Source organism: Thermobia domestica, chromosome 4, assembly GCF_964235325.1.
Source record: "Thermobia domestica chromosome 4, izTheDome1.hap1.1, whole genome shotgun sequence".
Lineage (NCBI taxonomy): Eukaryota > Metazoa > Arthropoda > Insecta > Zygentoma > Lepismatidae > Thermobia > Thermobia domestica.
In genome coordinates this window covers 152070414-152314206 of record NC_137457.1, presented here as the reverse complement: position 1 = coordinate 152314206, position 243793 = coordinate 152070414, and the positions used below count along the sequence as shown (strand labels likewise).

The following is a 243793-nucleotide window of genomic DNA, read 5'->3' as shown; positions in this document are numbered from 1 at the left end:
TCCCCGCTCATAGTTAAATACGCCTCGTCGCTGAACAGTATGCCCTTGGCAAACGCAGGATCCAGTTCGTGTTGTTCAGTAGGACACATAAAGAACTCCAACCGGCGATCAGCGTCATCCTGTTTCAGTTTATGTTGCATGTGCAGCTTGTGAGAATGCCACTACTTGGCATACAATATCCGGACAACGGAAGATTCGGACATTCGTCTTTTTTTCTTTTACTTTCGTTTAGAACATTGTTTCTTTTGTTTTTCCGAGGCTGAGTTGGAGCATTAAAAATTTCAATCTTCTTCACTGCTTCTACACAATCTAAGTCGTCTTCTTCCGGTGTGTATTCAGGGTCAGCATCACTATTGTAACAGCTTTCATCAGAATCCGAATGGACTTCAACTTATAAATTATCTTCTTCCAAATCGTCGGAAATTTCTTCTTCCTCTTCGAGAGCAGACAATATTGCATCTTCATAGTCCAAAGCGTTTGCCATTATTCTCGTCCTTGAAGTGTCTGCCAAAAAACGATCGAAAGTGAACCAAAGCATTGAACAAAACACCCGCTAAAGGTAGCAACGCGTCAGATCTACGTGTACTAAAAAGGACGTTAACGGTAGCGACACGTCAAACTCACGTGTAGGTTTTAGAAAATGAATGTCGCCCAGAACATAGAACGCGGAGACCACTTATACCCGACGCCAACTAGTCGGCAGCTAACACAAGTAAACACTGCTGGTGTGCGGAGGTCTGGAAGCGAGGAGAGAGGAAAGGAGATGCTTTTATTCTCTACCTACTCGCAAATTTTATGTACGCTACCTTTCCCGGGTTAATAAAAACTTGCCGTAAACCCGATTTTTCTACGTGCAGCATATAAGGAATAGAGAGATAGAATTTCAACCTTGCCATAGACTTGATCTTTAAGGCTAGTATTAGTTTCCTTTACGCATTAGGTATGTATCATCTACTTGAAGGGGTTGACTAGTAAGTCACGTGTCATATAGGCCAGCCGCCTTGAAGTTCCTATTTGAAAAAAAAAAGATTTTAGCACAGTCCTTTACAACTACATTACACCTTTTGTATGTCTGGCGTACAATATGAGATGTCCGGTGTTTTGAGAAGGTTATATGAAAGACCAACTAATATAACCTCCATTGCGTTTAAACATATGGAAACAGCTTTCAACTGTTGTTTATAGTCACACTTTTAATATAATTTTCTTATAGTAGTATTAATTGTAATTGATCTAAATTAAAGCAATTCATTTCGCAGCGACATTTGAATAAATCTGGAAATTATTGTTAATTCTGTAATGTACTTTACTTCTTTACTTCAATACAAACTTTGGTAGCTAAGATGGAGTAGAAAAACGAAATTATGTTCTGCTTATGTAATTTTATTTCTACTTACAAACAAAATAAAAAAAAATTAAATTGTTACATGATATTCCTCCAATTCGTGGTGAAATACTATTTTGACGTAGCGAAGAATTGTCAATTACGACTAGAGATATAAGAATGTTTCACCCTCGAAGTACTGAAATTAGAAGAAAATGAAATGTTAACTTTAAACTTCGTAATTAACCACTTTCTTTGATATAACTATTAAAATAATATTATATATATACAGCAAAATTACAATTGTTCTATTAAATGTTAAAATTACGAACACAATTGAAACACTTATTAACATTAACTAACGTAGTTAGAATACCGTTTGATTGTTTTTGTTTATTTGGATTCGTTTCGAAATTTAAATTTTCACTTGTGTATAGCTTTGAAACGGAAGATTTTTAAAAATCATTTATGCTTGTTATCAAATGTGTCCGTGAAAATGGTACCACCAACCGACACTAATTAGTGATAATCTTTAGTGCAAAACAAATTGTTTGAATATACAGACGTGAATAAACAAAAATATCCTGATTGTGCCTAGGTTCACGCTAGGTCAACCGGATTAAACAATTAAGATGAGACATATACAGTGTTAAATTAGTATTGAAGATACTATATAGAAAAAAATAGTGCTATCATCGGAAGCCCGAAATATAGCCAAGAATCTGTAATGGGGGTACAATTAAAGATAACAATCGATCCGCCATTTTATGACAAGACAAATAGCACTCATTTTCTTTCTATGTGGTATGGTTACCATTAGTTCAGCAGTTTACAACTATTTTCACGCTTCACCCACACGGGCACTAGTTTAAAAACACATGCCTAAAGTTAATACCTATTTAATGTAGAACAATCTATTTAGACTATTAAAATTAATAAGGAAAAATCTCCGACTTTGATATCCTGGAGGTTATGTTAGACAGAATCATTGGGTACTTCAGCGCTCCAGTGGGACTTTCCGATAGCATGCCTTCGAATTTGCGGCCGCAGCAAGGGGTAGCCATTCGAAACGATATGTATAACTGGGCAAGGTCTCAGCCTTCTTGTTCTGTGAAAATACAGTATAATGGGCACTAAATTGTATAGTTCGAATGATACTGTATTCTGTGTCGGGAGCAATGCTAAGTTGTTTCAAATTATTAATTCGAGATTAAGAGAATACATTATTGAGTGCACTACTGTCAAGTTGTGTTAAGAGGCGTTCCGGTTAATTTCTTTCAGAGGTGGTTGAAAGTAAGATTTGCGTAATACAATTGGTGAGTGTTAACATTTTGAATATATTATATTTAAATGAAAATTTCTATATAGGAAATGTAAGATATATAGGAATATTGGAAAGCTGTTTAAAACAGGAAGTTTTATATAGATTTAAAATTGTTTAGAATTATTTGAAAAGTATATATTGCTATTTATGCTATGGTACTATTGAACCTTTTTTCTGAGAAAGTTAAATTCATACTATAAATTTTATTCAGTTTGAGCTGATGCTTGCTATATTTTGTTGTTCGAAATTGTATAGATCACAATAATATTTTCTGGCTTATTTGTTATAAATTATTAGAAAAGAAATTCAAGTAACCTTTAATTTTTAGCTTCCTAGACTACCCATTTATATTGAAGGATAAGGTTTTTCTAATAATAATAATAAGAAGAAGAAGAAGAAAAAGAAGAAGACATTTATTTTCACCAATATATAGGTAAATTTGAATAAGATTATTTAAAATTCTCGTAGTATTACCTACACTATAAAAAGCCCAATTTGATTTTTTTAACTTTGAAAATTCAAATCCAATAAATTATTTTTGTCCTGGTTTATATAATCAGTGGCTCAGGACGGAGCTCATAGAAGCACGTTACAACAAGCAACTGAAATGAATAAACAATATGAACTAGAGGATGATCATACTACGTAGAAAATAATAGTGTTCTTATCACAAAAACAAAGATACACGAAAACTTCTAATGGTGGAATCGTCAAAGATAACAATCGATCTCCAATTTCTATGATGACTTCAAACACAATGATTTTCTATCGATTACTGCGATATTGTTAGCAGTAATTATTGGCGTAGTCTACAAAGCTAGCGTTGCACGTATACGTGGGTGAAGTTATCTTCACGTGAACATATTCCCATTAAGACTCGTAGTAATTTTATAACATATGCCAAACATTAGTGTCCAATTGGAGCTAAACAACTATAATGTTAACGACGCCTGTGCTAAAACACACAAATGATGAAAAGAAAAATGAAAATTGTGAACTCTCACACACAGATGAAACTCACACACAGCTTAATCTTAAATTACTTTTGACGACAGGACGAAGAAAAGGCTATAAGGTACACTTAAATCTTTAATCGTGGCATCGTCAAAATACATATTGAATGCTTCATTTTATGATGAGATAAACAAAACTAATTTTCTTTCTATGTGATGGCATCAGTATTAATTTTATATTTAGGAACAAAATTAATACGCAAGAAATAAAATTTGTAATGTTTTTTTTTCATCATAAAAACTAGTAAGGCACTTTTTGTGGAAATAGGATGGAATTATTAATATATTTGATAAAGATCATGTATTCTAATTTCACTCTGTATGTTCCGTTTGAAAGCCCTTGTGATACGGGATTCCTTCATGATTTTACGTAATGGAGTTATCATTGGTCATGTTTATGAAAAGAATTTTTTTCAGACTTATTTCTGATAGAGTTTCTATTCTCATATATTTGTTTCCATTCCTGCCCCTTTAGTTATGCGGAAAGCATACGCCAAAGGCACAGAAGACTCTAGTTCGATCCTCGACGTGAAGTCATGTTATTCAGATTCCAAGTTTGGTTGGAGATACAAATCTTAGAGATCCTCGTTGTCGACAGGAACAATAAACTTAAATCAAACCCAATATATTCCGATCGGTTAACTGAGTGAGGTAAAGTTCACGTTCCTATTCCGTCATTTCAAGTTTTGGAGCAAATGTGTCCGTTGTAATATGAATATGAAATTTTCTTTTTATGCTTATTGATCAGCACAATCTCAGCACAAATTCTTGTCCTGATCTCCATCTAATCGGCTATACTATTTAACTGGAAAGGCTTAGACTCATCCTCTCCACCCTTTTCTTTATATGTTCGTATGTATTCATCTCTTGTAATAATGACACAAATATTATTTTCATGCTCATTTATCTAAATATGAAATGAAATTGAAAACCATTTCTTGATATTTGACCTACATGATTGTTGTTTGTAATATTATTGACTAGTGTATCACTGAATTTGCTTATGGTCACCTTTCCCTTTTTAGCGATTTGGATATAATGACACCTTGATCTTCTTCTTATGTAAAATGAGATATTTCTATGAGAGTGAGGGATCGAGTAGTCTAGTTCATATCTCTAAACGGGCTAACAAATCCTGCAACTCTTACGACTTAAGATTGATATTTATTTACCTACGAAGTGGTTCCTTACTTTTTTATCTTGTTTTAAGCCTAACTGTATTCCATATTGTTTTTTTTCGGATGGGAAGGACAGCGTACTTCTCAACTTCTTATGTTTTTGATGTGTGTTTAGGATTATTAGTTTATATACAAAAGTTTCGTCCTATTACTGGGATTCATGCCTACCTGGTAGTATAATATAAATTCAATTATGATATATTTTATCTTGATATGCGAGAGTTTGATAACTAATTGCATTATTCAGTAACATAAATGCATATTGCTGCATTAATAGAAATCTTAATCTTTTAATCGGCATTTAAAATGTTTTAAATTTAAATCTTCTTCCCATGCAAAGCAAGCTTCACTCCAGCTTTAATATCTAAGATCAAGATAATGGCTCTATGGTACTCGCTTTTTTATTTATTGAAAGATATACACGAGTCTATTATTTCCAATTGATGGCAAGAGGCCTCATGATGATATGGTAATGACAAACAGTAAGAAGTAAGGAGGAATATCAAAAAATGCAAATGTGAAGTGACTCTATTTTTTGAATATTTATCTGAAAGATAGTCATCGTTAATGCGAAATTTTAGTATTTTACTCTATGTTAGGAATGAGTAATATATGAATCTAACTTTAAAATTTGAACTAAATGACTGCATTGTAATTATGATGAACTAGAAGGATCCTGTTTAATTTCTCGTCAAAAATAAAAGTTCTATTTCCCTCGCATTTTTGTTCTATTTCTATAGATATAAAGGCAACTCCTCAGGAAAACAATATTTCGACGACACTGATAAAGATTTTAAGAAAGTAGGGCCAAAATACCGCAAATGTTTATAATGGAGTATATGGGAAACTACATGTTATATTCGGATTTTTGTAGTTACAGTTCACAACTCTGGGATCAATGATTTGCACATATAATGTGCACGAGAATACGGGACAAATAATAGATAGAAACGAAAGTGGTGTTATGTTTCCTTTGGCTGATACACGGTGTTAAAATTGGCCACCATCTGGTAGTTTAATAGACTGTATGGAAGAGTATTTGGTGGCCGGGAATTGTATTACGTACTATCAGCGACTCCGAAATGCAGATCAAGATGATGTGGCGTTCCTCCCGAAAGCAGGGCTGTGACTCGAAGGACCCTGGGCAAGGTGAACCCACGATGGTTTGCTATTGCCTGCCATGAGATGATGACGTCCGAAGGATGGAACCTACAGTTGAACAAGGGATCCGGACTTCCTCTGTCCCTACCGGGAAGCAAACCTGAGATCCCTTGATTACAAGGCGAAGAGCTTATCCATTCCTCCACAAGGACACGTTGTTACAAATATGACCATTGGCATATTATGATATTTAATAACACGAAATAGGTGTAGAGAAAGCGTTTGGGTCTGTTTCACACAAGCACACACACCGACACACACATACACATACGCACAAATAAGGCATCGGAAACATAAATATCACAAAGTTTAAAATTCTATGGGAATGGACAATATCGTCCTTAGATGTGAATGACAACACCACGATTAATGGCCGAAATGTGCCGCAGATCTCCTTATAAGCAAAGTTAAGTCATTCCTGGATCTTCATTAGCGTGTATGTCTTTAGTGTCTAGAAAAATAACATTGGAACCTGGAAAATAAAAAGTTTCATAACGAGCAACACCAAGATACCAAGAAAGGGAAGCCACATGCGAGCAACATCCGTGAACACGAGCTCCACTTTGGCATTTGCAATACCATCCAATAACACCGTCGGCTTCTGGTTTTTCTGGGTCATATTCAATGAAACGTGTGTACTGCAAACTCTGTACATGTCGAGATTGAGTTTTAAACCTCAGGGTGTGTGGAGTGATACGCAAATGAAACAGTGAAAAACTACCATCAGATTTCATGTGCTCTGCTGTATATGCGTGAGCATTTTGGATTTGATAAATTCCAAGCTTAATTTTGAATAAGTCTTCTTCTGTCAATCCAAGGAAGTCAGTAATTGATGATCCGTCTCACGCTTCCCAAATATTTGCTGAGCGCTTGCCTATATCACTGGATGTATGTAGTTTCTTTTGTAGTTTGTTTCTCAAACAAGAACGTGATAAGATTTAAATACTTTCGACAGACTTTTCTGGTGCATCGTTGGTCAATGAAAGCGCAAACTGATTCTCTAAGGCACCTGCAATGAGTAAATACTCGCGTAAGTAAGGAAGAGCCGCAATTGGAACTCTATCCCTAAACATCTTGTACTTCATTTTGAGATGACCATTTTTCGCTTCTACACACCACTTGCCCTTTGTGACAATACGAGATTGTTTTGCAGCCAGGCAGTAATGCTGCTTCTTTCCCTTTTCTAAAAGACGGCGCTTTCGCAATGATCCCCGCCTCCTCCAACACCGTCATGGAATCTTGTAATCCCCTATCAACCAAAACGCAGTCCCCTGGTTGTAAGAGCTGGTTTAAACCATTTCCTGTGTCGGCGAACATAGAGTTTGTAATATTTGCATCATTATTTACACCAACAATGTCAACAATGTACCTGTTGGGTGTAACGATCATCATGGGTTTCACTAAAGGACGTCCTTATTGCACGCTATGCAGACGCCCTTCCAGAGAGTAGTTCGCCAATATTTCGGTGTAAGTGTAAGTTCCGTCAAAGACTAAAACCAGCTTGTCATCCCCTACCCCATAAAGTTTGCGGAAATAAGCTGGAACCTTGCTAAGAACAAACGAACGAGATAAATGCTTTGAACCCAATATGGACGGTACAAACTGCCTCAGCAAAGCCTGTCTGACTGATATCAATGCATTTGGCACACTTCCGTGGCAAGGATATCCAAATATTGCTCCCAGAAAGACAGAAGCTGCACAGAGACAGTGTCACAGAAGCTGCACAGCGCAACCAACTGTTCATTGTTCAATCCCATGAACACTACTACTGTTCTTCAGGAATTTCTGCGAGGTTTACCTTCATATGCACAGGCACAGTTGACGTATCTTCAACTTAAAGATCCGATCCCTGACTAACCATATATGGTTGTTTCTGCACACTTCCCACATAAGAACTTACCTTTATGTAGCATGTTGTACATAATACTGTTGACGGACCAAAACACTGGAATGACGTACCTTTGCTCCCACCCATGTAACTAGTCGTTTGTATAAACTCACTTCCACACACCGGGAGCTTTCTTTGCCCCCTAAACCATAGTTCACACACGGAACATTGCCGATGTTTATCCGTGCTTCCACCGGGAGCCATTTGTCACACAAGTCACGAAATTGTTTTGAAATGAATAATATGCCTTTTGCATTACACGTTTCCACACTGGCGAAACCTACCAGAAAGTAACACCAAATAGTACACAACAAAGAATTTCGCATAAATGTCGCGAGAAACAGAACATCAAAAGTCACTGGACAAAAGCATGCAGGAATTACAATTTCTTGCAGGCACCTGAAGTAGGCATAACACAAGAATAGATCACCACCTACTTGCAGTCACTAAAGACGAGTATGCTGCTACAGAAATCAACACCTCTACAATGACGCTTTAACTGTACTTTCCTCGAGAGAGGCAGCCTCCGAACAGACAGATACGGAATATGAAGCGAATGTTTGCATATACACAACCTCAAACGCCCGGATCGGTCAAACAGAACATAATGCCACTCACGTTTTCAACAACTATTTCTCCCTTACCCTGCTGTACAATATAATATCACAATGGTCTTATTTGTCAGAATATGTCCCCGCTGGATGCATGGATAAGCTCCTCGCCTTGTACTTATTTGATCTCAAGTTCGATTCCCGGTGGGGACAGAGGAAGTCCGGATCCCTTGTTTAACTGTAGGTTCCATCCTTGGGACGTCATCATCTCAGGGCAGGCTATGGCAAACCATCGTGGGTTCACATTGCCCAGGATCCGGCGGGTCACCGCCCTGCCTTCGGGAGGACCACCACATTATCTTGATCTGCATTTCGGAGGCACTGATGGTACGTAATACAATTCCCAGCCACCAAATACTCTCCCATACAGTCTGTTAAACTATCAGATGGTGTCAAATTTTAACACCCTGTATCAGCCAAAGGAAACATAACACCACTTTCGTTTCTACCTATTATTTGTCCCATACTCTGATGCACATCATATGTTCAAATCATTGATCTCAGAGTGTTGAACGGTACCTACAAAAATCCGAATATAACATATAGTTTCCCATATACTCCATTATAAACATTTGCGGTATTTTATCCCTACTTTCTTGATATCTTTATCAGTGTCGTCGAAATATTTTTTTCCTAAGAAGTTGCCTTTATATCTATAGGAATAAGGCTAAAAAGGACTACAAATAGAACTACAGGTAAGGAAATAGAATTTACAAATTCATTATTATATTCATTCATATTCATTACAAATTGTTAGGTATCAAGGTATTGGTGGATAACTTCAACTATAGATTGAACCTTAAATTGAATTATTCATTTGATACACGTATAGACGTACCTATTTTCAACAATATGTGCAGCGAACATTTGATAATTAATATTTCCTTACACAACAGTTTTTAGTGATCCAGGTTTATCTACTAGTAGTGCAGGGAAATTATCATTTGAGGCATATAGATCGAATGCCGCCAAATCTATTTTTAACGAAATTGAGTTACATATCGCTTGTTATATGTTTGATCTAAATTAATTCCATGGACAGGAATTTTTTTCTAAAGTTTAATATTTCATACTAAAAAACTAGCTCAAATATGGGAATTTGTACGAGTGTATGAAGCTTCACTGCACTTTTTGCGAGATTAATTGAAAATAAGTGAAATCGATGTGGAGGATTTGTCTACTAGGCGCCTCATTTAACTCGGAACATAATGGAACATAGACCACTCTTGTTGCACTTAGGTATATTAATTATAAAATACTAAATTGCAACATACTAATACTCCGCCAAAATCCAGTCACGAGAAGGACTTTCACCCATCCAAAGAGGTTCATACAATACATTGCTGAGGTAGCACTTTTATTGGCAAAGCACTAATTACGCCGGAACATTTCAAGTTCAACCTCATGCTATGCATGTTGCTTTCTTTTCTCTGTTTTTGTGTGTTGAGTATGTGGGTGTTAAACAAAAGGGAGATGAAGTTGTAGACAGTAATAAAATTCATGTGTAGTGTGTTTTTCAAAACTTCTATTTGGGCGAATACGTATTTCAGTGTAACATATTTGTACCCCGTAAAAATAAATAGATATCAAGAATTATAATGCAATATATTTTACAATAATAATCCTAACCTCGACTCTCTGTTTTTTAAAACACGCACACACAGAACCTACAAAAACAGAGAAACGAAAGCAACAAGCATATTAGCAGGTTGAACTTGAAATTTTGAGACGTTATCGGAACTTGGACAATAGGAGTACTACCTTAGCCATGTATTGGATGAACCTCTTGGGATCGGTGAAAATGCTCACGTTAACATATTGTTTTACCCATTTGCGAAATAGCTCCCCTCAAAAGAGAGAAAATTAGGCTGTAGCTACATTATAATTTTCTAGAGTAACTTAATGCTAATTTTCCTTGCTTATTTTTTATATATAATCAAATATATTATGTTGTGTTTCGTTTAAATAAAGTCATTACTTTTTTTTGTCGTGTTGTGTGTTTTACGTATCCATAAGAATTAATAAAATATGAATCACTGCAAAATCCAAATTCCCAAATTATTTCGAACCACATAAGAAATTTAGTCAACTAAAAACGTTTGAATTGTATGTGAAAATGAGAAACAAAGAGCCAGATTATTTCAATTAACAAACAAAAGTGCTGAAAGAATTAGGCCTGCTAAATTATGAGGGAGGAATGTCAGTGCTTTAGATAATAGTTTTGTTCACTCTTCCTGTCACAAACGTTTTATGGATAAAAAGGACATTGAATGATACTTAATAATAGTTTCTGATGATGCCCTTCTGTTAAAAAAAATGTTGTGCATGAGGGCGAGTTTTTTAACAGCGAAATTGATTGTATATTATGTGCTATGTTGACAGTTCTTATCTTTAAGTATTTACCTAAATCAGAATGCTTTAGTGTGAAAGCACACAATTCCTGTAAAACACTAAGTGATATTTGTGATATATTAAAAATGACTGGTCTCTTCAAGTACAAGGACGTTTAGCGTATTACAGTAATAATGTTATTGCCGCAAACCGTGAATATCACAATACTGGTAGTTCAAATTTCCGAAGCGGTAGATATATTCCTTACTCGTATAGAAAAAAGACGAATGCTGGGAGCAAAGAAACAGTAGTACCTGGAAGACCACAAAATGAGAATTTATCAGAACTATTCCTCAAGGTAGCTTCTTTCTTAGAAGAAGATCAGGATAATCAGTTTACTATCTTAAATGTTGTAGCATTTAAAGTATTCTAGCGAAAAAGAATATTCCCATAAGTACACGAATTCTAAATTGATTGATAATTTTTGGAGAACACATGTTTCTGTGAGGAGAAAGGTAATAAGAATATTGTACTTATTAGGGAATCTACGAAGTCAATCATAACAGATCATTAGGAAAGTAATCGCAGAGTTGGTGATGGATATGTGAAAATAAAAGTTATTGAAAAAGCAGCAAGGTTTATAGTAACTAATAAAAGAACATAAAATGACACTTTTTTACTTTCACCTGCCATGTTTATTCCGGTTAATCTAAAGGAGGCGATGATTATCCGAAATGAATGAAATGGTGGAACGGAGGAAACGGGAAAACCCATAGAAAACCCAGTCACACGGTGCATGTACATCACAAAGTTAACTTGGCAGTGGCAGGGATTGAACCCGTGACTCCTTACATCAGTGATATAAGAACAATGAACGTTGATAACAATTAATTTTAACCTTTCATTAGCTGCATAAATATTGGCAACATTCAGGATTTTTTCCATCCAAGCCTACAAATACTTCTATCTAAAACGAACTTTAGATAATGAGGTGAAGATGGCTACTGTGTATGTATAATAGAAGCCTCTAGACCTAGAACTGTACTAGCTCCATTACAAATAGAACTCGAAATTTGGCTACATGCTCATTATCGTTCCCGACTCTCGTTGATATGTTGCACATTTTTGGGCTCTGCTCTTAGTACGGTGATGTTACAAAGTTTGAACAGAATGTAGTGGTAGCAACAGTAGAAAATTCACTTGAAGTAAATAATGATGAAACAATTATATTTGCGTCAGATAATATTGATCATAACGTGCAAACCTTAAGAAGTTAAGATACATTCCATGGCATGAGAATGATGGTTTCAATAACGTCAATCAATAAAAGACAGACACGACTAATGGCGCGAAAGAATATCTCAAATGACGACGCTCAAGAAATGGAAACAGTTAACATGTGTGCGTTTGTCAAGTCCAGCATATCGTGAGGTATAATGTTTGAACAACCACCTACGCTCCAAGAGGAAAATCTAAAAAATAGACAGCCAAATGTTATGCAACGCTCCATCTCAATCCAGGAATTCCAAGCTGGCGAGGCACAATGAAAGGAAGTCACAGTTCAGGTGACTTTAAAGAAATCTTCTGTAATGATACTTCCCATGATAGTTATAAAGCAAGTAAATTGAATTGTATGCTGTCCACTTTGACATACATTGGCAAATTTGTGTAGAGTTTATAAGATCACCGAAGTTATTATTTTTGACCAGCCATTGTTCTGGAAATCTACGATTATCCTGAATGATAGTAGATACAAAACATGATTTGCAAATACATTGTTTATGTTACGATAGTTTCATTTATTAAAGAATGTCATAGGTGTGATTGACACATTAATGGAAAGTTCTGGTCTAAATCATATTTTACAAGTTATTTCTGGAGAAAATACTGTGAGACACATGATGACTGTCAAAGCTGTCTCAAGAGCTCTCGGAGGTCACGTGTTAGTTGACTGATCTTTGACCTCTTTGCTACTTGCTGAAGCATTGAGTGAACAAAGGAAAGAATCAAAATCTGATATTGGTGCAAGTATTTTGAGCGTACGTGATGATTTTATATCAAACACAAGGCTCAGGATTGAAATCGAAAAGTCGGAAACTCTGTCTAGTGTACAGAACTTGCTGGAGCGGTAAAAGTGTGATTTATGTGAAACCACAATGACAAGGAAGTTGTTTGTAGGATATCAATGTACGTAAAATGCGCAAGCTAGTACAAGCACACAGAAGTGACTCGTGGTTGAAGAATTTGGAGGTTCTACCATTAATTGGACCCGAAGGTCATATCAACTAGCTGAAATCTATCTAACTGTACTTCAAGGAAATGCTGAAACTCTATGAGAAGCAATAATATGTATACAATGCATATCTAAAGTGATAATTTCTTGTATGCAGGACTGGTACCTTATGGTGTGGCCTTGAATACGATCTGATCTATTGCCAATTCGACAAATCTTGTTGAAGTCACTAAAGACTACCGGCGGTCTCACAAGTGGAAAAGGAGTAACATAACTTGAGCGAGGATGTGGGTACTTTCGATGTCAGCTACTTGTAAGTACAACATGATTGTTCAGAAAGTGGAAAGAGTTTCACCGTCAGGAAGTGAAGGATACAGAGAAATGCAAACATCAAGGATTGTCCGAGATAGATATGATGGCAGAAAGATACTTCAATTTCTTCAGTAGTTCTCTCCTTTTACAGTTGATGAAAATGTAGTAAACGTTCATACTTTAAAAGAAGTATTGAACAAAATTGTTGAAACACTTGCTGCGAAACTTGTGCTTTATTATTCAATTCGAAGAGATAAACTGTTACTCTAAGTGCAAATAAAAGTTATAAATGACGTAAAGGAGAAAGCGGCCATAGATCCTGCCTTTTTGTTCCAGTGGTATATTGTAGATGCTACTAATAATGAAATGGATCTTCAACATATTCTACAGTACGAACTATTTGCTTATAGTCACCAAGTATGCTCGAAGGAATCACAAAGTATCCTCAGAGAAAGACAAAAATCTCCGCTAGATGATGCAATAAATGTACACCCAGCCACAAAAGTATCTCCCCCCTAAGTGCTCTAATTACATTCCAGGTCTTTTGCAATTGTGAGAACGCCTAGGCAGATGCAACTCAACTTACACGTAACTTTCTGGGCACTTACAGCAGTTGGTAACCCAAATGAAGTCTGTATGGAAGCAAAATTGTGAGTAGATGACGAAGGAAACATTTCTATATTCTGAGATAAATCTCTCTGGTTCAGAGCGTGTTGCCCAATGAACATCATATGTTAATCTCAATATTGCTGTGTATGTAAAGCATTTTTTTCATTATATACTGCATATTCAAAGAAATAAAAACACTGATCACATATGAATCAGAAAATGCTTGAAAGTAGCTGAAAATGTCAAACTCAGAAAACTGCTGGAAATAACTTTGTAATTGACTGCCTCCATTGATAGACCTTCTCCAATTCTCCTTATTCCAACATCTTTTTCTTTCTAGAGGAGAGAAGATCTTGCTTGTCACATTCAGTATACATTGAAATTCAAATTGAAACAGAGACACTTGAAAAAGTTTCAACCCTAGCCGGGATTCGAACCCGGATCCACCGAAAAGAAGTTCAATGCGCTAACCACTCCCGTAACGAGCCACTTAAACTTTCACCCAAACTAATAGATAGTGAGTATCGTTTCATGGAAAAATATAAAAACGGTATTCAAATATAACAAAACAAACAAATATAAACATAATATAAATAAAAATATAAATATGAAACTATAAGCAACTTGTGTGAATGTCTTAATGCCTTACTCGAGATTTCCTTGTTTAACTCAAAAACAAATTATATACACGTTACTCTATGAGAAAAATATCACGAAATATTCTTCAAGTTGAGCCTACGTCATCGGCAGCCGTAACTTGTGGCGCGGTAAGTGCCCTCCAGACGCAATGCGACCCATCATCCACCGTGACCCACTGCGACGTACCACCCACTGAGATCTCCCACTTCCTATCAGACTCTCTGACCCACACATCCCCTCTGCTTACTGCGTGGAGACAGATTCTTCTGAAGCGACAAAACTCCAATGAACCACAAATTAATCCCACAAAATATGTTAAATCGCATATATGTGCGATTTGTTTAAATTACGGTGAGTGTAAAAAACACTAGAAAAGGAACCAAAAAAGTACTATGGAGGGGGCTCGTATAACCAACCTTATGGTTAATGGGCGGAAGTTTTTCCGACTTCGCCACGACGGCAATGAAGGAAACGTCGCTTGTAAAGGGATAAACGGTTGATATATTTTAATTTGGTCTGCCTTGGTGCTCTTTAACCATATATATGAGACGATAAGTGAGATAAGATATCATGCGTTCGCCATGTAATTTTAAAATTAAATGAAGCGTAACTATTTATTTTATTTCATAGTTCTCCCACACTCACTTTCTAATCATCGATGACAGCTGCCATCTAAATTCATACAATTACCGCACTCAATATTTTTCACTTCAAGACGTCTAAGCAGAGGTTATTTTTGACCCCCGTATCTCACTTTAGGAACAATTCCTCAGCAAGAAATAATATATAATAATAACCATATGCACATGACAGGCGATAGTTCATGTTGGTCCCTTCGCGATTCTCCGCGACAGATCGAAGGAGCGCGGACCAAAACAAAGTCCAGCGGTAACTTCAACACCCCACGCGAGATATCTGTTTTGTCTTGACGAAACTTGGCCCGCAGTGGGGCACTAGCGGCAATCCTTCGACTCGTCTCTATATTGACGATCGACGTTTAGCAACAAGTGGGTAAGTAGGTGTTTGCAACGTTTACGGCATGTGATAGGTGCTTGTTTTATACAGGCTTGCTGCTGAGAGGGACGTTAAATTCAAAATCAACTCAAATAAACTCAACCAAAAATACAATGTTTCGCATCATATATACACATATGCTTACAATGCGCTTTATAATAATTGTTGGTCTGCTTATTATATGGAACGCTTAGAGCACAGGGTAATCAACCCATAAAATTGTGAGAAAATAAACATAAAATTTGTAACTTAAGCTTCTGTGTGTTGATCTACGTACATTGATTTAGGACTTTCAAATTTAATCCTCGTTTCCACTGAAGAGTACCGATAATTCAACAAGGAAATAATTAGTCCATGATAATTTAATTGAAATTCATTGTAATCATGACAAACACTTTTCCACTTTATATCGTCAAGGTCACACCCGTTGTTTTTGTAACAAAGCGGTGCTTGAGCGATTGACCGTAGAAATACAAACTCCGATTAGTTAGAATTTGAAAACCTGGTTTTATTACAAGTATAAACTCTTTAGTCGCCAGAAAAGAGGACGTAGATAATGTGTCAGAGTTCATGACGATGTGTTTTGGTGGGCCAGGGGTTCATGGTGGGTGGTGGGTCGAAGTGGGTCATGGTGAGTAGAGGTTCAGAGTTGGCCAAGGTGGGTGGAGGTTGAAGTTTACATTGACCCACGCCATCTCTGATCAAATCTGTAAAACCAAACAAAAGAACAATATTACTACACAAAATGCTTAGATCTTAGCTATTCATGACAAACTATTGCATAGTCCGAATAACTCTTGTATATCCACAAACAATCATTTGTCATCTTTACCAAAATACGCCATGACTTTTCTGAGAAACAGATACATTAAATGTTGTTAATGGGCAGTTCATTTATCTCATCACCTATTCACTTTTTCTTTTATGATCATCACGACCTTTTGGTACTTTCCGTATATAAAATATAGAAAGCAAAAGTATAGTATCCAGGCTTGGTGTAGCGTGCAAGTAAACAAATGAAAACCAACAGGGTAATATTTCCCTCCTCGAAACCCACTAAAGTGGAGTGCGTTGATTATTAAACAAAAAGACCTGAAATCCAAACAGAAAATTCATAAAATACGTAGTCAAGTCCCGACTTTGTAATAATAATAATAATAATAATAATAATAATAATAATAGTTATAATAATAACAATAATGATAATAATAATTATTATTAATATTATACAGGAGTAACAGAATTATAATATCATTACGTAAGCAATACCTTCCAATTAAAAAAAATAATTGCCACGACGCAGTGCCGTAACTTGTGTGGCCCCAAGGGAAGCTTCCCGCCGTGCGGGGGATCCCATTTTAAGGCAAAATTGGCTTACTCCATATACGAAACGAAAATGAAATTATAAGTGAAGCATAAAACAAGTTCACTACGTTACATAAACAGAACAGCACACTAAAGGTATATTAAACAATAATGAGTCGTGGGCTCATTTCATTAAAAAAAGTCTACAAATAGTGCACTAGAAATCATAAGCATTCGTATAATATTGTCAGATTAGTCAGTATTGTCCCATTAATTAATTTGTCGCGTATAGAACGGGTAAGAAGCATAACTAACGACGCCGCAGACTTTGGTGTGCGGGAGATTCCAAGAACTTCAGATGTCCTGTGATCTTATTGGCCGATACAGATAGGACATCAAGAGTCATGACCTACATATAGCGGAAATCAAGGCCAACTGCTGTGGGCACTCGTGGCCTAGTGTTCTAGAGCAACGTTCTAGTAAGGAAAATAGATTTTGCCCTGGGTTCAATCATTTCTCAAGTATGTTTTAATTTTTCAACAGTTTTTCATTAAAATAAGCTTGTAGTTTTACTATAGGGATCCATAGTAAAAGTAATAATAATAATAATAATAATAATAATAATAATAATAATAATAATAATAATAATAATAATAACAATAATAATAATAATAATAATAATAATAATAATAATAATTATTATTATTATTATTATTATTATTATTATTATTATTATTATTATTCTAGTAGTAGTAGTAGTAGTAGTAGTAGTACTAGTAGGAACTGGTTAGAAAACCCCCATGGTTCTTTAGGTTCTGTTCTCTTGCTCAAGTTTTTCTATACATTTTACATGACCAACTTCAAACAGCTGTCTAGTGTCGCTCGCGAAATCTGAAACTCTTGGAATCAGCGTAAAGCTGCCTGCTCTTCTTCTTTGAAAATTAGAAGTTACGATGAGGAAGAATAGTAGTAATGTAAATCGGGAGCAGATAAAAACGATGAGGTAGCCTCAACTTGAAGAACGTTTCGTGATATTATCCACATTGACGAAGGTCTATATAATTTGCTTTTGAGCTAAAGAAGGAAATCTCGAGTAAGTCATTGTGACATTCATAAGGAACGTTTTCTCATACGAACATTAGTTTTTTTGTATAGTCTTATAATCGACGATTTTAACTAAACAAAATTTAGATATAAGGTAAGATAAGAGGTTAGTGTATTGAATTTATGTTGGGCGGACCCGGGTTTGAATACCACCCAGGTTGAAACATTTTAAATGTTTCAATTTCAATTTCAATACATACTTAGTGTGACAAGAAAGACCTTCCCTCCTCCAGAAAGAAAAAAGATGTTTGAATGAGGAGAATTGGAGACGGTCTCTCAGTGATGGCAATCATTTACTAATTTATTTTCAGCAGTTGTTGCAGATTTGATATTTTTATCTATTTTCAAGTATTTTCTGATTCATGCGTGGTCAGTATTTTTTATTTCTCTAAACCTACAGTATATAAAGAAATAGTACATTACACACACAGCAATATTAAATATATATATGGTGTTCTTTGGTAAACACGATCTGAATCATAGAGATTCATCTTAGAATGGAGAACTCTTTCGTTAGTCACCTACTTTACAATTTTATCTGGATAAACGCCTGGATCAAGGCTATCAACTGCTGTCAGTGCCGAAAAAAGTTACGCCTATTTATGTTTTTCATTTATTAGCGAACACTAATTTTTCTCTAGGCCGTCGAGTAGATGAATTTCTTTGCTCACTTTGGTGAAAATAACGTTACAGGAAAAGCAGGTTCTTTCCAAAGATCAGGGCTAAAGTAAGTACTATTTAGGTTCTAATTTCACGTGGCATGATAGCGTAGTGGTAACGTAATGGACTTAAGAATAATACAGCTATATAACATTGGTTCAAATCCTGTTCACGGCAAATGCATTTTGTTTACAAACTGATTGTGAAGAATCGATGTCCCATACTGGACAAGCAATACATAAGAATGTGGAAGAAAACACCTGTATCATGATAGAAACGATTTGCGAATGTTAGTTGTTAAAGGGGAAGTTAATTACCAGGACATTCAAAATACATTATTGATCTGTAGTATACACTGTTGGTGTTATCCTTCTCAAAAAGATACACTACACCATTTGCTATAACGAATTTTGGCTAAGGCAATCGGTGGTGTAGTGGTAACGTGCTACACTTCCAAGTTGAAAATCGTAGTTTGATTCCCCATCAGGTGATATGATTTTCTCGCATAAAATATAGACTGCAAAAAGAGATTCTTCTTCTGATGGAGAACTTACAAGGTGTCATTGGCGATACTTCGTTTAAACAGTGTTTGCGTTCTACATCATACACTTTAATGATAATTATATTCGTCCTTCCTCTCCCCCTTTCTTGACGTTTCCCTACACGTCTTTGCATCTTTCACTTCTCCCCCTCTCTCACACACAACGCATTTCATGTTCCAAAGTTAAAACGGAGCAAGAGGATGAATGTTAAGACATCCTCTATATCTTAGAATTCCACAGTTTTATCTGTTATCCCTTTTCTTTCTCTGCTTCTTTCCTCTTCTCCTTCTCTCTCTCCTCTTCTCTCTCTCTCCATCTGCCTCATTTCTGAATCTCTATGCAAAAGACATTCGTTGGTTTTAATTTTTCGTTGTGTGTGTTTCAGTTTCTCTTTACATCAACCAGTGAATCATCCCCAGTAGCACGCCAAAGTGGGACCGATATTTGTTCGACATCGGCCAACGTCGGCGTCGTGGGACCTAAACTGGCCTACAATAACCCACCAATTTCATATATGGGTCCCACATGGGATCTTAATGGGCTTGCCAATGTTGATTTACTGATATGAGTCCCTCGTGGGAACTTGGTGTACTTGCCTATGACGCGATTTGCCACTGTCGGTCCTACATGGGATATAAATAGCCTTGCCCACCAAAAGAAAAAATGCATGGAAATATTTCATATTTCTAGTTAATAAATTTGAAACACATGAAATTAACATTTTTATGGTTCTGTGGCAATTATTTGAAAAAGCGATTTTTCGATTCAGCCTCGATCTATGTCGAATCGATGTCAATCGGCGTATGCAGGTTGTTTGTTAACTGTTCACAGTTTTAAAACCATAACACCGTATGGCGCCATAAGCAAGGGAATATCAGGAAAAATATTATGACGGTTGTTTTTTGTTTTGGTTTCCCTTCAATTCGTTGAAATAGTATTAAAAAATTAGAACAGTGTGATTATTTAAAAAAAGAAAACAATAATATTACTGAAGGTGTGTATTAAAGTTAGTGTTTCTTTCATTACTAGAATGTATATGTTATCTTCGATTTGCATGAACGATGTCGACTATAGATTAAGAGATCCACATAAACTGTTACAAATAAATTTTGGCTTGTTTATAGCAAACTCTCTGTGCAGCTAATCTGGTACTGGTTTTGTTGTTACACGTGCGAACATGTGTAAACATCATTGTTATCTTTAATCAAGAGAAATACAGTTCAGTTTATTACAGTTTTTTAGCTCCGTTCTTTTTAGAAGGAACTTTTTTGCAAGGAAAATATAGAGCTACAGTACATCGGTTAACCATGGGAGCTAGACCGACGGTGTGGGTATGAAGAAGGTCTGGGTGGTTCAACATAGATTCTACATAGATCCACATCGGTCAACCAGGGAGCTAGGATGATGTGAGTATAGGGAAGGTCTAGATAGGCCGACATGGATCCCACATAGATTCATATCGATCAACTATGGGAGCTAGAACGAAGATGTGGGTTCAGAGAAGATCTGGGTGGTTCAAGATAGATTCCACATAGGTCAACTAGGGAGCTCGAACGACGATGTGGGTATGAGGCAGATCTAAGTGGACCGACATTGATCCCACATAGGCCGGTATTGTTCAACCAAGGACCAAGATCGATGATGTTAATAAAATACAGATCTAGATGGGGCGACATGGATTAACATGGGGCTAACATTGATCTGGAAGAATCCTCATGGGACCCACATAGATTAACATAGGCGCCGATGTCGATCGAGATAGATTTGCCGATCTTGGCCAATGTTGGCAAAATATTTGCCATTCTGCATCGATCCACATCGACACAGACATCGATCCCACCAACAAATCCCATGTTGCTCGACATCGGCCCATCAATTGTCCTACTGGGGATGTTTCGTCTCGGTTTGGTATTTCATTTTATGGAAACAAATATATGTGTAGTTTGAAATTATAATTGCTCTCATGTTGGTAGCTATTTTGTATGGGAGAGAAGAAAGGAGGAGAGAGAGAGAGTGTCTCTCTACCTGACACGATTATGGTATAAGAAGGTGTATGTTGGGTGTCCTAACTGCACGGCTTTAGCTATCGCAATTTTTTTGATGTGAGTGTACATCGTTGAGTATGTAACGCACATTAGAAAATAAAAAAATCTATACAAGAGTGCAGTTGCACAGAATAGAAATATTAGCTTCAGGTCCTTTAATTGTTCAGAATGGGAATCTAGCTGTACCAAATCGGGGGGAATTATTTTTAGCATTATTATTTCAAAAATGACGTGAATTTATATCATATCGAAAAGTAAATAATTTCTCATCTAAAGTTATAATGCCAAATACAAGTGCGCTAACTAAGGTTTATATAGTAATTAATTATGTAATAAGGAAAGAAGGTAATTCTTACTGTGTGATTTATATATGGTCAAATAGAGTTGAATACAAAATGTAAGCAAGTGAATTATCGATACAACTGATTGAAAATGAATTACAACAAACTTCAAAATAGATACAAAAATTTTAACCTTATATATATATATATATATATATATATATATATATATATATATATATATATATATATATATATATATATATATAAAGAACTTACCAATTTACTGTATAAATTGAATAATAGGATATCTTCCAAAATTCAACAACGAAACACACCACCTTAAATGACCGATTATCACATGTTGATCACAATCAAAATGGTCAAGAGTAATGAAATTTCGTGAGTAGAACAATCATTTTCGTGTTTATCTAATGCACTTTGCGAGTAAAAGTATAATAAACATAGATCACACAAATATTTTCGAGCTCTCTTTTTTGTTATTTGGGTGCTAACTAACCTACTTAGATCTTTAATTCAACAATAGTGTGTTTTATTATTTTTTTTGGGAACCGGTCAAAACCCCCACAGCCAAAACACCCACACTCAAGAAATGTCAAAACGTCCACACAAACGGTCATAACCCCCACACAAATGGACAAATCTCCCAAACACACGAACGGTAATAACCCCCACAGCCAAAACCCCCACATTGGTAATCGGTCATAACCTCCAACGGTTATAACTACCACACAAATGGACAAAACAGCCACACATAGCAACGGTCACAATCCCCACATAAATGGACAAAACCCCCACACAAATGGACAAATCTCCCACACAATCGGTCAAATCTCCCACACTCTGAAATGATCCTGGTTGTATGTCTTGCCCTTGTACTTTTTAATAACATTTTTTATTCCACTTAAACCGATGTTTAGTTCCACTTCACACTAAAGTGGGCGTCGTAAAGAGCCGCAACAAAGACGTGCAATCACGATATTTTCAGAGCGTGGGGGATTTGTCCGATTGTGTGGGGGTTTTGTCCATTTATGTGGAGATTATGACCGTTGCTATGAGTGGGAGTTTTGTCCATTTGTGTGGAAGTTTTGACCGATCGTGTGGGCGTTTTGACATTTCTTGAGTGTGGGGGTTTTGGCTGTGGGGGTTTTGACCTAAACCCTTCTTTTTACATATAATAAATTCACAGTAGTGTCCTTTTTGTTTTTAGTATGATATAAAACGTACACCATATATTTTTCATCATCATATGTACAAACGTTAAACGATATATCAAGTCGTCTTTTAATTTTTGGAATGTCACTTAGTTTTACAGGATAATCGATGCCTTTTAATTTTTCTTCCAAGTTTTTAAGAACAGGCTTGCACTTTGTTGGTCGTTGTGAATCTTTTTCAACTGAAGCAATTGAATACAAGAAACATTTTTAATCTTTGTTCTTTACATTGATAACAGCCCGTTTTCTTTTGATTTCATTTGGCAGTTCTATGTATGATGTTCCTCTATATGGTACATATTTATTAAGAGGTAATTCTAGATAGTTTATATTTGTAAGACCCAATCCAAAACCTCTACCTTGGAACTTATCCATTCTTGTTCTTAACATTTCTTTAGCATCACTTATGAACTCTTTTAGATTGGTTGATTGAAATATCTCTTTGTTATTAATGTTGAAGTAAATGTTTTGAATTTCTTTACCTTTCTTATATTGACAGCTTATTAGGATACTAACCTTTAACGATCCATGTTTAGTAAGCTGATGTTCAATCTATTTATTAAAGCCTTTGATGTTGAAGTGATATATTTTTCTAGAGGATCATGCTCTTTATAAGTTGTTGTAAATATCCATGTTTCTAATCTTGATTTAAATGCCGAGTTTTTTAGTTTTACGTTAATTGGCTGTGATTCAGTTTTTACTTTTGGTTCTTCAAATATATCTTTTTTAAATGGGAACACTTTTAAAGCTTTCTTCCTACTTAATCTCTTAGGTTTTCGTTTTTCAAAAATGTCTTCTTGAAAAGGTATTGTTTGGTTAAAATTTAATTTGTTTTGTTTATCTTCATGTTCTTTAATTCGGTCTATCAGTTCTGCTTTTTTAATCGGGAATAACCTTTTATCCCCTTTTCTTTACACAAGTTTTTTTTTTAATTTTATTACTGTATGCTTAATTAAACTCATTATTACTATATCACTTTTTATTATATAAAAAATAATTTTATTCATTTTCGTTTTCTAATTAAACAACTAATATTCATGCGATCTAGGAAATCTCAATATCTATTCATATTGTATAGCAAATAGTATTCAATGAGCATATTGTACTAGAAAAAGGTTTTCATGGGATACCCATCAAAGCTACTATTGATTTAATAAAAAATAATTCATTTTTATTATTCTTTTTTTAAATCTGCCTCCTCACCATCATTTGTAGACTCAATCTCTTTATCGCTATCCCAATTTGATTCTGGTGTAGATCTTTCTTTTAATAGCATTTCTTGTTCTTTTACTAATATCTGTTTCTCTAGTAGTGCTGTTATGAGTTTAAGACCTTGTTGAATAAGGATTAGCTTACTTTGTATCAATTTACAATGTGCTTCCACATTTACTATATAGAAAATTAGAAAAATGATTATTATTTTTTTAAAGTTATATACAAAACGAGACTATGGAAAGGAAATCCATTCCTCAACTTAAACAATACTGCAGAGAGAAAGGAATGCATGGTTATTCAAAGCTCACGAAAGCAGAAATAATAACCTGAATCAATGAGCGAAAAAATACGTCTCTAAGAACAACTACTACAAATTCACCCCAACTAAATGAACAAGCTGAAACAACTTCAATAAATTCACAACAACTAACTGAACTTTTAAAAGACATGGTTCAAAAATTAAATCCTGAACATATTGTAAACTACCTTCAAAATCCACTTTGTAGAAATATAGTTATAGATACACTTAATAGTCGAAATTTCGAAGAATGGAAGCAAATTTCAGAAATAAAGAACTTATCCAACGACTTTCTGCATAATTTTGAAAACAAGGTACATTGGCGCTCACTTACATCAAACCATAAACTATCACTTTCGTTGATTGAAAATCATCAAAATCACATCTATTGGGTCAGATTATCAAAAAGAAAGGACCTACTTAAACACGAAAACATCATTAACAAGTATGGTGATAAATTTTCCTGGGACAAATTGTGTAAACCAAGGTATAGGTCAAGATTTTATCATCATATAAAACCAGAATTCGTATTAAAACATAAAGAACATAGAAGACAACATATTCGTTGGGATTACTTCACGTATGAATATGCTCGACAAATGAGTGAAGATTTTCTTAATGAGTTTAAAGAAGATATTGAGTGGCTTGCGTTCAGTGAAAAAAATAACTGGAGAAAGTATACACAGAAACAAGCTATTAAGTTTTGTACACGATTCAGAGAATACTTACATTGGGATATAATCAATCGTCATTCAAAATTGCCTAAACTTGCTTTGCTAAAAACCTTTAAAGATAAAGTCCGTTGGAATCTAGTTTCTAAAATGTGTTACATTGAAGAAAAAGAACCAAGAACCTTCTTGAGCAAATTTCTCTCTCTTATCGATTGGCAAACTATTACACCACAACTAGATGAAACACATGTGAGAAAATACCAAAATAAAGTTTATTGGTCAAAAGTTAGTTTAAAAGCGAAAAATTCATTCTCGAGTTTGAAAGAAAAGGCTTACATTTAAGCAAGATAGTAGATACTTGTTGGAATAGGAGGTTCTCCGAAAACTTTGTAATAGCGATCAAAGACAAGATTAATATAGTTTAATTGTTAAGAGTAAATAAGCATGTTATCAATCCCCTTAGAAACAAACTAATATTACTTTTGTCAGGTTTACACCTAATAAAAACCTCAGAAGAATGTCCAATATGCAAACAGACATAAACTTAATTGTATAAAACAACATGCGAACATGTGTTCTGTGTTGAGTGTATGCTTACCTGGATAGGAAATAATAACACTTGTCCTTTGTGTAGAGCGGTTATACATAACAACAACAACGACAACAGCGACAACAACGATATTGAATATTTTACAGAAGAACTTGATTTTGGTAATCCGGTTTATTGTAGATATCCTGAAAGTCCTGATATTGATAGCACGATATTTATGAAGAAGAAGACTGGAATTAGGTTAGTGTCGAGTAATGTTAAGCTTTTATGAATAATAATCAAAAAATGTATATTTAAAGCTTAACATAGTATTAGATATTAACCGATTATATAAATCGCCAATTTCTTTAGCAAATCTTCTTCTGATAGGGATGTCCAAAACTCATTACCCTTACCTTTACGAATATCTAGTTTTTGCTGCATTAGGTTGAATAACTTAATACTGTTAGCATCTCTAAACTTTTCGTATATTATCTCATGATTCGGATATTTTTCTTCTGCTTCATTAAAAGGCTTATATAGGCTTCTCTTTCGGCATCTGATAGCATAATAAGGGAAAGGATCATTAAGTTAGTTCTTCTTGTATATGATTAGGTAATTATCTTTTGAATTATCGACTGTATATGGTGCTCAGTCTCTCCATTGTTTGTTCTATTTTCCCTACTCTTATTTGCAACTTCTTCTGGTCTTCTTGAATCTGTTTAAAGTCTTTTGTAAAGTAATCTTCGATTATACTATAACACTTATCATAAAACTCATTTGAAATCCAAAACGAGATACTCAATATTAATTCTTTACTTACATATGTTCCTGATACAAATAGATCTTGTTTATTTGTTCCCTTTGACTCAACAATGCAATTTGAGTTTTGGTGGTGCCGATCTGGCACACCTAATTTCTTGATATAATATAGTAGGAGATCTTTTGATTAATCTAACCCTGTCCAATGCTTAAATTCTTTCCCCCCATTTTGACACAACTTAGGAGCATTGAAATATCCTGTACTCTTATCTATAATCAATTTGAAATCACCAAAAATATCATACAAATAATTGTCTTTAATGTCTTCGTAAAAAATATCGTCTAAACTAAAAGAACTATCCATAGTACCCATATTTATTGTTTAGAAAATAATTTTTAACTTATTTTTCCTCGCTATCTGCAAGTTTTATTTCGTAAGTTGCTTTAATAATGTTCCTAGAATTAGAAGGATAAAGTTTTTCGTTACTGTGTAAGATGAGTTTTCAAACTAGTCCGAATTCGGTACACTTAGTTTGTTATTATAATATACTAGCCTTTTATGAAATAATAACCATAAAAGATAGCATTTATATTTGAACTACATTACTTTTATCTATCCAACTATTATGTGAATCATCAAATCCTAGTCATTTAACGTATACTTTATTACCTTTCTTTCTCAACACTTTCTCCACCAGGTATTCATCTCTGTGTTTCGTCTTTAATAGTTATGGTTTGTAAAATCTGCCTTTTACATCCTCTTCTTCTATATCTTTAATTCTATACGTAGGTGGATTAGATGGAATAACTTCGCTAATAACAAATGCTTCTGTTGACAAATTAGGTGTATATCCTTTCTCAAATAATCCTTTCGATTTACTTATACGATCATAACCACCTAATTTGTATTTGGGTTTAACACGCTTATATTCTTTTTGATAAACTTTCTCCAATATTATTCGTTCATTCTTCTTGCTGACGTCTATAGGCTTTAAACCAATTGTTCTATGCACACTATTATTATATTCGCTAACTAGTGTTGGTAATATCTATATCCATTTATAATTTCCTTATGTTGTAAACTTGTTCCACATGTTTTGTTTAAGTGTTCTATTGAATCTTTCAACAACAGAAGCTTTCTTACCGCTATAGGTTGAGTAATGGTTAATCTTATTTTTCACCATTAACTTCTTAAATTCCATACTGTAAAACTCTTTGCCTTGATCTGTTCGTAAGTTATTAGGTTTTCTAATTTTTAATATTAGTTCAAACGCTTCTGTAACATTTTTACCACTCTTATCTTTAACGGGAACACCAAAATCATATTTCGAAAAGATATAAATCTTCGTTACCAAATACTTATAGCCTTCATTTGACTTGGAGACACCTTTTAACACACCACTATCCATTTCTGCAAGATCAGCTTGCCATAAGTCATCTACACCTTTAGTAATAACACATAGCCTAGGATAGTTCTTTATAGAAGGTTTGTGAATTTCTTCTATAATGTCTTCTCTAATACCCAGTGTCTTTACCTTCTTCTAGTTAATCTTTCTTTTTAACGAATTGAGATTTAGTAACACCACATACAGAACGAATATCTTTCTTTAGATATCTTCCATTCTTTGTTTGTACTATCCTAATTGTATTTTTCTTTGTATCTGTTGATTTCTTACACTTAACACAATACATTCTATATATTATATAGAAAATCATTTAAGTTCTCTTTTTACGTACATAATAACAGATAGTAATTGTCCTTCTTCGAAAGTTGATTTTTTATCTGCTTGAAACGTAATTGTATCACCATTTTTAACGTCTAAAGGAAAAGTTTCAACTAAAGTATCTTTCAAAAATATATGTAGATAATATTTATCCAAACTTAATTTAATATGCATTATTTTCCCATTATAGAGAAACTTATAACCATTCGATAGGTTAAATATTCTAAAGATTGGGTTTTTAACATTCTTAGTTCTCAATCGACATAATAGATTTATAGTTTCTTTCTTCATAATGAACATATTTGCATCTTTGTTTGATTTTTGGAAATCTTTTGTAACAAATTTATGTATATCATTCTTTCTAACAACATTCTCTAACTGCGATGACATTTCTGCTTTGTAATTATTGAATTCTGATATTGGAACCTTTGCGCTAAACAAAAGAACTACGTTATTATTAGTCTTTTGGATTTCTTCCATATATTCTTCGGGAAAACGTTAATATCAGCTATCTTTATGTATATGTTTTCTAATGATTTTACTACATCCTCAAATTTGTGTCTATCACTTTCTAATTGACTATTGACTCAAGCTGATGAAAAGTTACTACATCTTGTTGGTCAATAGCATCAGCTACATTAACAAGTCTTTTCTTTTTAAAGTCAACCCATGTTCTATTATTTGATGTAAAAATTTTATCTAAATAAATAAGGGTTTTGAATTCTTCGCTAATGACATCATTCTTCCTACTTTTAACATTACCAGAGATATCCATATTTATTATATACAAAATTTATACCAATTTAACAGCGAGAAGAACAGTTATACGACCTCCATCAAAATCAATCAAATCACAATTCTCATCTCGAATTGAAACTTTGATATTACTAAATTTGTTGTGATGTATTGGGAAAAATATCTTTTCTCTAGGCTCATATATAATGAGCTCTCTAAATTCTGCATTTGTTCTAAACGTTGCAATTAAATCTGTTTTGTTATTTTATATGTTGTATCATTATGTTTTAAAACCATGTTTTCTGCTAAATTCACTGTGAATATATATAGTATCGAATTGGTGAAACTTTGGTACCTTATCTCCAACTTGTTCTGAACCTTTAGCTAACTTCTTCTGACTAAAACCTAATACAGTGTTAATGGTATCTAAGGTTATATCACAATGCTCGCTAAATATTTTAATTCCTTTTTTTCTCTGTCCTCAGTAAATTTAATATTTTTAAAACCATCAGTTGAGTATGAAATATTTGATTTATTATATGCTTCTAACTCTTTTAAATTATATTGACCAGGTTGAATTATGAGTTGTTTTGTAAGAATAGGAAAGTTAGAAAAGTTACTACAAAATGTTAATTTATTATTTCTTTCTGTAATGTTTGCAGTTAAGTATGTTGTACAAAATCCCGCAACAGCTACTTCTAAATCGTTTTCAAATGGATAATGCAAGTACATGCTTTATACAGATCAATAACCATTTAATTTAAATACTTTCATTTATTATTTAATAAAGTTGAAATGAATAAATGGGATATCCGAGTAAGGTTATCAGACGAAACTGTAAAAAAGAAGAAGAATGGTATATTGCTACCTGATGATATAAGATGTTTAATTGTAGGACCCAGTGGTTGTGGAAAAAAGCAACACTAATGATTGATAACTTTTTACTAGCACCGGATTGGCTTAAATATACACATGTTTATATATATTCTAAAAGTTTACATCAATCTAAATGCCAACAGCTAATACTACTTTTCCAAGACAGAACGAGATATTAATAAGACAATTGCAATAGTAAAAGGAACAACGAAGAGATTATTCCATTAGATGAGTGTGAGAACGATTCTGTTGTAGTGTTTGATGATTTCATTTTAGAACAACAAAACAATGTTAGAGAATATTTTACTCGAGGTAGAAATAAATGTTTAAACTGTTCTATCTTGGTCAAACATATTCTAAAGTACCAAAACAACTAATAAGAGAAAACTTAAATTTTCTTTGTGTCTTAGGCAGGACAATATGAATTTAAAACATATATATGAATTTGTTGGATCTGATATGTTGTTTGAAAAATTACAATCACTTTGCAATAAGTATTGGGAAGAAGAGCATGGTTTCTTAAGAATAGATATGACTAGGAAAACGAATAATGGGAAATACAGAAATAAAATTAAAAGCTTTTTAAAAGTATAATGAACGTAAATGAACGTACTAGAACGTGTACGTTTTTATTTTTTCTTTATATAATAAATGAGTGAGTTAGATGCTGCTGAAGCCAGGAAATATATAAAGTTAAAAGAATAGCTTGTAAAAAGATTTAAGGAAATTAAAGAAGCTAATCGATGTACATATGAGAAATATAAGGAACAAAGTCAGCCTGTTATAGATGCAATTGAAGGCTTAGAACAAAATATAGCAAAAGTAACAGAGGAAAATAAAAATTTCATTCGAGAGTTAGTTCCAGTTGTAAATAAAAATGCAAGACTAGATTGTGATTTATTTAAAACACCTCCCAGAACAAGTTATGATATTTCAATAGGTGATGATGATTCGCCTGTGACTAGAGAAATTAAGTTTATGAGAAAACAATTAAAGATAAAGTAGAAGGTATAGAACTAATTGAAAAAGGATCACGGTTTGATAAGGTTGGTACAAGATATTATAGAACAAGATACTATGAGGTTTTCGGAATACAAGAATATAATGAAAATGGGAAAATAATAAATATGGTTGGAGATAAAGAAGTTAAAATAAATGGTGATGATTTAATAATAAACAATCGACATTATACAGGAACAGAATGCTTATGGGAACTATTGACAAAAAACAATCCAACAAATTATGATGAGGATGATTTACAAAAATATACCCAGATAGTTATTGATTCTAATGTAGCATTTCAAGAGAGCGACCGAAGTAGAAGAAAAAAAAGATCTAACAGAGGTAAAAAATCTTGAAATCTTGGGATAAATATGTAAAACCAACACTAGGACCAACACCACCAAGAAAAAACACCAGTCAGGAGAGGGAATAAAAATATACAACAAATTACCTAAAGAATATGTATGGATGGATGATGTGAGAAAATTAATTGATAAATTGATAGTTATAGTTGGAGAAGAAAAAGGTGGAAACGATAACTTTTCCAATGAGAAAGTAGATATAATGGATATGATTAATTCTAGACTCGCACAACTTATTCCTAATGACTCAAAGGGTATAGGTTATTTGATAAAGACATTGAATACATTACCAACAAAGTTTTGGAATATTGAGAAGTATGGAAAAGGATTAATAAATGACTTGATTAATAAATTACCGTTTGAGCTACATATTCCAGGATTTTTGTACTGTGGTCCGGGGACTAAGCTACAAGAAAGATTAGAAAGAGGAGATAAAGGTATTAACCCATTAGATAAGGCTTGTAAAGAACACGATATATAGTACAGAGACAAAAAATACTCCTTCTAGGAATATTGCAGACAAAGAATTAGAAAATAACGCATGGGAAAAAGCTTTTGCTAAAGATGCAAACTTCTTAACAGGACGATTACCTGCTTTAGGAACTGCTTTGGCTATGAATACAAAAGTAAGATTTGGTTTAGGCTTATAAGTATTTGTGTTTAATATTTATGGGTTTTACCACAAAAATTTTATAATAAATATATAAGTATGAAGTTGACTAGTTTTACATTTGAAATTCCTAACGAAGAACTTGAAAAATTAAATATTGATAACATTTTAACTAAGAAACAAATCAAACAAAAAGAAGCGAAACTAGTAAAGGACAATGTATGTCTTTAACTCTTTCTATACCACAAGTTAAGAAAATAAACAAAGAAATAAAGTGAAATGATAATAAAATTCATTATGGAGGTTTTATATTTACAATTCCAACCATTCTAGCTTTAATAGGTGCTCTCGGTTCAGCTGCTGGAGGTGTAGCTACTATTGTAAAAGCTGTAGATGATGTAAAAAAGAATAATCAGGAATTAGAGGAACAAAAGAGACATAATTTAGCAATGGAAGAGAAAGAAGGTGGTACGCTTATAAAAAACGAAAGCCCAAAAAATAAAGAAAAAGAAGAAATTATACCTCTAAGTAATTTAGACTTAATACAACTTGTTAAGCGACTTAAGATAAGAAACTTTAGAGGTGTGTTTATGAGTGATGAATTGCTTAAACAGCCAAGGAAGAATGAGTGTGGTATTGTTAACTTTGATGCATCTAAAAATATAAGAACACAATGGATTTGTTACTGGAAAGAAGGAAATAGAAAGTATGTGTTTGATTCATTAGGAGGTAATCCACTAAAAACACTCGTAAAATATCTTGGTCATAATATAAAGTACAATAACAGTCGAATACAACATTTTAACGAAGTAATCTGTGGGCATTTATGTATTGTAGTATTAAAAATGTTTACAGAAGTATATTGTTTTTCATAAATCATTAGTCAGGTGAATAGAAATCATAATATTTGGAGAAGTTAAATTTAAGTTGTTTTGTGGATTCAATTCATAAAACGATAAGAACACTTTTATCTTTATAATAAATATGGATAAGATAGATTCATATGAATTACAAACCTTTAAACCTAATCAAAGAACAATTGAAAACTTAAACAAACCAAACAGATCAATTGAGTTAATATCGATATTGGTGACGGGTATATTCATCGTTATTATGCTTATATGTATGTAAGTTTTGAAATTAGAGGAAGAGATGCAGACGGTGAGTACACTGGTAAACCAAATATTAAATTCATTAATAATTTCTTTACACATCTTTTTTCTCAAATACAAATTACATGGACAAATATTAGATACTATAGACCATCCCGGGTTAACTTCAACAGCTGTAAATACATGTACGATTTTAAAACCAGAAGCAAATCATTATGATGAAAATGGATGGGAAGGAATCAAATTGTGGAGAACAGATGAGGAAATATTTTTTCGATTAAGACTTTTACCTTGGTTTTGTTCTGATTGTAAAGACATAATGTGGAAAGGAGGATTGAAAAATATATTTAAAAGAAGTGGATTTGATGATGGTGCATTTTTCATTTGGAAAATTAAGAAACAAGATGGAATGTATGAGAATGATCAACCACATCCAGGTAAAGTTAAGATTACAAATATGGAATTAAGAATGCCTGTTTTTAATTATGAATCTAGCTATGGTATGTTGTTAACAACTAACATGTTAAAAGAAGGTAAAATTTCTATTTCCTTCAACACGTATCAATGTTTACAAAAGTCAGTTACAGGGAAATATTCAAAATTTGATTTAACTACACAATTTAACTCTAACGAATTCGATATGCCTGATATCGTGATTTCCTTTTTCCAAACTGATAGAAATGATAATCAAGAAAAAGACTCAAGCAAATTCGTTCACTGTTAGGTTCCAAACATTCACTTTAACAATGGATGAAATGAATGTTTCCCCTTAGAAACTTTGAACTTAGATTTTGAAAAACACAAATGGCTCAAAGCTTACGAAATGTACACGGTATATAAGAGAGTTACAATTGGAAACACGGAGATACATTACTACCCAAGAGAATTCTTAGAAAATAGACCAATGTTTGTTATTAATACAAGCAAGCATAAATCAGTAATCGTAAGATATATAACTAATTTGAAATTGACTGTGAATTTTGAAAGTGATGTTCCTGATAAAACCATTTGTTATGTTGTTATGATTGGTAAGAGAAAATTTGAATACGATGTACAGAAAGAAAAGATGATATAGAAAATTTAAATTCGATTAGATGTTTTTTAGTTTGTAAAGTGTTTTTATGGTAATTATCATAAAAACTTATATATAGGCCAAGAAGATAAACAGATTGTGATCCAAACGGTACAAAACGGAACGAATCGTTCCACTTGTTTTTAAGCTAAGATGAATGATGATTATGTTTAATAGGAACGAATCGTTCCACTTGTGTGTAAGCAAAAATGAATGATGATTGTGTTTAATAGGAATGAATCGTTCCACTTGTGTTTAAGCTAAGATGAATGATGATTGTGTTTAATAGGAAAGAATCGTTCCACTTGTGTTTAAGCTAAAATGAATGATGATTGTGTTTAATAGGAACGAACCGTTCCACTTGTGTGTTGTGTTTATTTAAGATAAGCTGATAATTTAAAAATGATAATAAAAACTTATTTAATATAATGAATATACCAGAAAAAAATCAACGAGAGAATCTAATTGCGTGAATTGAGGATACTATATTAACACTCCAAAACTTACTAGCAAGAAATAAAAGAAAATGTAAGAGATTAAAATGTGTTTGTGTTACTCTTATTGCATTTTCGATACTACTTTCTGATTCAACCGGGTTTATCAATATATGTATTCCTGTTACAGTCTATTCAATTATTACAAAAGCATTTGCGTCTACTTCTGCCGTTATCACTGGTTTATCAACACGATTTAATATAGCTTTGAAGAAAGAGTATTATAAAAATATGGTTACTCAAATTGCTATGTTAAGGATGAGCTAAATGTTATTAATGTAATGAAACGAGAATTAATAGACGAACATATATAATTGACTATATATATTGTTGATATAATTAACTATATATATATATATAACGAGATAAGATCACTACAAAAATGAACCAATTTTTAAAAGTTTTATACAATAAATGAGAAATGGCCTTAAAGTTAAACAAGAAAAACAATCTTAACATTGTAATTCTTGTTAAATTGCAATATCTGGAAGAAGGGAAATCATACGAAAAAGCCTCATGGAAATTGATATAAACAAAATACACTGGGGAAAGGGTATTAGTACATCTAAATGAGAAATACAAAACCTTATTGCCACAGAGATGTAATGAAGATACTGATCAAGTTTTAAAAGAAATGAAAACTAAGAAACTGTTTATGAGATATGATGGAATGGAGGATCTTTCTAATGGTAAGAAAATACATCAACTGTTCTTTAAAAATGATTCTAACAAGTAACAAAAATGATTAAAAATTTTTTTCTAAAGTAAAAAATGGAGTGGTTAGCATGGAACGTCAAAAGAAGTTTATACTTACTAATAATTTCAATGTAATTGTGAAAAATGTGCAAACCGAAGTTTAAGTTGTTTTTGATATTATCGGTTGTCTATTCAGCTTGAATTACGACCAATGGACTGAGTTTAAGAGATCATTGTTTCTAATAGAGAATGAGGTTAGAAGACGATTCCATTATCACTATCCAAACTTGTAATTTTAAGTATGTTCTAAGTGTATAAGTGTTTTTATGGTTTCAATACTATAAAAACTGATATCTTTAGACATACACAATGCTATGTTATGTGATTTTTAAAGTTCTATACATAAATAAGGGAGTTGTTTGAGTTTTTGTAATAGTATTCTTAAAGTTATACAATCTGCAAGACATTCAGTAGATAGTAACTTTATTTCTCTATTGATTGCCGTTTGAATTTTGAAAATCGATGAATATTTGGCGAAGTTATAACAAATTCAAAATATAATCCTGAGAGTTACGCAACCTACAGTACATTCAGAATATAGCAGATTTATTTCTCTATCCATCGCCATTTGAGTTTTGAAAATCGGTTAATAAACAGCGGAGATATACCGATTTTAAAAATAGCACCCCTTCAATGCGCCACTGATGACAGATTGGTTATCGTGTTCGAGAAATTATCATGTTTACCTTATTTGGTGGTAATTCATTGGTAATAGTTTCAAAGCTTAATTCATAATTTTATCAATACTGGAAAAACATGTTAAAATATTTTTTCCAACCCTGTTTTTAGCAAGGGTAGATAACTTAACGAAATGTGCACTAATACAATTTGTTATCTGTTACGGTTACTCTTTTGTAACCCACTTGTGCACCTAGTAAATAACGTTATTACTCAGTGTAATTTAAATTAGACGATCTGAATTACGTTACACTGAGTAACGTTTTTCAATGGAACATTCTGCATTTTGGTACTGTAGTTACAGTCACCAAGGGATTAGCGTTACTCGAAATATCCACCCTTGTCGTACCTGCTTGAGATTGTTAAGATAAAACTGGTTCCACTGAGTACCAGTTCTCTCTCGAACCCAAAGAGTTTTGTTCCTTGATTTTAGCGATATGAAACGTATTGAAATTCTGCACAACATTTTTGTGTAAGTAGACATATTTTCGTTATTATGAGTACCATTTCTGTTTCACTTTTCTTTATTGGTTACCTTTTGTACCTGTATTTTATCTTCTTCAATTCTGAAGGTCTTGGAGTTACACTTGAATAACTTTTAAACATCCTTGGCGACAGGGAGTCTAAGGTTGGCTTTAAAAGAATCTCCATTATACTAGTAAATAAATTCCACGTTTTTAGTCTGTTTTCTTTTTCCTCACACTTAAGATTCAGTAAACACCTTAGGCCCCGAGTCACATGTCCTTTGAGAATAAATAGCATTACTTTGATTGCTCTGTATTTAAAAAGAGTAAAAAGAGAAATGATCAAAGAGTGAAGTTTTTAATATAAGCTTATTGATAAGATTTTTACTTCTTGTGATGACACTGCCGATAGTTGAGTTGATTTGGAGTTTAACGTCCTTTTCGGCAGCGAGGCTTTATGAGGCGGGACCTACTGATTAATATGGAAACGAAACCACATGTGCTCACGCCGGGAATCGAATCCGGGTCTTCTGGCCAAAAGCGCGTATGCTAAGCGCTTAGACATGAAGGAGCTCACTGCCGGTAGTCACCATATATGTTTATTTTACCACAGTCTTGCACTGACCAATGTGGTTGAAGCTCGAGCTCACTTCCCAACAAGGGTCGAACCTGGAGCTACTTACACCAAAGTTACACATACACTGGCCCCCAGGGAAGAAGTAAGGACATTTCATTTGCTTGCAAGCAATTTAGTTTATAAATCAGATACATATCAGACATCAGTGGCGTAGTGAGAAACTCATCATGGGGAACCAACACATTAGATTTGGGAGAAAGGATCTTCTGAGGGGGTGCACCAATAACTACCAGTACATTTGAATTGAATTGGATTTTTTTTAAATGCCTTTAGGCACCTTTAGTGTGAATGAGGAAATGCCCTGGAAATCCGAAGTATCTGTTCTCGGTGAATCCTTTTGTTGAACTTTTAGAAAATTGACTTAAAGTATCGATTTTGCAAAACTTCCCTTTGATTTAAGCCCAAATCGAAACATGACCGAGGAAAATTTCGGAAAGTGCTGCTATTTTTCACTCCTAGTTTCTCACTTTAGGTAGTGTATATTTGCAAGGAATGGGGTGCACGTGCACCTTTGCACCCCAATAAATCCGTCCATATATATATGGGGGTTGAAAATCCGGAGTGCCAGGTCACCATACCGACTAGAAATATGAATCTGGTGCAGGGTTGTTTTGTTTAGAAAAAAATGTTTAACACAAATGATTAAACCTGGTTTAAACAATTGGTTGTGTTTAAATCAAATTTTATATACGTTTTAAACATTTTGTTTTAAACACGCATTTTTAATACTTGTTTTAAACATATTTCTATTTTATCTTATTTTTGTAAAAAAAAAATCTGCCAGAGAAAGAAAATTGTCAAAAAGTGCTACCCATTCAGAAGACTATTTTCTTGTCATGTGAATGTTTCGACTTCTCCTGGCAATGAGGTAATCTACACTTTATTTTGCCTCATTTTCTCCCTTTGATTTTTAATATTCATTGTATTCTTTAAATGCTTATAAGTTAAGTTGCGAGAAAGTATCATAGTCGAAGGTTGTGCTACTTGTAGAACTGATATTAAAAAGTAAATAAAAGGATTATCATGGAAACGAAGTTTTATGTTGTATTCACAAAACAAACAGAGGGTTCTGGCGGTTCTAAATTGCGGTTCTGAAATTAATATATCGCAGACATTCGTTGATATAGTAGCCTATAAGTTGGTTCTCACCAGGTACATTCGCGAAGTGTCCCCTCGAGATTCGTGTAAAATTGATTTAAAGTTCTCTGCTGTCTAATGTGTATTGTACTAAATTTAGCTGCCCATGCCGGTAATTAGCATATTTATGGGCCTTCATATATCCGGAATTCTATCATATACTACCATAACACTCGAACATACAATTTCTTTTAGTTTCTTTAGATGTTATTCACTGGACATGAATATGGGCATATGCAAAACAAATTGGATCAAGTACTGCTTCTGACACATGTTACCCACCCCGGCCAAACATTAGATTTTACTTTCGGTTTTTTAAATGGAAATAGGTGCAAGTGTTACATCGGACATTTACGTTTACATTCACTGGTGTAATGTATTTTACCGTAGCTTGTACCATTTGGAAGGTATTACATGTTCATTCCCTCCAGGCACTTTGCGAATAGACATTGCAGATTAATGTCAGTTACGCTTACGTTTTGATGTTGACAAATCAAAACAATTTCTAACTGAAAAACTCCTTACAACATAGGTGTTATAATCTTATTACATTTCCATGAGTGATTGTTATTACTTCCTTGTTATACTATAATAAGGAAGTATTGTATTACTGTCAAAATGCCTAATGTAGATCCAGATCCGGCCAGATTTGGGTGAAGACCTTCCATTTCCGTATTCATATCTGTATGTCTGCATGCATATAAGTTCAGAGACTACTTCATCAACGATAACACATAAAAGATTGCATATACACACGGGGCCCTGCACAACTTTCTATTTGGTTCAATATGAAGTGCTTGACATTTAATGGTATATACAAGCTACGATAAAATTCAGTACACCAATGAAATTCCAAGAGTAGTTTACATTAATTTGATTTATCATTTGCACCTATTGCCATTTGAAAAACTGAAAGTTAAATCCAAGATGGCGGCCAAGGTGGGTAACAAATGTCAGAGAAGGAGTACTTGATTCAATTGGTTCTGTATATGCCCATATTCAAGTCCAGTGAAATCTAAAGAAACTAAAAGCAACTTTGTGTCCGAGTGTTATAGTAGTATATGATTGAATTCCGGATATATGAAGGCCTATAAATATGGAAATTACCGGTATGGGCCGCTTAAATTAGTACAATACACATTGGACTACGGAGAACTTTGCATTTGAATCAATGTTACACGAATCCCCAGGGGACACTTCGTGAATGTACTCCGTACAACTTGGAATCGGTTAACATGAGTTTTACGGGAAGAAAGATCGACATCATTTGGAACAACTCTCCAGTTTCGATCATCTGTATTTCCTCCTTATTTATTCGGTGTAAGGACCTCAAACTTATTTTGTTGGACCTTGCTTATCGAAAGGTTTCTAAACCTGCCTTAGTGCCCCCAAAGTCTGAAATTCAGGGTGAGGGGGGGGCGGATTCCCTCCTGCCGCATTGACGCCCCTATCTAGCAGCTGTCATATGGAACTATCCCACGGCCTTTAACGTGCTTTTAGTTTAATTTATTGCGAACTCGTGACTGCGAAAATATTACGTTTGGGAATAGAATTCATTTGCTGAGCAAACCTGAACCTTATTGAAAATGGACTTGGATCCATAGTGCTCCGAACGCCTCAAATATTACTTTTCTTCAATGATTTATTGACTTAAAAAACAACTAATTACATAGGCTTGCAGAAAATATTCTAAAGTTAGCACAACATGAAGTGTGCTTCAAACTATCATTACTTTTTGAAAATTTATTATTTTAAGATAATTTTATTAGTGTTCTGAAATAGCAATCAAATTTTTACAACTGAAAATCACATCCGCCTCCATGAAACGCGATCTCAGCCCCTAATTGCACAATTAGGAAATTTTCAGAACCAGTAACTCCGAAATGACTTGTTTTAAGGCTAAAGTAACCGCACAAGCGTATTTCTGGTAAAGTTCTAGCCTTAAAACACGTAACATGACTCCATTTGTATTTGAAATTTTGAATTAGAATCAAAGATGGCAGCCATGATGCTTGATAGCACTAACTGATGTGTCAGACCACTTAAAAATTTCATAATTCTCCCTGAACCCGTTCTCAACGCACAAGGGTGGTGAGGACTTTTGTTTCAGCATGCATATTGATAGATTGTGTGAAATCTCCACAGTAGGTAGATTTTAAAATCTACCTGAAAAGCTAATTACAACCAAGAAAGTACTTATGAGAATCACTGGCAAGAGGGTATAATAAAAAGGGGTTGGAATATGAAATAAGTTGAGAATTACTAATCTATACTGAAATAGTCTGTACCCAGCACAGTGTTATTAATCAGGATAAAATAAATGAAAAGGTCGGTTGCAAGTAAAAAGCAAAAATTCCTAAGAAATAAGCTATTACATGATTTTGAAATATGTTAAAAATCGTGTTTTAAAGTGTTCAAAATGTTTAAAACATGTTTTTTTCGTCTGTTTTTTAAAACATGTTTAAAACATTTTGAACATATTTTTTTATGTTCTAAACACATGTTTTGTTCTTTTTTTAAAAAAAATAACTGTATTTTTCCAACCCTTATCTGGTGCCTAACTAATATAAAACAAAACCATGTACCAAATTGGTCGCCAGGTTGAAATTTTCGATCGCCAGGTCACCAATGTTGACTGAATATTTCAGTTTGGCGGTAGATATTTTCATAAATTAGATCTTGCAAAAAAAAAAAAAAAAACGTTGCTGGATTCAGCCTTGAGGTTTCGTGGCTTGCCTGTAATATATAGCAAATCAATATATAGAAGTCATTACATATGCCGGCATGAAAAGGCAAGAAATATGGCGTTTGAAGGGAATAACGGACAATGTACAGGGCCAAATGAACACATTCTCACACCCAAGATTATACTTCAGCCCCTTTCCCTTCCGTCAAACTAAATATATTCGTAGTCCTTGTGTTGTTGTAAAGGCGAACCTGTCCTTTGCCCTGTCACTTTGCAAAGTATAGCGATCTTTATTCTTTGGACAATGGGCTATCTGCGCACCATATTTCGACGATATTCAGCCAGTAGTTAAAGAGAAATAAAATAGAACATAGAATGCAAGCCGAGCCGAGCCGAGCCTATCGCCGGCTGAGCTCGGCCATCACATGTAGTTTCTTTATTCCTTTGATGATTGGGTATTTGCGCATCAAGTTTGTTTTAAATTTAGCTGATAGTTACCGAGAAATATAGTACTACATACACACATGCATAATTACAGTACATCTGGAGTACATGCATAATTACAGTACATCCGGTCGGCTTACGCCGGGAACTTAAAAGAAAAGTTCTAACATCAGGATCACAAATAGAACATACTATATGTAAGCTGAATCCACTTTCAACATCGCAACACTAATGGGGAAGGGGCTTGAGCCGGGTGATCCTCGCTGGCTACGCCACTGTCAGACATGACCTACAGCTTAAGGGGATGTCTTCTCATCATCAGAGGCTTCAGAATCTTCATAAGACAACATGTAAAATTTAACTCATAAATATCTTAGAAAATACTCCATTTAAGAACTTGTAATTTTGTACAAAGATGGTAATTTTGTTGCCTAAGAGTAAACGCAATTCAGATGACTGTCACAATTTTGCACCTAATTACTTGGATTAATTGTAATGCATTCTTCCTTATTGAGTTACTGCAAGTAAAGAGTCAAAAGACCACTTGCGGATGACATTCTTTGAAGAACAAATGCTGAGGAGGGATGTATTATGACAATTTGAAAAGTGAAACCCGTGTCTACCCTTCCAGTTTCATAATCATTTATGCCTTGAGCAGTCTCCCTTCCCACTCCCATCCCCCACTTCCTACTGATTTCCCACAAATTTATGACGCAACTATCTGAATCTGCTTTTCCGGCGTAAGTTGGTATGATTCAGGTGTCAACAAAATACTTCGTAGAACAAAGATAATGATCTTTGAAACCTCAGTATGGAATGTCTTTCCAATTGCTTTTCTACATCTTTTGTTGCTTGAAACGGATGGATTCTCCTTCGAAGCAATAGCTTTAATCTCTTGCACTCACAAATGTACAACAAAAAAGTCTAAATGTTTCTTATATATTTGCCTATTTCTTTTGTTTTCTGGAAGGATATATTTCTTTTCATTTTATAATATTTATCACAGAAACACGCATACTACCATGTTTCTGTGGTTAGAACGGATTAATTGTGTGCAGGGATGGCAAAAATCAAGTTTTCGTTGTAAGTTCTTTTTTCCTTTTTCTTTTCTTTTCTTTCTTTTTCTTTCTTTTTTTTTTTTTTTGAACAACTAGTGTTTGGTTTATCAAAACTGCATTATATATTTACCATAGGCGCCGACTTCAAGAAAATATTGGAGGGTCCAAGCAATGAGTAAATATATCATCATCGTATTCAACCGTTTTCAATTAACTGCTTGATGAAGGCTCCCTCCCCCCCCAAATCTCGATCCGCTACTCCGCTGCAAAATTCATACTGCATTGATCTTCACTTGTCAGGTCAGTGTTCTCAGAGTGTTGGTTGAAGCTTCAATGCTCTATTCAACACCACTCTGGAAACCGCCTTTTCTATCGAATAAGAAGGCTGTAGGGATAGCCACGAGTGACTTCGAGCAAGTTTTCTTTGAAACTCGACTCGACTCGAAACAGACATATTTAAGCTCGACTCGAGAACTCGGCCCGAAAAATTTCCTCCAACTCGACTCGAATTCAGGTCGAGTTTCAAGTCGAGTCGAGCCAGAACGAGCCAAATGGAGCTAAATTTTAAGTAGTTTCAAGTACTATCTCCAAGCATCCTACATAAACAGTGTAATTATTATCAATGAGACTACTGTTACTACATTATTATTATTATTATTATTATTATTATTATTATTATTATTATTATTATTATTATTATTATTATTATTATTATTATTATTATTATTATTATTACAGTGTATAAACATGAAGGATAGATGGTTTCTATCTGAATACTAAAAACTAATTGACTACCGACCTCGGAAGTCGTGAAGTCTAGGAGGCATTGCCATCGTTCACGAGATTCTGGAATTGAGTTCCGGGGAAGCAAGGATTTTGCTAAGGCCAAATATTGTTAAAAGTTATAGGCCGCTGGCTAAACATGTTCAAAACTGCTCGGCTCGGGCTTAGTGTTGGCTCACCCAAACCGAGACGAACAGAGCTGATAGCTCAGTTGGGGCGAATAGATGGTTCATCCAACCATGCCGGCTCGAGCATTTCGCTCCGTTGAACTGAGCCGAGCAAGTTTACATCACTATCCGTGTTGAGCTTCTGTTTGGGCTAAACAATTCGACCGTCCAGGTCTCAGCCTTGACGGTAAGAAGTAAAGTATATACTTAAATTGGTGCTAACGACATTTGAGGCCTCGCTATACAATGCTTTGTCGTCTCTTTATCGAGACGAAACGAGATACAAGCAGTGTCCCCTCTCGTGAACAATACTAAAAGTATTCCACTTTATCGCTTACATTTCTTATGGCTTTCGCTTTCCCGTCTAATCATGGCATGATTTTAAAACGAGTTAAAACGAGCTGAACGTTTGAGCCATTTATCAAACTCGACTCAACTTGAAACTTGACCTAGAAAACAACGACTCGAGAAAATTACGTTTGACTCGACTCGGAACTCGCTTGGAATTCCGAGCTAAAACTCGACTCGACTCGTACCCATTCCTAGAAGGCTATTCCTAAGGTAGAATTAAAGGAATGACGAAGTTTACAACAAAAATTCTTGCTCCTCTTTGTTAATTCTTCCTCGGCCGGATTATATTGGAGGGGCGCACCAAAAGTTTCCTGCCCCCCCAAAGTCGGCGCCTATGATATTTACAATATTCGCGTGTGTCCGTGTGTGACAAAAAGTAAATAAATAAATAAATAAAGTATTTCATGGATCATCAACAAATTTGGTAAAAATACAAAGAGTCAAGAATTAGGAAGTGAGTTTGTTATTAAAATAGTCTTCTCAAACCGAAAGTGGTTTAAATAAACCATTTCCGGTTTGATCATTGATCATCATAGATCGAAAAACGTAATACGTATTAAGATCCGGGTTTTTGTTTCCTAAGAACATATTTAATCTGTATTATTAACTCTCTACTAAAACCGGAAGTGGTTCATTCAACTATAATTTCTTGTTTCACTAAATATTGGTCTACATAGAGCAAGAGCGGTAAAAGATAGACGAAAGCTGTTTTCTCCAATCGAATAGCTCTCAAGTGTCTCAAAAGTACAGTCAGGGAGGCTCACCCGGCTCAAACTCCCCCATTAGTGTTGTAATGTTGAAAGTGGATTCTGCTTACATGAAGTATGTTAAATTTGTAATGTTAGAACTTTTCTTTTTAGTTTCCTTAGTAAGCATAAGGGAGCTTGTATTTTTACTCCAGATGTAATTAAGTATGTGTATATGTAGTACTTTATTCCTCGGTAACTACCAGCTAAATTTAAACAAAATTAGATGTACAAGTACCCAATCATCTAAGAAATAAAGATCACTACATGTGATCGTCGCGCTTGGTCGGCGACAGGCTCGGCTCGGCTTGCCTTGTATGTTCTATTTTATTTCTCCGTAACTACTGGCCAATTATCATCGAAATTTGGTGCGCAGATAGCCCATTGTCCAAAGAATAAACATCTCTATATTTGGTGGCCGACTCGGTTCGGCTCTGTTTGTATGTAGTACTTTATTTCTCGGTAACTATCATTATATATTATGTCTGGGCTCGGTCGCCGACAGTCTCGGCTCGACTTGCCTTGTACGTTGTATCTTCTTTTTCAGTTACTACTGGCTGAAATATTTTAAGCAGGGACGCAAGTGGAATGCAGGACAAAAATGTCCTTCTCTCCTTTTGCCTTATGTTTTCTTACTTACTTGAAAAAAGTTGTATTATTTTGCTTGGTGAATTCTTTTCCTTCAACCTTCAGGAAATCATGCTTTTGCAAAGCTCTGCTTTCAATTTAGCCCCAAACAGAAACATGATGGCAAAAAGTTTCGGAATGTGTTGCTATTTTCACTGCTCGCTTCTCATTTTAGATAGTGTATATTTACAACGAAGGAAGGAAGTGCACCATTACAGCCCCTAAATCCGGCCCTATATATATATATATATATATATATATATATATATATATATATATATATATATATATGTGTATATATATATATATATAGATAGATAGATAGATAGATAGGTAGATAGATAGATAGATAGATAGAGATAGAGAGATACAGTGGCGGTTCCAGGATATGAAGAAGGGAGGGACTAAAACATAGCTTGCAGCTTTATCCAGGGTAAAGCAGAATTGAAGCCCATTTTAACTAGTGTATACCTGATCGCCAAGGGGGGACTATAGCTCCTATAGCCTTCCCTCGGATCCGCGCCTATATACAAGGGCGCCGATTTCTCTGTAAAATGGGGGGCTTCATTTAGATGGAGAAGGCATATATGAGGATTTTAAAACAAATTACATTCAAATTATTCCAAATATTATATCTTCTTAAATACAATAATGGGGCCGACATGTGCTTTGGGGGGGTCCCGGGTCACCTTGGTCCCCCAGGATCGGCGTCCATATGTGTATATATATATATATATGAAATGCTTGTGTGTGAGCGCCCCCTTGATGAGTTTCTCGCTACGCAACTGGAAGAATACCTTTCATGTCCTCTATTGATCTTCTATTGAAACCGGAAGTCATAGGAATGAACCACTTCCGGTTTCAATACTCTTATCCATAGAACAGGAATGGTATTACCTGACCAGGATAGCAGTGGGGTTTTGGGAGGATGGTGCTGCTGTTGTGTTTACATCAGTTTCTTGGCAAGCGCGGTGGAACAGGGGAGCTGAGAATTTCACTCTGCAGTTTATTCAACGGTTTTTAAAAGTTGCAGTTTGGATGTTATGCATAGCCTAATCTCTTTCCGCTTAATAAAGAACGCCGTAAATTATGTGGTTGAAGTGAACCATTCCTGCAGTAATGCAGATGTATTGTGAATAGTGATATATGAATGGAAATTACAAATTTAAGAGCAACATAGCACAATTGGCAATTGAGTGAGCTTCTACCGTGTATTAAGCATATTTTATAAAAATTGATAACGTTTTATTACATGTCAGTATGAAACAGGAGCGGCCTATAAAACGCTGCTCGCTAGTTTGTTCGCAAGTTAATATGGAGGGTGTATTTTTTTTGCTACTTACTTAAGATGTTCTGCAAATAACTTCAATAACTTTCGAACCTGTTTGTCTTAACTTGAGCCAGGGGCGGATCCAGGCTAAATGTTTGGGGGCGGTCGTTCGAAGTCAAATCAAGGTAAGAGTGAATTGCAAAAAAAAGTAAAAACAACTTTTAAAAAAGGGAAGTAGCTATTGTCTGCAATTTCTAGAACACAAATGGCCACCTACCATTTCGAGGGTGGACTTTTTTTTATATAGCAAGAACGCCAATTTAAGTAATTTCTTGCAATTTATTGCTTTATTTAACTTCTGCAACGTAAAACAAAAAAAGTAAGGCCTACCTATTTTAGGTTTTTTTTTTTTGCATTTATAATATAAAGTTGAAAATCTTTGGTTTTATTTTTAAAATAAAAAATATCCTATTCTGGGGGGTAATCGCCCTGCCCCCTGGATCTGCCTCTGACTTGAGCATATGCGTGAAGTGGTTTATTACGAACAGGACAAAAATAACTGTGATGGATTGATTACAATTAATCCGGTTAGAAACACTGCCTCTTGCATTTTAGTTCCAAAACCGGCCGCCCGCACTCGTTCGCTGGTCAGGTAATAACAGTAAGAAGCGGCTTTCTGCATTCTATTCAGCGTTCTAAAAATAGCTGCCATTTTCTGTCTTAGGCCTCTATTCAAGCCGGAAGTGGTCGAAAATCAGAAACTTCCTGTTTTAACGTTGAAGGTTATAGAATAAATATATAATAGATAATAAGAAGCTGTTTTCTGCAATCAGTTAAATGTCTCAAAAATAATTCGTCTGCATTCTAATCTCTCTACTAAAACCGGAAGTGGCAGAAATCTACTACTTTTTGCGATTTCAATATTAATTGTGAAAATATTGCACTACAGAAATCTACTTTGTTTTATGAACATTTTTTACTTTGTTGACTAGCCCTAACCTGTATTTGTTTTAAAAAATGAAATGAGTCAAACTCGAGGTCATACATAAACTAGTTTTACAAATGATTTACCAGTAGAGCACAAGTAGAGCACTCTGCCCATTCACTACTGTCTAAGCTTGACTAAGTCAAACGGAGTAGCGCGTCTGAACAAAGGATTATGAATTAGGGAAACTAATATATAACAGTGTCGTAAACTGGTTTGATGGCTTGGGCTACCACTATCTTTTATGACACATGTACAATATTATTATTATTAGTATTATTTTTATTATTATTAGTATCATTTTATTATTATTATTAATCGATTTGTAATAATAATAATAATAATAATAATAATAATAATAATAATAATAATAATAATAATAATAATAATAGGAGCTATTCTTCTTTGGAGTAATGAGCAGTTGCTAGTTGGGAGTAGTTCCTCTTTAGTAACGGCTATGCTCTTCCTGCTGGTCTAAAAACCTAGAGCCCGCTCCTTTGATGGACTTGGTCCCGGGACGATATTTGGTGGAAGAGGTTGAAGGCATTACGATGGTTTAGATCCTACCTTAGACTGTTGGTCTGCATCTCCTGTAGTCTCGGTGCTACACCGGAAGGATGTCAGTGTAGCTCTGCGAACACTGCTTTCGAACAAACAAGCAAATAATAATATTAATAATAATAAAGAAGAAGAAGAAAAGGAAATGAAATGAAATGTTTCAGTTTTACCTCCCACGGTTATGCTGGCTAGGCTAAAGGAGACGATGATGATGGTGAGAAATGAATGAAATGTGGAATGAAGAAAGTGGGAGGAAATGGGAGAACTCCAAGAAAACCCACGTACACGGTGTTTGTCCACCACAAAGTTCACTTGGCGTGAGCTGAAATCGAACCAGGGACCCCATGCACCAGAAGTGAAATCTCTGCAACTGAACCACCGCGGCCTCTTATAAGAGAAAGAATACAGATGAAGTGTAAAATCTAATTTTTGTGCTATATCAATCACTTCCATGTTGAATAAATAATGTTTTATTGAGAAAGTGTACAAATATAGAGTTAGGGTGTTTTGGGTTGGCTCCAGACTTGTTGGACCCCGTTGGTGTGTCACTGTGTGCGAGTTATAAACAACGCTGAAATAGGCGATTAGCAACAAAGGAGCCCAGTCTACAAGAGCACAATCTACAAGAGCTAAGATGTCCGACACAGTTCCCAAATACTCCCAAAATGCGTGGTCTTTCTCGTATAACTTTATGTTACCTTCGCCCACGCCCAAAAGTGAATGCTGTATCACTGAGACACGCGGTCCTTTGTCGTTGAACAGGATCGTGTGATAATACATCATGGAGAACGTATAAATGCGTTTGGTATTTTGTTCAAGAGTTCAAGTTAAAATATTCTTCACATCTAGCCCCGAAATACAAACTGCATTTGCTCCAGAAGTGGTGAATGAACACACTATACGGTATAGGTTTGTAAACTTTCGTGCCAGTGAAAACATTGAAAGCTAAACCCCGAGTCCACCGACCAACAACATGTTCTGATGAGCTCCTTAGGATGACTGTGAAAGCAGATATTCAGAAAAGTATTCCTAAAAATGTAAACGAATTTCATAGAGATCATGACACTATTGTTTGAGGTCCACACAATCAGCAAGTGGAAAAAGTTGGATTATGGCTACATGAGTTACATCGGCTAATATCGCCGTTGAAACGTAAGCCTTCTTTGAGTGTATGGAACAACCGAGAAGTTTTCCTGCATTAGATTGTGAAAAATAGATCTGCAATTGTAACGAATCAGGACTTTAGACAACAATCGAAAAGTTGGATCGTGATCACTTCAGGAACATATTTTCCAATATCACCACCCACCTGCAGAAGGTGCTGATAAGATAATGTTTTATGGTGGAGTTGATAGATCATGTCTTTCTGTGTCGAGGAGAAATTGTCACTGTGGATCGTTCAACTGCAAGAAAGTGGAAAGAAACGGGAGAATTCACGCACGCAAGGCTTGTTTACCACAAAAGCTGACGTGGCGTGAGCTTGGATTGAACTGAAGATCACACGAACCAGGGACGAATGCTCCATCACTGAGCCACCGCAATCCACTGTCATTGAACAGAATCGTGAAGGTGGATCACGGAAGGCGCATCGGCTAATAAATATCGAGGATCTTATACCTTTTACCATTGGTTTCTCAGTCCTAAGATAACGTAAATTTTACTTCATGAGTATCTAATGAAGTGTGGTACTCAACAACTAAAAATGCTCCAAATGTACACAGAAAAGCAATAGAAGTTGAATGATTGTTTCAATTTTACGCTTAATTTTAGATGAAGAGTAACGAACATTTCTTGGTATCATTGAAGGTTGTCGGCTCCAATTTGGTCCTTGCGAACAGATGTGCTGCTCACGGTCAGGGATTTCCCTCCCCCCTCTCAAGACGTTTGCCAATTCATTCTCGTTCTGCCTCCAGCACCTTGTAGAGAATATTATCAATGATCTTATCTGGAACCACTAAGCCATTTCTAAAAGAATTGAAAATAATTTAAAATACTGCTGCTAGACCAACATTATCTAAAAAAAAAAAAATGAAGTATAAACTAAATGTAATTCGTGCTCAACTTCCACTTCTAGAAGTAATACAAATTTTTATTGAGATTTTAAATTCTGCGGTCACTAGTCCAGACTAGGAATATTGTCGCAAGGAGTAAATGTTCTGCAAAAATCGATGGGTTTAGCAACCTTAGAAAATAATATAAATAGTGTTTCATTTTTGTAAAAACATTGGACATAAAGTAGAATCTCGGAGATTCTAATATACTGTAAATAGAGTAACACAACAATTTTACTTTTTATATTTTTACTACATTTGGTGTAAAATACATAAAACTAAAACCTACATAATATAAAACTGTTACATGATTTTCCAGGGGAAATTCTGAATTTCTGGGGTATTTTTCACCAGGCTAACCTCTGGATTCATTCCTTTTCAGCTGTTGTATGCAGTTATAAGTTAATAGTACATATTGATATGACATATTCGACAATCTCTGCTAAATAATTCGAAGGGGATTTTGCCATTTTAATTTTCTTGCTGACTTAAAATAAAACTATTATTTTATTGTTAGGTAATATGTATTCGCGTAATTTTAAGTGAACTAGACATATCTTGCCATTTTTCGAGTCAGCTGCAAAATGTTTAGAGATGTGTTGTCCCTCCCATGGGTTTCCGCAGAAATGAAAGAAACGCTCATATTTTATACTTAGTATGTACATATATACAAGTTCAAGGTAATTGGACGTGTTCTAGCGTTTGTCTCACTGGCATTAAAATATTTTTGAAGGGGCGAAAATATTGCCTTTGAACGGGCTTTTCATGTAAAAGATAAAGTTCATAATTTATTATTTTACTATTGTAATGTATGTATGAACGGAGCTACAACTGAATTAGTCATATTATTCTACTACGTTCAGATTTAGCTGCAAAATATTTCGAGAGGGGCCATTAACACTTTATACTAGTTTTCACAGTACAGGAAAACAAAGATTACCACTTATTTATTGTTGCTATATTTGCACTAAGTTTCAAGTAAATTTGATATGTTTTTCTATATTATTGATTATTTAAAAGATAAGTTCACTACCTCGTTTAAATCGAAGTAGTAGAAATTAATTTAAAACCTCAAAAAGTATATTCCATGAAAATCTAATATTTTTACGAAAGATATCTTGGACATATTTCTTAATATAAAGAAAGGGGCGAGGAAGTGATTCATCGCTCATTTATGACCGATTTTAATTACAAGAACAGGAGATTACAGAAAAAGTCAAAGAAAATATATATAATACTGCATCGAAGCGAATGAGATTTATAAAAGTTATTGCGAAACTATAAATAATCGGGTAGAGGGTAAAACCACTAAGCTATTTTTTACTGATTTCAGCTCCATGTAGAGTGAATGATTAGGAAGCCTTAAGGAAAATATACGGCATATTACACTAAAATCGAACAGTTGTAACCGGGGAAGGCGACTAAACAACCTTACCCCAGTTCCAAAAGATATCTATGGCATTCCCCACTTCCTAAAAAATTACAATGGGAAAAGATAGGCTCGGGGGACGGCATGACGTTATGCAACTCCCCTTCCTTTTCAGATCACTACCATACACTGAGAAAAATTCGTTCTCCGGACAGCGGTATATTGTACAAATATACGGAATCCACTTGCTTACTACAGAAATCAGTAGGGAATAAACATTATCCGTATGCTACATAGGTCCTGCCCTTAGATGTTACATCATGCCGTTGCACGATGTCGGATATCTAACAGTCTTCCTTATAATATACATATATGTATGTTACCTTCGTCAGCTATATGTTATATACGTCCATTTGCATGTGAGATCGTGATAGCCTGTATTGTTTCATACGGAAAGTACGTACAGATGGAATTGGAATACTTATGCAGAAAGTATTATAAAACATTCGTTTTCAGTTATACGTATGATGTACGTTAAGTCCAGAAACTAAAGGATTAACAAATGTAACATACAATTTTACGTATCACTTTTTTTTTCGGTGTAGTTGTAATGGAAATTATCGATAATAATATTTTTTAAGTTGAGGGGGAAGAGGGTTGAATTCACCGCTCATTCTTGAGTAACTTTAGTTCCAAGTCTAGGAATTATGGAAGAAATAAAAAAACATTATATTGTATCAAAACCGAATGAATTATAGAAAATTTAAAATTGAACTCTAAAAGAAATGCACGAGGGCTAGGAGGGTAAACCCACTAATTTATTTCTTATTGGTTTTAACTCAAAGCAGAAGAAATAAAAATCGGGAAGACTCAAATAAAAGTACGCCAAATTACCCCAAAATCGAATACTTTCTAACGAAAATTATCGTAGACCATACATATATTTTTTAAAGAATTTACGGAGAAAGGTGATCTTAAACTTTTATTCATGGCAGGGTTTAACCTAAAATAGAGGGATATACACGATGTCATAAAGAAAATCTAGTATACTCCAACTTCTGTCAAAAAAATATTTTACATAGTTTAAATTGAACTATTGTTTTCCATGTACATGTGTAAACTTGCAACATGGGATTGATTTTACTCCCCCCTCCCCCGCAGTATACTTTATGAATTTTAACCCTAAATAATAGCATTATTGCTGCAAGTAAAAGGAAGACACATAGCACGTAACCAGACTCCGCTAGTCTACCGTAGTCTTAACTTAGGAAGTTTTCCCATTGTCTCAAGATGCTGGGTAACGCTTTAGCTCCTACTGAGAATTGAAACCAGTACGTACGTGGGGTCTACTGAATTCAGATTCTCCGCCCTCACTGAACTTCGTAGGTCGACGAATGTTTATGAACTTTCTTAACACAAGTATATTTGTTTCATATCGAAATGAATGATATGGCCTAAAAATTTTATTTTATATCTCTAGCACTATTATTTTTTCTGAGAAATAGGAGGCACTAATTAACAATTGCTTACGCTTTACAGATTTTGAATAGCACAGGTTAAATACTACAATATACCTATAAGACCTCCCAAATATCTTTGGATCCCTCAAAGAAAATGGACGCGTGCCTGGTTTGCTCTAAATATTCATTTATTTATGTAACAATATTTCAAATACAGCCACTAAGGCCAATTTACAACAGAATATTTTAACATCAATAGTGGAAAAAGGAAAGAAGAAAATCAGGCAGGATTTATGCTTAAAGATAACTCCCGACATTCACCTTGTGGAACCGTGAAGAAACTGGTGTAACTAGTCAGGGTAGCAAGTCACAAGCTTTGCACCCAGAATCTCCCTTTTGCGAAGGAAGAATGCTGACCACCAGCCTACGCTCGTTAGAAATAATAATAATAATAATAATAATAATAATAATAATAATAATAATAATAATAATGTATCTTTACTCAATATAGTGAACCAATTGGGTATCTGCCTGGATTAAGAATCGGCAATCTCCGCTGAAATACCCCGTGGCCATGCATCACGCAATTTTCTAGCTATGTTGTGGACTATAGAACTCTAAAGTTTTGTTTTAGTAATAATAATAATAATAATAATAATAATAATAATAATAATAATAATAATAATAATAATAATAATAATAATATGATTTTCACAGGCTTGCGCTCCATACGTGGAACAGGTCTCACATCAAACAATCCAATTCTTGTTGTGGAAAGCGAAGAGCGCTATGAAAACGAAGCAAGATGAAGAATGAAAGACATTGTCTATTTTTCCCTCCCCTTTGCTACTTTTGGCTCACTCTATGCTTTCCCCTGACCCTGCTGCCCCTTCCACCTGCCCTTTTCCTCGTATGTGACTGACTTTCTCCTATGATATTCACAGAAATAGATCAAGTTGTTTTTTCTCCCTACTGCTTTAGATTTGCAATAGCAACATATGAAAGTGAAATTTCTTTCTGCTTCACCACCTGAAGATTGAAGTTCAATGTGACTCTCTGAAGAACCATACAATTGATACCATGAGCGAGGAACTCTCCAAAGATCTGATAAGATCTGTAACTGATGAACACAATATCTTTACCGAACCTGTCTGATCAACTGTATTACTCATGTGGCAAATAGTATTTGTAACGAAATAGCTTCTGTTCCAAACATTTTCGTTCCATTAGATACACGAAGAGGAAAGAATATCATTGTGGTAGTACAAATTGTGGATGTTCTGCCCACAACAGTGATAAAGCAGAAACAGATTTGTTCTTTCAATTAGTTACGGTACAAAAACGTAACATGCTTGAATAACGTTACTGCCTCATAACGAAAATGTGTGTTATGTCTTGTACCAACCGAAATTAAATAACCAATAATTTTGTTACAGAGAGCTATTTTCGTTACGTTACAGTTACGTTTAGTTATCCACCCTTGATTTTTAGATTACAGGAACTCTCTAAAGGATTATATGCCAGCAAGAAATATTTTGTTGTGGATGTAATGACGTCATGTGTGATGTAGTCTAACGAGCATTAGACAACGTCATCAATGTAGTACCATCTGGTGAAGACAAAAAGAGTGCTAGTATATGTATGTATATGTGAAGTAGTTTAACAGGCATTATACGACGTCATCGGTACAGCGCCACCTGCCGAAGTGAAAAAGAGTGCTTGAATATGTATGTGTGACGTTGTCTAACAGGCATTATACGACGTCATCGGTACAGAGCCATCCCACGATTGCCAGCTAGAAGTTCTGTTGAAGAAATAGGCTAATGGATATGTGTATGTTGGCGTGAAGAGAAGGAAAAAGAACCTGGATTGTTAATCACGCTTCAAAAAACAAAGAAAGACAATGATCATAAATCTCATGTACATGTATGTTATTGCTTCTGACCAATAGATATGACTAGGAAAACAAATACTGGGGAATACAGATATAAAAGTAAAAACCTTTTTTAAAAGTATAGTTAATCAAAGGGAGATGAAGCGCTGCCCCTTGTCAAACACATCCTCACAAAGTTTTTATTAACGTGCCTCGAACTTATTATCTCATTATAAGACCAAATCAAAATGGGGTAAATCTTAAATGTTAACAAACTCAAACGAACGTACTTGAAACAAGATTAAACGTACTTGAACGTAGATGAACGTTTATGTTGTGTTACGTTAACTTACGTTACGGTGAGTTATGTTACGATTTTATTTTTTATTTAATAACGAGTCAGTTAGATGCTGCTGAAAGTAAGAAATATATAAAGTTAAAAGAACTTGATAAAATTTTAAGGAAATTAAACACGCTCTTCGAAGTAAATAAGAGAAATATAAAGAACAAGATCAACCTGTTATTGATGCAATTAAAGATTTAGGACAAGATATATCAAAAGTAGCAGAAGAAAATAAAAAATATAATTCAAGGGTTAGTTCCAGTTGTAGATAAAAGCGCTAAAGTAGTTTCAAGCTTATAAGTAACCTCTCCTATGTATGAGAGTTCAATAAGTGAAAGTGATACACCTATAACAGAAAAAATAAAATATACGAAAAAGCAAATTAAGTATAAAGTAGAAGGAATAGAATCTTTAGCAACTACCCATTTTGGTAAGATTGCTTCGAGATATGCAACTAGAGATGATAGAAATATTGGAATACGAACACATGATGAAGATGCGAAAATCATACATAACGTAACATAAAAGTTACGGAAGTTAAAATTGATGGTGATTATTTAGTTATTAATAATCAACAGTACACAGGAACAGAAGGTTTGTGGGAATTACTAAGAAAACATAATCCAAAAAACTATAATGAAGATGATCTAGAAAAATATAGACAAATAGTTATAGATCTTAATGTAGTATTTCATAACAATGATCCAAATACAAGAAAACAACGATCTAGTAGAAGCGAAAAATATAAAGAAATTATTAAACCTATTTGGAATAGATATATAAAACAAACTTTGAGTGCAACACCAGCCAGAAAGAAATCAGGAGAGGGAATCAAAATATATAACGAATTACCTAAACAATATATATGGATGGATGATGTGAAAAAAATAATAGATAGTTAATAGTTATAGAAGGAGAAGAAAAAGCTGGATATTATAACTTTTATAATGAGATAGTAGGCATAATGGATATGATTAATTCTAAACACTTTCAATTTATTCCTAATCATCCAAAGGGTATACGTTATTTGATAAAAATATTGAATACTTTACCAAAATTTTGGAATAGTGAGAAGGATGGAAAAGGACTAATGAATAAGACTTTAAACATGAAGGGGATAACACAGATACATATTCCAGGCTACGGATTTTGTGGACCTTTTACGAAGCTACAACAAAGGTTCGAAAGAGGGATAAAGGTATAAACCCTCTAGATGAAGCTTGTAGAAAACATGACATGAAAATTACTTCAGAGATAATTAAGATAAAGCTTCTAGATATATTGCGGACAAAAAATTAGAAAATAAAGCATGGGAAAGAGCTTTTTCTAAAGATGTAAACTTGATAACAGAACGATTACCAGCTCTTGGAACTGCTTTGGCTATGAATGCAAAAGTAAGGTCTGTAAGTAATATTTATAAGGTTTATTAGTTAAGTAAGGTTTATAAGTGATGTGTTTAATTTATATGGATTTTGCCATAAAAGTTTTATAATAAATATAAGTATGAAGTTAAGTAGTTTTACGTTTACAATATCTAAAGAAGAACTTCAGATTTTAAATATTGATCACATTTTAACAAAGAAACAGTTGAATGATAAAGCCAAGAAGATTAGAGAAGGTAGAGAAATGCAGTTATCTCTTTCTATACCACAAGCGAAGAAAATATTCATTATGGTGGTTTTATATTTACTCTTCCAACAATTTTAGCTATAAAAGGTGCTCTGGGTTCTCCAGGTACCAGAGCTGCTGCTATAGCCAAAACGATAAATGATGCAAAAAAGAATAAAGAGGAATTAGAAGAACAAAAGAAACATAACTTAGCAATGGAAGGCAAGCAAAATGGTAAGCATCTAAAAAAGTAAAGCTCAAAAAAGTAAAGAAACCAAACTTTTAAGTAACATGGATCTAATTCAACTTGGTAAACGGCTTAAGATAAGAAACTTTAGAAGTGTAATTATGAGTGATGAATTACCGAAAGAGCCAGAAAAAAATCCGTGTGCTATTGTTAATTCTGTTACGTCTAAAAATATAGAAACTCATTGGATTTGTTATTGGAAGAAGGAAATAGAAAGTAAGAATGTGATTCATTCGGATGTATTCCCCTAAAAGCACTCGTAAAATACCTTGGTCATAATATAAAGTACAGTAGCAATCGTATACAAAATTTTAATGAGGTAATATGTGGACATTTATGTATTAAAGATGATAGTTTTTTCAGAAATTATTAGTCAGGTGAATAGAAATAAGGATATTTGGAGAAGTTATATTTAAGTTTGTTTTATGGGTTGAATTCATAAAACGATAGCAATATTTCTCTTTATAATAAATATGGATAAAATATAGTCATATGAATTACAGACGTTTAAACCTAATCCAAAGACAATCGAAAAATTAAATAAACCGAAAAGATCTATTGAGTTTGATATAGATGTAGAGGATGAGTTTGTTCATCGTTATTATGTGGCATTTATGTAACTTTTGAAATTATAGGTAGAGATGCCAATGGAGTATATACTGCTGGTCAAAATATTAGACTTATTAATAACTTCTTCCCACATCTGTTTTCTCAAATACAAGTTAGTAAGCACGAACAGATAATGGATATTATAGATTATCATGGTTTAACTTCGAAAGCTGTAAATGCATGTACGATTTCAATACCGGAAGCAAATCATTATGATGAATGTGGAGGGGAAGGAATTACATGGCGAAGAACAGATGAACTATTAGTATTTTTACTAAGACCTTTACCAGGATTTTGTTCTGATCATAAAGATATGTGAAATGGAGGATTGAAATATACATTTTAAAGAAGTAGTTCTATTTGCTATTTGGAAAACAAAATGCAGGATGGAACGTAAGAAAATGACGAACCACATCCAGGTAAAGTTATGATTAGAAATATGGAGTTGAGAATGCCTATTGTTAATTATGAACTTAACACTCCTACCTCGCTAAAATCTAACTTGTTAAAATAGGATAAGATTCCTATTTCCTTCAATACATATCTATGTTTACAGAAATCAGTTACAGGCAAATATTTGGAATTTGATCTAACAACACAATTTAATTCAAGTGAATTTGATTTGCCTAATTTTGTGATTGCATTTTTCTACATTGATAGGAATGATAACAAGAGAGAGAGTCAAGCTATTTTGATCATTGTAAGGTACATAATATCCATTTTCGTAATTCTAGAAATGAATATTTTCTTTTAGGATCTTTGAACTTATATTTTGCAAAGCATAAATTTCTCAAAGCTTACGAAATGTATACGATATATAAGAGAGTTACAATTCGAAACACGGAGATGTTTTATTATGTCAAAGAGTTTTTACAAAATAGACCAATTTTTGTAATTAACACAAGCAAGCATAAATCAGTAACTGTAAATGATTGAACTGAGTTGAAATTGACTCTTAATTTTCAAAGCGATGTACCAGATAAAATGATTTGTTATGTTGTAGTGAGTGGCAAGAAAAAAATTGAATATGATGTTCAAAAAGAGAAAATGATTGAGAAGATATAAATCAATTATATGTTTACTAGATTTGTTTAGTTTGTAAGTGTTTTTATGGTAATATCATAAAAACTTGTTTGATAAAAATGAATATTTCAGATAACATTCCACGAGAGAATCTAATTGTGTTGAGGATACATTATTAACACTCCAGAACTTACTAGCGAAAAATTTAAAAAAAATTAAGAGATTAAAATATATTTATGTTACTCTTCTTGCATTTTCGATACTGCTTTCTTCTTCAACAGGATTTATGAAAATATTCATTCCCGTTACAGTCTATTCAATTGCCTTTATCACTGGCCTATCAACACGATTTAATATAGCTTCGAAGAAAGAGTATTATAAACATATGGTTACTCAAATTGCTTTGTTTAAGGATGAGCTTAATGTTATTAAAGTAATGAATGGAGAATTAACAGACGAACATATAAGAGACATTGTTGATAAAATTAACTATATATATGTATATATATATATATATATATATATATATATATATATATATATATATATAGAAAAACTATATATACATAACGAAAAATTAACAAGTTTTAAAAGTTTTTGTATAACAAATAGGAAATGGCATCACAATTAAACAAAAACAATATTACCATTTGAAAACTTGTTAAATTGCAAGATCTGGGGGAAGGAAAATCATACGAAGTAACCTTATGGAAATTTGTTACAAACAAAATACACTAGTGAAAGAGTATTAGTACATTTAAATGAAAAATACAAAAATATATTACCCCGGAAATATAATGAGGATACTGATCAAGTTTTAGAAGATGAAAACTAGAAACTGTGTATGAGTTGTGACGAAATGAAAGATCTTTCTAATGGTTAGAAAATGCACTAGCTGTTCTTTAAACATGAATCTAAAAAGTAACAAAAATGATTTAATGTTTTTAAAATAATAAACTGAGTAGTTTGTAGGGAGCCTCAAGAGAAATTTATTCTTTCTAATAATTTCAATGTAACTGTAAAAAAAATGTGCAAAACGAAGCGCACATTTTTTGTTTAAGGATGATCTTAATGTTATTAAAGTAATAAATGGAGAATTAACAGACGAACATATAAGAGACATTGTTGATAAAATTAACTATATACATACATACATACATATATATATATATATATATATATATATATATATATATATATATATATATATATATAACGAAAAATTAACAAGTTTTAAAAGTTTTTGTATAAGAAATAGGAAATGGCATCACAATTAAACAAAAACAATATTACCATTTGAAAACTTGTTAAATTGCAAGATCTGGAGGAAGGAAAATCATACGAAGTAACCTTATGGAAATTTGTTACAAACAAAATACACTAGTGAAAGAGTATTAGTACATTTAAATGAAAAATAAAAAAATATATTACCCCGGAAATATAATGAGGATACTGATCAAGTTTTAGAAGATGAAAACTAGAAACTGTGTATGAGTTGTGACGAAATGAAAGATCTTTCTAATGGTTAGAAAATGCACTAGCTGTTCTTTAAACATGAATCTAAAAAGTAACAAAAATAATTTAATTTTTTTTAAAATAATAAACTGAGTAGTTTGTAGGGAGCCTCAGGAGAAATTTATTCTTTCTAATAATTTCAATGTAACTGTAAAAAAATGTGCAAAACGAAGCGAAAATATTTTTCGAAATCAATAGTTGTTTATTCAGCTTGACCTATTACCAATGGACCGAATTTAAGAAATCATTGTTTCCTATAGAGAACGAAGTTAGCAGAAGACTCCATTACCAGTATCCAGACTTGTAACTTTGAGAATGTTTTAATTGTTTTTATGGTTATAAACTCATAAAAACTGAGATTTAGACATTCGCAGCGCATAAAGAAGAGGAGTGCATTTGAACGCCATCTGAATTTTAAAGATTCATATATAAATAAGAGATATCTGACTTTTTAATAATAATAATAATAATAATAATAATAATAATAATAATAATAATAATAATAATAATAATAATAATAATGATAATAATAATAATAATAATAGTAATAATAATAATAATAATTTATTGTACTTAACACCCGAAGGCAATTACAAAGCACAAATTGTTAATTTTATAATGGTGCAGAATGTGCTACATGTAAAGTAATTCTAACAACTAATCATTACTCATGTTTTGTTCACGTACAATCAATAAGTACCAGATAAAATAACAATCTTTGCACTTTATTAAGCAACATTTGGATGCATTTTTGTTTAAATATTGAGCATTTTAATTGAAATATGTCCAGACCCATAAAACTTATTTTATTGCCTCTATCACATATCCTATACAACGGAGAGTTTTTTGCTAAATTTGTATTGTTGTGAGGCATATAAAACATTGGTCTGAATCTCAGGTTTTGACGTGGGCAATAGAATGGTAATTTACCTAAGAAAGACTTATTATGCTCTTGGTTATCAATAAGTTTTTTCAAGTACAATACACATTGAATAAACCTTCTATCCTCCAGTGACAAAAGCTGAAACCTCCTGAGAAGTATATTGTAAGATACATAACGAGTTAGTATATTATCAGTTTTATAACTAATATATTTTAACATTTTCTTTCGTATCTTTTCTATTTGTTGCTTTGGTTTTTGGTAGTATGGTTCCCAAATTATAGAAGCGTACTCTTATTTTGTTCTTACAAAAGAGTTATATAATGTTAATATTGTTTTTATGTTTTTAAAATAACAGCACGATCGTTTAATAGATCCAAGCATTTGAAACGCCTCATTGTTTTGATATCCACATGATATGTAAATCTTAGATTTGCATCAAACCATAGTCCCAGATCCCTGACAACCTCTTCCTCTCCAGTACTTGATTCCCTATAATATATTTAAATATAACAGGTTTCTTTGTGATTGAAAATGTTACAACATTGCATTTTGAAATATTGAGTTCAAATTTGTTTTTTTGACACCATTCACTCAACCTCACCAGATCTCTGTGTAAGTTTTCACAATCATCTCTTGTAGAAATTTGTTTGTATAATTTAGTATCATCAGGAAATATTAGACACGAAGAATATTGAATACACGAACTCTTCATGTAAATCGTTTATCATAAATAAAAATAGTAAAGGCCCCAAATTGGATCCCTGTGGTACTCCAAAATATACAGAATATTTTTTAGATTTAAAATTATTATATGCTACATATTGGATTCTGTTGCTTAAATATGACTTAAATAGTCGGATTAATTCATTTGAAATACAAAATCCTTTAATCCTTTTAAGAAGTATTTCGTGATTAATCAAATCAAAGGCTCGCTTAAAATCTGTATATACTACATCAATTTGAGACCTTACGTTAAGAGCTTCACTAATTGCTTGACTTATATTCAACAAATTTGTTACTGTTGATCTGTTATGTCTAAAACCATATTGTGAATCAGAGAGATATCTTGAGATGTGATTAAACAGGCGTTTACAGATTACTGATTCGAATATTTTAGCTGGAGAAGAAATTAAACTTATCGGCCTATGGTCTTGTATTAATTTTACAGGATTAATTTTTGGAACTTGACCTATTGCTGATATATTAAATTTTGCAGGAAAATAACACTGGGTGATAGACAGATAAAATATGTGGGGGAATAACTTAACAAGAAATTCCTTATACCTTTAAAAATATAAGATGGTATACCATCATTACTAATTGACCTTTTACCTTTCATTTTGTCAATAGCTTCGATTACTTCTGTATCAGTGATCTTATCCAGTGACATTATATCTACAATCGAAGAAACATCATTCAGAAAAATATCTGATAGTTTAATATAACGTATTTCAGAGCTATATACTGATTGAAAATGCTTAGCAATAGCTTCGCATTTCAATTTATTGTCAATAATTTTTTCTTTGTTATATGCAAGTACAGATTGATTTAAGTTTGAAGATTTTTCTTATTAATATAGTTCCAAAATTTCCTAGGTTCGTTTACGATTTGCTCTTCTATTGCGTTGTTATAATCACGAAAAGCTATTTGAATACTATTTTTTACTTGTGTCCTTAGTGCAACAAATTGCATGTAATCTGAGTAAAGTCTTGATTTTTTAAATTTCATACTATAAGGTTCTTTTTTTTAATAATATCCTAGAGGTATGCAGCCTACAGGAACTTCCAAAGATAGTAAGTTTATTTCTCTATTGATCTTCGTTTGAAATTTTAAAACCGATGACAATTTAGCGAAGTTATAACAAATTCAAAAGCTGGGGAATGTTTCACGGGTTTTTCTTCGTGTTTTCGGGTAAACTTTATTTGTTAAAAAAGTTTTAGAATTTTATGTTGATTATGATGGTATTTTTAATTTTCAAAACTTACAAAAATTAATAAAGTTATTAAAAAGTAAAATCGTATCCGTAAAGGTAGGCAACTCGCTACACATCAAGCGAATAACATCATTAATTCTCTCTCAATACCCGTTCGTATTTTCAGAATTTATCTACAAGGAAGATATAAGCATTTTTCATGTCTTGCCTCTGAAATTCCTGAGGTTATGCAACCAACAATATCCGTTCATGTAAAGTATGCAACCCGGACCACATATTGGGCTATCCAGAAGTGTAATCAGATTGCCAAAATATTAACTAGGAGCAGAGATATCAATAATCTTATTAATACTGTATTTTGAATTTGCTGCTTCTATGAACACTTGTGCTTACGTGGTCACTCTAAAGGATTGTGTTTCGGCAAGAGAACCAAGAGATATTTCGTTACGGATTCATGTGTGAGTTGTCCAGCGAGGATAAACTATATCATCGGTGCAGCGCCATCTCGCAAAGACTACTAGCTAGAAGCTCTGTTGAAGGTAGAAAATATATGTTGTCATGAGGAAAAGGAACAGAGAATCGGATTGGCCGTCCCAGCGCTTGTACTGGAACGTTCAAATGAATGAGTGACAGATCACCTACCGTATTCCAGTAAATGCTATATTTATTATACATTCCTTCTCATTGACTTTTTAAAGTTAATTTTTAACTGATTTTAATGATTCGAGCGTCAAATGAAAGCTTATCAACTGGAGAATAAAATTGAGTAAATATATTTTGTATACGATTTCCATTGCATGTAATTAGAGATAGTTTTTATGATTTTAAAGGTCATAAAAGCCCATGCGCAAAGCACCCTACTCAATCGCACTTTAGAATTGTATTTGAACTAACCTTCTATGTTAAATGATATTTGCCAAAGTAGGGTGAAGGGGAAAAGTGCGCTAGAAGTAACCAGCTTATACTACTCGTATAAAGATACAGCATTAACTCTGCGAAAACACAATCTATCGTATTTCTACCACTTCGTAAACGATCCAAAGTGTTTCGCAATCCGAATCTATTAAACATACACGTGGATCACAAACCAGTTCTTCTTTCATCATCTATTACCTACCTTGGGGTGATATTTGACACAAAACTTACATGGACCCAACATCTTGTGAAAACTGTTACTCAAGCCAAGAGTAGACTAAATCTTCTTAAACGCTTAGTTGGTACAAGCTGAGGTTTCCGACCACCTACTGTCCTACATACTTACAAAGCCTTTATGAGGGCAACTCTAACTTATATCCATACAGCTTCGGCCGCAGCCCCCGACAAATTTTACAAACAATTATCTATAATGGAGCAACATGCTTTCAGATTGGCCTATCGAATTAAAATACCAAGCCTAACAAGGCTTTTCTATGACCTCATAGATTTTCCACCATTGCTCACCTATCTAGTACAGCTTCGTATGAACTAGATTATGAAACGTATTGGCTTACAACACCCCATGCTTCTAGATATGATACGCTATGACCAAGACAATGATGCACCGCCACGATACGTCGATACTCCCCTCCAGCATTACCTTACATTGTACCACTTGCAAATGGACCCTGCCGACCGAAACACAGAAGTATTTGCCATATATCATCCAACCCATTTGTCATATTCACTATATCCATCATATGCACAGTAATCACCAACTAACATGGGTCTCTCCTGTCTACATCAGTTCCTGAATAGCCCTAGGAAAAGAAGGTAACTGCATCCGTTCACTAACAGAACCTAGTGTTGTGGCGTCCTGAACAATTCATCCTCATTTACATCATCATTTCAACATATTATTTCTTTGTATGTTCTTTCTCTTACTGTTCTTATTTGTTCTTAGATTCACACACTTAGCCATCATGCACTGAAAATGTTATTTTCTTGCTCTATACTCTTTAAACCTCCATGCATTTATTCTATTTATGTTGTTCTTATTATTATTATATTTTTGTGTCACCTGTTCCAATTTATCTCTACTGCATATATATATATATATATATATATATATATATATATATATATATATATATAATGTTATTTACTTAAAATAAGGAAAAAAGAAAAGAAAACCTGTTTGACCAACCACAACTTTTGTAGCTTCTGCAATCCTGATACACCACTTTCCCGAAGAAAGGGCGCAACCATTTAAACGAGTAGACGACAAAAAATGCTTGGTGTTGAATTAACACACAAGTAACACGCTACTGTGACAATCATTTTGTGTTGTGCCAACACCCCATTTCTTACAGTGCAGGCTACTGAATGCAGCGCTCAGTATGAATGTGATCACCACAAAACAACAATAAATCCTTGAAAAGAAGGACATTTATAAACAATTTGTCCATTTCACTAATTACTTCACATCTTGAAGAGCGTTGTCGATTGCCTACATTGCAATCACATCTAAAGGGAACTATTCATGGGATTTTGAAGATGGATCCAATTCAGGTTCCTCCTCCTCAACGGTCATGTGAAAACGGAAGGTGTAGTTCTTGCCCAAAGAGCAAAGATAGAAAAAGCCGTGTTAACCAGGGTTGATATGTTTAAGTCAAAATGTTTAAAACATGTTTTAAACGAGGGCTGTTGTTTCATTCAGTTAGTTTTAACGTTTTAAACAAATTGTTTTAAACGTGTTTCTTTCGATGGTGGTTGGATATGTTTAATAAGAATTAAAATATCAGATTGAAGAAGCTAATTTAATTTTCTAACAAACAACCCATCCTCCGCATGATTTGTGCATGGAGTAAATTACAAGCAGAGTTATATTCTTATTATAACAGGAATTACTGAACGAAATTCTGCACATCAGTGTGCGTATAACTAAACCAACAGAAATTCAAGTGAAGTATTTGAACAATGCCTAATTTCCAAGAATAACTGAAGTTAAACGCACTGTACACTATTCTATGATCCAAATTGACAAATTCAAAACTTGAGTATTTTTTGTGACTATCATTTCCATAATAATGAAGAGTTCTCACATAATAAGCTAGAAGAAATGCTATGAGAAATACAACTCATAGAAAAGGGTAGTGACTAGCCTACAAGAAGTAAATGACATTTTTTAACTAAACAGTTTTAAAGATACATCTCTACCTGCAACATGGATAGCTAACAATAATTACTGAACGCGGCATAACAACACAATTAATCTTGAGACTCCCGCCAGGGTAGACTCTCACGTTCGGGGCTCTGCTGACTTTCCTTATTATCACAGAGTTATGATTTATACACAGTTGGAAAGCGTATGGGTAACATTCGAGGTAACATTCGTGAAATTCCCGCCGTATTCGTAGAAACGAACAGACAAAAAAATTCATTTAAAATATGGAAATATTGATTTTACATTGCCCTGGCAACTTTTGCAGTCACCTGCGCTGACAAAACGATGCTAATGTCTAGGACACATACTTGTGACAGTAATATAAGAAATGGTAGCCATTGCTGCATTGCGTAATTAATTAGTTTTATGTAGGAAGTATTAAAACTGCACAGAAAAATATTCATTGAATTAGACATTCTCTCCCTCCCTCACGACAGTACCATGTCCATATGCAAATCATTTTTGCTGCACACAACATGTATACGAACAAGAATTATGTTTGTAGATACTTCACTAAAATATATCTTACTTTATAAGGAACCGTTCTGAAACTAAATGTAAATTAACCAAATTTGACCCCCTCTTCCTCTATAACCGCAAGTACATATACAGGTTACTATCATGTAAGGAACTACTTCAATGCTTCACATACTAATTTTGTGGATGTATCACAAAGGGGGAGAAATAGCCTCCAAAATATGATGAAAAAAATGATGAAAAATTTAAAAAGAACGAATTTCATCCTCCTTCTCTCGGCCGTACATAAATACCCCCTACATTCATAAAATGTATGGATGTTCACGAGCGAGTTCGAGCGACTTTTCATTGAAACTCGACTGGACAAGAAACCGACATCACTGAGCTCGACTCGAGAACTCAGCTCGAAAAAATTCCTCGAGCTCGACCCGAAGTTCGCGTCGAGTCGAGCCAAATCAAGGCAAATGTTGTGTTTAGTTTCAAGTACTTTCTTCAAGTATCAATCATAGACAATATAATTATTATCAATCATACTTATTATTATTATTATTATTATTATTATTATTATTATTATTATAACACCAGTGTGTATAAATATGAATGATAGGCGGTTTGTATCTGAAAACCAAAAATTAGTTTACTGCTGACCTCGGAAATGGTCAAGTCAGGAAGGCAAGGACATCGTTCACGAGGTTCTAGGTTTCAGTTCCGGAGAAGGAAGTATCCAGGCCAGAACCAAAAATCGTTAAAAGTTATATTGCGTCGGCAAAATATGTTCAAAACTCCTCGGCTCGGGTTCTCATCCGCTCTAGCGACTCGGCTCACAGCTCATTCACTATAGAACCAAGCTAACATCTCACCGAACCGAGCCGGCTCGAGCCGAAGGCTCACCTGAGCCAAGTCGGTGCTTCATCATAACCGAGCCGTCTCGAGCTGCTCCTCAGTTGAACCAAACTGAGCCAGTTAACATCACTACCTGGGTTGCGCTTCTGCTTAGGCTCAAAAGTTACAACGTTCAGGTCTCAGCCTTCTTGGTGAGGACTACAGTATATACCGGTGTTTACATTGGTGCTCAATTTGAGGCTGTCTCATTTGAAAAATCCATAGTCGCCTTCTTAATCGAGACCAGGCGAGATGTGAGCAGTATCCAACCTTCTGAGCAATACTAAAAGTGTTCTATATTACTGCTTACATTTCTTATGAATTTCGCTTTCCAGTCTAATCAGGACATGATTTCAAAACGTGTCAAAACGAGCTAAACGAGCGAGCCGTTTATCAAACTTGACTCGACTTGACTCGAAACTCGACCTGAAAACAGTGACTTGGCTCGAAAGTCGACTCGAGAATATTACCTTTGACTCGACTCTAAACTCGACTCAAATTTACTTCGAGTTTCGAGTCGAGTCTAGTTTTAGCTCGACTCGTGCCCATCCCTAATAAAATGCATACTAACGGAAGACTTCATTTCTCAGGAATACTTTGGTACCACATCATTTTTCTAACTTAATTAGGGGCTGAGCTATTGATGTTTAAAGTGCTGATAGAGTAGTTGCGTGAATGATTAAGAAGGCAGACTACGATTAGAACGTAACACAAATAAACTACATATTCAATGAACAGAAATCAGGAAAATCACGATTTCTTTCTCCGGAATGGAACATTTGGACGGATCGAGATTAGGGCAGTTCCCGAAATTTGGTCTAACGGTTGAATATAGAATGCAAGCAATAAATGTGAGCGTGTAAAAATGGAATATATATGCCAATTTAGATTATTATTTTAAACAATGTAAACATTTTAAACGCGTTTTTTTTTTAAACAAAGTACTTTCTTTTAAACGTTAAAAACGTTTCAAACAAAAAATCTTTTAAACATAAAAACGTTTTTTTTTTGTTTTTTAACGTGTTTTTTCAACCCTGGTGTTAACTGCGGCTTCTGTGGCAATTCATTTGTTGGGATCATCAGAAGAAGATATGCGCATTGAGCTTTAAATGGTCTTACGAGATGGTTAGTAATGGTTATATATTTTATGTAAAATAAAATAATATTAAACAATGTAAACACTATTCTTCATACCGGTCATTTCTTTCTTTGGGTACACCTGTACCCCCCTCTGTGTCTCACGTGTAACATATTTGAAGCGTACGGTTCTAGGGTTAAGGGAGAAAAAGATGGGAAAGTTTCTTGAAGTCATAACCCTCCTGGTCACACTTATTCTTTTTTGACACGGAGGTCACACTGGGGTCCACAGGACCACACCATCACTTTTTTCGTATATAACCTTTTAAATATTTTTTGCATTAATTGTTTCGTTCTTCCTGTTCTGTGATAAATTCTATTTACAATTAGCAATAAATTAGCACTTATAAATGATTTGGTTACTTTTAGTACAGTTTCCATTACCAGTCAGAACAAAACTGCGTTTTCTTTTTAACTTTATCGAAAAGAGCTGAAAGTCCTTACACTTTAGGGATCATTTGTAATAAAATGTATGCATATTATATACTAAAATAAGAAACACGTGTTATACAAAATATGAAATAAAAGAACTCCCATACACCATCTTACGAAGAGCAATAAAATTATTAAAGTTTTCAGGACCAACAAGGATTTCAAGAAAATCATAAACCTTGACGTTGGCGGCCCTAGTACCCCTACTAATTGTTACAGAGGCCACGCTGTAAAGCTTATGTAACACAAATTCCAAACTGCTGACCTTTGTGTCTCACGTGCTAAACCCTTAGAAAATGAAGAAGAAGAATATATGTTAAAGCGGGAATTCATTTGTTTTTGAAAATTTGTGAAAGCCTGGCAACAGTGTTGCTTGTTGTACGGGGGAAAAAATTTTGTACATGTACGTCAGATATTGGGTACAATCACGTAAAAAGTGAAGGGCGAAGATTCAATACCAAGTGAGAAAAAAATTCCGAACGAGCTTCCTAAGAGAATCATTCTGTATATATTTTATGTAATATTTTGGTCTACCCTAACGTTGACTGTACTAGCTACGCCTCTAATTGTCACAGAAATATAACCATACCTCATCGGAAAGCTCATGGAACACAGATCTCAACGAGGTAACTCTTGTGGCCCCGTGCGTGCGACAAATAACAATGTTGCCAGAGCACCACTAACTTCGAAAAGTGCATTTTTCATATCATTTTACTTTCTTCTGGCGTACATGTCATATTATTTTTCTGGCCTACAGCAAATAGCAGAGTTGACAGCCACCCACACTTTTCAGATGTAGAAAAAAAAAACACTAAAAAAGGGTAAATTCAATATCCTTCTAATTCATCCCTTTCAAGCCCAATGGCCAAACACAGGATATCACTAGTTAGTATGTTCATTTATCTTTGTTGATACCACTTTTTATGCTTGTAGCTCCTTTGGGGAGGGAGTTTCTCCCCTAAATACTGAGGGAAAGGGGAACAACACATCCAATTTTCTCCCCTAACTTTCCGTTCCGAGATCCTTGATGTGAGTGAATTGCACACCATTGGAACGTGCTATCCCTCCTGAAGAGATAAACACCTCAATCATCTGTCTACGTTAATTAGGAGCAGAACTACGAAGGTTTAAACTGCTGGCTTAGCGCTTGAACCGTTGGGCCTGAAAGGGTTACCGCTTTGGTAACTGTACTTTGAAAAATACTAAAATACTATACCACTGTCACCATCATTATTGGCAAGCAAAATGCCATGTATTGTATCTTCTTTTAACTTACTCTGAGCCATATTTCATGAATAGAAATGTCAGAAATACTGGAAAATAGGTGGAATTAGGAAGCGAACTAAAGAAACAAACGCTTACGTGGCGGTCACACTACTGTCAGTTGGACCCCAAACACACTTCACAAGCATCTAGTATAGCACATATCTCGAAATTGACATAGTTTACCAGCCATAACAACAGGCAGTGCCACCAACTGAATTTACATAAATTGAAAAGTTTTCAAAAAACAAAAGAAAAACATCAGATCAAAAATTATTTTATCTGGGATCTGTCAGACCGCAACGTGACCTCGGAGGGATAAAGGGTAAGTCTGGAAGAAAGTGTCCTTCCAGTTATAATTACCAATAAAAATAATACTCCATTTTCAAAAGTAATAGAATATTTCAAGGCTGTAACAACACTAAGAAATTACACGGCATTTCAAACAACTGCATTACGCTCCATTTGTTGATAAATATGTGAAATAAATACATGTTATAATACATTTTAATTGAGACTAAACGTTAAATAATTTATGTTTCGACGAATAATTTCGTATATTAGAAAATACGTTACAGCAAAGCTACCCCTTTTGTTCGTTGTTTTCTCATATTATCTGCATTGTAATAATGCGTGTTAATATGAGATGTGGTTATGTGAGAATTGTACGTTTGCATTTCTTTATGAGTTAACGAAAACCCACACAAACCCTCACAAACTTTTGGAGTCTGTATAAAATGTCGGACATGGCATTGCAGTAAAATGAAGAAAGATACTTTATGTTCGTCACTAACGTACGAAGACAAAAATAATAATTATGATTTTCACTATTTCTAAATATAACACAATATACAGACACATCTTATCAACTTATTCAATTATCTATTAAATTGTATTATTTCAGTTTAAATGACCATCATTCCAATTTTCCACTCTAAAAAAATCCTGTTAAAATAAATATATTTTCTATCATTTTATCGTACCATTATAGTAATCCAAATTCACAAAGATATATCCACAATTTATTATAAAAGAAATGCAAGAATGCTCTCCAGCCGAACATCAGAAAGCCAATATAACCAAAAGTAATTTAACGCAGCAAATGTTATAAAAGCTTAAAAGTTCAAAAGGATAGGTATTACTGTTCTCGACAATACTTTGTCGGAGTCTTATAGCTGACAGGAAAGCCATGTGAACAAATCCATGTCTGTTTGTGTTACACATCGTCCATCCATCGATAAGTACTGCATGAATTGATGGGTACTATTAGTTTATGAAACACTTTAGAAATATATTGAACATTGAAGTAGACGATGTATGATTTGTAGCATGGAAGTGGCCTTCATGGACACAAAATTTTACATTCTGTGGCACATGAGATATGTAATAACAATTGAGTATCAAACCGAATCAAATATGTAAGTAATGTCAGAATGTGCTAGTAATAATATTCAGGTATTCATATAACATTATTTTATATATGACTAAACACAATGACATTTCAAAGAGTTCTTACACTATCACACGCTAATTGAGAAAAAAACATTTCCTGTACTTACTCTTCTTAAACTGTTCCATTTTTCTGCAACATAAGAACATGAAGATTACTATAAGTCATTATTTTTCCTCAAATTTATTGTTCTTCCTAAATAGTATCTGTTTAAAATATATCTATAGACCACTAAAGAAGTAAAGGTAATTGAAAGTGCAACTTATTATTATCTTTAATTTATTTCAAAGTTAACAAATCAACAATTATAAGCAAATATGAATATGTATTTATTTAAATTAACATGTAATAGAATATTAATATGTAAAATTATTAGAGTATTATAATATTTTAAAACTAAGCTCTAAAATTATTTTGGTATAACATAGCAACAGTTCAGACAGAGATATTCAAATAAAGTCCTCAATTTTATACTCAATTTTATAAATATTTGTACTCAATTTTAGCGGTAGTTACAAAAAACTAACTAACTAACTAACTCTATGGCCTACGGAATCCAGAGGTTGAATGTCGCATTCACAAAAGCTCTTCACTGACTTTTATCCTTAGCTAATTGCGTCCAGTCTGTAGTTTGTATTCCTATCTCTGCGAGGTCCATCTTAGTATTGTCTTCCCATCTGCGAGTAGGCCTTTCTCATGGTCGTTTTCCGATTGGTCTTCCAGTCAAGATTTTGAAAGCGTTTCTACTTTCTTCCATTCTAGCTACATGACCCGCCCACCTAAGCCTCCTAGACTTGATGTATCTAACAATGTTGAGTAAGCCGTATAAATTATACTGTATAGTTCCTCGTTACGAAGTTTCCGTCATTCCCCATTCCCGTTCCTCTTAGGTCCGAATATTCTTCTCAGGATCCTGTTCTCAAATACTTTCAGCCTATGTTCTTCCCTCAGAGTAAGCATCCATGTTTCGCAACCATAGAGAATAACAGGCATGATTAGCCTTTTATATATTTTAAGCATCAAATTATTCGACAGAATTCGCGACGAGAAAAGATTTTGAACCGAAAAAGAACACGAATTCCCTGCTTTAAGTCGACATTTAATTTCTCCGTGAATATGATTTTCGTCTGTTAATATTGATCTTAAATATTTGAAAGTATCCACTTTATCAAAAGTATTATCTAATATTTTAACGCCTCCAAAACTTGCCGTATTACGGTCCCGACGCACTTCAATGTATTTAGTTTTCTCTGAATTTACTTGTAAACCCATGTCCCTGCAAGCGTTTATTAAGATATCTGCATTTGTTTCTATTGTTCTCCTATCATCCCCTATTAAATTTACATCATCAGCATATGCCATAACCTGGTGAATACCGTCCAACCCTAGTCCCTGGTTGCTATCTTTGATTTTCCTTTGGCGTACTCCAGCACAAAGTTAAATAACAATGGCGACAACGCATCTCCTTGTTTCAGACCATTTCCGACGTGAAAGCTCGTGGACAAATAATTTCCTACCCGGACTTTACTTTGGGATTCATTTAAACATATCTTAATTAATCTAATTAGTCTTCTCGGTATTCCAAGTTCTGTAAGAACGTTGTATAATGTTTCTCTCCTAACCGAGTCGTACGCCTTTCTAAAATCAATAAATAATTGATGTACCGGGGTATTGTATTCCCATTTTTTTCGAATATTTGGCGAATGGTAAATATTAGGTCGATAGTTGATCGATTTCGTCTAAATCCGCATTGATAATCTCCAATAATTTCATCTGTGTACGGGGTCAATCTTGCTAATATAATATTTGAAAGGATTTTATAGGATGTTGGCAGAAGAGAAATGCCTCGATAATTATTGCAGTCAATTTTGTGGTAGTTACAAAACAATGCCCTATATTTTCAGGCAAACAAACCGAAAACACAATGCTAATTGTGTTAGACTTTACATGATTCATTGTCACTCAGTTTGGTATCTTACTATGTAGAAAAGGTTTTGAATTGTATAAATCTCTTTAAGAAGACAAATATAAAATCAACGAGGAAGCTATAATTATAGTGGAAAGTCATATACTCTGTTCACAAACAAAAGTTATGAAAACACACAGATATTATTATCGTTCAGTTGTAGGTCAAAGACTAGTATATCTGTATAATATAACATATCCTCTGAATAACCAACTAGTGATTCTAATGTTGACTTGAGCAAAGAGGTAAAGTACAAAGATTGAAAGAGAATGCTATTTTAAATTGATTAATAATTAATTTGAATAAGCAACTGAAATAATTTTAATACAACTGATGAAAATGAAAAGAAACCCATTGAAAATTAATCCCAATCTAATAATGGGAGAAAAGGTCTGAAACATCTTGAGCATTAGATATTTACTGACATAGCAAACTATATTAATTTTTAAAAACATTGAAAAAAATCTATGACAATGCTTAATAATCTGCTTCAGATGACTCACCAAATGTGTTTGATTAATGAAATTACATCGAAACATGTTTGTTAAAATCATAAGAACTTTGGCGTGTGAGACCCAGGTTCGATTCACGGCGGGAGCTCACGTGGTTCGGATTCAACGTTAATCAGTAGGTCCACGTCTCAGCCTCGCTGCTGAACGGGACGTAAAACTCAAAATCAATCAAAATCATAGGAAATAATTTAGTTCTATGAGCATAGTTCTATGAGCTACTTCTTATTGATTTTGTGGTGCTGATCACGAATTTGAAAGCTATTTTCTAATATTAGCTCTACTTTTCGTTTTACAGGCATGTCTAATAATAACGCTTTAAAAAAATATATTCGCTTCGTTTGGGGTAAAATGTTGCACTGATTCGGCAACACTGGAGAAACTATATGAACGCTTGGTTTCATTGTGTTCCTTATCTCAGTAGTGTTTTGCTATTGTTAGAAAAGACAGGTTTAGTGCAGGTATCAGCGTTTTGGGTGTGACGTTTGTGTAGTGCAGGACATAAAAATACGACTACAAGTACGCAAAAATACTGGTATTTCGAATGTATATTTGTAAATAGTTGTCGGAACTATTTCAAGTGACATTTTGAGGATTTCAATAAACAAAAATGCCGCGAAATTGTGTAAACAGTGCGGATAGGTTCTGCTACGTGTGTGGGGAAGTAACATTTTCCTCACATAAGCAGACTATAACACCACTAATAAAAAAAGCCGATTAATATTACTTTGGTTGCAAAATTGGAGACGAAGATAAATCTTGGGCACCCCACATTTTGTGTAACACTTGTGCCAGCAATCTAAGAAATTGGATTAATGGGAAGGGGCACTCAATGCCTTTTGCAGTGCCCATGATTTGGAGGGAGCCAAGCGACCACATCAGAGACTGTTATTTTTGTATGGTTCCTTCCGTCAAGAAGGGAATTTCCACGAAGAAGAAGCGGGCCTTGATCTATCCTAACATTCCTTCTGCAATGCGCCCTGTTCCACATGGAGAAGGACTACCTGTTCCTGACCCACCTAAAGAATACGATCTTTTTTCTGATGATGATCAAGAAGTTGAAGCTTCTGAATCAAGTACTTCGAAGGACCCTACGTTTGTTGTAGAACCACCTCCATGTGCACCACATAGACTTACTGAAGAGGAACTAAGTGATCTAATCAGAGACTTGGACCTCGTGAAAAGCCAAGACGAAATTTTAGCGTCACGCTCAAAGCAATTGAATTTATTGCAATACAAAGTAAATATTTCAGTGTATCGGAATAGGGAGAAGATGTTCACTTCATTTTTTACTATGGAAGACATACTTGTGGCATGTACAGACGTAAATGGTCTCATGAGGACACTTAAAATTAATTAAGAACCTACGGAGTAGAGGCTCTTTATAGATTCGTCCAAGTTGAGTTTAAAGGCAGTTCTTTTACATATCGGAAGTGAACTTCCTTCAATTCCTGTACGTTACGCAGTTCATATGAAGGAATCTTATGAAAACTTGAAACGTTTACTTCAAGCCATTAAATATTACGATTTTCAGTGGCTCTTTTGTAGTGACCTTAAAGTAATAGCACTGTTGCTAGGTATGCAGTTAGGGTATACAAAGTATTGTTGCTTTATGTGTGAATGGGACAGTAGAGATCGTGGATCTCATTACCGCAAAGGTGATTGGAGTACCAGAGAAACTCTTCAGCCGGGAGTGAAAAATGTGCAGCATGAACCACTAGTAGATCGTAACCGAATTTTGCTTCCCCCTCTACATTTTAAATTAGGTTTTATGAGAAGTTTTGTTAAGAGCATGAACCAAGAGGATGAGGCCTATAAGTACCTAAGACGACAATTCTCTCGATTAAGTGATGCCAAAGTTAAAGAGTGTGTTTTCATAGGGCCACAGATTAGGCATATATTCAAACATCACAAGTTCGACGAAATTCTCCAAAGTGAGGAGAAAGCTGCGTGGGAAAGCTTGAAAAGTGTTTGTTCACAGTTCTTGGGAAGACACCGAGCAACTATTTGCAAACAACTGGTAGCAAAATTGTTATTGTGCTACGAAAATCTTGGTTGCAATATGTCTCTGAAACTCCACTTTCTTCATTCACATCTAGACTCCTTTTCCGAAGATTGTGGAGCAGTAAGTGGCGAACATGTTGAGCGTTTCGATCAAGATATTGCAGGCATGGAGAAGAGATATGAGGGAAAGTAGAGTTCTAACATATTGACCGACTACTGTTGGACTATTGCAAGGAATGCTCCAGATGTAACCTACAAAAGGCAAGCCAAGCGAACACGCTCAAAATAAAATAAACATAATCCGGTACAATGGATCACTTGAAACTTTTTTCTACATTGCAGTGTAGTTCTTGCACAAAAAGGTAATTGTAAATATTTTTCATGTTTTGATGTTAACACTGATTTTTATTACGTAATTGTTAATGTTTAACTTGATCACGGTTACTTTATTTTCTGTATCGCTGTGAAACTGGTATTTGCGCAAATTTGAAAAAGGAAGTACAAGGTTATAGAAAGCTATAGGTTAGGGTACTTCTTATCTCCCCAGCTTATCACATCGCAGTGAAATAGATAAAAAAAAGTGAAATGTAGGTTTGTTAAAGGATTTTGCTTAAATGTTCTATAAATATTAATTCATTTGCATATATACAGCTATTGTTGTACAAGGGCGTTTTTTTTACAACCTGAGCTAAGAAAATTCTTCTATTATCATTTCCTTTCATATTATGCTTAAGACAATGTAAAAATCGCAATTTCAAGGAATTTACATACTTTCGATCAAAGTTTGTTGAACAGTGTTATAAGCGACTTTGAAATTAAGATGATGAAGTATCTTTCTCGAATAAAACAAATTATATGATTCATTTTCCCCACAAAATGACCATATATCACTGTCTACGGCCATGTTACGGAAATTTGGTTCCATGCTAAGGAATGTAACCTAGTACCAAATATATATGCACCATTATTTTCAACAGAATGATTTTGGCTGATACACAAATCATTTGAATAGAGATCGAAATTATTCGTGTGCCTATAGTTGGCACAAATTATAGCAACAACTAGGGACTTGTATGCTCCACTTATCGGCTTAATGGCCCTCTGCTCAAGACCCATGGTCGCTTGCCTGGGTTCAAAAACCTACAGGTACTAAGGACCCCTCCTCTAAATTTTGGCAGGGATAACTTGGCAACTCCCTAAATTTTGGCAGACAACATTGGGGTAAATTTTGGACATTGCCAAATCTAAAACTTTGGTATGCTAACCTAGGACAGTAGTATGGACCTTTATAAGTCTTGGAGGTCAATATCATTCCCTTGCATAGGTAAAGAGTTACCAAAAGTTGAAATTTTGGAAGTTTTCACCGAAATAATTCCCTTGATCAGGTTTATTACCATTAGTTTGGGCCCATTACATTTTATAAGGCATACGTACATTGGTGAACCCTTTGAAAAATTAGCAGGGTTAAATAGAATCATCTAATTAAATTTTTCGGATTGCCAAATTAAAGGTAATGGACATAATAGTACAGGACCCCAATACGTATCACTATAAATGTGGGTGGTCCCTCTCGTCCCTTTCACATGTATAACATTTAGAAAATTAGTTAATGTTCAACAATATATAATATGAAGCAAAAACATCATAATAGGTACGTTTTAAAAAGAGAATGTAGGAAAGTAACCCATATTTATTCATATGTCTTCATATTCAAGAAAATAACAAGTTATTCGTATTTATTTGAGACAAAGAGTGTATCTTATCATAAGATACACTCTTTGTCTCAAATAAATATGAATAACTTGTTATTTTCTTGAATATTGCTAAAACACTGGCGGTTACAAGGAGGACGCTTTTGGGCTGTAGTCCCTAAATTCCGAAAGTATATCAAGAAAAGAGAACCTAGTGTTAATCATATCATTACCTAAAACAACACCCCCGTACTTCCTAATACGGAGATTAATAAAAAAGAATTTCATCTAGATTAGTTACTGATATAAGGTAAAGAAATATCTGCAAAGACAGTAGGAAGGCAACATCGAATAATAGAATTGCAGTAACAAAACTTCATTTGGTGAAGTTATTATTCCTTCCAATTCGAAACCTTAAGACAAACCTACTGTTTTGTTATTATTTTACAGGGAAAAGAATCCTCGCCTGAGTGCCTCGTCTTCACAAAAAAATTTAAAAATGTAAAGAAAAAAATATTTACTCATATAGGTGAAGAAGAGATGAGACTAAAAGTTTATTGCGAAACAAGGCTTTGGCATTTCTCATGCCTTGTCATGCGTCCATCCCTATTTGCAAAATGTTTTGTCCTTTCAATTTTATAATGTGGTTTCGGAGTGATTTTTATGTACCGACATGATAATTTCACACGCGCCACATAAGTGTTTCTCCTCAAACTAAAAACTTGCACCGAGGGTATGACCTCTTCGGTATCTGCACCCTTAATCCATTTAGATTTAGATATCGTTTGGGGCGCGGTGGCTCATTGGTAGAGCGTTCCCCTCCGCTGCTTGGGGACCCTGGTTCGATCCGAGCTCGCGCCGTGTGGTCTTTGTGATGGCAAACATCGTGCATATGGGATTTCTCGGGGTTCTCCCGTTTCCTCCCACTGTCTTCATTCCATTGTCTCCTATAACGTAACCGGCATAAAAATGGGACGTAAAGCTGAAATATTTCACTTGATTTCATTGATTTAGACGTCGTTAGGGACCGAGACTTAAACCTCGGCCTCGATCGCTATCTTCGATATGTCTTTACCCTGACAAATACCACTATAATTTTGGTGGTCTTTATCTCTCCCGTTCATGTCTTAAATAATGTAAAATTTCAAATTTCGGAGTCATTCCGTTTTTGTTTTTATTTTCAAATATTAATCACACGGGTCAAAAATGGGTACGAAAAATGAAGCTCCATCTTAGCTATCATGACTTTCTTAAAAACGACATATCAGTAGGTAAGATACAAAACTTTTAGTGCAACCCTCACTAACCATAGCGCTCCTATAACTTCTAACTCTAACGATACTGAACACAGTACTTTACATAAATTATAGCGCAAAACGTTATAGTTACATCCATAAAATATACTTATATATCTACAACTTCAACTAACATATGTCTAACTTATATCTACAACTTACATCTACAACTGTTCCATCTTATAATGACCCCATGGTAAGGTACTTATCCCATCTCTTAAAACATATCTCCTATCATCTACACAAATTAAAGCTAACCTATTTACTTCTATACATATATAAATATCATGCCTATGACTTCTAATCAAATTCGTTTTCTTATAGTAGTCCCGTTCATTGAACAATCAGTATTTATACTCGTTAAACGGGTAGTTCTTTATATACTACACATTTCTTTACACCTTTGGCTTTCTTACAACACTTTTCCTTAAGAATCTCTTTGAAGTCTTTGTCTGTTAGATAAATTTTAGGTGCTTTTATAGAGTACAACTTAGATTTTATACCTGCAAGCTCTTCTATAATACTACTCTTCTTATCGTCCTTCATCTTACCAAGTATGTTCTTATTGATCTGTGCTATTTTATATCTGCTATTTTGAGTGTAAACACTTGAGTCGAAATAATCAATACAATTTTTCATGTCCTTGTATACATCTTCTGTTTGAATATTGCAAATATAACTATCAGCGTCTGTATAACATGCTTCTACTGTATTTTGTCTGGATATTTTGGCCTCATCACATTATAATGGAAGCAATACATTGAATACTTTGATAGCTTTATGATACTTATTCTAACATATATCGGTTTAGTGAGAGCAAATTTGGCTTTATTCATTGTTATCTCACATATATTCTTTGTATAAATAGTTCTATGTTTAAAATTCGGTTGAGCAATTAGTTTCTCTTCTCTTGCCTGGTCATATTCTATTCTTACAGACTTTCATCTCTATTATTTTCTGTTGTATTCTCGTGTACTGAGATATTCATGATCTTACAAAAATCTTTCTCAAAATCATTTGTTGCTTTAGTACTCATCTGTGTTTAAATCTATGTATTTCTTCAACCAATCTGATTGTTCAAACTCTATTATATTATCTAAGTTCTTTAATTTTAATCCAAATGATAGAAATTATTTTAGGTTTCGATGGTGAGTCACATAGTTTTAGATATAATATAGGGTTATTAATAGCTTAGATTATTTTGAACCAGGTGGACACATATTTCGAGGAGCTAAAGGAAAGTCTTTGATAATCATGTACTTATTTTCGATATTCAATATCTACTTCTAATATATAACCAGTATCGTAATTAAAAGGTATAGTAGTGAAATACTTTTCTCTTATCACTTTTTCGCTTAACCATCTAAGTCCCTTATACGGTAGATATTTATTCTTAGCCCATTCACGAAGATTAAGGCGTCTACGTATAAAATGTAAGAATCTTGTTTATTCTCATCGTAATCTTTCATATAGTATTTTTTGCTATCCATATCTTTTGGAACATTGACTAATACTCCTCTTATGCTTTCCTTTATCATCAAAGCCATATAATATGTTAGAAACTCTAGTTTTACATTTGTAATCTTTAACTTTTCATCCCAAGCTAAACCTGGTTCTATCTTATACCAACCTGGATCAAAACCATAAGCTTTAAGACATGTCTCTCTGAAGCTCTCATACACATTTGCTAATAATAACACATCACGTTTTAGATATATCATGGTATTGTCCGAGAGCATTAACTTTTAATGTATTCCATACTTTCTTTGCATGCTCATAATCCTCATCACTTATAGTTATGTGAGCAAGCTTGTTGAAAAATATACATAAAAATAAGTATACAGGTAAACACGTTGTCTTATTGCAAGTTTGAATTGTTCTTTATCAGGATGCAAGTGCTGTGTATGGGTTATTTGTTCTGTTGTTACTTTAGATGATTGTCTCAACTACATGCAATAAAGTGAATCTAAAAAAATAATCGCATAGTTCCAACGTTTTTACTGAATCATGTACATCGTTGTTCATTATTAGGTATTAAATCTATTTGTTCCTTATTACATTCTAGCTAATTATAAACAAGTGGGGGCCATATCCTGATACATTGTGTATTATAACTGGTACACACTTAGATACTCTAACTTTTAGATTACAATGCAGCAGTAAATTTCCAGTTAACTGATCGTTATGTTTAACTTTATGATTCTCTACTTTACAGTAAGAGCAGGATCAGACTCGTTAAATTCTTCTATCTGTTTACGGGTTAAAGGTAATTCGTTATTTTGTCTTTGACATTTGTTTGCATTCTCTCTTTAAAATTCTTAGCGGCATCTTCACTTCCATACATAACGGGATCTGTTTTTCTTATATAACTTTTGCAATATAGAAACAGAAACATGATAGCTTATGCTGTTGAGTTTTTTGGTATATAATTAGTTTTCTTTATAACATTCTTCACGTTCTTATGCATTCTTATAACCTTATGCAGCAAACATTTGAAATCAGCGTAAATCACAAGTGGCTTTTTCATATTAGTAGTTCTGAAATTCAACGTATCTTCTATAATCTAGTGGCATTTCTATGTTAACAGCTTCGTGAGTAGAACTAAGTTTCTCATCTCTTCTAATGCATCTTGTAAGTAAAAGTATAACAAGCATCTGTAACATAAGGATTTTCGAGCTCTCCATTTAGGTATTTCATTTAATTTCACTTGGTTATTCTATGTATTATAACATTCTTTTAGAGGGATATTTTTAAGGGCGAACACTGTGTAGGATATATTCAAGAGAGACCATCCAGAATCTCTGGCTTCAAACTCACCCATTCTTGTTCTGAATATTTCTTTACCATCATTTATAAATTATTTTAGATTTGTTCATTGAAATATCTCTTTGTTATTAGTGTAAAGGTAAAAGTTCTGATTTTTCCTTTCTTATATTGACAAGTTACCAAGAGATTAGTTTGAACGAGCCATGTTTCTGTAAGCTGATGTTAAGTCTATGTATTATATTGAAACCTTTGATATTGAAGTAACATATTGTTCCAGAGGACCAAGTTCATTATAATCTGTTTTGAGTTGAGTTGAGTTGATTTTGAGTTTAACGTCCCGTTCAGCAGCGAGGCTATATGAGACGTGGACCTACTGATTAACGTGAAATCCGAACCACACGAGCTCCAGCCGGGAATCGAACCCGGGCCTCCCACGCCAAAAGCGCGTACGCTAACCGCTTAGCCACGGAGGAGCTCTATAATCTGTTTTGAATCTTCATGTCTTTAATCTTCGTTTATATGTTGAGCCTTGGAGCTTTGCATCAATCGGTAGTGATTCAGGTTTAACTCTTGTTTCCTAAATTATTTCTTCTTCAATGGAAATAGTTTTATAGCTTTCTATCTAGTATTTAAGCTTTCGGTTCTTCAATTAGTTCTTCTTCAAATTAGAGTAGTCTTATAGCTTTATTTATATTTAGTCGTTTCAGTTCTCCAAATATGTCTTCCTGCAATGATAAAACGTTCTGTCTTCTTAGGTTATCTTTGAATGTTTTAAAATTGTCTTTCTCTACTAAGTAAATAAGTCTCGAAGTCCGAAGTCAGCAGTAACCTCAACTCCCTTGCCTGCAGAGCTGCTTGAATTTAATAACAGTGTGTCTATTATAACTCATCTTATTTCTAACAACAAGTAATTTTTTCTCAAGTTTTGTTTTTGTCATGTACTGTGGAATTCATCCTGACTTCTAATATTCCATGCCATCTGTCCGCGACTATTATTCAGTATATTCCTAGCAAACCCTATATTTAGAGGCATTTGCTCTATCCGCAACCTGAGGACGAGCATGCTGTGGTAACAGGCATGTCTAATAATAACGCTTTAAAAAAATATATTCGCTTCGTTTGGGGTAAAATGTTGCACTGATTCGGCAACACTGGAGAAACTATATGAACGCTTGGTTTCATTGTGTTCCTTATCTCAGTAGTGTTTTGCTATTGTTAGAAAAGACAGGTTTAGTGCAGGTATCAGCGTTTTGGGTGTGACGTTTGTGTAGTGCAGGACATAAAAATACGACTACAAGTACGCAAAAATACTGGTATTTCGAATGTATATTTGTAAATAGTTGTCGGAACTATTTCAAGTGACATTTTGAGGATTTCAATAAACAAAAATGCCGCGAAATTGTGTAAACAGTGCGGATAGGTTCTGCTACGTGTGTGGGGAAGTAACATTTTCCTCACATAAGCAGACTATAACACCACTAATAAAAAAAGCCGATTAATATTACTTTGGTTGCAAAATTGGAGACGAAGATAAATCTTGGGCACCCCACATTTTGTGTAACACTTGTGCCAGCAATCTAAGAAATTGGATTAATGGGAAGGGGCACTCAATGCCTTTTGCAGTGCCCATGATTTGGAGGGAGCCAAGCGACCACATCAGAGACTGTTATTTTTGTATGGTTCCTTCCGTCAAGAAGGGAATTTCCACGAAGAAGAAGCGGGCCTTGATCTATCCTAACATTCCTTCTGCAATGCGCCCTGTTCCACATGGAGAAGGACTACCTGTTCCTGACCCACCTAAAGAATACGATCTTTTTTCTGATGATGATCAAGAAGTTGAAGCTTCTGAATCAAGTACTTCGAAGGACCCTACGTTTGTTGTAGAACCACCTCCATGTGCACCACATAGACTTACTGAAGAGGAACTAAGTGATCTAATCAGAGACTTGGACCTCGTGAAAAGCCAAGACGAAATTTTAGCGTCACGCTCAAAGCAATTGAATTTATTGCAATACAAAGTAAATATTTCAGTGTATCGGAATAGGGAGAAGATGTTCACTTCATTTTTTACTATGGAAGACATACTTGTGGCATGTACAGACGTAAATGGTCTCATGAGGACACTTAAAATTAATTAAGAACCTACGGAGTAGAGGCTCTTTATAGATTCGTCCAAGTTGAGTTTAAAGGCAGTTCTTTTACATATCGGAAGTGAACTTCCTTCAATTCCTGTACGTTACGCAGTTCATATGAAGGAATCTTATGAAAACTTGAAACGTTTACTTCAAGCCATTAAATATTACGATTTTCAGTGGCTCTTTTGTAGTGACCTTAAAGTAATAGCACTGTTGCTAGGTATGCAGTTAGGGTATACAAAGTATTGTTGCTTTATGTGTGAATGGGACAGTAGAGATCGTGGATCTCATTACCGCAAAGGTGATTGGAGTACCAGAGAAACTCTTCAGCCGGGAGTGAAAAATGTGCAGCATGAACCACTAGTAGATCGTAACCGAATTTTGCTTCCCCCTCTACATTTTAAATTAGGTTTTATGAGAAGTTTTGTTAAGAGCATGAACCAAGAGGATGAGGCCTATAAGTACCTAAGACGACAATTCTCTCGATTAAGTGATGCCAAAGTTAAAGAGTGTGTTTTCATAGGGCCACAGATTAGGCATATATTCAAACATCACAAGTTCGACGAAATTCTCCAAAGTGAGGAGAAAGCTGCGTGGGAAAGCTTGAAAAGTGTTTGTTCACAGTTCTTGGGAAGACACCGAGCAACTATTTGCAAACAACTGGTAGCAAAATTGTTATTGTGCTACGAAAATCTTGGTTGCAATATGTCTCTGAAACTCCACTTTCTTCATTCACATCTAGACTCCTTTTCCGAAGATTGTGGAGCAGTAAGTGGCGAACATGTTGAGCGTTTCGATCAAGATATTGCAGGCATGGAGAAGAGATATGAGGGAAAGTAGAGTTCTAACATATTGACCGACTACTGTTGGACTATTGCAAGGAATGCTCCAGATGTAACCTACAAAAGGCAAGCCAAGCGAACACGCTCAAAATAAAATAAACATAATCCGGTACAATGGATCACTTGAAACTTTTTTCTACATTGCAGTGTAGTTCTTGCACAAAAAGGTAATTGTAAATATTTTTCATGTTTTGATGTTAACACTGATTTTTATTACGTAATTGTTAATGTTTAACTTGATCACGGTTACTTTATTTTCTGTATCGCTGTGAAACTGGTATTTGCGCAAATTTGAAAAAGGAAGTACAAGGTTATAGAAAGCTATAGGTTAGGGTACTTCTTATCTCCCCAGCTTATCACATCGCAGTGAAATAGATAAAAAAAAGTGAAATGTAGGTTTGTTAAAGGATTTTGCTTAAATGTTCTATAAATATTAATTCATTTGCATATATACAGCTATTGTTGTACAAGGGCGTTTTTTTTACAACCTGAGCTAAGAAAATTCTTCTATTATCATTTCCTTTCATATTATGCTTAAGACAATGTAAAAATCGCAATTTCAAGGAATTTACATACTTTCGATCAAAGTTTGTTGAACAGTGTTATAAGCGACTTTGAAATTAAGATGATGAAGTATCTTTCTCGAATAAAACAAATTATATGATTCATTTTCCCCACAAAATGACCATATATCACTGTCTACGGCCATGTTACGGAAATTTGGTTCCATGCTAAGGAATGTAACCTAGTACCAAATATATATGCACCATTATTTTCAACAGAATGATTTTGGCTGATACACAAATCATTTGAATAGAGATCGAAATTATTCGTGTGCCTATAGTTGGCACAAATTATAGCAACAACTAGGGACTTGTATGCTCCACTTATCGGCTTAATGGCCCTCTGCTCAAGACCCATGGTCGCTTGCCTGGGTTCAAAAACCTACAGGTACTAAGGACCCCTCCTCTAAATTTTGGCAGGGATAACTTGGCAACTCCCTAAATTTTGGCAGACAACATTGGGGTAAATTTTGGACATTGCCAAATCTAAAACTTTGGTATGCTAACCTAGGACAGTAGTATGGACCTTTATAAGTCTTGGAGGTCAATATCATTCCCTTGCATAGGTAAAGAGTTACCAAAAGTTGAAATTTTGGAAGTTTTCACCGAAATAATTCCCTTGATCAGGTTTATTACCATTAGTTTGGGCCCATTACATTTTATAAGGCATACGTACATTGGTGAACCCTTTGAAAAATTAGCAGGGTTAAATAGAATCATCTAATTAAATTTTTCGGATTGCCAAATTAAAGGTAATGGACATAATAGTACAGGACCCCAATACGTATCACTATAAATGTGGGTGGTCCCTCTCGTCCCTTTCACATGTATAACATTTAGAAAATTAGTTAATGTTCAACAATATATAATATGAAGCAAAAACATCATAATAGGTACGTTTTAAAAAGAGAATGTAGGAAAGTAACCCATATTTATTCATATGTCTTCATATTCAAGAAAATAACAAGTTATTCGTATTTATTTGAGACAAAGAGTGTATCTTATCATAAGATACACTCTTTGTCTCAAATAAATATGAATAACTTGTTATTTTCTTGAATATTGCTAAAACACTGGCGGTTACAAGGAGGACGCTTTTGGGCTGTAGTCCCTAAATTCCGAAAGTATATCAAGAAAAGAGAACCTAGTGTTAATCATATCATTACCTAAAACAACACCCCCGTACTTCCTAATACGGAGATTAATAAAAAAGAATTTCATCTAGATTAGTTACTGATATAAGGTAAAGAAATATCTGCAAAGACAGTAGGAAGGCAACATCGAATAATAGAATTGCAGTAACAAAACTTCATTTGGTGAAGTTATTATTCCTTCCAATTCGAAACCTTAAGACAAACCTACTGTTTTGTTATTATTTTACAGGGAAAAGAATCCTCGCCTGAGTGCCTCGTCTTCACAAAAAAATTTAAAAATGTAAAGAAAAAAATATTTACTCATATAGGTGAAGAAGAGATGAGACTAAAAGTTTATTGCGAAACAAGGCTTTGGCATTTCTCATGCCTTGTCATGCGTCCATCCCTATTTGCAAAATGTTTTGTCCTTTCAATTTTATAATGTGGTTTCGGAGTGATTTTTATGTACCGACATGATAATTTCACACGCGCCACATAAGTGTTTCTCCTCAAACTAAAAACTTGCACCGAGGGTATGACCTCTTCGGTATCTGCACCCTTAATCCATTTAGATTTAGATATCGTTTGGGGCGCGGTGGCTCATTGGTAGAGCGTTCCCCTCCGCTGCTTGGGGACCCTGGTTCGATCCGAGCTCGCGCCGTGTGGTCTTTGTGATGGCAAACATCGTGCATATGGGATTTCTCGGGGTTCTCCCGTTTCCTCCCACTGTCTTCATTCCATTGTCTCCTATAACGTAACCGGCATAAAAATGGGACGTAAAGCTGAAATATTTCACTTGATTTCATTGATTTAGACGTCGTTAGGGACCGAGACTTAAACCTCGGCCTCGATCGCTATCTTCGATATGTCTTTACCCTGACAAATACCACTATAATTTTGGTGGTCTTTATCTCTCCCGTTCATGTCTTAAATAATGTAAAATTTCAAATTTCGGAGTCATTCCGTTTTTGTTTTTATTTTCAAATATTAATCACACGGGTCAAAAATGGGTACGAAAAATGAAGCTCCATCTTAGCTATCATGACTTTCTTAAAAACGACATATCAGTAGGTAAGATACAAAACTTTTAGTGCAACCCTCACTAACCATAGCGCTCCTATAACTTCTAACTCTAACGATACTGAACACAGTACTTTACATAAATTATAGCGCAAAACGTTATAGTTACATCCATAAAATATACTTATATATCTACAACTTCAACTAACATATGTCTAACTTATATCTACAACTTACATCTACAACTGTTCCATCTTATAATGACCCCATGGTAAGGTACTTATCCCATCTCTTAAAACATATCTCCTATCATCTACACAAATTAAAGCTAACCTATTTACTTCTATACATATATAAATATCATGCCTATGACTTCTAATCAAATTCGTTTTCTTATAGTAGTCCCGTTCATTGAACAATCAGTATTTATACTCGTTAAACGGGTAGTTCTTTATATACTACACATTTCTTTACACCTTTGGCTTTCTTACAACACTTTTCCTTAAGAATCTCTTTGAAGTCTTTGTCTGTTAGATAAATTTTAGGTGCTTTTATAGAGTACAACTTAGATTTTATACCTGCAAGCTCTTCTATAATACTACTCTTCTTATCGTCCTTCATCTTACCAAGTATGTTCTTATTGATCTGTGCTATTTTATATCTGCTATTTTGAGTGTAAACACTTGAGTCGAAATAATCAATACAATTTTTCATGTCCTTGTATACATCTTCTGTTTGAATATTGCAAATATAACTATCAGCGTCTGTATAACATGCTTCTACTGTATTTTGTCTGGATATTTTGGCCTCATCACATTATAATGGAAGCAATACATTGAATACTTTGATAGCTTTATGATACTTATTCTAACATATATCGGTTTAGTGAGAGCAAATTTGGCTTTATTCATTGTTATCTCACATATATTCTTTGTATAAATAGTTCTATGTTTAAAATTCGGTTGAGCAATTAGTTTCTCTTCTCTTGCCTGGTCATATTCTATTCTTACAGACTTTCATCTCTATTATTTTCTGTTGTATTCTCGTGTACTGAGATATTCATGATCTTACAAAAATCTTTCTCAAAATCATTTGTTGCTTTAGTACTCATCTGTGTTTAAATCTATGTATTTCTTCAACCAATCTGATTGTTCAAACTCTATTATATTATCTAAGTTCTTTAATTTTAATCCAAATGATAGAAATTATTTTAGGTTTCGATGGTGAGTCACATAGTTTTAGATATAATATAGGGTTATTAATAGCTTAGATTATTTTGAACCAGGTGGACACATATTTCGAGGAGCTAAAGGAAAGTCTTTGATAATCATGTACTTATTTTCGATATTCAATATCTACTTCTAATATATAACCAGTATCGTAATTAAAAGGTATAGTAGTGAAATACTTTTCTCTTATCACTTTTTCGCTTAACCATCTAAGTCCCTTATACGGTAGATATTTATTCTTAGCCCATTCACGAAGATTAAGGCGTCTACGTATAAAATGTAAGAATCTTGTTTATTCTCATCGTAATCTTTCATATAGTATTTTTTGCTATCCATATCTTTTGGAACATTGACTAATACTCCTCTTATGCTTTCCTTTATCATCAAAGCCATATAATATGTTAGAAACTCTAGTTTTACATTTGTAATCTTTAACTTTTCATCCCAAGCTAAACCTGGTTCTATCTTATACCAACCTGGATCAAAACCATAAGCTTTAAGACATGTCTCTCTGAAGCTCTCATACACATTTGCTAATAATAACACATCACGTTTTAGATATATCATGGTATTGTCCGAGAGCATTAACTTTTAATGTATTCCATACTTTCTTTGCATGCTCATAATCCTCATCACTTATAGTTATGTGAGCAAGCTTGTTGAAAAATATACATAAAAATAAGTATACAGGTAAACACGTTGTCTTATTGCAAGTTTGAATTGTTCTTTATCAGGATGCAAGTGCTGTGTATGGGTTATTTGTTCTGTTGTTACTTTAGATGATTGTCTCAACTACATGCAATAAAGTGAATCTAAAAAAATAATCGCATAGTTCCAACGTTTTTACTGAATCATGTACATCGTTGTTCATTATTAGGTATTAAATCTATTTGTTCCTTATTACATTCTAGCTAATTATAAACAAGTGGGGGCCATATCCTGATACATTGTGTATTATAACTGGTACACACTTAGATACTCTAACTTTTAGATTACAATGCAGCAGTAAATTTCCAGTTAACTGATCGTTATGTTTAACTTTATGATTCTCTACTTTACAGTAAGAGCAGGATCAGACTCGTTAAATTCTTCTATCTGTTTACGGGTTAAAGGTAATTCGTTATTTTGTCTTTGACATTTGTTTGCATTCTCTCTTTAAAATTCTTAGCGGCATCTTCACTTCCATACATAACGGGATCTGTTTTTCTTATATAACTTTTGCAATATAGAAACAGAAACATGATAGCTTATGCTGTTGAGTTTTTTGGTATATAATTAGTTTTCTTTATAACATTCTTCACGTTCTTATGCATTCTTATAACCTTATGCAGCAAACATTTGAAATCAGCGTAAATCACAAGTGGCTTTTTCATATTAGTAGTTCTGAAATTCAACGTATCTTCTATAATCTAGTGGCATTTCTATGTTAACAGCTTCGTGAGTAGAACTAAGTTTCTCATCTCTTCTAATGCATCTTGTAAGTAAAAGTATAACAAGCATCTGTAACATAAGGATTTTCGAGCTCTCCATTTAGGTATTTCATTTAATTTCACTTGGTTATTCTATGTATTATAACATTCTTTTAGAGGGATATTTTTAAGGGCGAACACTGTGTAGGATATATTCAAGAGAGACCATCCAGAATCTCTGGCTTCAAACTCACCCATTCTTGTTCTGAATATTTCTTTACCATCATTTATAAATTATTTTAGATTTGTTCATTGAAATATCTCTTTGTTATTAGTGTAAAGGTAAAAGTTCTGATTTTTCCTTTCTTATATTGACAAGTTACCAAGAGATTAGTTTGAACGAGCCATGTTTCTGTAAGCTGATGTTAAGTCTATGTATTATATTGAAACCTTTGATATTGAAGTAACATATTGTTCCAGAGGACCAAGTTCATTATAATCTGTTTTGAGTTGAGTTGAGTTGATTTTGAGTTTAACGTCCCGTTCAGCAGCGAGGCTATATGAGACGTGGACCTACTGATTAACGTGAAATCCGAACCACACGAGCTCCAGCCGGGAATCGAACCCGGGCCTCCCACGCCAAAAGCGCGTACGCTAACCGCTTAGCCACGGAGGAGCTCTATAATCTGTTTTGAATCTTCATGTCTTTAATCTTCGTTTATATGTTGAGCCTTGGAGCTTTGCATCAATCGGTAGTGATTCAGGTTTAACTCTTGTTTCCTAAATTATTTCTTCTTCAATGGAAATAGTTTTATAGCTTTCTATCTAGTATTTAAGCTTTCGGTTCTTCAATTAGTTCTTCTTCAAATTAGAGTAGTCTTATAGCTTTATTTATATTTAGTCGTTTCAGTTCTCCAAATATGTCTTCCTGCAATGATAAAACGTTCTGTCTTCTTAGGTTATCTTTGAATGTTTTAAAATTGTCTTTCTCTACTAAGTAAATAAGTCTCGAAGTCCGAAGTCAGCAGTAACCTCAACTCCCTTGCCTGCAGAGCTGCTTGAATTTAATAACAGTGTGTCTATTATAACTCATCTTATTTCTAACAACAAGTAATTTTTTCTCAAGTTTTGTTTTTGTCATGTACTGTGGAATTCATCCTGACTTCTAATATTCCATGCCATCTGTCCGCGACTATTATTCAGTATATTCCTAGCAAACCCTATATTTAGAGGCATTTGCTCTATCCGCAACCTGAGGACGAGCATGCTGTGGTAACAGGAGCACACGTTACACAGATGATTACCATAAAATTATTGCATACTGTTAATCAGTTGAACTAGCCCTAACAATGTTTGATGAGCGACATACTTAATCTAGTTTCTAGATTTTGATTAAAAAAAGAGGTATATATTTTATAAATCCATTACTCAACTTTTTCAAAGATTCATACTGTATACAAATAATGTCATCTTTTTCAAATTACTCTGTACTCTTTCAGTGTCTTCGTTGTATTTGTTTGGTAATATAGTTTTAAGTATGATCTAAATCTACTAATACCTTTGAACCATTCATCGTTTGTATAAGATTACAAGCTGTAATTTTATAGAACTTAGACTTATAAGGAAATGTAAGTTTAACATGTTGCAGCTCTTTGCGTTTAGATTTTTCAGTTAAGTAATATTTTAATATGTTCTAAATGAATTCTACAATTATTTTTAGATTTATTTTTTTACAATTTCATTTTTCTCATATTCTAGTTCTTCGTCCCCTTCCTTTTCTTATATATTTGTATTTTGGTTCTATACCGACTCATTTTTACCCTCAGTCTCATCTTCTCGTTCCATTTCTATGTTATACATTGCCATAAAAGTTCTAACTGTATGATAAAGCTCTATATCATCATAAAGTATATCAATATGTTCAATGATTTTGTGATCAATTATAAGACCTCTTCTCCTTAATGGACAGGTAATATTTAAACACAACCACTTTCCCAAACATCTCTCACAAAAAATATGATTGCATATGGTTTTAACTTTGATGTCATCTGCTAGTTCTATCTCGCCATAAAATAAATTGGTAAGTTTAAATTTAAACTCAGAAGAGAGTATTTGATATCTGACAATCTCACATCAATAGACCTGATCCCAAAACTCTAGAATGAAATCCTGAAATTACAATTGGTCACCTGATATGATAAAACAAGAAAAGTTATCTTTAAAATCTGTAATGAATGTTCACCCAACATGCTTTCAGCTGCCATGATGTTCCAACAACTTCTTTTAATTTATTAATTAATTTATTCTTATTAATTTATTATTTATTATTAATCCCTTAAAATGTATTAATCCCTTTTAATTTACTATTAATCCTTTAAAATGTACTTATACTGTAATAGGTTCTGCCAATCAACTTAATAAAATTGCTCATGACAAATTAGACTTACAAATAATGGACCTAAACATTAGCTATTCACCTTGTGTTAAAAAGTCTTGGAGTACAAATTGACGATAAACTTTCTAGGATAATGATGACTCTACGCAGTGTTCAAAAGCTCTAGGAATACTAAGAAACTTGTAAAAAATATGAGACTGTGTGTCCAAAAATACCAAGCTACTCCTGACACAAACGCTGATACTGTCTTTGTTTCATTATTGTGATGTTGTGTATTGCCCGCTTCTAACAGAAAGCAATGTCATCCTGATCCAAAAGGTGCAAACTTAATGCATCCGCTTCTGTTACAACATACGAATTCGATCATATTTTGTCTATTCTGAACAACAATAGCATGACGACAATGTCCAGAAGACATTTGCACTATTGCTCTCTCATTTATGAAATTCTTAAGACAACACGTCTCGCGTATTTATACAAGAAACTTACTGCTAGGTCAACTATTCACACTCAGTTAACACGCAAAAGAAATACGTTTGATATATCAACCACACCATAGACTCAAGCAAACCACTGCGACATTTTCAGTATTAGTTCCAAGGTCATGGAGTGCTCTACCAAATGTACTAAAAGAAGCTAAAACATTTACTTCTTTCAAGAAAATTTTAAAATTTATTTACTCAGCCAACAAAATTTAAGTTCAGGTACCCATGATGTGTATTCTATCACTTGAACCACGTAAATGAAATCAGACTTGACTTGGTACATATTCTTTATTAAATAATCATGCATTCTAAAAATATTCAATCACCCTCCTCCCTGCATTGTGAATCACAAACATAGCTTATTTTGTCTCTATATTATTGATCGGCATTTGTTTGTTTTCCTGTTTGTGTTTGTAGGCTTTTGTTTTCTTTCTTCACTTGTTGTACTTGTGCGTGAGTGTGTGTTTTGTTAAAAGTACCACCTTTTTCTTTTCTTTTTTTATCATCTTACTGTATACCTGTATTTATGTTGTATATCTTTTGACCGTATCTTTTGACTGAATTGATTGTTTGTTTTTTGTATAACTCAATATACTTCCTTGACAAGGGTTAGGTGGTAGAGCAGCAATATGCTGAACCTCGCCCGCTTGAATAAAGCCTTTTTCAATTCAATTCAATTCAATATAGTCTTAATTCCATATGCATTGTTTTTCCATTATGAAGAAAATTATATCTTTCAATAAACTAAGTATTCTAAAGATTGGATCTTTAACATTTTTAGTTCTCAATCGTCATAATAGATTTATAGTTTCCTTTTTCGTAGTGAGTATTTTTGTTTCTTTGTTTTATGTTTGTAAATCTTCTTTTGTAACAAGTTCACCTAATTCTGACTAAAGTTAATGAAATGGTATAGTAACGTTATTTGTAAGTGCCTCATGTAAAAGACCTAGTCGTCTAAATCCGATGAGTTCATTTCTATCATATGTCAAAAAAAATAATTTTGATAGTTCTGATTTTATACCTATTCGTCTTTCTTTAAGTATTTTTCTTGTAATGTTTTAATGCATTTTTAACTTGTTTCTATCACTTTCTTATTGGTTATTTATTGTCCCAAGTTGTTATGAAGTTACTACATCTTGTTGGGCAATCGCACTAGCTATACTAACAAGTATTTTTTAAATCAATCATGTCTTATTATTTGATATAAAACTTTATATAGATCCATAACGTTTCTAAGCTTTTCTTTCGTACTTAAATTATTGAATAGTTCTCTTTGCTCTTCGTTAATATTAATATCTAAATTCTTATTTTTTATATTACCAAAGACATACATATTTATTATATTTATTTATATTTATTTACTTATATTTATTATATACATATTTATTTATTATCTATTATATATACAATTTCACATTATTTAACAGGAAGTAGGATAGTGATATGAGCTAAATCATAACCAATTAAACCACCACTCTCCACTCGAATTGAAATTTTGATATAGTTATATTAATTGCGCTGTATTGGGTTCATATCTTTTCTTTGGGTTCATATATGATTGGTTCTCAAAACTCTACATTTGTTTTAAATGTTGCAATAAAAATCTGTTTTGTTGTGTGTTATGTCATAGTGTTTTAAAATCATGCATTCTGGTAAATCACAGTGAACGTTTATAGTGTAAATGGTTGACCTCTTGGTGAACTTTCCCCAACATTTTCCGTTCTCTCAGGTAAACTCTTCTCATTAAAACCTAATACAGTATTAATAGTATCGAAAGTTATGTCAAAAGTTCCGCTCAATATTTTAACTATTTTTCTTTCCTCTAAAGTACCTATGTCAGGCATACGAATTGATCTAATATGTTCTTCTAACTTTATCCAGCTATCTTGAACTGGTGGAACTGATTTGCTTATAATAAGGCACAAACGTTTTTTTCGTTTAGAGAACCCTGGTTCCGAAATATCATAGTAAATATTAATTTATCATTTTTCTGTAATGTTTGGTGTTAAGCATGTTGTGTAAGATCCTGCAAGACCTACTTCTAAGTTTTCAAATGGATAGTGCAGAATACTTACTACAGAGGAGTAAAAATTTAAATTAAATACTTTTATTTATACCGTAAACGTTTGCTACCTGAGCCCAGAATTTGAAACCTCTAACACAAATTTGTGTAAAATTTGCACATTTTTTTACTTTAGCATAATGACTTTATATTGTGAAACTACAGTTTATATGGATAGGTTAACGTACAATTGTCAATGTTTGTGAAGTAGCAAATATTTTACATTTGTCTTTTTTTATCTGGGGTCAAGTTAACCGTACGGTTGGGTTACTTGAAGCCAAACTGTAAGTCGAATACATACCACAATTTGAAGGCAGTTTGGGAGCAAATAGGTTGATGATCATTAGATTAACATAATTTATGTACATCCACAGACATTCAAACGTTGATTTCAATGACAAATATGAATTTCAAAATTCAATGTTGTATACAACTTTTGCAAGACAGTGTATAAGTATTAGTAGGCATATAATAGTGTTTACAGTCCAGTTAAGGTAAACAAACCTCTGTTGATTACATTAGGGTTCTAATTTTATTACCAGATCTTCACATTTATACATCAAGACAACGTTGTCTTTGGGCCAACTCCAAGCCTTTAGTGTAAGCTCTACACAGCCTACTCGAACAACTTCTGCTTCTATAGCGAGGACGACTCCTTTATATTCCTTCCCGTTCCATTTTTCCAGAACAAAATTGCCTATTTGAAGGTCAGCTTTCGTTACAGGTACAGGGGTTGTTGCTGATTTGGTTTCGGCCCGGCCACAACTCGTAGTCAAGTGTCCTACGTGTTCATCACCAGGATTGTCGATGCTGAAGTCGCTGTCACCTCCTGAATGCTTTATTTCAAACTGAATGCTTAATTTTCTTCTGATCCAGGAGCCTTCCAGTGCCTAGTTTCGTTTTCGAGTGGTGACTTTTGTTGTTTTCGAAGACGTTTTACACTTTTGGACTTTTTCCCTGGTGTTTGCTGCTGGACTCAAGTAAGCCGCGTTTGCAGGTAGTGTGTACCAGTTGAACTTAATCACAAATTGTTCAATAAATGAATTATTTACTACATGAACAGTCCTCAATTAGCTTAGATACTAAACTAAATATGAAATATATGCACTTATCTGCAGTTTTTGCTAATACTAATATCTGCCCAATAGGAAGTGTGCAGCGTGAAATTCACAACAAATTTTGGTGTAGATTGCATAACCAGTCCTCTCACTAACTGTGACTTACAAACCTTTCTTGAGTCCCTCACGGGTCTCCCTACCAGCTAAGCACTGAACCACATAGTTCTACTTATGTTGAGAGTTCACCGAAAACCAAACAACAATTACCCGTTTTCGGCTCAAGTTAACCTGCAGGGCTCAAGCAGCCCGCGTTTTCGTTAAATCATATATATGAAAACGATTATCGGGATATTAAAGTAAGGTTAACAGAACAAAAAACGAATAGAAAGAAGAATGATGTATTACTTCCTAATGATCTAAGATGTTTTATAGCGGGGCCTAGTGATTGTCAAAAAACTACGTTGCTGATTGATAATATATTGTTGGCATCTGACTGGTTAAAATATGCAAATGATTATATCTATCCTAAAAGACTCAATCAACCTAAATACCAACAAATAATACAACTTTCTCGAGAAATAGAATGTGATATTGTAGATACAGTAGCAATATTGAGATGACAACTAAGAGATTATTCCAGTAGATGAATGTGAGAATGATTCTGTGGTAGTGTTTGATGATTTCGTTTTAGACGAAAAAACATGTAAGAGTATATTTTCTCGAGGCCATCATAAAGGTTTAAGCTGTTTCTAGCTGGGACAAACCTATTTTAAAATACTAAAACAATTATTCAGATATAAGATAAACTTTCTTTGTACCAGAAGACAGGGCAATGTAATCTAAAACACCCATATGATGAATTTATTTAATCTGATATGTCATTTGAAAAATTACAATATTTATACAATATGTGTTGGGAAGAAGGGCATGGTTTCTTAACAATATATATTACTAGGAAAGCGAATAATGGTAAATACAGAAATAAAATTAGAGTTCATAAAGTTATAAGTTAAACGTAGGTGAACGTGGATGAACGTAGGTGAATGTAAGTGAATGTGAATTAACGTAAATGAACTTTCTTAACTGCAATTTTATTATTATTATTATTATTATTATTATTATTATTTACAATTATTGCTTTTTAAAAAATATAAATATACATTATAATTACATTTTGTGAAACAGTAGCATATATCATGTTTAAACATCTGATAAACGTTAAAAAAAATTATTTCATCACACACTTCTACACCTAGCACTCCGTTTTCGACAACGACAAAAACATTCAATGTTACCAGAACACAGAACAGGAACTGGAGATCACAGTTTAGCAATATAATTTTTTAAAAAAAGAAAGAAGTCTGTCTAAGTTTAATATCTTAGGAAAATATTTTCGGAATTAGTGATAAAAAATTGAAATAAGAATATAATGGCAGCGAAGAAATATAAAGGGAAATAGAATGGATTTACTAAATAAACTTAGAAAAACAAATCGCTGTCCATCACCATGTTTATACTACTTATTTTAAGTAAACAATTTCATCCAGCTCTTGTACTGATGGGAAGGATTTTAAAATGCTGACTGCACTTCCTCTCTGTATTGCTAGGCTTATTCGTTGTATTAAATAGTGTTTGCTTCTTGGGTCGCCTGACTTCTTAACTAAAGTGGATCCTAACTCATTCAAAAATTCACTGGATTCTTTGCTAAAAAAAACCCATCGTTTCTGAAGCAAAGGCAACAAAAAGATGACCTTCTTTCAGTCTGGAATACTTTGTATGTTTATGTTTAGCGGCTGCTTCTGCTGCATTTCCTGCTTCCTCACAGGTTAGTGTTATGTATGAAGGAGCGAAAGTATCAACACATGTTACATCCCATACAAGACTCTGGCCCTTTTTCCAAGGGATTAAAGTTACTCCGTCCGGTCTTTTACCATCATTTCGATACAATCCTTGTGGCTCCATAATGCTAGGAACATCGATGCTGGCGAGTGCTCGTTTGATTATTTGGTTTAATTCCGTGTGGCGTGTGATTCTACCCCCACTTCTAATGCAGCTCAAAGCATGTAAACCTTTCTCGTCCACTCGATCTCGACACGCACATGCGAATGGGTGGCAAACATTTAGTCCCAAGCGTAATGCTACACATATTTTGAAAATATTATCGTCTAAAAAGTTCCGATGTATCTTGAAGGTGTAGCTTGTAACCAGGCGCAAGACTCTTTTTTCTGAAGTGCTTTCAGGCGAGCAACGTCAAAACTATTTTGTGAAATTACCTCCTTCCCAGCTATCTCGTTTAGTAGGATTTCATCCCATTTTCTTTGTGATTCCTTGGCCTCCGGAATGGTATTATTATAGATGTCTTTCCATAATTCCAATGCTTTTGACAGATGAGGGATTTGCACTTCGTCAACTGAAATTTTCAAAATATTGGAGACTAGTGACAACACCCCACAGCAAGAAGACAGAAACGCAGGAAGGCTCAAATCGGATGCTCTTCGAATATTTAAACCACCGAATCGTATTGGTAAACTTGCCTGAGCCCATTGACTTTCATTTAAAACTTGATTTATTATTGTTTGTAAGGATGTTTTCAGGGAGTTATCCAACTGAAGAATTTTTAATGGGAGTAGCCGTGTGGGAGTGATTCGCAAAAAGTAAGTGAATTCAGGAACACCTAGACATTTTTTTGGGAGAAAGAAGGCTATATGTGATGGCAGTCCTTTTAATCTAAGTGTTATCATTTTTAAACTGTTCAAATGGTCTTCAAAATAACTTTCATAGCTATCTTCAAGTAGTGGTGTTCCTAATAACGATAACTCGTGAGCGTGTGTTGTCCGAATTCCAGGCAACAAATTCTGAAACTGGGTTTCTATAATTGGATCTGAATTACCCGACGTGAAGAACAGTTCGCATTTAGAAGGATTAACTTGCAGACATATCTTCTTAGATTCTGTCAATAAGAACTTTACATCGTGTATAACTGTATCTGGTGAGCCCCCTAATGTGCCAACGTCTAAATAAAATAGATTTATTTAAGAAGAAAGCAAGCGCACTATTGGGTGGATTGCTAAGCTAAAAATCATCGGTCCAGCAGGGTCACCTTGTTGGCATCCTACTTGGGATGAAATAGTTCTATTTCCATAAAATAACAATGTTGGGCTAGAATAGCTCTGCCATAAATATGGATATAGTTGAGGTAGAATTAGTTTCACTTCCTTAACATGGAGTCTCTTTCGACTGCGTTAAAAGCATTTTTGTAATCTATTTTGAGGACTACCTTGTTCGAATCTTTATTTGCTTTTATGAATGTTCTGGTAGCGTGGATAATGGCCTCATTTCCCTTTTTTGTGGCAAATCCAAATTGATTAGGTTGTAAATAATTAGTACAACGATTGTAGACCAATGAAACAGCAACCTTTGAAGCCAATCTTCTAAAAACACAATCTACTGCTATTGGCCTGATTCCACCATCTTTCTTTCTTAAGGCACATAAATTTGCTCCGTAAAAATATTTACATATATCCGGATTTGCCTTTCCATTTAAAATTAGATTTGTCATTCTAGTTATTGAATTTAGTAAAATTAATCACCTGCTGATTTCGACGTTAGGTCTTTTAAATGTTGAGGCACTTAGATGAAAGTAGGTGAACGTGGATATTGTGTTAGTTTGTGTTGTGTTGTTTCTTAATTTTTCTTTATATGTTAATAAAGCAAAGAAATATAAATACATAATTTTAATATATAATTTTTTGAATGGATTTTAATAAGGCTAAGTAATATAAAAAGTTAAGAGAAGAACTTGTGAAAATATTTCAGAAAATTTAAGAAGCTTCGATATAAATATGTGAAATATAAAGAATAACATCAGCCTATTATCGACGGAATTAAAGATTTAGGAAAATATATACGAAGAGTAGCAGAAGAAAATAAAAATTTAATAAAAGAGTTCCAGTTGTAGATAAAAGTGATAGAGTAGAATCAGGCTTATTAGTGACACATTCTGTGTACGATAATTATATAACTGAAAGTGATACACCTATAACAGAAGAATTAAAATAAATAAAAAAGCAAATTAAGTATAAAGTAGAAGGAGTACAGGCTTTAGCAACTACTCATTTTGGTAAGATTGCCTCAAGATTATTATGATAAAAGTTTTGTGATACAGCCATATGATAAAGATGGAAAAATCATACATATAATAGGGGATAGGAAAGTTAAAATTCGCAGCGATGATTTAGTCACTAATAATCGGCACTACACATTAACATAAGTTTTATGGGAACTACTAACAAACATAATCCAACCAACTATAATGATGATTACCTAAAAATATACACAAATAGTCATCGATTCTAATGTTGCATTTCTTAATAATGATCCGAACCCAAGAAAAGAACGATGTAGTAAAAGCAAAAACTATAAGGAAATTATCAAACCAGTTTGGGATAAATATATAAAACCAAATTTTGTTTCAACACCAACAAGAAACAAAACGGAAAGAATCAGTATATAGAACTAATTACCAAAAGAATACATATGGATGGATGCTGTGAAAAACTAACTGACCGATTGATTATTAGTGATGTAGAAGATAAAACTGGAAATAGTAACAATTATAATGAGAAAGTAGGCATTATAGATATGATTAATTCTAAACTCTAACAATTTATTCCTAATAATTGAAATGGTAGGTAGATTATTTGATAAAGATATTGAATACGTTGCCACCAAAATTTTGGAATAGTGACAAGTATGGAAAAGGATCAATGAATAGTATTTTAAACATGAAGGGAACACCGGAGTTAAATATTTCAGGATATAGTTACTGCCAACTTTTACCAAGCTACAAGGAATATCAGAAAGATGAGATAAACGTATTAACGCAGTAGACGAAGCTTGTAAAAAGCATTATCTACTATTGAGATAATAGAGACACAGGTTCTAGACATATTACAGAAAAATAATTAGAATATTTAGCTTCGGAAAGAGCTTTCGCTAAAGATGCACACTTGATAACTGAACGGTTACCACCTTTAGGTACTACTATAAAAAATAAGTCTGAGTTTAGGTTTTAAGTTTATATCGTGCTTGGGTTTATAAGTATTTAAGTATATCAAAATATTTGTTGTGTATAATTTTTATGGAAATATTTTTTAACTTTTATAATAAATATTAGTTTGAACTTGAGTTGTTTTACATTCACAATTCCTAATGAGAAACTTAAACAGTTAAATATTGATTACACTTTAACGAAGAAACAAGTCAAACAAAAAGAAGAGAAATTAAGTAAAGGGCAATGTATGTCCTTATTTCTTTGTAATCCACAAGTTAAAAAGATAGACAAAGAAATTAAGACAAATAATAATAAAGTAGATTATGTGCTTTTATGTTTACTATTCCAACCATTATTGCTTTAATAGGCGCTCTTGGTTCTGCTTCTGGAGTTGCTGGTGTAGCCAAAACTGTAGATGATGTAAAAAAGAACAGAAAGAAATTAGATATCCAAAAAGACATAACTTAGCAATAAAAGAGAAAGAACATGGTAAGCTTCCAAAAAACCTAAAGCCCAAAACGGTAAAGGAAAAGAAGAAATTAAATCTTTAAGTAATTTGGATCTAATATATCTTGTTATACAGCTTAAGAAATTTTAGGAATATCTTTATGAGTAATAAATTAGTTAAAGATCCAAAGAAGAATGAGTGCGATATTGTTAATTTAGTACATCTAAATATATAGGAACTCATTCTATTTGTTATATAAAAAGGGAAATAGAATATATGTGTTTGATTGATTTGGAAATAATCTGCCAAAAACACTCATAAAATATCTCGTGCACAAGAATATAGAATAAACTAGCAATCACATACATTATTTTAACGAGATAATCTGTGGACATATATGTATACAGTGTTAAAATGCTTCGAGATAGATATAGTTTTCTAGATAATACTAGTGAAATAAATAGAAATAAAGATGTTTGGAGAAAGTATATTTAAGTTGTACTTTAAGGCGTAAAATATTTTTCATTATAATAAATATGGATAGAATAGTCAGATGAATTATAATCCTGTAAGCTTAATTGAAAGGCAGTTGAAAATAAAATACGCCAAGCAGGTGTATTGACTTTGATATTGATTTAGGTGATGGTTTTATTTATCTTTATTATGCCGATATGATGTAACTTTTCAAATTAATGGTAGGGAAACCGACAGTGAGTACAGCGATAAGAAAAATATTAAACTAATTATTTATTTATTTCCGTATTTGTTTTCTCAAGTACAAATCATTAAGGAGGGTCAAATATTTGATGCTATAGACTACCCGATTTAACTTCAACTGGAATGAACACGTGTACAATTTCAAAACCAGAAGCAAATTATTATGATGCTAGTGGATGTATTCAATTACTGCAACTTCATTTGCTTCTGCTTCGGCCGTATTTACCGGCCTCTCAATACGATTTCACATATCTTGATAGAAACAGTATTATAAAAATATGGTGTATCAAATTTAGTTGTTTAAAGATGTGCTTAATGTAATTAACTTTATGAATAGTGAATAAAAAGTGAAAAATTAAAGTCTATTGTTAATAGAATCAATGATTTACTTAAGGAGAGTCGAGACTATTAGAAACAAATGAAGTTCATAAAATAGTTGCTAGAGAGAAGTGAGACATTGGTATGTAACCTCGTTGAAATTTATTTTTACCTACACGTTCAACGTAATCAAATATGTTTAGGATCATACGGAAATCATGATGAGGTAAATGGTTGCTTATTTTCTTTAAACTATGACCAATGGACCGAGTTCAAGAAGTCATTGTTTCCCATAGAGATCGAGACGACCAAAATATTTAGCTATCAGTATCCAAACTTGTAATTATATAAACATATAATATATACAAATTTGACGTAACTTTTTATGGTTATATCACAAAAGTTACAACATGACTATGTATATATGTTCTAAATGCTGATCAAATATATGTACTTTCTTATGTTTTTGACTCTTTAAGAATTGTCCAAAATGTACTCATTTACCCTCGTATATAGATGTTTATATAGACTTCTGTATAAGATATATATATATATATATATATATATATATATATATATATATAGAATTCTATCATTTTGGCTTCCGTACATTGCGCGACTGCATAACATTTGACGTCCGTATACCGGACGTCAAATTGTAAGCCATTGGAAATCGACTTTCAGTTTTTATTTTTCTATGTTTGATGCATGAGTCTGATAGATTCATTCATATATAGGGTAATTGGAGCTAAAGATATAGAAAAATATCTTCCATTTAATAAAGTATTAATTTAAAACTTTTGGAACGAAGTGAAGAAATGGAAGAGGACTTTAAAATGATAGAAAGTTGTAAAATAATATACATTTGGTTGGTCCAACTCTTCCCGCTAGGCATACCATAGTCGGTTTTGTATATACATTTATTAGTATATTCTATACATCTTGCCGATCATTTGACGTCCCCAAGCTTGCAACGTCACAGTGGATCTTTAATGAGTATATTCATAGTTCTTCCCTACATGCTGACAGTTCGGCATCCTTAAATTGGAAGCGCGGAAATTTCTGCTGTTATTACTGTATGTAAGACACATTTTCTGTCCATTGAACTCTGTTTGAAGAAATATTTCTCTGAAACGATAGAAGTTGAAAAATAAAACTCTGTAGCGAAATACTCTTTAACTCAGAAAACACGTGAGTGCTTCTTCATCAAAAATATTCAGCGCACGACCAAAGCTTATTTTTTAAAGCAGGTAAACGCAACACAGCTACCCTCGAAAGTGAAAGAATTTGTAGCAGAATTTTTCAGAGAGATACTATTTAGTCCTAACAATACATATGGATTATAGTTTTGCAATCATCGGTTCCCAACAGAAATCCCCTCACCACTTACACCGATGGGGAATCAAATTGGGGTAATCTAAAGGAATTATCACTATGCACGTCAGCGGATCCTTAATCTGTTGATGAAATGCTAATATCGGTCGTTTTATAATATTTTACATGACACATGTATAGAATAAATATAAATGTTAGTTATGACTATATTCCGAAAAATTCTTAAGTGATTCAAGAAAGTAGCTACCTAACTAAAATTAGAAACCTCGATTTACAAATAATCATTTAAAATTTCTAAATAAGATGAAAAATCATATGTAGACCAGTATTATTATTATTATTATTATTATTATTATTATTATTATTATTATTATTATTATTATTATTATTATTATTAATATTATGTTATTATTATTATTAGGTAATATCATGTGGATCACTGCCCAAGAACATAACATTTCTTACATCTCTACCAACAGTGGCCCTATACAGGGTGCTTTCCTTTACTTTCGTTTTCTAAAACGGCAAATAACTTCGAGGACCAAATATTTCCTAAAAAGATATTCCTCTCTTAGATTTCTATTCACATCGGAACAACGTATGTGGTCTTTTACTATAATGATACTAGGAATTATATTTGCCAATCCATAATGACTCCAAGTCCAAGACGATCCACTATTATTTAACAAAGGTCTACAAGAAATTACGCCATTTTAAGTTTTGCCAGGTGGAGCAGGATTGTAAAATGACATGAGTCTCCCATGCTTCATTAGATATTAGTATACCATGTACACAATGAAATGAAATGAAATCTTTGAGTTTTACGTCCCACGTTTATGCCAGTTAGGCTAAAGGAGACGGTGATGATGAGAAATGAATGAAATGGTGGAATAAAGAAAGTGGGAAGAAATGGGAGAACCCCACGAAAACCCACGAGCACGGTTTCTTTCAGTACAAAGTCCACACAGCGCGAGCTGTGATCGAAGCAGGGACCCCAAGCACCGGAGGTGAACACTCTACCACTGAGCCACCGCGCCCCCATCTCGTATACAATGTAAAGCAGCCCTGTCCAACGCGGTGCCCGCAGACGAAATGGCGCCCGCCAAGCATTTTCCTGGCGCTCTCTGAAATCGAACTCAAAATACGCAAAATTTCTTGTTTTCAACATTAGAATTTCTTTTATTTCTGTTATTTGATTTCGAAAATAGTAACTTGCACTTCTGGCTGTTCTGAACTCTGGGAAAAAGCATTCAACAAAATCGAAGAAATAGTTTCACAACAGTTAATTTGAACATTTGTTACTTTACATTTGGATAAGGCTACTGCTACGCTATGGCAACCGCGGTAGTTCGTTTGCCTGCTGCTGGCGGCTCTGTCTGTCTTTACCCGATCGTCTTTTGTCATATCGCGCCTTGATAATTTTTCCATTGTGAGGATAGACTTGCTGTCTCTTGGGGAATACTCTGTGTGAACACGTGTGTGTTGCGAAAAGTTGCAACTGTACTCGTGACTCCTTTTATTCATTTTTTTTGCCATGGCCAAGACACAAAGAACGTATAGTTTTAACTGTGAATGGGAGGAACAATATTGTTTTGTTAAATACAGAGGAAAACCGGTGTGCTTATTGTGCTTGGAGTGTGTCTATTCCTAAGAAAAGTAATGTAGAGAGGCATTTCGCGACGAATCACAAAAACTTCGATACTGAATTTCCTATGAATTCTGAACTCAGGAAACACAAGGTGAGAAACATAAAATCTAAATTAACGCTGCAACAAAATGTGTTTCAAAGGCCTGTTCAACATGCTACTAACGTAACAATTGCCTCTTTCAAAGTGTGTTATATGTTAGCTAAAAAGAAAAAGCCTTTTAGTGATGGTGAAGTAGTGAAAGAAGCAATGATTAGTGCCGCTAAATCCCTGTTCGATGGACCCAGAGATAAACATACAATCGTGTCTTCCATAAGTGCACTCCAGTTGTCTCACCAAACTGTTACTAGAAGGGTGGAGCAGATTTCGAATAATCTGCAAAATCATTTGTACCAGGACTTGCAATCCTGTGATTTTTTTTCGCTCCAGTTAGATGAAAGTACTGATATGTCCGACACTGCTGAGTTGTGCGTATTTACTAGAATGATTTTTGATGATTTCATGGTGAAAGAGGAATTCCTCAAATTGCTGCCACTTCATGGGCATACTAGGGGGAAGATATATTTAACACCTTTCAAAAGTTTGCTAAGGATAGCAATTTGCCTCTTTCTAAACTTTTCGCAATAACAACGGATGGGGCACCTTCTATGACTGGTAGGAATAACGGGTTTCTTGCTCTTTTGTGCTAAGGATGAATCATTTCCAACATTTCTGTCTTACCACTGTATCATTCGTCAGGAAGCTTTATGTGCAAAAGTTTTAAAATTCGACCATGTCATGAAAATAGTAACTCGTGTAGTAAATTACATTAGGTCATCTTCCACTCGTCATCGATTATTCAAAATTATTTTGAATTTATCAGAAGCTGAGCATGGTGACGTCCTTCTTCGTGCAGACGTCAGGTGGCTGAGTAGGAGCAAGACACTGGAACGATTCTGTTGTCTTTTGGATGAAATCAGGTACTCTCTTAAGTCATCTAAGGGTCAGTATTATCATGGTCTCGATGAAACATCATGGTTGCTACATTTAGCTTTCTTGACAGATATCACTTTCAAATTAAATGAGTTAAATCTAGAATTGCAAGTTAAAGGCCATGACATTTCAGCCATGATAAGAACAGTTAATGCTTTTCAAAAGAAAATGAAGCTGTGGATTGCTCACGTAAACAGGAATTCCCTTTCTCATTTTCCAAACTTCAAATCTATGGTGGAAAAGGTTAATTATGTCGGTTGTGATCTTTCAAAATTTTCAAAGCATTTGAAAATTCTTATTCTTGAGTTTCGGAACAGATTTGCCCACTTTGTAGCACTTGAACCAGTGGTTCAGTTCATCAATAATCCATTTGTCTCTGTTGATGTTATTGATCTTGGTAGTAGGATATGTGAAGTGTTTGGAAATTATAATCTTGAAGATTTAGAACTTGAAATCCTAACTATTCAAGAAGATATAGTTTTGAAATCTTCCTATGCAACTTCTACTAATATATGGATTCTAACGGACAGAGTAGAATACCCCCTTCTGAGCAGTGTTGCTAAAAAAATTATTCCTGCTTTGGCTCAACTTATCTTTGCGAAGTCGCATTTTCTGCCATGAACATGATCAAAAATAAGTACCGAACCTCCCTTAAACCCTCTCACCTGGATGACGCAATAAGAGCAGCCTGTTCCAGCTACACACCAGATTTCCTTCAACTGGCAGCAAACGTGCAGTGTCAGTCTTCTCACTAGATATGTATCAATTTTCAAAATAATAATAATAATACTAGTGATGATGATAATATTAATAACAAATAAATAATAAGTAGTAGTTGTTGTACTAGTAGCAGTAGGCTTATTTCTATAGTAGTTTTGTTTTTTTTCTAAGGCGCCCGCACGTTGGAAAACAGGAGCCAGTGGCGCCCGATAAGGTGAAAACGTTGGATAGCGCTGATGTAAAGCATGTGTAATTCAAATTCAATGGGATGCAATTGTCCCCTGCCCTATCCAAATGAAACCCTTGCAAAAAGGATACATTCACAATATATAATGCTTGTGTTTTCTGAACTTTAAAACTATACTAACAATCATATAAAGGTTTCTCTTACTCTTCCTTACTGGAATGGTCCATTCGATATCCTAAAGTTCAATGTGGTAGGGGAGGAGGTGGGTAAAGTTGTAGCTTAATTGAAGGTCGTGGTCCTGTTGAGAGAAACTTTGTTATTTGTCAACGAAACCAAAACGACCATACATTTCTGTGCACGAAATTTCGAAAAAAAGCTCGTCTTGAATGCGCAAGTATACAGTAATTGTTCTAACTACCATTCACAATAGCTTCACAGTTCACGATTCTGATTCAGAATCCTATTTTGATAATATTTTGAACACTTATTAAAACCAAAAGAACACATTTTATTAAATAGTGGAAAAGAGTTTATAATTATAAATAAAATGAATCAGACGTGTACGTACCGCAAGGTGAGAATTCCAGTGTTAGGGAAAAATGATTTAGTGTAAGTATTCGTATTTTGCTGAATTTCGGAAAACTTTAGAATATACAATTGATAAGCAGAAAATCACATGCTTAGTTTACCTATACGCAGTTACAAGTTATCACCAGCATATGTCATGAAATAACAGCTTATTGACCGATTTACTGTAACATGTACAGATGGTGATCAGAAAAATGGAAAAACCTGAACGAAATTGCTACTTACCAGATTAATATAGTGTCGGGCCACCTTTCGCCTTGAGAACAGACTTGGTATAACGTGGGATGGAGGCACAGAGGTCGTGAATTTTAGAAAGTGGAATTTTGCACCATTCCTCGTGCAGGGCACCGGCCAGTTCTGTGAGAGAGAATAGAGGTGCAAATCGTCGCCGGAGTCGTGTTTCCAAGACGGACCACAGATGTTCAATTATATTGAGATCTGGGGATTGTGCGGGCCAGGAGAGGTGTTGAACTTCATCCCGATGTTCCTCCAACCACGCTGCAACAACGCTAGCTGTGTGAATGGGTGCATTATCATCCTGGAAGATGGCGTCATTGTACGGGAACAACATCCGAACAACAACATAAGATGCAAGTGGTCTCCTAAAATTGCGACATAATCGTTGGCAGTGCTTCGTCCGCTAAGTGTGACTACAGGGCCCAATGAAAACCATGATATGGCGGCCCACAGCATCACCGAGCCGCCCCCATGTTTCACAGTTGGGCGGAGACACTGCAGATCATAAGCTTGTTTGAGCGTTCTCCACACATAAACACGGCCTGTGGTTGGGAATAGGGTGCAGAATGACTCATCCGACCATATCACACGTTTCCAGTCCTCAACGGTCCAAGTTGCATTTTCGCGGCACCATTGGCGGCGTGCAAAAGCGTTATGGTCCCTGATGAGCGGTTTGGCCATGCAACACTGCCCCGTAAGTTCAAGCAATGTAATTCGCGGCGAACAGTGATTGTCGAAACAGGGTGGAAGAGATGCCGATTGAGTTCCTCCGTCACTTGCTCCGCAGTGCCACGACGGTTCTTCGTGACAATGCGCTTTAATACCCGGCGTGACCTGTCACTCATGATTTTCTTCCGCCCACTGTTCCACTTCCCCGATATGGTTTTCGCGTGTGTTGTGTAGGCCGTCATCACGTTCGACTCTGTCCTACACGACACACCTAACACAGTAGCCACTGCCGTCACACTCGCTCCACATAACCACGCACCAACAATTTGACCTCTTTGAAAATCTGATAGGTCTCCCATTTTACACTATTTGCGCCTGCTGCAGCCACTGGACACTGCTGTTCCACTGCGCCTGACGTAGTATGGAGACCGACCTAACACACTACCACCTGCGGTCCTGCGCTGCGGGCGCCACGACACCATTGCCAACCCATACATCTGACGTGTTGCCAACTACAGGTGTTCCATTTTTCTGATCACCATCTGCAATTCCCGCTATCCAATGGCCAATGCGCGCGCTTTGTGTACACTAGTTCTCGAGCCTCACTCCCGGTGAGAAGGCATTTGTGCAATACGATAGTTCGGTTTCCTCTTAAAACTGTAGGTTAAAATCTCATCTAGACTCGGGACGCTAAACTTCAACAAATACCTCCATATGAATATGCTGGTATATAGCAATATTTTGGAGCATCTAATATTAATTGGTTGATTATAGCCTCTTTGTCAGCAGGAAAGACTCACTGAATTAAGTTTCTCTTATCTAATAACGTTAAAACTTTTCGGCAGTTTTTCAAGTTGAGAATGAACAAACAGAAAAATTTTCATCAAGTCAACCTGGACCTGGACACATGGTTTTAGAATTTTACAAGCATTAATTATCTATTTGTCCCATTTTCACATGTGAAGGTAGAACACATTTTCAGATGTGTGATTAGTAATAGCGCATTTATTGAGTTTCGTTCTTTCTTTCTTTCTCTCTCTCTCTCTCTCTCTCTCTTTTAGTAGGCTGCGCTGAGTAACTTGTGTGAGCTTTGAGCTTCGTCCACAGTTGTGGAATGGTCCTTTTCAACAATTACAAATGATAGTTTTATGAAGTGGCTTTCGAAGTCGAGGATGCGTTCGTTTCCCTTCTGAAAGCGAGAACAACTTCAGTTTTCTTTTGTATCAGTTTATTCCGTCATTTAAATACATTAGTGAGAAATTAGACTAAAATTGCTTTTTCTTAATAAAAATATTTTTCCTGTAGGTGAACGCGAAAGCACTTTATTATTCTAACTTCCTTCTTTCTCCAAATATTATTACATACAAATTTCTAACTCCAGAAAAAGTTCCTTCCCTCGTAACTATTATTGGTAAACGTATATATCTTTGACACAGAAGACACGTGTTCGTTTCCGTTCGGGCCAACTCGTGTGTCGAATCACACGTTGAAAAATAAGTCAAAACTTCAAAAGGGTGGGTTTCATACCTTCTTGGTGAAAGGGATGCAAAGACCTAATCCAACAGCAACAATAATCCAAGAAATAGCCTGAACTGGCATTATAACATAGTCATTCTGCATTCTATAAATATATGATTAATGAAGACGGTGAAGATGAGAAACGAATGAAATAAAGAAAGTGGGAGGATACGGGAGAACCCAGAGGGAACCCACGCACACGGTGTTTGTCCACCACAAAGTTCACTTGGCGGGAGCTGGGATCGAACCCGGGACCCCAATCACCAGAGATGAACGCTCCACCAGTGAGCCACGTGGTGTAGAAGATGTTCCATGTAAATGACGCAGGGAAGGTCTTTATCCATAAAATCCCATTAAAGTTATATTTTTATTTAGTTATTTTGTTAAATAATCCTATAGAAAACATAAGCATTCCGAATTTCAAATTTTTATTGGAATTTCAAGTAACTGATATATGAGTATATAAGTCCAAAAAAGAAGGGTCCATTTAAATAGCATGTAGAATTTCTTCTTCTTCCGTTTAGACCCCTAAAAATTAAAACTCTATACTTTTGGCAATTTTTCTGTGGTTTAGTTTCTAAAAGCTACAGTCATTCCGAATTTCAACTTTCCACATTAACCGGGAAGTACTCGTTATTTTGTCAGTGAGTTAGTTCTAGGTTTACATATTGATTATACGGTTTATATTATTAATATTTTACCACTTTAGTAACGAATAGTGTTGAAAATAGAACAAAAACATTACCGGTTTAGTTCAATTTCTATAAGCTGTTTAGGTAAGACTTCTCCATTTTCATTATGCCTCAAACCTTAGTTCGGTTTTCAACAACTGAGAAAATTGCTGCGGTTCCTTGAAACTCAAAGATACAATAGGATTTTCGGAACACTGAATTTATGCCGTGCAACAAATCATACACTCTCTTCAGTTCACCGCGGTCTGGCCGTTGTTTCTTTCGATTTCTAAGCTCGCTCTTCAGTTACAGGAAAAGATGTGAACAGCAATTGCATTTTCATTAATTTTATTTGATGTTAGATGAATTCCTAATATATAGTCGAAATACTTGGTTTTCCATTCAAGAGTCGGGTCACGATGGCTCAGTGGTGGAGTGCATACCTCTGGTGCATTTTTTCTTGGTTCGACCCCTGGCCAAATATGTTGGGATGCATAAAATCGTGTCTGTGGGTTTTCTTTGGGTACTCCCGTTTCCTCAAACCTTGTCATTCCACCAATTCTCCCATCACCATTCACTTCCCTTAATCATCACTTTGCATAGACTAAAGGGCATAATCGTGGGGCGTGAATGAATGTGTGGTGTGAATGTTTCATTTGATTTATTTTTCAATTCAAGAATTCTCATCAGTTAGACAGCTTCAGAGATAGAGGAAAGCGAGAGGATAGTTTCAAACTAGTCGGTACTTTAAATATGTATATTAAAAACGAAATGATGTACGCAGTCTAAAAACTATAAACTATGGGTGGCTGACTCGCAGTATTAAAGATACGTACGGAAGAAGACCAGTTCAAGGAAATGTCCCGTCTTCATATAAGACAAAAATAGTTCTAGGTAAACTACTTGAGACAGGAATTTACTTGAGAAGGGTCCAAAGTTTTTTGAGAAATCAAATTCCTTATGACGAAAAATCATTTAAATTTGTAAACTCACCCGCAAAACAAACAAAATTTATAGAAAAATTACAATTTTTGAATGGTCAGAAAATCAGAACTCCATTCACTTCTTACGTCCCAGATTTTGATCAATATTTACCGTCCCACAACTTGTTAGCAAGGAACTGCCCTATAACACTAAAACGACAATGAATATAACGAACGAAGCAATATTTTTCTGTCATTTTGGGTTGTTCGAATTTGAGATCATCTTATTTTCCTATCTTTTATTTTATTGTAAAATTTCGTTTCTTAATTACTTTTCTTTCTAGACTATATTTAAACTGCTTGGAATTGGAAGTTTTTGAAGATTTCTTTACTCACTTATGGAGTCTGCTCAAAGCTTTTTTTTAAGATTCGTAAATTGTGGTCAGAGTTCAGTTAACTTTTGGTGTGTTTCAATTTGTTTTATTCTCTTATGAAATATGCATGTTTTCAGAATTTAGACGTTTGGTCTTTCGATTTATAGCACAATATAACAGATAATTAGTTTTTGTGGAGTTTCGTTTAACAAAATTCCGTTATAAATATACATTTTCCGTCCGTCCGGGAGATAAAATTCTCAAGAACGAATCGATCAATTGTCACAAAATTTAGTCAAACTTTAGAAGGTAAAAGTTAGGAAAGGAGTTCGTTTCTCCAGATAATCAAACCTGTAGCGGTACAAACTATTCATCTCCGTTTTTGATATTGATCTTTATAGTGTGAAAATGGTAACAGATAGAGAGAAGCAGTTTCCCCCAAACGATTAACCGTCTCAGAAGTTTGTACAGTGTCTAGTGTAATATCACTATTAAAACCGGAAGTAAAAAAATACTTTCGGTTTTATCTTTGATAGTTATATAGTGAAAAAAGAAACACATACAAGGAAGACGTTTTCTGTAATTGATTTAGCGGCACAGGAGTATATTCCACCTCTGCTGTATTCTCTCTATTAAACGGAAGGGAGATAAAATCATCCACCTTTAATTATAACGGTGATTGCTATAAAGTAGAAAACGGTAATGGATAGAGGAAACCAGTTTGCTATAATCAAATAAACATCCAAAAGTATATTTCACTTCCATTTTAAGTATGTACAAAAATCGGAAATAGTACAATCGCACAATGATTTCCGGTTTTAATATTCATCTCCATAGAGAAACGTTCTAAGAATAGGTTCTGTCTCCTCTCTTAAACTACAATTCAAACCGTACGTTGTAAATGTCAACCTCTTTAGGTATAAAGTTAATCGTTATAGAGATTAAACGGTAACGGATAGAAATGTGTTTTTTTGCAATCAATTAAGCGTTCCAAGAATATATTCTATCTACACTCTAGCCTCTCTACTAAAACCGAAAGTAATACAAATCTACTACGTCTTTCAGTCTCAGATTGGGGAAAATTGTGGCCAGTCCATTCTGTAGTTGTTCTCACGCTCCAGAAGCTCTTCAACGTAGGTGGATCTGAGTTTCCTTGTCTTGCCGTACATGAACAACACATCTGGCCGATTACACCACGGAAAGCATGCACATCTCCTGTCAGAATATATAGTATCATTCAGTTGTGGCCGATCCTTCTGCAAAGATGCAGCGATGTTCACCTATTTTTCATGATACCCGAACAAACTATAACATAAGATTGATCGTACCTTATGAATGCTATGGTATTCCTCGTTCTTGCAACACCAAATGATATCCGTGTCTGTAATCACTGGATACAGAGAAACGTAACTTATTTAAGAAAATTACATTGGACCAGATCCCATCGTCCCAGTTATTGATTCGGTAGATATGGTGAAAAAGGACGAACATTATTTTACATCTTTGTAGCCGGATCTGTTACCGGTTGCAGCGAGATCTTAAGATACATGAGTCTTTTTCATAGCACAGCGCTTCCCAGTGGCGATTTTTGTGGGCTACCGGCGGTAGCCCTAGAATATTACGAAATAGAGGTATTATAATAAAAAGTAATATATATTGATAATTTTATACTTTAGTATCTTCTTTCATTGATGCAAGTTTCTGAGAACTGTATGAATTTAGAAAAATCCAGTAATTTCTTTGCACGCAGTGTGTCTCGCTTGTTAAATGATCTTCGACTTGGAAACACAGCAGAAACCTGCCTTCTCTTTCAGCTATAATCATGTAGTTATCAGCGCATTCTTTGCTCCAACTCCAACCGCCAGGTAGCACCAGTTGCCTACAGAGAAATCGGTTTCTTGGGCGTGCGCTAACGGTAAAGGGAAGTTATATGAGGAACGACAGCGCATTTCGGGAATTTCAGTCCTTTGGAATTGTCTCGGACATCGTCAATTTCGCACCGTAGTGGTTCGCGTCAACGCAAACCAATTTTGTTTTACAGTATTTTGCGATAGTGGGCATATCTGTTGCTTATTTGTGCTACGATGCGAGGCTTTTACAAACTGTGGCTCCTTCTTAGTTGGCTAATCACCTATTTCAGCGTTCTTTTGCAAAATTTCAGTTACTCTAATGGGTAGAGTTGCCAGTTATCCAAAGCAAAATATAGTGAAACTTCACGCAGCACATGAAGCTAGAAATGTATAATCCTTTTCTCTAATAACTAGTAAGAAAAAATAAGTATTTCTAATAAGCAAATAATATTTATCTATTTGATAACATATAAGCATGCTCTAAGGCTATCTGTTATTTTCAAGACTGTATAACGTGGAAACTTAACTATAATAATAATAATAATAATAATAATAATAATAATAATAATAATAATAATAATAATAATAAGTATTATTAATGTAGGGGTGTTAAAGAAGCTAGTGGTAGCAAAAGCCATCAAACCAATATACGACGACTTGGTGTTTATGGGCGACAATCACAGAGCTGCCAAAATTTGAAAGACCTCAAAATGTGGGAGAACCTACCAAGTAGACTGGTAACCATATTACCTGACCAGAAATACATTGAACATGTTCGGGATGCTCTTGAACAAGGGTTTCACAGCGGAAGTCTCCATCTTTGATACTTCAGGACCTGAAAATTGCCTTCAGCGGAGAATGAAACAACTTACTATTGAAATTCACGAACTCTATAGTTGATATCTTAGCAACTATATGAAACATACCTTATTGTTCTGCCCAGAACCAGTCGGTATTAATAAAACTTACATTTCATGTTAATAGTCTATTTTTAAAGGTTATGTCTTTCCACAATGGCGAATTCCTTCCATATTTGATCGATCATTAAAACTAACATAAAATCGGCACTCATATATCGGCCACTTGCTGTACCCTGACTGTGTTATGAAAATAGTTAAAAATGAATTTGATGCTCAAAAACTACCAACCAGAGTGTATCCCAACTCATACAATGAAAAAAACACGTTAAATCTATATCTGAATTTATATCTTCAATCTATATCTGAAAAGAATACAGGGGAACCTATTCTTAGAACGCTGAATAAATAATAATAAAAAATGTCAATATTTCTTACCATGAACGGACAGACTTCATATACTGTATGTACTGTATTCGTTGTTTTTTTCTGAAATTTCTCATTTTCTTCGACTTTACACATTCCACCATTTTATTCGTTACCATCATCTTTTCCTTTAACGTCGGTGTATGATCGTGGCACATTTAGAACGATAAAATATCCTCCACTGGTTCTTTATATAATAATTATTTTACTATTGAGCCTTTTAAAATGACGAACTCATCTACCATAATCCTTCCATTTTATTATTGTATCTTGTTTATATATAGTTGTTTTGCCAACGACGTATTAACAACCTTATTATTTTATAACATATGAATATCTCTTTGTATACTTGACAATTATATTATTTTAAACTAACTTCTTCTTCATAACCTGGGTTAGTACATATAAAAAAAAACTTATTGCCTAAAAAATATAAAAATATACAACGTACCGTTGTATATAATGACTCCCGAACGGACTTTTCTTTTTATTCATTAACCTTAATAAAAAGAAAAAAATCTGTACCGTTTACATGTACATGTTAATTATTCGAGTTTTCGAATGCACCTCGTGTATTTAAAAGTTACAATTCATATAACTATACATATATTATACTTAATTTTATCACAATATTCTTATCATATTTATTATAATATTCATATATTTTAAATTCCTATCATCATTTTCATTTACTTATACATTTCAACGACGATAAGGCACATTCGAAATTATATTTACAAGTTATTTGATTTTTAAGTTCTTTTTCGGGTCCATTAAAAGCTTTTACAATGTGTTTGATTCCTTTTCGGGGCCATTACATGCTTTGCTACAATTTAATAATTATTTACTTGGGCATCATGAAGAAGGTTTTGAAAAAGATGTATGTGTGATCGAATATAACATAATAATTATCATCTTATTAACATCATAACATAAATAATGAGATTGATATTATATGTTGGCAATCATAAGAAAACCATAAATAGAATGGAACACAAATATCGGAATCCCAGTCTAAGTTATATAATCAACAAATTCCTTATAGAAAACAAAACTTATTAACTTCAATACATATCCTCGCATTACAAAGATGCTTTTAGATAGACTTCATTAATATGAAGCACGCATAATACTATTAATATTGCGTTTTTCAATCATAGTAAAACACATAAATAATATGAAGCACAAATATTAAAGAAAACACATAACACTAAGACATGTGGTGATATAAATTGAATAATTACAATCATAGACATGAAGTTCAAGATTAAATAACATAAAATAAGCTACAATAAACCGATTCACATATCCATAAAGTATGTTCATTTTTCCTCTCCTCAATGTGGATTCAATCCATTTCACATCAACACTATCTATCCCAGGTCACGGTGTCTCATAGCTTCAATTAGAGCACACTGTATACATCATTCTTGGGTACTTTCTTGGTGATTGTGCGTTGCTACAGCACTCGGATTCCTATGTGTGTAATTACTGCTATCCCTAAATCTCCTATCAATGTTCTTTCTGCCATTTGTACCTCAATTTTGCATAACTGAGTGACGATTGTTGTTCCTGCTGAAATTCCGGTTGTTATTCCGAAAATTCCTGTTTATGTTTCCACGATTCGGTTGGGCCTGATTACCGTTAGAATTGTAATCGTTAATTCTACTATTAAAAGTGTTTTCTGATTGTATACTTAAGTTACGAATGTGAACTTGGTATTTATGATTACGACCAGAATTGCCCAGATTAGGTCCCAGGCTGCTTTGTTATTTCCTCAATTATTTCTTCCTCCTCTTTGCCCAATAGTGTGCTCGCCGAGGAATGTCATCCCTCAAACGTGACGATCTAACATGGCCAGAGATTCCGTAGGCCCAGAAATGTAAATCGTAACTGACATTGCAAAGTAAAGGATATAGAGAAAAATCGTATTGAGAACAATATTGGGAACTAATCGTACGTATAGATCGCGATTTTTGGTACTATTGCTATTGAAGTGGTGTTCTCTACCATAATTTTTATGAAAAGAGGGATAAGTAATAAGGCCGCTTATGACATTCATATTTCATCACTTTTCTCCCAGAAACTGGCATACAACTTTCGTTTCCTTCTACTGTCATCTTTCTTTTTGTACTGAGTCCAGTTGTTCAAACTCAGTACATCTCCAGCTCAATGTTACACCTCCGGTGCTTGGGGTCCTTGGTACGATCCCAGGTCGCGCCGTGTGAAATTTGTGCTGGACAAACACCGTGTTTGTGAATTTTCTCAAGGTTCTCCAGTGTCCTCCCACTTTCATCATTCCACAATTTCATTCGTTTCTCATCATCGCCGTCTCCTTTAGCCTAACCGGCACCACCGTGGGACGTAAAACTAAAAAAATTCATTTCAATTTTTGCAGCTGAATGCTTAAGTGCTATTGAAAAAAGTGTACTTCTGCGAAGAAACAATTCTTAAAGCAGCACGCAGAAGATTAGTGTTGAATTGAGACCTTTTTGCAAAGGTGCGTCAAGAAAATTTAAGGGTTTGGGGGTTAACAAAGTTCACTCTTACGAAAATTATTATGATTAAAATTGTCATTTTTCCAGAAAGGAAAAATCACACAAAGTCACAAAGAGTATCAATTTTCTTAAAAGAGCATAAAATACATAACTTATTCGTTATTAAATCGTTCTTACATGAAGAATCAACATTTGCTTGATTTAGACAATTTTCACTGTTAGAATTGTGTATGTTGCACTTTCAGTTTTGGTTTTAGAATTGCTTTTGGTAATTACTTTTAGGGAAATTTTATATATATATATATATATATATATATATATATATATATATATATATATATATATATATATATAATTTAAAAGTTAATGTGGCCTAAAAACAAAGAACGTATGGCAATAAGACGACATAGAATACTCTCGGTTCACCAAATAAAACCCGATCTTAGCGGGCGTAGCCCTTCGAGGTTGAAGTTCGACTGAAGTAGAGATGTAAATAGGGGGTGGTTGGTGACGGTCCGGGCTTCCCGAACTACCGACTTTTCTGCAAATTTAGTCTACTTTTAAGGACAATTTTATAAATTTTAATATAATTCATCCTGGTACTGAATATGGACTCCCCAAATGCAATGAAGCAGTCCAGAAATAAATGTCTGCATACTTCAGATACTTAAAAACTATCGAATTAATGGGCATTGGTTTTTTGACAAAGCAACATATCTTTTCTTCAGTTGATAGATTACAACATTCAGTATTCATTAGTGTCCGATTTGGTGCCATATAACAACGCGATACGACGTTTTTTTATGGTTAATGCAGTTTCAGAATGAAGTTTACCCACACAAGGAAGTTTATGATGGTTCATTTGTGGAGAAGATATTTTTCTCTTACAACCTAAAACATTTGAATATACTTCAACGTCTTTAGCAGTATCTACTTTCATCAATACACTGCAAAAACATTAGAGGGTCGTGAAGAAATCTAAGAAGATTTTGCCCCCTCTTGAAAGTGTTTGAATTCAAAACGGTAGCAGATAAAGTAGGAAACAACAACTACAAATATCGGAAATTATTGCAATCGTAAGATAAAAGAGAGACCGATAGCATATGGTTGAAAATTTAGATGTGATTCGCAGTTGAAACAGAAAAATATCTGCTCAACTTCAACCATGTACTCAGGTATTTTTCTGTACTCTATACTGTCTTTTTTTCTTTTTGTTAAGTCTGAAAGGCAAAACCTAAATATCAAACTTTCTGTTTTAAAATTTTGTTATTTTTCAGCACAACATTCCTGTGCATAGAGTGCTTCTTCGCGGCTAAGCGGTTAGCATACGCGCCTTTTCCGTAGGAGACGCGGGTTCGATTCCTGGCAGGAGATAGTTTGGTTCGGATTCCACGTTAATCAATAGCTCTCGTCTCATATAGTATCGCCGTTGAAAAGGACGTTAAACTCAAAATCACCTCACCTCATTTCGTGCATAGAATGGGAATTCTTATAATCATATTATTATATTTGTGGGTTCGGGTATTACATTTTAAATGTTAAGTGATGTAATTTTATTATTATTATTATTATTATTATTATTATTATTATTATTATTATTATTATTATTATTATTATTATTATTATTATTATTATTATTATCGGTTTCGATAACCTTCAGCACTATTGAGAACTGCAGGTGAAATTAACTTCATATAACAAGTTACTGGTTTCAGCATGATGCATGGACAAAGTAAGCAGCCATATACAGGGTGACTGCAAAACAAACAGGAAAACTTTGAGAGGTGATTCAACTTGCGAAAATAAGATTAAAACATTCTGCAACATTTTCTCCTCTCAGGCTTGATTTTTAAATAATAGATCTATGGAATACTTTACACGAGGTTTTTAACAACCTGTATCTTTGAAACCAGAAGAAATACAAGCACATATAAACACAATATTGAAAATTCAGTGAGGAATTTTCCAAGCTCTTTCAAATACAATCTTCTTTTGATGATATTTCCTTCTTGTCAGCTTGGACTGTTTGAAGTCCACAAAATAAATTCATTGTAAGCTGATGCATCGATCATATTATAGAACCATATCATCTTCCATCTATTGGTTTAGCGTTTACATGAGTATGTGTTCACAAGTTGATATAAAGTGTCTACACCTCTTTTAGTTGAATTACAATCCAATATTATGTTGGGTTCCTTGTCAACTCGGTTACTGATTTCTCCTGTGTGAAGAATACTCATGAGCACATCGTTTCTAATTTTCTTAGGGATATAATGTACAACGCTTGTATTTTTGCAAACTAAAACAACGGTGAATGCATTTCTTTGCTTGACAAAATTTTCTTTAGTTCAGGTTTGTTTTTCCTTATTGTCCCAAGCATAGTTATTTTCTTTCCAAGAAGATGCTGTCCTAAAGTGAATAAGATAAAAAAAAAATTACACTAGTTTCATTATGGCCAATTAGTTAGAAAACAAGACCACTCACAACAAGGATAGTTTGGTTCGTTTCAGGCTATGCACCGGGTTCTTCACATAGACCTTATATATATATATATATATATATATATATATATATATATATATATATATAGCTTGAGTAAATAAGATGTTTTGCTAGCATATCAGAAAAATAAACCTTTGCATTAATAAAGAATGGAGAAATATTATTGATAAATACAGAAAAATGTATGGGAATTAATATATTCAATTGTTGTTTGCTCCTTGTTGTTTCTTTCTTGTAGAATGTTATGTTTTCCCATTGGTCAGTTCAGATAGATTTCCACACTTTTGATTGGCTGTTTGAACGGTCCGATGAGAGAGCCGATAGGGAGATTAATGGTGTATATATACTTGAGTAGTTTTTTGTATAACTCAATGTACGTCTGATGAGGATCTTGGCTAGAAGATCGATACGTCACGTGTAAATGTGTTTTTATATTAAATAAGTGCAGTCTTGTTCAGCAGTGTGTTTATTTTTCTGATTTTATTTGCAAGACGTATGACTATGATTGTGTGTTAGTTTGCTACCATATACAGTCCAGATTTTTATACCGTACTTTGCTGGTTTACTGGGTATATATTGCTTGAACGGGCAACGCTCCCTAAAATCTAATAATTGTTCATCAACAGTGACGTTTTCATCAGGATAATATAGCTTATGAAGAACTTCCATCCACTTTTCCCACACATCACGAAAGTAGATACACAAGTTCTGCGAGAAATATAAGATAGCAGCTAAACATTCACTTACACACCAGAGAAACACGTTTTCGGGTCATATTGACCCGAACAGTACATTAGAAATATATAGAAAAATTTCGAAAACCGTTAATAATAAAAGTTTGAGATTTTCAGAAAATATAATTTGGATTGAATAAAACGACTTGATCCACACGACAAATTATTATGCATTTTATAAGAAATTGAAATCCATTTCGGGTCAAGTAGATCCGAACAGAACAGCAGGGTTAATATGATGTCCACTTTTAAAGTCTATTTAAATAAATATTTAAGGCATAGAGTTAGAACTGATAGCTTAGTCGTTAGAACTTGCGTTTGGTGCATTCCAGTGTTTGGTTTCTACAAATATAGTCATGGGTTTAAGCAGGGGTAAAAGTGTGGGAAACGCGGGGGGACGCTGTCCCCTCGCTTCCAGCAAATATCCGTGGTGTCCCTCCACTTTCTAACTTAATTACAATGTGCAAAGTTAGGTACGGGAATGGGGGACTTCATGCGTCTTCCTAACTTTTAAAATCCACTTTCACCCCTGGGTGCAAGTAGAGCTGCACCGTGGCCAAGAGAGCCGATTTCTTTGTAAATTTGGGAAGGGCTTAAACCCAAATTGCATTCAAATTACCAAATATTGTATATTAATAAATACAATGCGAGGGGGCGAACACGAGTTTTGGGAGCCGGGCCCCTTGCCCCCCCAGAATCGGCGCCGTTGTCCTTGGCTTCAAAATTATTGCCCCATTCTTTCGACCATAGCCGGACATAAGTGGACAAGTGATCGCTCCGCCCCCCCTTTTTTTACGAAACTTACAACAAATGCAGAGACATTTTTGTTTTTAGTGTAATATAAGAAAATGAATGCATTCAGAGACGCAGGAGTGGAATTGCTAGTGAAAAATGTTTAAAATTGTGTCCAGTATTTGAACCTTGATTAATATACACATAATCCCTAACGGCTGAGCTATACAGATAACTTATATTTTGCAGTGCTATTATATTTAAATTACTTTATTTGAGTCTGTGAATAATTTTTCAAGTTAATTTTATATTCACTATCTACGACTCTTTATAACCTTGTTCTGATTTTATGTCGATTGTTTCATATTGTGCACAACGTGTAAAGACTAACAGAGCTTACAGAACTATAAAAGCTTTATATTTTACCGGCCTATGAAGTGCTTTATATTTTATAGGGTTAAAATTTATAACATATTTTACAGTATTATTATATTTTAATTAGTATATTTTACTCTGTGAACAATTTTTCGAATTAATTTTATATTCACGATCTATTTGTAGTAAATTGAACAAAATATCGAAACATCTGCAGTATGGAAATGGAAAGTAGAATTCACGTTAAGGGCCGTAGGATACTCAAATTGTTCACTATGCGTACAGACTCACAGAGCTCCTGTTTTACTATGTTTTACAGGACTATAAAAGCTTTATATTTTACAGGGCTATAAAAGCTTTATATTTTACACGACCTAGCAATATTAACCTGTAACGCAAGATTACCATCACCTTCTCTCGTTAAGTTTTTGGCTTGGCTGCTGGGACACACGTCTCTGTTGTCCATATATTGACAAACTAACCTGGTTACTGTACACCTTTATCTTGTTTGATGAAATTTTCTGGCCGAAGGCAGGTATTGACCCAAAGGTCCTTGTGCAAGATGAAACCATGACAGTTTGGTACTGCCTTCCATGGGCGGATGAAAAATCCTAAGGACGGGACCTACAGTTCAAAGTAGGATCTGAACCACTTGTGTCCCCACCAAGAAGCGAAGCCGGTACCCCTTGAATATAAGGCAACGAATGTAACCACTCATCCACCAGGGAAAGTATGTACACTCATGTCCAAAATTATTGTCGCATGTCTATAAATATGATGTTGTAGGAATATAATTTGATAACGAATTCGCCCGATATTTCGTAAAATGTTAGTATGTGTATAGTTGGCAAAGACATGTATGTGGCAAATTACATCTCAAAAGATCAGTAAATAAGAACAATAAAACGAATATAAAACTTTCTTGTCCATTTAGCAACATTTTGTTTTACTCATTCTATTTTTCGTATTTATAATTCTTTTCCTATGAAATTCACCAGAAATATATACTAACCAATTATACACTTAGTATTAAAAGTCCCCTGCAAAATCATTATCAAATTATATTCTTACAAGAAAACAGTTATAGATATGCAATAATCATTTTGGACATGAGCGTACAGTCACCCACATAAGTTCCTGGACCCCTGAGTGTTAAATTCCATTACTTTGGGTCCACGTACTTATGTGGGTGACTGTACATGTAATGCATTATAAACTACTAGCAGCGTTCACCCCGCTTCGCTGCGGTCACCCCGGAACGCAATAAACTTTGTTACTTAGATAATTTTTACCATAGTAGATTGCAGTAAATGTTAACATTATATCGCCTGTCATTTATGTTAACCCGCCGAGTGACACGGTCATGCGGGTTGCATATAAATACGTTTATTTTTACCTATGATGAACTAACAAAGGATTTGTACGTTATGGACACATGAATGGTCAATTATCTCAAGACACTGGTAATTAAAAATTAAAGTGATATGATAAAAACCATCTAGGGTCCAAATCCTAATAACCCCCCAAAAATAAAAGAAATTGGTTCAGCCGTATTAGCGTGATGAGGGAACAAAGGATTTGTGCGTTCTCTTTTATATATATAGATTTAAAGACATTTAAGATATTTTCCAGCACTAGACTATTTAATAAACTTGCCATTGTTTGTAAACCTTGTTCTTCAAACAATGACCCAATTTAATTATGGGTCATATTCGCCCGAACAGAACATGTGTATAATAAATGGGAACAGAGCGGCAGGGTTAAGATAAAATAACAATTAAGTACGTAAATAATTGTGCATTTAATTTGTTTCTATATAATTTATACATTAATTTTATACATTGAAATAGAAAAATGTGAGAAGAAAATAATTTACATCGTAAGTGAAACAGCCACATGTACAATATACTCATAGTGCATACCCATTATATAGAGAAAAAAGGCTAATGAAGTCATTTATATCAAAAATGAAATGTATTAACATACTACTTTGCGAAGATCCTTTGTTTTAAGGGAATTCTTTAAGAGAATAAATGAAAAGATTAAGTTTTTTTCTTCTCTATATTAGCATTAAACACACCAAATTGTATTAACACAGTACAATCCACATCGTATTAACATATATACATTAGCCTATGTAATGAACCTTAGATTCAATAGAAGTTATATGCAATATACCTTCGGATGTACTACTATTTTTTTAAAGAAAAAATTGTAGCATTTCACAAAATTGAGTTTTGACAAATACAGCATTCATACACTATGTAAGAACAGAAAAGCAAATATATGAAGTGATTACAATGTTCAACAAAGCACTATATTATTCTAAATAATTTCTGCTATCCATCTATGTGTCTTGAATAACTCCGCCATTTTACTTTTCCAACACATTGGCATATATGAGGAAATTTTCCTCTGTTACTTTGAGATTTTAAGGGTTTTACTTTATATTATTTTTCTTCAGGTCTATTAAAATGTCCCTTATTTTGTGGAAGTTAAATTCTCTGTTGTATATTTTAATATTCATAAATGACATGTAATTTAAATAAAAATGTATTTATATATATTAAAAGATCATTTTGACAAACCAAGAGACATTTAAATAGATATTAAGAAGAAATCAGTGACAAGAAAACATCAAAAATGTTATCCATTTCAAAGAAAAAGAAGAATACTTCCCCTACAAATCAATGGAATGGATATGAAAGGAAGCGATGGTACTGAACGTTACCGTTAGGGAGCTTGTACACTGAGAAATATAATTACACTTTTTCTCTTAGCTGAATCCACGCAAAAAGGTTAAGAACAATGCAAAACATCAATTGTCTTTATAATTGACGAAAACGTCAAAACTATGAAATAGTAATGCAAAATTTAAATAGCTCAGAATCAGGATTGTGAGAATATAGAGAGATACAGAAAATTTTACAAAACTACATAGAAAAGGTGAAGGAGTTATAAAAAATAATTCAACGCAAAACTGGGATAGGGGGACTAAGGTAATATTGGCAAAACAAAAATCAATTTAAAACTCAAAAATCCCATCCCCCAGAATTATGGAATCAGACAATTTTATCTGACTGCGAAATTACATGGAATGGAGCACGGTACTGCTGTTTATCGGAAAAAAGTAGTTTATCTAAGTAAAATGAGAATAACAAATTGAAAAGAAACCTTATTACTTTCGAATGGACTTAGTCTGTTGTGTAAAATAACTTAGATACTGAATTGCTTCCTTTTTATTTTACCAGATTAACCTCATCAGGACAAACTTAAATATTTAATTCAACACCAAAATCTACACAAAGTTTAGAGATTTAGAGAAAGTAAATTTTATTTTTATATATTATAGGAGAAATGCATCCTAGGTAAAAAGTTAATAACAGAAAAATTGAGGAATCCAGTTCATTTTCACTTTTCAAAAATGCATTGTTAAGTGAATAGGAATAGGCTCTGAGAATACAAACATGTCCCTCATATGATTTTTTGAATGGGTGGATTTCATTTGGTCATAACATCTGAGCAGGATGTTCAGCTTTAATGTGGTTTCTTACAAATGACGCAGAAGAGATGAAAATTTTATGCATCATTCGTTGTGGTAGTGTGAGCAAAGCGTCACGTTACTGGACACATTTTTTAAGGGGATAGTGAATACGGCATATTATATGGACATTTTAAATGAATTTGTTCAAACCAACTTGACGACACTGAAGACATGGTTATACCATATTCACTGGCTTATCAGAAGTTAGCACGATGGGCCAGATAGCACACGACTCTGGTCAGGTGATCAAATCATTTCCACGATCTTGTTCCTCGAGTTCTCCTGATTTTATGTCCTCAGTTTATCTGCTATGCAGTTAACAAAATGGTTTTATGTACCATAATAACCGACGATCACTGGAACATTTGCGAGTTAAAACTACAAGAAAAATTGCAAACTCTTGTAGGATACTTTGCGGGCTACTGGAGCGAACATTGAGTGATGGGTTCGATTGTACTAAAAGGAAGATGGATATAATTCCCAATATTCGCTTTAAAGGGAAGTGATGACCATCATTTCCATGTGATTTGAAATAAATCGCATTAAAATGTTACAATTTTTACAAATATTATGATTGAATGCAATTCACTCGTTCTAAAAGAAAAAAAAACTGTTGTCCCACATATGTCCTACCGCTCTGTATCTTTAAGGATGTTAGTAAATATAATTTTTGTCAATACTCTCCGTGGGTATTCCTCCATTGCAGCACTTCTGTCTTTCTTGAGCAACATATTCCCCACGAAACTTGCTTCCAGAAATAAATGAAGTATCTAAAATAGAACAAATATAATGTTTTGTAAAATATACTCTTCAATTTGTACGGCGGTGGCACATCACGTATATTTATTACAATCGAATATATACTTCATAACACTAAAACCAAACCAAACTACGCAGTGTAATAGACCTTGTGGCCCTGAACCGCCATCAACGCTATACGTTAGAGGTAGTAGGGACTACGTCTACCTGAGTGAAGAATAGGTAGTCAACCCATTGTCTCACCTGCCTACAACAGGTGTCCCAGGGGAATTCTAGACCAAATGGCCTATATGTCTTTTATTAAATGATCCCAGTGTACCTCACGACGTTGAGTAGACTGCGGACATTTGGGGTACTCCATCAGGGGATTGAATCCGATACTATACATACATGAATCCAACGCCCTAGACCAGAGATCGTCAACTGGATTAGATATTTTTACACTCTTCGGAGCTTGTGGGCAGCGAGGTGCATAACTGTTCATTTATCTTGGGTGAAATCAGAGTAGCTAACTGAGTGTAGAACGTATTTGTGATAGTAGTCACATTAGAATCAGAAAAAAAGTTTTGGCATTTTGACGTACTGATCATTATTTCAATTTTGTCGTTTGTAAGTTAATGCACCGGTCCTCAACTTGGACCTTATTGTCTCTTAAAGTAAGTTCTCGTTTCAGGAGGCACCATAAAATATAGTTACAGGACATTATAAAATTGTCCTAGTAGAGTATATTCACTGTATCAAAAAATGGCTTCTCATGGGTGTTAAAAGGAGCAAGTTACTGCGAGGCGTGAGATAATCCTGTGGGACATAAAGAGCTCAACTCCGTGGTCTGGCAAGAGCCGCATACAGCTTGTCGCCATGACATTTCTTGTTTCTTAGGGAGGAACCTCTTCCTCAACACATGTTAGAAGAAACTTTTCATTCATACCAACCTGCTCACAGACATTCAGTGAAAGACATCAGATGCCTCACCGATGAATTACTACTCTTTCGGCCTATGGAAACAAGCCTTCTCATACAAGAGCCATGCCCCAGTTAAGGATTATGAAAAGCCATTCAGAAGTGTTACGAATAGACATGTCTACCTTTTGTGCCAATCTCTAACAGTGGATACTTTGGATTGGACTAGATTGTTTAGTTTAGTGTCCCACGGATTGTTTTGAGGTGATTTTCAGTTTAAAGTCTTTAACGAGGCTATATGAGACTGTACCTATTGATTAACGTGGAATCCGAACCACATGAGCTCCCAGCAGTGATTTAACACTAGTCCCCCGCGCCAAAGGCGTGTCTTCTAACCGTTTAATAACGAAGGAGCTCATGGATTGCTTTGAGTTTTGTGCATCTGTATGTACTGACTCCGAAAAATATAATTGTATTAGTTGGGGAACTCATTCTTAAAATGAAAGGGCCGAGGTAGATCAGTGATAGAGCCATCTCCTTTGGTATGTAGGCACCTAGTTCATCCCAGACCAAGTGAACTTTGTGGTGAACAAGCACCATGCCCATAGGGTTTTCTCGGAGTTCTTCTGTTTCTTCCATCTTTCTTCATTCCACCATTTCATTCATTTCTCCTCATCATTATCTACATTAGTCTCAGTGCGTAATCGTGTGACGTTAAACTAGGTATTTCATTTCGTTCTTAAAATGGAAGCAGGCATTCGCTTCTAAATTCCCAGTGCTATACTCTAATAAATATATTGGCTTTTGAAAGTATCTACTTTTAATAGATGGTACAAAAATGTTCACAAAGCAGCTTTATTATGACAGTGATACGCGAACAAGACGGAGAATCGAATAGACTGAGAAATTACTTTGATACAAATCAACATTCAAAAATGTACGGGAAAACCTGTAAGAGCAATCAAAACTATAGTCACTGATGAATAATTCAAATAACAGTCGAAACAGTTAATTTTACCTTAATCTTTATTACAACTGTACGGTCGCCAACACAAAGGAGAATCAGAAAAGAAAAGAAGTTCTACCGTGTATCCGGTGTATCCAATAGTAGGAACCGGAGTTTCTTAGGAAATCTTTGAAACATTACATTGAAGCTGCAAGTTAAACACTAAATCCCTGAGTACCTCACCAGACCATAAGGTGTAATAAAATTGAATATTATATTTAGTGAAGATCGCATTATATTACTTTGAAATAGAACTTCGATACGCGTCAGGCTTTTGCGGCGCTATTGTATTGGCAGTTGAGAATTTTATATTCGGCTGAATACAAAATATTACACCTTAAAATAAATCCTTGTTGGTGGAACAAATAAAATGCAAATATACTTAAACAAACTACAGGTAAAATCGATCAGGTGAGCAAAAATGATAAAAATTTAAACAAATACATTTTATTTCCTCCTAGGAGTCAATTTGAGTAACAAATCTAACACAGAAATCATCTGTAATAAGAATTCAATCGAACGAACAAAAAACATTGAGAAATGCTTTAAAAAACGAAAACAAAAAATCCTCGAGATGACAAAACTATACCTCGGCACCAGAGACTCCAACATTTAAAGAATAAGTCATAATACATAATCCATGTTACTTTATTAAAAGAACATTTAATATACAGCAAACACATTATTTTATCAATACATATGCTTGAGTTTAAACGAAGTTTTATTTATTACTTTAATTTTTATGTTTCAATCTTTGTTCGAATTGAAATAGTCTTAAGTTTCCAGTTAAATAGGTACTTGTAATAAGTATATTGAAGCTAAGCCGAATAAATTGAAGCATATTTGCACAAAGTATAGTTCTAGTAGTATTTTGGATTACTCATAAATCGTTATGAAAGTCAAGTCTTCACATTAAAGTCATAAATTCGCAGCTAAAGATGAAATTATGAATTATTACTTGTACCGCAAAACATGTAACTTCACATCAAAGTTAAGAAACTGCTTCCCTTCATTGATCTTATTATAATAAGAAGCAATAAAGCGTTGTACTTTCCACTGAAACACCATTAATATTGTATATAAAATCACTGTCACTGTCGCTAATCTTAAACAAGAAAGAAAACTTTACTGTAAGTATTAGCCAATGTGCACCTTTCTGCACAACATCACAAGTCAAGAACAGACATCACCGCTGTAACTGCTCCAAAACTGAATTTTGCTTGACTACTCTCCTGTTTTGAGTCTCCATTTTCCACTATTAAATAATGGGTCAGATGTATGGACAATAAAGTACTTTTTGTTGCGAATTACAACCTGGATGAAAATCCGTTAATAAACATCAAAACTCATGGAGTTGAACGGTTAAAATTTCCAAGTTCATGATGAGCATTTATCCTCAGAAAAGTTTAATAGTAATCGCTAATAGTTTTCTACAGATTTTGATTTTTAATTGTTTAACTTTTTTTGAAGCTTCCGATGTCCAAGTTTTTGTACCTACACATTGTGAAACAGTGTTGGGACAAAGGGTTAGCACTCGGGGTGACTACTGCAAAAGCTATTGTGACCCGTTACACACAACAGGATACCGTTGTGAAACATTCACCCACCACAACTACTACCAGAAGGGCTGCAAGCAAAATGACACCCGTAGTGCTAAGGGGAATCCATCGAGTGCTAAGAAAATCTCCCGACTGAAAGTGACATGGCCCACAGATTTCACTTCGCACACTTAACAGTGAACAAAACACTGGCAAGGGACTAAGATTGAACAGCGCGAAGATCCGTGTACATCATCTTCTATCTCGTGACTTTGCCGAACGTAAGACGAACTGCAGGAGTAACTGTATGAAAAGTACCTGGAGGGCTACAAATGGAAAGACATATATCCATATCACTGCTGTCGGTCAGATTCGGGTGACTACATACCGTAACCAAAGATGTTATAAAATAGGGAGCCTGTGAACACAATGATGCTAAAATACAAGCATCGTTTGAGCCGGTACTTTTGATTGGCTACTGTTGTTTCCGCTATGACTGTTGTCTCAAAACATTGCTATCTTGGTGGCCCGGAGCGGGCGGAGTAGTTGTGGCGAAACTGTAAGGCCCTTTTTAGACGTTATGATAAATCATCAAGGGTAGAGATTTTTTTATCATATGCAGGTAAGATATTTTCTATTTACACACAGTGATATTTTCCGTAGATATCTCTAGCACATGGTCTATAGGGTCTGACATCTTTCGGAGATTATGCGAACTACTTCAGAAACTTTGAGTGTCTCCTAGACAAACAAAAGATGACCACGCTGTTTGTGAGTGTGTGTGTGTGTATGTGTGAGCACCGTGTCAGTCAGAAAAGGACAATTCCTGTTTCTCGCTAATTTTTTCCCGCCGTAGTGAGATAAAGACCTTGGAATGGAAGACAGGGATGCTGCAACTTTTAGTTTTATCACGTCTGTGGTAATGGTATCATTGTATTTATGTTTAAAAAAGAAAAGAAATCGAAAAGTCTGGGTAAAAGATTGGATTAGAAGACGATACGGACATGGGATTCATGCTAACCTCGTACAGGTAATCAGGACTGAAGACAGTATAATGTACACGAACTATTTTAGAATGCCGGATAAATTATTTGAAGAATTACTTGAAATGCTAAAGCCAAAAATTGAAAAGAGAAACACGGTTATAAGAACCATGTGTCCGTAGTATACGATTTCCTGACGTGCTTACAAGTGCAGTATACGAGTAAGCTACTGCGTGGAAAGCGGGATCATACAGTTATTGTGGAAGAAGTAGGGAAAATATATGCTTTTTTTATGAATAAAGAAAACATTATTGAAACTTAAAGGTCACCTATTACATTTTTAACTTTTAAAATATTACTTCTCATTAAGATTTTTTCGTTCGTGATACCCGCGGCATTTTCCATTGTCATTTTGTGTTCGAGTTGGTTTGCTTAAGTGGGCAGAAAATATACAGGTAACTTGTATGTGTGATTTTATGCTATAAAAAGAGTCCAATTTGTTTTATAAAAACGCAAAAATCTTTGATTATATTCCGGTGATGACAAAACAACAAAGTTATATCCTCAATCTGGTACACTGACAGACGATATTCATTTACACTAGATTCAAGATTAAAAAAAAAAAAATCAAAACATTCTTCTACAATAATGACAAATTCCACATTAATTGTAAAGCATATTTACCTTCTTCCCGTACGTCCCTGCGAAGAATATTTATCGTAAATTACATGAATTTTGAAAGGGTGGCTGTAGCCCAATATCAGTCACTGGTACATGCAAAAAGCATCGGAATATTAATTTTGTATCATTTGTGATTAATCTAACGCTTCCTGAAATTTCCAAAATAAAATTTGAAATTTTTATAAAGATCCACCAAATTATACTTCGCCCCTCTGCCCCCCTAAGATGGTGCGTTATCAAAATAACATTCCAGATTTCATAAACGCATACTTTTTTTGCTACAATGCCGCCAAATTTTTGATTAATTAACAAAGAAATACCTTCTTCTCGTATGTCCCTACTAATTATATTTATGGTGATTTTTTTTTATTTTTAAAAGGGGGCTATAGCCCCATATAAGTCACTGGCACATGTAAGGAGCATTGGAATATTAATTCTGTGACATTTGTGAATAATCTGACGCTTACTGGCATTTCCGGAACAAACTTTTGAATTGTTATAAAGATCCATCATCTGTTGATTCACAACGTGTGCCCCCCTAAGACCTGCGAAGAATATTTATCGTAAATTACATGAATTTTAAAAGTGTGGCTGTAGCCCAATATCAGTCACTGGTACATGCAAAAAGCATCGGAATATTAATTTTGTATCATTTGTGTTTAATCTAACGCTTCCTGAAATTTCCAAAATAAAATTTGAAATTTTTATAAAGATCCACCAAAATATGCTTCGCCCCCTCTGCCCCCTAAGATGGTGCGTTACCAAAATATCATTCCAGATTTGAAAACCGCATACTCTTTTGCTACAGTGACGCCAAATTTCACATCAATTAAAAAAAAATACCTTCTTGTCGTATGTCCCTACTAAGGATATTTATGGAGTTTTTTTTTATATTTTTGAGAGGGGGCTATAGCCCCATATAAGTCCCTGGCACATGCAAGGAGCATTGGAGCATTAATTATGTGTCATTCGTGATTAACCTGACGCTTACTGGCACACCGAAAATAAATTTTGGGATTTTGGTAACACATTACCTACCACTTTTTTACGCCCCTTGCCCCCAAAAGGGGGGCCTTCCCAAAATAATGTTTGAGACAGCTTTATTAGCTTTGTTAATGAGTGTTTTTGCATTTTGTAACAAATACAATTCATTTGCCCCAAAATCTTTACGAATAATTATTGGAGAAAACTGCTTCCAAAATTTAACATTGAATCTCCCATAAGGAAAATGAACTTTTGTGTTTACACCCCCAAACAGGGGGGCTAAACAGAAATTTTCTCTTACTTCCTTTAGAAATTCAAAAAATTAAGATATTTCTCAATAAGAGTGTCAAATTTTACATTAATAGTGTGAAAACTTCATATTCTCCCAGTGCTGTAGAAAATTGCATGAATTATGGAACAGTATATTATTTTGCAAAATTTTTTTCCCGACCTTAATTTTCAAGATACAGGATTGAAATATTGCACACGTATTGTCTACGTAACTACGTTTAAAAAAAAGAAAAAAACATATCCCTACCTGAACCCAAGCCCGGGCCAGAAGGACGCAATAATTTCGAAAAAATCGAAAAATCTCCCGGTTTTCCTCGATTTTTTACAGTTTCCGGTGTATAGTACGGACAAATGAGTGGTACTGTTAAAAATGATGATCTATCAGTGGCGGATCCAGGATATGATAAAGAAAGGGACTAAATCGTAGTTTGTAGCTTTATCCAGTGTAAATCAGAATTGAACCCCATTTTATCCAGTGTATACCTGAGCGTCAAGGCTGGGCTAGAGCCCCTATAGCCCCTCCTTCCAGTGTGCGAATTAAATAATCTATATTCGGGGGAGATAAAATTAGGCCAAAGGACATAGTCTGAAGGTTCAAATTTCAAAATGAGACAATAAATGCCCTACCCCCCATATATATATGTCTGTGTGTGTGTGTGTGAGTGAGTGACATCTGTAATAAATAAGAAATTTATTAATTTAATAAATCTACCGACAATAACTATGCACATATATATTGTCTGACATACACACACCCCACTAAACCTTTCTGAACGTGTTTTAATGATGTACTCACTCTTGTCCCCGTAGCTCTCTAAGGTTTATTTAGTTAATAATTCGGCTCGAGCGATAGCCATGATCACAAGCATATGTTAATTTTTCCACTCATATTGAAAGCTTCCACTTTGCATTAATACATACAGGTTGCGAAAAGAAATCTACTTCAGTCTTGTGAAAACCACTAAAATTATCAGTTAAACCGGACATTTTTTTTTAAAGAAAATCTAGATATTAGCCTATCAAATAAATGGATTGTTGCTGGTCCCGATTTCTCACATCAAGGTCAAATCGAAGGCCAAATATTTAAAATCTCTCAATTCAAATTTCGAGCTTGTGCTTCTACTTCCAGCTAAAGCTGTGCTCATCACAACTTTTTTTTTCTCCAAATATCGATTCCGTGATGGGCACAGAAAGTCAACACTTAAAAATTACTTTACTGTTAGGTTGAAGATGAGTTGATTCACTATGGGCTACGTTACTCAAATAAAGTAAAACATTGAAGTTTTTCAGATAACATTATTAGCGTGGACAGCAAAATGTACAGCGAAAAGATGGAAAAATGAAGGGTTAACTTTAAAAAAAAACCCGCTCCAGTTGAAATGCTTATACAGACACGGACAATGACACGGAGAACCAGTCGTATTAACAAATGCTGAAACAAATCTTGAATTATTCGCTTATTCACCTAAAAATCATAATCATTAACATGTCTGCTCACTACGAGCGTATCCCCCAGCGTGTACGTTAACATATACTTACGAGAGAATACTTATATCTCAGATTTTGAGTACAGTTTCAAAAGTTCATTTCCGTAAACTGTAAAAGCAGTGATTATTATGCTAATTATCACAAATTAAATGCAACTTTTGAGTTGCATACACACAACCTACTAGGGAATGAAGACCATGTGCTAACAAAGAGTACACTGGAAAATGAAATAAGATGTTATAACAAAAATTAAAATAAGATGACAATCGATACAAATATAGAGGATGAATATGACATATCCGAACTTCGCCAAGTATGGTAGAAGAAGCTATTTGTTTACTTCTTCTTGGCCAACCGCTAAGAACATTTATAAATTTATATGTGGCTTTGTTATGCGCAATTAGTACATTCAAATTCACAAACGATGACGAACTGTAGGGTACAAAGGTACAGTTGCAACTAACAACCACAGTCATAATAATATAGTTCAACTAAACAACGTTGAAAATAGTGGGTAATTAGGTGGTAAGTAGAAATGACCAAAACTGAACAGTTTACATCGATCATTTCGAAATACAGCTAGAAGATTAAATTTACAAGAAATAACAAAAATCAGTGAAATTTGGAGTTATACTAAGCACAGTTTGAGGGGGAAAGCGAGCATCCCCGGTGGGGATACTTCAGCTGACTTCTTTGGGGGGGGAAACAAAATGTGATTGAGGGGGGAAATCCCCCCCGCCGGTAATTCGCACCCTGCCTCCTTCGATCCGCCACTGTGCTGAAGAAAATGAAGTATAAACTATGATCCTACAATAAATAATCCCATGATCTTAACATATTTCAGATTCTATCGAGAATCAAATTCATGGTGTATATTTCAAGGCGAAGTTTCCCTATCTGATCAAGAAACTTGTATTTCAGCATATAGGGGCAAACATTTTTGTTAACTTCATATCACCTGCATTTCATTGCAGTTTTATTTTATTATAAATTATTGCTTAAATCCATTATAGAATTGTTCATAATATTTGTCTAATTATCTTCGACATTTTCAAGTATAAATGTACTTTTTTTTCATTTCTTTACATAACGAAATGTAATGCCATAGTGACCTTTTGCACTATGCTCTCTGTTTCGTTCAGAGCTAAAGGTGACTTTTATTTCTAAACGAAAAATAAAATTAGTTATATTTAGTTCCAGAATTAAAGATGATGGATGCCAATGTGCGGACCACACACAAAACAACTTAAATCCATCTTCTTGACCATAGCTAATTATGGACTATAATTGAAGAGCATTCAATTTATTTTTGAGTTGTAAACTTATTAATAGTAAAATCTAGAACAGTTTTACGCTTGTAAAATTCTACTTCATTTTGTTCGCTTGACAATAAATATATAAATAAATACTAGCAGAATATCGAATCACACCTTTAACTGTTACAATATTTTCCTCTTTACTGGAGTCCTATCTGATCGATGAAAAAATAAAAATAAAAAAGTAGTAAAACGAAAACTCGAATACTGGTCGCGGGAATGGGAATTTGCACGGACCCAATGAGCTACGGAATAAGACACAAATCATACTATATATATGGCAATAACCCTAAGCTTCACGCTGTGAAAGAACGTTGTCACTTTTTTTTTTTTTTTTTTTTAAGGAAGGAATTCAAACCTTATAAAACGTTATGACAAGTGCCTCAATTTGAATGGTGAATATGTTGAAAAGTAATGTAATGTGATCTTTTCCCCATGTGTATAATAAACATTTTGTATCTGTGAGTGTGTGCCATTGATATCAAATGGCAGTCCTTTTCCGAATTGACCTCATAGTATTTAGTACATTGATCTTAATTTCAATGTGATTGATTACTCAAGCGACTCTCCAAAACCAGAACTGGAAGTCAAATTTATCTTGACATAAATTTGATTTCTCCAGCCATACAAACAAGTGGCACAACCGAACAGTAGCGTCTAAAAGCTTGGGCTCTCCCGTAGACAGCGTGGAGTGGGACCCCTTCTCTACGTCCCACTTCACAATTTTGAGCTCCCTGATGGTGTGGGCCCCCCACAATGCGGGGTCCGCGAACCCCTTATTTACGCTCCTGCAACCGAATACTGGAGCTACGATAAGCGCATTAATTAGATTAATAATGCTGTGAGTTATAATGTAGATAGATATAGATATAATCTATTTAAAACAAAACATTTTACTTGATTTTTCATTTCCGAAGTTTAGAATTTTGCAGTATTAGTTTCTCAATGAATAACTGCAAATTAGAACATTAACTTTGAGCATAGAAATGAACTATGACTATTCATTTCTATGAACTATGAACTATGTAAAGCTCTTCAAGCGTTGTGAGATAAAGTTGTAAAATAACCACCAGCAGTGTTTTGTCTAATTCTGTTAATTTTGAGGAGAATCTAACACTCTAAGGGATATTCATGACTTTTTAACTTTTGTTGCAGGTATTTTCAAAAATCTTTAGAGGAATTCTACAACTTGGGGGGGGGGGTCGTTTAGAAGACACTGCACTGTAATATATTTGCAAATTGGGTAGGCTATAAGCAATGGCAATAATTTTTTATTTATAAGTTATTTTATATTAGATGGAAAATCAATCTAACAACTCTGTTTAATTTGAATTATCTGTATTATCTGGGGAATCAAAAATATTATATAAAATCATGATAATTATTATTTACAACCGTTGTCAATCCAATATTTGATAAAGATCCTTCAACATTTCTCCAGAACATTCCATCTTGGGCAACCCTCTTTCAAATCATTCCTCAGTGCTTCTTAATTTGACCATACCATACGGTATTAGGGCCTCTTCTAGGTCACTTCTTATCATTTACACAGAAAATAACAGAAGAACATATTATTGAGAGTGGTCAAAAGAGCAGGAAATATTTCAGCCCAAACTAATGGAGGAAGTGGCCAGTGGACATCTTGACAGAGGACGAAATGGCAGGTGGATATAATGATGGTTTATAATTACAAGTACATTGTTATTTAATTGAATTTTACATTATAAAATTTCTAATTTACTGTATGCGCTCATTTAATCATTGTATATATATCTATATCATATAAGAATTGTAAAATAACAATGATTATTAAAAAAACTGTTATAATGAAAATTTCAAATGAAACAGTAAATATCTATTCTTCGGTACTTTGTTCCCATGATGTTCGGCAGGTACTAATAAATTTTCTGCTTTCAAAGGCTCCAACCTGTCATGTTATGTCACTGTCTTGACGTACGGTACAGCATTCATGCTGTTTATATATATATATATATATATATATATATATATATATATATATATATATATATATATATATATATAAACTTATGGACTGTGAGCTGTCTCTTCATACTCCTTGCTCGGTTGCTACATAAATTGATGCACCAATGATGTTTGTTTTTTCTCCTAACCTCCCTTCTCCGCAATTACAGAAGAAAGACTTCTTCTAGCTCTTTACTAGTGGGTAACGTTCCCATTATAGCCGACACGTTCCCACGTTGAATGGCAATGCTTATGCGTTGAATCAGGAAACTTTTTGCTCGATTATCTCCTGATTTAATTGATAGACGGTGGCCGATTTCTTTTATAAATTTGAGGCCTCCTTCTTCCCAAGAACCGCTAGACTCAATTGCTATTGCGACAAAGCAATAGTTATCGAGTAGATTGCAATATTTATTCCTTTTTTCTTTCGCTCTTCGAGCAGCTACGAGTCCAGCTTGTACTGAGGCATATTGTAGGTTGGAGGGGGCATAGGTGTCTGAACATGTGAAGTCCCAAATCAATGCCTTTCCTTTCTTCCAAGGTACTAATGTCATACCATCGGGTCTTTTTCCGTCAGATCGGCTGCATCCAATCGGTTCCCTCACTGCTGGGATCCCTGCTGATATTAATGCTCTTAATATTATATCATTTACACTTGAATGACGTGGGTGTCTGCCTGCGCTGCTTTTGCACGACAAACCGTGTAATCCTTTTTTATCTACAAAGGTGTTACAAATGGTTCAGTGGTGTGGTTCACATATATCTGCTCCCAACCGTAGTGCAACTGATACTCGGAAGCTCTCATTGGATAGGTGTAGGCCCAGAGATGGTGATGGTAGAGCTTGAAGCCATGCTCCGTTTTCTGGGGACATGACCGCTAAAAGTCTGGCTTTATCTTCGATGTTATTTGTAGTCTGCAATAAAGAAGCTGCATGGCAATTAACGATGGGCTCGTCCCAAGCCGACTGATTGTTACGTTTTTCGAGAGCCGGAGGGTCTAACCCAACTAAATTTGTCCATTTAGCTATGCAGTCCATCACATCTGGATTGGTGATTTCGTCGTTATCCCATTGAAGAAGTGAACTAACTATTTGACTTGCACCGTAGAAAGACGCTAAAAAAGACGGAATAGCCATATCTGTGGCGCGACGGATTCCAAGGCCTCCATTTTTGACTGGTAAAGAAGCTTGTATCCACGAGTTGTTATTAAGAGAACAATTGAGGATGGATTCCAGACCAGTTTTAAGAGTATCGTCATACTTTTCCAATAGGGCATCTTCCTTCCAAGATGGAGAGCATCGGAGGAAATAAAATAATCTCGGCATTCCAAATGAAGCCCTTAACAGATAAAAAGCAGAATGGGCTGAAAGCTTGGAAAGTCGTGACATAAAAAATTCTATATCTATATCTATCTATATCTATATCTATATATTATGACATGAAATTGCATGAATTATGGAACAGTATATTATATAATGTTATTACATATAATCTTAGAAGTTCTAGGGAGAAGATTAACCCGACTAACATAATGGTTAACGCGGTGACTTTTGGTTCAAATATTTTAATACGATATTTAAAATAAAATACAATTTATATAGAAGTAAAGTAAGTATGAAATAACTATACATAAATTCAAAATTCGAAATTTTAATTATGAAGTATCTATATACAATTTTGGAATTCGAAATTGATTATAATAACATGAGATAAGCACTAAAGCGCTTGATTGACAAACAAGAGTAAGAACCGAAAATAAAACAATATTGAATAGGTTTACAACAGGGGTGGCTAGGCTTTCTAAGGTTTCAGGGCTACTTCTCATTTCCGAATTCTCTAGTGATCTACTAATCAAAATATAGATTAATAATGAGGACGTGATGGACAGTAAAGAAGAAGTAAATACGAACAATAAAATTAAGATTAAATATTTTTTAAAAACCTAATTAATTCATTTTTATTTTCTCAGAAACGTTCATTTGTTATCAGAAACTAGAAATCAGTCCATCGAGACCGATTGATACAGATAGTGTGACACAGACCACCGCGGGCTATCTCTCACGATTGCCGGTAGGCTAGAGACCATGGTTGATATGTTGGCCATCTCTGGTTGGTTATAATGACTTGTTTCGAAGACATGAAAAGGGTTTCAATCAAGGACGTGTCGCTTCTGATGTATGTGGTCCAGGTTTCAATTCCCGGTGCTAGTCGGTTTTATCTCATTTTAAACTATGGATCTACCTTTGCTTTAGCCGAGGTTAAACTTCAGATATCAAAGCAAACCAAATTGAAGCGGTTAATTTGTTGTAGCTTTCGTAGTTTGGAAGTCTCCTCGCATTTCATAAACAGAAACCGGGGAAAAGATATTTCTTTCCTTTTTGTCAACAGAACAAACCACTGGACGACAGGTATTAGTAAATTCTTAACAAAACCTGTTTTTAACCAGATATTTCCCGCTTTCCTTCCAAGAAGCTGGCAGCCAAGGAGGGTTGGAAGCGGTGACCTATTCATTCCTTTGTTTCTCTACGGGGGGCTATACCTGGCTTGCATGCGATAAGTTGAACATGTCGAACTTATCGCATCGTATCATATGCAGGAGAGATATCATGAGATAAACTAATTTAGACGTTATGATTTCTGAAATTTATCTCTACCCTTGATGATTTATCATAACGTCTAAACGGCCTCTAAAGTGTGGCTTCACGATGACTTCGAACGCGAAATGAACATACAGGCAGCGCGGCCAGAATATGATTTCCCCAATCAGGCTCTTCAGCGGCAAAGTCGGCTCGGCGCCTGTCCGAGCACCTTTGCCGAATTCTGTGCGTCCGCTCTCTGCCGACCTTCTTTCGGCTCCTGTACTTGTCGGCACGCCGTCAGTGTTTCGGCGTCCTTCATACAACATTTGCCGAAGTCGACCCGTTCGCTGTTTGTTGTCTTCTTCCAAAACGTTTGTCAAGAACCTCTCGTACTTGTAATTTTATTTTTAATATTTACTTCTCATATACCCTTTACGTGCAATCCTCGTTACTACATATCTTTTAATACATTTACCTTTTTTATAGTCGGCACGCCGTCAACGTTTCAAAGTCTTTACAACCACCATTTGCCGCGTTCGTTTGGTCCGCTTTATGGCGGCTTCTGCCGACTCCGTTTCACAAGACATATTTAATGGAATTAGTGTCCACCCACAAGAAAAATCCTTCGGATAATTTCAATTTTTACTTCATCATTAAAGAAGATAGAAGCTCTATTCATTTTCCAAAATTGCCGCTGGTACGCGGTATTCAAACTTTCATTGCTGCTGGTACGCGATATTGAAACTTCTGCCGACAGTCTCTTTTTGAAGTCATCGTTCGAATGTCTGCCGACTGTTTCGAGAAAGCTTTATACGAGGGAAATATAAGCCCTAATTCGCATTTTAAGCAACAAATTGCATTTTAACTCTGTTTTTTTTATTTTTTATTTTTTTTTATTTTATTTTTTATTTTATTTTTTTTATTTTTTTGTGAACGAATCTCTTTTTGCAGTCGGGGTCGAAAATGTATATTGTACGGTCTCGGGTTGGTAGTAATGGTAGTAATAAATATTGTACGGTATGGTAGTAATAAAACATTCATTTCAGTGACACAATTATTTAAGACAGGATATCTAAAAAAAACTTTGATTTTTAGTGTGTGTGCTTTAATAATGGGGGACTCTGAGCGCTCACCGGGAATCAAACTCAGAACCTTCATATGAATTGCTAAGAACTTAACGTAAGGATTATGATTACCTGTTTATCACTAGATGAGTTGATAAACATTTTTCTTTCTTCTGTCTTTGTAGAAAAAATCCAATTAATGCTGCTCGATTCCTTTCATCCTTACATATTTTTTAGGGTAATTATACCTGTTCGATTGTTATTCGTTTTTACCATGGCCGAATCGGGATTCATCGTTCGCAATGAAATCACTCGTCATTACAGTGGATTTAATATTAAGGGCAGAATCATGGAAGTGCAATTTAACGCACCACCCGCAGGAACCGAATAGAGTTTATAAATATATAATCCAAACACCAACGTCACCAGCTATTTATGCAAGTTTAGAGGATATACATTAAACAACAATGCAAAGCAGCATTTAAATTTCAACATTTAAAAAAAATGTTTAGAATCAATATCGTGGACGAGTCAACATTACCATCCCTCATAAAATATGCTGGACCAAAGATCATACAATCTTCACTCGCAAAGAACAAAAAATCTATAGCACCCACTAAACGAAACGAGGATTTACAAAACTCAATTCTTATGATACGGTTCCATACGGCTACGTTAAGAAACAAAAGTTGGAACAACAGAAAGAAAATGTAGAAAAAATGTAAATACCCTATGAAGGCCATTGTAACATAATCTTTTTTACCTTTCCTTTTTTCCTTATCATAAAGCAGTAACAATATCAGGGAAAGAAGAAACATAGTCACCTCGTACCCAGAAGAGGAAGAGGGAACTGAACAAAGAGTGCTACAGATTCATCTTTTATGAGTAATTTTATTTCTCTCTTATCAATATTTACTCTTTCTTATTGTTTCACGAAAACGAAATTTCCAATGTAATATATTGTTTTTTTTCTTTTTCCTTACAGGATACGTCTGTTAGATTCGAGGATGACACGTTCAACGTATTTATTGACATTTATTCTGTATTTATCGGATTAATAAAAATGTATGAGAAGAGCAAATGCCTTTCCTAAAAATACAGATGAAAGAATTTTTTATTATTTCTTGAAACCTTATTTTTCGAACACTCGTTTTCAAATAATGTTAATCCTAAAATTTTGTTACAATTTGGGGTGGAAAATTGAAGTTTAAGAACTTATATTTTTCCAAGATTTGGTTTAAGTGATTAATTTGAAAATATTTCTATCGAGAAATTAATTGAAGAAATTTGATTTAAGAACTTCAGTGTCCAAAATTTGGTTGTTAGTTTTTCATTCGTAAATTTTGAAAATTTAGTTCGAAAACAAAATTGGTTTCGGAATTTGTGTTGATTTTTTAGTTCGAAAAATTGACTTAGGAATTTATTTGTTTTCAAAATTGTTTAAATGTCCAAAATTGGATTTAATTTTGAGTTCGAAAATCTTGCATTTTAAAATTTTAAGTTCGAGAAACATTTGATTTAAGAATTTTAGATTTCAAAAAATTGATTTAAATCTTTTACTTCGAAACTTTTTAGTTCAAAGAAATTTTGTTTAAAATTTAATTCGAAAAAAATTGAAATTTAGTTACAATTTGTTTGGTTGGAAAATTTTTTAGTTTTGAAAATTTTTAGTTTTGAAGATTCTTGCATTGAGCGGAACCGTTTCGAAAAGAATCAGAAGATTTTCGATTTTAAAAATCTTGCAACGCTCTTTCCATCAACAAAGTTCTTAATGAGCAACAAAACAAGCATCATATCTTTAGTTAATCAGCAAACGACAATGATGGCCCCCTTCCTATCATTGTTAGAGAATAAATATATCATTCCAGAGACTTACTAAATAAAGGATAAGATTCAATACACAATGTCCTCACGTGAACATATAAGGCATTCTTCTTCTCCATCAAGGAAAGAAAGAGGTTAACTATCTTACCCTTAAAGGAAATGATAATATTTAAGGTGAACTTCATTACACCATTATGGTACCAAAAGGAGTAACCATAAGACGGAACGAGATTCTAAAATCACGGCCAGGGGTGGACCACCTGGCCTCATGACTTCATACCAGGTGACCTAAAAAAATGGATTTCTTGTATGGGCGGGGCTAAGATCACGTGACTTCTATCACCTAATCGGAATGGAGGTACCAAAACAGTCATCTAACAGAATAGCCTTAAAATGAAACACATTTAAAAAAAACAATCCCAACCAGAAAAGAGACTAATGGTTTTATCCACAAAGGTGACTCATGACGTTATTCCATGTGACCTTAAAATTTTGAATTTCTCGCGTGGGTGGGGGCTAAGATCATATGACCTCTATCAGCCAATCAGGATAGTGGTACTCGCCAAAGAGAATACCAGTAAAATTGAACGAATTTCAAAAATACCAGGGCCTAAGAACACATTACATCTATCGATGTACCAAAGCACTTATCCTAGTCATAAAAGGGAACTAATTTCAAAAATTCTAAGAGAAGGATTTTCCCCATTGTAAGTAATGACGTCATATAACGTGACCTAAAATTTGAATTTCTCGCGCGAGCGGGGCTTAAAGTCAAGTGACTTGTATCACCCAATCCGAATCGAGAAAATAATTGCTGACTCGGCGAACCATAACGGAACCCATACTAGTAACGCACATCCGAAGTCCTAAATTCCCTAACAATCTTATTTTTATTTCTTCACTGACCAAACCCTTGAGTTACTATTAATATTTCATCTTTTTTATTTCAACTCGCACACCCTTCAAACTAAAATGATTGTCGCCTTTCTATATACCTCTCTTGATTTTACAAGTGAGATAAATTTCCACACTTACCGATTATCGTTTCTTTTCTTCTTCAAATCGACAACGAAATTATTTCAACCGAATTCAAAAGCGTAGGAATACATGCATGCGAGTGAAGTGATATATATATATATATATATATATATATATATATATATATATATATATATATATATATAATTTGCTGTGTGAGTTTGCATTAGTGTGTGTCTATCAATACTCATGTGCAGTCATCTTCTCGTCATTCAGCCATCTCATCTCCTCATTATTCAGCCATCTGAAAACCAATTTGAGTGAAACAAAAATTTGTGGGAGCTTATTTAATACAAATTCTTATGTAGTAATTAGAATTTTTATAATCTGGTGGTTTTATGGAATTGTTTCACAATAAACTACCTACTATGTTATTCATTTTGTAAATAATTTTTCAGTATAATTTTAATAAAATATGTTGAGCAACTGCCATGGGAACATTATAAGATAGAAGAGTTATAATTGTAGTTGTAGATATGAGTTAGATATAGTTCTAGATATAAGGGTAATTCATGGATGTAACTATAAACGTTTGCGCTATAACTTAAGTGAAGTACTGCGGGGTAAATCAGAGGTGCGCTAGAATGATAGGAAACGTGGAACTAGGGGCGCTATGATCAGTGAGGGGTTAGTTAGAAGTAACGTAATCATACTATTTAGCTCACCCACGGTCCCAAAATTAGGTTCAGAAAACACAAAAAAGGGGAAACTGTAAGTAGTTGAAATTGATTTCGATCCATTCGTTTTGTCAACCTGAATTGATTGATACATACATTGTGTATGCTTCGTTCCTGATTATACCTCACTCCTAGCAACTAAATTAGGTTAATGTAAATTAGGTAACTAAATTTATATCAAAATGGATTGATATAAATTTTATATGCTTTGTTGCTAATTAGACCCAATACCGGTACCTAAACTACTCCCAGTAAATCTGAAGTGTTTAACCTCATAGTTAAAATTGGTATCGATCCATTTATTTTACCAAGTTGAATCGATTGTTATATAGATTTTGTACGTTTCGTTGCTGATTATACCCCACCACCGGTAAGTAAATTAGATTGAGTAAACCTGAAATGGTTAACCAAAAATAGTTTCGTCACTGATTACATTATTCTCCCGGTACCTAAATTAGGCAGAGAAAACTTGAAGTAATTAAATTTTTTGTCGGTCCATTTACCTTGTGAAGTTGAATGTATTGATACATAGATTATGTAAGTTTTGTTGCATATTGTACCTTACTCCCTGTAAGTAAATTAGACTCAGTAACACTGACGTAGTTTAAATTCCTATCCATCCATTCGTATTGCTCAGCTGAATGGACTGATATATAGATTATATATGATTTGTTGCGGATTACATCCCACCCCGGTAAGTAAGTTATTAACAGTAGTAGTTAAAATAGTTATTGATCAATTCGTCTTGTCAAACTGAATCAATAAATAAATAAATTGTATATGTTTCGTTGCTGATTATACTTCACGTTCAATAATTATATATAATCTTAATAATCTCAATTTAGTACAAGGTATATGGGAGCAATATCACTTCAAAGAAAACAGAAGTATTAGAAAAACTCATGAAACTTAAAGTTTCACAAAAAAGTTACATTCACTGCACTCTTTAGTTCAGGTTGTAGAGATAATCGGTAACGCTGTTTTATTTGTGCATCAAAAGGGAAGGTCTGCAAAGCAAATGACATTGAATTTAAAATTACTCTCAGTTAGAGATCAAAACGTAGCCTATGAGAAAACAAATCGGAACTCTTTAGATTCACACGCAATAAAGGCTGTATATATGCCGAACTCGCTAGCGCTTGGGCCAATTCAAATAAGTAAGAGGAAAATGAACATGTAGGAAGTGCTTCCAACTGATAGTGCTTGATTGGTTAACAATCCAGAAATTTTTAAACTTGTAAATCCAATTCGTCATTTAAAACTCCCAAAACAATCGGTAATCTGAAATATTTTTCGTTGCTAATCTGGAGCTTGAAATCCCTACATTTATCGACTTATACCCCAAATTTACAACACTGATCGTTGGAGATTAAAGATGTCCATTCAACTAAGTTATTTCAAAGAGTTATCAAAAATATTGCGCATTTGAATCGCTGATAACGAAAGGAAACAGTTCTTCTGTTAAAAAGTAGAACCAAACCATTTAGGTGTTTAACAATAACCAGAGAACATGCCTTAAATATCAGAATTTATACAGGGATACAAATTACAACAGTTATTAGCTCATTCAGTAGAGCTCTGTTTTGGATTCAAAGGTTGCGACTTCGAGTTTAGGCCAGGATCGCAGGTTCTTTTCCAATTTAATTCTTGAAATGACAATGTTTCTCTCTTCACTTTATCTCATAATAATGGATAGAGATGTTTGTTTGCTTCAATAAGTATACAATATAAGAAAATAACTTTTAATTATATTTTCACCTCTTTAGGACTTTCCTAAAGGTTTCGATTTTTAAATCTTCTTCTTGGGTACTCTAATTCGTATAGTTTCTTACTGAATCACATAGATCTCACAGATGTCGTATCTCTTTCTTTCTCTTCCTTTTACATAATGTCTGGAGATTAATGTTTTGACAAATAGGTTACAAACATGACCTTAAAAGCAATACGATCTACGCTATCAGTGATACATGTTGTGGTGTTTAAGTTTACGTATAAAACAAAGAATCGAAAAACTGAGAATAGAGTCATTTTAGAGAAGACTGTTCAGTGATCCTTCAAGCGTGTGCCTTTACTCCCTGTACCTACGTTAATTCATTAGTCCAAAAGCTCTTCAAAATTAATAACATGTTCTTCGCGGTCTCATATAGGTCACGACAATGCAAAAGCATTTTTGGCGTTGGGGATACATAACAATTTCCAATAGATATTGTATTTTCCTGTGTGACTAAGTCTTTACTTCTGATATAACGTACTTTCGGAAATTTAGAAAGTTTAGGTAGAAATCTTTTGTACAATAAAAATGAAAAATTGTTACACAAATACAATAAAAACTTTTCTCAGTATTCACTCATTACTCTGGCAGATTGAGAAGAATTCACATTGTTTGTATTTACAAATTTACTGAATAAAACTTTTGATTAAACTATTGTCTTCTGAATAAACCTTCAAATTTTCCATGAAGTTAACAAGAAGTATTTTCATGAACAATTCCGCATAGGTTTACAATATGATATGACATTCTTATTGGAAAAAAGTGTAAACCGTCATTTAGGATATTGCAATATACGAATAATAAAATTTGGGTATATTCACAAGCGTTCTCCATTCCTTTGATAACTACTGGAAAGCCGACATCTGCGTCGTTTTTTTAAAACTTCGTACATTGTACGAGAAAGAAATGTGAGACCTGAACAATACACATGGGAAGAACTTTTACTATTTTACTTTTATTTTTCCCGGTTAGTGTAACGAACCATTTGAAATCTAGTGTTTCAGGCAGACACACTGTGATCGAAAATTGACTAGTTGTCAGCACAGTTTTGTGTGTTGTTGTTCATTAATTTAGAAGAGGTTACACACATTTCTGTGTTTGAGTATGGTGTACTCATTTAAGCAATTTTAATCTGTTGTAGTACAACAAGTCTTTTCCATATGTAATTAAGAGAAACAGGACTCTCAAGTAACGAAGAAAAAGAGTAGAGTGGTGGCATTTGGGGGAGTTTTTTGTATCATATTACCGATAAGTTTATGTAACCAGATTTAGTAACTTTTTGTAGCGTTTTACGACCACTTTCTTTTTACAGGTAAAGAAAACTGCGAATACTTTATTCACTTCCTTTTTTGAACACTTTTCTTATTTGGTATAGTCTGGTTCCTGTTCCGGTTCCAGGAACAGTCTATGAACAGCAGAAAGGCTGTAGCCTTTTAGGACCATCTATGGCAGCATATTATAGTGAAGATTAAAAAATAAAAAAAATTAACAATATAGCATGAGTTAGTTATTAACACACACACACACACACATCTATACATGCATTTGCGTACTTGTTAGCTTCGTATTGGGAGACCAACTTGTTGGAACCAAATGTGCATAAAAGCTAAGAGAGATACAAAGCAAGAGTGACATCAAAATGCATTAATTTTATTCATATTTGCGGTGGAGACACACTTATAACGCTATATCTGGCAGTTTTAGTGTGGTGCCGTACTATATTTGCTCTATCCTGGTCCAACATCACCTGCAATATGTAAATGGTACCGGTACCAATAACATATCTGGATGATCTAATGGTACACACTCACACACTCTTAACATTCTTCTACAGAATTTCAAACCTTTTGAGGACCTCTACAGTGTTGCAATATTTCAGTTGTTTATAGTCTAAAATATACAGCACCAACTAGAAAAGTACACGCAACTTTTTGAGAAATAAGTCTACAAGAATTTGAAGGTATATGGAAGGAAACTACATCGTTGTTTATATTTAAGTTACCAGATATTCGTCAATTGAACTTCCTACACTACTCCTTAAATCTGGCAACCACGTTGAACCAGGGGACACTCTGTATGCTTGGTCCCCAATTCGCTTTATCGGAGTAGAAGTGGGTATTTAAACAAGTTCCACCAGGAAAGAACAACTCGTTAAAAAACAGGGTGAGAGGTAGTTCCAGGTTTGCGATGAACACAACTGCTAGCTGTATTTGTTAATATTCACTGAAGGGTGTTAATAGACACACCTTTTCAATTTGCTCTCCCGCCATTCAAGGAGTTCCTTTACCTTTTGCCTGATGATGAGATAGAAACATTCTCACAACAGCAAGACTACTTTTACATCGTATTCGTCGATAGAAAGGACAAGCATAAAACCTCAACTGCTTCGAAGCAAAAATGTTAACTCAAAAACAGATGGGTTGTGCTGAGAATTTTAACTAGGAGCGGTTTTCCGTATATTCTTTCTAAGTACTTAGACGTTGAATTAGGAACGTTTGAAGTTGCTTTTCAGATAAATGAATTTGACGTTTGAACGGGCCCTTGTAATAACCAGATCCAGCGTATGAATTTAAACCTATACCACATTTCGCTTTAAGGAACAACTTAATTGCATTAAAAATGAACACTCAGTACAAAAATTACACATTAGAAAGTGACTGTTACAATTTTGTCTCTGCAGTTTGTATGTACACTCTAGAATTAGATAATATTCTTTTGCTGATAATTCTTATGACCATAATTCTTATATTGCTGAATGCATTATAAGAATATATAAACATCTTAATCACAAATGTTTAATCTGTCTCTCAATTTAACCTTTTACATTAACATTTATGTAAAACATGCATTTTGTATAATCTTTCTTAATATAACACTTTCTTCAATATTTATTGTCGCTTCCATGACCTTGAAAAAATAAATTTTTACGTAATGTTCTATCGTGCGAAACGTACGCGGACATATGATGTGCCTCTGCTGTTTGAGTGTTTGTTTGTTTTGGAGTTTAACATTCCTTCTGAGCCCCGAATGTTTTTGAGATGAACTTCCGCCTTAACCCTACAACGATCGGGAGGGAAAAAGTTTCATAAGTCGGGCTGGGTCTGACAGACCCAAGAAAATAAAACTGCATAATTAATTTGCAAACGATATTTTTTTTAAAAAAAATCATACTTTTTGTAATTACAGGTATTTCTAAAACATAAAAATCATTTCTACTCAAAAGTGATATGTAAGCTTATTTTTTTTTTAAAAAATTTAATTGTTTACATACTTTCTAAAGTAAATTACATGAGGTTTCTTAAAAATATATAAAAAAGAATACTTGCTTAAATGTTGCTATAGATAAGTAATATTGCAAAAGGTTTTTATAAGTTTATTTAATATTAACCTAAGGCACCACCTATGTTGAAATGTATTGAATGGCAAGGGTAAAGTTTTTTTTTTTTAATTTTCAAAGCATTCATTACACATTTCCGCGTGGCTTGAACATAGTCATGCTTTACAAACTGAGCAATAGTATTTAGTTACGTTATCCTTGCATTTGTGGCATCTTAACCTATTTCCTATCTTCGGAGGGGGTGGTCTGTCCACTTGGATGTCAGAAAATCTTGCGGCAAGAAGCCAGGTTTCAGGGGAGAGACTTGATTGCCTTGCGCGCTGCACCATGTAGGGTCTTGCCAGAAATTTCCCTAGATTCTTGAGATAATTCATTTTTTATTTGGTTTGTCCTGAGAGTGAGATAGTAATTCAGTGCGGCGATGTTCATGATTGCGAAAAGAAGACAGAGTGGACCATGGCTGGTTCCTTTGCACCTGTGTATTCACCGTGCATAGCATCAACAACGTCTTCACCATTCTTAGTATTATTATAATATGTTATTATGCTATGTTTCATGTTTTCGTCGTTTTCTAAGTAACTTTTATCACCATTATGCAACTATCATGGTCAGTAAATAATTCGAAATCAGAATCTGCATCGGAATCATCCAGTTGAATTTCATCATCATATAAAATTCTATGTATTTTACTCACAGAAACGGTTTCACGTTTTAATATGTTCTAAAGTTGCTCGTAATACAAACTGAAATGTTGTTCGTATATACACACTAAAAATGTCGAATAAGTAATCACAATAAAAAAATAAATTTCTTTCAACATTCTTGACACTAGCCAAAAAAAGTAACGTGAACGGTCGTGCTGGGTCTGACAGACGCACGGGAGGTTCATAACCCTACTAATAGCAACCTAACAATACTTCAAATTGGTTTCCGACACTAGCGTCTCTTGTCTGCGTTTCAGGTAGGTGTACGAAGTTACAACTGAAACCGCTAACTTTAAATTGGACATTTTACTTAAAATATAAGTAAATAGGTCTCATTGACCTAGCCCGACCGTTCTATTGTCAATGTCATGTCCGAGCCCCTTCAGTTTTTACCGGGAATGTTGGTGTGGTTGTTGATTTCAGTTTACGTACTTTTCAGCAGCGTTGACCTATTGATTAACGTGGAATCCGAACCACATGAGCTCCCACAGAAATCCTCAAGAGGCCAAATTTCGAATTGAAGGGTTTGGTGGAAGAAGAAACAGCTCCAGTTTGTGCCGCTATTTAGTTGTACATTCTATCACATACAAAAGTAAAAGGCGATTCGTTTGGTATAAGAATGAGGCAGCTCCACCCGCTAGTTCCAAAGAAATGCAGCAAGTGGAGCTACCTGTACTCCGAGTTTGTGTGAATTTTTAAAATTTGTTTTTTTTTTTTTTAAATTTGCTACATACTAGAAAAAGTGGAGGTGTCTCCTTCTTGCTGGGATGGTGGTCCTTTTCAGCGGAGGGAAACCCAAGCATACGCAGTCCAAAAATGCATATTTCATTAATGTTCATATGGTGTACAGACTAATCCCTGCATGATGAAATTTCCAGACATGTCATTAACCGAATTTTGAGATATGCTCTGAATTTATGATTGATCCAAAGTAGGCAAACGATAAGCCTTGACGGTAGTGAACACATATCTTTGGCGGGATGTCGGAAGTAGTAATCTCAACGGGTCGGGTCGGGTCGGGTTAAAGACGGACCCGACCCGTGAGCCGACCCGATTAACCTGACCCGACAATTCAACCCGAGCTGACCCGATTGTCCCGACCCGATCCGAGTAGCCTGAACCGACAACCCGATCCGAGTTGACCCGAAAGACTCGAGCTGCCACGACCCGTTTGAGAGCACTATGGTCACGACACCGGGTGAACGCCAAAATGCACTCCCATTGGGAATTAAACCCGGATCACGTGTACCGAAGTCTTACACCTTAATCACTAGCTAGATCAAGCGGAGGATTTGTATGTGCATCTTAATTTATATTTGGCACTTTTGAGGTTTCTTAATTTCTTTTTATAACAGATACCAATGTTCGACGGTAACTGTTTTTTCTTGCTTTTTTTCTCTGTGACGAAAATTTTCATCAAGGTCAGTGTTCTCACCTGTTCGGACGGCAGGGGGTCCTCTCGGAAGGCAGTAACAAGAGTCTCTTGGCGGAGACAAAAGGAAATCGTTTAACTACAATGATAAGGGTTGAGGAAACGGGAGAACATTCCAAAATAGGTACTTTTGATTCCGGTACCGGCGCCACTTTGATTTTTCTTTCTCGGTAATTAAAACGTATATATAGTTGCAAGTAAGAAGATACATGATATGAATTTTGTAATTGAAAATATAAAAATACAGTATGATAATAAATTATAAAGTTCTAATTTTATTTCCTCAATTTCAGCACAACAAATGAAATTCAAACAATTTGTACCCTGGATCTTGGTCTTCAATACTGCGTCTTGTTCTTTCTCTTGCACAGTCTAGTCTTGGTCCTGCATTTCGTAGTCTTGGTGGTCTTTCATGCTATACAAGAGCCAAGAATGCTTGCCTCATCGGTACAAATGAAGACCAAGTGTGATTTTGATTACGGTCTTTCATACTATTCGTAAAGTTAGACAATATGGTCATCACTACTTTGTGATCATCAAAACAAGGCCAAGAGCAAGATTACTCTGCACTTCGTCCTCCATATCCAATTTTTATCTTGTTCTTGTATCGATGTTCTTGGGCTTGGTTTAGTTCCCTCGATTCTGCACCGAGGCTAACGGATATGGTGACCATGAGAAATGAATAAAATTGTGGAATAAAGAAAGTGGGAGGAAACAACAGAACCCCGAGAATACCCACTACAAGGCGTTTCTCCACCACAAAGCCCACTTAGCAGAAAGTGGATCGAACCATGGACACCATACAACAGAGATGAATTCTCTTCCACTGAGCCACCGCGGCCCTGCTTGGGCTTGGTCGACAATATCCAATCTTTCTTTTGGCCTTGCTTAAAGAACTTCTAGTTTTGTTCTAAATCCACACTCCATATTGGCTTAGATTACAGTCGATTGGTAAAATCAATCTTCCACATTTAAAAATTAAAGCACACACAAGTACAAAAATAAGCATTTACCATAAAAACTCTAACAGCAAGTGTTCAAGATAGATTTATGGTTTCTATGACAATCAATTGAAAATTGCTCTTTTTAATTAGGCAGCTAGTGAAAAACAGCAGCTTTCGACTCCAGCCTAGATTAAGATCAACCTAATCCCAGTTGACCAAACTGAACTGACCCGACTGGCTCAACCTGAGAACCCGACCCGACAACCCGACCCGAGCTGACCCGATTGACCCGACCCCACAACCCGACCCCAGCTGACCCGACTGACCCGACACGACAACCATACCCCAGTTGACCCGAATTGACCCGACCCGTAACTCGACCTGACCCGTTTGACAGCACTAGTCGGAAGTGTCAAAGATCGTCAGCAGCACGGTCTCTTGTAATCGGGATAATGCGTGCTGTGTTGTTTACTTTCTCGCTTATAAGTGAAGAAAACGTTAAAATATCGTAACAAATTCATCGCAGCACAGATTATTCTGAACACACAAACGCACACACACACACACACACACACACTCACACACACACAAAAGAACCATGGGAATGCCGGTTCGTAACACTTTCGACTTTCCTCCCAAGCACTGGGTGTCAACTGTTGTCAAGGCTTATCTCCTTTTTGCATTGTATTCTCCTTGTAATCAGGCTATATCTGAAAACTCTATTGAGAACCTATAGGAGAATTACACATTGTAGTGTATATCCTGTACATCTATTGAGAACTGATGAAATATGTATTTTTAGATTGTACAAACTTGACTTCCATTACGTTGATAACGACCACCATCCACAGTTACTGGAGTTCGAAGTAGGGCCGTTGAAATTTAGCTTTTTCGAGATTTTGGACAGTCTTAGCTCTGAAATTATGCACTTTTCGCCACAGCTTCATATGAATTTCTTCCTATTTTGATGTGATGAATCACCTCTTACAGTATGTCGGTATAGTTCATTAACACCCTGTACATGTACTGGTATGAAAGAAATGGATCACTTTCAGAGTTTCAAAATTTTCTTCAGACCTTAATTCCCAAGATAAAAGAATGAAATTTTACACATGTATTGTGTACACAACATCGTATTTTTTAAAAAATAGAAGGAAGAAAGGAAGAAAAGAAGACCAGAAGGAAGAAAAACTGTATAATACGGACACGCGAGTGGTACCGATGGAAAGTATGCTCTATCTTCCAAACAACGGGGTATAAGCTATGATCCTACGATAAATAGGAAACAATAGGAAACAATAGAATGGTTTTAGTGAAAGTCCAAAATTTACCACAAAAATTGGAAATCATAAAAGGGTTAAAGTTTATGAAGTTTATTTTGCGATTTTACCAGTATGGTAATGCAGCCAGTGAAGAGTGTTTTCTCTAATCAATACTAGGCAAAAACGCTTATTAATACAGTCAGCTTGGTTGTATCGGATCGGTTTGTAATGTACCATTACAATTATGTAATGGGTCTAAGCTCGGAGGGGCCCAATAGTAAAATCATCTACTGTACCATGCTAATTTTTCCGAAATAGGTTTCAATGTACATACGATATACAATTCTTTATAATTATACTTGGAATTAATGTGGAAACTCGGGATAATTTAGTACTAACTATATTTTGGGAAATAATATCGTACGTTCTTTCATGATAATATTTAGCATATGGGAATTTCAAATAGGTAAGCATTGAAATCATCATCTTAATGCTATACAAAAAATAGTCCCGCTATTAGGCAGGAATTCTGTGAAAAATCTAACGATCTAAATTTTGGCAGAATATTTTGGACCCCCTCGTCCTTCTTGAGATGCACATATCCTCTCGGAAATCCGGGTTGATCCAGATTTTATGATCTTCTATTCGTTTCGTACTCTCCGCCGGCAAAATTCTCTGCTGTGATTGGAAATATTTCCCGAACTATGGTATTAAGCGCAAGAACCTCCATTCAAATACGCGGCGTATATCAAAGACAACACTAATTTCAGCTCTTCTAAATTTGGGGATTTTTGGCAAATAACCGGCATAAATGAAGATAATGCTAGTTCTAAACCATAGCTAAATAATGAGGATGTAGCAGGGAGCTCTAAACTATTATTTTCGTCAGGCAAAACAGGCAGAAATACTAATATATATTATTCACTTCATAAGACACCATTTTTGCAGCATGTAAACCGTGTTGTTCAGGATTCATCATAGGTTGTGAACCATTTTAGAATAGTGTTCTTAAATCTTTAAGTTTTTTTTTGTCAGTGATCTCAACATTCAAGTCCCCTTTTTTCCCCTCCCAAAATTCAGTTTAGGGTTCAATACACATGTGCAACTGTAGCTTCTGTTCGTATATGTAGTAAGTTTGATTTTTTTCTTGATAATCACTGACATGGCGGTAGGTTTTCCTGTAGTTAGAGTAATGTCTAATATGTCAGTGTAAACAAAAACTAAGGGGCTCCCATCTACTCCTAAATTGAACACCGTTTCAGTAAACATGGGTTGAGAAAATTCTTAAAAATTCTTTTCCTTACAGGAAAAGAGTCCCCTTTTCATTGATACCTGCACAGTTCCTTATTTTGAGAGTAACTTAAAGAACCATGAGTTCATTGGTAGCAGGGTCACTTGAGGTCCTGATTCATTTTAGCCACTTCTTTCTCCAAACTTCAGAGCTGATTATTAACATGTTAAAAATCGGATATTGTTGGTTTTGTGTAATATAACTGCGTAGTAGTGTTGATAAACTTGTATAATAATTTGTATTGATCTCTGTGTTTAGGTTATGTGAAATGTAGTGGTATGTTTCTATGTTTGTAATGTAGTATTATGAAAGTGGAAGTAGTGTGTGAATGAGAGTGTGAGATGTTTAACTAGGGTGTGTGTGTGTATCATTTATTATATGATTTTTGTTACTTTGTTCGTTGTGAAAGGTATTAAAATTCAGTTGACATCCATAAAAATGTTACATAGTAATTTAGAGTACAAATGCACATTCGATCGTGCATAGGGTATTAAGATGCTACTAATGCCATCTTCGTCGTTTTCCCGAATTAGTGGTTTGTCGCTCCGAACCAGAACGATTTGGTCAACTCGAAAATGATTTTTTTCTAGATAAATTATGCATGAATATTATCTCTGCGCTATCTAAACGAAGAGTTAGGTAAATTGTTTCCAAATAGACTTTTCCTGAAAATTACAATGCTCTGTATGGACCAATAATTAAAATATTAACAAAAATAAACTTTGCGTTCGTCTTTAAGCAGAAGCTAGGATATATGATGTTATTTTTTCCGTTCTTAGTTTACGATGCAAAAATTTTACTTCTTTTTAATTCGTGATGTAAATAGGGGCCGTGGTGGCTAAGTGGTAGAGCGTACACCTCTTGTGGTTGGGGTCCCGGGTTCGATCCCAGCTCCCGCAAAGGGAAATTTGTGGTGGAAAAACACCATGTGCGTGGGTTTCGTCAGGGTTCTCCCGTTTTCTCCCACTTTCTTCATTCCACAATTTCATTCATTATTCATCACCACCGTCATCTTTAGTCTAACGAGCATAACTGTGGGACATAAAACTCAAACATTTCATTTCATTTTCGTGCTGTAAATAAACCTCATTTTTGCCATTAGAATAGAAACGTACTTAATTAATATTATCGCTTTTAATATTGTTGTTCTTTGGACCTATATGCATTTCTAAACTGTGGAGTGGTATATAGTTTGGCTTTGATTGGAAAAAGGTCTGTGTTCGTGAGATGTCTTTGTGTATTGATCCGTGCGCGAACAGTTCTGTAGTGACATATATATCGTAATTATAAGATATGACTGCTTTGAAAAGTCTCTAGTATATTTAAAATATGTGGTGTCCACTAGTGAATATATGTTGTAGAGTGTGATGAAGATAACAGAAGCTTCATATATTGATATGAAACTGAATCTGAATGAATAATAGGGATCCCTAAATGTATATAGTAAATGTATTTATTTACCACTAGGTAAAGTCATGAGTATTTACATAAAATGAAAGGTATTTTGAGCACTGACCTCTACACTATAACCTCTCACGAGGATGTAGGTGTATTTTAGTTAACGGACTATGTTAGCACTTCGCAGTTTGGTGATCAGGAGTAATGGTAGTTATTCGTTGAGAATCAACTCTAGCGGAGTGAATAACATCATACAGTAAACCATTCGAAATGAAGAATGTTTTATAATTAATCGTTGAAGTTCAATAGTTGCTTAAAAACGTGGTGCCGTTGAATCATATGCATTTGTTTTGAGATTAACCTGCACCGTTAATTTTTTTTCAAAAGCCAACTACTTAAACTAAGATACCCTTGTTTGTAGGGGTAACAAAATGGACAGGGTCAAACAACTTCTTAAATTAATTACAGTAAACTCGGGTATTTTCGTGCCCGGTTGTCGACACTCTCTCTTCCCTGCAGATATTTCTGATTTTCTCTTAGTTTTATAGCTGATGGCTATGGAAATTAATCGACACCTTAACACGTAGTGTTCTTGTGAAACAGGGAGTTACTGGTGAGATTTAGCAATTAAACCACCAGTACAAAATTCTAACTTATTTTTTTTTATTTTGGCAAATAACCAATTAGGATTTTTGTATACTATTAACTTCACTCGAGTTTTCCATTCTGTCCTCGGAATTCTTAGTTTCTAAGTTTTCTTAGTTTAATTATGTGTTCTAGAAATTTCAAAATTCAGGGCAATGATAATCTTGTCCTTTCCCCCTCTTTCCCTTTCGTTGTTGGTCTGGGCCCGATTACCGTTACTAAATAATAATTTCACAAGCAATAACTTGTTTAGTTTTTATTTACAAGACACAGACTTCTCTTTGGCAACAAGGCTTCCACTTTGGGCCACGCATTTAAGTGGTCCACCTTTTCGGCATATATATGTATATTTGGGTATGGATTTTGTATGACCAAATTCGACCATTTATGTTTGTAGTTGTAGTGTTCGGACTTATTCTTTGGCTACGCTTTTCTCTCTCTCTCTCTCCCTCTCTCTTCCTTCAGCTATCTTTCTCTTATCTTTTTCATGATTTATTTTATTATTTTAAGCTTCTTCTCCAAGTGTTAAACATTACAAATATTGATCATTCAGTATATAGCTCTTAAACCTAAATTTACTGACTGAGATATCGTGGGACATGATTCGTGGAGATATTCATCGATGTGAAGGATCGAGGGACTGGTTTCTCCACCGTATTAGACCCACCCCAGAGTGAATGATGGTTCGGTACACCATAATGTTTTATTCTCATTTTTTTGTCATTGCCCGTGTGAAGTTCTATGTCAAACTACCAGCTATTTCCACTTTCCTGCTATAAATATTAACGTTGCAGTAGTTTGGGCCCAATAGTGAAGTTAACACTCTTGATTTATAGTTATATATACGTGCCTGCCTTATACATCAAGAGTCTACTGTTTAAACGAAATATATCGAAATATTAATGTTATGTTTATGCGCGAAAAAATCAGTCGATTATAAGGGATGTATGAGATTCTCGTCTGTTGAAATGGTGCAACCTATTTGTGAATTATTTGTCGGGCAATTTCTATAAGAATAATGTATAAATAATTATTGAAAATATATGATGAGATGTAAATGTATCTGAAACGTCAACATGATATCGAAGTAAACTGTATAATTGAATTGAGAAAATGAATATCTACATAGGGTTTAGTACTTACCCTGAACGATCATTGTTTGTCATAGTTCGAGACATCCGATGAATGTGAAAGATATATTTTAGAAATACCGCCGCATACAAAACTAATTTTTGTTTATGTTTCTTTAGATTCGCTTAATGCTATATACGATTATATTTTTAACCTCCTTTTAAAATATAAATTGCATGTAATATGAAATGAGGGCAGGTCGTATTTCTTAACCCTAAGGTACCATATAGTTATTTTTTAATTTCACCGGCACAACATCCTTGTACCAATCTTTCGTCGAAAATCCATTCCTCTTATCCGTACTTTTACAACCTAATCAGTGTTACCACAACATCTTGTTTGTTTCTTATAACCTTTGTTTCTTATAACCTAAATAGGTAAAAGTGGCCCAAAAGCTCTTACGAAGGAAATCGGTATTGTTTGTAATGATCAACATAAAAAATATATGTACGCATATAAAAATATGATAGCAAAATGAATGGACACAGTAAAAGTGCCTAACTATCTGTGTGATATTGACACTCTTCGTTTGTTACGAGATAGGACTCGTAAACTAAGAATAAAAAGAATGGACAAATGAAACGTAAATTTTTATAAATGAGAAAGAACTCATCTAATTACTTACATAGTTTCTTTTATATTACAAAATATAAGAATATATTCATTTGAGTAAATAAATTTGTGTACCATAAATGTTTTCCACTAATCTTCTTGTTAATATATATATTATGTATACATATGTATACATAATATATTATGTATGTATATGTATGTATATGTATACATATATTATGTATACATACAATATATACACACACACACACACACACACACACACACACATATATATATATATATATATATATATATATATATATATATATATATATATATATATATTCAAACGTCACTACGACGTTGTTATTCAACCTAGCATGTATATTGCCGTAATTTTTATATATTTCAAATATGTCATTAATGTTTAATATTTTTTACTAATTGTAATAAATTGTATATCACAATGTAGTTAGATGGTTTCCTTTAGATTATTTTATCCTTTTTTTACGCTGTCCCGCGTGTATGTGGGTGTGATAGTGATAATTTTTAGCTTTAAGTCGTAACATTGACGTTTGTAAAGTGTAATGGTTTTAAAATGAATGTCTAAGGTTATAAATATCAAAAGTTTCATTTGTGACCAATGTAGAGATGCAAGGGCTCGGAAAAAAACGGCTTTCTTGGAAAAAAATCGTTTTTTTCTGCTTCGCTTCTTTGCTTGGGAAATTTTGGGCTTTTTTCAAAATTCGGCTTTAAATTGATAAAGCAGATTTTGTTTCGATTCTCTATAACACAGAAAGTCATCTAATTAGTGGTTGATGCCGATAATAATATAGAACCTCGAAAATAAACCACGAGTTTCGAAAAGATATTTCAAACAATTTTTCTTTAACATATTTACATTATGAATTCCACAGGATTAAGCAATGTACATAATAAGAATTTTTTAACCTCCTATATACAAAAGTAAGCAGAGTTGGCAAGAACCACGGTTGTTTTTGAAAATGCCAAAAACTCGTTTTTGGGAGGATATTTAAACCAGGCTTTTTTGGTTTAAACTAGGCTTTTTTTATTTAAACCAGGCTTTTTTGATTTAGATTTTTTGCTTTATGTATTTATATTACATATTCACAGGAATAAGTTTGTTTCGCCTTGGTGTTATTATGCAACAGCGGGGTTATGGCGGAAGAACTCCCATAAGCTTAAACAAGTCCTGTCAGTAAATTTCTTATATTGGGATTTTCCCGCCCTAGCCATCGGGAAAATACCGTCATTACTTGAAATGTAAGACAATAACGGGAAAGTCCTGGTATTGCTTTGCATGTAAAATATAAAGGTCAACGTACCATGATCAGTGCGCTAAAACTGAGGTATTAAATTACAAATTTAGTACGAAGATATCATTGAAAGTTCAATCCAAGCTAATGTTGGAAGCTACGTAGGCAAACTATAAATTTTGCCAATTTCTATCAATATATATAAGCAATCTTGGCTTCTTTATAAAACAACAGGCATTTAGGCATAAAGGCAGAAATATACAATTTGGTTCCGTTTCGCATGTTGGCTTAACATCCTTACGAAATACCGAGGTTATCAAGGAGAAGACTTTTGCTTAAACTGATATCCGAATCGCTACTTGGTTTACGCATGAAGGAAGGGTCGTGGTTCGACCGAGAATTGAACATGAGGTTAAAAGGTTAAAGGGAGATAAACTATTGCAGGTGGTTTGGTGTCTGGGAACGTCACCATGAAGTTCACACGATTCGCATTTTTAATTCTTATTTTTTTGTTTAAACCAGTTAAAAAAAAGTTGATGTAAACCAGCAAACCCTAAAAGTAAACACCTTTTTTTAAAAAAAAACACAAATAACTAGCAAAATAGTATGTAGTATTTTTACTTCAAAATATTCCATACCCTCTTTTTGAAACAAAATAAAATTAAATAAAACATAAGAGAAATACTTAGATTTATATGATACACTTTAAGGCTGCACATATAGAGCTTTTCTTTCTGTATATTCTTGAAATTCTACAGTTAAGTTTTATATAACCACCGTCACGGTTTACCCAATCCTCAAGTTTTCTGAATTTTTAACAAGAGGGATTCAACATATCATTACGGAACTCCCCCCTCCCAAAAAAGGACCATGGAATAAGTTTAACTAATACACAATAACACACTGAGCAAGGCTATGTGATAATATGTAAAAAAAACAGTATCACGTAACAGTTTCAACACAATAACTGTGTCTTCATCAGACTTCCACTCCTCCCCAAAAATCCTATATGAGACAAAGTTTTCAATATCCTCCATTCTCCTCGTAAGACAGAATATTTATAAATCAATATTTAATTAACAATCCTATATTGTGGTATAACACATTAATCTGGGAAAAATCTACAAGAGGCAGTATGTTTTTGAGGTGGGTTGATCATCGCCGATTTTCTCAAAAATTATTCATTTTTTTAATAAATAAATATTTCATTAATAGCCTACCAATATGGCATAACTAGTTTGTTTGGAATAGATATGCGTGCGGTAATTTGTTCTTGAAATAACTTTTCCTGACGACTTTCTTAAAAATGACTGTCGAGATTTTATTCATATATCATAAGTTTTTGTTAACTTAAGAATATCGCCTCACTCGTTGTCCTAAAAAATTATTGACAGTTTACTTTTGGCGGTGAGTCTATCCTCCACAATTTTCTCAAGAACTACTCACACAATTTTCTTCATATTTCAGAAGTAAGCACTTCATTTAAAAGCTAATAATATGAGATAATTCGTTCATCTTGAAAAAATCCTTAAGGGTAGTCTATTCTTGGTAGTACTTTTTGCGGACGATTTACTCAAAAATGAGTGACGCGATTTTGTTAATAATTCAAAAATAAATGACTCATTAACAACCCCATATTGTGGTAAAAATCGTTTCCCTGGGAGAAATCTACGAGGGGTAGTTTATTCTTGGGGTTACTTCCCCGAGAACTTGTGGTTTAGGAAAACCAACTCAGGAGATTTTCTTCACATTTCATAAATATTTCATTAATATCCTAATAACATGGAATAATTCACATTTCATGTAATTCACATGTCTATTACATGAAAACTTACACGATAATAATTTACTTACAAACACTGGGAATATTATTTATGTTAGTGGATTACCAAGAGCTCAAACTTTAGAACCAATTACATCACCACTCTGGGACTATTTAATTATTTTCAAGGTGCGCGCTTCGGAGATATATTGCGTGGGACAAAGAATTAACAGTAAATCTCTAATTAAGAAGGGAGCTTGTAGCTCTTTTAACATTTTTATAGGATCTAACTCCTCTAAGTTTCCTTCAGCTTTACACGGTGTTAAGGCTAAATTACATTTCCTTTTATATTCGTGTACTAAACGAGCAAGAGGTGCACAGCAAATTGTGCAAAAGTATTTTGGAGCTAGAACTAAGAAATACAACGATCCTATTATTATACTATATAAGGTAGAATTAGTTGATGTGGCAATAGAAAGATCACTAAAGCGTTTACCTTAAATTTTAGGACATTTACAAACAGAATACTATTAACTTCTAGATTTCGATATTACACAAGATTTTGCAGTTTTTTTCATTAAGGGAGAAATATAAAAGTAAGTAGGGGTGGGGTGGGGATTCTGCGCCACTTCATCATTTCCAATAACAACCTAGCACACCATCAATAATAATAGCGCACCCCTAATAACAATAGCGCATCCCCTACCTCCAAATAACTTCTAAACTACCCCTAATAATTTCTACCGCACTCCCTATTTCCCAAATAACTTCTATCACGATATCAAATAACTTCTATCTTACTCATAATAACTTCTAATGCATTCTATCACTAAATCTAGTTACAAAAATCATTAAATCTGGTTATAAAAAATCACTAAATCTAGTTACAAAAATCACTAAATCTAGTTACAAAATCACTAAATCTAGTTACAAAATCTGGTTATAACCGGTTTTGACTTTAAAAAAATCACTAAATTTGGTTACAAAATCTGGTTATAACCGGTTTAGACTTCAAAAAATCACTAAATTTGGTTACAAAAAATCATTAAATCTAGTTACAAAAACAAAAAAAAATCACTAAATCTAACAACATTTAACAAGAATGAACAATTGCGTTTTAAACTCTGATACATACTCTTTTAAATGCCGTTTGAATTATCAAAATCGGATAAAAAATAACGAATTTAGCATTTTGCCGCCTGTATTTATACAACCCAACACAACACACACGCACACATTTACAATTCAGTTTCCTTCTCTCTTTCTTCTGAGTATGTAATAATAACAACACGAAAACTGTCCGTCCTGGCTGTCTGTCCTAGGTGTCACAGCTTCTTGTCAGTCCCGCTTTTTTCGATTCACGGTCATCACTTTGAAGAAAATTCTTGAAACAAAATCTGTCCGCAACTCTCTAGCTTTTATTACTCTGAAACATACTACATGACACACCATCTATTGAGTAGGTGAATAACTTATTGATCATAGTCACCTAGGTGGTAAATATAGCTAAAACATTAATGTTCAAAAAAGAAAAAGTCAGTGTATCCAACTCCAAATATTTTTTCGGAACGTTCCAGGATTTTAATTTTTCAAGATATCGCTTTAAAACATATAGGGATGAATTCACCCCATTACTAATAAATATGATAATTGTTAAAAGTGAGTTGGCAACACTTACAGTGCCACCCCCAAATAACGTTATTAATTAATTCCTCGGTTCCTAATTAACCGATTTCAAAAATGAAAACGGTAAATGAATACTAATAACATAACCATTTTTTTTAAATGCATAAGTGGTTGCATAACCCAAAGGATACTTTTCCCTTTTTCAATATCTCCACAAAATTTCAACAAATCGAAAAAATAAATAGAGTGCCATAATTTGAATAAAATTTTAAGACTTTTTTAAAGAATAACATTTTGCCGAAAACTCAAAAATAAACCCATAAAAAATTCCCGAAATTTTGAACTTGCTGTAACTTCATCAAATATTAACCAATTTTCAAAATTCAAACGGTAAATGGTTTCTATTTTCTTATAATTTTTTTCTAACACGTTACTGGTTGCCTATGTCTAAGGATAAAATTACAAAAACAACTTTTATAACTTAAAAATATAAATTTTATCTAAAACTAAACTATACATAAAAGTTAATTAAATTTTACCTAAAACTAAACTATACATGAAAGTTAATTAAATATGACCTAAAACTAAACTATACATAAAAGTTAATTAAATATGACGTAAAACTAAACTAAACTATACATAAAAGTTAATTAAATATGACCTAAAACTAAACTACACCACACATAAAAGTTAATTAAATATGACTTAAAACTAAACTAAACTATACATAAAAGTTAATTAAATATGACCTAAAACTAAACTACACCACACATAAAAGTTAATTAAATATGACCTAAAATTAAACTGAACTATACATAAAAGTTAATTAAATATGACCTAAAACTAAACTACACCACACATAAAAGTTAATTAAATATGACCTAAAACTAAACTACACCACACATAAAAGTTAATTAAATATGACCTAAAACTAAACTAAACTATACATAAAAGTTATTTAAATTTTACCTAAAACTACACCACACATAAAAGTTAATTGAATATGACCTAAAACTAAACTAAACTATACATAAAAGTTATTTAAATCTTACCTAAAACTAAACTATACATAAAAGTTAATTAAATTTTACCTAAAACTAAACTATACATAAAAGTTAATTAAATATGACCTAAAACTAAACTACACTACACATAAAAGTTAATTAAACTTTATCTAAAACTAAACTATACATAAAAGTTAATTAAATATGACCTAAAACTAAACTATACATAAAAGTTAATTAAATATGACCTAAAACCAAACTACACATAAATACATTTTAACTATATCTTATAATGCCCCCAAGCTAATGTACTTATACCACCCTCTAGTATATATCTTTTATCATCATTCGAATCTAATGCTAACTTATTTACAGCTATGGTATATACATCATGCTTACAGCTTCGTATTAGATTTATATTTTTGTATGTTTTCACATCATTGAATAGGGTTTGCTTATAATCATCAAATTGTAACTCTTTTGATACTACACATTTTGTTATTCCTTTTTCTTTCTTCTCTTTATTTTCAACTTTAAATGTATACATCTTTGATCTTAACCCAATAAATTCTGTCATTATTTTACCATTGTTTTCATCCTTCATCTTTGCTAATACTTTTTTGTTTACTAGTGGTATTCCATATTGATTATCCTTTCCATATTCACTTGTATCAAATAAATCAACCATTTCTTTTAAGTCTTTGTAGAAATCATCTGTATTAATTTCAAATATAAAACTATCAGTATCCATATAACATAACCCTATATCAATATCATATTTAGGTTTCATAATATTTTAATGGAAGTCATACATTAATAGTTTTGACAAATTTAGCACACTCATACCAACATATATAGGTTTGTTGAAGGTCAATTTTTCTTTTTTCATATGCATCGCACACAAATCTTCAGTAAATATTGTCCTGTAATCAAAGTTCAGTTTTGCTATTAACTTTTCCACCCTCATTGGATCACATTCTAAGGTAATAGATGGCCTCTTTCTAATGTTTTCCATTGTTTTACCAAATACGCTATTGTTCATTAACTTGTAAAAATCTTTCTCGAAATCATTCTTAGCACTTGTTCTCATATTTGTATTTAGATCAATATATTCCTTTAACCAGTTTGATTGCTTGAACTCCAATACTCTGTGAATTTTCTTTAATATCATCCAAAGTGACATATATAGTTTTAGTTTCTGTAGTGAATAACATATCTTTCTTTATTGTAAAGCGTTGTTAATAATTTTGAATGTTTCGATCCTGGTGGACACAAATTTTCTGGAACTAATGGCAGATCTGTATGTTTATCATGTAAGTATTCTGGATATTCTAAATCAACTTCTAATATGTAGCCAGTTTCTGAATCATCTGGAACATTCATTATGTTTATGTAAGGTTGAACCCATTTAAAGTCTTTGTAAGGCATGTGCTGACTCATAGCCTCTCCATATAAATTATTTGCATCTAGATAAGCTAAATACTTTGAAGGTTCGTCTTTGTTATAATTTTCCATATACTTATTATTTGCTTTTACATATCTCTTACTACATTGTGAAATTCCACCTCTTATACCTTTCTCTATCATTAATATTTTGTCATAGTCAGTTAACATTTCTAGTTTGATCTTAGTCATCTTTAACATTGAATCCCACGATAAACCAGGAGCAGTGAAATACCAAGCAGGATCTAAACCATATGCTTTTAAACACACATCTCTAAAACTTTCAAATACATCAGCTAATATTAATACATCTGTCTTGTTATAAAGTTCTGTATATTCACCTAGATTTTTAATATTGAATGACTTCCAAACATTTTTCGCATGCTCATAATCTTCATCACTGATGTGGGTGTTAGTAAGTTTATTAAAGAACATTTCTTTTGAAGGTAGTTTTGTTTCTTCTAATCTTTCAATTGAGTCAATATAATCATATGGGTACACACCTTTTTTAATTACTAAATCTAACAAATCATTAGGGAAGTACTTTGACGTTTCTCTATATTGTTCTTTTGTAAGGTTATTTGCTAGTTCTGCTAAACTCCTTGGCATGAACCTAAATGAATCTAGAAATCGTAAATTAATTCCATTCTTTTTACCAACCTTCACATACTTTGAGTATGTTATATATTTTTCCTCATTATTTGCAATTAGTTTTATTTCATTCTTATCATAAGCAAGTTCTTTAACAAACAGGTGAGTATCGTAACCACTTAAGTTGTGAATAAATACTGGAATAAAATTAGGATTTCGATAGCTTAAGTTACAATAACTGTGAGCTGCACCTCTAAACTTCCCAGTTAAATGATCATGATCTCTTACTTTTGCTTTATTTATATTTATATTCTTAAACATTTACTTAATTCATGTTTCCATTCTTCTAACTTTTCAACCATGCTATCATTATCTTTAGCGAATTGTATTTTTTTATTTAACATATTTATTTGTTTTTCAATTGCTGGTGGTAAATCATTCAAGTTTCTCTCACATATATGACAACTATTGGAATTATTATATATCTCGTTCTCATATTTAGTTAGGTTATTCATTTCAACCTTTTTGTTATATATTTTCTTTATTTCTATTGCTTCTTGTTTTAACTTCTCCACAAACACCTTTGCAGCATCTAAACCAATATAACTAACAGGACGTTTATACACACCATTTGAGTATTTAATATAATAACAGAAACTCATTGGTAAATGCTTTTGATACTTCACAGTTTTAGAACAATTATGGTCTACTTCCATTTTACATAACATACATTCAAAATCGGCATATATCGCAAATGGTACTCTAAATGATCTATTATAATTTTGGAACTGTATTTGATTGTCATATGGTTTTGGAAGTTCTATTCAAACAGATTCATGCTCCTTACAATATAGTTCATGTTCTTGTAATTGTATCTCATTTCTAAAATGTCTTGTTAAACACCTATCACAAAAGTATAATTTTTCCTTATGCTTTGTTACTTGACTTCTTATTAATCTTGATAAATCCTTTATCCAACAAAAGTGATCATTATTTTCATCTTTTACATATAATAAATTGATGTGTTTATCCTGCTTATTTTTTGTGATTTGAAGTGGGTATATATTATATTCATCATCATAGGTATACACGTTAATGGATATGTTACTTCTTTTTTCAAACTTTACTATATCTTTTAATTGTACAGGAAATTCAATACCCTTACAATATTTCTCTTGTAATTCATCCACAATTTCTGTATAGTTTGAAGGCCGTTGAGGATGTGATTGGTGATCTATAGGTTTTAAATAACATGCAATAGAATATAAGAAACATTTATTATCTTTATTTTGAACATTAATCACTGCTTTTTTATCTTTAATTGGTTTAGGAAGGTCAATATATGAAGAAGCTCGTAATGGTACATATTTATTTAGTCTGATTTCTAAATGTTTAATTTGATGTAATGTCCATCCTGATCCTCTACCTTGAAATTCCTCCATCTCTCTACATAGTTTTTGTTTAGCATAGGTTATATATTCATCTAAGTCAGTTGATTGTAATATTCGTTCATTCATAGTTTTAAAATTGCGTTCTTGTACTTCTTTATCTTTAATATAATCACAAATGAATACAAGGTTGACTTTTAATGGATGGTGCTTTAATTCTTCCTTGATTTTGTTAATAACTACTTTCCCACTTATATGTAAAAACTTCACTGGATCTTTATATCCTCCTATGTTTTCAATTGTGATAGTTTGTAATCGTTTCTGTATTGCTCTTTCCTTTGTTTCTACTTTAATTGGTATTCGTTGTGGTTTCGATTCTTCAAAACATCTTGTTTAAATGGAAATATGTTTCTAATTTGTGATCTGTTTTGTTCATCTTCATATTTTTTAATACGGTCAATAAGTTCAGCCTTTCTTAATTTAGAATAACCTTTTATTCCTTTCCTTTTACAATGTTTTTTTAATTCATCAACTTTCATTGTGTATATAACTTTCAATTCATCTGGTTCATTTTGATATTGTTCGATTTTTTTGATTAATTCACTCTTATTTAAAGAACCATAGTTACGGATTTTCTTGACTTTACATATTTGTTTTAGTTTTGTAATTAAAATCTCCTTCATCTCCTCACCAGTAAAATTAACATTATTCATACTAATTTTATATGGAAAAACACAGTATCGTAATTTTATATTCACTAAATTTTTTAATTCATTTTCATAATATTTTTATACCAACATTAGCAACTTATTTTTCTAATACAGCTGTTAATGTCGACATAAAAAAAATAATACAGTGTTTTTCCATATAATAGCACACCTTATATGAAAAAACTGTATCGTTTTTTATATTCACCAGATTTTTAAATTCATTTTTATAATATTTTTCATGTTTAAACAAATTAAATTACATTACAACATTTATAATATTATATTATTTTTATGTATTTACTTATTATGCAAATTATTAAACCATAACCATTTAATAAACCCTAACCATTTAATAAACTATTTATACCTTTTATGAAATAACATTTATAATATTACATTACTTTTATTTATTTAATTATTATGCAAATTATTAAACCATAACCATTTATTAAACCCTAACCATTTAATAAACACTTTATTACCTTTTATGAAATAACCATAAAAGATAAAATTTATAATATTATATTACTTTTATTTAATTAACTATTATGCAAATTATTAAACCATAACCATTTAATAAACTATTTATTTAATTATTATACAAATTATTAAACCCTAACCATTTAAAAAACAATTTACACCTTTTATGAAATAATCATAAAATATAACATTTATAATATTACATTACTTTTATTTGTTTAATTATTATGCAAATTATTAAACCATAACCATTTAATAAACTATTTATTTAATTATTATACAAATTATTAAACCCTAACCATTTAATAAACTATTTATTTAATTATTATAAAAGTTACTAAACCTTAACCATTTAATAAACTATTTATACCTTTTATGAAATAATCATAAAATATAACATTTATAATATTACATTACTTTTATTTATTTAATTATTATGCAAATTATTAAACCATAACCATTTAATAAACCCTAACCTTTTAATAAACTATTTATACCTTTTATGAAATAATCATAAAATATAACATTTATAATATTACATTACTTTTATTTATTTAATTATTATGCAAATTATTAAACCATAACCATTTAATAAACTATTTATTTAATTATTATACAAATTATTAAACCCTAACCATTTAATAAACTATTTATTTAATTATTATACAAATTATTAAACCCTAACCATTTAATAAACTATTTATACCTTTTATGAAACAATCATAAAATATAACATTTATAATATTACATTACCTTTATCTATCCAACTATTATGTGAATCATCAAACCCTAACCATTTAACAAACACTTTATTACCTTTCTTTCTCAATATTTTTTCAACCAAATACTCATCCTTATATTAATTTTCAATAATTCTGGTTCATAAAATCTTCCTCTAAATTCTTCATTGTTTAAATCTTTAATTTTATATGTTGGTGGATTAGATGGTATAACCTCATTAATAACAAACACTTCTGTTGACCAATTTGGTGTATAACCTTTTTCAAACAAACCTTTAATTTTACTTATACGAACATAATCACCAATCTTATATTTTAACTTAACAGACTTATATTCTTTCTTATATACTTTTTTCAATATCACATGCTCATTTTTCTTATTCACTTCTACAAGTTTCATGCCAATTGTTCTATGTACTTTGTTATTATATTCATCAACCAAACCTTGCAATATTTTTAATCATTTATAATTACCTTGAACAGTAAATTTTTTCCACATATTTTGTTTAAGTGTTTTGTTAAATCTTTCAACAACAGAAGCTTTTTACCACTATATGTTGAGTAATGATTGATATTGTTTTTTCCCATCAAATCTTCAAATTCATTATTATAAAACTCTTTACCTTGATCAGTTTGTAAATTATTAGGTTTTCTTACTTTTAACACTGATTCAAATGCTTCTGTAACATTCTTACCACTCTTATCTTTAACAGGAACAGCAAATGCATATTTTGAAAACACATCTATAATCGTTAGCAAATACTTATACCCTTTATTTAATTTTGAAACACCTTTTAACACACCACTATCCATTTCCACAAGATCCGCTTGCCATAAATCATCTATACCTTTAATAATAACACTTAACCTAGGATAATTTTTTCTAGATGGTTTATGAATTTCTTCTATAATATCTTCTCTAATACCTTCACCTTCATATAGTCAATCGCGCTTTTTAATGAATTGGGATTTATTAGTACCACTTACAACACATATACCTTTCTTAACATATCTTCCATTCTTTGTTTGTACTATCCTAATCGTATCTTTATTTGTATCCGTTGATTTCTTACAATTAACACAATACATCGTCATTATTTATTGTATAGAAAATCATTTAAGTTCTCTTTCTATGTACATAATAACAAACAATAATTGACCTTCTTCAAAAGCTGAATTTTTATCTGCTTGAAACGTAATTACATCACCTTTTTTAATGTCTAAAGGAAAAGTTTCAATTAGGGTATCGTTCAAAAATATATGTAGGTAGTATTTATCCAAACTTAATTCCATATGCATTATTTTCCCATTATAGAGAAACTTATAACCATTCGATAGATTAAATATTCTAAAGGTTGGGTCTTTAACATTTTTAGTTCTCAATCGACATAATAGATGTATAGTTTCTTTCTTCATAATGAACATATTTGCTTCTCTGTTTGATATTTGGAAATCTTCTTTTGTAACAAATTTATCTAATGTACTATTTATTGATACAAACTGATGAAAAGTAACTGCATCCTGTTGGTCAATAGCATCACCTACATCAACAAGTCTTTTGTTTTTGAAATCAACCCATTTTGTGTTATTTGATGTAAAAAATTTATCTAGATCACTAATGTTTTTGAACTCTTTATTAGTAACATTACCAAAAATATCCATATTTATTATATAATAATTTGAGTTATTTAACAGCAAGTAAAACAGTTATACGAGCTCCACCAAAATCAATCAAATCACCATTCTCATCTTTAATTGAAACTTTGAAATTATTAAATTTATTGTGATGTATTGGGAAAAAATATCTTTTCATTAGGTTCATATATAATTGGTTCTCTAAACCCTGCATTTGTTCTAAATGTTGCTATTAAATCTGTTTCGTTGTGTGTTGTATCATTGTGTTTTAAAATCATACCTTCTGCTAAATCACAATGAATATTTATAGTATCAAACGGATGAAACCTTGGTGGCTTATCCCCAACATGTTCTACGTTACTGATCAACTTCTTCTCACTAAAACCTAATACAGTGTTAATGGTATCTAAAGTTATATCACACACCTTGCTAAATATTTTAACTCTGTTTTTCTTTCTATCCTCAGTAAATTGAATATTTTTAAAAGAATTGGTGGTATATGGAAGGTTTGATATAATATATTCTTCTAATTCTTGTAGAGTAAGAGTAAGAGGAAACGGCGAAGAGTAAGAGGAATGGTGAGTTGTTACCTGATGATATAAGATGTTTAATAGTTGGGCCTAGTGGTTGTGGTAAAACGACGTTAATGATTGATAATTTTTTGTTAGCACCTAAATGGTTAAAATATGCAAATGTTTATATATATTCTAAAAGTTTAAATCAACCTAAATACCAACACTTAATACAACTTTTTCGAGATATAGAACGTAATATTAAAGACACAATAGCAATAATAAAAGGAAACAATGAAGAGATTATTCCATTAGATGAGTGTGAGGATTATTCTGTGGTAGTATTTGATGATTTCATATTAGAAGAACAAAATCACGTTAGAGAATATTTTACTCGAGGGCGTCATAAGGGTTTGAATTGTTTCTATCTTGGACAAACATATTCTAAAGTGCCAAAACAATTAATTAGGGACAACTTAAACTTTCTTTGTATATTTAGACAGGACAATGTAAATTTAAAACATATATATGATGAATTTGTTGCATCTGATATGTCGTTTGAAAAATTACAATTATTATGTAGCAAGTGTTGGAGTGAAGAACATGGTTTCTTAACAATAGATATGACTAGGAAGGTTAATAATGGTAAATATAGAAATAAAATTAAAGAATTTCTAAAAGTGTAAACTAAACGTATATGAATGCAGGTGAACGTATATGTTATGTTATGTTATGTTATGCTATGTTATGTTATGTTATGTTATGTTATGTTATGTTTTTATTTTTTTTATATAATAAATGGATATTAATAAAGCTAAGAAGTATATTAAGTTAAAAGAAGAACTTATTAAAAGATTTAAGGAAATTAAACAAAGTAATCGAAGTAAGTATGAAAAATTTAAAGAACAAGATCAGCCTGTTATTGATGCAATTAAAGATTTAGGACAAGATATATCAAAAGTAGCAGAAGAAAATAAAAATCTAATTCAAGAGTTAGTTCCAGTTGTACATAAAAGTGCTAGAGTGGATTTAAGCTTATTAGAAACACCGCCTATGTATGATAGTTCTATAAATGAAAGTGATACGCCTATAACAGAAGAAATAAAACACATGAAAAAACAAATTAAATATAAAGTAGAAGTAATAGAATCTTTAGCAACAACTCATTTGGGTAAAATTGCCTCAAGATATTATGCAACTAGAGATGATAAAAGTTTTGGAATACAGCCATATGACGAAGATGGGAAAATTATACATATGATAGGAAATGCGGAAGTTAAAATTCATGGTGATGATTTAGTTATTAATAATCGACATTATACAGGAACAGAAGGTTTATGGGAATTATTGACAAAACATAATCCAACAAATTATAATGATGATGATCTAGAAAAATATAAACAAATAGTAATTGATTCTAGTGTTGAATTTCATAATAATGATCCAAGTACAAGAAAACAAAAATCAAGTAAAGGTAAAAAATATAAAGAAATTATCAAACCTATTTGGGATGAATATATAAAACCAACAACACCTTCAAAAAAGACACCAAAATCTGGAGAAGGAATAAAGGTATATAACGAATTATCAAAAGAATACATATGGATGGATGATGTGAGAAAACTGATTGATCGTTTGATTGTTATTGATGGGGAAGAAAAATCTGGAAATGATAACTTTTATAATGAAAAAGTAGGTATTATGGATATGATTAATTCTAAACTTGCACAATTTATACCTAATGATCCAAAAGGTATAGGTTATTTGATAAAGATATTGAATACGCAGAAACCAAAATTTTGGAATAGTAAAAGTATGAAAAAGGATTAGTAAATGATTTGATTAATAAACTTCCATTTGAGTTGCATATTCCAGGATTTAGATTTTGCGGGCCTGGGACCAAGTTAGAAGAAAGATTAGAAAGAGGTGATGAAGGTATTAACAAATTAGATGAGGCTTGTAAAGAACATGATATATACTATAGGGATAATAAAGATACAGAATCAAGACATATTGCAGATAAGGGATTAGAAAATAAAGCTTGGGGAAGAGTTTTTGATAAAGATGCTAATTTAATAACTGAAAAACTACCTGCTCTTGGAACTGCTTTAATGATGAATACAAAAGTAAGATTTGGTTTAAGTTTATAAGTAATGAAAGTAAGATTAGGTTTATAAGTATTTTTTAGATTTAGGTTTATATATGTACTTTTTATGGAATTTTTTCATAAAAAGCTTTTAATTATATAATAAATGTGCAGTTAAAAGGTTTTACATTTACGATTCCTAATCAGGAACTTAAACAATTAAATATAGATCACATTTTAACTAACAAACAACTCAAACAAAAGGAAGCAAAACTAAGTAAAGGACAATGTATGTATCTATCTCTTTCTATACCACAACTTAAGAAAATAAACAAAGAAATGAAGACAAATGATAATGAAGTTCATTATGGTGGTTTTATATTTACTATTCCAACGATTTTAGCTTTAATAGGTGCTTTAGGTTCTGTTGCTGGGGGTGCGGCTGCTATTGCTAAGACTGTAGATGATACAAAAAAAAATAAAATGGAATTAGAAGAATAAAAGCGACATAACTTAGCAATGGAAGAAAAACAAGGTGGTAAGCTTTCAAAAAACGTAAACTCCAAAACAGTAAAGAAAAAGAAGAAATTAAACCTTTAAGTAATTTAGATCTAATACAACTTGTTAAAAAACTTAAGATAAGAAACTTTAGAGGTGTATTTATGAGTGATGAATTGCCTAAACAACCAAGGAAGAATGAGTGTGGTATTGTTAATTTTGATACGTCTAAAAATATAGGAACGCATTGGATTTGTTATTGGAAAAAAGGAAATAGAAAGTATGTGTTTGATTCATTTGGAGGTAATCCGCCAAAAACACTCGTAAAATATCTTGGTCATAATATAGAGTACAATAGCAGCCGTATACAACAATTTAACGAGGTAATTTGTGGACATTTATGCATTACAGTGTTAAAAATGTTTACAGATGGGTATAGTTTTTCAGAAATTATTAGTCAGGTTAATAGGAATAAGGATATTTGGATAAGTTATATTTAAGTTTTTATGGGTTTATTTTATGGGCTTAATTCATAAAACGATTATAAATATTTTTTATAATAAATATGGATAAGATAGAATCATATGAATTACAATCCTTTAAACCTAATCAAAAAACAATCGAGAATTTAAATAAGCCAAACAGGTCTATTGAATTCGATATTGACGTGGGTGATGGCTTCATACATCCTTATTATGCTGATATTTATGTAACTTTTGAAGTTAGAGGTAGAGATGGTGATGGAGAATATACTACTGGTCAAAATATTAGACTTATTAATAATTTCTTCCCACATTTGTTTTCTCAAATTCAAATTAGTAAGCATGGACAGATATTGGATATTATTGATTATCCTAGTTTAACTTCAACAGCTGTAAACACATGTACGATTTCAAAACCAGAGGCAAATCACTATGATGAATGTGGATGGGAAGGAATTACGTGGGCAAGAACAGATGAAGAAATAGTGTTTTTGCTAAGACTTTTGCCAGGATTTTGTTCAGATTTTAAAGATATTATGTGGAAAGGAGGATTGAAATATACATTTAAAAGAAGTGGTTCTGATGATAATGCATTTGCTGTTTGGAAAACAAAAAACAGGATGGAACATATGAGAATGATCAACCACATCCAGGTAAAATTAAGATTACAAATATGGAGTTAAGAATGCCTATTGTTAATTATGATCCTAACTATGCCACCTTGTTAAGATCTAATATGTTAAAAGAAGGTAAGATTCCTATTTCATTTAACACGTATCAATGTTTACAGAAATCAGTTACAGGCAAATATTTAGAATTCGATTTAACTACACAATTTAACTCAAGTGAATTTGATATGCCTAATTTTGTGATTGCCTTTTTCCAAACTGATAGAAATGATAATCAAGAAAGAGATTCAAGCTATTTTGATCATTGTAAAGTTCAGAATATCCATTTTCGTAATTCTAGAAATGAATCTTTCCCATTAAAATCTTTAAACTTAGATTTTGCAAAACATAAATATTTGAAAGTTTATGAAATGTTTACTGTATATAAGCGAGCTACAATTGGAAATACTGAGATGTTTTATTATCCTAAGGAATTTTTAGAAAATAGGCCGATGTTCGTAATTAACACAAGCAAGCATAAATCAGTAACTGTAAGTGATAGAACTAATTTGAAACTGACTGTTAATTTTGAAAGCGATGTATCAGATAAAACAATTTGCTATGTTGTTATGATTGGTAAGTAAAAATTAGAGTATGATGTTGAGAAAGAAAAAATAATTGAGAAGATATAAATCAATTATATAATATGTTTATTAGATTAGTTTAGTTTGTAAGTTTTTTTATGATAATATCATAAAAACTTATTTAATAAAATGACTATTCCAGATAACATTCCACGTGAGAATTTAATTGTGTTAATTGAAGATACTATATTAAATCTTGAGAAGTTATTAATGAAAAACAAAAGGAAGTTTGAGAGAATAAAATGTGTTTATATTACTCTTATTACGTTATCAATTCTATTATCAGCTTCTACAGGGTTCATCAATGTATTTATTCCTGTTACAGTGTATTCAATTATTACAACTGCATTTGCTTCGGCTTCTGCTGTTATCACTGGTCTATCAACACGGTTTAATATAGCTTCAAAGAAAGAATATTATAAAAATATGGTGAATCGAATTGGGCTGTTTAAAGATGAGCTTAATGTAATTAAGCTCATGAATGGTGAATTAACAGATGAAAATGTAAGAGATATTGTTAACAGATACAATGACATACTTAACGAAATTCGAGGCTATTAGAAACTGATTTTAAAAAGTTTTAATATAATAAATTCGATGGCGAGTCATATTGAACTTTTAAATAAACTTGGAAGTCTTGAACAAAAACAGGTTATTGGATTAAGAGAATTAGAATTAAATACAGAATATAAGATTGTGAAAATGGAAAAGATTAAAACTAAGTTTGGAAAGAGCATTTTAGTTGAATGTGGGGAGTTTAAGGTATTTCTTCCACCTAGATTTACAAAACACTTAACAGATAAAATGATTGATGAGATCGTTAAAGATGGAATAAAAATCAAATACACTGGTTTAAAAGATAACTATCCAACTGTTGAGTTCTGTATGTGAACCCAAAAAATAATAAAAATGATCAAAAATATGTTGTCAGAAGTAAAAAATTGAGTGAATAGAGTGGATCCTCAAAAGAAATTTATACTTACTAATAACTTTAATGTAATTGTGAAAAATGTGCAAACCGAAGTTCAAGTTGTTTTTGATATTAACGGCTGTCTATTCAGTTTGAATTATGATCAGTGGACAGAGTTTAAGAAGTCATTGTTTCCTATTGAGAACGAGGTTAGCAGACGATTCCATTATCAATATCCGAACTTGTAACAATCAATATACTAATTTGTAAGTATTATGTAATTATGTAGAATTTAGTTAACTTTTATGGTAAAATCATAAAAGTGTTTTGTAATTTTATTTTACTAAATTTAGTGATTTTTATAACTAGATTTAGTGATTTTTTTGCTTTTGTAACTAGATTTAGTGACTTTTTGTAACCAGATTTAGTGATTTTTTGTAACCAGATTTAGTGATAGAATGCATTAGAAGTTATTATGAGTAAGATAGAAGTTATTTGAGATGTGATAGAAGTTATTTGGAAAGTAGGGAGTGCGGTAGAAATTATTAGGGGTAGTTTAGAAGTTATTTGGAGGTAGGGGGATGCGCTATTGTTATTAGGGGTGCGCTATTATTATTGATGGTGTGCTAGATTGTTATTGGAAATGATGAAGTGGCGCAGAATCCCCATCCCACCCCTACTAAAGTATCTTATTAGAAATTTTAATTTTAGAACCGAAGGTTCTTCTATAGCTAATTTCTAGAAGTACTAGCCTATTAACATTATCTTTAACAACCATGATTCCATGGACTTACATTGTCTTAGATGGAATAAAGGTAATTCTTCCATTCAAAATTAGAACAAATTTATTTCCCAAATTACTTCTCTAGGTGTATCTACAGTTTTGGGTAACCACCTAATTGACTTTGTTCATTGTCCACACAAGCGTTTACAGGGTACTTTCGAGAGTAACTTGGCAGAACAAAATTGAACTACGAGGTTCGAAGCGACTATCTTTAACTACTGTACTGATGAGTGGATAAATTCTATTAAGTGTTATCAAATCCGAGACTGTTTAGACCTAATTTTGCACGTGAAGTCCAGATTTCTGTGATGTGGACAAAGGTAACATATAATTTACAGAACAGTTATTTAGTAGTTAATAAGACAAAACAAATTTTAAGTAATGCTTATTGGTGTAATTAACATACTGAAAAGTTAGCATGCTTCCAAGTAAAGTAGGCGGATTAAACTGAAGATAGAGATAAGTTAATAATATTTGTACTTACTGCTTTTACTATAAATACAGTGCCTATTTATATTGCTATAGAAGAGTGTGAAAAGAATAAAATTTCTATCCAGCAGAAGTGTTATTTAAAGGAGGGGAATCATATTTTACAAAGCAAATTCTCTGTCCTCTACTATTTACGAAAATAGTAATCTTGCTGCTTTTTGTCTAGGAAACAGGAGTAATATTCTTCCAAATGTGCTTCGAAAAAGGCTTAATGTTACCAACCGTTTGTATACATTCACTCTTCAGGAAATATCTCCACCTAGTAAGGTTTATTCACAGAGTATTAAGAAGAGAACGCAAGAATAGGAAAAGCAAAAAAATACAACAAATATATTCATAATATCTAGATTTAAACAAGAAGACCCTAGAAGAAAAAAGGGTAGATATCTAGACTTGTTAGCCGTTATTAAAGAGAGTGAACAGCAGGAAGAGCCAAAAAAATATCTTCCGTAATTTCTGGAGGGAACTGGATATTGAGTCGATTATTTAATGTTTGGTTTTACTAGTAGAGAGGTTAAGTCTTTTAAATAAGTAGGTACATTGGTTGCTAAAGAGGACCACACCGAAAAAAAGCTTTTTATTATCTAAAAGGGGGTTATAAGAGTACGTTTTTAAATTTACACTCGGATAATGATTACCTAAAGAATGAAAGATTTGGTTTTTAAAGCATAATGGACTTACAATTGTTTATTTCCCAAACTTTATTAGTTTTGCTACTTTGATATCATTGATATAAGTTAATTTAGGACTAAGGATAAGACTTTAAGAACAAGGATAAGTTCAATAGGTATCAGGACAATTTGTACGAAATCAACACCATACTAATGGGAAAAATACAAACATATTTTAAACTGAGGTGTTGCCGAATATTAGAAAATTTATACGAAGGACTATAACTCTTAATAGAGGCTACCCAATTATTAGAAGATAGAAGTAAAACCTGGTATGTTTAAAGTTTGCAGCTCTTTCCGAATTGTGTGTTTCTAATTGTTGGCTAGAATACGAGTTGAAAAATAAGCAACAAGCTATAAACAGTAACTTTAGGATGAAGCTTGGTCTTCTTTAGACTGTGTGCAAATACTCATAACAAGAGGGTGTGTTTACTGTTTTTTACTATAGATTTTTATTTGTTTATTTAATTAGAATGTTAATTTACGGTACATTTTTTGCCATAATATTTTAATATGTATGTATTCTAGAATGGGTTGTTTAGGCAACACTTATCTAAACCAGGATATTATCTTGTAATTCGTTTCTTTCGTTATATGCGTCTGTTTAATAAATTCCCAAGTTAATGGCATGTTGTGCTATAAATTTAATTTTTATCTCTTTATTTTTTAAAATAAATGTACTGATTACGATTCTCCACATTTTTCTACATGATATCTTTTTCCAAGTCAATTTAAAATACTGAAGAATTATAACACACAGCACGTTAGTTTTAGTTTTATATATTTTAGCAAAAGGCTGTACTCTTTAATCAGCATATAAAAGGGCAGTAAATCAGAGCAAAAGCTTACTAAATCTGGTTGCCGCTGAAATTGGTAGGGCGGAAAGTATTTTCTTACCTATTTGAAATCGAAATGTGTGTCGATCTACCATACGATGATGATGGGCGAGGAATTTCTCTGATTATTACTTTACATAATTACATAACAATCGTATTCGTCTATCGCCGGATGAGTGGTATCAGTTTCTGTCACATTATCAATATGTTGAGATACTACTTTAATGCTATAGCTCTTTTCATTGGCTACACAATTTTTCACTGGTGATAATTATGAGGTGTTATTGCTAGATATTCTTAAAGGTATTCGTGAGTGTTTTGTTCTCTCATCAGATGATGATAGTAATGGTGAGGTAAATTTTTCTGTCTATACATATTTGCCATGCATTTAGGATGTCATATTTAATTGTTCTCATTATGTAGAGTTGTAACAAAGTATTCTCAAACATGTGTGAAACACAGTACCACTAAAATTCTAGAATGTATTGCTACTACTACAACAACTAATCTATCTGCACAAAGTGCACAGGAAGTATTCACATTTTTACATCGTAATAATAATAATAATATTTTTATTGTCTTCGTTACTTTGTAATGTATTAGAATGTAAAATTTCAACATCCATTTACATGTAATATAGCCGGGACCACTGGCTGTGGAAAAACATATATTTAAATAGTTTCTAAAATACTCTGATGAAAACTGGAAAAATATTATATGCTGTTATGCTGAGTGGCAAACTGTGTGAAACTCTTGCGTCAGATTGTACATTTTAAACAGCTATGCCAAAACTATATTAGTTTTCATCGGAAAAAGGTCCGCATTTTATTATAATTACCCACTGAATGCGTGAGCGTAACAATGTGGTTTTAGACTTCTTTTGCTAAAGCTAACCACCACCGAAATGTAAGTGTCATTTTTATAAGACAAATATTTTTCATCAGGCCAGAGTTATGCGTGATACACCGTTCAATAGTCACTATTTGGTGAGCTTTAAAATCCACGTGATCAGTCTTAAATTAATTACCTAGCACGTCAATTGTATCCAGGTAATACACAATTTCTGCAGGAAGTCTAACAAGACGCAACTCGAGATCCTCATGGTTACTAAATGAAAAGAATCCCCCGATGAACATAGCGTTCGAACAAATATCGATATTTTCTCCACAAACCCTTACAATTATGTTTATGTACCAGTAAAACAATATTCTCAACAGTGTTTACATTTTAATAACCAATTTTACTCTAATAAGCTCTAAAAATGATTAGTAAAGAAAGTGCACATTTACTGAAGATTCTAGCAACAGCAAAACCTAAAGTACGTAAAGCGATATTACAGAATGCAAACACCATTTAATTCTCTTCATTTGCGAATGTTCATATAACAGATGTTCAAGGAAATCTTCCGATAAATAGAAAACAGAAAAATAGAATAAGAATGTATAAAAAGGATATTCTGTATTGGTGCAAAAAGGGCCATTATTAAAGGAAAAAAACGAATTATTTTACAAAAATGTGTTTTTCTTCCTGCATTGTTTGCACTTATTGTAGGAGTTTTATGTCTGCTTTAATGAAATAGGTATGTAGAATTCCGAGAAACTTATTTTAAGGCACCAGAAAAATTGCATCACTGTCAGACAATATCTAATCCAGTCGACGAAATAAAAATATTTTAATAGTAAGAGTATATGTTCAAGAAAAAATGTACGTTATGAAGAGGTATTTCAAAAATATTTGCACATCGTACAAAAACCTACAAAAACAACGACATTAGCTAATGTAAAAACGATTACAAAAGAGGAGGAGGAGGGAAAGGACTCCCCGAATTTTACTTCTGTACAGAAATACGTTCATTACGTAAATTAAAACAAAATCTCAATATTCAGTTTGATGATAATGGTAATGTTAATATTTATAAGAAAATAATTCCATGTACTAATAGTAGATTTAACCCTCTGTTGTCACTCTGGGTCTGACAGACCCCAGATAAATTAATTTTTGATCTGATGTTTTTCTTTCGTTTTTTTTTTTTTTTTTGTTGAAAAATTTTCCATCCATGTAACTGGAATTGGTAACACTGCCTGTTGTTTTTACTGATAAACTGCGTCAATTGTTGCGAGCTGTGTGCTATACAAGATGGTTGTGAAGTGTGTTTGGGATCCAACAGACCCCAGTGTGACCGGCACATAAGCGTTTGTTTCTTTTGTTCGTTTTCTAATTTTACCTATTTTCCCTTATTTCTGACATTTCTGTTCATGAAATACGATTCAGAGTAAGTTAAAAGAAGATTAAATACTTGAACTTTTGCTTGTCAATAATGATGGTGACAGTGGTATGGAAGATTTTCGTATTTTCTGACAGTACAATTACCAAAGCGTTAACCTTATCAGGAGCAACGTCTCAAGTGCTGAGCAGGTAGCTTAAACCTGCATAGTTCGGCTTCTAATTAACGTAGAGAGATGATTTAGGTACCTATCTCTTTAGGATGGATAAAACGTTCCAGTGGTTTGCATTTCAACTATATCAATAGTCTCGGATGTTTTGGACAATTGAATGTTTTAGTTCTCTTCTCCCTCAGCATTTGGGGGGAAACTCTTTCCCCAGAGGAGCTAGAAGCATAAAAAATGGCATCAACAAAGATAAATGAACGTAGTAACTAGTGATATCCTGTATTTGGCCATTGGGCTTGAAAGGGATGAATGACAGGGATATTGAATTTACCCTTTTTCAGTGTTTATTTTTTTCACCTGAAAATTGTGGGACGCTGCCAACACTGTTATATGTCAAATGCACGATACCTCGTTGAAATCAGTTGCCATAAGATTTCCAATCAGGTATGGTTTATATCTCTGTGACAATTAGGGTCGTACCTAGAGCAGCCAACGTCAGGGTGGACCAAAAAATTAATAAAATATATACATAATGTTCTCTTAGGAAACCCATTCGGAATTTTTTCTCACTTGGTATTGTTTTTTCGCCCTTCATCTTTTTACGCGATTGTACGCAATGTCTGTTGTACATGTGAATTTTTCCCTCCGTACGACAAGTAACAGTGTTGCCAGCCTTTTACAAATTTCCAAAAACAAAAAATGCTCGTTTTATAAAGTCTTTTTCTTCTTTTTCTTCTTCTTCTAAGGATTTGACACGGGTGGCACAAGTGTTAGCTGATTGAAGTCTGTGTTACATAAGCTTTAGAACGAGCTATAGTTCATTTGTCTGTGACAAATTGACGGAGTACTAGGGCCGCCAATGTAAAAGTAATTGATTTTTTTAAATCCCTGTCGGTCCTGAAAAGGTTAATTTTACCGTTTTTCGCAAGATAGTGTATGGGAGGTTTTTTCTTTCATATTTTGTATAACACGTGTTTGTTATGTTGGTATATAATATGCATATATTTCATTACAAATGATCCGTAAAGTGTTGAGATTTTTAGTTTTTTATAAAGTGAAAAAACGTATTTTTCCTTCTGACTGTTAATGAAAACTGTAATAAAAGTAACCATACCGCTTATAAGTGCAAATTAAATCTTATGATAAATAGAACGTATCACAGAACAGTAAAAACAAAAAATTGCATAAATATATTTCAAAAATTAAATAAGATAAAAAAGGTGGTTGGGTACTGTGAACCAAAGTATGACCTGGGTGTCACAAAAAAAAATATGTGTGACCACGGAGAGTTAATATCGGGTTTTGTTAGATGTCGTGAGAAAAATATTCCAACCACCGTCTGGGAACCCTTTAGTATACTATTACCAAAAACTTATATCCCATTATTGTATATAGCCTACCCTCATCGTATAGCGTATATTCGTAAGCTACCTACTGTGGAAAAATAAGAAACGGAAAAAGAAAGGGAGGAGTAGCATCCACCACTAAACCTAAATGGCATGACTATTAATTGTGAGGAAGCTAGCTGTCATTTATTATAACCCCTCATACCCAGCTTCATTTTCAATTGCATTGACATTATGGAAAGCACAAAAGAAATCAGTACTGTTACACCGTGTGCAAGAAGGGTGAAAAGAACAACCCACATATACATTCCATAAACCTGCACGAAACAATTTCCACGTAATTCCTATCAAGTATTTAATATTTGTGATCAGTTGCTAGCTGATTTAAACGGTATGCAAAGTCTACAGAAATATAATGATGGATACAGGTATATTTTAACAGTAATATATTTGTTTAGCCGGGATGCGTAGGCAGTGCCTGTGCTTACAAAAACTACTGCCGATATTAGAAATCCATTTTAAAACACATTTAAATCCACCCGGCGTAACCCTCTACGTCTAAAAACAGATAAAGGAACAGAGTTTGTTATCAAACCATTCCAAATGAATTTTAAAATGCAAAATATCCATCTTTTTACAACAAAATTCCCAGATATTTAGGCAAATATACTGGGATGTTTTAATCGCTGGCTTAGGCAGCTAATGTGGAAACATTTGCCATCAAGGAAAGCGCACCGTTACATAGACACGTTGCCGAAATTGGTTCAGATATGTAATTCTCGTCTATGAATCATTTTGCTCAGCATTGTAGGAGCAACTTAAATTAGTTCAGAGAGTTCATGATTAGCGGCCATTCACTCTTAACTTTCTTATATACAGTACATAGAACGAACTCCAATACAAATTAACGCGGTTATAAGTTTAAAGGAGGGTCCAACTCGTCTTGGGTTTAGTTAAGAAATTCCGAGTTTAGCCTCACACACTTCCACTTGGTGTATAGTTAACTTTCACATGCTCATTTTTCATTGTTTACGTGGAACACTGTATCATTTAATAATAAAGCTTTATTTCCATTCAGGTTGCTATCATTTTTTTGCCATCCATTCAGAGTGGTTCCTATTTATACGCATACTCTACTTCTTGATCAAGATTTGTTGCTTAACTATAATTCTAATTTAGATAAAAATGAATTGAGTGTAGAATGTACGCGTTCGAAAAGATTTTTCTTTCACCGTAACCACATTCTCCTTATGGTAATTATGTTTCCAATGAATATGTAAATTAGTCACGCCAGTTTTAAAGGTTATTTCTTGTCTATGGTTGCCACCTTGTACAAAAACTTGCATTCCTGTCAAGGAAAGTTTTCATATGATAGGTTCTAGGCATTTTTTGAAACCTTACGTCCTTTATGCAACTACAGTGAATCGTTTAGTACCAGAGTTATATGTAGTAATGTTAATTTACATACAGTCTCAATTGGCCTCGCGGTTGAAAAGAAGCGTTAAACTCAAAACCAACTCCATTTACATTAGTACAACCACTAACAAGAGTTTTCATTTGTGGCGCATTGAAGCTTAATGTTATGAGCTAGAAGATAGGAAAGATCATTTGTGTACCAACCGTTGGTCTGAAAACGATATCCTGCCATCCCGAACTCATCCGTTTTACTATAGTGGGGTAAATATAAATTCTGAATTTTCAGAAACTGTAAAAAAAACTTTTTGAGTTAGTAAAGGAACTCGAACAGGTTTTAGTTGGTCTCCGGATGATTTCTCTGAAGTTCCTGGTTAACAACATGAAATTCAACTAAAAATTGACCAGTCGGTCAATGTTCTTCAGTTCCTAATTTCGTATCGAGTACATGAAGTTGTCCACGATAAAATGATTAGGTAAAATAAAGTTAAAAATATATAAACCGTTATGATATAATATACTTATTTCGTAAGAAGAATTGATGTTATAGATTTATTGCAGTTTTGAGACATCTCAATTTTTGCATTGTATCCACTGCCTTTCCTTTGCCACATATAAAGATGGCGTATTGGAAAAATGTTTATTGATATCAGTAAAATAAGTTTATTGAAATTGACATAAAAGAGTCAATTATATACTAAATTTTATATTCCTGGTGATCATTAATATTGTTTTTGTTCGTTACCCAAAGGGTATATCACCTAAGAGCTGCACTGAATAATTTAGAGAAGTTAACGTTTGCATTCTTGGGAGAATACGAGGGGAGCCTGGAAAGTCCAGAAAACACCAAGAAGAAATTTACCATTAGAACCATTTTAATACACTATTCAACGTATACTCCAAGAAGCTCAATACACTTTTCACAATGATGTTGCAACATTTCTAAGCTTTGCAAATATGTCTTGTTCTGCTGTGCACACCAGCCCTCAAAGAGACCCACATCGGATGGAAAGTGTTTGCCTTTGAGATGTTCCTTGAGATGTGATCAGACGTGTTAGTCGGAGGGGCCAGATCAGGTGAGTAGGGTGGATGAGGTACACAGGTGATGTCCAGATCCACCAGCAATTGCATGGTTTGATGAGCCTTGTTGGAGGGTGCACTGTCCTGGAGAAATTGAAAACCACTGCTCACTGCTCACCACTGTTGTTTCCTCAGAGCCTCCTACAGCTCAATCATATAGTTGGAATAAACCCTAGCATTGATGGTTTAACAATTTTTAAGATATTTGATAAGGATGACACGGTTCTTATCCCAATACAATGATGTAAGCACTTTCCCAGCTCGTCTTTCGCTGCAGAACATCTTCGGTCGAGGAGGTCCGCTGTGGTGCCACTTCATGGATTGCTGTTTACTCTCTGGATTGTAGTAGTGCAGCCATGTTTTACCTTCTGGAATCATACTGAACCCAGGCAAACCCAGAACTCACAACGGGTTTGAAACTTTTGCCAAACTTCCTGTGACATCTGCTCCCGTATTCTCTTCTGTTCAGCTTGGGACCCATTTTGCACTGACCTTCCACACATCTGGTATTCTGCTATTATGACACCCATACGTTCACGCGATATCCCCACATACGCAGCAATGTTTCTGATCGATATGCGTCTATCTTCCATAATCATGTCATACACTTTTTCGATGACATCCGTGGTCACCGCACTTAAAGGCCTGTCTGAGCGAGATTCATCTTCAGTCTCACGATGACCAGTCTTAAAACGTCTCACCCACTTCGCTATTCTTGTATATACAGGGGCATGTTCCCCCAAAAGTATCCTGCAAAGTTTTATGAATTTCCATGGAGGATTTGTTTTGCAGCACAGAAAACCTGATGAAACTGCGAGGCTCATTCTTCTCGAATTTCCTTAGATCCTTCACCATATCATCTTACAGAACCTGTAACAAAGGAAATAACAATGATAAAATGATGATGTACGGGACAAGAGGTTCGCAATATATGATCTTTCTAACGACTAGAATAATAAGTGTCAGTTTTTTTTCTTGCTGATTTCATGAATTTTCCACCACCACGTATTCGTTAAACTGATACCTGGAAAATATTTTTGGGGAGCATACACCCTTGATAAAGCCATTGAAGCTACACGTAAATTATTTGAAAGATAGCGGAATACAGTATTAAAATTTTCTCCAGAAAAAGCAAAGTTGAATCATTTTTCTTTAGAACTTCTTGGACATACTATTTCATGTCACGGTGTATCAGTTTCTCATCGTATTATTGACTTTACTCGGAACTGTAAAAACCCGAAAACTCATTAGCACTGAATAATGTGTTAGGACTGTGTTATTTTATAAGAAATTAAGAAGTTTTATGTTTTGTTGAACCTTTAAAATGTCTGCTAAAGTAGGACGTTCAATTTAAGTAGACTGCTGTACAGCAGCAGTCTTTTGAGTGGCTCAAAGACTTGACCTGACCATCTCCGTCGCCTATACAATTTCATCCACACATATAGAGGGTATCGTGTAAATTTTATTAACTAAACTACATTAACTCCATTTATTTTCATACACGTAATTTTCGTTACTGTTTATAAGGTAGACACTTTTATTTAAAGATAGATTGTACATGCTTATCTACGTACGTCAGAAAAAAAAGTCTGGCTAAATTTGTACGTATTCTTCCTGAGCAATTACACTATTGCACATATTTCTAGCAAGTTTGATACTTGGTAGATAATTTGTCAAGATACTTGTTGGCGTTTTAGGACAACAACAACGAGCAGATTAATCTTGAAAATCGACGAGTATTTAACGTTGAGATTAATGACATATTAAAAGAAGACCATAGTAAAGACTACTGCATTATAGACATTTTAGAAGAACAAAAGTCTCAATATTATATCAAGGAACGGATGCTTTATGAAATGAAAAATAGAATACTATATCATAATCATTGCTGCACATCTGATCCTCCATTGCATGTTGTCATTCCGAATACTTTTCCAGATAAAGTTATATTTTATCTCAAAGTTCTACGTTGGGATTGTTGTCCACTTTATACTGTAGCTTGTAAATTTTCTGCATATGAAGAAATTTGTAGCTGCCATACACCACCATTGTGAATTTTATCAAACAAATGAGAAAAGCCAATGGTGGTCACGAGGAACTCTTCATACGATACAATTTGTGTCATCTTTCTATCGCTTAAGTTTAGGTGTTTGTGGGTCTCATTCACACGCTAACATCCTACATCACTAGTATTTAGCAATTGCAGTACATCATAATACAAGACATTTTATTACTGCTAATACTGGTGAAGAGACAGCAACTACTCTTACTGAATTTCTTTACAATCACGTAATACATCGGTTTGGTCTTTCTAAAGAAACTTTGCTGGATAAATCAATAGGATTTACTAGGTCTTTATTTCAGGAACTATGTAATAATTTGAACATACGAATACATTTCAAAAAGCTGTACCATCATGAAACAAATGATCTTCGAATGTTACGGTCAGAAATGTGTAAGTGTTGCTAAAAAAAAAATAAAAAGTGTCAGTGGGTCATGGAAGTTCGGAAGAGCATGTTTCTGCTGTGACAATTTCTCGAAAGGTAACAATAAATTTACCTACTTCTTAAAGTCTATTCCAGTTTTTGCATGGATTCCAACTATATTTAGAGGAACAGACAATTATTAATGGACCTTATTGTTAATTGCACTAAACACTTTTCAGTAAACACGTAACACTTTATATGGGTGTTAATGAAAAGTGTTTAGCTACTCTTCATGAAAAAAAAATAAATTTTATGACAGATTTAGGTCATCAGAAAAGAATTATAACAGACATCACACAGGATTTACATACACCGAGGGACAACGTCTATGGTAAATTGATCTATTTAAGCGCAGAGTACACGATAAAGCGTTTTATGGAGTTTTCTGTGGTCCAGCTAATCATTAGGAAGGATGACGTTAAATCTGACATTGTGAAATACAAAACCTCACCACAAGAAAATGATTGGGTAAATGGCTATCACACAACTGAAGCCCTTTGAAACTGACGTTACACGGATAAAGAAGAGAGTGAAGTGTTTCACGAACATATTTTTGCCACTAATTCAGAAGATCATCAGGACAACAAACCTCAAAAACTGCACTAACATTGAATTGTGGAGTACCTAATAAATATTTCGCTCTTGTTGACGTTTTAAAACAACCTACTATCAGTAAAGTGAAACACAATTCTAAGGTCAAGAAACCACTATATGGTTTCAACAAAACAATTGACAAACAAAATTAATATTTATTACGGAAATATCGCTATATGAAATTAGGTTGCAGTTGTTAATGCAGCATTTGAAACGTTAACACCCCTTTCAGAAATAGAGATGACTTTCATTCCGCAACAAGACCACGATTACGAGAATTTAGTGTGCAAATGGCATCATTGAAACCTGGTGAAGTTAAAATTTGTCCTTCTTCAATTTCGCAGCAGAAAATGTTTACTACATATATGCGTCAATGGGTAACTGTAAATTCATTTTACGTTACGTTATGTTAACTGTTGTGCGCCGTTTATTGAAAAGAATTGCTCAATTTTGAGTATCTCATGCTTAGAAACAAGTGCTCTTCATTTTGATAGTAGTGGCGCCGTGCAAATTGATTTGTCAACAGTGTGTAATGTTTTGGAAAAATAAATAGCTAATTTGATCGGACTGCCTTTTTGGATCAAATGATCATATATATTTCACCCAAAAATTTTCTTGTAGGCCTCATATCTCCAGAACTGCATATAATGTAGCCAAACAGAAACTAATAATTTACTGAGTATGATGTGCTTATTCCGTAAAATATACGAAAACTCGATTTAGGAACTGTTCAAAATATTAGTGGCCCCGTATCCACAAAATTCAATATATTTCATACAAATGAAACATTTTCTTGTACGCACCATATTTTGGGAACTACATGTATGTGTAGCCAAACCAGAACTAACATGATGCACTTATTCCATAAAAAATATGAAAACCTCCATTCAAAACTCTTGTGGTCCCTGTTCCACAGAATTCAATATAGTTCATATAATCAAACATTTTCTTGTACGCCCCATATTTTGAGAACTGCATATAGTGTAGCGAAATCAGAACTAACAATTTACTCATAATGATGCACTTATTCCATAACAAATATGACAACTTCTGTTCAAAAATGCTGTGGCTCCTGATTCCTCAAAACTCAATGTATTACATACAATCAAACGTTTTCTTGAACGCCCCATATTTTGAGAACTACACATAGTGTAGCCAAACCGAAACTAATAATGTACTCAGTATAATGTGCTTATTCCGCAAAATATACGGAAACTCGATTTAGAACCCGTTCAAATATTTACTGTCAGGTGACCCACAAAATTCAATACAGGGTTTTCATAAAGTATGGACGGATTTAATTACATAAAAATGCTCATATTGAAATCAAATAAAGTGCAAACGGTGGCGGAAGGATTAAATGTTTACATGTAATCTGCACCAGCTCAGTTCATTCACCGTCACACCTCCAACTGGGCGCCATTTACGTCCACACATTCGCGTAGGCGGCTCTAGAATCCACTCACAGCGTTCCGCCGTGTGTGATCCGAAATGCCAGCCACAGACGCCCTGATTTTGTCCTTTAAGTTCTTCAAACCACTTGGCTTCTTTGCATAAACTTCCGTTTTCACATGACTCCAAAGCCAGAAGTCGCAGGGGACAAGGTAGGGTAATCTTGGCGGCCAAGCGGTCGGGTTACCGTGGCCAATCCATCGGTTAGGCAATTTCGCGTCAAGAAACTGTCTCACCTTGATTGCATAGTGAGGGGGTGCCCCGTCCTGTTGGAACACGATGTCGTTCTAGATTCCACGTGCCTCCAGCTCCGGAATGAGGTATTTCTGCAACATATCCAGGTACGAATCTCCATTCACGGTCTCCTCTTCAAAAAAGAACGGTCCAATCAGATGATCATAGGACACAGCGCACCAAACGTTCACTTTAGGGCTATCTCTTTCATGTGTCTCAAATTCCTTTTGGGTTTTCCGTTCCCCAAACGCGACAGTTGTGTCGGTTAACCTTCCCGGAGACATGGAAGGTTGCCTCATCTGAGAACATGATGCTTGAAAGGAGAACATCGCCATGTTCCAATTGCTTAAGCATGGCGTCACAGAAGTTGAACCGGATGTCCAAATCTTCATCATTCAGATCCTGGACCATCTTGATTTTGTAACCTTTGGCCTTGATCGTCTTCTTGGCTATCTTAAACACGGTTTTCTGTGGAATTCCGAGTTCCATGGACCGTCTAGGAATCGACTTCTGTGGGCTGTTGATGATGCTTTCCCATACCCTGCTCACTGTTGCAGGCGATGTTGGCTGCCTCTCACTTCGAGGACGGTCCAGGACGCTCGCTGTCTCCAAGAACTTAGCATGCCACTTTCGGATTGCACTCTCAGACGGTGCCGGCTTTTTGAACACTTTGGTGAACTTTCGACACACCATAATTGGTGATTTTAGCTCTGCGTACCACAGAACACATTGCGTCTTCTCTTTCACCGACGCCATCTTTGATACGGTAAAAAAATAGTCTTCTCAGAGGAGTTTTTCATTCATTTATTTTTTTAAAAGACACACACACTAATACAGCTTACAACTTACTTTTAACAGTCAACATTGAAACAACAAAGAAAACAACAATGGATGGAATTTAGTAAGAAACTGACCCTTTCTCTCCCTCTCCCTCTCTCAACGTATTCAGTGTTGCCGCTTATTTGACATTGTTGCCAACAAAATACTTGTTCCTTCCGCTACCGTTTGCACTTTATGTGATTCCATTATGTGCATTTTTATGAAAATTATAAGCAAATTAAATCCGTCCAGACTTTATGAAAACCGTGTACATTTCATACAATCAAACATTTTCTTGTACACCCCATATTTTGAGAACTGAATATAATGTAGCCAAACCAATATTAACAATTTACTCAGTACGATGTGCTTATTCCGTAAACAATATGAAAGCTCGACTTAGGAACCGTTTAAAAATGTTATCGCCCCTGATCCAAAAAAATCAATATATTTCATTCAATTAAACATTTTCTGGTACAACCTATATCTCAGTAACTACCTACAGTGTAGCAAAATCCAAACTATTTACTTGACTCAGTATGATGTGCTTATTAATGTGCTTAAAAATACGAAAATTCAATTCAGAGGCCGCTCAAAAATTTTGTAGTAACTGATCCAAAATGTAATTATTGGCCAAGATCTCAATCTTTTGATGCATTTTTTGGTTCATTTCTAATATTCTTGGCTAATATCGGAATCTTTTGATCTAATTTTTGGGATCATTCCTGAAATTCTTCTTTCAAACAGGTAATGAAAATCTGTTTTTCAACATTTGCATCTGTTTTCGTATTACAGGCTTAGGTCTACCTAGGTTATTAGAAGAAATACTTTTAAGATGGGAAATCAATTTTTGACTATCACAGTGTTAGTATATCTGAGTATTAATCATTTTCTTTAAGAGCCATGTTCATTGCCTGAAAGAACATAAGTTGTCTTAATAATTATGATTACCTTAGTCTTCTTATGCTTATTCATTTTATTCCTCATTTTGGCTGAAAATATTTTGGCCTGAAACAAAAGAGAATACCCTGATTACACATTTTGTTTTATTACCTTGCTAGTGAGATAACTTACATCTAATCTCTCATAGACTTTTGCCTCAATTATGGATTGGCCATCTACAATTGACTATTTGTGAATATACATTTTTTAAATATACACATTCAGATAACTGATATTGATCTTAGCACGTTACATTCCATTATATAATATTTACTCCCTTATTTGAATACACTATTACTTGACGTTTAATATGTTTGATAATTGCTTATACCATCAGCAAATAACTAAATTTTATATTAAATGTATTCTATCTGAGTTAATTACATCCGCTAAGAATACAGTGTTTATATATATATATATATATATATATATATATATATATATATATATATATATATATATTATAATGCGAGGAAATAATTTTTAATGACATAGTTCTAATGTTATGAATGTATATATATATATATAGGAAGTGAGGTAAAATGGTTACCACTATTTTTGTAATTTCAAGGTAACTACTTTTCTTGCTAAGTAGTGTGTATGTTTCTTTGTATTATTCTTTCATATGATCCTCTGCTTCTATACAGAATATTTTTAATCAAACGTAGAAGAGTCTACATCTATGTGTTTTTCTTTTAATGAACTGCTGGGCAACTTTCTTTACTTCCCCACTTTCCTCAATGTAAGTTTCGAACTTCCGTAAGTTACTATGGATTCATCTATGTTTAAAATTATACATTGTACCTAAGATTCTACTTAGTCTATTCAGATGAATAAGTTAGCCTTATTGTTAGATGCTTTACATTAACATTTTGAAATACTTTGTTGAACACCAATAATTATAAACTCCAATAGCTTATAAGCTATCTCGTTCTAAACGTGTTTTATTAGTATTTGTATAAAATACTTTCTCCTATTATTGTTGTGCGGCTCGGCCCGATTAGTTGCCGCCCTATGAGAGAAAGAACGTGATAAATTGGAATAAACATTAGCTTCTTCAACTTTTATTACATATTTCGATTTATATTAATTACTCTTTTGCGGAACTCACAAATTTTCAGTGGAAATTAGTAGGGAAGTTTGAAAAAGGAGAAGTTCTTTCAGAGACGCAGTTAGATTAATTTAAAATTTTAATTAAATAATTGTAAGCCCCTTGTGATAGATATAAATCTTTTTCGCTTTTTGGTGAAATGTTTCAATTTTCAATTCATGTTTCTAAAATGGTGGAAATGCAAAAGTATGAAAAAATTATGGAAAGTTGTCTCTTAGGAAATTTAGACCCAACTTTAGTACCTTATGATGTTTTGGAAGCATACATACATTTATTTGAGGAGTCTATGTCTACTGTGAGAATTATACTTGGTATACAAATCAATTTTGATATTGATTTGTAATATGATGTTCAATCATTACCTTTTACGATTACCAATAAATATGTTTATTGTCAACTGAAAATATCTCCTCGGGAACATGATGTACCAGAACCAGACTTCCTGTATTAAAGTAAAACTCAGTTATGTTGTTTCTAGTCACAACTCTTGGCACTACCTTTAAGTGGTTTCAATTTAATTTCCTGCAATATGTAATCATCTAAATTGTGAACATTCCGTCTCATATAGCTGTGTAATAGAAATTAGCAGGTTGTATATTTAGATGTTTTATTGGAACAACAGTTCATGATATCGTATCTACATGTTCTTACGAATGTCAGAATAATACGTATTCTCAGCTATCTCAATTTAAATCACATACGTACATTCTTAATCACAAATAAATACCGGTGGTAATACAAACTTAATAGACATCTCAGGAAAGGCAAAATTTGGCTCTTTTTAGTTTTCACTACCCTGCAAAATGATTTTGTGAGAAAACTTTCCCCTCCTTCCTAATGCTACATTAGTGATTTGAACGTCATTCTCGTACTCCAATTCTTCTTCACCTGTTTCCTACACTTCCCACTTCCAATAATTTTATTTATATAAATTCACGATTTATGTCTCACGAAAGTTTAATTGTTCCAGTTTACTGAACGTCAATTGGAGATTGTCGGATTAACAGTCAATCAATTCATTTATTCTGTTGTCCCTTTTGTTTCATGAAAGTCTCTTTACTGAAGATACAATTTTATACCGATTTTCCTCATTGTATGGAGTGTTATTTTGTCTATTGCTATTGTATTTATTACATCATAACGGATTTTTCAAGCATGTGGTTTGGTTTGTAGCATATTTTTAAGATTAATATTCTTTTGGAAAGAAACAATAAAAAAATAATACTAGCGCTACTTCAAATGTGTGGTAGGACGAGGAACTAGTATTGTCTGAAGTTAGTTAACGGAGGCCCTTATGGCCATTGGAAAATTGAATCAGACGGATATTACATGCTCTTGTTAAGAGTCGAAATAATGCAATCATAATAGCAAGCAAGGACTTTGAAAACGGCTTGGGGCGTGATAACTAACATCGTGGTTGAAGGAGGAGTCGCCTGAATTTAGCAAAAGAGTGATAATGAAATATCTACTACAAATTGAAACTATAATATTTTCTAATAAAGTAAATTTTGAATAAATTATATTATTATTCTTAGTCTTTCTGTATATATTCATTTTAGAGGTAATTATCCCACATCGGACTTCCAGAGAAACTTATAGAAACAAATTTATTGACCGTGCTAATAGCGACTACTCCCAGTCACGACCCCGTTTTCAGTTTTGTTAGAAATAAGAAAAGAAAGAGTGAGAAGGAAAAGGAGGGGAAGGAAGTAGGAAGAAGAAGAAAAGTAAAGAAAAGGAAAAGGAAAGATTGAGGATTTTAAAGGAGAATTGATTACTGGATGATTTAGGAGATATAGTAATGAACTCGAATGGTTATTATCCGGTAAATCATTCCAAATACTATTAGTGGAGAATCAATTTTGAAGTGAGTTGGAAGAGACACATGTTCATACATACAACCCCGACCTGGATCCAAGCAACCGCTCCGATCGGTTGACCAAACCCAGTCCAGGTGTGGTGAAAAATGGAATTAAATTCTTTGTAATTTAATCTCAAACAATAATTGATAACTATCCAGTATTTGAACTCCATGATCTGAGATCGACCCCACATATGAATTAGCCGAAGAAAAACATCAAAGTTATCAACTCAATATATTTATATATTGCATTAATAGGAATTTCAATTTCTCTAAAAGAAAAATGTCGTTTTCTGGCTCATCCTGTTATTTTGGTTTCACTCCTAGAGCCGACTTTAAATTTGTTAGTAGCGGTCTTTCATGACCTCGGTTATTTACCTTAACACACATATTAAATCATGACACATATGTTATAAACGTTAATACGACAAGACAGTATAACTTAAACTAAATTCTATCATACATTCACACGCTCACTCACACAGGACAGTGTATATATCGTTAAAGAAAATCATCTAGCTACGATTTTATATAATATTTATTACATTAATGGAGGAAAAGAATAAATAATAAAAAAAGTTATTGAAAGAACAATTTCTTAGTTATGTATGAACGGAATACATAAAGTTATACCTTCATAAGTCTAAACAATCGAATGGCACTTCTTGGAAATTAGCTTCATATATTTAATTACATTGACGAAAGAAGAAAAAAAGTTAATATAATTACATATACCACGTTTTAGGCATGCTAAATCAAATTTATACTTCACAACATAAACGAAGAAGACATTCATATTTATATTTTAAAAAAAAATGAACAGAGAGGAAAGCAAAAAAAAAACTTTTATATATAATGAAAATCTTTATGAGTCTCTATCTCATGTCGAGACATTATAAAAAAAAGTATCCTTATACGTTCTGTAGCGTATATCAAACTCGAGCATTCAAGATCACTGTTAATGCACTAAAGGTAGCGTCCAACACATTTCGCTCGTTTTAATTTAGTTTATGTTTATACGAATATATATATATATATATATATATATATATATATATATATATATATATATATATATATATATTGATTTAGAATAACCGTTTGTCAAGTATACACGAACTACCAGTTTGTAGCTGTATTTACGTACTGAAAATTCCACCCTTCAACGACAACATTTGGTCAGAGGAGGATTCTCCTCTTGGTTCAGTCCATTTTTGAATTCATTATTTAATAACTCCAGGTTACTAGTTAGTCATTCATCACTGGGACACATCATAACACTTTATTCGTAAATTACGTATAACTTTTACGCATAGTATTCATATTTGAGAAGATCTTGAATAGTTGGGAGGATCATGATGATTTATATCGTGGCAAACACTGGTTAAGTCATAGGGTACACACTGGAAAACAGGGGGATTCTAGGTACACTTTTCAAAAAAAAAAAAAAAAAAAAAATTCTGGTTGATCACTAAAGGATAATATTTGTTGAGGTATTGGATTTAGTTTTAGACCTGCCGTTATTTTGAAATACATGCCATTGAAACTGTTTACATTACTGATCACTAGTTACATTTATTCAGAACAAAGGAAATCTTTTAAGTTCGCGGCGGTATTCTTAAAAAGAAAATTAGGCTACATCATTCCATTCGTCGGAAAACATAACTTAAAATCCCATGGCAACCAATAAACGTATGGGACAGATGCGGTGCTCTTACATATATCCATATTATAAATTTAACATTTTACATTTCACTTTCATATTCTATGTTTCATACATATTTACATTTCGACGTATATATATATATATATATATATATATATATATATATATATATATATATATATATATATATATATATATATATATATATATATATATATATATATATATATATATATATATATATATAATACACGCGCACACATTTAATTACATAACCCCAACAATAATTTGTCAAAGACCGACATATCATCATAAAATATAATTTTCCTTTATACCGCGTGTTATTAACTTTAAATTCTCATATATTCAATTGGAGAGTAGATCAAAGAAAGAAAAAATATTGTGAGGCAGGCACGTAACACAGAACATTCCTAAATACATGAACCTACGGTGTAAACCAAACAATTTTAATCTTAACTTTGGGCCCAATATTACAACAACATTTACGGAAATAAAATAAATGGAAAGTGACCACTGGATCAAAAGAGAATCCCAGACGGACAATGGAGAAGGAATGAGAGTGGAAATTACGGTGTACCGAATCGTTACTCACTTCGGCGATGGGTCAAATATAATGTAAACCCAGTCCCTAACTATTTCATCAAACGAATCGTGTCCCAAGACGTCTCAGCTGGCCATTACAGTTAAAAAAAAATTACATTAATTCATTGACATCTAATACTTTCAAAATCGGGGGGGTTGAAAACTTAAAAAAAAAACTTTAGAGAAGGAGTAGAAAGAATAGGTAAAAGAGAGGAGACAGAACACTACAACTACAAAAGATAAGTGGTCGAATTTGCGTATACAACATACTATAACCAAATAATCTATTTTATGCCCAAACGTTTTCGGCTTACCAAATAAATAGCCGAAAAAAATGTCTGCAAAGTCGAGATGAGTCTGTGTCCTCGATGGGATTTTCGGAAAGACAAAGGCTTTAGGGAAATCCCACCACTCACCGTATCCGGTCAACGCTCTTGTAGATCCCGGAATCCAGCGGAAGATTAGAGAAGGCGCTAATTTAGAATTTCAAAAAGGAAAGTAAAAGACCTCTCGGAAAGTAAAAGAGTCCAGAATAGTAATGAAATTAGAGGGAAAAAATAGCTAAGATGTCCCTAATTAGTAATTTGCCAAAATAAAAAAATAAATAAACTGAATTTTGGATCGGTAATTTCAGTGACCAAACATCACCGATAGCTAGCTAGCTATCTTAAGAGGACTAGGGGGTATACGGACAAAATCTCGCGGCCGAAACATCGCCGCCCAAAATCTCGCCGGCCAAAACCTCGCGGGACAAAATCTCGCAAGGCCAAAACCTCGCGTGGCCAAAACCTCGCCGCCCAAAACCTCGCGGGACAAAATCTCGCCGGGCCAAAACCTCGCGTGGCCAAAACCTCGCCGCCCAAAACCTCGCGGGACAAAATCTCGCCGGGCCAAAACCTCGCGTGGCCAAACCCTCGCCGCCCAAAACCTCGCGGGCCAAAATCTCGCCGGGCCAAAACCTCGCCGCCCAAAATCTCGCCGCGAATGAAACTTTTCTTTAAAATTTACCCAATGTGTTTACTAATATGCAATTCCACATTACATAATAATAATAATAATAATAATAATAATAATAATAATAATAATAATAATAATAATGATATACAAAACATCGTGTGCGTGGGCTTTCTCGGGTTATTCCCGTTTCCTCCCACTTTCTTTATTCGATCATTTCCTTCATCCTGGTCATCTACGTCTCCTTTAACCTATAGGACATAATCAAGGGACGTCGTAAAAACTCATATATTGTTTCATATTTTCATAAATATTATTAGATTTTTGTTAAAATTTTAAGTTTTTGGATGTTCCAAAGTTCACGAAACTAACCTCGTTAGTTGTCATTACTTTCCTTATGCAGACTTTCTTTCCCTATAACCAGTTTAAAAACATCCTGTCGCCCTACCTTCACATTGAAATCCTCTAATACAGAAATAGAATTTTCATATGGTATCGCGGGACTTAGTCAAATACCCGTGATACTTCTTCTGAAACAGCGTCTTTTATACCGTCATCCTTATCATCTGTTGGAACATTTACATTTTGGTCAGGCGTGATTTTGGGTATGGCGATATTTTGGGGCGCGAGGTTTTGGCCCGGCGAGATTTTGGCCCGCGAGGTTTTGGGTGGCGAGGTTTTGGCCCCGCGAGATTTTGGCCCGCGACGTTTTGGGAGGCGAGGTTTTGGCCAGGCGGGGTTTTGGCCCGGCGAGATTTTGTCCCGCGAGGTTTTGGGCGGCGAGGTTTTGGGCGGCGAGGTTTTGGCCAGGCGAGGTTTCGGCCTGGCGAGATTTTGGGCCGCGAGGTTTTGGGAGGCGAGGTTTTGGCCAGGCGAGGTTTTGGTCCGCGAGGTTGTCGCCGCGAGGTTCTGGCCGCGAGGTTTTGTACCCAAACCGGACTAGGGGTCGACGTCCGGGTACGCGATTGGATATAAATATTAATTTGATTTGCCCCGTCTGTCCTATTCATTCTACAAACACTATATGGTAGCGTAATGTGAAAAAAAAATCTCAGAGTCATAGGATCTTCTCTTTCATAACCAACTTAAAACATAATTTACAACAGCCCAAAACACCAACTATTTGGTATCATGATCGATGAGCAATTACATTTAGTTAGCCATTATATGATGCTATCCCTATCCTGCTGTCAGACGAGATTGTTATAAATAAATACTACTGTTATAGCATACTCAACTACGAAGTAATAATATATTCTGACATATAACTCGCCTACCTTGTCGAGTGATGTCTCGGCGTGGGAGTCAGAACTCAAACCATTTTCACTACGCATTTACGTTTTATCTATATATCAACATATAGCTAAAATACACTGGGTCCATGTATACAGTATACGGGTGTCCTATCATCTATTCTCTTTACTTCACTACATTTATATTTCACTTATATTATCATTTTATTCATATATTTATTAATTTCTGACAACGCAGTATTCTTTTTAAACACCCTGTTTCTTCTATCAATGCCCTTACTATACATTCATTTCATCATATATTTTAAAAATCTATAAATCGCGTCCCAACCAACACGCAAGAAACATTACTCGAACCCCAGACTTCTTTGCCACACAAACCATCCTATATCTTACTTCGCAGCTGTTTAAAAACTAATCTCTATATAGATATATTCACAAAAAAATAAAATATACGCGATAATATTGCTGAATGAGATAACATTCTGACATCAACAATGAAAATTATTCTGCAACTACAAGAAAAGAATTGGAATTCAATATCATAATTTCAGAATGGAAATAGCATCACATTGGCTGACTTCGGTTAAGAATCTATGCATAGTTTATTTACCTAAATATTTTCATTACTGGATTACACAGAATGTTGCAGTTTTCAGAATATTAAAGTGTCAAATCACATTATCGAACTATCTGTTCATATGGGCCGGAAATTATGTTTACTCAGTTTTAATTCGAAAATGAAGGTCAATTTTGTGGAACCAAATCACTAACTGCGTTCAATGAAAAAAAAAATGCACGACTGATAGTACTGAATTTCGACACAAGAGCGCTAGTAACTATTTGATCGAACTGTAAACCACGAAATATGACCTTGTACACTGAATTATTGTACTATATTACGTTCACTTTCAGATATGGATTATAATGAGCATTTAATGACGGAATACGACAATCGAATAGTAAATACCGCACTGTACATATTTAATTATCTCACGCTCCCAATCACTCACTACCACAATTACTACTACAAGAAAATGGTTACTACATTACGAAAACACACATACTACTTAAACTACAACACATATCATGCTAATACACTGCTCCACAAAACTTAAGCAACTCGAAGAAAGTGGCAGAAAATAAAACGACACCATCACTGCACCAAGTATAATGAAGAAACCGACGGTCTAGATGCACAATGCAACACAAGTGAAGACGAACAATACAGTTAGGATGTACAGAGTGACCAAAAAGTTCAGCACAACAATACCTCAACAGGTGAAGCTGTATTGTGCGAGGGCATAGGCAGTCAATATGGCCTCCATGCTCGTATGTGACCACCACGAATAGCTATACAGGCACGACATCTGGCTTCCATGCTGCAAATCAGAGTGTTGATCAAGTCTTGTGGCAGATGTTGCCACTCCTCGAGGAGAGCTGATCCCAGGTCAGGGAGAGTGCGTGGTGGTGGACTGTACTGCGCTATTCGCCGTCCAAGAGCATCCAACACATGCTTGATGGGATTCAAGTCCAGCGAATATGCAGGCTATGCAATACGCGTAATGTCTTCGCTCTCCAGATAGTCGGAAACAAAATGTGCACGGTGTGGGCGGGCATTGTCATCCATTAACAGGAAGTCTGGGCCAAATGCTCCGCGGAAATTGCGCACATGTGCATTCAGAATTTCATCCCGGTACCGTAGTGACATGTTGCACAATATGGAGGTCCATTTTCCCATTCAGCATAATTCCACCCCACACCATAATGGAACCACCGCCATAGGAAGGCCGTTCAGCAATAAAGTTACAATGATAGCGTGTTCCTGGCTCTCTCCACACTAAAGTCCGACCAGAATCATACGACAAACTGAATCTCGACTCATCGGAGAACATGACACGCGCCTACTGGTGTTCCCCCATGCAACATGTTCCTGACACCATGTGTAACGCGCACGTTTGTGCTCCACTTTCAATGGCGCACACAGCACAGGCCTTCCTGCATAGAGTCCTGCTCTGTTGAGCCGACGACGAACAGTTTCACGACTGACGCGTTGTTATGTAGCCTGAAACAACTCATTGGCCAGTTGAGAGTGTGACTCTTGACGGTTACGTTTGGCAGAAATTGTGAGAAATGCGTCATCGACGGCCGACGTCTTCTTCGGACGGCCTCCTCCATGACGTCTACTGACTTCACCTTCATTTTGGAAGCGACTCCACAGCCTTGACACAACGCTTTTGTTCACGTTGATTCCTGCGCCACTTCCACTTGCGATCGACCCAATTCCAACCGCCCAATTATTCGCCCACGGTCAAAGTCACTCAAATGTCGTCTATCAGTCATTGCAAGGTGTGTACCCCACACAAGAACCACTAACACAATGCTTGGAGCCTCGGACACTACTAGGCTGTGGTGTACGCCTCATGGCATAATTTGTTCACCACGCTTGAAACGGTGTTGCTTATGCAATAGAACGTGTGCTCGCCTTGCCTGTGTGTCTCTGACGCATCTCTGTGTATGTGCATGCCACTAACCAGTGTTGAATGGGCCCCACACGTCGCTTATACCACGTTCTCTCGGGTTGCTTAAGTTTTGTGGAGCAGTGTACATACTAACCATCACTGCCATTAATTTGTTATCTATATAACACAAATAAAACTAATCAGAGTTTACCATTTTTTTAAATCAGCTCTAGTTGATGAAGAGGAAGGAAATGGACAGTGAAAACTGAACCAATTGGTCCTGATTAACTCATAATATTCTGGAAGATACTTGTCAAAACGTGTCCCCAGGGGACATACCAAAGCTATTAATTTAGATGTTCCCTTCCCTAAAAGGGAAGGAAACCTAGATAATAAATATTTAACCCATCCCTACTGGAAGCTATCCCAATTCGGGATGAAAACAGGAGCCCTTAAAGTTGACCTAAGCAATCATTCTAATGTTACAGAGATTGCGAAACTCAAAATACCGCCATGTGGGTTAGTAAAAAAAAACACTTACTATCTATATCAACAAATTGCTACACGGACAGGTCTTGACTGTATATGATATTGGGAGGGGTGATAAGGATAATCACTGTATTGAAATTTCTTAGTCAAAGCAAATGAAAAGTTTATCACACGAAATTTAATGCACCTAAATGCCGAACCTGTCCACACTAATTGTTTACGTCCAGCATGGCGTCCTGTGTTTCCGGCTACAATTCACTGAAATTTTAGTCTGTTTTAACTATGGAGATTTTCTAAATTTTAGCTCCTGTGCTTCCGGGTAGTGTAGTTTCGACCTTGAGATAAATTTACCTGGTTACGCTGCTTTTGTCAAAAATCCTCCAAATCTGCTAGCCGATCAAATAAGCAGTTTTACTTTTCTGGTGGGCGATGTAGAGTGAAGACGATCGCGCCTTAACTGCACCAATCAATGTAAAGCTTTTTTGCCGGTGGAGTATTCAAAACGATTAAAAATGGTAAAATCTGGATTGAACCGGATCTTTAGATGAACATTGGTACCAAAAGAGGGGTGAGGAGAGTCTAAAATATTGTGCCAAAATTTAGATTGGTTAATTATTCTAAAACTTCCATCCAATGGTGGGCCTGTATTTCCGAATAGCACTGACACCGTGAGATTTGTAATCGTCCATTTAAAATATGCATATATGAGATTTATAATTAGTTAATATATAAATAAAGATATGAATTCCCAAAGATATGATTCGTAAAGAATTTTTTTTATCGTCTTCCATGTTAATTTGGAATAAAATAACGAACAATTAAATAACTTATATGGACCGAAAGAATTTTTTTTGCTAAACAGAAAGTACAGTCGGTGGAAAAATTTTTGAGACACTCCCATCAAAAATATCATTACATTAATTTGTAATGTTTCATTACAACTTTGTGTTCAGAATTAATAAGTTGGGAAATTGTACAATTCAAGACATATTTTGATAAGTTTTTATAATGTTTCCTGAAAAGTACCTAGTGAGATTAATTGAAGTTGAATGGGCGCTTTAATTGGAAAGTTAATAAGGCACAATTTGGTATTAATTAATAAGTGTATTTTGGATTTTTTTCTTTTTTAACTGACAATGTGATATGCCTAGTAACAGTGAAGATTGTATAAAATATCAAAGGTATAATCTTCATGAACATTTAATGCTAAGGAATTAAGTGGAAAAAGGAAAAGGCGAACTGTGATCTAAAGGAACATTTAAAACTAATTACCATTACTCATCAAATGCTTATGTCCTCAGTTATTGTGTAAGTGTTACAGCTGTTCAGTGTATTCACGCAAAGTTTGAACAATAATTATTAAAACGTCCAGTATACTAGTGAAATTACTGGAGTTTTCTTACTATATATTAAAATTTTGATAACCTGAATTCTCTACACAGTTTTCTTAAAAATCTAGTGCTCACTCAAGTTCCTTTATAAAGATTTCTTATTACTAATTTTGTGTGGATCCTATAACCCGGCGTCTTTGTTAATAAAAGAAGACTTGTAAGACAGGCGTCGGCACAAAGTTCAATTTTCCAATGCTATTATAAATGGAATTTATTTGCTTGTGCAAAAGCGGTGCTTAGTGGAAGAATTGCGACTAATTTTCTTAGTTAGGGAAAAAAAGAAGTAATTACTAGGCATAAAACTTTCAGTCTGAGTTTGCTACACCTTGGAAGAGAAGTTAATGCTAGCGATTAGTTTGTCTTGCCTTGGAGTGGGGAGAAGAGGAGAATAGTTACGGCAGTGTTCGGTGTGTGTATGGCAGCGATTTCCTGTTGTGGTCGAGTGGAAGAAAAGAATAGTGATAATTGTACAGTTTGTGGTCAGTAATATTGGTTTAGTGATTATGGCGTCGAATGAAAATTATGTGGAACGTGTTCAACAGTTAGTGATAAATCATTTTTCGAACGGAGACACAGGAATTTTCAATCGTTATAGGAATACAAGGGATAGAAGGTCAGTTGACAGCTGTTTTGAAAGACAAGGACGAGAGCCGGGTTTTGATTTCGGTGATACATTTGTTAGGACTAAGAGCGGTGTCTGCTTCAGCGAACATAGGTTGTTATCAGGGAGACAACTCGAAACACAAATGAACAGTTGCGAAAGGTGAGTTACTCCTGACATTGATATAAACAGACTTAATTTAAATGAATGTGAAAATCTGATGTATAACACTTGATATTTCAATAACCAATCAACTGAATACTTTGGCGAATACAAATAATTACCGCATAGTAAAGAACTTTACGGTATTGAGAATTTAAAGACTCGAAGAATAAATTAACAATATTCTTCTAATAATCAAGATTTGGGTAATATATTTATACCTTTTAGCACTAATTTGGAGAAAATTAGTATAGGTGTTGCTAATAATTCCTTTTCAAATTGAAGCGAATAAATAAATTTTTGTGACAGTAATGATGGTTTGTTGTCATTTAAATTTTTATTGGGAGTAGAGAGTTTGAATAAGGGTAATGTTTTTCAATATGAATCGATAGTAATTGTTGCGTTGAAAAAAAGTAAGGGCATTTTGCATACCAAGATCCTAGAATATATGAGACAATGTGATAATTGGTGGATGCTTGCTCATAAAGTGTTTAAAAATTTAAGATCTTCCTTAGGAAGAAGAGTTGTATCACGCAATTACGTTGAACGATACAATCCGTAGATCAAGATCCAATTCACTTTGTAGAATATGTAAAAGATAGTTATATAATACTGTATGGTTACTTGAATGGGGTTCATGTGAAGGAAATTATATTGAGTGGTGCAGATCCACGACTTATAAGAGATATTTACGGGGTTCGAGTTCCAAATACTTCACACGAACTTGAAAGGAAATTATTTTCTTATGTTACTCATTTAAAGAATGTAAATATTTATAAAGCAATTAACAAATTCTCTGAAAGTGGGGAAAATATTAAAAGGAAAGGATTGAAAAAGACTATCTCATGTTTTGAATGTGGAGGGCCACATTATGCTAGCAAGTGTAATTTTAAAAGGGCCTTAAATTTGTCTAGAAATTTACATAGTTTGCAATTAGTAGAAAAGAGGAATGGGAATGTTAGAGGTGAAAGCAAAGTTAACACCAGACATAGGAAGAAAAAGGAAACAATAGTAGAGATAATGATAAAAAAATATAAAGCTGTGGAAGACACCGTCAGCGTTAGAGTTAATCGCAGTAATGGATTTACTAAGGAAGGCAGTGTTGCAACTTTCGTAGAGGCATTTGTGTTGGCAAAAATATTAAGAGGGTGTGTAGACACTTGCTCAACTATAAGCCTGATAAATGCTAGGGCTTTTTGAGAATGGGATAACAGAATATATAATAAGTTCCAAGTGGCTGAAGATTTATTTATTTTCAGAGCTGTTGATAATAAAACTGTCACATTGAAAGAATCTTTCACTCTGCCCCTAAAGTTGCTGAATAAGGTATATAGAATAAAATTTTATTTAGCGGAAGATCTAAATATCATGCTCATATTAGGAGTTAATGAGTTAAAGGATATGAAGGTTACAATTAATTTTGAAGCAATAGGTTAGTATTAGGTTTGAAAGAAAACAGGACCATTCGTTTGTATACTTGATTGTGTCATGCGCACAAAGTAGTTGGAAAAGAAGAAAAGTAAATGAGTTTGAGTATGTTGATTGTTTTCATAATAAATTGTTCCATCCGAATATTGTACCATCCGAAGATAAGGGGAATGAAAATGTAGGAGAAAAGTAAAATTTGAAGATTATGAATAAAGAAAAAACAGAGCTATCAAAAGAAGCGAAGGTTACCAGTTTTTGAGGGATAAGATTCACTCGAAAGGTCATTCCAGGTAAACGAAACTAACCATGCGGCAACTAATTATATTTTAAATACAAGTGCGGAAGCTATACTTGAGGGCGTCGACTCGTCAAAAAGTAGGCAAAAGTTAGTTGACCCCGAGGTATTAGAGTTAGATAGTGCGTTACAACATTATGTAGAAAGGGTTAGAGAGACACTTTAAGAATATTTGAAGAGACGTGACTAATTATTGTCACCAGATCATATTAAATGATGACCAGCCGGTAAGAGGAAAAGCTTCTCCAATAAGCAGAATCGCACAAAAAGAAAAGGATAAAATATTGGATAACTTATAGGAACAAAATATTATTCTAGAAGGTGACAGTGCATATGCCTCTCCCTGTTTATTAGTGGGGAATAAAGATGGAAGTAAGAGATTAATCGTAAATTATCAAAAAATTAATAAAAAATGTTATTAAATTCTCAGTATACCCCTAGTAGTATTTTTTTCTAAATTAGATATGCATAACACGTGATTAGGTTACACGATGACTCAGTTCAATATACCGCATTTCTTACTCATCGGGATTATACGAATATAGATACGTTCCTTTCGGTATAGCAAGTGGATCTTTCGCTTTAAGTAAATTTATTACTAAATTGCTGTATCATGTTAAGAATAAAGGTATAACCTGGTATCCAGATGATTTATTAATTCACTCTGGAGACATTGAACGCCATAAAATGCTCCTTAGTGAAGTTTTTTGAAGAAGTTAGATTTTTGAAGAAAATAATTTTACATTAGCATTCAATAAATGTACCCTTTTTCAAAATACGATTTCTTATTTGGGGCATATAATAGAAGATGGCCTATTTACATGGATCCATCGAGAATAGAAGTTATCAAAAATTACCCTCTCAGAGGAATAGGAAAATATTAATAAGCTTATGTTCATTTCTTTAGTATTTTGCCAAGTTTATTCCGAATTTTCAAAATCTTGTGGATACTTTAAATAAGCTCGGAAGTACTAAGGTAGAATTTAAATGGAGAGATGAGCAGAAAGCGGCCTTGAATAATATTAAAATGATGTTCGAGGGTCACGTAATGCTTAAATTACCAGATGTCAATAAGAAATTTTACTTTCAATTGATGCGCGCTATCTTCATTAGGCGGGATGATTTCATAGTTAAATGAAAAGGAGGAAGAAGTTCCTGTAGGGTTTTATAGTTGACGATTGAGGAAATGTAACATAAATAAACCCATACCTCTTTGAATTAATGGCTGTAGTAGACACTATGCAACGATTCCAAACCTTTCCCTCACATGCTTCTTTCGAATTAAAAGTCGATAACATGGGGTTAAGTTATGCGTTGCGAAATTTGAAAAGATTGAAGCTATAAGGTAGTTTATTACATCGATTGTTTAAATTTAATTTTACTGTAAAACATACACCTAGCGTTTTTAATATTCCGTGTGATATTATTTCTAGATTACATAATAAAGATGATTTACAAGAGTTCATAGAAGATCCTTCATTAAGTGAAGAAATAATAAATAAGTTATTTGTTAATATTTGGAGCATGCTTTTTGCAAGACGATCCATAGAAGAATTTCAAAATGAAGATCAGAATATGAAGATAATTATTGATAGGACTAAGAAAAAGGAAGATGTACCGGAATACAAAATAGTTAATGGAATATTGTGTAAGAAAACCCGATCTGTTCATAATCCTTATAAAATTTACTTACCAAAGGCGTTGACATAATCTATAATAGAGTACTATCATAAGCCGGCCTTGTCAGGAGCACATTGTGGCATTAATAAATGTATAGGTAAAGTGTGTTCTAGATTTACCTGGGAGGGTGTCATATCTCAGATTAACGAATATGTGAGATGTTGTGGGGTATGTCTACTTGCCAAAGGTAATAATAGAAAGAAGATGGGTCAATTGGTAGCAGGAATAATTCGAGGAATTAATTTCAGGATATATATTGATGCTATACTGCCTGTTACTCGTTCGACATTTGGTAGTTATTATTTGATAATAGTAGATGCTTTTTCTAAATATGTGTTTTTGGAATCTTAGATCAATTTAAATAGTCAAATTATTGTTAATAAACTGTTCAAGTTAATGTGTCGAAGAGGTTTCATGGCGAGAATAGCGCACGATAATGCCAGTATATTTAGATGTCTGTGTTTAAAGACTTCTCGTTTAGTTTAGGAATAAAGAATATATGTATTTCACCTTACCATAGTGCAAGCAACGCGGCTGAACGATACGTTTTAAGTTTTAAGCAGGCTTTGAGAATATATATAAATAATAAAGAACATCTGTGGAACAAATTTATGCATGGAATTGGGTTTTCACTAAACTCTTCTGTTCACTCTGAACATGGGTTCACTCTACACCTATGGAGTTAGTCTTTCACTATAATGTTGACGATCCTCTAGATATTTGTTGGAGAATAGATGAAACTGATACTAAGGATAAAAGAACAGAAATATGGGTAACAGATTTCAAAAATATGGAAGGTCCATGGTTGAAAAGAAAAAAAGAAATATGATAGAAACAACACCGAAATTAATTATCAAGTAGGTGATAAAGTATTGCTTAAGTCACAGATCCAGTCATCTCTAACAGGCAAGAAAAATAAGAGCTTATCAAACTTATGGCTTGGTCCTTCCGGATAATCAGTATTTTAACAGTAAATACTATTTCGGTAAAATATCTTGACGATCCTTAAAATATTAGAAAAGCATATATGAGCTTAACAAAACCATATAGAGAAAAGAGAAATTAAAATATTTATCCCATGTAAATTACAGACCTGTAGTTACAATAAATGGAGAATGCTAAGAAAAAATAAATAAAATAAAATCTGATGAGAAATTTGTTATATATATATATATATATATATATATATATATATATTGAATTAATGGCATTGTGTCTCATGTGTTGAATATTAAGAGATATTGTGACCGTCAGCCCGGCCAAAAAATTATGTTTTGGATGAACAGCTATTTTTCTTTTGCTGATAACTTCAACTCTTTCCTTGTCTGCAGATGTTCTTAAGTCATTCTTATCGCTTCTCACTGTGGAAGAAAGAACTTGTTGTTTTCCAATACAACGCTTATCGTTCGGGCAAAGTGCTTCGTAGCAGCAAACTCATTTTTTTCCCTAAAAATAGTTACTAACTTATAGGTTTCATTACCATGACTGTTCTTCATAGCAACATTTATTAAGATTGTGAATATTTTTGGACACGATGTTGTTATTGAGTGAACGAATTTTCCTCTGTCGCGTTCCCACATACGCATATAACGTCATCCTTCCTACCGTGAGAACAGTGTTCATTGCTCGCATGAATGCCACTATCAGTATTAGGTTCCCATTTCCGTGATTTGTTTTCGATTTTTTCTAATTTTGTACTCTATCTTGTACTCTATCAGCTATTTTTTTAGTTCCCTCATCGCATTTAATTTCTACTGCTTGTACCCGTAATTTAGCAAGGATTTCCTTATTCTCATTCTGTGCCTGTTCCTGTCTGTCTAATTTCTTGTCCTCTCTATCTAATTTTTCTTCGGTTTTCTGAAAATGTTCTCTATTTGTCTGTTTGCATTTGTTCAAGTATCTTAAGTAAGTCAACTTGTTAGTGAGTCATGATAAAATACAATTACTAGTCACAAAAATAAATGTAGATAAAATTCAAATAAAATACATATACTACGGAACACTACATGAGTACGAAAATACTAAGTTTTAATATTATTGTTTGTATTGGGACAACCTGTAAAAAGAAAATATGATTAATAAAATTTCCTATTCCAATATTATTAGTACTTGCTCATATATAACTACTGTCTCCATGCACAAATCACTGACGGTCTTAGCTCGTGTTGCTTGTTGCGGCGTCATTAAAATTGCCACCTACCGTTTCCCTTGGGTGCTGGCTTCCGAAGAACTCCCTAACAAAACAGCTGATAACAATTCTAGTCCAGGCTCATATCTTGTTCAGGCGTACATTAGCAATGTTGAAATATAACAAGTGATTTGGCATGAGCAACGTTTGTGTTTTTGAGACTCAGGTTGTATTATACTTACTTTTACGAAGGCATACGTATACATATACGTAACTGGCAAGCCGACTGCTAGCAAGGATTCATACACACATGAATGAAGATGATAATATTTCCTTAAGTAAATTCTTATTTATTAAGTATGAATAGATGTGTGTACGGAATGGAATAAGAAATATATATCAACAACACACAAACTTTTCACTTTACAGAGCTAAATGCTCGAACAGAAGGAGTAGCACTGATGGAATTAAATAAACGAAATAATGAAAATAAAACACTTAATACTGCATGATAGATAGTCGCACACTATATAAGAACACTAGAAACATAGCCCTTGTATTGATATCACTTGCACTATAAATTTATTATTCGCACTGAGATAAGACTTTCACTGCGGAATAATGACAAGGGGAATGGGGAGATACGCGAATCACTGATGAATTTTCTTAACTCCCAGCAGATCCTATATGTCTAAAAGCTATTCGTTTACTTTTTAACTTTGCACGAAAGTTCCTCTTATATATTAAGTTTTTGTTGTACTCGTTTATATTAATTTATTGGCACAACGTTCTTCCTGATTATTTGTTCATGCTCTCTACGACGACTTGGGCAAACTCTCCGCTTCCACTCACGCTTGGGAACAAGCCGTTCGCTATTCTTAGGGTTGGTAATGCATTATACAAAATAATAAAAATATGTTAGTTTTCTGCATTTATATACAATACCAATATGACGACGTTATAATGGAGAACACTGGCAACATTTGTTGCGATGTCTAATGACTACTGAGGACGCTGATAAGTAATACCTGACAGTAGGTGGCAGCACAATGCACCTAATATGAACAACGTAGGTTTTTTGGGCTCTCCGGATACTTTTCATTACATAGTTTATATCATGATAAAAGTATGAAATTAATTGTTTTCTTTGATTATTCCGCCATTAAACATTTTGAAGATATCTGCCCTTCTGATAATGGCATTAATTTTCTTTGTGTGCTGTACCGTCAGCATTATTTTTACACTTGCTTTGTGTACAGGTTTCATCTCAAACGGTTGAGTTAGTGGTCTACCTTGAACGTAGCCTTACCCAGAATCACTTTTGTGTTTTATATTTGTATAACAGCACATTTTTAACATTATATGTCGTCAAAACTAATTAAGTACTAACTTTTCTCATATGTTTCAAAATTAGTGACGTGGATGGGAAAAATTTCAAGCCAAAATAGCCCCACCACTTTTAATGATTCTGAAATAATTTTGTAAACTCTGCCAAAAATTAGTGCTAAATTAGTGTTGATAGTACTGCATAGAAAGAAAATTAGTGCTATTTAAAATATCACTGAAATGAAGGATCGGAAATTTTCTTTGCTGCTTCTGCTATTAAATATTTTAGAATTCATTCGGTTTCCTAATAGTATCACTAATTTTCTTTTTATGCTGTGTCGTAAGCACTAATTTAGCTCTAAAGTTTTGTATAGATTTCATCTAAAAATCTTTTAAAGTAAATTTTAATATATCTTCCAATCTGAGGGATTTGCTCGCAGTCCCAAAGTACTGTATGTATGAAAATTTTTAAGAGTGTTGTAGTAAAACAACAAACCATATTTATACATTCTTTCCCTAGAAAGCTTACCAACTGCATGAAAAATGGAATTAGGAGATTGAAACCATACTTTGTGTTTCAAAATTATAGAAGTAACCAGTAAAATTCTGTAGCTTTCCCACCAACTACGTTTGAAATCAATATGTCACCTAAAACGAACCTAGAAGATCAAAAATACTCCTCATCAGAATAGACGACTTTCTGCCAACGTTCTGGTAGGCGAAGAACATCCAAGTGCGATTTCCACCTCTACTAGGGTTTTGAATTGGCGTCCTCTGAGGCTATTACTCAAGGAAAGGGACAGATGATAATCGGACGGTGCAATGTTCTGGAAGTATGGCGGATGCAGTAGTGTTTCCCATCCAAGGAATAGGATGGTGTTCCCTGTCGTCGTGTTCACGTGGGGCGTGGCGTTGTCCTGCGGCAGGAGGACCCTATTGAGATTTAGAAATTATTTCTCCAGAGTTTTGAGTTTTTCTTGACCATGGCTCAACTACTGATCAGCTGCATTGATATTCTGACCTGCTGGTATGAGTTTCCCATGCACGATGCCGCGAGCAATCTACCAAACATGCAGGAGGACTTCTTCTGATGTTCTGCTTGTTTCGGCTGTATTGGAACTTGTTCGTGAAATTCTAACCAATGATGACCACGCAGTGGAGCTTCGTGCGGGGACCCACTTGTCATCACATGTGTGTCACCCACTCTATAAATTTCTCTTTCCTCAGACAAGACAGCAAAGAGACATATGTGTCATCTCGCGTTGCCTTATAACCCGGAGTCAAATCACATGGAACCCATCAATCCAACTTGATGGAGATGAGGCACAACGGTTTCTCCACTTACACTGCACTGTAGATCTAGTTCCTCAAATGTCCGGCCACTGTTTGACTCAATTGCTGCAGAAGATCATAATTTTGTACATGTATTGTTCCTGTGGCACGTGATGCGTACTCGAATGTTTCGTCACCGTCGTGTAACTTGTCAAACCACCGCTGCACAGTCCGCGTATTCACGACACCCTCACCAAAGACTTGGCAAATCTTCCGACTCGTTATAGCGGCGTTTGACTCCAGTTTGAACTCGTACAGCATACACGCCCATATAACGCTCCCTGGACGTCCCATGTTCACTGTGTTCTCACTCAAGTTCACTGTGTAAGTTAGCCGCCACAACCAGGTACAATGTTGGATATGCCAAGACCAAGAACTGACCTTTGTCTTATGTCCATACGTTTTCAACTCACGGTGGGAATGTCAATTGAATACATACCTTAAGTAACACAAACGTAAAAGAAAACGGCATGTATGAGCGGAAGTAACTGAAGTGACGGTTCTGAGGCATTTCTCAATGGACAATACTCAAAGCACTAGGCAGATGTCACAGGTGTAGGAAATAGAAAAGACTAGTGATTTGCTCATTTTAAGACATAAGTTCTATCCTTACGAAACCGTTCTTCTGCACGAAATCAATGAAGATGATAGTAATAGACGAGTACAGGTTTGTGAAATCATATCCGAATGAATAAGGCTCAATCGGAATGTACTTTGAACACATTTTTCTCTGATGAATGCACATTTTTGTTAAGCGGAATTGAATATTAACGTAACTGTTGTTATTGGAGTGATACGAATTCAAAAATCCCCATTGAAACTCATACACAATGTCATCAGAGATTAAATGTTTGGGCTGGTATCTTTGGTAACCATATTGTTGACCCTATCTTTCTACCACATAACTTGAACAGACCTACCTCTACATTTGTTATAGATTATGTGGATTCTATGATAACTTGGAATAAGGTTTATGTTCCAAGTGTGCGTTGTGCTGAGTATTTAGAACTGTACGTATTTACTGGCACAATAATGTTTTTATTAGCAAGGAATGGAAATGTAATATACAATAGGCCAACACGCGAATTCCGACTTCATTTTTGAATACTTCGTTCATTCTTTTCCCGATTTCTTTAAAACATAAAATGTTTCCGGACTACGAAAGGTCTTCACAATTAATGTTAGCAACCAGGCCAGAGAATGTTGTTTAAATTAAGTCAAATTAGCTCAGTAATATTGTTACAGGTCCTTACTCAATAAAGGGAAATCAAAACTCCTTCCCAAATTCTTAATTGCAACTTTTACAGCAACATAAACACCTTTTTCAAATGTGCCAATTGATCAGTGTTGATCTTTACACGAAATAAGTTTAATCACTAAATCACAAAGTGTGGTTCAGTGTAGTCAAATTGTCGATAGAAGTGTAGCACATTGCTATCTTCTCTGCGTTGTAATCGTGCATTGAACACGGAACCTTAAATTCGGAACATCAAAACGCTCCCATTTATGACTTATTTGGTAGTTCATTTCAAAGCATCGGAATACCGGAAAAAGACAATAAATGTAGAAACAAATATCATTGTTGTAAATAGTCTCTAAAGAGCATTCCAATTATGCTTTAAATGTTGCATGTTTTAATTAAGAGCTAATTAAAGTTTTGACCTAGACTAAGACGGCACAGTCTTATGTTGATCACAATAGAGCTTGCGGGCGTTTCTGCTACTCTAGTGGGTAATAGAGATTACTGAACGGTTAAAAGGAAACAAATGCCAATTTATAATTCAGCGTTAGTCTTGTTTCCCAGTGTTGGCTAAAAAATTTTAAATAAGATTTTTGTAACAAGAATTAAAGGCTCATCTACACGATGTTTTATTTTACAGATGTTGCAATTTACCAATACATGTTTCCCCACTAGACCACCGGAAATGGAGCGACACGTCTAATGTTTGTCCCTGTGTAACTTCCTGACATTGATTTGCCAGCCCAATTGGTAGTTGAGGGTATTCACAACGTTCACTAACGCGAAAGACAGTCTTCTGTCAGAATTCCTGTGTCTAACGGGTAACATCTTTGTACGCGATTTCTCCTAACGTATAGGCGAAATTTCTAAACAATCATGTTTTCGCAACTAGTATCAAATGTTATTTCGAATGATCTGCTATTTGACCCATGTTGTCATTTACGAAAAATAACTTCTTCGCCTTTAGACCAGAGGTGTGGGGCAGTGTGGCTCAATTTGCCAGAATTATCCGTCCCCCTCAAAACATAAGTTGACGGTTCGGGTTTTCCCAAACAAACTACTCTATTAAGAGATAGAAGGGTGGCAAATGTTAAACGCATCACCTTGTATATCTAAAAAACTGTATTACTTACTTCTCTTTTGTTTCGTTAGTTGGAGTCTATCGCATCTTTTCAGCACCAAAACTTCATGAGACATGAACTTACAATTTAACATGGAGACCGAACCTTCGAAATGGGTTCACCCTCCATCTCAAGAAAATCAAGCAGGAAAGGTTTTATGCACAAAACACTAGACTAGCAAAATAGCTATGGATGGCAGTTCTTTTTTTAAGAATCGTGGTACTGCACAGATAGTTTCAATTTCTAATTTTAATCCTTTATTACAATCGGAAGTTATATGAATTAGTATTACTTCATTTTTCAATATTGACCATAGAGCAATATTTAGTAATTTTTCTTGCATATTTCACAATATCAGCTAATGATCTCTTTATTATCCTTTGTTATATATTTCATATTTTTCTCTGCTTAATTATTCCTAGTCGTTTCTTTTCTCTGAGCAAAGAAATATTACTTCATAAAATTGAAGAACCACATTGCTCATCATAATGATGAAGAGGGGCAAACCAAAGACCCTCTTCAAGAAACGATTATTGGCGGAACACTGCAGTACACAATCAATGTTTTGACCTGTGGAGGTTGTGTCCATTTTAAGCAGTCCATCGTTTTGACTTGAGTTCTTTGTATTATTTGTGTGTGAGTTACGCCCGTTTGTATAGAGAACTTGTCCATTTGAGTGGGAGCTATTACCGTTTCAGTATCTTGTGATGTTCGCCCATTGATATTGGACTTTTTCTCTGTTACGACGTGTAGGAGTCATGTACATTTGTTTGGAGACTATGACCGTTTAGACGTTTTAATCTTTGTCCATTTGGGAGGGAGTTAGTACCGTTTCGAAGTATGGGTTTAGGGCCTTTCCACGTATGGTTATTTGTTCATACCTGTGGGATTATGCTCCCTTACTTATGTAGGAGGTTCTTATCGTTCGTGTATTTCGGAATAATCTTCATATTTATGTGGGAATTGAGACAGTTCATTTAGGAGTTTTCACGTTATTTGTGTGTGCGGGTTTTGGCTGTAGAGGTTATGGCCGATCCTGGATTTGAAAGATTTTCTCATTTTATTCGGACGTTTTACCGTTTGTTTGGGCGTTTTGGCATTTTCTGATTATGGTAGTTTTGGGTGTGTGTCTTTTGATATGCTCTAGTAATTAAGTAATTATATTGGGATATTACGTAAGTTTATTACGTGAATCCTATCTCTCTAGCTGTGACTTTTAAAAATTTGCTACAGAATTAAGACGTATTAAATTGATGTATGTGTGTGGAAATATCTTCGTATCTATGTTTACCAAAAGTTAAGGTGTAAATTAGAAAATAAGTTTAAAGTTGCTAACGCACTAATCAAAATGAAACTTATGGGCAGGGGGAGAAATGAAAGTACGTTATTATATTTTGTAAGAGGACTACGGGATGTACCTCTAAAAATAAGTAATACAACTAGCTCTATGCAATAAACAATATCCAATATTACTTGTTTCCTTTTGTCACTAGATAGCTTACACCTATACAAGTAAGTAATAAGTTATCCCGTAATTGTGCTTATTCGTATGCATTTTTAGGAACGTAAAATGGTTTCGAACATTGCTTCAATATGCCAGTGCTTTTTGTCAGGAACAAGCAGAAAGGGCCAATAAGAACACAGGGAACATATAACATTTTTATACTTGAAGAACCGTACACATTATTTTGATCCCGTTATGTTGTGCATAGTATAACCAGTATGTTCATGAACGATAAATAATTTTCCGTTTTACAAATTATAGTTAAACGAAAGATATGTTTATGAATTTTACAGATGATAACACTCATCTACGCTCTGAATCATATTTTATTACAACTAAACATGTTACAAGGTTACTTATTACATAACGAAATCAATAGCTAATATTAAGCCTAGTAATTGTGTGCAGGATATTTTTTCAATAAACCATCTGGAGATTAGTGTAATACAGTTATAGTCAATACATAAAAGGGTTTCTATGAGTCGAGCAGGAAGTTGTGACAGATAGCTTTCTAGATTGTGACATAAAGTATCTATCTTTGACTATTGCTATTTTCCGAAACACTTTATCATGCTAATGGGAATAAATATGGACGGACAATAATGTCCAAAATGAAATGTAGTCCTTCCGACCAAACTTTTTCGTACTATACAAATCAATTAAATATATTATGTAAAACCAAACAAAATGTCTCCTGATCTCAAAACTGGCCAATTAAATATTTTAGTTGTAAAATTAATATTATTGTGCAAATTAGCGTTGAAGATTATTTCTTTAAGAGGTGATTTTACCATTATCATATTAACTTGAATTGTATATTGATAATATATACTTACATATTTGCATGATATGTCTGCAAGAAATATGGATTTTTATTTAAGTATGATTGGTCATTATGACTCGAAACATGTGTAAGTCCTACTTCGATTGAATTTGATAATCCATTTTATTAACATAATCATACGTAATAAAATATATTTATAAGCCATGACATAATATTATTGTATACATGTTCCTCATTTCCTTATAGTACTTCGTTTGATTTACAATGTTAGCTTGTATATTTCTTAGCAACTATTAAAGTAATACATATTATACATACAAATTATAAATATAAATAAAGATGCGCACAATTAGAGACGTCTCGAATCTCGACTGGATTCTTGGACAAGAGATTAAATTGAAGATGAGACACTTTCCGAGCGAATCGAGGCAAAAGTCTTTATTGACTCTTTCAAGTCGAGAAGAGACAACTCTAAAAGTATTGACTCGACTCGAATGTCGGAAAAATTTTACATCTTTAAAAAGTATTGCGAAAGAACAATTTACTCAGAAACTTTACACTAATACTAGCGTTTGTTACTTTGGAAAGGAGCAGAATGTGTAAACTTATCAGTTAACCCTTCGCCAGCAATTAATGTCATTAATTTAATTTTAATGTCATTTCGGTTCATCAATATTGTGATTTTGTATAGTACTTAGGTATGTAATAACAACATTTAAGTATCTACCCTTTATCATGCTGGATACAAATATCTAATTTGTATAAATATTCCTATAAACTGTCTGAGTGAATAATGACCAGCTTATATTATTTTAATATAGTTATTGTTAATGCCTTTTCGTTTCCATGAACACAATATATCAACATAATAACTTCTGAATTATTTGCTTATCCAACTAGTATGTTGTAGCATGTCATTGGTTATACAAAGTGTATCATGTAACATTTGTTGTATATCCAATATTATGATATGTATATAAGATGTATTTACATAGTAGCTTACAAAATGCAATGCTAGAAAAAATGCAAATAATAAACAAATGTTTATATTCACTTCTATAGAGATGTACTTTTTAATAAGATTTTTATAGACAGTAAATTATGGAAGTATAAATTAAAAGGAGTTTGGATTATTTTATTACAGAAATTTATAGAAATAAAGATTGCACTTGTGATATTGAACTTCAGCTTACGCTCTCGGAAAATTTCCTTTAGGGAAAGTCATTTTGCTTAGGGGAGAGTTTATAAAACGGGAACGGCTGTTCAAATGATGACATGTTGTTTCTACACGATTGGCGCTGCTTACAGCTGGAAGGCTATGCATTATTGTTCAAGCCACGATAATAGCATTTTGGGCAGGAATAAAACCATCACAGTACTGTTACCGTAGATGTGTACTGCTTTGAAGTTTTTGGCAAAATATTTTTCGATGTGTCTCCTTTCTACTGTTTGACTTACTTCCTGATTATATGTAGAAATAAATTTGGTAAATACACTAATTTATTCATTAGATTCAAGCTATTGTTCACACTTTTCAATTATTGAGTTATATAACCTATGAGCATAAGGAAGCCATGTTTTTCCATGTATATCACATTATGCCAAAACGGGGACATAGAAGATAGTACAAATTGGGGACGTCCCCATTTTAGACGGCATGTAACATCATTACAATTTACTTGTATTTCGCGTATTAAGTCCGCTTGAGGATGAGTATTACAGTCCAGTACATAAAGTGTTTTTGGTCTAACACTAACCGATTTACGTTCTCTTGCGTTCAAGTTAACTGAAGCGTACCGTATTTCCCACTCGTTTAACAGGGACAAGAAGATTGGTGAAAACACTGGCTTACGGTTTTCTCTGAGACACCCTAACCTTTCTTCGCGTGATCCTGACAATACATCCATGGTAAGGGCAAAGGGATTTAATCGCGAGAGTGTCAAAACGTTTTTGATCTATTGGAGTCTTTTTATGAACAATATCATTTCTCTCCGAATGATATTTATAATGTTGACGAGACAGGCATCATGATGGTACCGAATAAGCCGTCTAAATTGCTTGCGCTCTTTGTAAAAAAAAAAAAGAAAAAGGTGCTTTGACATCATCTGAAAAAGGGGTTTTAGTGACTACAAAAATATGTACAGTATAAACGCGACCAGTAATTTTGTGCCTGTCATGTTTGTTTTCCCCAGGAAAAGAGAAAATCATATGTTAATGGATGATACACCTCTTGGTTTATTTGTTGTATACCACGAGAGTGGTTGAATAAATAATGAAAATTTTGGTTTGCTTTAAGAAATATTTAGAGTTCGAAAATCCTACTTCTAAGAAACCTCTGCTACTTGTATTAGACGGTCACAATTAATATGTCAAGAACTTATAACTGATCAAATCTAGCAAAGAAAAGAAATGTAATTTTGTTCTGCTTTCCTCTACACATCCAACAGATTACAACATCTGGATGTTAGTTTCATAAAATTACAATGTTAAACCTTTTCAACCTTCAATATCACAGATTAATTGGGATCCGATGGAAAGTTTTTCAAGTTTTCACATTTCATCAAAATTGCTCATACTTTCACGTAAAGAGCTGAACAGAGTTAAGAAACATAAAAATAATAAAAGAAGGGGTAAGGCGGTAGTTCTCTCTTCCTCACCATACACAGTTGAATTAGAAGCAGACGAAAAACGAAAGGAAGAAAATAAGAAAAATCTACAGAAAGTTTGCTAAATAAGGCTAATCCTAGGATCTACTAGTAAAGAACGAAAAGTGAGAAAACGTATTGGAATATCAAAAAACATTAAACTCAAAACTGAAACAATACTATCTTCATAGCCGGAAGAGGAAGAGAATTCTGATGTGGCTTACGTTATTTTGCAACGGACTCTATAGTCATTCAAAAGCAAAAGAAGGATGGATTATGTGTTCTGGCTGCAATTGGTGGGAACACGGTGCCTGTTCTAACGTGGACGAAAAGGATGATATATCTGTTTGTTACTTTTGTAGCACATAAAGTTTAAATTGTTGCTTACTGGACAAAAGAATTTTATTTCTTAGTTTTATTTAGTACAAAAATCTCATTTTTATTTCTTTTTTGATTAATTATAAACAAAATATTTATAAACTAGATACGTGTATAATATATAAACAAGTTGTAAACTAGATGTAAAAAGGTTTATGTAAGATATTTGTAAGTTTTGAAAGTATTTGGTAAGTTTTTAAAGACGACCCCATTTTACCCGACTAGTAGTATAAAACAGGGACTTTCAGTCTTTTTCAGTTTCCTTTATTTTTTGTTAAAATAAACGTTCTTATGATACCAAAAGGCCTGTTTCGTGGTAGCCATCTTTCCACTGAATGTTTTGATTTACATCTAGCAATTTTATCATTGATAGTTTTGGTTTTATGTACTAAAATATATAAGGGTCCCCATTTTGTACAACTTTCCCCTACCAGTTTTGCAGTGTAAGACAAATTCTCTCTTCCCTTTACTCTAAAATGAAAATGAAATATTATCTTTCACTCACCTTGCCACGATTATACCCGTTGTGTAAAAGTAGACGATGATTAATGGTAGTGAATAAAGATGGAAGACCCAGTGAAGTATGTTTGAAAATGGAAGTAGCCCAATAAAATCAACGGACACGATGTTTTCTACCACAAAATTATTTGGTTGTGGGTCAAACCAGATACCTCAAGCAACAGAGGTACGCAGTGTACCACTAAGCCACCTGCGCTCACTTTACTCTAGTACGATCCGTTGCACGTTACATTCTCTCAAATAAAAGCTGAACGACTGCTTGGTACATGTTGACTAAGTATTAGGACTTTTTGAGGGTAAAATATTGTATTACCGTATTATTTTTGTCACGTGCGAATCAGTATTTACATCACTTGCATTAAAAGGTCCATTAATATAAATTTATATTAATTGTTTCCCTATTGACTTCTCAGCGACTTCGCTGATGCCTTTATTGACTAGGTGTCGAGTCCGTGCGTCACTGATGGTAGGTTCGATTTAATCATTTATTTTGTTTTCTGAAATTCAGGTGTTTCGTTGGAAGTGGTATTCCATTTATTTACTAATAAGTAGGCATGCAATTAATAGGGTGAAAAAATAACGATTAGAATAATCTATGTGTTTTTTGTTTAGTTTTCATTCGAGGTTTTCAGGGATTAATTTTCGATCAATAATCGTTAGGAATGTTCGTCGACTTTAAAAATGGTTCTTAGTAAATCAGAAACGAAAAAATTGATATTATCCCAAAAACTTCTTTCAAACAATTATTACACATTCCTGAATTTGAAAGTAATTTTCAGTTTTTGACCTCAACTTAAACGGAAAATCTGTGTCAGTGGCCCCTTTCTGAAAGAAGGGAAAGCCAGTTTCTCACGAGCCGAAGAGCCTCGTTACCTAACTACAGTTTTGCCTTATTATTTGAGATTTGCTGCCTTATTAGTTTTATAACCTTCCTGTATAGCAGTCGTGTTTCAAACCCTTATAGTATGGAATTTCATTGACGTACTCTATATGGTAGAACAGCAAATTGTAATGTATTGCGTGCTTTGAGGTTTGACCACGTGTCATAACTTCTTATAACAGGGTCACAACGATAAAAAAGGATTAAGCATGTCGAGGTTTTTCATCTTGATTGTCTACACTCTAAATGTACTTTTTTCTTTTAAATCATTCTTGCTATTTTAACCTCGAAAACAAAACTTAACAGGAAATATATACCGGTACAAAAGCTGCTCCTTGAAATTTTAATAGTTACCATTTTGTTTATCAGGGTGCCAAATAAAGTGAAACAATAACTTTTTAGAAAGAATAAAAGCTTTTTTCTATTATGTTGTGCCAAGGTGACGATCTGGATTAAATTCATGAAGGGATTAGAACGACGTAAATCGATTATACCTAATTATTTCTCTGAACAGTGAGGAAACTAAAGTACTGCGTAGTCCACAGGATGGCATCTGTGATATTTTAATTTGGTAGACATGGGTTAACACCGGGCGAAGGTATTTAGGAAGATGTAGATAGTAATCAATTACAAACTGCAGATTTCTTCCCGAATTCCACATGGTGAAATGCTTCATGAATCACAAATAGATGTACAATAATGAATATTGAAAATGTAGAGACTAAAATATGCACTACATCTAAAATGCTTTTTAAATATGTTAGCAGAGTGCTGAATATGGTTTATGCACCCAGATTTTCTGACATCACAATTGTTTGGCAATTATGTTTTGCGTGCTTAGGATGGTCTTGAAACTATTCTAAGCTTATTTGGTATCATTGTATAATTATTAAACCACTTACATTTTTAAAAAATATCATATGATAAGAACTGTTATGATTAAAACCTCGTAATATTACTTTTGTAAATATATATATATATATATATATATATATATATATATATATATATATACATGGTATACATACATACATACATATATATATATATATATATATATATATATATATGAACTTTCATATTTTAAAGCACGCCCCGAAGAACAACAGGAACAGTAGACTTTATGTTTTCTTGTATCATGAATCGAATTGGTGTGTGTTAAGTTTTCAAATTTTATAATATTTTTATAATATTTTAATATTTAATAAAATTTTCATATTTCTTCATGTTTTCTATGTTGTTTGCATAAACTATTGATTCAACATTGTCAGTATTGATTCAAGGCCAGTTTCCAGGACAGTATCATATTTTTCCAGCAAAGAACTCTCATGCCAAGATAGAAAGTATCGTAAAAAAATAAGTTGAGCGAGGGATTGATAAAGATGCTCGTAAAAGGGAAAAGGCTGAATGGGCTGAAATTCAGGGAAGTCGAGACAAGAACAATTCTAAAGTAGATATTTTATTCAATAGCACGTTAGTGAGTGCTTCCGACGTGAGAGCAGCAGCTAGAAGACAAGCATTCTGGATTGTTAGAGGGCGTATGCCTGGTGCAGCCTCATTAAATCTTCTAAAGATTTCGTCGAATGCGGTTTTATCTGTTCCAAGACAACCCACGTCGCATTTAGAAAAGTTAAGACGCAAGCCAAGAATTGATGCTTTGTTATTTATTTCTATTAAAGATGAAAGAACTATCTCTGGTTCAGCACCAATTGTTCCATCGTCTAAGTACCAAATGTTTAATGCGGTATCCAGTGATTTAACTAAAGAGTAAATAGTTATAACGAAAAGTGATGGGCCCACGGGATCACCTTGTAATACACCTCTCTGAGAAGAAATAGTTTTTCCGTTGAAAAACAGATCACTTGGTTGAGCATAACATTGATAAACATATGGATAAATTGAAGGAAAATTATTCATCACTGCGGCAAGCATAGTATCCCGGCGAAGCTCATTAAATGCGTTACGAAAATCCAATTTTACAATCTCCTTAGGAGTACTGTGAGTAGAAGACAAATAAACTCGGGTTGCGTGAACAGCTGCCTCGGCACCATTAGGAACACCTACACCAAGCTGATGGGGGGATAAAAAGTTCTTAATTGGCTCACGTATTCTAAAGCATACAATTTTTGCCGATATTCTGCGCCAAACATTCCCAACCGCTATGGGCCGAATACCACCATCCTTTTTTCTTAGCGTTGTAAGTTTGGCACCGAAGAACAATGGGCGAACTTCCGTTGGAACTTTTCCAGAAGATATTAAATTAAATAGATCACATAAGGATTTTAGGAGCTTTTCCTTCGATTCCAGTATTTGACAAGAAAGAAGGTCTTTAAGAATTGAAGGACGAAGCCCATCTAGACCTCCCGCGCTATCTGACAGAAAGGAGTTAATTACTTTTTGAACCTACATAGTCGAAACTCCTTGAAAAGTGTTTATCTATTGCTCCACACCGTAAAACCCTCAGAGCTCGTCAACGGCTTAATGAACGATTTCAACAACTTTCCCATAAAATTGTTTGAGTTCATGTATAGAAATATTAAAAAAGTGAAAAATTGGTTTAAAAATTTGAAACTTTTCATGCTTCGGAAAATGTCTAGTACTATGTAGGAACAAGTGAGACAATCTTTTGTGAATCAACGAATTTTGTGCCATGTATGAAAAAATTGAAACCTTTGTCAATGAGTCGAAAAATCTTCATTTTGAAACAATAGGTAAGACAGCGTTTCATCAATCGGAAAGTTGTATTGCTCTGTAGAAACAAGTAAAAGGAATTTTCATGGGTAAAAGAGAAACATTACGATGCCAAAACAAGCTAAAAAGATTTTCATAAGCCAGACAATTTTAAGTTTTATTTATAATGGTCCTAGGTGGAAAATTTTTGCTCTATATTTAACTGCATATTGAGTTATAAATTTGAATTCGTGTAGAGGAATGTCAGACGACTAAAAATTATAATTTTCTAATTAGCGTTCGGTTACCGGAAATTTTTCTAATATTTCCTTTGTGGCAAGTAATTATGTACATGCAGTTCCATAAAGAGTGACCGCTCTCTTTATTGCTATGTTGAGCAGCATCGTATTTTACTCGTTAATACATGTGCTTAAATTAATCTACACACTTTCTATTTTACGGTACTTATGTTTTATCAACCGTATGTGCCCAGCTTCGGTTCTTTCGATAAGATATAAGTGCGATTGTAATTGTGATTTGCCGTGGTAAAGCTGGGATGAATGCAAATGAATGCTTAGATTTATAGAATTTTAACAACGGTAAAAAAACACGATTACATGCTAAATTTTAAAAATAATAATCACTTATGCCCTCAAACAATTATATGGATTTGTTAACGTACAACAACAAAATTTATCTCTTCTTTTTTATGAAATGAAATCAAACTTCAGTCCGCAACCTGCAGTTACTTTGTTTAGCTCGACAATGCCATTACCTGTAATTACTTCTGTGACTTCGCCGCCGCGAGATGTATTCGAATAATTCTAATTATTTGTCGGCTGGGAATAATCGATCGTCACGGATGGAATTAACTCGATTTATTACTGTTTTCTTTCGTTAAGTCAGTAATTCGAAATTATTTCTTCTGCATATTAAGAGTGTTGTTACACAATTACCTTTACGATCTAATAGGGTCACTACTTTGAAACCAAACTGATAAACAATGAGAGCTTGTGGCAAATTGTGACTATTATGCGCACACATTATGGTGTAGTTCCTGTAATGTAATATGATACAAGATTATTTATGAAATTCTATATGTCAATTTTATCTGCTATAGTAGTAATGGGGCGACTTGAGGACACTTTTTGGCACCTGGGTCCCTGCCTCAGGACCCATGGTCCCTGGCCGGGGTCAATGACCTAGGGGTACATAGGACCACCCCCTCTAAATTTTGGCAGGGGTACCATGGCCCACCCCCTAAATTTTGGCAGGGGTACATAGGACCACCCCCCTTAAATTTTGGAAATTGCCAAATCTAAAAATTTGGTATGGTAGCCTAGGACCATAGTATGTACCTCTATCAGTATTGGGGGTCTATGTCGTTCCCTTTCATGGGTAAAAAATTGCCAAAAAGTCAAATTTCGGGGGTTTTTGACCTAATTTATTCCCTTGGATGAGGTGTTATTACCTTATATGGTTATATGGGCGTATACAGGGGTCCATTCCCTTTCATAAGACATGGGTATATTAATGCACCCCTTGAAAAATTTGGGAGGGGTACCTTGGCCCACCCCTTAAATTTTGGAAATTGCCAAATCTAAAAATTTGGTATGGTAGCCTAGGACCATAGTATGTACCTCTATCAGTATTGGGGGTCAATGTCGTTCCCTTTCATGGGTTAAAAATTGCCAAAAAGTCAAATTTCGGAGGTTTTTGACCTAATTTATCCCCTTGGATGAGGTGTTATTACCCTATATAGTTATATGGGCGTATACAGGGGTCCATTACCTTTCATAAGACATGGGTATATTAATGCACCCCTTGAAAAATTTGGGAGGGGTACCATGGCCCACTCCATAAATTTTGGAAATTGACCAATTTAAACATTGGGTATTATAGTACAGGACCCTAATATTTAATATGATAAATTTGGGTGGTCCACCTCATTTCCTTCTAGGGGTACAAAGTTGCCAAAATATAAACGTAAGCAATACGTAGTACCACGTGTTTGGTTTTTGGTCGATTTTATCCCCTTGGATGAGGTGTTATTAAATTATATAGTTATATGGTAATGTATAGGGGTCCATTCCCTTTCATAAGATATGGGTATATTTGTGCACTCCTTTAAAAATTTGGGAGGGGTACTTTGGCCCACCCCTTAAATTTTGGAAATTGCTCATTTTATATATTTGGTATTATAGTATTGGACCCTAACATGTATTATAATAAATTTGGGTGGTCCACCTCGTTCCCTTCTAGGGCTACAAAATTGCCAAAATATAAACGTAAGCAAAACGTTATACCGTGTGTTTGGTTTTTGGTCGATTTTATCCCCTTTGATGAGGTGTTATTATCCTATTTAGTTACCGTCAAATGGGGTGAATAGAAACACATTTTTGGCTATATGAGAATATAACTCTGGTAATGTTAAAGATTTCGCGTATCAGATTATTCCAAAAGAAAGGTCTTAATATGCTAATGAATTTCAGTAAACGTCATATTAATTTATCAACTCCACTTTTCTTCACCTTGATTTTTCTTAATGTTTCTATTCATCCCTACCCATGGGGTGAATAGAAACAATTACTTTATTTTCATTGTTGTTTCTTTTATACTATTGGAAAGGTAAAAAAGAAACAGCGTATTTGTTGAAACGAACTATTTATTTGATACCTGCAAGATATTAGTTCAATAGGACCAGTATTACATAAGTTACAAACTTATAAAACAATACAATGCACAATATAGGTATAAACGACCATATAGTTTTGATGATATTTGAATAAGATTTAAACCACTGAAATCATCAGGGAAACTTATCATGAGTTGAGTTGATTTTGAGGTTTACGTCCCGTTCAGCAGCGAGGCTATATGAGACGTGGACCTACTGATTAACGTAGAATCAGAACTACATGAGCTCCCGCCGGGAATCGAACCCGGGTCTCCCACGCCAAAGGCGCGTACGCTAACCGCTTAGCCACGAAGGGGCCCGAAAGTTATCATATACTTAAAGCGTGCTGACGAACTCCTAATAAAACCCAACAGTTTCGTTCTGAAAATTTCATTGTTTATGTGCTCTCTTATAAAACACTCCCACATATGCATCATGTTCCCATTTTCGCACTTGGGTGCTGAATAGTCTCATCGAGTTTTAGCTTCTCATTTTACCACAGCAAAATCACCAGCTTTAGAAAACCATCATCTAGTTCGTGATCGTCTGGAATGTTGTCTTCTGGAGTGTTGTCTTTCTCCTCTTCCGACAATACAAATGTAGGTTGAGTTTCGTTGTGATTTGATGAAAATGTATCATTTTCAAAAAACAAACCAAAACTCTTACCAGAAACATCTATTCGTACTCTCTTCTTCCCTTATTTAATTTTTTCATCTTCTCTCATGCTCCTGAGAAGATCCATAAGGGGACGGTTTACAGTCTGAGATGACTTTTGCTGTTCTGTTTCTTCTCGTTCATTGTTTTTTTTTTGGCAACATCCTCAGTATTTGGTCTCGACAAAGGGGAAAAATTCCACACTTTTCAAATCCAGTTCTGATATTTTCCTCCTTCAGTTTCACACTTTTTTTTTTCAGAAGACTTGGAAATTTGTTCTTAGAGATGGTTGATACATTCCTATCAGGTCCTTTTTTCTGCTCCTCAAGAATTTTCCACTCCTTGAGGAATTTCAAGAATTTCCCAAGAAGTGTTTCTATTCACCCCACTAATTAAAAATCATAACAATAACCCAGTAAAGTTAAATTTTGATTAAAAATAATTTACAAAAGGAAAACTTTTACTATGAACGTCAGTAAATGAAACAACAAACTACAAAATAGGCATATGTTCAAATGCAACAAATATGAAAATGTCATACTTACCAAGAAAGTTTAAGGAGCGCTAAAATACCATGTAAGATTTCAGTAACACATTAATGCTACTGCCGTCTGCCTCAGTGTTCCCAACTCAGTAAAACATTTTGTCTCTGCCCTGGACACTTTAGCGGTATAAGACTATGTTAAGAAATTTCAGTTTTCTTGATTAATTTATCGTCCAGATAAATCCAAAACTAATCTGGGAGTTTTGTTTCTATTCACCCCCATGTTTCTATTCACCCCATTTGACGGTATATGGTCATGTATAGGGGTCCATTACCTTTGTAAGATATGGGTACATTGATGCACCCCGGGAGGGGATTCGGTATCATAGTACATGACTCAACATGTATCATGATAAATTTGGGTGGTCCACATCGTTCTCTTTTAGGGGTACAAGATTGCTAAAATATAAACATAAGCAATATGTTGTACCATGTGTATATGCAATATGTTGTATGGTAAGATATGGGATAAGATATGGGTATATTTGTGCACTCCTTTAAAAATTTGGGAGGGGTACTTTGGCCCACCTTTTAAATTTTGGAAATTGCCCAATTTAAACATTTGGTATTATAGTACAAGACCCTAATATTATTATGATAAATTTGGGTGGTCCACCTCGTTCCCTTTTAGGGGTACAAAATTGACAAAATATGAACGTAAGCATTACGTTGTACCACGTGTTTGGTTTTTGACCTAATTTATTCCTTTGGATGAGGTCCTATTACCTTATATGGTAATGTATAGGCTTTCATTCCCTATCATAAGACATAGGTACATTGATGCACCCCGGGAGGGGATTCGGTATCATAGTACATGACTCAACATGTATCATGATAAATTTGGGTGGTCCACATCGTTCTTTTTAGGGGTACAAAATTGCTAAAATATAAACATAAGCAATATGTTGTACCATGTGTTTGGTTTTTGGCCCAATTTCTCCCCTTTGATGAGGTTTTATTACCTTATATGGTTATATGGTCATGTATATAGGTTCATTTCCTATCATAAGATATGGGAACATTGATGCATCCTTTAAAAATTTGGGAGGGGTATTTTGGCTCATCCACTCGGTTTTAGAAATTGTTTAATATAAGCATTTGGTGTCATAGTACAGGACTTCAATATGTACCACTATAAATTTGGATGGTCCACATCGTTCCCTTTTCATAGGTAAAGAACTACCAAAAATCAAATTTCGGAGGTTATTGACCCCTATTTAGCATGTTATATGGGTATGTACAGAGGTTTATTACCTTTATATGTTTATGTTCCCTTTTAAATTTGGGAATTATCAAATAACAAAGTTCGGTAAAAGTTTTCTAGGACCCATTGGTGTTCCTCTTATGGCCAAATATTCAAAATTTAAATGTTATTGACCGGCTTTATTATTGAATAAGTACAGGATTTATTACTTTTTTCATAAGACACAGGTGTATTTGTGTACCAATCTTAAATTTTGGAAGGGGTACATTTCTTATTGTCGTATCAATAATTGGTAATTGTTCTTAAAATTGGATAGTATCTCATTCATTGGGTAAATCATTATGATCACGTGATCGGTTATTGACCTATGATGGGATTAGTAGTCCAGGACATTGGTACATTGAAACTTTGTAGGATAATTTGATAATGCGTCATTGGTTTTGATTATTCCCGCCAAATATAAACGTAAGCAAGACGTTGTACCACGTGATTGTCCTTGATGAGGTAGTGTACAGGGATTCATTTCCTTTGTTGTGGTACTTCTTAAGTTTGAGTACACACACATTTCTAGAAAACAGTTGGTTCTACTCAGGTAAACAATTGACGGACATTATTGACCTTATTGAACATATAATGATATGATTAACTCTAAGACTTAGGTATATCAAGAGAAGTATTCTTTAAATTTGGGAATGGTGATAAACAGAATTTTAACATAAGGTGCGAAATTTGAAACAATACATTGAACTTTAGTCACAGCTCATAGTCTAAGATCATTGGTGGTGATTGATTTGAAATCTGATAGCTAACCTTATTGAATCTTATGACTCATAGACGAAAGGCAATACATGCTACAACAGTTTGAAATTTAATCATTAGGTGATGTAATCTGACACTAGCAAAGTTATTGTTAATGCAATTTGATTGGATGATCACTATCTTTCCTGCAATCTGATTGGTTGATCACTATCTTTCGTGCAATCTGATTGGTTGATGATTTTCAAATCTTTGCTGTATTCAGTTTTAAGTTTTGTTTAAAGTTTAAGAATCTTGGTTTCGTTCAACATTTTGCACTCACTGATAAATATGATCAAAACCGTTTATTTGTTAATCGAATAGTTAAAAACCGGATAAAGTTTGACGGTTAACCGTGAAACGTAAAATTTTTAGTTTGAATTTTTTTTGTTTGAAAATTTTTGTTTGAAACTTCTTGCTTTCAAATTTTTGTTTAAATTTTTTGTTTCAAAATTTTGTTTGAGATTTTTTCGTTTGAAATTTTTTAAAATTTTTTCGTTTCAAAATTTTGTTTAAAATTTTTGTTTGAAATTTTTCGTTTCCAAATTTTTTCGTTTGAAATTTTTTCGTTTCAAAATTTTGTTTAAAATTTTTTGTTTGAAATTTTTCGTTTCCAAATTTTTTGTTTCAAAATTTTGTTTGAAATTTTTTTCGCTTCCAAATTTTGTTTGAATTTTTTTCGTTTGAAATTTTTTGTTTGAATTTTTTTCGTTTCAAAATTTTGTTTCAAAGATTTTTGTTCTAAACTTTTGTTTCAAAGTTTGTGCACTTATTAGTAAAGAACTGGAACTGTTTAGAACAAAAACCTTTGACAACATTGTGGTGCAATAGTACACATCAGAATATGGGGTTGTACTTGAAATGAAAAAACACAATTCATTGAAATGGATCATTTTATTACACTCCACATACATCCATACCAGATAGTGGTTCTGGATATTGTCGATACAATGTATTTTGAACTTCTTGCACTAGTTTGTCTTTAGCATATAATTTTAATTCCAATTGAAGTCTTTTAAGGTCTAATGCAATATCAATTGGTGGAAACTCAATGTCCATTTGATCACAAATAAACTGTTTATCAATACAGGTATGCACCCACGAACGATGTTGACAACCATCACAATATCTAGATACATGTTGTACAATATGCATAACACATTTTTCAAAATAGTACTTTTTCAGGAATATACTTGTTTTGTTGCACACTTCCACTGCATGTTTCACACACTGAAATACGCTGATAAATTTGTTCCATTCTGTTTCCGTTAGATACACCATGTTGCGAGGGACATGAAATGTACTCTTTTTACGTAACAGCACCATCTTCTCTTCGAGGACTGAACGCAGCACCACTTCATGATTTGAGCCTAATGATTTGACTATGGTCACATTTAGCTCACCATGAAAATAATCGTTCCTTTCGTCGATTCGTGCCATTCTTCACAGGTCAGTTGTACACCAAATTGTTCTGCTTTGCCCAATCGAATCACAGGTTCAAATGTTCTAGCACTGATACCAATCATCACATATTTTGTTTGAAATATATTTATTGGATAATAGCTTGCGAAGATGAACTCTTTATCGTTAGAAGTACACATCTTTCCTCCTGAAAAGCACTTGCTCAAATGATTTCGTGGGATGACACTGTATTTGCTGGTTTATAGTTATTGCTGACGTCATTGGTAAGGAATGTGCTGACCTTTGAATTCATGGACATTGAGTTTCCACCAATTGATATTGCATTAGACCTTAAAAGACTTCAATTGGAATTAAAATTATATGCTAAAGACAAACTAGTGCAAGAAGTTCAAAATACATTGTATCGACAATATCCAGAACCACTATCTGGTATGGATGTATGTGGAGTGTAATAAAATGATCCATTTCAATGAATTGTGTTTTTTCATTTCAAGTACAACCCCATATTCTGATGTGTACTATTGCACCACAATGTTGTCAAAGGTTTTTGTTCTAAACAGTTCCAGTTCTTTACTAATAAGTGCACAAACTTTGAAACAAAAGTTTAGAACAAAAATCTTTGAAACAAAATTTTGAAACGAAAAAAATTCAAACAAAAAATTTCAAACGAAAAAAATTCAAACAAAATTTGGAAGCGAAAAAAATTTCAAACAAAATTTTGAAACAAAAAATTTGGAAACGAAAAATTTCAAACAAAAAAATTTTAAACAAAATTTTGAAACGAAAAAATTTCAAACGAAAAAATTTGGAAACGAAAAATTTCAAACAAAAATTTTAAACAAAATTTTGAAACGAAAAAATTTTAAAAAATTTCAAACGAAAAAATCTCAAACAAAATTTTGAAACAAAAAATTTAAACAAAAATTTGAAAGCAAGAAGTTTCAAACAAAAATTTTCAAACAAAAAAAATTCAAACTAAAAATTTTACGTTTCACGGTTAACCGTCAAACTTTATCCGGTTTTTAACTATTCGATTAACAAATAAACGGTTTTGATCATATTTATCAGTGAGTGCAAAATGTTGAACGAAACCAAGATTTTTAAATTTTAAACAAAACTTAAAACTGAATACAGCAAAGATTTGAAAATCATCAACCAATCAGATTGCACGAAAGATAGTGATCAACCAATCAGATTGCAGGAAAGATAGTGATCATCCAATCAAATTGCATTAACAATAACTTTGCTAGTGTCAGATTACATCACCTTATGATTAAATTTCAAACTGTTGTAGCATGTATTGCCTTTCGTCTATGAGTCATAAGATTCAATAAGGTTAGCTATCAGATTTCAAATCAATCACCACCAATGATCTTAGACTATGAGCTGTGACTAAAGTTCAATGTATTGTTTCAAATTTCGCACCTTATGTTAAAATTCTGTTTATCACCATTCCCAAATTTAAAGAATACTTCTCTTGATATACCTAAGTCTTAGAGTTAATCATATCATTATATGTTCAATAAGGTCAATAATGTCCGTCAATTGTTTACCTGAGTAGAACCAACTGTTTTCTAGAAGTGTGTGTGTACTCAAACTTAAGAAGTACCACAACAAAGAAAATGAATCCCTGTACACTACCTCATCAAGGACAATCACGTGGTACAACGTCTTGCTTACGTTTATATTTGGCGGGAATAATCAAAACCAATGACGCATTATCAAATTATCCTACAAAGTTTCAATGTACCAATGTCCTGGACTACTAATCCCATCATAGGTCAATAACCGATCACGTGATCATAATGATTTACCCAATGAATGAGATACTATCCAATTTTAAGAACAATTACCAATTATTGATACGACAATAAGAAATGTACCCCTTCCAAAATTTAAGATTGGTACACAAATACACCTGTGTCTTATGAAAAAAGTAATAAATCCTGTACTTATTCAATAATAAAGCCGGTCAATAACATTTAAATTTTGAATATTTGGCCATAAGAGGAACACCAATGGGTCCTAGAAAACGTTTACCGAATTTTGTTATTTGATAATTCCCAAATTTAAAAGGGAACATAAACATATAAAGGTAATAAACCTCTGTACATACCCATATAACATGCTAAATAGGGGTCAATAACCTCCGAAATTTGATTTCTGGTAGTTCTTTACCTATGAAAAGGGAACGATGTGGACCATCCAAATTTATAGTGGTACATATTGAAGTCCTGTACTATGACACCAAATGCTTATATTAAACAATTTCTAAAACCGAGTGGATGAGCCAAAATACCCCTCCCAAATTTTTAAAGGATGCATCAATGTACCCATATCTTATGATAGGAAATGAACCTATATACATGACCATATAACCATATAAGGTAATAAAACCTCATCAAAGGGGAGAAATTGGGCCAAAAACCAAACACATGGTACAACATATTGCTTATGTTTATATTTTAGCAATTTTGTACCCCTAAAAAGAACGATGTGGACCACCCAAATTTATCATGATACATGTTGAGTCATGTACTATGATACCGAATCCCCTCCCGGGGTGCATCAATGTACCTATGTCTTATGATAGGGAATGAAAGCCTATACATTACCATATAAGGTAATAGGACCTCATCCAAAGGAATAAATTAGGTCAAAAACCAAACACGTGGTACAACGTAATGCTTACGTTTATATTTTGTCAATTTTGTACCCCTAAAAGGGAACGAGGTGGACCACCCAAATTTATCATAATAATATTAGGGTCTTGTACTATAATACCAAATGTTTAAATTGGGCAATTTCCAAAATTTAAAAGGTGGGCCAAAGTACCCCTCCCAAATTTTTAAAGCAGTGCACAAATATACCCATATCTTATCCCATATCTTACCATACAACATATTGCATATACACATGGTACAACATATTGCTTATGTTTATATTTTAGCAATTTTGTACCCCTAAAAGAGAACGATGTGGACCACCCAAATTTATCATGATACATGTTGAGTCATGTACTATGATACCGAATCCCCTCCCGGGGTGCATCAATGTACCCATATCTTACAAAGGTAATGGACCCCTATACATGACCATATAACTAAATAGGATAATAACACCTCATCAAAGGGGATAAAATCGACCAAAAACCAAACACACGGTATAACGTTTTGCTTACGTTTATATTTTGGCAATTTTGTAGCCCTAGAAGGGAACGAGGTGGATCACCCAAATTTATTATAATACATGTTAGGGTCCAATACTATAATACCAAATATATAAAATGAGCAATTTCCAAAATTTAAGGGGTGGGCCAAAGTACCCCTCCCAAATTTTTAAAGGAGTGCACAAATATACCCATATCTTATGAAAGGGAATGGACCCCTATACATTACCATATAACTATATAAGGTAATAACACCTCATCCAAGGGGATAAAATCGACCAAAAACCAAACACGTGGTACTACGTATTGCTTACGTTTATATTTTGGCAATTTTGTACCCCTAGAAGGAAATGAGGTGGACCACCCAAATTTATCATAATAGATATTAGGGTCCTGTACTATAATACCCAATGTTTAAATTGGTCAATTTCCAAAATTTAAGGAGTGGGCCATGGTACCCCTCCCAAATTTTTCAAGGGGTGCATTAATATACCCATGTCTTATGAAAGGTAATGGACCCCTGTATACGCCCATATAACTATATAGGGTAATAACACCTCATCCAAGTTGATAAATTAGGTCAAAAACCTCCGAAATTTGACTTTTTGGCAATTTTTTACCCATGAAAGGGAACGACATTGACCCCCAATACTGATAGAGGTACATACTATGGTCCTAGGCTACCATACCAAATTTTTAGATTTGGCAATTTCCAAAATTTAAGGGGTGGGCCAAGGTACCCCTCCCAAATTTTTCAAGGGGTGCATTAATATACCCATGTCTTATGAAAGGGAATGGACCCCTGTATACGCCCATATAACCATATAAGGTAATAACACCTCATCCAAGGGAATAAATTAGGTCAAAAACCCCCGAAATTTGACTTTTTGGCAATTTTTTACCCATGAAAGTCAACGACATAGACCCCCAATACTGATAGAGGTACATACTATGGTCCTAGGCTACCATACCAAATTTTTAGATTTGGCAATTTCCAAAATTTAAGGGGGGTGGTCCTATGTACCCCTGTCAAAATTTAGGGGGTGGGCCATGGTACCCCTGCCAAAATTTAGAGGGGGTGGTCCTATGTACCCCTAGGTCATTGACCCCGGCCAGGGACCATGGGTCCTGAGGCAGGGACCCAGTGGCCAAAAAGTGTCCTCAAGTCGCCCCATTACTACTGCTATCGCCAGTTTGTATCATTGTGATCGTTATTTGCGGTGCCTTCCGGGATTCGAATTGTGTTATGTTAAGCATAGCAGATTTAATGTCTAGTTATGTTCTAGGCTTTTTTGATAAATAAATTCAGTGCTCTTTATACATTATACACATTATCTTACACACATTCAGCTATACTTTTGTGAAAAGTCCGAGGTACGTTAGCCTGGGAACCACCATCCTTCTCTACAGGGAACAATTCTTTAATTAGTTATATTTACTAAGTTACATTGTGTACTTTGACTTGGCATCACTGTTGCATTGGATCACCAACTGGGGGCAGACAGATTAAGCGCGAAGTTATTGCATATAGAGGATTTTCAAGGAATGGCCCGTTCTGAACTGTTGAAATAGAGCCTTCAAGAACAAAAAGGTATGTATTGTCGTTTTGTTTTTTTCGAAAATATAGGCGAAGGATGCATTTTATAACAGAAAACAACATTTTCTTGTTGAAGCTTTACATTGCGTCAGAAAGAAGGACAACATATTAGGTGTCCCCTGGAGGGGACGCAGGGCATTTGAAATATTCTATATTGGGAATTCTTACAATGTAAATATTTGATGGGTTTACAGATCAGGGATGCATTTATTATTATGATTTTAGCGCTTATATGTTAGTAAGAATAGTAGTAGTAAAAACAGTAGTAGTAGTTGTTGTTGTTTCTCAATCCTTTTATAGAGATAGTACAAGACATAGCAGTACATGGTTTAGACTTGCGCACTAAATCTAACAATCGTTCAAATCTAACAATTTCTCTTCTTTCTGACCAATTTATCAGATACCCAACGCAAAACCAAACTTTTAAAGATTTACCAGAGTACATGCAAGTAATTACGCTGTTTCTCTCTCTGTTAGTTACGGAAAATTCTACATATATTTAGAGATGAGAATGTTTTCAACTAGAGCTCAAGCGAACTAACTTATCCTGATCCAACCTAAACTAGCCTAGACAACAGTAAATATAATGATTTTCTGTTATTGCTTGGAAAAAAGGCGGTAGGTATGTGCTAATAATTGGCACTCCACTTCCAAATACTACTACTTCTACTACTACTACTACTACTAATAATAATAATAATACCTTATTGCTTTTACTCTTAGACACTTTTGAAAGTAGCATGTTTTTATTTTTGTATTTTGCATATGAGTTGCACATGAAGTTTATGGATTTCCTTTTCAGATTGAAACCCCACGAAATTTGTGACCTCCTGAACAGCGATAATATTGATGGTGTTGATGATGTAACACTCATTCCACCTGATGATAGTGATGTCACAGAGGAAGAAAGCAATGACGAGCGTGAAACAGACTTTAATCATTTGTGTGGTCGTTTTTTGCGAAGTGATATGGAAGTTAATTTCAGTGCTGCCAACAATGGTACACATGCAGAAGACAGACTGACACAAGGCGAAATTTGCCCTTCTAACCCCAAATGTCGAAAACTTGTATCCTGCTTTCAATGGCCATCAGAAAAAAATGCGTTTATACAGAAAAGTGGAAGAGGAGATACTGAAGAAGTAGTTCATGCAGGTTCACTTGCTGGTCTGCAACCAGTAAAGTACTTTGAAATGTTTTTGCCGATGAAATTATCAAACTTATCGCAGAAATGTCAAACTTGTACGCTTTTCAAAGGAATCACGTTTTGAGTGCCACTACTGAAGAAGTAAGGGTATATTTTGCTATACTTTTGCTTACTGGTTATTTGTGCCCAAAATACATAAGGATGTTTTCGGAGGTGAAAAGTGATACTCATAACGAATTAATAGCTAGCAGTATGAGAAGGAATCGCTTCTTAGAAATTCAGCAACACATCCATCTTTCTGATAACTTGAATCTACCACAGAGTGATAGATTTGCCAAAGTAAGAACATATCTTGATCTTATTAGTAAAAGATGTCTTATTAACTTCTCACATATTGCTTCTAGCCACATATGTATCGATGAAAGGATGCTACCACACTTTGGCCGTCATGGGGTCAAGCAGCACATTCATGGAAAGCCATTGAAGTTTGGATACAAATTTTGATCATTTTTTTAATTCGCTCAGCCACGTTACTGTCAGCCGATGGCTTGAGCATTCAAAACCGGGGAAGTATCATCGTTGCGAATAATTTCTCCTTTGGGTTTATTTTTATTTCATAATTTTCAAGACGTGAAAGATAAACTAGAATTGAACAAAAAATAAAAGATAAAAAACTAAAAAAAAGAAACAAAAATAACTAAACTTAATATTTGCTTAACTCTACTCTCATTTCTAGTTTTGTGAGATTTTGTGTGTTTTTATTTTATTGAGTTTTTTGAGTGTGTGTTATTTTGTATGTGGTATGTTATGTATTTTGGTATTTCCCTTTTGGTCATATCCTTCTTTCTTCAATTCTTCAGGTATTCACTCTGTATGTTTGGTTTCTCTGGTTTCTGCCTGCATTTATCTCCTGTGTGTTTGTTCATGTTAAACAATAAATTAATAAATTGTCGAAACATCAGAATATAGCATTTAATTGTATTAAGTAGAGTATATATATTCTAGAAAGTTATATAGAGTATATATATATAGAAAGTTTCAATTCTGGACTTGCACAACTTGTGATACAAAGGGTAAATTTGAATTCAGTTTTCAAACTTCGTGAATCATAAATGAGAAAATGCATTACATTCTAGATAATTGTATTACAGAACAAAATGAGAGTTGAAACTCAATATGCAGTTATAGGCAGGTATTATACTCGTACAACTACGATGTACACAACTAGTAACACTAAACGTCTTAAAATATTTCTCATGGGGACACTAATTGTCAACTAATTACTATAATATAAGCTTACCACAGCCATCTGTAAAAATATCAAATATAATAAAATGTAAGTATTATAATTTTATCGCTTCTCTATATAGATTGTATTCTGTCTATTTAGTCGGTTGTAAAAGAAATGTTTAATAAATATAACCGAAGTTACTTTATTCCAGTTCAAGTTTATTATATTTCACAATAAAACGTGATTTTTGCATCATGTATCATTTTTCCTTACTACGACAGTGTTATTGGTATATGTTCCTTAGTACTATCACACGACTCAACTAAATGTTGTAAGGGTCCGTTACCTAACAAAATTCATAAATCTTACTTACTCTTTTCACTTCAATCGTCTAATTATATAGATCATAGGACCGTTATTAACAGTCAAAATGAAATTATCTTGTTAAAAAATAAAGTTACTTGAAAATGGTGGCAGTTAGTCATGTACGGGCTATACGAGCTCTCTTGATCAGATTCGTACACGTGTTAAATTCACCTTGGCGCCTTGCTTTTAATCACTGGCTATTATTAAAATTTTAAATGTCTGCACTCTTTTTAATTTCTTTGTTTCCCTTTTCGCAAGTAACCAGGAATATTAACTATAATAATCGTTCTACTTTTATAATAATAAATAATAAAAATGGGTATACAGGGTATACAGCTGAAAACTAAGTTATTTTCCATTAGTGTACAGAAGAAGTTATGGTAAACAAGATGGGATTCACTTATTTGGTATGGGCAGCAGATTGCTTACGTCATTTCTATTATTGGAAGATAAATTATTATTCATTTTATCTTTAGAAATAAAATACTAATTTTTCGCTCTAAACAAAACAGTTCTGTAAATTGACACTTTTAATAATATTATATACATTTTGCAAGTCTTTAAAAATCAAATATGGTTTATACTAAAGTTAAGCCCAATGAAATGTAGCAGATGCATGATATTTCTCCTGGAGTAACACTTCTTTAATTTGAATTTCGAAACAATCTAAAATACTCTGTGTGGTTTAAGCCTTAAAGCCCTCAAGATAAGTTTTACATCCCGTGATAATAATATCATAGAGAAAAATGCTGACTAAACCAACAATGACTCTATAAATGATTCTGTGATCCATCTCGTGTTTCCTTATTTTTATTTAATCAATACAAATACATTATTGTACATGTAAGATTTTCTCTTAAAAAGTGTTGTTTGTTTCCATATATCTCGAAGATAAGAAGTAACCCCAACATTTCGTTAATCAAATTTAACAATGACTGCAATACTACAATTACATGTTAGAACTTATTATTTGAAGAAGCTCCTACATCAAACTTTCCTTAATTCTTGTATTTTATACAGTTTTATACTAGCTTTGTTATTATTCATATTCATCTGACTTTTTCTCTATTCTAACCAAATATCATTACGTAGAAAATTGCTTTAGGGACTATTTTTAATTTATATATGTATAGTTCATGTTGTAATTCATTTGAACTTATTCAATAGAATAAGTTATTTGGTACATTGACATTCAGCTAATCGGAGATCCAAACCACATTCCCTCCTTCAGGAAATTCCTTATTACTTGACCACAGTCATTTACTACAGTCGGAACTAACGTCTTCTAATTTTTGCTATTGGGAAGAAGTAATGACGCTTTGTGCGAATGTCGTGAACTTTAGTCAATCACATCAGTAACCCGCAGATGACGAAACATCATATACTTTAAGAAATTATGTTACAATTTTAAATTAATTCTTATCCATCCCGATCATATACTAACTTTCATCTACTTCTTTAGTGTACGCAACATTTCCGGGGTTGGATATTTAAAAGCTATTTTCAATAGCTGTTTCGTTCATTACTTTCCATTTCAGAACAGCCCAGGCAAAAGGAGGACAGAAACGCCAATATATCATCTGCTAAAAGGACTCTCCATCAAAAGTATACGAGTCAGGAGGGTCCTGCGGCGAAAAGGGTCGAGTCCAAAACTAAACTGCATGGGTCTAAATTGTTCGGTGATAAGAGAAAACTAGTGAAAAGAGCGCGAGTAGAAATGACATCACTGCCAAAATGAATGAAATCAAAGCAGGAGCAGACTCAGGTATGTACGACCTGATTATATCCCTAAATAAGATGAAATTGTTTCCCGAAAGAAGGAAAATATCAGCATTTACTAGAAATAAGAAGGAAATTTGAATGGTGGTTTTGATTGTGTTGAGATGTTGTTTGTTCTGCAACAATCGTTATAATTTAACTCAGTTGCAAATTACTCTGTCCATTACTCTAAAGTTTTTTATTATTGTCTTTTATATCTGCTTCATTTCGTTCATACCATGTGTTAAATCTTGCATCATTCGCATCATCTTTTGCATTGCACGATGCAAGTCAAACTCGCAAGATGGCACTTCCTTCTTCGGGTTTGCTGTGTTGTCACTATTCGGATTAGGCGGAGAATCACAATGTGATCCTCATTCTTTTCATTAATTTCGAGGTCAGATATTTGGACTCGTTTGTTTGGCGTACTATACCAGAGTTCCCCATCGGAATCAGGATGCTCCGTTTCTTTTGCAGTCGAGGCATCCATCAATTAGGGAGATTGGTTCATTTCTCGGTGCATTCATTGTAATATTTTACTATTTCCCAGTTACTATTCTTTTCTTCGTATTCAATAGTAACATCTAGGTCGATCCAGGTTAAATGAATCCATTTTTTTCTCACAGCCTTGAAACCCCACCAGTCTACGTGAGACACACTATATTCTTTCTTTCTCTCTTAGTGTACATGGGGCTTCCGATTCGCTTTTGTTACGACAATTCTGGTGCCTTTTGCCATAGTTTCGAAACAAAGCACGAATATAGATGCAATATAAAATATTTAAAAACTAACAAGACAAATTTTATAAATTGAATACTATTCATAAAGTAGGGAATACTCATTTACTCCCTCCCTGACCAACTTCCAACATTTGCATTTTAGTGGTCATAAAATTTAGTATTTAATCCGTTTTCCTTTCTATAGAGAAAGAAAAACAAGAGAACAGCCAACGACTATAATCATTTACACAATAATGAATTCCTTTTATCTTTTACATTCTTACGACCAATTCAATATGTGCTCGATCTTAAATTTTTATACTGAACAAATAATTCCAGATCCGTCACCACAGAAAACCATCGTTTCCCTGGTAACTGCAATAAGTCATCTTAGCCAATCCTGAAGACGGATTTTCGTGAATGGGGAAGCCACTATACTTTTCAATTGTAGTCTTGTAATTTAATAATTTAGTCAAATATGAAATTAAAATGAAGTAATGAATTCTTGATTCGCATTTGAATTTCATGGTCAACTAATTCATATTGGACTTCCGAAGAGAAGCACCAAACCAATTTAATGACCGTGTTAATAACAACATCTCCTAGTCACGACCTTTCTTCAGATTTATTAGAAAAAGGAAAGAAAGGTTGAGAAAAAAGAGAAGAAGGTAGGAGAAAGGAAGAAAAGAGAAAGATGAAACGGAGAAACTACCGATGAATTGTTACTGGATAATTAAGGACATGTGGTA

At 33.9% G+C, this 243793-nt stretch overlaps 1 long non-coding RNA gene across 1 annotated transcript; it reads right to left on the bottom strand.

Annotated features, from left to right (window-relative positions):
* Positions 1–1366: 1366 nt before the first annotated feature.
* On the bottom strand, positions 1367–218745 carry LOC145683383 (uncharacterized). The gene is made up of 4 exons (XR_014131069.1): positions 218728–218745; positions 193294–193350; positions 71425–71447; positions 1367–1523 (listed from the first exon to the last, which is right to left on the bottom strand). It is a non-coding gene; the product is annotated as an uncharacterized LOC145683383 (long non-coding RNA).
* Between the last annotated feature and the right edge of the window lie 25048 nt (positions 218746–243793).